This window comes from Callithrix jacchus, chromosome 2 (assembly GCF_049354715.1).
Source record: "Callithrix jacchus isolate 240 chromosome 2, calJac240_pri, whole genome shotgun sequence".
Taxonomy (NCBI): Eukaryota; Metazoa; Chordata; class Mammalia; order Primates; family Cebidae; genus Callithrix; species Callithrix jacchus.
The window spans coordinates 178,173,291-178,461,648 of record NC_133503.1 but is presented as its reverse complement, the minus strand read 5'-3'; the positions used below and the strand labels follow the sequence as shown (position 1 = coordinate 178,461,648).

The following is a 288,358-nucleotide window of genomic DNA, read 5'->3' as shown; positions in this document are numbered from 1 at the left end:
AATGATATCCTGGTTACAACAACGTAAGAGGTCAAGGGAGAAAAGAAACAAGTTTTATATATGAAAGGAGAGAAGTAATAAAAGTTCAATAATATCTTACTTCCTTCTAAATAAAACTGAGCCCAATAACTAAATGGTACTTGGTTTAAAGTGAAAATAAAGTATTAATCTTTAGCACAAGGAGTTTGACATACTTGATGATATTAGTAAAGGAGTGTTAAGACCTTGAAGCTTGAAGCCAGAAGCTAGAGAATTTCTAAATCTCTTTGTCTAAAGAAGAAAGATGATCATCATTACGTGACATCTGGAAGATTTCAAGTTACGTGGGATAAAGCAAAGTAAAAGATTTCCCTAGGTTTGGTGAGGTTTTATTTTCTGCTACTTTTTATATGCTGCTCTTTGAATAAGTATCTTGTACAAGACTGTGTCTGAGAAAAGAACTCTGCCATACTCATCCCCAAATTAATCACTTCAGTGTGAATGACACATCCAGTGAGTGAATCAGTGAGGGTTGCATGCAAATCACAAAGAATATTTAGAGCTTTCCCCATTTTTTCATGTATCTTTGAATTCTGTTATTTCTGTTTGTACTAATAACAGTTCCTTACACACTGCTTTCCTCAAGCAAAAAGACAGAGGGAATGATTTGTCACTAAATTTGAGTTGGAGAGAGGAGCTTGATGCAAAGTCACAATTCTTTCCAAATTGTGAAATGACCCTCATGAATTCTTTCTGCTGCTGAAATATTCTCAAGGGACCTTTATTTTAATGTCATAAAAGAAAAGGAGGAAAAGATTATTTGTGTATGTAAGTCACGAGGGTCAGGTGCCTTATATAAACTGTATGTATCTTCCTTTAACTCATTTCTCTCAAGGTGGAAAAAAAGTAGACCACCATATTTCTTGGAGAGAAAGTTCTCTTGAAGAATTCTTCTCTTGAAGGATGTGACAGGGAAAGAGACCTATCATGGCCACTGCTTTCTAATGAGAATAGGTAGTATGGAATCCGCTACATGGAAGGCAACAGCTGCAATGAACCTCTCTGCTTGGGATAACAGATTCCACTGGGTACAAAAAAGGAAACATTCTATGGGGGGATTTATGAAAAGGAACAGCCCTCTGGAGGTCCAGCTAGGTAGAGAAGATTGTGAAGGTATTTAGTAAAATATTACCTGTGGAATATTTTATGTTCCTCTAAGTAATCTCTCTTAGAACTCAAAATTTTTATGAGGTAAATTTTCCTAGGGTAGTGATTGCATAAGCATCAATTAATGGTATGTGTAATCTTTACCCTACCCAAGGGGTCCCCAACCCTAGGGTCACAGACGGGTACTGGTTCATGGCCTGTTAGGAACCAGGCTGCACAGCAGATGGTGAGAGGTAGGAGAGTGAGCATTCTGCCTACTCTTAAATCAGCTGCAGCATTAGATTCTTATAAAAGCATGAACCGTATTGTGAACTGTACGTGTGAGGGATCTAGGTTGTCTGCTCCTTATGAGAATAGTGCCTGATGATCACAGGTGGAACAGTTTCACCCTGAAACCATCATCCATCATCCCTCACCCTCCATCCCTAGAAAAATTGTTTTCCACAAAACCAGTCCTTGGTGCCAAAAGGTTGAGATCTGCTTCCCTACCTCATGCCCTAAACACACCAGGGATTCACCTGTCTCCTTTATTGTTTTCCTACCAAGAGTGTTATGTCAGCTGCTTCCTGTGTAAAACTTTTTGGACTTCCTCTGTAATGGATGACGAATAACTGAATGTGGTAACTTGCTCCTCCAAAGTGAACCCAGAGTTTGCTTTTCCAACCAGAAGCAAGTTTATATTTTCTGGATCACGCAGGTTCTGAATGTAATGGAATCTTTAAAAATTGAATAAGAAATTTGTCATGCATGGTTAAAAAAAAAAAGCTTACTCATTCAGACCTTATAGGATAAAATATCATTCCAAATGTAATATTTTATTAAGTTCTAAAAAATGATACTGTGACCCTCAAGGTTTTTCAGAAAACTTCAGTTTAGTAAAACTTCCCTATTAGTAAAGTCAAAAGAAGAATTTGAGGACTCCTACATGTAACAGTGAACTAGAACAAGGCCCCTAGTACACACTTATTTTGAGTGAGTTAGAACATGGGACTTATTCATTGGCTCAATATGGTGGAGGATCCCTTTAATTATTCAAACTAAAATCTGTTAGAATATTGACACAAACACTAAATTTTAGAGAAAATATATGATTAATTTTCAATATATTTCTTTTCTTTCCTGGGATTCTTAGTCCACAAAGATATATTCAATGAACTGCATCTCCTGGTATTCATATTTTTATGTAGTCCTCTCTGACCATAAACATGACTGATTTGTAGAATTGATAGCATATTGTAGCTTCCAAGGCAAGGTTATAAAATAAATTGTGACTTCATTTTGTTTTATTTAATATTTTTTTGCTCTGAGGGAAGCCTACTGCCATGTTATAAGGACACTCAAACAGCCCTACGGAGAGGTCCACATGGTCTGAAGCTGTGACCTCTTGTTGATCACTAAGACCAACTTGCCATCCATGTTAGCCAGCCATCTTGGAAATAAATCTTCCAGCCATAGTGGAGGCTTCCTATGACTGTAGTCCTAGCTAAAACATTAACTGCAACTTCCCAGGAGCCTCCAAACCAGGACAATTAAATTCTATGTGCCTGATTTTCTGACCCAGAGATGATGTAAAAAAAAAAATAACATTTATTATTTTAAACCACTGGATTGTGAGGAAATGTATTATACAACAATAGACCATTAATAGCCCCTTTTCCTTGTATTTCTTCTTTTATTTACTCTTTCCTTCTATCTTTTTTTTTCTTGTTGTGGAACCTTCTATCTTTTAATCCTAATCATCCAGAATAATATATTTTCTCACCATCAGTAATCTGGAGTGTAAAGAAGCATATTAATTATTGCCATTAAAAATGATGAGTTTACTAGCACAATCATATTTCAAAGTTTCCATAAAAAACTCTTTTCTTGCAGATTATATGTATAAACTTTATATGTATAATATATGTATTATATGTGTTTTATATATATATATTGTATATGTATAATAGTAAAGTATTTTATATGTATTATACATATATATATATATATATTTATAAAGTAGAAACCTGGGATAAACAGACTTTAACTAAAGAAGCTATTTTTTTGGCATTGTTAGTTACTGTCATCTTAGTTCTTCCCATCTGTCTTAAGGCATGATTTGATTTGTTGCCGTATTTTAAGGCTCAAAAATGTTTCTTTCAATAGCAGCATTAATGGCATCCAACATGTATTTCTGGAAATAGCTACTGACTTTTTTCTCTGACTTTTACATTAAGCACTGACAGTTCAGCTTTGACTGTCAATTTATTTACAATGTAATTAGGGCGGGTAAATTTTCTATTAAGATAGAATAAACAGAAAAATATTACAAAAAATAAATGAAAAATGAAATGTAATGCAATATAAAATTGTATGTACCAGAAAATGTAGTATATTAATATTGGCAAGTTATGTGAAACGTGGAGATCAATTTACAAAACAAAATCATACAGATTTTATTCAGACTTTAAAGCTAAAATAACCAAACACTGTAGAATGCTTCTTACTTACCTCTTAACTCCTGGGCTGATTTCCAGATTAACGTCATAATATTAATTTGCTTAATAAATGTTTTGTAAGTTTAGTTTCATTTCAATGATATTTTCTTCAAAATTTAGGGTTTTTACTGTTTTATTAACGATAGTGACATTTTTATTGTTAATTATGATACATGCTCTTTCTTGTTTGGGTGCTTGGCTTCTCACACTTTGTAAGTAAAAAATTATCCCTACAACTGCTTACATTTTCACTTGCCTTCTTATAGTGAAGAACAAAATAAATAAATTGCCATATAATAAAAAAATTTTAGTATGTTATAAAATTATAATAATATACAATAAAATTTTCCCAATGATTCATGACTTTTAATTACTTATTTATACGTGTTTTTCCTTGTCCAAAAATCTTTCTTGGACTTCTTTTTATTAGACTATGTAGAAACAAGGATTGTTTTTAAAGGAATAATTATGACATCTGACAAATGTAGCTTATTTTTTTAATTCCAGTGTATTCTACCCTTTTATATGGCTCTTTCTGTATTTTTTCCAAAACTTTTCCGGTAGTAGATAATAGATTTTGCTTTCCTGAAATTGTGCCTGTTTTTCAGTATCTTATTTGACATTATTATTTTGTTATTTCATGTGTGTATATGTGTGTGGGTTTAATGTTTTGATGTTTATTATATTTGCACTGTGGTCATATTTGGCTGAGAACTTTGTGAATAATATAGCTTAAGAATTCATAGATTTTTATGGATTTTTTATTTTACAAAAATATCCATTTCTTCTCAGATGTAGAGAAAGGAGACTGGGAAAAGAGAGTGACCAAATCTTTAATCACCAAGATAATTAAAATGGGAATAGTCCTGGAAGGCATCTGTTGTGTCCTTTCCTGAAAGTATCTTTGTTCAGAAATGTTCAATGCCTATATCCTAAAGGAGATTAGCTTAATTATCTCTAGGACATATTTTAAGTATTAGACATTTTGCTTGAAATAAAGACATTTTGAATTTAACTAAATATGATAATATTTACGGTCAATTCGTATGAATCTTAGAATTGTCATCTAGAGTTAAAAGCATTCTGATATTTATGAGTAAACTTATGATTATTACAAAAAGTCACTCAGGAGAATTTAGTTAAAATAATTTTTCTTAGCAACAAATATAAAATATTTCTAGCTACTATTAAGCAAAATACAGAAATAGAAATAAGCTTTCATTTAAATTATTTATATATATAGGCAGACTTTTGAATTGAAATTTTGTCTATCAGTTTCCTGAATAATAGCTTCGGCATAATTTTATAGTAATCAATCTAAAATTATAAAATTTCCAGCATATGTAAGAAAAAAATGAAGATTCCAAAATTTAAGACAATAGCAACACATTCCCTGAGATCTTGAATCTCTGATTTCATCTGAGTGACATAGAGGTTGACACATTTTTAACAATGAAATAGGTTAGCTTTAGTTATTCATTTGATAATACAAGCAACAGGATTATTCCAGAGACAGCAGGAAGAATGATCATATATACATTACTGTCCCTGCTGGATTTCACATTCCTCGTATTTTTAAACTTTTTTTTTTTCCAAACCCAGTCCTTTAACCATGGCTAAGCCATATCCAGCCAAATATCCTGTAGTTAAAAGCAAGCATTGCCCAAGACACAGATATGATAATATTTTCATTTGAAGAATAAATAAAGACTAGAGCTGCCTACAGACCCAGGTAAGATGACTGGCCATTTCAATTTGACTAGAACTGGAGATAGAGCAGCACACTGGACTTTTGGTGACAAAATTAGTATAGTCTTGAGTAAAAAGGGAGGGCTGGTCTTCCTAGGAGTCTTGCTGTATGGATTAAGACCCCTGCCATAACTTAAGCACAGATGTGATTAGTTAGTTTGGTAGACAAAATAATAACTCCATAAAGATATCTACCTCCTAATTTCCAGAGTATGTGAATATGTAACTGTAAATGACAAAACGACTGCAGATAAGATAAAGGATCTTGAGAGAGGAAAATATTTTGAATTTTTGAGGTGGTGCAATATGATCACATGGGCTTTTATAAAAGAGAAATAGAACTGTCAGAAGTAGAAAGCTATTGTGATTACAAAAGCTGGGAGAGAGGTGAAGACGCAAAGCCTCTGGCTTTGAAGATAAAAATCAGATGACCTAAGAAAGCAAGGTGGCCTTTAGAATCTAGAAAAGAAAGGATATGGATTGTCCCCTGGAGACTCCATAAGAGACTAGCCCTGAAATCACAATGACTTTAGCCTACAGAGGTGAAATTTGGACTCCTCATCTTCAGCATTGTATACTAGTAAAATTTTGCTGCTTTAAGCCAATCAGTTTGTGGTAATTTGTTAGAGCAGCAATAAGAAACTAAATAAAGTTCAATTCATTGAGGTTTGTGGTTATTTCTTGGACAGTTTAAATACTTTTAAAAATCACTGTTTTTCCTTTTATCCATATGATTAAAAACATCTATTAGTTAATTATTAGCTATTAACTACTAATATCTCACTTTTACAAAGTATTATATGCATGATAATTTCTGCTTGGTTGAAATGTAATTCGTAATATCCTTTTTCTTTTTCCCACAATTTTCTTTCTGACTAACCTATGAGAGACACAGGAAATATATTGTTGAATCATCAAGAGGATGTGGCCCATGGGAATGTGATATTTGTATTTAAATTTATTTTAACATTAATAACTTAGGCAATTTACACACTGCCTTTAATCAACCAGAATCAGGCCTTTTGTGCAAAGCCAGTTATAAGAGAGGTGAAGAATTTTGTAACTGTCTTTTTTAACCTGCAGAGGATGGACAGAGCACTGTTGCAAGAAAGATTCAGCTGGGAACTATTGGTGTTTAGGTAACCAAAGCAGGCTGCCAAAGGGTTGGTCCTGAAGCCCCAAGAGAAATACAAGGCTATTATTTGTCCCACTAACAAAGGCTGCTTGGTGGGTTTGGCTGGTACTAGGAATCAAGACTTGATTTTATAGACAGAATATACAGCTGGAAATTAATTGTAAGAATTTTAAAGGGTGGAAAAGATAAATAATTCTGCAAAAATAATGAGACTGTAAAAATGAAATGGTCAATACCATAATATAATTTTTTAATTGTTTTTAAAAGAGAAAATTATTAATGTTAGAAAATAATAATAAATGTGAAAGCATGCATGAATCTGCTCAGTTTTGATTATTTCACTTATTAGCTTTTTAATATTGAATATGTTGTATCACCTTTTTGAATTTAATTTCATCACATATGTTGAAATTGATCAAATTAATATTTGATTATTAAAATGAAAATAAGTAGGCATATATAATGTAGCTACTGATCCCTGGAAAGTCATCTGAATATTTTTTTCCATTCCTCATCATATATAACCAGTTTATTTTTCTCCTTAAAAATTATTCATTAACAAGGACTCAATAATTTTCTTTTTTTTAATTGCATTTTAGGTTTTGGGGTACATGTGAAGAACATGCAAGATAGTTGCATAGGTACACACATGGCAGTGTGATTTGCTGCCTTCCTCCCCTTCACTTATATCTGGCATTTCTCCCCATGCTATCTCTCCCCAGCTCCCCACCCACCGCTGTCCCACCCTATTCCCCTAAAAGACCCCAGTGTGTAGTGCTCCCCTCCCTGTGTCCATGTGTTCTCACTATTCAACACCTGCCTATGAGTGAGAACATGTGGTATTTCATTTTCTGTTCTTTTGTCAGTTTGCTGAGAATGATGCTCTCCAGGTTCATCCATGTCCCTACAAAGGACATGAACTTATCATTTTTGATTGCTGCATAATATTCCATGGTGTATATGTGCCACATTTTCCCTGTCCAGTCCATCATTGATGGGCATTTGGGTTGATTCCAGGTCTTTGCTATTGTAAACAGTGCTGCAATGAACATTCGTGTGCATGTGTCCTTATAGTAGAACAATTTATAATCCTCTGGATATATACCCAGTAATGGGATTGCTGGGTCAAATGGAATTTCTATTTCTAGGTCCTTGAGGAATCGCCACACTGTCTTCCACAATGGTTGAACTAATTTACACTCCCAACAGTGTAAAAGTGTTCATTTTTCACCACATCCTCTCCAGCATCTGTTGCCTCCAGATTTTTTAATGATCGCCATTCTAATTGGCGTGAGATGGTATCTCAATGTAGTTTTGATTTGCATTTCTCTAATGACCAGTGATGATGAGCATTTTTTCATATGTTTGTTGGCCTCATGTATGTCTTCTTTTATAAAGTGTCTGTTCATATCCTTTGCTCACTTTTGAAGGGGCTTGTGTGATTTTTTCTTGTAAATCTGTTTTAGTTCTTTGTAAATTCTGGGTATCAGCCCATTGTCAGATGGGCAAACTGCAAAAATTATTGCCCATTCTGTTGGTTGCTGATTCACTCTAATGGCTGTTTCTTTTGCCGTGCAGAAGCTGTGGAGTTTGATTAGGTCCTATTTGTCTATTTTGGCTTTTGTTGCCAATGCTTTTGGTATTTGGGTCATGAAGTCCTTGCCTACTCCTATGGCCTGAATGGTTTTGCCTAGATTTTCTGCTAGGGTCTTATGTTTAAGTCTTTAATCCATCTGGAGTTAATTTTAGTGTAAGGTGTCAGGAAGAAGTCCAGTTTCTGCTTTCTGCAGATACCTAGACAGTTTTCTGAACACCGTTAATTAAACAGGGAATCCTTTCTCCATTGCTTGTCTTTGTCAGGTTTATTAAAGATTGTATGGTTGTAGATATGTTGTGCTGACTCTGATGCCTGTGTTCTGTTCCATTGGTCTATATCTCTGTTTTGGTACCAGTACCATGCTGTTTTGATTACTGTAAATTTGTAGTATAGTTTGAAGTCTGGTAGTGTGATGCCTCCTGCTGTGTTCTTTTTACTTAGAATTGACTTGGCTATGTGGGCTCTCTTTTGGTTCCATATGAAGTTTAGTGTGTTTTTTTCCAGTTCTGTGAAGACGGACATTCGTAGCTTGATGGGGATAGCATTGAATCTGTAAATTACTTTGGGCAGTATGACCATTTTTACAATATTGATTCTTCCTAACCATGAACATGGAATGTTTCTACATCTGTTTGTGTCCTCTCTTATTTTGTTGAGCAGTGGTGTGTAGTTTTCCTTGAAGAAGTCCTTTACATTCCTTGTTAGTTGTATTTCTAGGTAATTTATTCTCTTTGTAGCAATTGTGAATGGCAGTTCATTCTTTATTTGGCTCTCTTTAAGTCTGTTACTGGTGTATAGGAATGCTTGTGATTTTTGCACATTGATTTTGTATTCTGAGACTTTGCTGAAGTTGCTGTTCAGTTTCTGGAGATTTTGGGCTGTGGCGATGGGGTCTTCTAGGTATACTATCATGTCGTCTGCAAATAGAGACAGTTTGGCTTCCTCCTTTCCTATTTGAATACCCTTTATTTCTTTTTCTTGCCTGATTGCTCTGGCTAGAACTTCCAGTACTATCTTGAATAGGAGTGGTGAGAGAGGGCATCCTTGTCTAGTGCCATATTTCAAAGGGAATGCTTCCAGTTTTTTCTCATTCAGTTTGATATTGGCTGTTGGTTGATCATAAATAGCTTTTATTATTTTGAGATGTATTCCATCAATAACGAGTTTATTGAGGGTTTTTAGCATAAAGAGCTGTTGAATTTTGTCAAAGGTATTTTCTGCATCAATTGAGATAATCATGTGGTTTTTGTTTTTGGTTCTGTTTATGTGGTGAATTATGTTTATAGACTTGCATATGTTGAACCAGCCTTGCATCCTTGGGATGAATCCTACTTGGTCAAGGTGAATAAGCTTTTTGATGCGCTGTTGCAATCGGCTTGCCAGTATTTTATTGAAGATTTTTGCATCTACGCTCATTATGGACATTGACCTGAAGTTTTCTTTTCTTGTTGAGTCTCTGCTGGGTTTTGGTATCAGGATTATGTTGGTTTCATAAAATGATTTGGGAAGGATTCCCTCTTTTTGGATTATTTGGAATAGTTTCAGGAGGTATGATAACAGTTCCTCTTTGTGTGTCTGGTAGAATTTGGCTGTGACTCCATCTGGACCTGGGCTTTTTTTGTGTGGTAGGCTAGTAATTGCTGCCTCAACTTCAGGTCTTGTTATTGGTCTATTCATAATTTCAACTTCTTCCCGGTTTAGGCTTGGGAGGATGCAAGTGTCCAGGAATTTATCCATTTTATCCAGGTTTACTAGTTTATGTGCATAGAGTTGTTTGTAATATTCTCTAATGTTGATTTGAATTTCTGATGGATCTGTGGTGATTTCCCCTTTATAGTTTATTTATTGCATCTACTTGTTTATTCTCTCTCTCTCTCTCTCTTTTTAATTAATCTGGCTAGTGGTCTGTCTATTCTTTTGATCTTTTCAAAAAATCAGCTCCTGGATTTATTGATTTTTTGAAGGGTTTTTTATGTTTCTATCTCCTTCAGTTCTGCTCTTAGTTATTTCTTGTCTTCTGCTAGGTTTTACGTTTTTTTTTATCTTGCTCTTCTAGCTCTTTCAATTTTGATGATAGGGTGTCAATTTTGGATCTCTTCACTCTTCTCATGTGGGCACTTATTGCTATATATTTTCCTCTAGAGACTGCTTTAACTGTGTCCCAGAGATTCTGGTATGTTGTGTCTTCATTTTTGTTGGTTTCGAAGAACTTCTTTATTTCTGCCTTCATTTCACTGTTTATCCAGTCAACATTCAAGAGCCAGTTGTTCAGTTTCCATTAAGCTGTGTGGTTCTGAGTTAGTTTCTGAATTCTGAGTTCTAACTTTATGGCACTGTGGTCTGCGAGACTGTTTGTTATAATGTCCGTTCTTCTGCATTTGCTGAGGAGTGATTTACTTCCAATTATGTGGTCAATTTTAGAGTAGGTGTGATGTGGTGCCGAGAAGAATGTATATTGTGTGGATTTGGGGTGGAGAATTTTGTAAATGTCTATCAAGTTTGCTTGTTCCAGGTCTAAGTTCAAGTCCTGGATACCCTTGTTAATTTTCTGTCTGGTTGATCTGTCTAATACTGACAGTGGAGTGTTAAAGTCTCCCACTATTATTGTGTGGGAGTGTAGGTCTCTTTGTAAGTCATTAAGAACTTGCCTTATGTATCTGGGTGCTCCTGTATTGGGTCCATATATATTTAGGATCGTTAGCTCTTCTTGTTGTATCAGTCTTTTTACCATTATGTAATGTCCTTCTTTGTCTCTTTTGATCTTTGTTGCTTTAAAGTGTATTTTATCAGAGATGAGAATTGCAACTCCTGTTTTTTTTTTTTTCTCTCTCCATTTGCTTGGTAAATCTTCCTCCATCCCTTTATTTTGAGCCTTTGTGTATCCTTGCATGTGAGATGGGTTTCCTTGATACAGCACACTGATGGATTTTGGCTTTTTATCCAATTTTCCAGTCTGTGTCTTTTGATTGGTGCATTTAGTCCATTTACATTTAGGGTTAATATTGTTATGTGTGAATTTGATACTGCCATTTTGATGCTAGCTGGCTGTTATGCCCATTAGTTGATGCAGATTCTTCATTTTGTTGATGCTCTTTAGCATTTGGTATGTTTTTGGAGTGGCTGGTACTGGTTGTTCCTTTCGATGTGTAGTGCCTCTTTCAGGAGCTCTTGTAAAGCAGGCCTGGTGGTGACATAATCTCTGAGTGCTTGCTTGTTTGCAAAGGATTTTATTTTTCCTTCACTTATGAAGCACAGTTTGGCTGGATAAGAAATTCCAGGTTGAAAGTTCTTTTCTTTAAGGATGTTGAATATTGGCCCCCACTCTCTTCTGGCTTGTAGGGTTTCCGCCGAGAGATTTGCCGTGAGTCTGATGGACTTCCCTTTGTGGGTGACCCAACCTTTCTCTCTGGCTGCCCATAGCATTTTCTCCTTCATTTCAACCCTGGTGAATCTGACAATTATGTGCCTTGGGGTTGCTCTTCTTGCAGAATATCTTTGTGGTGTTCTCTGTATTTCCTGGACTTGAATATTGGCCTGCCTTTCTAGGTTGGGGAAGTTTTCCTGGATAATATCCTGAAGAGTATTTTCCAGCTTAGATTCTTTCTCTTCGTCACATTCAGGTACACCTATCAAACGTAGATTAGGTCTCTTCACATAGTCCCACATTTCTTGGAGACTGATCATTCCTTTTTGCTCTTTTTTCTCTAATCTTGCCTTCTCATTTTATTTCATTGAGTCGATCTTCGATCTCTGATATACTTTTTACTTCTTGGTCAATTTGGCTGTTGAAACTTGTGCATGCTTCGTGAAGTTCTTGTGTTGTGTTTTTCAGCTCTATAGATTTACTCATATTCCTCTCTAAGTTGTCCATTCTTGTTATCATTTCCTCAAATCTTTTTTCAAGGTTCTTAGTTTCTTTGCATTGAGTTGGAGCATGTTCTTTTAGCTCACAGAAGTTTCTCATTACCCACCTTCTGAATTCTGATTCTGTCATTTCATCACACTCATTCTCCATCCAGCTTTGTTCTTTTGCTGGAGAGGAGTTGTGATCTCTTGTAGGAGGAGAGGTGTTCTGGTTTCAGGTGTTTTCCTCCTTTTTGTGCTGGTTTCTTCCCATCTTTGTGTATTTATCCACTTGTCATCTGTGTAGTTGCTGATTTTCAGATTGGGTCTCTGAGTGGATGTCCAGGTTGTTGATGATGAAGTTATTTCTGAGTTTTCCTTCTAACAGTCTGGCCCCTCTGCTGTAGGACTGCTAAGGTCTGCTCCAGGCCCTGCTTGCCTGGGGAATCACTTGCAGCAGCTGCAGAACAGTAAGGGTTGCTACCAGTTTCTTCTTCTGCTATCTTTTTTCCCAGAATGATGCCTGCCAAATGTCAGTCTGATCAGTTTTTTGTGAGGTGACTCTTTGGATATATGGGGGTCAGGGAGCTGCTTGAGGAGATAGTCTGTTTTTTATAGGAGCTCAAGTGTTGAGCTGTGAGCTTCATTGTTCATTCAGAGCTGCTAGGCAGGTACTTTTAACTCTGCTGCAGCAGAACTCATAAACTGCCTTTTTTCCCCAGGTGCTCTGTCCTGGGGAGTTAGGGCTTTATTTATGAGTGTCCCTTGTGCTGCTGCCTTTTTTTTTTTTTATTTTCAGTGCTGCCCTGCCAGCAAGGAGGCAGCCTAGTCACTGTCTGCCTGCAAAGGCTTTGCTGGACTGCTGTGGGCTCCACCCTTGCTGTCCTGTAAACTTCCCTGTAGTCCTGTTTATATGGGTGTGGTTAGAACTGCCTCGGCAATGGTGGCCCACCTCTGTAATGGCGGACTCTCTCTGTTTTGGTGGATTGCCTTGCAATAGCAGACTGCCTCAGCCATGGCGGACTACCTCCATAGGCTTGGAGTGCCTTGGTAATGGCGGACGCCTCTCCCCCACTGAGCTGCACTGTTCTGGGTTCAGCTGTGCTTGCTGTGGAACTCTCAAACCCAAGCATATCCAATTGCTGTTTTTTGTTTGTTTGTTTTTGTGGGGGTTGGAGCCTCTGAGTCTGATCACCCGGCTCCCTGCCTCAGAGCCTTTTTTTTTAAGTTGAATGGTTGACTCTCTCCTAAGTGTTCTAGTCGCCTGCTGAAAGGGCACTGGATTCTGTGTGATTTCCTGTGTGGCGACCCACTGTGCTGGCTGAAACAATGGTGTTGCCCAGGAATCTCCTGACCTGGCTCCATGTTTTGGACCAGTTTAATCAGGTGAATGGGTGAGTCTGCCTTCTCAGAGCACCATTTGCCAGCCTAAAAGGGCAACCAGACCAGTGCATTTTGTACGGAAAGCTGATGTGCCACAGCACTGGCTGAAACAGCTGTGCCGGCCGAAACAATTGCATTGGTGACCCGTAGGGCTCCTCTGTCTGGGAATCTTCTGGTCTGTGGGCAAAAAGATCTGTCTGGAAATGCAGCGTCCACTCACCCTCTGCGTTTTCACTGAGAGCTGCAATCCTGAGCTGCTCCTAAAGGGCCATCTTGGATCTTCCTCTCCAATAATTTTGAATTTGTAAGAAACTAGTCAATGAATTATATTTTTTGTTATGAAAAAAAATCTTTGCTTAACAAAACAGAATTTTAAAATCTCTCTTATTAAACCATTGAATTAGTGACATGTTGAAAATCATAGCTCAACGATGCACATTGTCAGTGGTAGTAAGCAATATGTAGATAATCTCATATTTTTCATTTAAAGAATCAAAAAGTGGGTGGGGGTTAAACAGTCATATATTTTCCTCACTGATGGCAAGGTTCCTGGCTGTGGCACCTATAATAAAAGAGGTTAACAAGAGAAAAGCATATAGATTTGTTTAATATAAATTTTACATGACGTGTGAGTCTCCAGAAATGTTTCCAGAGAAATAGGGGCTTCTCTGTACTTTTGTGCTCAGATTTGATGAAGAGTGGACATTGCATGGAAGTATGATAGGACAAAAGGTGTTTGCTCTGATGATAATGAACTGGCGGTACTTAGCAGGCCTGTTTGTTCAGATTTTTGTTGACATCTGTCTGTCTTTGAGGATGACAATGTTTTCCCTGGATATAGGAAGGTTACTTGTGGAAAGAGATCTTTTGACCTGCTTTGGTAAAAAGGGTGAGAGAAAGGGGAGAGTGGACTCCCTGCTTCTTCTATTTTCTTGAATGCCAGTGTGCCATATTAGGATAGTTTGTCTTGAACCCCATCGAGTGAAAGTCATACTTGAAATTCATCTTCTTAGAAGTAGATCCATTGGAAATTTTGTTTATTTTAAATAATTAATTAATTCATTTTGTAAAGACGGGGTTTTGCCATGTTGCCCAAATTGGTCTTGAACTCCTGGGCTCAAGTGATCCATCCTCTTTGGCCTCCCAAAGTGCTGGGATTATAGGGGTAGGTCACCCTGCCAGGCTGGAAATTTTATAAGAATGTAAACATAATGCTATTGGTATACTATTTTTAACTCAATTTTGTTAAATTGTTAAATACACAGCCTTTGGTGTGTATACTCATAATTGAAAGTTTTATTGAGTTAAATATTGAAAACCAGTTAAAAGTCTCAAGTGATTAATAAGCATGAGATTATTAATCAGTAAAATGACATTTGTGGTCAACAAAACAATGCAAGCAAAAAATAAGGCACAGAAAACAAACAAATACAATGGAAGTATAGCAAAGGGATGTTAATTATTCTGATATAGAACCATTTAAGAATTGGCAATACTACACATTTCCAGCTGTATACTTTACAAATGTCAGTGTTATTACCTTTTATTCACATTGAATAATGATGGATCCTTGCAGTCAATTTTCTATAACCCTCAGGATGTGATGTATGTGATATATAAGCTAGGGTCAAATTTTATTTCATAAATCAAAAAAATGTGTCTTTCAATGACACAAGATTTAAAGGTTAAGTAAGTGCTTCATCTTCTAGATTATCAGGCCAGAACTGTGTATTTATGAACAAATCTTTTAATATTTTTCAATTTCCATAATTTGTTAAAGTCAAGTATTAATTTGTTTCTTTTTAAAATATCTTATTGTAGTTTATAGTTGTGTATTTACCTGTGGATAGAAAGACAGAAACATATTCCTACAATAATAAGGATCTTGGTTTTATTCCATAACATTTAATCACCAAAATATAATTTTTAAAAAGAGTAAAACAGTCACTTCCATAAAACACCCAGAGTCCTTGTATTTAGGTTTCTAAATCATTATACATGATTCATTATGTATCAATGAAAATGTCAAACATTTAAAATAATCTCATTTCAGTTAGTGAGTCATTTAGTATGCTATTTTATTTTTTGCTTTCTGTAGAAATCATTGAAAGTTATTTCAAATAAGTATATCACACATTGTCATATTTTCATAGTATTGCATGTGTAATGACTGTACTTCTAAATCAAGTCTAAATAGTCATAGTATAGTTTAACCAGAAATCAACAACCAACATCACTGCCACTCAGGGAAACAAAACAAAACAAAATGCTTCCAGGGCACCTCTGTTTCTTTGTCATTTTTGTTCTTCTGTTTATAACAACCTCCTCTTCCTTTAAAGACTTTGTTTATGTCCCACTCCCATTTACTGTATCACACATCTTACTTCTGTTTCTGGATTTTCCTACTCTTCCTTTCTCTTTCAAACCACAGTTTTCAGCCTTGGAACTATCTGTATATTTATTGAGTAGTTCACACTGACTTGTGTATTTCTTGGTACTCCTTTCTGTCCATACACAGATTTTGACCTTTTACATTGACCACCGAGACATTGTTTCGCAAACTGGTTGATCATGATAATAACTTAATGATACGTAGCAAACAAGAATCCCTATAAATTCAAAACCTTTCACCCAAAACAGAATTATCTGAAAATCACTGGGTTTATTTTCAAATTTATGGTAAAGATTCCGTTTCACTCTGTGATATGTCAACTACATGAAACAAAATTCTAACTTATTTAGCTGATATTTTGAAATACAAATTTTCCGAAAACCCGGATAGGCATAGTGGCTCACTCTTACAGTCCCAGCACTGGGAGACCAAGGCAGGCAGATGGCTTAAGCTCGGAAATTCGAGAGTAGCTTGGGCAACATGATGAAACCCCATCTCTACAAGGCTGTAGTCCTAGCACTCAAGAGGTTGAGGAGGGAGGATCACCTAAACCCAGGGAGGCAGAGGCTTCAGTGAGCTGTGGTCACACCTCTGCACTCCAGCCTGGGTGACAGAGCAGAGACCCTGTCTCAAAAAAATATATGTATAAAATTCAGATTATTATTTTGATCTCAAAACACAAAAACAGAGGAATTGGTATGAAGTGTTTGTAGTGTTCATTTACTCTGTTTAGATGAATATCGGTGTGCTATCGCATATATATGATGTGTTTGTTTAGGTATACAATAAACACTATATAGTGTATGCATCAAATTAGATTAAAGAAATGCAAACATTTAATTTGAAATTCATTTTCTGCATGGATTTCTATGTCATGTGGACCAGAACCAGCTAAATTGCATAATAATCCTTTCCTTTTATTTGCAAGTATAATTATGGCTTTCAGGTTTCTTCTGGTTAATTAGCTCATATGTGGAGGTCAGAGTGAAGGCTAGGTTCTATTTGGAGAAAAAATGATGTACATCTTACAAATGTATTATGAGTGCAGGTGTTAACTCTTCTTTGCAAACGTGGAGACTGAGAAAAGGAAAGATGAAATAGCTTGCCTAAGACGATATTACCAGGTCGCCACTGAATCACAGAGAGGCACTTTCCTCAGTGATTATATTACTACTTTTATCTCTCTCATCTATAATTCCTGTATATTCTTTTCTGAGACAGGATTCTCAGTCTCAGAAATGAATGTAAGCTGAAATATTACCAGGTGACAATCGTTAGAAAACATCAATATTTTATCAGCAGTTTTTCATTGTCTATAGTATGGCAATATGGCAAGGCCCAAGGAAGAGATATCTATATTTTAAAATGCAGTTCTATTGTTAGTCCTTATGGAAGATCAGCATGAGCATAAAATCTGGTTCTTGTGTTTAGTGAAAATCAAGGTTAAGTGAATTTAGGGTGCTAAAATATCTGGGAAAAAAATAGTTGTGTGATTAATTGGTTCATTATTGTTAAGTAGTCTTGTCTTTTTATACCCATGCTAGTTTACAATGTAAGATTTCTATAAAGAAGTGTTTTTTCAAGAAATTGAAGCACTATTGAGTTAAAGGCTAAAAAAAATAATTCACAATAGTTCAAATCAGTGGTAAATACAAGTCATGGAGAAGCTTTATATTACGTTATTTATCCTAACTTAAGAAAAAAAATATATTGGCTTGCTTACAGTGGCATCTGTGCTTTTTCAAGTGTATTTTCTTTAAATCAAAGAATGAAGTATAAAATATCACTGTAAGCAACTTGCCAAGAAATCATGCATCATGAGTACAGAGGTCCATAAGAAATGGAAATTTTTAAATCAGGAAATAGCTCACATAGATACTGCTATCTACATAGTTTATTGAGTGTGCTGCATCCGTAAATTTTTAAATTACACTTTATTGTCCTATAATACAACTATGACTAAATGACAGGTTGTCTTTTATGTTTCAAATATAACTGAATATAATCATATCAAATAATTTAACATGGGCCTTTAAAACCACATACAAATATGTTTTATATTTTTATCTTAGTCCATTTAGGCTAATATAAAAAAGTACCCTAAACTGGGTAGGTAATAAACAACAGAAATTATTTCTTAAAGTTTCTATTACAATTACAATTTCTTACAATTACAATTCTGTAGGCTGGGAAATCCAAGATTAGGAAGCCAGCAGATTTGCTGGTGAGAACCTACTTCCTGGCTCATAGAATTTGATCTTTTCTTTGTGTTTTCACTTTGTGGACAAGGCAGAAAGCTCCCTTGGGCCTTTCTTATAAAGGCACTCATTCCACTCCTGAGGGCAAAGCCCTCATGACCTAATCATCAACAAAAAGGTCTCAACTCTTAATGCCATCACTCTGAGCATTAGGATTTCGACATACAAATTTTGGGAGGACACAAACATTCAGACCATAGGTATCCTCTTACACAAAAGTAATGTACATTTAAAATTTCATGTTTATAAACTGACATTTATTCTTAAGGGAAAAATATTTGTTTACAAAGAGTTTTATAATTACTTATATTGCTTTATTTATTAAATGAACTCAGTTTTTAAATAACCTTAGGATACATGAAAAATGAAGCATTATCAGAAGATAATATACAGTCATGAATTGCTTAACAACAGAGATACAATTATGCATTTTGGTAAATTCATAATTGGGCAATTTTGTCATTGTGCAAACATTATAGAGTGTTCTTTCACATTTCCAACACAAACCTGTGTTGTATAGCATACAACACACCTAGGCTGGGTGGTATAGCTTATGACTCCAGGCTATAAACCTGTACAGCAGGTTACTAAATACATGGGTGATACTTATAGAATAGTAAGTATTTGGGGGATCTAAGCATAGACAATGTATAGTCAAATATGGTCTAAAAGACAAAAAATGGTACACCTGTATAGGACAGCTCCACTATAATCTTATGGAACCACCATCATATATATGGCTCATTGTTGATTGAAACATTCTTATGTGGCATGTGAATAAGTACTTTTCTGAAAATTACACATTCTGGTTTAGGCTTCATTCATTAATAAAGCTGTTTTCTTTCTTTACTACCTTTGCATAAGAGTTTTCTCGATTCTTCTACCCTTTATTGAATATGAATACAACCTACCAATGTATTTGATGAGAAATTTTATTGAAATTTTCTAAAGGATCACAGGCTCTGCTGGTTGAAAATGTACCATGTTGCAGTGGAAGTGCAGTTCTGTCAACTGAATTTTGAGCCAAGTCACCATTAGTAAGAGCATTTGAATCTGGGTTTGGGTACTAGGTGCAGGGAGTGAGAATGGACAGTGGCAAAGTCTCCATTTACTGTAATCTATTGAGTAATTGCATTAGCAAGAATCATTTATTTGAGGCCAAATATCACATTAATTACCTTCTTGTGAAATCTGGGGCTTTGGCTAGCCAGTGCCTTATGTTTTGCCAGAATTTTAAGGAGGGAAATTCCCACCCAAGAGGCTATGAAAATGTCAAAATCAAAGATCAGGTAAAATTGTGAGTACAGTGGGAAAGCAAAGTAAACATAAACCAGTACAAGGACCAGAGAGTTGGTAAATTAGAGGAAATGGGATGTACAGTAACAAAATGCAAGTATCAAGATATAAAAGCCAAGGGAATTAAAGCAGAAGCTACCAGATCAAGAGCAAAACAAAAAATTAAAAATAATACCTAAAATAGTTTTTTTTGTCAAATTTCAAATGAAAAAAAAAAAGTGTATATGCCCAAGGGGTGTATTTATTTATTTATAGAAAGAATTAAGTTGACATTTTCCAGCTGCTATGTTGTATTCTACGGGGTTACTAAATTTTTAAGAATCTGGATTGAACATTAAAATATCTCTTATTCTGAATTAAATGCATTAAAATTACAGACTAATTGTGTCATTTGAAAATACTTTGGAATCCAAATTAACTACGGGGTCTTAGCTCACATAAAGAATAGAATTAACAATGTTAACATAGTGTTATGTACAGTTTGAATGTAATTGTATAAAAGGTGAATATTATCTTAAGTCAAACTATTGATTCATTTCAGATTCTGTATTCTGTTATATATTAGAGATACAAAATAAAACTCTCTATATTAAAACTCTCTATATTAAATTCAGGAAAAAAAAGGTAATAAGTGATGAAGAGATAACAAGTTTCTTAAAATGGTTAATTACATCCGATTGGTAGATCTGAGGAATGCCACACTGCAAACAAACACAAAACCTCTAAAACTTTTCTGTAAAGAGCGATTAGCTAGTTGAAAGAGAAATTAAGTCTTGATTGACTTTTCTGAATGAGCTGTGATTCTTATTAGCAGGAAAAAATTATGTCAGAGGATAATTTTATTCCATGACGTGTGCTCTGACTTTGTGGCACATATGTGTCTGATTATATCTTCCTGCTTTTAAATGTGTGTGTATACATATATACACATGTGACACACACACACACGTATATATATGAATATAAATGTGATTTTATCTTACTTGAGGATGTAGAAGTTAATTTCTAAATTGATCAAATGCATAGAAAGATGAAACATGTTCTAGTTTTAAATAGATATGATTTTGATTTTTGTTGGTTTCACTTCCCTACAGAGAATTGTTTTTAATAGTTTCTAAGGAAGATAATGATGCAGTCTCCCTGAGTGACTGTCTCATCTTGAGAGAGCACAAATTATAGTTTCTATATGATAATGAATTTGTATTAAAGTCTGGCACAGTCATGAGCTTACACCATTCCTTGCTTTGTCCTTGCTTCAATCTTTGTTTTGAAAGGGAAGTGGAAGACTGTTAACAGCTGATACTATCAAAGCAGATAACGGTAATGCAGACATCTTTTCTGAGAGATTTTGACTGAATGTATACCATGGAAACAATCTCTCAGCAACAAAATTGCCCAAATTGGGAAATAATACCCAGGTCTACTTATCCTTTTTACACACACTTTTGTGATTTTCTTTAAGCTATTCTAATTTCTCTATTAAGAAAACTCCAAGGATAAAATATAGACTGCATTACGACTGTGTTCTATTTGAATTAGAAAATCAAAGCAGAGAATCATGGCTTGAATGTTCCCTTAGATATAATCAATGGTAGCACATTCATTTAAGATAGGAGAAAACTAAGATTCACGATGGCAATGTGCCTTGCCCAGGGCCATAGAGCTACTGACTGGCAGAGCCTCCAAGGAAATAGACTTATCCCTATTCTTTGTCAGGGTGTATCTTACTTAACTGGGAACAAATATAGAATATAATTGAAAAACTCATTGACATTATTAGAAATAAAATATACTTTAACACAATTTTTATTTATTTATTTGTTAATAATTTATTTATTTTTGAGACAGAGCCTCACTCTGATGCCCAGGCTGGAGTGCAGTGGTGCAGTCTTGGTTCACTGAAAACTCTGCCTGCAGGTTCAAGTGATTTTCCTCCCAAGTAGTTAGGATACAGGCGCCCACCACCAGCCCCGACTAATTTTCCTATCTCTAGTCAAGACGGGGTTTCGCCTGGTTGGCCAAGCTGGTCTCGAACTCCTAAACTCAGGTGATTCACTCACCTCAGCCTTCTAAAGTGCTGGGATTGCAGGTGTGAGCCACCGTGCACCTGCTTAGTTTTAAGAAAGATTTGATTCTAGAAAATATTTCCTTTATAAATCCCTTTTACTAATATTATATGTAAAAATAATATAGATTAGAAGTATATATGAGTTTAAAATTATAACAAATGTTTCATTAAATAAGTCCTCAATGAAAAGCCTTCATTAAATAGCACATTGTACATTTTTTATTTTAAGACAAACCAGAAAATGATTACATATTTGAGATTGCTTACAATTGCAAAAGAGTCTTATTTCAAAGTATACTAATAAAAGAAAATACTTCGAATAATGATTTTTTTATTTGTATAAATTTAAAGGGTAGAAGTGTAATTTTTTTTTGTAGTTTTATTGTATAGTGATGAAGACTGGGCTTTTAGTGTATCCGTTGCTCAAATAACATACAATGTATCCACTAAGTGATTTCTTATTCTCTGCTGCCTTCTCAAATTCCTGTCCTTCCAAATATTCACTATCTTTTTCATTCTCTATGTCCATGGGGACACACAAATAATGATTTATGAATAATTATTAAAAGTATAAATTCTTTATTTAATAAGTAGATAAATCAACCACATAAATTTATTTGATTTTAATTTATTGTATTTTGGTTATATAGCATGTATTTTCTTATATGAGAAGCTGCAGTCTGTTCAAAGATAAAAGAAAGTTTCAGAATGCTCCTTTAGCTGTGCAGTTCTGAACAATTAGTTCCAGTGTTGCCTCTGGCACTTTGCATCTAAAAGTATAAAGAAAGAAAGCAAAAGAAAACATGCTTCAGTTAATTTAAAACCAGAATACTTTCATACATTTTTGTAGCTTTGTCTTTGGAAACCGTAATATAGACTGCGGAGTCAACACACTGATACTGCAGCCAATACATTCGTATTTCTATGTATATTTGCTTAGTCATTCTTTCAACAAGTATTTAATGAAGATACTTTATGTGCTAAGTTCTATGTACATTGGTGGAATGATGGTAAACAAAAACCACGCAAGATTCTTAACAACCCAAAGTTTCATTCTAATGAAACAGACATTAACCAATCAAATAATCACAAAAATATTCACATACCTATAAAAAAATACCATAATATTTTTTTATAGGTACATGATATCACCTTGAAAGGGTGCAAGAGGAGGGCTTTATCCTTTCAAACAGATCAAAGAAACCTTTCTGGGAAATATGACATTTAACTTAATATCAGAAAGAAGATTACAATTTAACAAAGTAGTAGGATGTGTGAGGAGGCAGAGTGAGTAATGTCCCAGGCAATGGCATAATGAAAGTGATTTTGGACAGAAGAATGTCCCATTTACAGTAAAAGGACAGAATAACTGACATCTGGAGAGAGTGGGAAGGGCATTGTGAGGCAAAGTTGGAGAGGCCTTTGGGGCAGAACTTCTATGTTCTGTTGATGAGCTTAAGAGAAATGGGAATACATCAACTTGTGCTTTTAATTTTATTTTTAAGCATATAGAGTAACATAAATAACAGTTAAACTTTGTAAAAATATTGTTTAATGCAGAATAAATAAAATGGTTTGAAGGGGGCCAAAGTATTTGAAGGCAATTTAAAAGGGTATTGCAGAACTCCAGAAATTATATGTCTAGATCTTAGAGTGAAAGTGTAGTTTTGCTTGTGAAAATAGACAACTTTAAACAAAATTTAAGAGAAAAGTAATTGGCAGCCTATGATGATGGATGGTATTATGAAGATTGCAGGAATGTGATAGCAAGGCTTTCTGCTTGTATCATTGGATGGAATCAGTTGTCATTTACTGGGACAGGAAATGCCTGAAGATATCTTTTGAAAGTGGAAATATCATAAGTTGAGTCCGGTTTTGGTGGGTCTAATCTACCCTTGAGCCAGCCAGGAGTAATTCAGGTAAGTATGTTTGTTATAAGGCTGGAGTTAAGAGTGTTTTAAATGAAAGAGTTATGTATGGAAGCTGTTCTGGCTAGAGGTAACTATTTTGTAAGAGGTAACTTTGGCTGACAATGTAGAACTGTTATTAAAATTGTGTTCATCTCAAGCTAATTTAATGCAATCACATCCTAAAATCCACTGACAAATATGACTTTTATGCAAATGAGTAAAACCTCCTTTATTCTGAAATTAGTGCTGATCTTGAATTTACTATTTATGGACATACTGAAATTTGAGCTATAGTCTAATTGAAAGAAATAGTATCTGAATAGAAATTTTTATTTACCTTTGGATTCATATATATGCCACAATAAAGTTCATCACCCAAGACAAGCACATTTGACTGATTTGCCTGAGTAGTGAAGGCTCTGATATCAAAAGCACAAAAATGTATTTTAATTACACTTGAAGGATTGTTGGAGACATTTTTGCTTATACTTTAGATTTCTGAAACTGTCAATAGTGTAACTTGGGATGTTTTTTAGTTATTATTCTGTGGGAATCACCTTACAGGTGAACCTTACGAAAAATACTTCAAAGGCTATCTCTTAACTAAGTCTCCATCATTACATATAATATCATTTGTTCTTTCAATAAAACATATAGGAAGATAATGTATGATAAGCACCAGGCATACCAGGGATAACAAGACAAGAGTTCTTACCTTGAGTCACTTACAGTCTATCAGAGTGAGACCACTATACATTTAAAGTGCTAGAAGTTGTTACAGGAGAGCACAGGAATCAGGGTCAAGTAATAACCCACAGGAAAGGGGGGTCAATTCTACTTGGAGGTGAAGCTTAAAGTCTTAAAAGGGTAAAAGGAAAGTGTTCTTTCTTCACATAGAATTAAGATTAAGTACAGTTGATGGCAGAGAGGCATTTTCTTAGAGACCTATGTCACATCTTCTCTCTTCTAAATCACCTACAACTTTCTTTTACTGCCTTGTTCCAATGTAGATTTTTTCACTAAGGAAATGGAAGCAATGAAAGGAAATTTTCTATGTTCAAATATCCACTGATATGTTTTATCCCTTCCCTTCTTGACCAACGCTTTATGAACTGTCTCCTTCCTTCTTTCCTCCCTCCCTCCTTGCCTCTCTCCCTCCCTTTCTCCTTCCCTCCAATTTTTCCTTCTTTCCTGGATTCTCACATTGTCACCCAGGCTGGAGTGCAATAGTGTGATCTCAACTCACTGCAACCTCCCCCTCCTGGGTTCAAGTAATTCTCCTGCCTCAGACTCCCAAGTAGCTGGGATTACAGGCATGAGCCACCATGCCCAACTTATTTTTGTATTTTTAGTAGAGACAGGTTTTCACCATGTTGGACAGGCTGGTCTCGAACTCCTGACCTTGTGATCCAACCACCTTGGCCTCCCAAATTGCTGGAATTACAGACGTGAGCTACTGCACCCAGCTGACTGTCCAGTCTATTGGCCTTAGCAGTCTGTTTTCTCTTGAATCATTTTCATCAACATATACGCTGAATCATTTTCATCAACATATCTTTCACCTTCAAGAACTCTTTTTAGATTCCAAACTCCTCCTAATTAGTATAAACTTCATGATCTCCTCACATAAAAGAAACTACTTGAATTTTAATAATTGTTGGTTTCTTTCTTTGTCATTTGTGTATACTTCAGTAGTGATTAAATTCCCACTACTCCATTGACACAGCTCTTGTTGGAATTACTAATAGATTCCAGATGACAAATCCAATGAAAAGCTTAATACTTCCTCATCTTCTCAAGTATCAGTAGCATTTGACAAAAATAATTATTATCTGGTAAAATCTACTGAATTTCTAAATAATCCATATATTGATAAAATTCTAATATATGTTTCAAGCATAGACCTTGCTCCTTAACCCCAGAAAAGTACTTTCTCAATTACTTGTGCTTGTATGTCTATGATACACTTCAAACTTAATGTGAACGAAAAGAAGCTGTTTGTAACCCCCTATCAAAACTAACCTTTCTGAAGTACACCAATCTCGATGAAAAGGTGTGTCTATTATTTCACTTGCTCAGAACAAATCTATGGAATCATCCTTGAACTTTCATCATATCTCATATCCAATACATCAAAAATACTATTGTCTGTTCCACTAAAATTTATCCCTCTGTTTTTTTTTACTACTAATCACCATTTCCACCACAATTATTTATGTCTGTGACACCATATTTGGTACTTTATAAACATTCAGATTATATTACCCAAGTGTGTTTAGAAAAATGCAAACATTAAACTGACTCCGGAATATCGTTAGAATGTGTTTGTGCTTTAGTCATTTTAGAAGGCAATAACAGAATGCCATAAACCAGACAGTATAAACAATAAATTATTTTCTCGCAAGTTCTGGTTGCTGGAAAGTCCAAGATAAAAGTGCTGGTAGATCTGGTATCTGGTGGAGGCAATCTTCCTGATTTGCAGATAACCAACGGCCATTATCTTGCATTGTCCTCACATCATGGCTCTGTGTGTGTGTGTGTGTGAATCCACTTTGCATTGCTATAAAATTACCTGAGGCTGGGCAACTTATAAAAAAAATAGGTTTATTTTGCTTATGGTTCTGACAACTGTACAAGAAATATGGTGCCACCACCTCTTCTGGTGAGGCCTCAGGAAGTATATAATTATGGCAGAAAGCAAAAGGGGAGCAGGCATGTTTATTACATCCAAGATTCAATGGTGGTAAAAGCATTGTGTAGAAATTCCCATTCCATACTACTCAGTTATAAAAAATAATGAAACATGTCTTTTGCAGCAAGGTATAGAGTTGGAGGCCATAATTCTAAGTAAAATAACTCAGGAATAAAACCAAATACTGTATGTTTTCACCTGCAAGCTATGGATAGGCAACAGCATACATCCAGAGTGGTATAATGTACATTGAGAACTCAGAAGTGGGGAGAATTGGAGGGATCAGGGGGAAAAAAGCCTACAAATTGGGTACCATGTATGCTAACTGGGTGACAGGTACACTAAAATCACAGACTTTACCACTATACAATTCATCCACATATCCAAAGTCTACTTGACTCTCAAAACTATTGAAATGAAAAATACACATTAAGAAAGTAAAATAAAAATGAAGATGATGATGAAAACAAAAGAAATAACCATTTAAAAAGGGTGAAATTGACCTAAAGAAGGGGGAAGACAGACCCCATGCAAGTCTAAGACTCAGCAGGGCAGACATTTCATATTAAAGCTCCAAAATAATCTCCCTTGACTCCATGCCCCACATACTGGTGCAAAGTGTGTGTTTCCAAAGAATCAGGCGGCCCCATTGTTATGGTTTTGCTGAGTACAGCCCACGTGGCTGCTCTCAGGGTTTAGAATTGAATGCCTGTGGCTTTTTCTGGCTGAAGGAGCACACTGATGCTGTTCTGATGGTTTCTACTATTCTGAGGTCTGGAGGTTCATGGGCCCCTTCCCATAGGTCCACTATGCAAGGCCCTGGTGAGGATTCTGTATGAGGGGTTCAACTCAACATCGCCCCTTGGCATTTACATAGTAGAATATCTCTGTAGAGACTACCCTGCCTGAGCACTCAGGCTTTCCCAGACATCCTCTGAAATCTGGCTGAGAGCTGCCAAGCCTCCTTTATTCTTTGTGCCTGCAGGATCTACACTTAATAGAAACTGCCAAGGCTTATGCTCTCTAAAAGAGTGGCCTGACCCAAGGTCCATTGAGCTAAGGATGGAGTCAGAGTGGTAGGTGGGATATGGGGAGCAGTGTCCTGAGGCAGCACAGGGCAGTGGCACCCCAGGCCTGGCACCTGAAGCCAGTGTGTTCTTTTAGGTTTCTGGGCCTCTAATAAGAAAGATGGCTTCAAAGATTTCTAAAATACCTTTGAGTCCTTTTCCTCATTGTCTTGAATATAGTACTTGCCTCCCTTTTAGTTAAGCTAATCTCATAGGAAAGTAGTGGCTCCCTAGGCTCTTTGGATTTCTCTCCTGAAAATGGTCCTTCCTTCTCAACCACATAGCCAGCCTGCAAATTTCCCAAATTTTTATGCTTTGCTTGTTTTCAATTATAAGTTTCGATTTTAAGTCATTTTTCCTCCCATATCTGTTTATAGGCTGTTAGAAGCAGCCAGACCCTTTTTTATCACTTTCTGCTTAGAATTTTCTTCTACTAGATGCTCTATGTCATCACTGTTAAATTCAGCCTTCCAAGAAGTCACTATATATATATTACAGCCAAGTTATGTGCTAAGGTATAACAGGGTGACATTTACTATTTTTCCAAATAACTTCCTCATTTCTATCTGAGACTTCATCATCCTGGACTTCATTATCAATATTTCTATCAGCATTTTAGTCACAATTGTTTGACTAGTCTCTCAGAAGTTACAATTTTCTTTATCTTTCTGCTTTTTTCTGAGGCCTCCAAACTTCTCCAACCTCTGTCCATTACCTAGGTCCAAAGCTGCTTCCACAATTTTAGGCACCCCACTTCTGATACCAACTGCTTATATTTATATTAGTCTGTTTTGCATTGCTATAAAGCAATACCTGAGGCTGGGTAATTTATTAAGAAAACAAGTTTGTTTTGCTCATGATTCTGACAACTATACAAGAAGCATGGTGCCCACATCTGTTTCTGATGAGGCCTCAGGGAGCTCATAATCATGGAAGAAGGCAAAGAGGAGCAGACATGTCACATGGCAAGAGATGGAATATTATGCAGCAATCATAAATGATGAGTTCGTGTCGTTTGTAGGGACATGGATGAATCTGGAGAACATCATCCTCAGCAAACTGACACAAGAACAGAAAATGAAACACCGCATATTCTCACTCATAGGTGGGTGATGAAAAATGAGAACACATGGACACAGAAAGGGGAGTACTAAACACTGGGGTCTATTGGGGGGAAAAGGGGAAGGCCAGTGGGAGGGGGAGGTGGGGAGGGATAGCCTGGGGAGAAATGCCAAATGTGGGTGAAGGGGAGAAGAAAAGAAAGCACACTGCCATGTGTGTACCTACGCAACTGTCTTGCATGCTCTGCTCATGTACCCCAAAACCTATAATCCAATAAAAAATTAAAAAAAAAAAAAGAAAACCAGAAAGGTAAATGGCCATATAAAATCTTACTTTTTAAAAAAAAAAAAAAAAAAAAAGAGAGGGGGAGAAAGTGCCAAGCTCTTTTTAACTTTCAGAGCTTATGTTAACAAATAGAGGGAGAACTTACTCATTACCAAAGGGAGAGCAGCAAGCCAGTCATAAAAAATCTGTTTCTGTAATCCAAATACTTCCCACTATGCCCTTTCTCTCAAATTCCAACATGAGACTAAGAAGGGCAAATACCTAAACTAGATCGGGGTGTGTGTGTGTGTGAGTGTGTGTGTGTGTGTGTGTGTGTGACAGAGAGAGAGAGAGATAGAGAGAGAGACCATAGTGCATGCAAGTTCTTTTCTTTCTTTTTTAATCCATGATGGGCGCTTATTCCATTATGAGGGATCAACTTAAATGACATAATTATTTACCTCTCAAAGATCCCACTTCCACCTTCAAGTTCCATCACATTGGAAATTAGGCTTCAATGTATGATTTGTGAGTGTATATAAGCATTCCATCAATAGCAGTTTATATAGAAAAAAAAGCTAATTATTGGTTTCTCCCAGTGAACTATTGCAATTTCTTTATATTCTTCTGGAAAACCTCAAGGTTCTATTTTATTCAGTATTTTCTGATATAAATGAATAATTATATGAGCCTATCATGTGTTTGGCATCACATCAAGTAATAGGTATACATAATGAATGAAAAAGACAAGGTATCACTGACTACAGAGAGCAACCATTATGTAATTTCTTTTCTTTTTTTTTTTTTTGTTTTGGTTTGTTTGTTTATTTATTTGAGATGGAGTTTCACTCTTGTTACCCAGGCTGGAGTGCATAGCACAGTCTCAGCTCACCACAACCTCTGCCTCCTGGGTTCAAGCAATTCTTCTGCCTCAGCCTCCTGAGTAGCTGGGACTACAGGCACGCACTACCATGCCCAGCTAATTTTTGTATTTTTAGTAGAGATGGGGTTTCACCTTGTTGACCAGGATGGTCTCGATCTCTTGTCCTCGTGATCCACCTGCCTTGGCCTCCCAAAGTGCTGGGATTATAGGCATGAGCCACCACGCCCGGACTATGTAATTTCTACATAGAAAAACAAGTGCTATGATTGGAGGACAAAGTTTTAAACTACATTTAACAGAAGAATTCCACATGCTCTTTATTCTAGACTCTGCAAATTTAATCATTAGGCAAACTAAATACCGTAAAGCACCAACAAGGCAAGGATATCAGCTAAACAAATAAATCTATTAAATTCTTAGATTCCTAAAAAGGCCTCCGGGAAGTTTTAAAACTGCCTTGTTTTCTTGCTTCTTCAAGTGGTACAAAGCAGGAAAGTCTTTAACCACATTTTCCTGAAAATAATTCTACAGCCTTAATTGTATTAGCATATATGCAGTACTAGAGCCTTTGGTTTAAATCTTATGACTACACTTACCTAAAAGCAGAAAAGAGCATTATCGAATGCTGATGGGTAGAGCCATATGCCATTGCAAACCTAAAATTCTGCTGTACCAATCAATTAAATTTATATGTGGTAGACCATAAAAAGTTAGAGGCAAATGTGTTCTTATTTCAGTTTCTACTTACCCCTACTCTAATGGCTTATGTGACCCTGCCAAGGGCCATAATTGGGACTTTAGAGTGAGATAACTAGGAGCTTCATAGGCAGAGGGGTAACTTTTTTCCTGGGGTTATGATTATCCTTTTTGTATTCTATCAAAGAGCATTTTTCAAATTCAAATATAGAATCCTGGAAAAAATATATGATGTTTCTACTGTGCAAAAAGAGGTAAAATAATGATGACCCAAAAGCAAAGTTATGAAGAGATCACACTGCACAATGGAGTGTGTATTTTGCATTGATGTTAGTAACACAAGAAGTGAGGTGGAAGTAGAAGGAAAGAGAGACATAAATGACAGAAATAGAATCTTCAAAGAGGAAAATAAAAAAGTGGGGGAAAAGAGAGCAAAGGATATAGAGAACTTATATAAATTTTCTCAGTGAGTACAACAAAGTTTTAATAGAATTAATCATTTTTACACATTGTATCGTTTCAGAGGGAGGTATTACAGAGGGAGCCCTTTCAAAGCACACAGAAAGTGTCTGAAGTCAATAAAGAAACAGAAGAACAATCTGAATGAAGATGGATCAGAAAGAAGACAGACATTTCTAAAAAGCCGTCTTTAAATATACCATTTTACAAGCTCCCTAGTAAATATCTTGAGACAAAATGGAATGACTACATGTTTAGCATGTTATCATAATGCTTGAAAATATGTATGTGTGCATTTATGTGTAATATATATATATATACACAAATGTATAACATAATATTTAATATGACTATAAATATAAATGTAAATATAAATTTGACTTAAGATGGGGATATATGTTGATAGAATTGAAGTAAGCTTAGGTTTTCACCTTAAATGCTGTTACTGTCTTTGTTGCCATAAACACTTTAGTATAAATAACAATTTAGTTTTGAGTTTGGAGCATTTGTTTTGGCCCTGAAATTATTGATTAGAGAGATTAGTATGTTTTTACCTTATTTCTTCTATAAAAGTTCAGTCATATTTAAACACTTAATTTATTTTCACATACTGTCAGGCTGGCACCTGGGACAGTAAATGTGGAGTTTTACAGTGTTAATTGATATATTATGTAGTTATAAGAGTTTAAAAGAAGAAAACAAAAATTCAAGCAGATATAGAAATAAATATTACAAATTCCCACTATTCCCTTTTTCGGGTAATTTTTTATACAAAAGGTGAAATTAGATTAGATTGGCAATGATGCTATTTGGTAACCTTATGTAGAAATGATACTTTGAGGGAAAAATTTTTTCAGCTGGACTTGAAAAAATTATTTATCTTCTTAAATGATACATTTGGAACATTTACTTAAATAGTCATAAAATTCTGTGAACCTTAAAGGCTCCTACCTTTGGTCGGCATTATTTTCCACTCTGAAATGTAACCTGTAATCATTTCACCATGAGCCTCTGATAAACTCACCACGTGGGAAAAGAGCAAATGTTTTCCAATCATATCTACAATAAATATGAGTATGGCTTTTGGTAATCAGAAGTAAGAATATATCTCTTAGGGGTTGGGAAATAAGCTTGTCCTTGCCATAACCCCTATATATTTGTTTTTTCCATCTAACATTGTTTCACAGCAGAACTGAAAGTGAGTCAGTTCACAATCATACACATACCATTCAGCTTGATAGTTTTAAGACTTGAGATAATTGTGTTTGATGGTTTTATGTCTAGAAAGAGAATAAACTGAATGGGCATAATGAATCTTTCTATTTTGAGAATGTCATAACAATCACTAACACTTGAGAAATATATAATAAAGCCTACTCTCTCTTATGTGGGTTATATGAAATGCTAAATTCAATGGCATTAAATATGGCCAAACAAAGTTATAGTTTTAAATGTTTTAGATGAATCACTGGGTTAAACAATTGGTTATGTGTCAGCTCACAGCATCAAAATCAGACACTATAAGATGCTAGTCTGAGGATCTTTATAGAATATGCAGGTACTGCTTTCTAAATTTAACCACAGAATCTTTTATTCATCTATCTTGCAAGATGGATATTGCTTGAAATATAATTTGAGAAATTCTAATCAGCTGTTTCAAATTTAACCATTTTTTCAAATTTTCTATTTCTATCACTCCTAACAGTATGCAACACAAATCGTTAAATAGAAACTCAATAAAAATTTTATCAGAATTTCAGGAAATTACTTCTACTTGCATCAATTTGTTTCATTCATCTCCTACTTGAAAAAATACTTCCAACTATGCAGTGAGCCCTGTTGACTTGTCTTCTGAGAATTCTCTTCTAATCTCAGTTCTTTCCTATGCCTTCAGTTTCTCCAATCTTACTCATTGTCCCCATTATCACTTCAACATAATCTTGTCCTTTGAAGTTCTACAGAAGGGCACTATGATATGACTCATGCTGCATCTCAAACTGCAGGGTCATCCCCAAAGACAAACTGTCAGAATTGTTGCCCTAGAAACTCTAATGTGACTCTAGAATGTCTCAGTCAGAGATCTCTGACTAAAACTAAAATATTGACATTTAAAAAGTGACAATAGCATGCGTTTTCTTTGCAGAAATACTTGGAGTTCTTTATTTTGAAATCATCAGACATTTTTCTTACAAAAAGAAAGAAATGGAAAATGCTATCTAGAGAGAGAGAGAGACTGAAGTCACTGAAGTTTGGGAGACACAGTTGTCTGGGTTTGTCAGAGAATAGTTATTATTCTGGCTACTAATTCACAAAAATCATTTATTTTTCTTCCTTGAACTATATCTAGATTATAGTTTCCAACTTCCCTACACGGGTTATGTGTTTACATTTTGGCCACCTTAATGTGGAAGGGAATTGGGTATAAAACTTTCAACCTATCCAAAAAAGCCCCATACTAAACTCTCTATTTAGCTCTCTCTCCCTCTCACTCTTTAATTATTGCTCTATCTTGCTCTCTCCTTATCTCTATTTCAGTCTCCATCTCTATCTGTCTCTCTTTTGCCTACAAGCCAAATGCAAAGGATGCTGTAATTACAAGTTTGAAAGGATCAGCTGAGTACTTGAGCTGCTGTGTGGAAAATCATTTTCAGTAAAAATACACAGAATTGTTAAATGAGCACAAAATAATATTCACTTATCTTGAATTACATCACTGAGATTTTGCAGGTTGTCCCTTATGTATTAATAAAGAATGACTTTTGATTATGACATCTGGATGGCATATGAGTTATAGTGATAAGATTCTTTGAAACCACTGTGATGCAAGAAGAATCTGCTACATTGGGGAAGTAAATTCTTCGCCAAAAGTTTCAAGATAATGTATGTGTTTGTTTACATGTACAAGGTTCAGAGGACACAGAGGAAAGAGCTGAGTTATTTTACAGCACTACATTTCAGGTGCCAACTTTCTTATCTCCTCTTTCTTTCTTAATTTTTTGTGATCCAAACCTGGGAAGGTCGAAAATATTAGCAACCAGGTGATAAAAATAATGATCAAAAGATTTGATGGACTAAACCCCATAGCAAATTATTATTATTATTATTATTATTATTTATTTATTTATTTTTGAGACGGAGTTTCGCTCTTGTTATCCAGGCTGGAGTGCAATGGCATGATCTTGGCTCACCGCAACCTCCACCTCCTGGGTTCAGGCAATTCTCCTGCCTCAGCCTCCCGAGTAGCTGGGACTACAGGTGCGCACCACCATGCCCAGCTAATTTTTTGTATTTTTAGTAGAGACGGGGTTTCACCATGTTGACCAGGATGGTCTCGATCTCTTGACCTCGTGATCCACCCACCTCAGCCTCTCAAAGTGCTGGGATTTCAGGCGTGAGCCACCGCGCCCGGCCGCCAATTATTAATCCACAGGAGACTCTGGCTGCAGTAGCTGGGAGTATTAGACCATAAAACAAGTTCTGAGTTTTGATGTGGGTACCCTCTATTGTTTCTGCTCTTACTATGTCCTTGGCCTCAAAGTTTAACAGCAAAGTCAAGTCAACACCAACAGTGCCTACTCTTCTGATCCTTGAGTCTCTTTTTATGTAATGCTGAAAATTTACATAAATAGTACACATAATACTTATGATTAAAAATACCCCCTTTTTTTAATGCGTGGGAAGCAACAAACTCTGCCCCTTTTCTACTTTGTCCCATTTGCTCAATGATCTGAATCTGCATCAAAATCAGAATTGAAGAAATATCATATTATTTTCACAGATGCAGCACATATTATAAGAGAAAAACATGTTCTATGAAGAATTCAATAGAGAAATGGTCCATATTCTGATATTTGAATAAATAAATAGGTTGGGAGAGAGCAGATTGAGTAGGAGAGCAGATGTCCTGGCTAGATTTCCATATAGAATTTGCTAAGTATAAGGCATTTCACTTAATGGCATGAGGATCCTAAGAACTAAATTTGGTAGCTGTGCCCAAATCTAAAAACTACTTCTATTCTATGTTTGGAGGATGACTAATGAATAAGCTAGATTCAATATTTTTCTTCCAACACAGTATTTTGAGTATTTGGAGGATTGCTAATGGATAAGCTAGATTCCATTTTTTTTTCTTCCAAAACAGTATCTTTCATACTGTTAGCTGTATATGTTTCTAATTGGAAGGCTTGATATGAATTATTTAATAATAGGTTGGGGAAGGTTTATGATAAAGCTAGTCTATAACAGAAAGATCCAACAATAACTAAGTTACTTAAAAATGATATAAATTTTTATAATTCTAGAACTTTGGGAGGCTGAGGAGGATGGATCACGAGGTCTGGAGTTCCAGACCAGCCTGGCCCACAAGGTAAAACCCATCTCTACTAAAAATGCAAAAATCAGCCAGTCATGGTGGTGTGCACCTGTAACCACAGCTATTTGGGAGGCTGATGCAGGAGAATCACTTGAATCTGGGAGGCGAAGGTTGCAATGAGCTGAGATTACACCACTGAACTCCCGCCTGGGCAATAGAGTGAGACTGCAAATGAGTAAAAATAAAAATAAATAAATAAACAAAAACTATATAGATTTCTTTTTCCTTTATTTATTAACTCAATATCCATCTCAGTTTTTTCCAGTGTCTGACAGTTGAAAGCTCCATTCTGTATGGTTTTCAGTTTAATGATTCTCACTGATATTTGAAGCCTATTTATTTTCCCATTATAAACTAATATATTTAACTTCCTCAGGCACTATTTTCATCTTTAGACTCCATCATTTATTCAGTCCTTAAGCAAGCACATTTTGGGATTGAATAAAATCTGCAGGAAGCTAGACTAATCTTCCGATAAAATATTCCTGAATTATAATATAGTGATTATGTCAGCAGAACTCATAGGCAGATTGTCTAGGAAAAATAATCAGCTTTGTTATTTATTAACTGTGAGAACTTAAGCAAGTTATTTAATCTCCCTGTGACTGTTTTCTCATCTCAAAAAAATCTCTCTAATAATAACACCAACCTCATTAGTAGATTAAATTAATTAATAGATTTAAGAAACATAGAATAGTGGCAAAGGCATAGCAAATGCTCAGTAAGTAGTATTGAACACTATCCACTATAATAATAAGTAACTTTAGGGAAGTAAAGAATGAGATAGACAGTTACTCTCTTTCTACTTATTTTTTATTGCTTTATTTGCAATGCCAAAGTGCTTGGCATATACTAGACACTGAAATAGTTGTTGAGTTAATCAATTTCAAGTATTCCAAAATATTCTTTTATTATATAACTATAATTTAATACAAAGAATCCAGCACTCAAAGCCCATTTAATGTAACTGATATAGCTTAACATTTGTGAACTAAAATATACGTATTGTGATGAAATTTTCTGAATTTCAATCTTTGTCCTGCCATTCCCTAAGTTTTATTTAACCTCTCTGAGCCTCATTTATCTGATCAATGATGTTGGATTAATAGAAGTACATCCTTCAAATATACGATCAAGTAAGATTATATACCTAAAGTGCTTAGCATTATGCTTGGGAAAATAATAAATGCATTATAGGTGCTTCTATCAGTATATTATTGTTATTTACTACTTAAATACTCATTAAAAGTGTATGGGTACTCTATGCTGTAATTACATTAACATTCACCAGGCCTACTTTATTCCCTTGTTGTTTTGTCTTTCATTAACTTTTAAAGTGCTTGCTTCCTCAGTGGATGTTTCATACCATTTTATATTCCATCTGCTCTCACTGGTATATGACTGCAATGAATGCCAACTGGTGATTCATTCTAGTGATTTAGAGAAACAGTGGTCTTTAGATATAAAATCAAGTAAACCACTTTCTCCATGATCAATTACTCATGTCTTTTTTCATAAAAAGAGATATTATTTAACAGGGCTGTCATTCAGGAACCTCTCAGAGACATGATATTCTCCAAATATCGTCATTATTTAAATGAATCATTTTTGCCATTGTGTCCCAGAATAGCAATCCTTCTCTCAGGCATTGGTTCACTGATGCTGTAACCACAACTGCTAAGAGAGGACTTCACAGATTTTTTTTTTCCATTTATTGCCCTTTTGTTAATTCTCTCACTGATTAAGGACAAGCAGGTGAGCTTTAACTTTATCAATATTATTATTATTCATGATTCTTTGTAGTGAAGACAATTTCTTTGGAAAGATTGATATCTCTCATTTAATTTTCTCTCTTCAGCATCACCTGGAACACCCTCTAACTTTCATGAGGTAAGTTATTTCTAATATCCTCCACTCTTTTAAAGCAAGGGTTATTCACCCAAAATCTTCAGATAACATATATATAATATATATATACCAATAAACAGATATATATGTAAAACATATACATATATATCATACTGATATATATATACTTTACACATATATCTCAGTTTATATATGTGCATATATATGTACACAAATATATATATATAAGATATTTATATCACATATGTGGTATGAGTATATGATTCTGGATCATAGGCAAGTGCTATGATCTAAAGATGTATGAACAAGTAGGATTTAATTTCTATTCTCCTGGACCTAACACACTAGTGAGAGAGATGAAGTTATGCAGCTGGTGCTTTAAAGCAAATGTTAGAGAGATCTAATGTATTAAATTCTGAAAAATGAAGGGCAATTTATACATCTTAGGATGTTAATTGAGCTGACTTTTGAAATTCTGAAATTTTCTTATGTTATTGTCAGTCACTATATTTTAAAAGACAACCTATTACCAAAAAGTAAGAATTATTTATTGTTGCCATACAGGCTTTTTCTTTCTTATGTTTTCTACAGAAAGAATGCCAAGAGGAGTAAAGTACAAAAGTCAACTAAATCATTTAAAAAATCGCATTTCATGAGACTTTTTTAACTCTTAAATTTTAGGAGACCAATAATCTTTACATTTTTGTACGTTTATTTATACTAAAAAGTTATTACCATCTGTACTAAGATGTAATACTTCCAAAATGCCCCTTTTCATCTTACGTAGAGTACTTTTTGAACTATTTGATAATTGCATAATTATACAAGTTTGACCTACAAAATGTTTAATAACAATAGATGTCTGTACACATAGACAAATTGTTTTTCTACATAAGTTTAATTAATCAGAATGGTGTTACTAGAGACATTTCTGATTCTACATACATTTGTGATTCTACCTATGTTTTATCAATCATATGTTTGTGATTCCACATGTTTGATTAATTAGAATGGTGTTAATAGAGAAGTTTGTGATTCTGTCCCAGACATTGAGAAACGAGAATGAATTAAATTTCCAAATTTCTTATGATAATTGAAATCATATGGATTTATACAAATTGAGTATTTTGGTACTTTTGGTCTGCAAAAATAATTTGAAGTAATTTTCACTTTAGATTATCCTTTGATTTATAACTTAGATGACAACTTTATTTAAAATCTTTAGATCAAATCACAAACCATTAATATCATATCAAGGTTATTTTATTGTCTACCTTGCATTAGAATAATGTTTTCTATAATTGGGTACTTTGGCAAAAGTTGACACAAAAATTTTCAGCTTCTTCAGAAGCCACTTAGGAGACAGAACTCACATATTTAGGTCAATTGAATGATAAGCTGGCTGAACAGCTATTAGGCATGCATCAAACAAATTTTAGTACAAAGCGCTATGTTAGAGTTTGCTTCTGGGTGTTAGGGAAGAACTGTTACAGAATATGCAGGGCACAAAGAGCATGGGGGTTTCTTCCTCTCTGAATAAGCATGTGCCCATGGGGTGCTGCTGCCTGACTTTGCTCAGTGATTGTGGAGAATAATAGGGATGTAGTGCACATATCTCTCTTGGGTTCTTTTTGGCTATTGAATATAAGCCTAGAACTTCTTAGTGCTGTATGTTTTATGTCAGTTGGGCTTATTTCAACAGCAATGATTCTACACAATCCTTTGAACAGAATGCAAAGAATCAATCAAATCATACATTCTGGAGCCACAGTCTTTTTTGTTTAAATCATAGGGTTTCTTAGTTTTAGCTTTGGGGGCAAATAAGTCTCTGTGTTTCTGTTTCCTCAAATGTGGAAGAGAGATAAAAATGACAACAACCTCAAAGTATTTTCAAACAAATAAATGTATATATAAACAAAAATGTCCAACACAATGTCCAGTACCTAAGATCACACAGTAAATATTGTTATTATATGTATAGTGTATGATGAAGTTGGATAGGACTTTCACCACGGCCTCCTAAGAGACAGCCCTATTAACTCTTTTATTTTGTCCTTTCTAGAACAGTTTTCCATGTTTCTATGATCTATTCTGTGTTGATCGGCTCTATGCTGCAGGCTCCTAAAATCTATAGACTGTATCACTGGACTTCCTTGTCTTTAAGTTTCCCCATAGGGTTTCACCAATGGAAAACACTAGCAGATAATAGAGAAAATGGAGAGAACGGGAAATATATTATTGTCTCTCTTTCCAGGATTACAGTATTAGGCTGATTCCTCTGCCACAGATTCTGACTAAGGATCATATCCAGTGGTATGGTTCTTGAAACACTGCTTCTCTCCCTATATTTTGGGACTCTGAGGAAAGTCTTCTGTCACTGGTCCCTGGGTGCTTCAGCGTTCTTTGTTGGTTCTCTTAACTCTGTATATGCTTTTATATAGAATCTCTTTCTTCAGTTAAACACATTAAACATGTTGAATATGACATCTTTCTGTTTCGATAAATTAAATGTAAGATGAGGCCAAGAATGTATCATTAAAAACTTTTTTTTCAGACTCTCTAAAAGATCCCCAAGAAGTTTCTGCTTTCCAGTTCTGAAGCACCTTCCTTCATCTATTTGTACATGCTTAATATGATAAAGAAGCAGGGGGTTAACCATGAAATTTCAGAGGTTAAAAAAGTATCTTGTTTATGGAAAATTAATATTTTGATCCTCTTCCTCAATGTGCAGGAGAGGAAATTATTATTCTGCTACCTGTTGCTATATAACAATTCCCTCCAAAACGTAGTGGCACAAAACCAACCATTTCATTTGGATCACCATCCATGGATTGGCAATTTGTCCTGCCTTTCATAGGTGCCCTTCTCATGTTAACCTAGATATTATTCTCTGAGCTTAATCATAGTTCTAGAGCATTAACTGGAATAGCTTAGAGTCGCTCTTCATTTAAGTGTGAACTCTTATCCTCCAGGAGGCTAGTCAGACTTGTTCCTATGGTGGAGGAATGTTTCTTGTGGCAAAAGCAGAATCTATAGGTACTCCTGAGGTTCAGAACTTGCACAGATTACTTCTTTCATAGTCTATAGTATTAATGCAAATTAGCTCAGATTCACTCAAGGTACGAGAGAACAGAATTTTTGGTGGGAGAGGTTATAGAGAATGTGTGTCCATTTTTCAATCTACCCCAGTCCAAACTCCCAAAGTCAGGTGAAGGATTGCCAAAAGAAAGCAAACATTATTCACAAAACAGATGGGGGATATATTTTAGAAAACACAATTCTGCTTCTTTTCTCCCCTTAACTAGACGATTGCCAAGGTCTGGAATAAGTGATTGGTACTATTGTTATGATCGGAGTAGAACAGAGAGTAGTGAGAATATTTTTAGGGGGAAATCTGACATTTCCTATGGACATGATTCTGGAGGCAGCTTTGACTAATGCTTAGGTATTGAAAGCTTTTATACTTATTAAAACAGCCGATGATGGTGAGTAAGAACAATGTGCAATAACACCGTGCTTCTAAAGAGGGAGGCTCTCTGGCAACTCCTCAGTTCTACCCCTCCCTACATTCCCCAAAACTCTTAGAGGCCGAAGAAGAGAATCTTAGAACTTCTGTAGTTTCAGTAGTACCTTCAGAAGGAGCTCAGAGCATAGAGAATTTTCCTGGAGTAAAAGGACAAATGATCTCAAGAAAATGGGAGAACACCGATTTGAGAATAAAAAGCAATTGGTTGAGTCAGTAAATGGTACTGCACAAAACAGATTCACTGCTTACTGAAGGAAATGATGTTTTCATAGACACTATTAGAATTTGGTAGTATATTTTTTAAATGTTATCTTTGTAAATGTCTTCAGTTTTTACTTTCTACATGAGACTTATCAAAAATTTAACGTTTAAAATAATGCTATTAACCCAAACATTTGACCATCCTAGGGTAATGGGTATATACATTTTGTCAAACATTGAACTTTAAAGGAGACTGATTGTCGTTTTTGTTTACCTAAACTCCAACATACTGCCTGGCCTACACTAAAAGACAAAGCCACTGAAACATCATGTCTACATGAAAGACCACAGTTTACTCTATAACAGATTTTAGCACAAAGGTTTTCACAATAATTTTCGTAAAGCTTACAATGGTAAATAAGTGTTTATTTTCCCCCAAACTACCTGTTAGAAGCTAATCAGAATATGATTAAGTTATATGATCTTGACATATTAACATTAACTTAAAAACATAGTTATATGAGGACACTCCTTGACTTATGAAGAGGTTAACCTATTGTGAGTTGACGATATTGCAAGGCAAAAATCTATCTAAGAAACTTAACACATTGAACATCATAGCCTACTTTACATGTGCTCTGACCACTTGTATTAGTCTGCAGTTGGGCAAAGTTACCTGGAAACAGCAGTATACTGGAGAGTATCACTTGTTTACCCTCATGATCATGTGGCTGACTCACAGCTCCGGCTCACTGCTGCTGCCCATAAGAGTGAGAGCGAGGATCCTACTGCTCTCTACTAAATGTGTATGGCTTCTGCAACCATGGGAAAGTAGAAAAATTATAAGTTGTACCACTGTAAGTAGAGGACTCTGTATATGTATGTGGAAATACTTGTTCCAGAGAAGTAAGTGTAGATGAAACTTCACCAGGATTTTAACTACAGAATACTTTTGGCCCCAGCAATTGACAGTCACATTATGCATATTTATATATGCCTATTCATTTTATTATAAAAACTTTTTCAGAATAAAGATTTCTCTGTTGGATAAGTATAGTACTTATACTTATAATCATTTAGGAAATAATCATTTAGAAGATTAGCAGTTCGACAGCTCCAAAAGTGGAAATGGTAAAAATAACAGTTTAAATCAGATAAGCAAGACAAACAAGGGAAGGCCAAGCACTTTTTCTTATTGTTTAGTGTCCTTCAGTAACCTATTTTTTCCACCTGTCAATATGCATTGTTAGCCTTTATATTCGTAAAGTACCTTTGGCTAGAAAGATGATAAATGCTCTAAGAGCACATGAGAACTTTCATATGAGCGTATTATATTTTAAACCGCTGTCATCTTGGTTCTCAGTGGGTTAGAATTTAACTCATTTCTATGGTTGGCTTGTCTCTATCTGGGATTTAATTTTAAATTAAATTTTAATGAAGTAGTTTCCTTCTCCTCATAAATTGAAGAAGAATGAGAATGAACTTTCTCTTTCTTTACTCAGAGCAGACTTCTACAGTACTTGAAAATGCAACTACCCTAGAGATTTGTCGCATATTTTTTAGCTTAGAGCTTTTCTTTCTGAACACTTACATTTACTACTTTTCCTCTTGGACTCCTAAGAGAAATCTGTAAAATGAACTTTTCTATCAAAGAGGAGCAGAATTCCGCTTAATCTTAAATTAACATTTTAATCCCAATTCTCAAATGTTGTTTTTGCTGCATATGCAAAAAATTATCAAAAATAGATGCCTAAAATTGTTAAGTACACATTTGTTTTTCTTCTGATGTATTATTTTACTTGTAGGCTCCTGTTGCCTGGTAGCATGCACATTTATTCTTAAATGGAAGAAGAATATAGTACTTAGAAGATAAATAGAATTGTTTTGAAGCTACTGAAAATAAAAGCAAATCATGCTAATTAATTAATTTGTCATACATAAGCCAATAGCAAGCAGTTTAGTTCTATTAGTTTCAATTGCATTAGAGCAGATTTTTAACAAAAAAATGTTTAGAAATTCCAATCCCTCTTACAATTACCATATATTTATATTTAAATATCTTTTAGCATTTGTCCTAAATTATTTGTTATTCAGTGAGCAAAGCTAATAGTTATTGCATTGGAAATTTAATAAATAAGAGTTGAGAAAATTTAATAAATTTTCCTGATAATAAGTATGAGAGTAGATTAATAATGAAAAATGCAGAATGAGATTTTTCATCATAGCTGGAAGGTTAAGGAATTAATTTTACAGACCATGAAATGGAAATAACTTCCCCACCATATTATTAACAAATGCTTAGATCAGTATAATCAACAATTTTATTCTGAGCATGTCTATTCTCTTGTTTAGTGACACTAAATAGGCTTTTCCATCAGTTCATTAGGTTAATATAATTCAATAAATAATATCCACGTAAGAAGTAGATGACATCATGTGATGATTCCTTGATAAGATGCCTTATTTTATTAAGCAAATACATCAACAAATCTGAAGCTAATATAAGTATAATTTTATTAGCTAAATTTTTTACAAGTTACACAGTATATTAGCATGCTGCCATCAATACAGAATATGACCATTGTAATGAATGGAAAATAAGTGGGATATTTAGAACAAGATGTTTCCCAGATAGCTCTTTCTCAATGAATGCTGAATTGTGATTCAAAGTATGTATTATGTTACCATAAAAATTAAGATCTCTGTTTTTAAACATAGTTAGATGACATATAAAAACCATCCGCCACACTGTCAAAATGTGTTGTTATATAGATGTCAGCATATGATGGGGAACCAATACATTAGCTTCTGTTTAAGACAATGTTATACCAGTTTTGCCCTTGGCAATGTATGGAGCTTTCTGTCATTGAAAACTTGTCTTCAGCACTGTAGAAAATATTTGCACTTTGACACATTTAAAGTCATGCTGGAAAAATGGATGAATAAAATATGTGTGCAGCAGAGCAAAGGACTGCTAAAATACTTCCTTGGCTCACCTCTGACGTTTTATTTAATTGAATACCATTGACAAAAAGAACCAGAACAAATAAACAAAACAAAACAAAACACAGCATTTATTCAGAGGCCAGAGAAAAATAAATATTGGGATTAGTGTCATCATTGTTCATTTATCTAGTTTCTCATTTCCCCGGAAAGTGGTTCTCAAATTCCAGGCTGTTCTTTTTATGATGGATGTAGCTAATAACAGCTGTGATGTTCAATATTTTTTCTTAGAATTAGACTTAACTGCTGCTAGTCCCCATCTTCATTTGATTGCTCCACAGATTAATTCAAAAATGATCTTTCACAGTTTTAAAGCATCATAAGGAAATGTCAGACATATGATCTCACTCCTGATCTCAAATTTCTGTTTGTCCCAGTACTCCCTATCTGCCTTCAAGGTGTGAATACAAATTTATCCATCATTGTTTTTGCAGAAGTCTTAAACACTTCAGCTTTCAACGAAAAATAGACTTACATCTAACCCTACAGACATACCACATGATTTGCCAGAGTAAAATATTATACAAAATTCTGTGAGAATTTCTCCAATCAGAGCTTAATCCTTCCATTTGAGAGAGATAATCAGCAGAAATCTTTTAACAGTCTGCATTTTAGCTTTACTGTGTGATTTTTTTGAATATTTATTATATAATTACTAAAAATTATTTGTTAACAAATTAGATGTTTTCTACAAGGCAGATATTATTATGTTGTTCTTTAATACTGTGCGTTTCAATGACATTTCTCATTTTTCCACCTAGTCTATCTTTGACTTTCATCCATTCAAGAGTGGTAGTGAAGTAGGAACTGTTCTAGCCTTCTATAAATACACAGTAAATCTTGATTGTATGTACTGTACTAAACCACTTGCTTTACACTACAGCAGGGGACATTGCTTTAATATGCTGTAGTTTTGAGTTAGCTTTGGCTATGTATTATTAGATTTTTCATGGTATCAGATTCAGGTATTATCCTTATCAAGAACTTGTTTGTATAATTTCAGATCCTTTCTTTACAAGAAAAATGTTATATATTTTGATTTTTTAAAACTCCAAACTCTTATTAGACCATTCATTATTCTTTCTTCTCTCTTAGCAAATTGAATGTAATATTATATTATCTGAGAAAAATATCTGATTAAACAGTTCCCAGCTCAATGCCACCATCCTTAATTTCATAAAATGATGATGATCCGGTAGAGTATATTGATCAAAAAGAAAGTCTACTGAGTCAGATTGTCTGAAATTAAACCTTTTCTTCATGTTTTACCAATATGTGATATTAGATAGGTTTCAGTTTGCTATTATATAGGATAGATATACGAATTGTAACTAAATAAAAGACTTTTAAGAAGTCAATGCCCTGTAAAATGATTAGTACAATGCCTGGCACTTCTTAAGTACACTGATTGGGCTTCACATATGTTAATGTATGTTGTTATTTTATGCCTCTATTTAGGAAACTCTCTAGTCTTTCAATAACCAAATGTAAATCACCCTGGAGTTAAAATCACAAATGCATTTTGTAATAATATATTGTATTTAACAAATAAATATAATAAAATTTTGAGACATTTCTTTTATAAGAAAATTATTAAGAGATGTTATTTTTGAAGTATTTTGAAGACGGAGATAAAAAGACAATACAAAATATTGATCTTTTAAATGATTATTAGAGTTCCATTAACTGTGTATTAAGTTGCAGTTAGCCTAATAAAATGACCGTTTTAGACATCAGTAACTTGGTAGAGGCTGACAAACATTCATTTACAGTTGGGTATGGACACTGACACTGACGATGCCCCCCACAAAAAAAAAGAGGTTATGGAAAGGTTAATCGTTTATGTAATTGAGGTCTCCGCGAGGAGCAGGAAGGTGTCTCAGGAAGATCCTAAATGGCAAGAGAGAGACAGGAAAGAGACTTGCTTAGGTTTTTATTGTACAAGTTGGTGAGTTTGCTCATGTAGGGAGGATTTATGAGATTTGAATTTCTTGCCTCCAGCAAAGGAGAAGAAAACACCAGAGTTTTCTTGCCAGTGTGTCCAGAAGGGCGGGACAAAGGGAAAAATAAAGGATGAGACTTAAAAGCTATCAACAGTCAAACATCAAAAAATGGAGTCAGACTCCTTGTTACAAACTGTGACATTAAATTTTAGTAGAAAAATTGGCTGAGTTTAATGAACCAGAAATGGTTTCTTACATAATGTTATTCAAAAATGCCTTTGACTGATTTTTACTGGATAATCTTCAGTCAACAATTTTTAAACAATGTAATGTAATTTTAAAACCTCTAAAAATGTGAAGCCAAAAACATCTTTTGTTAATTTTTATGTTATTTCTAAGCTCTTATCACATACCACTGTATATTTTGGTTACTTGTGTTTATTGAATTGAATTAAAAAATCTCAAGAAAGTAAGAGGTTGTGTATTGTATTTGTTTAAATTTCTTACATGACTTTGCATACTGCTAGTATTTAAAAAGAATTTATGAAATTAATAAATCAATTATTTACTTACATAAGACCCTATCCATAGAGTTTTTCTTTGACATAGCATCCTGAAGAAAATAAATCAAAATGTGAAGCATTAAGATTACTTTTGATTAAAATCATTACTTTTATCAGTATAATAGTCCTATATTTAGTAGAAAAAGACACTAATTTTTTTTTTATAAAAAAAAGTTTGAAACTACCATGTCATACAACTGAAACATTCTTAAAAAGTTAAATTATAAAGTGACTATAAATGTGACATGCTCTGATAATTAGAATTCTTAATACAAGTAAATATATAAGAAGTGGATATTTGACTGGGTTCCATTTGCTGCCATAAAAATGCTATTATAGATTATGTCATAATTGACTATTAAATGAATGTGTGCATAACAAATTTCTAATATATGAAAGGCATTAAATAAATCTAGAATATGATTTACTGAAAAATATTGAATGAATGTGAAGAAAAAAAATTCTGAACACTTATATTCAGCTCAAGAACATAATCACCTGAAAAGATTTTTTTTAATCATGTGAATTTCTTTCTTTCTTTCTTTCTTTCTTTCTTTCTTTCTTTCTTTCTTTCTTTCTTTCTTTCCTCCTTTTTTCTTTCTTTCTTTTTTTTTGGCTACAAGGAGACAGACTTTTACTCTTATTGACCAGGCTGGAGTGCAGTGGTGCCATCTTGGCTCACTGCAACCTCTGCCTCCTGGCTTCAAGTGATTCTCCTGCCTCTCGGCCTCCCATGTAGCTGGGATTACAGGCATGTGCCACCATACCTGGCTAATTTTGTATTTTGAGTAGAGATGGAGTTTCTCCATGTTGGTCAGGCTTATCTCAAACTCCTGACCTCAGTTGATCCACCCGCCTCAGCCTTCCAAAGTGTTGGGATAACAGGCGGGAGCCACCCTGCCTGGCCCTACATATGAATTTCTTATTTGCTAATATGAATAAGGACTACCTACTAAGCTTAAAATAATTACAAATCAATAATAAGGTATTTAATAACAGCATTTTTAACATTTAAGAAATTGTAGCTAATGTTACATAATAGGAGTTACCAGCTTAAATGCCAGTATCTGCCAGGAGCAGGCAGATAATATAATTTAATGAAACCTTGTGTACGTACCTATAAGAGAGATTTCTGATGACTGAGGAACTCAAATACATCCTTCCTATTAGCAAAACTCCAGAGTGCCCAGTACGGCCAGAACAAAAAGAACAATTAATTACCAAGGAATATTTTTAGTTTAAAGTATAATAAAGCTATAATGTTAGACAAAAGTAAACAATAACATCATTTGGGAGATGTGTAATTCAAATTATCTTATATTTAGAAGAAGGTGGAGCAAGGAAAGCAAAGAGAATGGGCTTGATATGGGATATGGGGCTCAGGACTCTAGCTCTTCAGGGGACATGACGGGCATCCCCAGTTGATAGTAGAAGGAAACACCACAATGAGGGCTCAGCACAGGCAGAGTAAGCAACTGGTCTGTCCAGACTGGAGCAGTTCAGCAAACTGCAGGAGACATTTCCTCAAGAATGTAAAATCAATTCCCTACTTGTTTTTGTCTGAAGCTGAAATTTAGACAATTGCCATAGAGTTTGGGGCAAAATCAGTTATAAGAAAACAAAAAACCAAGCCCAAAGTAACATGAAATAGAATTAATCATAGCATATATATTTTTGGTTACATTAAAATTAAATATGAAAATGTATATATTGTTGAAAACTTATTACACTCAAGAGTTTTATACTCATCTGTTCAGAAATAATAAGAATTTTAAAACATCTAAAAGAAAATGACATAGACATGAAGTGACAAGTTAAAAAATTATCTGAGTAAAACATAAATATAAGGAATAAATGCTTAAATTAACTGATCTATTATTTAAGAAAATCTAGAGAGAATGATTTACAGGTAAAATATCATGATTTTTAAATGTAGTCAATAGTATGGTAACTTGTTACAGTTTTCAACACAATATTCTAACAATATTCTACCAATCTTCTTTCCAAAACAAAACCAAACAAAACCAATAACTGACTACAGGTCAGATGAGGTTTAATGTCTCCGAGTTGCTATTTTCATCATATAGATTTAAGTAGCCGGTATTTCTACTGCATTATGAACAATCATTAAAGTATATTTATTCTAAAGATGTTCCAATAGAAATTTGGGAAGCAATTAAGCATATTTAAGTAAGACAATGTTTTCTTAGAGTTTAACTTGCCAGAACCCATAATCCATCACCCAACTGCAAGACAGCAGTGAGCGGACAGCAGCCCAATGACTAGGCCATTGGAAAGTTAATTACAACTGCAGAAGAGAAGGGTTTTACATTTTTATTCCTTTTCTGTGTGGGCTTGACTTTTGATTCTGACATTTAGAGTTGATGGTCTGAAATCTAGTAAAATTCCATTACCATTATCTTTTAGAAACTAACATTATTCAATACAATTTTAGTTGTGTAAGGCTTTTATTTTTCAACTTGAAAATTTTTTTTCAAGATTTTTGAAAAGATCTTTTCAAATAGTGACTTAATCGTGATCAACCAGACTTCAGCAAACCATCTTTCAATATAACAGTCTAGAGTGTAATTAATATTGTGTTTAAAACAAGTACATTGTTGCAAATTTGAGTATAATTTTCTCTTTTTTGTTCACATTGTTTGTTTGTTTGTTTGTTTTGTTTTTGTTTGAGACAGAGTCTTGCTCAGTGGTGTTATTATAGCTCCCTGCAGCTTTGAACTCCTGGCTTAAGCCATCCTCCTAACTCAGCCTTCCAAATAACTAGGACTACAGGCATTCACAACTCCACCTGGCTAATTTTTAAAAAAACCAGTGGAACAGAACAGAGGCCTCAGAGGCAATGCCACACATCTACAACCATCTGATCTTTGACAAACTTGACAAAAACAAGCAATGGGGAAAGGATTCCCTGTTTAATAAATGCTGTTGGGATAACTGAATAATTATGTGCAGAAAACAGAAACTGAGCCCCTTCCTGACACCTTACACTAAAATTAACTCCAGATGGATAAATGACTTAAACATAAGACCTAGCATCATAAAAACCCTAAAAGAAAACCTAGGCAAAACCATTCAGGACATAGTCATAGGCAAGGATTTCATGATTAAAACACCAAAAGCATTGGCTACAAAAGCCGAAATAGAGAAATGGGATCTAATTAAACTCCAGAGCTTCTGTACAGCAAAAGAAACAATCATTAGACTGAATTGGCAACCTATGGAATGGGAAAAAAATTTTGCAATCTACCCATCTGATGAAGGGCTAATATACAGAATCTACAGAGAACTAAAACAGATTTACAAGAAAAAAAAACAAACCCATTCAAAAGTGGGTGAAGGCCATGAAAAGACACTTTTCAAAAGAAGACATATGTGAGACCAACAAACATGAAAAAATGCTCATCATCACTGGTCATTAGAGAAATGCAAATCAAAATCACATTGAGATACCACCTCATGCCAGTAAGAATGGTGATCATTAAAAAAATCTGGACACAACAGATGCTGGAGAAGATGTGGAGAAATAGGAACACTTTTACACTGTTGGTGGGGTGCAAATTAGTTCAACCATTGTGGAAGACAGTGTGGCAATTCCTCAGTGACCTAGAAATAGAAATTCCATTTGACTCAGCAATCCCATTACTGGGTACATATACAAAGGATTATAAATTGTTCTATTATAAAGACACATGCACACATATGTTCATTGTGGCACTGTTTACAACAGTAAAAACCTGGAACCAACCCAAATGCCCATCAATGATAGACTGGACAAGGAAAATGTGGCACATACACCATGGAATACTATGCAACCATAAAAAACGATGAGTACGTGTCCTTTGTAGCGACAAGGATGAATCTGGAAACCATCATTCTCAGCAAACTGACACAAGAACAGAAAATCAAACACCACACTCGCTCATAGGTGGGTGATGAACAATGAGAACACATGGACACAGGGCGGGGAGCATCACACACTGGGGTCTGTTGGGGGGGTCTAGTGAGGGGACAGACAGTGGGGGTTAAGAAGGTTGGGGAGGTATAACATGGGGATAAATGCAAGATATAGGTGACAGGGAGATAGAGGCAGCAAACCACATTGTGTGTATCTATGCAACAGTCCTGCATGATCTGTACATGTACCCCAGAACCTAAAGTACAATAAAATATATATATATATGTATATATATATATATTTATATATAAACATATATTTATATACATAAATATATATATGTGTGTGTGTATATATATATATATATATATAAATTCTTTAGAAACAGATTTTCCTCTGTGTTGCCCTGACTGATCTCGAACTCCTGACCTCAGCAATCCTACCACCTCTGTCTCCCATAGTGCTGGTATTACAGGCATGAACCACCATGCCCAGCCACATTTTTTTTTAAACTCCCATGTATTTATAATATTCTACAAAATTTTTAAAATGCTCATATATAAATATTAAGCATTTTATTCAGTATTCGTCAAGTATTTGCTGCATGCAGACAAGGTATGAGACAACAATCTGGGCACCTGAGATACTTTAATGAATAAGATAGGTAAAATTTATTGTCCAAAGAAATCAAGCATTCTAGTAGAAGTAGAGAGACAAAAAGTAAAAGAATAAACAAATTATATATCAGGTTGATTGGTAAAATGTGCTGTGGCAAATGTGTATTTTTAAAAATAGAGAAAGGAGAAATGGGTGTGGAGGACTGTGATTTTAAGTAGATCAGCCAATATGTTTCTCACTAAGAAGGTCACATTTAAAAATGGACTTGAAGGTAGTTACTAAGTTAACTTTGTGGCTATCTGGGGAAAGACTACTCCAAAGAAAATGATTAGTCAGTCAAATGGAAAGAAACGCTTGCCAGTTTTGAGGAGAAACAAGGATTCCAGAATAGTTGAATTGAAATGAATGAAAGAAATAAGAATAATTTATTAGATAAATAATAGGAGTCTTATCTGACGAGTCTTTAGAGGCCACTATGAGAACTGCCTCTCACTGTAAATGAACAACTGGTAAGTTCTAAAAAGAGAAGTGACACATCTAAATTTAACTAGTTAAATAAAGAAGCATACCTGCTCTGTATCGGGTTGGAAATAGATGGCAGGAAGAGAAGCTAGTGAGAAGAAACACTTAGAAGCATGTTGCAGTAATCCAAGTATGAGTATTAGACCAGCAGGAGATGTGATGAAAAGTCTTTGTATACCAGTTACATTTTAAAGGCATCATTAGTAGGATCTTTTAAAGTATTAGGTAACGGAGGATAACAGAATGAGATGAATGAAGATTCATTGCTTGGTTTACGGCCTGGACAAGTAGAAGGACAGAGTTTTCATTAACTGAGATCGGACAAGCTGAGGAAAGATTGGAGTGGAAATTAGTAGTTAAAATTTGGACACGTTACTTTTGGCATATCTATTCAAGCAGAAATTTAGAATAGTTAGGTATATGTTTGGATTATTAGAAAGAAGTGAAGGTGGGAGGTATAAAATCATGTATTTTCAATCTATATCTTATGTAGATATAGATACGGACATGTATAATAACTGGAAAATTGATAAGAATACTGAGGACCTTCATTTAACTAGAAAGGAAGAAACTGGGTAACTCTAAAATAAAGAGCTAGAAAAGAAGAGAAAGAACCAGTAACAAAGACAGAGTAAGGTTAAAGAACAACCAACAGAATAAAGAATCCTGGAGGCCAATTATGATACTTGTGCCAAAGTGAAAGGAATGATCAATATCCACCGATGATTAAGGTGAGATATTGTTTTTTGTTTTTGTTTGCTTGCTTTTATTGTTAATACTATTTTATTTTCTTTACTGAGTTTAGTATTTAAGTTATTGGAATTGATTCAATGTGCCTGAAAGCAAAATTGAATGGAACAATATCCAGGCTGTGTATTAAAATTCAAATAGTGTAGATAGGTTATTCATACTGACAGAAATTCAGATATATATATAGACATATTCTGAAAATTATTGAACTTTCTAAATAAAACAATGAAATTAAGTTTAATTATATTTGGGATAATGGTTACTCAATTGATTTTAATTTAATTCTATTTTAGTTTGAAATAATCAGAGCTAATTAATTTAGTTTGGTAAGTACACATTAAGAATAAATTATCTTCAAATTTTACCAACTCCATAGTTCATGAGAATAAAGTAATAGAAACTAATCTTACTGAGGATATTGTGTGCATCTAGTAAAATAAATTCCCAATCCAATAGGGTGAATATTATGATGTCTGTTTTTCTGAAGAATTTCAGTGATTCATTTAGTTAGCTAGTAAGAAAATAACAAAATCTTGTCCATCTGGCTTCTAAATACATTTCCCCTACTATGGATATTTCATAGACTATTATAAAAGTATAGAAAGTATTAATATTATACAGATCTGTTAATTTCCTTCATTCGATCAGATCTTCTGATTCATGGTGTTTAAGTCAGGTTTAGAAAAACACACATATACCAGTTAATATTAATTCTGCTAGCTCTGTCCTTCTTACAAAAACTAACATAGGTCAGCCATTTCACAAATCAAAGAAAGGGAGAACTTTGAAACTAACTTCATTATTTGTCAAAAAAAAAAAAAAACATCCAAACAATATTTCACAAGCTAAAAAATTTAATGCCTTATTCTATCTAATGACGATATGACTCTTTCGTATCAATTGTAGATCTATAGCTTGTAGGTAGCTTGGTTCATTGCAGTGCTCTTAGTATTTCTAGCATGGTAAGCCCAGGCAAGCTACATAATTACCAATTTCTTCATCTCTCCTGCCACATAATGTCATCTTTTTTTAAACAGCCACTACATGTACAGTCAGTATAGGTCTTCTTAGAATTTGATTTACTTATTGTTACTTAACCTTCTAGTGATTATAGAATAAAGTGATTATAAGGGGCTTGCTAGATGCCTAACTTGTTTTTTAATTACCTCAAGCCCCTCTATATATCCTATTCAGATATTTGTCTGATCTATGATGGATGAGCTTTGGCAATGGGGAAACTAATTATTTTCTAAGGAAAAACTAAAATTATCTAAATTAAAACTAAAACTAAAATCTTTCTGTTTTCTTTGTGATTGTGATCAGCAGAAACATTTCAAATAATTCTTAATTCTTAATTTTTTTTCTTAGCATTAAGTTAAATCCTTAATATGTGTTAGCTATTGAAGGTAAAGTTCTAGAGTTAGTCTTGGTCTGCAAAAGCTTAGTGATATACAACAAATAAGTACGTGTTTATAATTTGGTATTTGCTCCTTAAAAATCTCTTGGTAACAAACTAGACAAAGTTAAATTTCTCCTCTCTGAATTCCACCTAGGATTCACAGTGAGCATGGCATTAGCTGCTTAAAGGATGAATAATTAAAGAAGAATAAAGGTTAATTCTCGGCACAGAAAATAGATAACGTGCAATCTCTCTGTGAAGTTCCCATTTCTGGGTTTAAATTTAGGCCAAATCAGGGCCGGTTTATACATGGCAATCTTTCAAACATTTGCAGATGATGGTTAAGATTCCCATCTCTTCTTCTCCCCCATGCTTTGAGGTGCCTATATTCTGTTTTCTGGACAATCACAATCATTAGTAAGCCATCACATTCTTTTAGGTTTCTTTTCTCTACTTTTCCATAGCACTTTCAAAATTTTCTCAAATATAATGACTTGGAATTTCCTCAACAATATAATAAATTTAAAAACAAACTCTCTAGTCTTCAATACACGTTTTAAACATGTTACCCACAGCTGAGCACATATCCCATGAATTGTCTCATCATGAAGAAAAAAAAACTCAGAACTATGATTTCTCATTTTGAAAAGTATACTATTAATGAAATAAGATCGATTTAGATTTTTTCCATATTTACATAACATTACTGGCACACACTTCATTTACTCTCAAATATAGTTCACTGGTTGATCCCATAGTAAAGACTTGAATAAAAACAAAATTTATTATCCACAACTATATATATATATATATACACATATAATATTTTATATTCCAAATGTTTCTCATACTCTATTGATAATTAGACATCAGTGGTCCTATAAACATTAGTCCATATTTAAGTGACTGAAATGGAAAAATTTGTACCAAGTTATTTTATACCTTCACTACATTGTAGGTCCAAATTCATGCAGTAGTTGCTGAACTGCTTATTCCCTGAGTGAATCATGTTTTACATTTGAAAGTGTAAAACATTTTGTTATAAATGAGATCAAAGCTGTCTCTAGGAATTAAATAAAATGAAATGTATTTTATAAATACTAGTTTATTTCATAAAAATACAAAAATATAAATATACATTTATAAAAATATGAATGAATTAACACAGACATTCTTCAACTAAATAAATATGGCAGTAATAGTCATTCCTATTTCATTAGGGTTATATCTTTTTCATATTAATTTACAAAGCATTTGCACAATCTTTAGTTTAATAGTAAAGGTGACTGAAAGTCAGTTAAGAAAACATTTATAAATTATTATACCTAAGAAAAGGCACAAAAAGCCTTTTAAATATTTTTATTGATTATTGATGTGATATACTTTCCTTCCGAGATTGTTAGGAAAAGAGGGTGAACTGGTTATTACTTTTTAAAAAATCTATGTCATTCATATTCATTCACGAATACTTACTGATTAAGCAAGTCCCTACTAAGACAACACCTATGTATTGTTTGTAATTTCAATTTTTTGACAAATTTCCTTCCAGAGTGATAATTCAGGCCACTCAAGCTAATAACATAGTACTTCCACTAATATTGATCAAGTCAAACAATCCTCTTAGTCTCGGTCACTATCATCACCCCCGTACATATCAGCAAGTTTTTTAAAACGAGGCCCCCAGTCACTGAGGTAATCATAATCTTGGTTACAATCAACTGTGAGAGATTCTAAAGAACTGAGTGAATCTGCTATGGAATCATTCCCTTCATAGGCATACGTTGCCAGTGAATCGTACGGAGGTGCACTTGGATCTGCGTCATTTTCTTTTAATCTTCGATGGATAAAATCTTGTACATCAATATTTTCCCACAGAGGCACAGTTCTCCTGATCTGAAAAATCGTTTCGGGCATTACATCCCGTCTAAGTTTACTGTCTTCTCTCGCCTCTGGATTCCTTAACGTGCCAATGTCAAAAGCTTGGGTATCTTCTTCCCCGCCGCCTTCATCATTGTAGGTCACAACGTTGTCCCGGACGTCGTCTTTTGAAATTATCAGGGGTTCCTTTTTTCTTTGCCTCTTCAATGCAGCAAACAGCACGACTAAAACTATTAATAAGAAATGAGAAAACAGTGAGATTTCATGAGTCAGGATAAAATAGAGTACACTTCTGTGTGTGAAATTGTTTGGTGCAGGAGATACTAAGATTGATTGAATAAAAAGAATTAACTACCCTGTACAAATACAGAGTTCCTCAAGGCAATAACTGGATGTACTGTATTGATAAAGGAGCAGATATTACCACGCCATTAATTTATGGTCAAGACACACTCTCCTATGAACTTCTGGCATTGAAAAAGCTTTACTCAAGTACAATTATGATATGTGTCCAACTGTAATTGCCTGACACCTCAGCGGTCTTTACAAATGGGTACTTGTTTCAAATACAAAAATGCTAAATTTCTAATCATAATGATATTAATCATTCCTTTCAGTTTGGCACAAATATAATTTCTTAAGGGAATTTATGCAAAACGTTACACATATACAGATACATATACTCTTGTATATGCATTATATTCATATGTTATGTGTTTACATACAGACACACATGAATATGTACAAATCACTGATTTTATCACTACCTATATCGCCTATGTTTAACTAAATTCCTTTAGTGGTCTAATTTTGCAGGTGGCTTGAAAAGATGAAATATAATTCTAAAAGTTACAACATAAAATTCAAACTCAAACTCATCTTTAACTTATCTTTAAAAACATCTCAGATTGTATCTTATTAATGAGGACTTCCTTTGACACACACAGTCTGATTTCAGTTTTGGAATGAAATGTTAATCGTATTGCCTCTACTTGCTTTATTATTTTTATTGTTTACATGTCTGTTACAAAGTTAACTGTGAACTTCACCTCATATAATATATTTTCTTATTTCTTATTATAATACTGGAATTCAAATAATTATGTATATTGGAAGATGAACCTTTTCCTAATAAGTGCGTGTTGCAATTAATAAGATTCATTTAAAAAGAAACCGACATAATTTTCAAAATATAAAATTTCCATTGGAAGTTTAACAAGCCCATACATTTACATATAGGAAATGTGAGAATAAACTCAAGAAAATATCTCCAAAACACACTTCAACATTACCAGGAAAAAATACAAACTAGGTTTCCTTTATTTTAGGGCATTTAACTATTTGTCAGTGTTATGTATGCTTCATAAAAAATAAGAAAAGGTTGGCTGAAGGAGCTATTTTTCTTTTCCTCAATTTTTACATTCAGATTAAATAAAGCGTATCATTGTCGTTGAGACTACACTTCAACATGGCCCCTGAGGCCCCTTTAACTACACTAACGCCCTGTTCAGTGGTATTTTCATATTGGCCAGTACACTTTTCTCAGCTCTCCTAACTTATAGAAAGATTTTACAAAAGATAAATAAAAGTTTCTGTAGTTAACCTCCACAGAATGGGCTTTGGGAGCTGAACTATATTCAGGATCATCTTAGAGACATTTACAACAAACAAACAAAAAAACCTCTGCAGTAAGAATGAGACCTCTGTACTCTCCGTTTAAAAAATGGACATAAGATTAATTAAGTCCAACGTGGATCTGACATCCACCAAATTTGAGTCATGCACTAGAAAAAGAGATTTCTTTCTTAATTTAATATTAAATAAATTTATAAGTTCTCTACCTTTTATTAATAAAATAACAGTTTTGTAGTCAAATTATATTAAGGGTTTTTTAGCTAATAAACACTAATTCCCACAAATGGTCCTTAGAATCTGTTCTGAGCTTTTTCTTTTCTACCAGATTAAAATTATCGGATCATCTCTTAGATTGTGTTTATTAATCTGGGGCATGCGAACTGAATTCAGAAAGAATAGGATAGGAAATGAAAAAAGTTCATCATTAGTTTCATCCATCTGCAACTGAAACTGAGCACTTCTTTCCAGTAGGAATGTTGGCATATATTGTGATGACACTGGCAGTGTGTGTGACGGATACTTTATATTGCATTACAGTTTGACAGATAAATCAAACCATAGATTTGCTCCAGAACATGGCACGCATGATTTGATAAACAAGCACGTTTTTCTTTGGGTTTTTTGTTTCATTTATTTAAGCGTATTCCCTTTTTGTCTTACATTTTTTACTCTTATAAATTTAAATCATTTTTCTGGCTAGGTCCTTCATTGGAGTGCCAAAAGTGTCCCTAGAACCAAAAAGTTTTAAAAAGCCCTGCCCTAGGTTTTAATCTTCCACCTTGCCTTGTGAAATAGATATAAATTAAGAGTTGCATTTCTTCAAAATGCATGAAAGTACATCTAAAATAGTAACGTCAATGTTATGTCACCATCTTATAATATGCAAACTCTCTTAACTATAGAAATACAATAACTATGTCCAGCCATTACCATAAAGACTCAAAAGAACAATAACATGCTTTTGTAACTTTGAAAATATAAATTTCTGAATTAGAAGTAATTTTAACTACAATAATAGAAAAATCACTTCACATTTAGGCAATGACCTGGGAGAGTGAAAAATAAGAAATTAGTGCTTTCTATATTGTTCAAGGAACAAAGGTGGCTGAATTTACAGAATATAGGAAGAGACCTTCTAGGATTTCTGCATAGAGAAAAATAGTATCAAATTTAGTTCGACAATGTTAAAATACCTAAACTTGTTTGGAGGAATGCTTTTGATTCCCTATGTATGCATGACTGTCTTTGTGTGTGTGTGTGCATTACATCAATATGAAAATTTTTTAAATGATCTAACAATAAACATATTTTCATGTTGTTCTAAATTAGGAAGGTGGAACTGCCTTAGCAAATAAAACAACGGGAAATCAGTAGCACTTAGCAAAAAGGCTAAGCCAAATTTTTATCTCCACAGGGATACAAAAATATTTTACCCAGGATTTGAACTCTCTAGCAGTAGGTGGGGACTGAAACTGCTGATGGTGATGGTAGCAGTGTGTTTGTTCTAAACCACACTGAGAAAATGTTTTTGGTAATAGTTGGATCATCTTAACTGAGACAAATGTTTTTCCCTCACTTTCATCCATCCGCTACTGAAGTCCTGCAAGGATATCTGGCCAAAGGGATTTCATCCAGATAGTTTGAAAGGATTTTCAGAAAAAAGGAGCCAGCACATATGAGCATTAGAACATAAATTTGGCTAGCTCTCCTGCCCTAAGCATAAGCATTTTGGCTGAATATTTGACGGAAACAATTTTTGGGGGAATATTTTCCAGTGGAGCAACTGTCTAATTGAATTAAATCGTTGTCCTGTTAGTGCATGCTCAAATAAAACATTCGCTGTTGGAACATGACTTTATTTAGAAAGTATTGCAGGGCTAGATGTGACCACAGTGATGCAGTGATATTTTAAAAACAAATTTTAACTTTTTTATTTAGTATGTGACACCAATATATAACAAGTTATATAGAGGAAATGTCTTACTGTGACAATTTTAATGCATTTGCATGTTAGATATCTGATATAGATAACTCAGAATTCGTTAGTAACTTATTTGTAAGGGTAAAGTAGTCTTTGGTTTGAGAATAATAGAAAGGAAAACTCTATAGTAGAGTAATATGTGTGAATGCTAGCTAAAATCTTTTCTAAATTAGTGACTTGGAGAAAATTATGTAACCTTTCTCTAGAAAAAAAAAAGTATTTACGACCTAGCACAATGACTCACACCTGTAATCCAAGCACTTTGGGAGGCAGAGGTGGGCAAATCATGAGGGCAAGACTTTGAGACCAGCCTGGCTAACATGGTGAAAACTCATCTCTATTAAAAAATGCAAAAAACTAGCTGGGCATAGTGGCGGGCACCTATAATCCCAGCTACTTGGGAGACTGAGGCAGGAGAATCACTTGAACCCAGCAGGTGGAGGTTACCATGAGCTGAGATTGTGCTACTGCACTCCAGCCTGGGTGACAGAGCAAGACTGTCTCAAAAAAAGAAAAAAAGTATTTATACGCTTGACACAAAGATGAAATCAACGAAATCAAATCTGCTTAAAACAGTGACCATAGTTAGTCAAAGATATAATAGCTAATGGTATAAATTATATTTTAAAAATATTCTTGTGTGTAGCATTTGTTAGATCTTTGTTTTTGGTCTCTGGAAAGCTGGGCCTATCCCCACACACAAAAACGCTTATTTTTTCCTAAAGAACAATTTTAATGAAAAGTGAAAATGTTCTATCTTTATCTATAGAGAAAAGTGTTACTCAGTGCACCATCCTTGGACAGTGAGGGAGAGATTTTTGTGATTTAAAGGAGCATTCAGAGGGGCAGAGCTTACTAAGCAGTATGAGGACACAGAGCAGAATCGCGACGAGAGCTCCGGTGCTCAGGCCGGCTGAGAGAATCAGGGCTTCTGCAGTGCAGGATTGCATGTTTCCTTGACTATCGCAGGCACACACACGAATTGTGAGTGTGCCAGTGCTGCTTTGAATCGGATAATCGTTGTCAAATATTAAAATGGGCAGTAGGTAGGTGCTCATTTTGTTGCGACTGTAGCCATCTTTTCGAGTCATGATCCCTGCCGTATTATCTGGGGGAGAAAAAAAATGTAAAGACCCAAAAACTTTCATAACTGTTTTTAACTCTGTATCTTAAAGTCTCATAAATTTTAGTTTTAGAATTTTCTTAATACCTTTATTATCTACAATGGTGAAATTCGGATTGAGAGTAAATTCTGGCACTGGTTCAAAGAAGAATTTGTGACCTCGGGGTGGGTCATCTTTATCCATGACACTGACAGTCTGAATCAACTGAAACCAAAATAAATAAATTAATTAATTAAGCCTAAGGCAATTTTCTTGTTATTCCAAGATATCTTAAATCCATGTATTTGTGCTTTGAATACATCACAAAAATAAAGCAGCAAAACAAAATAAATGCCATTTTCAGAAAATTATGCCAATGTTTTATTTTTTTGTTTTGTTTTGTCTTCAGTAACTTAGTTAAGAGTGAAAGACATCTATTAAGCAATGGTTTGCAAGGTGTCTGAATGCATTATTGTCTTATTCCTGGCCACCTTAAACCAAAATTCAGTTTCTCCAATACCTATCCTCTTTTGATATTGTTGAAAGGAACAGTCCACTTTAGTACTAACTACTGAGAAATATGCTATTCACTAGAAAATAATTCTGCAAAGGATGAGCACATAGAAGATACGTTTGTAAAAACACCAAATGCTTAGCACAATCACCCCTATATATTAACAATATTATTAATATATTTTTAAATAATACATGAATTTGTCAGGTACTATCAGAAATAAAATGATTTTGAAGCTATGGGCACCGTTACTATAATTACACTATTTTATTCAAATTGCTTGCTTTTCTTTTAATGATATTTGCAAAGACAGATGTACAAAGAAATGCTTTTAGGGTTTTGTAAAATCAATGTTGAAGTTTCAAAATGAGAGCACCGCTTGGCTGAGCTAGTGTAAGTAAATAGAAAGTGTGTCCTAATGGAATAAGGAACAGCTAACTATGGGTTGGGCAGAAAAATCTCACTGAGCATTTTATAGTAGAAAAAGCACTGAGCTACACAGTATGTGCGATCTGTGTGATTTGAAATCACGGTCATTTAATTACCTTGACTTTTAGCTTTCTCTTCTACAAAAACAAGCGGGTATCATAGTCTAACATTATATGGTGAACAGTTATCGAAATTCACAATAGTTGAAGCTTTCCATTGTTTCATTGTATATTTTTTTATCACAGTACTAACCTACATACTCACTAGTCAGTGCTTCTTTTCACTTTAATTTTATATTAACTATAATTTCATCATTTTTGACAGTGTTATGTAACTATTTTTAATAAAGTGCTTTTGAAAGTGCACAATTATTAATAAAAATTTAATAAACTTTTCTCCTTAGAAAATTGGAACATAAAAAAATCTTATAATATCTAACATTTTTGCTCAACCTCCTGTTCCTATGTAGCTATAACAAATCTAGCTTTTAGTAATAATTTAAATAGTAAAAAGACTGATCTTTTAATTATATGACATTTGAGTTCTTGAAATTATTAGATGGACCTTGTGTAAGTATATTTTATGAAGATATACATATACTCAAAATCTTTTCTACATTTAACTTTGTGGGTAATAATATATATTAAATAATTACATTAGTTAATATCAGTTATACTTAATTTTTATAAAATACTATCATATAATATATCAAAAGCTCACCTGAATTATTAAATCAATAAAAAACAAGCATACTAATAGATGAGTGAGGAAAGAACATTTATAGGTGACTGTAGGTTGACTTGTGTTCCCCAGAAAGATCTGTTCAAGTCCTAAATTCCAGTACTTATGAATGTGGCTTTAAGAAATTGGCTCTTTGCAAATAAAATCCAGTTAAAATAAGATCATTCTAAATTAGGGAGAACTCTAATTTAATGACTGAAGTCCTCATAAGAAGAAGCAAATTTGGACACAGAAACAGATACAGGAAGAATGCCATGAAATGATGGAGACAGAGATTGGAGCAGTTGGAGTCCACAAGCCAAGGGTTGTCAAGGATGCCGGCAAGCACATGAAGCTAGAGCGTGCCAAGGAAAGGTAGTCTCCTAGAGCCTCTAGAGAGAACATAGCCCTGTTGCATGTTGATTTTATACTTCCAGCCTCCAAAACTATGAGAAATGAAATTCTGTGTTTTAAGTGATTCTGTTTGTGGTAATTTGTCATGGCAGCCCTTGGAAACTAATGCAGCTATAAATTATTTTTTAAGGCCACATTTTTTATGGAAAAAAAAGTTTAGTCTTCATGAATTTGAAAGAATTCACACTAAAAGTGTTATGAGAAATTTACATATTGGCAGACATTTAAAAACTAGAATTGCTAAGTATATAGGCAATATACATATTTGGTGAGAATATCACCTAGTTTATGACAGATTTGGAAAAGTATTTGGGGACATTTATTAATATTTATAGATACAATTTAATTACTCCTACTTTGATAATTATATCGTCAAAGGAAAGTAATACCAGGTGGTAAACAAGCATAATGTACTACAATGCTCATTATGGTACTACCTGCTAGGGTAACAGTTTGTTGATAAACCAAATTTTCATTAAGAAGGATGTAACTGAATAAGTAATACATAACTATGCTATGAAAATTAAACATCAAACTAAAAATAATTATTTACCAAACTGAAATGCTCATTATCAATTGGAAACTGAAAAAGAAAAGCAGCTTTTAATCCAAATAGCTATGTAATAATTCCATGTTATTACAAATAAAAATCTCATTTGTATTTTTGTATATGTAGGTGGAATGTGCTATGTATCTCTGTCTTAGTCAGCTGGGCTGCCATAACAATCCCACACACTCAATGGCTTAAACAACCGAAATGCATTTTCACCTACTTCTGGAGGATGTAAGGGTTGAGCTCAAGATGCTAGCATTGTTGGCTTTTGATGAGGGTTTGCAAATATTAATAGCTGGCTTCTCCCTGAATGCTATCAGATAGTTTTTCATTGGTCCATGAACTCAGGGACAGGAATAAAGAGAGAGCATGAGCTCTCTTTTATCTCTTCTTTGTATCCTTAATCCCATCAGATCAGCCTCAATCCCTTTAATGACTTCACTTCATATTAATTACTTCTTGGAAACACATCTCCAAATACAAGACACTAGGGTTACATTTTCAAAATATGAATTTGGAGGAGGACCACAACTAGTTCATAATATTCTCTATTGGAATAGAAGAAAGACTGTATTTCAGTTTATTTTCTAGTTTAAAAATACATGATAGAATTATAGATGGTTCTGAACATCTGTCTATTTTATTCTTTAGTTAATTATCTGATTAAATTACCTTTGGTAAAAGTTATGCAGTTATTGTTATTGAAAAATACTATATGTTTTGTCAAAAATCAGCATATTCTGCATTTAGAACTATTTTATATACATTTGAAAGAATTATTTTCTAAGAAGACTACCTAATTTTTTTTATAAACAAGTCTACTTCATTTCAGTGATATGAAACTTCAAAACTTACAAAATATCACTCAAATCAATCTCTCCTAAAACTATTAAAAGTGGAAAAATCTAATCAAGACAATTATGATTACCTTTATAGTAACATAAAACAATTTCACTTTCATACTTCATGTTTTATTTAATAATGTATTTCATTCTGTTAGTGAATATAATTCAGCATTAGCATAATTATGAATGCAGGTAACAGCTTCTACATATGTGATATTCATGATAAACCTAGTATATAAATTAAAACCTGTTACAATATTCCCTACTATATTATTTATTCCATCATAAAAGCATTTTTAAAATCACCTTTTTAAAATCCCTGTGAGTTCTTTGGTAAGGATAAATAAATGGTGGACAAGAAGTATGGACAATAGTTTGCACAAAAGAAATCCTGAAAATAAAGTGATGAATTGTCATTTGCCCTTGTAAAAAGAAAATATATTCTTTTAACTGTTTGAATGATTTTATTTACCTGCCCAGGTTTTGCATTTTCACAAACAAATGTTTCATAATACATGGCAAATTCCGGAGCATGGTCATTTATATCTAGAATTCTGATGAAGACCGGAATGTGGCTACTTTGTTTTGGGTTATCTGCAACGAGAACATGTGTAAGATTTCAGTCTCATTTACAGAGAAGCAGTGAAACCACTCACCCATTTGTAGCTTAGCAACAGATCCTTTTTGTGGTGTGCACTTTCTCAATTGGGCTGCTGATGAATATCTCAGCTCTCTTACATGGTCCAAATGAAAAGCACAATAAAATTGAGGAAAATATAATTGAGAATGAAGTATTACTTGTAATAATTTTCTTAGACTATTTTTATGAGGTTAAATTATATTTCTCTCCCATATAAGGTATAAAGGAATATCAAATTTGAAAGGAATGAATTATTTGATAACCCTTAAAAATAATTTAGAAATGTGTTGATATTCTAAACCATTTCTCTAAGATCTTGCTAAAGATACAATCATACCACTCAAGAAAATGAGTCCAGCTGGTGCTATTATTTTACCACTTTGATGAAAGACATTGTGTTCAGGTGGAGATAGCTCCCACTTACTTATTTCTGTGGCTGTAACAGTGATGTTATGCCAAGGAGATGATTCCCGGTCAAGGGCTTTCAAAGTGAAAATAGAGCCATTTTCTGAGTGGATGCCGAAAATACGGTCCATATCAGTATGCCGATCAACAGAGTATCTGACAGAAGAGAGACTCATAAATCCAGGCATTCTTCTAAGGTTATTAGTTCTACTGTTTCTTGAAATTATAGGTAATTTCCACAATGATCTGACAAAGACGTGAAAAGTAAAACGCTAACAACTTTCTTGAATTTTTATTTTATAGAATTGTTATTCGAACAATTTCATGTATTTGACTCTTTCCACTTACAATTCCATGATTATGTGTACTTTAGAGCCATTATTTATACACATAAATCTGGGTGGCAGCTGATTCTTAAGTATCACTTGGTTCACTTATCATAGACCGACTGCAGTGCTTGAGACACATGAAACAGTAATGTTAAACTTGATTGAGTCAATCGTAATGAATAATCAAAAGTATGTTTAAAAAATGCATAACTGTGTCTAGAGTCCTCTATAAGTAAATATAGAGAAGGCTATTATAAAATACATAGCTCATGAATGGCTTTTTATTCAAGAAACATCCAGCTGAATACAGTTCTTCCTTCCATCTATCCCTCCAACTTATTTCAAATCAAAATGAAATATCATATCACCAGAGAGTTCTGTAACTTTCTCATTAGGGCTGTATATGAAAGACGTCATTGTAAGCTTTGTATCACTCTGTAGTTGGCAATATAATATCTCCTCTCCCTAAGATGTCTATACCCTAATCCCCAGAACCTGTGAAGATTTTGTCTTATACCGCAAAAGTAACTTTGCCGATGTGATTAAGGTTAAAACACTGATACAGGGGATTATCCCTGATTATCAAGATGTGCCTGGTTTAATCCTATGAGCCCTTAAAAGTGGAAGGGGAAGGCCAGGCATGATGGCTCAAGCCTGTAATCTCAGCACTTTGGGATGCCAATGAGGGAGGATCACTTGAGGTCAGGAGTTCCAGATCAGCCTGGCCAACAGGGAGAAACCCCATGTCTATTACAAAATTAGCGGGCTGTGGTGGTGGGACCCTATAGTTTCAGCTACTCCAGAGGATGCGGCAGGAGAATCGCTTGAACCTGGGAGGCAGAGGTTGCAATGAGTTGAGACAGCACCACTGCACTCTAGCCTGGGTGACAGAACAAGACTCCATCTCAAAAACAAACAAACAAAAAATGGCATGGGAAGGCAGAAAATTGGTTTAGAGAGATGAAACAGAAGAGAAAAAGAGAAGAGATTTGGAGAATAAGAAGTACTTGTCCCATGGCTGCTGGCTTTAAAACTGAAGGAAAGGAGTCACAAACCAATAAACAATGAATGTAGGCAGCTTCTGAAACTGAGGATGGTCCTTAATCTGACAACCAGTAAGAAAACAGGGGCCTTGCACACACAACTGCAAGGAAGCTGACTGATCACAGCCTGAATGATCAAGGAAACAATTCCCTGGCTGGAATCTGCAGAAAGAAAATGGCCTGTTCACACCAGCACCTTGACTTTAGCCCAGTGAGACTCATACTGAACTTCTGACATACAGAAGTTCACACCTATCTGTAACATAACACATGTATAGTATTTTTTGTGTGTGGCAGCAATTGAAATCTAATATATTCTTAAAAGATACATTTTAGAAAAGATTAATATACAAGACAGTTCTTCAGTTACATCAGACCATGTTATGCCATACTAGCTAATTTTTTATATTTTTTTGAGATTTCTGTTGCAGAGCCTTTAATTGAGCCATATCAAAAAGCAAGTGCTTCCCAAACGTTAACATTTAGGTGAATCACGTATGAATAAGTTTGATTCAATAGCTCAGGGGTGGGAGCTGGGATTGTGCACTTCTAACAAACTCTTAAATGAATCCTATGCTGTAGCTCCACAGACTAGGTTTTAATACAGCAGTTTTAGACTATGAGATAAAGTGATTAGAATAAGAACAGAAACAGGAAAAGCAATGAAGGACAATTAACAGCTTAATCAGCCCCTGGTGTAATCTTCATTTTCTTGGTATCTTATTAAAGGCATCTTATCTTATTATGAACTTCTTTTTGATCAAGTGAATTGGAAAGTCACAGTTCCCATTATAAATCTTTAATATATTCATGTTTTGGCACTGACTTTGGCAAACATAATTGATATTTTGGTTTTGAAACATTATGAAGTATTGGCAATTTTTAAATTATTGGGTGACCATACATTAACCTCAACTATATTTTGTTATTGTTGTTGTTGTTTAAATTGTTTATTGAAGGACATCCTTCTTCTTCTTTTTTTTTTTTTTTTTTGACGGAGTTTTGCTCTTCTTGCCCAGGCTGGAGTACAATGCCGCCATCTTGGCTCACCACAACACCAGCCCTCCAGGTTCAAGTGATTCTCCTGCCTCAGCCTCCCGAGCAGCTTGGATTACAGACATGCACCACCTTGCTCAGCTAATTTTGCATTTTTAGTAGAGACGGGGTTTCTCCATGTTGGTCAGACCAGTCTCGAACTCCTGACCTCCAGTGATCCGCCTGCCTTGGCCTCCCAAAGTGCTGGGATTACAGGCCTGAGACACCATGCCCAGCCAGGACATAACCATTTAATCTATTGTTGTTTGAGAACTATGCTGAACCTAAGGGATCTATTAAGTAAACTTGTGTCTGATCACAATTTTAACAATTTAATACAGTACATGAAGATATTTGCTTAATTTACTTTCTGCTATATTTTACAAAATAATATTGCAGAGTCACAGATACTGCTTCAAAGAGAGTATTTGGGACATGGAAAAAAAGTTATTGTGTGTCATATCTCAATGGTGGAATTGCTAAAAAACTTCATATAGCTGGTCTCGGGTTCTGCCTCACTCCCAGTACATGGCAATAGTTCCATCATCTCCCTTTTGTCATTCAGTAGGATTCTGCGATCCACAACAGAACTACATGGAAATGATAGTATTCCCTCAAGATGTTCAGTAATCGTTATTGTAATCTTTCCACAAGGTGATATAAAAAGAATTTAGGCACTTAAAATACAATCATTTATGCCAGGTGCAGTGGCTCACACCTGTAATCCCAGCACTTTGGAAGGCCGAGGTGGTCAAATCACAAGGTAAAGAGATCAAAACCAACCTGGTCAACATGTGAAACCCCATCTCTACAAAAAATACAAAAATTAACTGAGTGTGGTGGCAGGTGCCTGTAGTCTCAGCTACTCAGGAGGCTGAGGCAGGGAATCGCTTGAATCCAGGAGGTAGAGGTTGCAATGAGCTGAGATCAAACCACTTCACTTCAGCCTGGCAACAGAGGCTTCTGCCTCCAGAAACGTTTTATTTTATTTTATTATTTTCTGGAAGCAGAAGTCACGTTGGCTTTTAGCTAGCAATTCTTTGTAAGACTATTATCAGAGATAGATCTGATTTGTAAAATAACGTAAAACTGAGCATGCAAGTTATATTGAAATTTTTCTTTTTAATCTCATTTCCAGTTGTGCTAACATGAAACAAAATATTATGTTTCCTATATTATGTTTCCTATCTATAGATTTCAACTCTCTTACAATTCCTGATGTGGGCTTTATTGATGTTGGAACCAAATCACTATTAAAAGGTTTTTGAGGTAAAAGCAAAGAAAGTCATTGGAACAATAAAAATGTATTTTTTCCTTAGCTAGACAAATTCTGCTTATGAATAAAAATAAACCTGAAATGTACAAAAAGAAAGTGAAAGTAAAAGAACAGAACTACATCTGTGCATTGAATGGAGCTCAATTCATAACATTCACCTGTAAATATTTCTCTCTATTGTTGGAAAGGTCAACAGTTAACCATTACCTGCTTATGTCTGAATAGTTCTTGGATTTTTTCCTACTGTTTCCATTGAAGATCAGAGAGGAAATTAAATTTTCCTCTGTGCTCATTGCTAGTTGCCCTCGAGTTTGGCCTAAAGATTTCTATGATATTTCTATGATCGAGGAACAGCTAACAATTGCAACATGATGAAAGTCAAACTTTGACATATTTGTATCTTTTTTCAGGGTTTCTGGCCACCCTACTCTTAGGTACAACCTTGAAAGGCACTGTTTTTCACCTTAAGAATCCATGAAGGAAATTCTCTAACGATACAGAAATAGCTCACTTTTAACATTGCCAACCTCCAGGTCTATATTCAGATGTTTGTTTCCAGTGCAAATAATGTCTCACAATCTGTCAAAGCTCAGAGATAATTTTCTTTTATTTAGCAGCCAAATTTCTATTTTCAACACAGAATAGGACATTCTGATTTACTTATTAATAATAAATACATTGGATTACCACAGATGACCAGAAAGAGCCTGATAAACCCTCCACACAGAACAAAGCTATCTCTATGTTCCAGCAGATGGCCTATTATGACAACAATATTTTATTGATCTCCTCACATTGAATTTTGGACAATAAGTTTAAAAAAGGCCATTGTCATAAATTTTTTGTATGAATACTTTCTGCAGAGACAGGATGCAATCATATAGGCATCAAATAACATGTGCAAGAGAGCACAAGAGCTCTCTTCCCGCAGAAGCTGAACGCTGCTGTTCATTTTTATTGTTTGTTCTTTGTATTTTTATGTTCTACCATTAAAAGTCAAGCATGTGTCAAATATATATATATATATATATATATTTTACCTAGCACAAATAATTTAAAGTAAATTACAGACACCAGAACAAATGATTAATATGCAAGATACGTCAAGAATACATTCCTTTGTCTCTACGAGATTCCATATATTTCTTCCACTGACTAGGTCAATTTTGCTAGGATGTCATTTTACTTTCCAGCTACTGTGCTCCAGAATCATGTTTCTTACAGCTGCGACCTATCCAACCTTAATTACCTCTCAAAAATGAATAGAGTATCAGCTATACAATGACATTATTTTTAATTTCATTTGAGAAAACATCAAATCTTTTTTATAGAAATTAGTGATATTATTGTTAGATTATTATGATTTTACCTCTTGCAATAAAAGCAAGCAAATATGAGAGAAGCAGCTCTATATAGGAATGCACTTACACATTTATTCCAGTTTATTCTGAAGTCATGGACATTTTATTGAGACATGATTAAAACTCTCACCAAAAAGTTTGTTTTGTCACTTTTCAATAGTAGAAAGGATTTCTTTTAAAAATCATTGAACTTTAAATACGTTAAGCATAAAATAGGTGTGAAATAAGGCAACATGTTCTTTCAGTTTTTGTAAAGCTATAATCAACCCTATAACTTTGGAGATCCATGATTACTAATGAGGTGAAGCAGAGCTGCCAACAGCTGCTAATTGTAACCATAATCTCATGTTGCAAGTGGCAGATGTATTTCGGAAAATATATTTGATGAACAGATTTAATCATGGATGAGAATTAGTTCCCAATCTTTCCCTGGAAAAATGTTTCTCCGTGATGCTTATCATCGCCTATTTCAACACTGAGATCAGTCATCCTTCTAAATTTGATCACAGCAAATAAAACGGTCCCGTGCTACAATGTCGCATTCTTGGTGAATTATTGTTCATTTTTCTTCACACTATAATTGGATATCTAAAGCTTTTTTTGCATGCATTTTATATGCTAACAGGAACCATCCTCTATGCTATGTTTTCAGGTATGACCTCATAAATTGGCAGAATTGGTAGTACCAACTGAAGAATATAATTTGAGATTAATTTGGTCTCTCAACATGTTTCTTCTGCTTATAATAATTCTTGAGATGTTACAGGTGAAATTATAATGGATTATTTCCAGGACTTGAGTACCATACAAAACAAAGATTTCTGGAAGACTTTTAAACTGAACTTTTTTTTTTTTTTTTTGAGAAAAAGTTTTACTCTTTCACTCAGGCTGGAGTGCAGTGGCATGATCGTGGCTCACTGCAACCTCTGCCTTCCAGTTTCAAGCGATTCTCCTGTCATAGCCTCCTGAGAAGCTGGGATTACAGGTGCCCGCCACCAAGCCCGCTAGTTTTTGGCATTTTCGGTAGAGATGGAGTTTCACCATGTTGGCCAGGCTGGTCTCGAACTCCGACTTCATGATCTGCCTGCCTTGGCCTCCCAAAGTGCTGGGATTACAGGCGTGAGCCACCACGCCGTCCCTAAATTAAACTTTTATTCAGCTGTTTTTAAATACTGTGAAGCAAGGTTGTACATTTTACTATCAGTCTTTGAATGAGAAATGATAGCCCCAGGAAATTATCACATATAGGGGAGGTTATATATACACACAATATATACACACAAGTATATGTGTGAGGATGTATAGATTGTATATACATTTATTGATGATGTATAATATACATGATATATTTATACAATAGAAGAATAAGAATTTAATGACACTACCAAATAAAATTTTAAAAATCTTTAGACATATATAATAATGAATTAAATCATATAAAAGTGAGATAGCAGACTGACAAAATGGATGAAAGATGGAATATTCAGTGGAATGCAGTAAAATAATACTAGAGTAGCTACTGAGCAGAGAATCGTATTGGTCTTATGAGCTACAAAATTTCCTGCATCATCCATGTTTTCTAAAATGAATTACTACAATGATGTAAGCATGGACATATTAAAAAATAATTTTCTCTAACTTTCTCTTTTGGCAAAGATGTATACAGGTGCTGGATTTACCATAATACTAAAGTAAAAAAAAAAAAATCAGACAAAATACGTTAAGTAATTCTTCAAGTACTGGACATAAGAAAACAAGACAAACATCTCTGAGAGAAAGGAAAGAAATGAGGTAATCCCTAACACTTTCCCATCGGGCTTTCTGAATAGGGTTTTCATAATGCAGAATGTGGGACACAGGTGGAGTTTGCCAATCTCGCTGAGTAGAGGAGATGTTGCTGAGTCCACAGAGACTAAAGTAGCTAAAGTTTGCAGGAAGAAGTAACAGAGAGCACCATTATAAGCTAAAAAGAATCACACTCAACTTTTCAGTGGTGTACATATGAGAAAATGGATGGAACAGGAAACGAGAAACGACAGAGATAATGAATCGCAAGGATTAGAGGGAGAAAAGGTATGAACTGTGAACGGCACTAGTCATTACCAGTCAAAGTAGAAAACCTCATAATTTGCAAGACTTTTGGTAGACTATTCAGAAAGGGACTGCTTGATTAATGGTGCAAAATTAGTCCAAGATTAAGGTTTGCTACAAAACCAAGACTCAAAAGAATTAAGTTGTTTTAAGAAAGCAAAACTTGAAATATTTATTAGAATGTGAAGCTATTTAGCACTGAATCTAATAAAACTCACAATATCTGTAATCTAATCAGAAATTACAGAATGGGAAAGAAGCAGAAAAATGAGAATTCAAAGAAAAATCTATTAGTTAAAAAATCCCCCAAATAACACCATTGACAGAATTAAATATGATATTTTAAAAGTTAAAAGGTATGCTAATGAGATGCATGTTTAAAAGCATATATATATATATATGCCTTACAATATATATAGTATATTAAAGAACCTTTATAGAAAATACTACAAATCAAAGATTCAAAAATACTCTGCATGAAATTAAAGCAGATAAGATGTTGCAGAAAAATAGTGAACTTGTAGATGAAGATGAATCTTCATTTTCATATTTATGATGGAGATGAATTAATTATTTTATTCTTTTCCTTTTTGTCATTTTGAATAGATTCAAAATGTCATTGAATAGATTTAAAATGAGAAAAAGAAAAATAATTTTAAAAATGAGAACCAATGAACAGTGTTATACCTTTAAGAAAACTGATATAATCATACTTAAATTCTTTTAAGGAGAAGAGGGTAGGGCAAAACGTATTGAAGAAACAACTACCAAAAATGTTCTAAGTTTAAGAAAAAGTATGCACTCAGAATTGATGAGGCTAAGTTAACTCTAAGTGAAAAAGAAATAAAGCATACTAGAGTAAGGCACATAATAATTAACTTCTCAAAACTAGTGACAAAATTAAATGCATTCTGAGAAACAAGTAAACTAACAAAGATAGAAACAAATTTAAGAGCACAGCAAAATCTTTACTGTACTGATAAGATACACTCAATCAAAAAGTCTACATTCAGCAAAATTTTTAAAAAGAGTGATAAACCAAAAAAGAAATAAAATAGAGTGAAACATATTGTATTAACCCAAAGAAGGCAAACAATAAGAAAGAGGAAACCAATAAGAGATGGAAAAATCAGAAAACAAATAGCAAAATGATAATTAAATGTAACAGTATCAATAATCACATTAAATATAAGTGGTTTAAACATTTCAATGTAAAGTCACAGAATGTTAAACGAGGTTATAAAGCAAGACCCACCTATGTGCCTATTATACAAGTAATGTTTAAACAAAAAAAAAGTAATTTAAAAATGGAGTACATTTATTATATCAGAATGTCATGAAAAATGGCTAAAGCTATATTTAGAAGGAAATTTACATTACTATGATGTACAAATTAGAAAAATACTATGTCTTGAATAAATGGCCCCAACTTGCAAATCAAAAAACAGAAAAGAACAAATAAAACCCCTAAATAATAAAGAACAAAAAATAATACAATAGAAAAATATTTTAGTACTCCCCTCTCTGTGTCCATGTGTTCTCATTTTTCATCACCCGCCTATGAGTGGGGAGGGGGAGGTGGGGAGGGATAGCCTGGGGAGAAACGCCAAATGTGGGTGAAGGCGTGAAAGCAAACAGAACACACTACCATGTGTGTACCTATGCAACTGTATTGCATGCTCTGCACATGTACCCCAAAACTAAAATGCAATAAAAAAATAAGAAAAAAAAAAAAAAAAAAGAATTTGGTTACCCCCCCAAAAAAAAAAAAGAAAGAAAAATATTTTAAAAACATTTGTAAACCCCTCTCTAGTTACCTCCCCTACAGGCAGGGCATCTCTGAAAGAAAGGCAGCAGCCTCAGCCAGGGGCTTACAGATAAAACTCCTGTCTACCTGGGACCAAGCACCTGGGGTAAGGAGCAGTTGTGGGTGCAGCTTCAGCAGACTTAAGTGTTCCTGCCTGAGGGCTCTGAAGAGAGCAGTGGATCTCCCAGCACAGCACTGGAGCTCTGCTAAGGGACAGACTGCCTCCTCAAGTGAGTCCCTGACCCCTGTGCCTCCTGACATGGAGACATCTCCCAGCAGGGGTTGACAGACACCTGATATAGAAGAGCTCTGGCTGGTATCTGGCAGGTGCCCCTCTGGGACAAAGCTTCCAGAGGAAGAAACAGGCAGTAATCTTTGTTGGTAATACTCAGGCAAACAGGGTCTGGAGCAAACTCCAGCAGACCTGCAGAAGAGGGGCCTTACTGTTAGAATGAAAACTAACAAGCAGAAAGGAATAGCATTGACATCATCAAAAACGACATCCACAAAACAACACCATCCAAATACTACCAACATCAAAGACAGAAGGTAGATAAATCCACAAAGATGAGGGAAAACCAGCACACCTCTTCTCCTCCAAAGGATCACAACTCCTCATAAGCAAAGAGACAAAACTGTGGGGAGAATGAGTTTGACAAATTGACAGAAGTAGATTTCAGAAGGTGGGTACTCTGAACTCCTCTGAGCTAAAGGAACATGTTCTAACCGAATGCAAAGAAGCTAAGAACATACTATAAGGACACATGTACACGAATGTTCATTGCAGCACTGTTTACAATAGCAAAGACCTGGAATCAACCCAAATGCCCATTGATAATAGACTGGATTGGAAAAATGTGGCACATATACACCATGGAATATTATGCAGCAATCAGAAATGATGAGTTCGTGTCGTTTGTAGGGACATGGATGAATCTGGAGAACATCATCCTCAGCAAACTGACACAAGAACAGAAAATGAAACACCGCATATTCTCACTCATAGGTGGGTGATGAAAAATGAGAACACATGGACACAGAAAGGGGAGTACTAAACACTGGGGTCTATTGGGGGGAAAAGGGGAGGGCCAGTGGGAGGGGGAGGTGGGGAGGGATAGCCTGGGGAGAAATGCCAAATGTGGGTGAAGGGGAGAAGAAAAGCAAAGCACACTGCCATGTGTGTACCTACGCAACTGTCTTGCATGCTCTGCTCATGTACCCCAAAACCTATAATCCAATAAAAAATTAAAAAAAAAAAAAACAAAAAAACATAATTTTTGAAAATAAAAAAAAAAAGAAGCTAAGAACATTGAACAACAGGTTAGAGGAATTGCTAACGAGGATAACCAGTTTAGAGAAGAACATAAATGACCTGATGGAGCTGAAAAACATAGCATGAAAACTTCATGAAGCATACACAAGTTTCAATAGCCAAATCAATCATGCCGAAGAAAGAATATCACAGATTGAAGCTCAACGTAATAAAATAAAGCATGAAGACAAGATTACAGAAAAAAGAATGAAAAGGAATGAACAAAACTTCCAAGAAAATGGGACTATGTGTAAAGACGCAACCTACATTTGATTGGTGTACCTGAAATGATGGGGATAACGGAACCGATTTGGAAAATACTCTTCAGGATATCATCCAGGAGAACTTCCCCAACCTAGCAAGATAGGCCAACATTTAAATTCAGGAAATGCAGAGAACACCACAAAGATACTTCTTGAGAAGAGCAACCCCAAGACACATAATCATCAAATTCACCAAGGTTGAAATGAAGAAAAAAATGTTAAGAGAAGCAAGCGAGAAAGGTCGAGGTTACCTGCAAAGGAGAGCCCATTAGACTAACAGTGGATCTCTGGCAGAAACCCTACAAGCCAGAAAAGAGTGGGGGCAATATTCAATATTCTTACAGAAAATAATTTTCAACCCAGAATTTTATATCCAGAGAAAGTAGGGTTCATAAGCAAAGGAGAAATAAAATCCTTTACAGACAAGCAAATGCTAAGAGAGTTGGTCACCACCAGGCCTGCCTTGCAAAAGCTGCTGAAGGAAGCACTAGACATGGAAAGGAAAAACTGCTACTAGCCACTGCAAAAACATAGCAAATTATAAAGACCATCAATACTCTGAAGAAGCTGCATCAACTAAGGTGCAAAATAACGGGCTAACATCATAATTACAGGATCAAATTCAAACATAACAATATTAACCTTAAATGTAAAGGGGCTAAATTACCCAATTAAGAGATACAATCTGGCAAATTAGAGTCAACACCCATCAGTGTACTGTATTTAGAAGACCCATCTCAGTGCAAAGACATACTTAGACTCAAAATAAAGGGATAGAGGAATATTTACCAAACAAATGGAAAGAAAAAAAAAAGCAGAGGTTGCAATACTAGACTCTGATAAAACAGACTTTAAACCAACAATGATCAAGAATCAAAAAAAGACAAAGAAAGACATTGCATAATGATAAGGGATCAATGCATGGAGAATAGCTAGTTATCATAAATATACATGCACCGAATAGAGGAGCACCCAGATTCATAAAGCAAGTTCTTACAGACCTACAAAGAGACTTAGAATCCTACACAAAAATAGTGGGAGATTTCAACATCCCACTATTTGTTTGATCTGTCAATATTAGACAGATCACCAAGAGAGAAAATTAACAAGGCTATTCAGGACTTAGCTCAGCTCCAGACCAAGCAAACCTAATAGACATCTACAGAACTTTCCACCCCAAATTAACAGAATATACATTCTCCTTAGCATCACATCACACTTATTCTAAAATTGACCATATAATTAGAAGTAAAACACTCCTCAGGAAATGCAAAATAATGAACATCATAACAAACTGTCTCTCAGAACACAGTGCAATCAAATTAGAGCTCAGGATTAAGAAATTTATGCAGAACCACACAAGGACATGGAAACTGAACAAGCTGCTATGGAATAACTTATTTACTTACTTGGTAAATAATAAAATTAAAGCAGAAATAAATAAGTGTTTTAAAGCCAATGAGAACAAAGATACAACATACCGGAATCTCTGGGTCACAGCTAAAGCACTGTTTAGAGGGAAATTTATAGCACCAAATGCCCACAGGAGAAAGTGGGAAAGATCTAAAATCAACACCCTAACATTGCAATTAAAAGAACTAGAGAAACTGTGAATGGCAGTTGGTCCTTGATTTGGCTCTCTTTAAGTCTGTTATTGGTGTATAGGAATGCTTGTGATTTTTGCACATTGATTTTGTATCCTGAGACTTCACTGAAGTTGTTTATCTGTTTCAGGAGATTTTGGGCTGAGACAATGGGGTCTTTTAGATATACAATCATGTCGTCTGCAAATAGAGACAATTTGACTTGTTCCTTTCCTATTTGAATACCCTTTATTTCTTTTTATTGCCTGATTGCTCTGGCTAGAACTTCCAGTACTATATTGAATAGGAGTGGTGAGAGAGGGCATCCTTGTCTAGTGCCAGATTTCAAAGAGAATGCTTCCATTTTATGCCCATTCAGTATGATATTGGCTGTTGGTTCGTCATAAATACCTTTTATTATTTTGAGATACATTACACCAATACCTAATTTATTGAGGGTTTTTAGCATAAAGGGCTGTTGAATTTTGTCAAAGGCCTTCTCTGCATCAATCGAGATAATCATGTGGTTTTTGTCTTTGGTTCTGTTTATGTGGTGAATTATGTTTATAGACTTGCGTATGTTGAACCAGGCTTGCATCCCCGGGATGAGTCTTACTTGATCATGGTGGATAAGCTTTTTGATGTGCCTTTGCAATCGGTTTGCCAGTATTTTATTGAAGATTTTTGCATCTATGTTCATCATGGATATTGGCCTGAAATTTTCTTTTCTTGTTGAGTCTCTGCTGGGTTTTGGTATCAGCATGATGTTGGTCTCAAAATGATTTGGGAAGGATTCCCTCTTTTTGGATTGTTTGGAATAGTTTCAGCAGGAATGCTACCAGCTCCTCTTCCTATGTCTGATAGAATTCGGCTGTGAACCCATCTGGACCCGGGCTGTTTTTGTGTGGTAGGCTCTTAATTGCTGCCTCAACATCATACCTTGTTATTGGTCTATTCAGAGTTTCAACTTCTTCCTGGTTTAGGATTGGGAGTATGCAAGTGTCCAGGAATTTATCAATTTCTTCCAGGTTTACTGGTTTATGTGCATAGAGTTGTTTGTAATAATCTCTGATGATGGTTTGTGTTTCTGTGGAATCTGTGGTGATCTCTCCTTTACTGTTTTTTATTGCATATATTTGATTATTCTCTCTTTTCTTTTTTATTAATCTGGCTAGTGGTCTGTCTATTTTGTTGATCTTTTCAAAAAACCAGCTCCTGGATTTATTGATTTTTTTGAAGGGCTTTTTGTGTCTCTATCTTTTTCAGTTCTGCTCTGATCTTAGTTATTTCTTGTCTTCTGCTAGGTTTTGAGTTTTTTTTTTTTTTTTGAATCAATGTGCAAAAATCACAAGCATTTCTATACACCAATAACAGACTTAAAGAGAGCCAAATCAAGAATGAACTGCCATTCACAATTGCTACAAAGAGAAAAAGTACCTAGGAATACAACTAGCAAAGAAATTAAAGTACCTCTTCAAGGAGAACTACAAACCACTGCTCAACAAGGTAAGAGAAGACACAAACAGATGGAGAAACATTCCATGTTCATGGTTAGAAGAATCGATATCCTGAAAATGGCCACTTGCTCAAAGTAATTTACAGATTTAATGCTATCACCATCAAGCTACCCATGACCTTCTTCACAGAATTGGAAAAAAAAAAAAAAACATCTAAAAATTCATATAGAACCAAAAGAGAGCTCACATAGCCAAGTCAATTCTAAGCAAAAAGAACACAGTGGGAGGCATCACCCTACCGGACTTCAAACTATACTACAAGGCTACAGTAATCAAAACAGCTTGGTACTGGTACCAAAACAGAGATATAGACCAATGGAACAGAACAGAGGCCTCCGAGGCAACACAACACATCTACAACCTTCCGATCTTTGACAAACCTGACAAAAACAAGCAATGGGGAAAGGATTCCCTGTTTAATAAACGGTGTTGGGAAAACTGGCTAGCCATATGCAGAAAGCAGAAACTGGACCCCTTCCTGCCACCTTACAACAAAATTAACTCCAAATGGATTAAAGACTTAAACACAAGACCTAGCACTATAAAATCCCTAGAAGAAAATCTAGGCAAAACCATTCAGACCATAGGCGTAAGCAAGGACTTCATGACCAAAACACCAAAAGCATTGGCAACAAAAGCATAAATAGACAAATGGAACCTAATCAAGCTCCACAGCTTCTGCACAGCAAAAGAAACAGTCATTAGAGTGAATCAGCAACCAAGAGAATGGGGAAAAACATTTGCAGTCTACCCATCTGACAAAGGGCTGATATCCAGAATCTACAAAGAACTAAAACAGATTTACAAGAAAAAAACAAGCCCATTCAAAAGTGGACAAAGGATATGAACAGACACTTTATAAAAGAAGACATACATGAGGCCAACAAACATATGAAAAAATGCTCATCATCACTGGTCATTAGAGAAATGCAAATCAAAACTACACTGAGATACCATCTCATGCAAGTTAGAATGGTGATCATTAAAAAATCTGGAAACAGATGCTGGAGAGGATGTGGAGAAATGGAAACACTTTTACACTGTTGGTGGGAGTGTAAATTAGTTCAACCATTGTGGAAGACAGTGTGGCGATTCCTCAAGGACCTAGAAATAGAAATTCCATTTGACCCAGAAATCCCATTACTAGCTATATATCCAAAGGATTATCAATCGTTCTACTATAAGGTCACATGCACACAAATGTTCATTGCAGCACTGTTTACAATAGCAAAGACCTGGAATCAACCCAAATGCCCATCAATGACAGACTGGACAGGGAAAATGTGGCACATATACACCATGGAATATTATGCAGCCATCAAAAACGATGGTTCATGTCCTTTGTAGGGACATGGATGAAGCTGGAAACCATCATTCTCAGCAAACTGACACAAGAACAGAAAATCGAACACCACATGTTCTCACTCTTAGGTGTGTGTTGAACGAGAACACATGGACACAGGGAGGGGAGCATCACACACCAGGGCCTTTCACTGAGTGTGGGGCAGGAGAGTGATTGCATTAGGAGAAATACCTAATATAGGTGACGGGTTAATGGATGCAGCAAACCACCATGGCATGTGTATACCTATATAACAAACCTGCACGTTCTGCTCATTTATCCCAGAACTTGAAGTACAACTTAAAAAAAGAAAAAAATGTAAAAGAAAAAATTATAAAACCAAAAGTTTAGTCCAGTTGCACCTGGAACACCAGTGAGACAGAACTGTTCATTCCCCCCAAAAAAGGGAGCTAAAGCCAGGGAGCCAAGCAAGCTGGCTTGGTGGGTCCCACCCCCAGGAAAACCAGCAAGCTAATCTCCACTGGCTTGAAATTCTTGCAGCCAGCACAGCAGTCTGAGCTGGACCAAGGACATTAGAGCTTGGTGGGGGGAGGAACACCTGTCATTGCTGAGGCTCCAGTAGATGGTTTCAACATTGCCTGTGTAAAAAAAGCCCCTGGAAAATTTACACAGAAGCTGGGCAGAGCCCAGTGTGGCAGCTCAGCAAGATCTCTGCAGACAGACTGTAGCAGATTCCCTTCTTTCTGGGCAAGATGTCTCAGAAAAAAAAAAAAAAAAAAAAGACAGCAGCCATCAGGATTTACAATTGCCCATCAGTGACAGACTGTAATAAGAAACTGTGACAAATATACACCACGGAATACTATGCAGCCATAAAAAAAAAGATTTCATGTTCTGTGCAGGGACCTGGATAAAACTGAAAATCATCATTCTCAGCAAACTGACACAGGAACAGAAAACCAGGCACCATGTGTTCTCATTCATAATTGAATGTTTAACAATGAGAACACATGGACACAGGGAGGGGAACATCACACACTGGAGTCTTGTGGGGTGAGGGGCTAAGGGAGGAATAGCAGGGGGTAGGAGAGTTGGGAGAATAGCATTAGGAAAAATACTTAATGTAGATGATGGGCCAATGAATGCAGCAAAGCACCACCATGGCACTTGTATACCTATGTAATAAACCTGCACCATCTGCATATGTACCCCAGAACTTAAAGTATAATAAATAATTTTTTTAAAAAACAATCCAGTAAAATATAAATAAAGATGAGTATGTGAATGGACAATTCCTCAAAGAATGTATGTGGGTGACATATAAACATGTGACAAATATTTGAAGTCATTAGCTATGGGGGAATATAAAAACCAAAATGAGATACTACTGCTCACTTGAATAGCTAAAATTAAAGGGCCCAACTGCACTAAGTATTGATGAGAAAGTGGAGCAATTGGAACCTTCATACATACTGGTGGAAATGTTAAAATTGTACAACTACTTTGAACAATCTGTCAGTTTCTTAAACATTTATCTTCTGTATGGTCAATGATTACTCTTCTAGGTATTTACCAAAAAGAAATGAAAGCCTGTAGTTATCCAATGATGCAAAAGTGTGTACGTGTGTACTCGCATACATATTTGTATAAATACAATATTCCAGGGTTGGAAACAATCCAAAAGGGCAAATAACAAGTGAGTGAATAAGAAAATTGTTATATTTTTATATATTGAAGTGCCATTTAGCTATTAAAGGAAGAAAACTATTCATGCACTCAACAAGAATGAACACACAGGATTCATTTACATAGGATTCTAGAAAATCCAATCTATTGGCTGGGCTCAGTAGCTCACTCCTGTAATCCCAGAACTTTGGGAGGCCTAGGTGGGTTGATCACCTGAGGTTGGGTGTTCAAGATCACCCTGACCAATGTGGAGAAACCCCGTCTGTATTAAAAATATAAATATTAGGGCAGGGCGCGGTGGTTCACGCCTGTAATCCCAGCACTTTGGGAGGCCGAGGTGGGTGATGACGGGGTCAACAGAGCAAGACAATCCTGGTCAACATGGTGAAACCCCGTCTCTACTAAAAATACAAAAAATTAGCTGGGCATGGTGGCGCGTGCCTGTAATCCCAGCTACTCAGGAGGCTGAGGCAGGAGAATTGCTTGAACCCAGGAGGCGGAGGTTGTGGTGAGCCGAGATCGCGCCATTGCACTCCAGCCTGGGTAACGAGAGAAACTCCGTCTCAAAAAAAAAAAAAAAAGAAAAGAAAAAGAAAAGCAAATATTAGCTGGGCATGGTGGTGCATGCCTGTAATCCCAGCTACTGGGAAGGCTGAAGCAGGAGAATCGCTTGAACTTGGAAGGCAAAGGTGGCGGTGAGCCCCGATCGCACCATTGCACTCCAGCCTGGGTAACAAGAGCAAAACTCCATCTCAAGAAAAAAAAAAAAAGAAAGAAGAAAGAAAGAAAGAAAGAGAGAGAGAGAGAGAGAGAAAGAAAGAAAGAAAGAAAGAAAGAAAGAAAGAAAGAAAGAAAGAAAGAAAGAAAGAAAGAAAGAAAGAAGAGAGAGAGGAAGGAAGGAAGGAAGGGAGGGAGGGAGGGAGGGAAGGAAGGAAAGAAGGAAGGAAGGAGAGAAAGAAAAGAAAAGAGAATTGAATCTATCGAAAGAAAGCAGATCAGTGTTATACTCCTATACTTTACATTTGGTAGGTTTACTGCAGGTCAATTACACCTCAATGACGCGATTAAAAGAATGGAAACAAAACCATAGTTTCCTAAGATAATATATTTAGCGTTTATGAAATTCCATTTTGTAGTCCTGGAAAATAATTGGACCAAAGTCTTAGGGACAAAAGCCATGTTTTGCTTCCTACATAATTTTGCCCTTGAGAGCTTTGCTTGGTACCTCTGAGATCAGCTGAATTTGTCTACAAATGGAGAGCATCATATTAATTACTTCTACCTCATAATCAAGTCACAGAGAAACCACATACTGTATATTTGATAACAAATTGGATTTCTACTCAGATATCTGCAAATTATTTGCACTGTTTCCTTGGAAAAATTACTTGAATTTTTTTCATATAAGTTTATTCTTCTGTAAAATTGGAGTGATAATAATTGTGCCTGCCTCATACATTGTGATGAAGCCTAAATGAGCCAATAAATATAAACTTCTAAACAGTTTCCACTTCAGAGCAAGAGCTAAATACATGATGGACAGTATTTTATGGAAGAAAGAGTAGACAAAAGGTTTAAGACAGTCTAGATGTCATTAATTTGATGCTACAGTTTTACTAAAGAACATATATGTTGCTGCTTATGTAGGACTTACTGAGAAGATGAAAACATTTGTTCAGAAAGGAATGCTGAAGAACTGACAAAGCTTCATGGGACCCCTGATCTGAATAAACGAACATATACCCTTGGTGACATAGAAGGGGAATCATTTCTCTTGTGAGGTACCCAACATTTATTGAATTCCTAATACACACATATGCTAGATGGATGAAGAAAAGACACACGTATTATTATAAATATTTGGTCTCATTCAGACTCAAAAATATTCAATTGTCCAGCAATAACATAGTTCATTATCTAAGTTGATATAATGTTATTGTTTACAATTTTCTGATAATGTGTGTTTGCATTGAAAAAAGTTACAATCTATTACTTTTAAAATGAATGTAGGATTTCAAGCATAAACATTTGGTGCAACAAATGCTAAGGAGAAATAAAGGAACAACCAACATTGATGACTTTTTTTAAACATGACAAAGACTGTCAGTAACAGACACTTATTGAGCATTTGTAGCTAGTGGTATGAACAACCCCTTATCCTTTAAAGAAAAATAGATGAATGCTTATTTCCATCTCAGTACTGCAGAAAACTTAAAAATAATTTATACTTTTATCTAATAGGCCTGCATACAAGAGACACCAACACCAAGCAGTCAGATACCATTTCAATGAAACACAAATCTACATTGCTTTGGATATGAACATGTTAGTACATATACATTGATCATTGGAAAACTAGATCACTTCATCATTTTGTTTCAAGAGTTTTACTTTAAGCAATATGAAGATTTTAAATTAAACATTTTATATATACTGATAAAAATTCTGCCAGAGTAAAATAATCTCCAATATTAACAAGAAGTCATGTTTCAAAAATGATGTTAAACAATATATAAAATGCATAATTTAGCACTAACAATTTATTTTTTAAAAACAGATGAACAGGGAATCAATGTAATAAACCTAAAGTTAACTCAAATTTTCAAGCTAATATCAGCTTTGGATATTAACTACAGATTGGATTTTATGGACTGTTTCTTAATTACAAAGGTTAACATGTTTAATAATATATTAATCTGACCAACAAATTAAATCATCATTAAAATATATTTAGTGCAACAAATTGCTTTGTGAATTAACATATTTGGATAGTCCTAAAATGAAAATTAATTATATATTTAGTATTGTGATTATTAATTTGCTATGTGTAAAGGACATGAAATTAATTTAACCACTTATTTTCCCTAACATTAAATTTTAAGCAAAGTAGAATTTTAGGTAATTTATTAGCCATATGTTTAATAGGTTAATGTATTGTCCATCTCTTCAGCTGTCAATATTTTCCTCCACACATCCACCTATAATTATCCACCCAATGCATAAATGTCTATACGTGCCAACTACATTTAAATTCCCCTTTGAACAATATGTGAATTTTTTTATGTTTCTAGCAAATTTAAAGCCTATAAAATGGTAAAAAGTTATTCGAAATTTTGAAAGATATTATACTATACAAATTAATACTTTTATCTTTCTTATTGACTTAAATGTCATCCATTTAGCAATACTCTGTGTTTTGGGAATATAACCGACATAATATTATTCAAAATGTTAATATGTATTAGGCCTTAGTGGATACAGAGAGGGGGCTATCACACACTGGGACCTGTTGAGGGGTGGGAAACTGGGTCAGGGATAGCACTGTGAGAAATACCTAATGTAGATGACAAGTTAATGGGTGCAGGAAACCACAATGGCACATGTATACCTAAGCAACGAACCTGCACCTTCTGCACATGTATCCCAGAACTTAAAGTATATACATATATATGTACATACATACACACACACATATATATGTGAACAATATTCAAAAGAAAATATTTCATTATTTCTAGGATAACATACTTTTTTCTAATTTATTAATTTCATTATTTTTTTTGAACTTTTATTTAACCAAGAGGGACAATGAGACAAGAACTACACCGACGATAAAGGAATTAAAATCATCAACTCTGCAGTTAAACTTCCTGGTTCTAAACCCAGCTTTGCTAATAAACATTGGGCAAATAATTTAAGTACTCGGTGCCTCAGTTTTATTATCTCCAGAAAAATATTATAATACTCTCTACCTTGTACCCAGCGCATATCAAAGACAGCCAAGCTAAGAATTTGTGGTCTGGAAGAGTTCAATAGTATTACTATGCTTGATTATACATTGTGCAACCTTTTCTCCCACACGGTTTGTAAAGAGTGAGATTATTATATTTCTTTCTTTTTCTTTATGATAGGTTATTATATTTCTAAAAACATAAATATTTTCAAAGCACTTACTTTATTAAATTGTTCCTGACATCTGGGTCATACGCTGTAACCTGTCCAATGATGCTGCCCTCCTTTACATCTTCATCTACTTCTATCAAATAAGAGACTTTACTGAACACAGGAGGCTCATCTATATCTTCCACAGATATTTTGACCACAGCCGTGTCTTTGAAAGGTCCCAGGTATAAGAATCGTGGATCAGGGTGAGTGTTGCTGGCGTCCACTCTTAAAGTGTAGAGCATTTTATTTTCAAAATCTAAATTCTGAAGTTAAACGAAAGAAATTAGCATAATTCAGAAGATATGACAATGGAAGAGGATTTCAAATTTTAATAGCCAGAAATCCTGATTATATCAACAATTTTGTTTAAATAACTTTCTCAATTATTGCTTCATAGGTACATAAAATAAATTTGTAAGTATTTGTTTCACCATGTACTTATTTATAGAGGGTTAATTTACTATAATTACTCAACACGTTGAGATTGAGTCTCACTTAGTAGTATACTTCAAGTTTTTGGTGACAGGTAAAGAAAGTACTATCTAATGCATTTATACATTGTGTATTGTCATTACTAAAGTTATACTGTTATAGCCAGAGGAAAAATATAATAAAATAGAAATATAGAATAAAAGTTATTTCTATTTTATTAACAAATTTAAGCACTTGTGGAAAGTAAGATATAAATAAAAAGTGAAATAAGAACAATATAAAATGATCAATATTGAGCTATATTATTACATGTAAAGATTCAGAATGTTCTCCCACACTGCATTGAAAATTGAGGCAACCAACAGAAAACACAAGGTATCTTCAGGTTTCATTTATTTAAATAAATCATCACAGGTACAATGGAAGTATTTTGAAAAGCGCGTGAAATAATGATAGCTGCATGTCTATTTTTTCCTCTATGGAGAAATATAAAACAAGTACCTTTAAGTTTATCTAATTTTAATTTGACTGTTGTCTAGTGTAAGCATGAGCCGCTGAGGTTTATAAGTGCCAATGATGAAGACATTTAACTTGTTTGAAGTGAGATCACCACTATTCCCACTTATCTTTAGGATAGACAGCATGTAAAAGATGGGAGAAAATAAACCCCAGGCTTTTCTTCCCTTTACTGAAAAGCAAAAATAAATCATAAAGCACTCAATGAAAAAATAAAGACAGCGAAAAGAAACCTGTTTGACAGTTATAATCCCTTCCTGTGTGTCCTTGTCAGTGATGACATCGAACATGTCTGCACCATCTCCTTCAGCAATGCTATATTCCATCTCTGCATTTTGCCCCACATCAGGGTCATTGGCTTTTATCCTTCCAAGATGAGTTCCAAGAGGTACAGACTCAGGAGAATTAAATTGATACGTACCTATAAGTTAAGTAAGAGCTGTTTTGACATTTCATCTTTAGATAACATTATTTCATTACCTCTGCATTTTTCACTTAAACACATTAATTTTAAATAGGGAGAGTTTTTATACTATTGAATGGCAAGCTGTCAAAAATTGTATATTTATCAAGTTGGAAAAATAATTTATAACAGCAGAATACTCTCATTTTGTAAAGGAGAAGTGTAAGTCCCCAAAACGGAGAAGATTATTTAGACTATTGATGGTAGGCATCGTATATGAATCTAGAACTTTTGACTTAAAAGAACATGAAAAACAATTATTTACTGTTCATCTGGGGCTTTCAAAATGGTCATCACACATTTTTTACATGTACTCAATTATTTTTTAAAAATGCATTTATGATTTTATTCTGAATCAGGAATGAAAAATAATGCCATACAGACCAATGCATCTTTTCTTTGCCTGTTTGTTTTTAATTTTAATATCTTTTAGTGGGACATGGATTTTTCTATTTTTTTGTCTGTTCAGCCAAGCATTATATTGTATTCTGCTGTCCCTGAAAGCATTTTAGTTTGTGGCTACCTATTTAGGAGACAACAGGAAAAAGAAAATTTTAATGTCAATGAAGGTCAGAAATATTTTTGAACATTTACACTGTGCTGCAGTCTATACAAGGTCAAAGGGCTCATATGCTAATTTACTTAATCCTCACACTAGTCCGAAAAGGATCAATTTACCTACATCATCTTCAGGGGCAGGCCTTAAGGAACTTACCCTGAAGATTTGGGAAAGGAAAAATGCAAAACTAATTCTTTCTGACTTCAAAGTCTATATTATTTTCAGTTTATTTGGTGGTTGAGAATATGAGTATATAAAACCAGCTGCCTTGGTTTGAATTCTTACCACCTTGCCAGTTAGTTAAATTCTCCAAACTTTGATGTCCACATCTAAGAAATAAGAATGATAATGATAATAATTCATCATAGGTCTATTTTTTGGAATGCATAAATTTAGCTCTGGGTCTAGTCCTTAGTATTTTACTATTACTGTAACTGTTCCAAAACTTTTGTTGACATTATTATAGTTAACATAATTATAGAATGTCAAGACATTAAGAATTCATCAAGCAATACGCTTTATAAAGAATGATGAATGCGGAATTTAGGTTTATGTTATTTAGGCTTATTATTTGTGTTCTTGGCAAACTTTAACTGTATCATATGACTATGTCCATCAATCAAATTTCGATAAAACATTTTAAATCGAATTGACCTGAAAAAAAATGTTTTACTGTATTGAGATTAGTGATAAGAATTTAAATTTAACCTTTTACTGAATATTTTGAGATAGGGCTCTTCATATATTTATTCACTGCAACATAACAAATTTCAACAGAGAATGGAAATCTTCCTCTGCAAGACATCAGTGAATGCAAAGCATCCATGGTTTAACGTCCACCCTAAGATGATGACAACTCAAAGGGTGTTAACTGATGTAATTTTCGTAACTTGGTAACAGAGATACTACCAAACTTGAATATGTCTAAAATACCCTCACACCGTAATTCTATGGGACACTAAGAAAATATAAACATGATGCTAAATAAGCTGATCTGCACTGATGTTTTTAAAATATCAAGAAGTCATTGTGTCTTATGATAATGCCCACCAGAAGCATTCAGAATCCAGGTGAACAGGTTAACTTCTCCTATGGATGTCAGCCAGACTCTCCACTTGGCCATCTCAGTGCTTAAACAATGGTCTCAGCCAGATGAGGTTGCTCACACCTGTAATCCCAGCACTTTTGGAGGCTGAGGCCGGTGGATCACGAGGTCAAGAGAGTGAAACCAACCTGGCCAACATGGTGAAACCTGACTCTACTAAAAATACAAAAATTAGCCGGGCGTGGTAGTGCCTACCTATAGTCCCAGCTACTCAGGAGGCTGGGGTAAGAGAATCGCTTGAAACCCAGAATCCATTAGAATTGATTTCAGAATCAATTAGAGAAGACATTGTAAGTTTTACATGCAAACAAAATAGCTGAAGTAGGACAAGTGAAAGGAAAGACACAGTATTTGAATCTAGATAGCCAAAAAAGAGAGCCCATAATCCTAACCAAGAAGCAGATCCAGAGGAACATTTTAAGATGGTCATAGTGAATGTTGAGAAAGGATGTCTGGAAAACTCTGTAACACTTCAAAAGTAGAAAAGTTAATTAAAAAGTTGCCATATAAGAGTAATACTTTGTTTTCTCCCTTTGCATACTCCAAAAAATGATGAAAATAATCACCATCGCTATTTGCGGGAAATTGTGAGTTTTTTTTTTTTTTTTTAAGAGGAATGGATTGTAGTTTTGCCATTACGCATAAACTAATAGCAAAACTACAGGTATGAAGTGTGAATGTTAAACTTTATTAGTAGTGTGTTCGAGAAGTTTTTGGTCATGAGATCACTGAAACATTCCTTACTCTGTGGAAATCGAGGAGGATTGTTGTTGACATCTGTCAGTGTGATGTTGACAGTGGTGGTTCCAGAAAGGCCTCCCATCTGGCCGCCCATGTCTTTGGCCTGTATAACAACCTGGTACTGCTCTCTATTTTCTCTGCTCATGTCTGGTAATGCAGTTTTTATTATACCTTTTGAAAAAAGTAGACACAAGTTTTGCAATTAAATCACTGAATTTTAAAATTAAGGTAGACAAAACTCATTTTACAGAAGTTGATTATAACAAACATAAATGTCAGTTTATTTAAATATGCCTTTCAATCCATAACCACCTTAACATAATTCACAGAACAAGAAGAGTTTTGCCATAGGCTATTGTTCATGAAATGGGTTTTGCTAAATCAATGTATTTTATTCTGTTGAATACAAAAATTAACTTCAGTCAAAAATCTTTAAACAAATTAAACAAATAGTTGCTTAATTTTGATAACTGTCACATTCAAGTTTTGAGTATTCTCTATGCCATATAATGTGCTGAATCTCTGTGAAATTTTGTATTTAAGTGTTTCAAATTTAAACCCAATGAATAAAAGTTTAAAGAGCTAAGAGTTCTAATAAGTTATTGAAATAATAGAATGTTTACATTTGTTTACATTTAATAACAACGGGAAACAAAAAGAAACATGAAACTGAATGAATAATGGTTTAAAAATATTTTTTAAATCTCTAAATTAATATGCATCTTAATGTATTATACAATAAGAGATAGGCCAAGATTAAATGTTGTACCTGATTCTGGGTCCACTGAAAAATATGGCTGTCCTTGCAATATGCTATAGACCACTTTGGCACTATTTCCATAGTTGGCATCATCTGCATCAGTTGCTGTCACTTGTATAACAGATGTACCTACATGAAACCCCCATGCCCAAACAGAGATATTTACATACTTCCAAATTTGAAACAATCTTTCTTAAAAATATGTTGCTGTAAGTGTTTTGTATTAGGCAATGTTTTATGTTTGAAGAAATTTAAATACTTCCTCAAAAAAGTTACTTTTTTTTCTCATTTTCTATAAACTTAAGTGTTTCTTTTATCTAAGAAAAAGTATCAAAATATATTTTATCAGTAAGATGAATATAATGAGTCTAATTAATGTATTGTATTGTATTTTTAATTGATTGGAAATGTTTTAGGGGCAAACATTCTTAAAATGAATATAAAGCACATGAAATTTATAAGTAGTGCATTTACTGGTAACTGAAAACATGTATTTAAAAAACAAATCTAACATGTTTTTATCCTGCTTGTGTTTTCACTCTGGTATATTTGACTGTGAATAGTTAATAAAATAAAGAGACAGTTTCTATGAAGAAACAAACCAAAATGCTTTAAAATTTACCTGCAAGATATTTTTTGTTCCCAAAATACGTCTAATTATTAATGGCCTATGCCTTTCTTTTAAATATGGATAATATGGTTAGTTATAATTACCCCTATTGATATGCTGCATAATATGGGTTATTTCCTGCACATGTGTAAATCAGTATTATCCAAAAGAAGATGTAAACTGTATAATTCTGGTGCCACATGCAATATTATAATTTAACCTTGCTATCTAATTTTATATCATAAAACTTAAATTACTTTAAACTTTGTTTCAAATATTTCAAAATATAAAAGTGTTTTAACAGTGGAAATAAACATAATAAAATATATTGATGATGTTTTAAATTATTTTTTTCTGTATTTCTATAAAGATTCAAAGCATGGTTCTAACATCACCCTTAACTGAAGCCTAGGAGCATGCCCTTGGACAAACCTAGATTGTAGAACATTTTCAGTATAGTTTACATAATTTCTAAAAGTTTGGGTCTGGTTCTTACATATATTTGGAAGTTTTTGAAAACAAGGAGAATTCCATGTTGACCCCACTACCCATTTTAATAACCCCACATACATTAGACACTCAATAACTTGTCTAACTGAATTATGGTGGAGGTTTCTCCAATGTTGTGTGTATATGTGTATGGCAATTCCAAAAACTGACATATAATAATTAAGATAAATACTAACAGCTTATTTCCTGTCGATATATTTGAATGTTAACACATGAATTGAGCAAAGCTTTTTAATGTTTTCTCAAAATTAATTAGCATAACGATGAGAACTTTAGTTCATTCTCTTGAGTCCCTTGTTTTCTCAACTGTAATGGAATTGATGTGTCCTGTGAGTGGATGTAAGCCCTACATATTTACTTAATTCATCCCAGCTGTAAGCTTTTATCATTAAAAAATTATCCACTCATGTGTTCACTAGATGAAAGAAAAATGATAAAGTGATTTTCATCCCCCCCACACAAATCACTTTATGATGTGCAGAAGTTCAAAGAAGTGTTTTTTTTAATTTACATGTAATGTCTTTTACATAACTCTATGTGATATATGTTAGAATAAGTGTGTTTTTCACAATTGGGGGTTATTGAAATATGAATTATTAAGCATTTTCAACATGCTAAAAACACAAATAGTTCATAATTTTAGAACTTTCTTGAGTTACCCATTTTATTTTTCTTTTAACATCAGCATATTGTAAACTTTCATCATGGATACAGGTAAAAACAGTCTTATATAGCTATTTGACTCTTTCGAATATTTTTGTTGTGAAATTTTAGTTTCAGTGATCAGCTCTATCATTGGGTAGATGTTCTTTGAAGTTAAGCAAAGATACTTCACGAAGAGGTGAATATAAACACTAGGAATAAACTCTATGATGTGACTAAAAAGCTAAAAGCGCACATATAAAATGCTTGTTCCACCTCTCAGAACTCTGGAAATACTAAGGATTGCTTTTAAACACTGGCAATCACTGATAAAATATCATTGATATGTTATTTTTTAGCAAGCTGAGAGACAGTATGGTGGATTATAGGGAATAAATACTTGAAGTTTTATTAAGAAATATAATGATTTATTATACAGTTAAAAGTAGTAATAAAATTAGATAGAATATGGTTTATATGTCTTATACTAATTTTATAAACGTTTGTTTATAAAGACAAAATAAAAGAGTATACACTTGGATATTTACATCCCTCTAAATTTTCCAAAATACATATACTTTTTATCTGTCCATTAGTTATTTAAAGTAAAATTTTATTTTCATATTAAACAAATATAAAAATATACTAAGTAAAACACAGTGAAACTTGAATGACAAATTCATGTATTTCATCTCATATCAAAGAGATGAACTTGATTTTGAGATTATTATTTTTGCAATTCATGTTTATAAGAGTTTTGCATATAGTATGTTTTAATTTAAATAGAAAATATGTTAAAGAATCAAATAAGTTCACTGTAATTCTTAAGTCATTATTTACTTAAATATATAACTAATAATATTTAGGAAAAATTTCAAAGACACAAAGCATAATTCTATATTAGTAAAACATGAAGAAATGTTAAAAGCTGATAAATAAATAACTTGATGGCTACAGATTTTGGGGAACCTAAAGCACTCCTCTGGATATGGAAGAAATATTCATCAATATAATTATTATTATAATTTAAAGATAAGAAAAGGATAGATTACACAATGTAATCAAGCTATGCCAGTTTGTCTTACATATATATATTTACACATCATATTAGAGGAAGTTATATCAATTCAGGTTATTACACTATACAAAATAAACTTTATATACAAAAGATATGCCTCTATATATTTGTGCCTTAAATGTAAATATCAAAATGTTTTGAATCTGCTGTTCAAAATATTTAAAATATCAAATGTAAATGACCCCAAAACATAGGCCTTCTATCATTGATTAATTATATTTATATAGAAAGTTACAATGAAATATTTGTATACAAAGATTACTTAGGCAGTATAAATGTTACTAATTTAAAGCTGTTTTACTAAACACAGATAATATTGAGAAGGGGAAATACAGTCTTTACTCTTCTTTAATAAACAGCAACCCTGTGGCATGTTAATGTCAGAAAATATACTTCACAGCCTATTATGTTTTAAAACATTTAAAAGCTTTCTCTCTCATACATACTTTCTCTTTATCTATATCTATGTATATCTATCTATCATCTATCTTTATGTCTGGAGTTGTTGATATAACGATAAAACCAATTAAAGTGTAAAGAAACAGAATCACTGTATGAACTAGGGGAAACAAAGAAAAACGGTGAATAGTATGCTCTTTACTCTACCCTATAGCCTAAGGCCTGACTTTTGAGCACTGTAGAAAAGAAATTGGAATATTTTCAATGTGAGAATAAGGTAATGAAAGTTAGAGAAAATATGAAAATGAAAAAGGAGGTTATTCTTTTTCATTCACACCTCTATTCACACCTCTCTGTGAATCGGGTTGACAGTCAGCTACTTGCTTCTGCCATAGTGTAATGACAGCCATTAATTTGAGGAGCAGGGGAAAACAGTACCCTCAACATAAATGTTTGTGCTATGGGAGGCACTAATAAGAGAAGTAGGGGTGATGTTTTCAGATATTGCAGTGGAATTCTAAGGGGCTATTAATTAGATGTCCAGAAATTGAAATCATGCTTTGTTAAATAAAAGTTCATTTTTCTGTTAAATGAAAACTCTGTAAGGGCAAATTCATATCTGGTTTATTCAACATTTTATACTTAAAACCAAGTAGAACATCTAGTGCAAAATCACAAGAACTAACATTCACAGAATGCTTAATATGTTCTAGACGTAGTTCAAGTACCTGATTGGTTTTTATTACTTTATCTTCAGGGCATATGTGGGATGTGGGCCTTGGGGCACATAAAAATTGCTAATGATCACAAACCCAGTGGGTGATAGACCTGGACTAGATCTAATTCCATTCTAAATACATTTGGTAAAAAAAAAAATGTTTCTTACAGATATTTTACCAAATGGCCTAACTCTCTGGTGTTACAGATACAATTGGATACAATATTGAATTCACACATAGTAAACCTCTGGGACATGAGGAATTCACTGACTGAGTTATTTTTATGTTCTGTAAAAAACTACAAAGGGATTCCTGGTTGAGGATCAAAGTGCTAGGAGGAGGACTGGATATGTTTTTGAGAGTGAAGGTAGGGGAAATTTCCAGTCATTGAGAAAGGATGCATCCCAAATCGCCAAATTTACACAACAGGAATTTGCCTAGGAGAAGAAGAAAGCATGCACATGAGGAAAGTTTGTAGAAAATCTTTAATCAATAGTATAATGATCACAAGAAATTAAAAATATAAAAAGTAGAAATGGAAATGGAAAATACAAAACGTTATAAACAAAGTATATTCCATTATATTTAATTATGTATCTTTATATAGCTTCCAGGTTATACATTCTGATTAGAATGTGCTAATGTATTTCAGATTTCATGAGTTTACTGGAGGCAATTTAATTTAACTGAAAATGGGGTAGGGCATTTGGCACTAAAACATTAATGTGAAATATGGCATATGATTGTGACAGACAGCAACTGAGGCAGAGGGAAACAACAAGGAAAAAAATTGGTAAGAGAGAAAAGGAAGAAACAAATACTTTAGGAAATAAAAGTGAATGGAAATAAGGGGCAGATAAATGGAGATTATCAGAAGATAACATTGTAAAGAAGCGTAGGACAATAATAAAGGAATCTTGTCTTATTCCATAAGACTCTATTTCTTCACAAAGCTAATATTTGTTGCTTTCAATTCTGATTTAAACGAAATCCCTTGTATTATCTAAAAAGAATTATAAAATTAAATTATTGTGAATTATTTTATTTATAGATGTATTCTCTTTGATTATGTATCAGATTTAACTGTTAATATATGGATTACACAAGGCATGACAGAGTTCCTAAATATTACTTGTTAGTTTTCCTAAGTAAATTGGTTTATTTGCATACATAGGTATAAAGAAAATCACACCTGCAATGATTATAAGTTAGTTTTTTATTTTCCTTAAATAAAATAGGAGAGTTACAATAAAAGATCAACACAAGTTTATGAAGTAAAATACATCTACTTTTTATTTAGATATTATTTACATGGCTTTATATATATATATATAATATATATGGTTATATATAGTGATATATATGGTTTTATATAGATATATATGTATTAAAATTCAGGGGCTTTATCCCCTATATTCTTATTTAGATTTAATTTGAACGATAAGGGCATTTGATATAAAGTAATAAATGAGAAAGTTACTACTTTAGAGGAGTTACTCTCAATTTAATAAATTAAAAGTTTCCAGATTACATTTTGAATAATAAGCATAACTATTTAACAGAGAAAAACAGGCATTAAAACTGTCCAGCTATCTCTTCGATATGGTTTGGCTGTGTTCCCATCCAAACCTCATCTTGAATTATAACTCCCACAATTATTATGTCAATTATGGGGACGGGTTTTTCCTGCATAGTTCTCCTGATAGTGACTGAGTCTCATGAGATCTGATGGTTTAAAAGACAGGAGTTTCCCTGCACAAGTTCTCTTTCTTTGCCTTCTACCATCCATGTAAGACAAGACTTGCCCCACCTTGCCTTCTGTCATGATGTGAGGCCTCTCTACCCATGTAGAACTATAAGTCCATTAATCTCTTTTTCTTCCCAATCTCAGATATGACTTTATCAGCAATGTGAAAATGGACTGATACACTCTGCATCTACTAACTTTCCTTTTTCTTTTTAAAAATAGGCTTCTAGTAAGCTGATTCTGTGTGGTTTTGGTCAAGTCAGTTTAATTCTTTTGGGCTCATTTTTATTGATTTATTAAAATAGGCAACTACATCAAGTATAGTATCTTCTGCATATACATATTGTACATACTAAAATCTATTTTACATTTATATTTGAGTAATGGAAGCACATACAAAATTACAGGTGAACCAAGGTGGAAGCAAGTAATGTAATGTTAATATTAGTAATGAAGAAAAACAAATGTTCTTTACAAACAGGATTAAAATTTATCTGTATTCTTAAATACTTAGTTTTTAATGCCAAAATCTGCAGCCAGAGCCATACAGCTGCCTGCTGCTATATACTTGTCTCATTTTGTGGTAATTCTAGCCATGTAGTGAATGCAGCTGACAATGGCTCAAATCCTTGTTTTTGCAACCTACACGAATCTGAAATTGTACTGCTTACACTTTAAAGCGTATGCAAATAAAATATAGATTGCCTAACAGAAAGAGATTTTGTACAGAAGGAGATTTTGTACAATATAAACTACAAACCATCTTTCATGCATTAACTTATGTATTGTATATTTTATTATGAATGATGAAACCAGGATTTTAAAATGTGTGCATGTGTTTATTTCAGTCCTGATATTGTTACATACTCAACCAATATTAATAGAACCTATTTATATTAATATTTAATATGAGAAAAAACATATTTGAATTCTGTATACAGCTGATAAATGGTAATACACAAAGTGAAATATAATAGTCCACTGAAAATAATGTAGGAGAACATACAGGTTATGTGTGATTAGATATCAATAGTTTCTGATAGGGAATTTTTTTTCCACAAAAGTGGGGTACTTCTTTGAAACACTTTTGTGCATTCACATCTAAAGCAATTATTATTAAAGTTTCTCATATTTAGATATTTTCATTATCTTAATTACACTTTTCACTTTTCTAGATATGTCAAATCTTTCTGAGGAAGGACAAGTGAAGGTTTTTGTACTGTAAGTTTTCAAAATATCTCAGCAAACAATATGTACACAAGAGGAATAATATCTTATAAAGGGTACTAACTTAAAAACAGAATTACTTTAATCATCAATAGGAAGTTGATAAATATAATTTTATATGTACCTTTTTCTCACATATAAACCCATTAAAAAACCATGACGGGTGTCTAAAGTAGCCCACTGGTAAACCTATACAAAGCCATCCAATACTTTCCATGCAACTGAGGTACTAAAAAATATAACAGGAAACACCCACTCATGTTTTATTTTAGGGTATTGTGATTTCACAGGAGTCCTGTCTAATTTGATAAATCCCTTTGGTATTATTAGAGTAAATATCTGAAAGGGCTATTGAAGTTCTGTTTAACTGCATTTTCCTCAGATGGACGAGATTTCATTTGAGGTGAGAATAAATACGTTTTTAAAAACCTCTTGCTTCTTTCTACTAAAAAGCCCACATAGTTAACATTCTACATTAAACATTCAGCAAACGTGGATAAGTTTGTTTCTCCTCATATAGAAATTATTTTAGACTGAAGCACATATTAGTTACAAAAATGTCAAAATCATACACTTAAAACTGGTTTTGAAATAGTGTTCAACTAAATTGTATCAAATTTGGGAAATTGGTTGCAGATTTTATAAATTCAATTATATCACTTATTTTAGAAATATTTTATGATTTGAATCAGTTCTCATCCTTCATTAACCAATCTAGACCTTTCATATTAATAGAGTTAAATGTAGTCATACACAGATAAAACTTTTTACAAGTGGTATCTAAAATGGTGGGCAGCAAGAAGTGAAACCAATTTTTTCAATTTGCATAAGCCAATGGTCAGTAGTGAAATGTGCACAAAAATAACATAAAAAGACTTGCAATCTTGTCATGATACTACCAGTTTATTTGATCTTAATTCACTTGCTTAGCCTTTCTGAATCTTCAGTTCCTAATTAACAGAACAGGGATTTAAAATTCTATTTCTCATGCCTACCACATAAGTTGGCTTTAATGATCAAATGAGAAAACACTTCAATAGAAATTTGCCAAATGCAAGCATTAATTGTTACTCAAAATAATGCAAGCAAAATTGTCCAAAACTGCTGATACTATCTATTATTTTTTTTTATTTCTGGCAAAAAATACATTCCACTTGACTTCTGTTTGAATGCCAGTTAAGTAGAGTTGAGGGTATTGATTGAAATAAAATGAATTGACTGCTATTAGTAATCATATTTTATATAAATCACAGCAAAACAGGAGAACCAAAATACATAGAATTTAAAATAGAATAGTTTGTTTAAAGTAAATAGTAGTTTCCAGTTACAATTATTATCTTGAAAGAGGTAACCACAGGTAAATAAAAGTTACTTGAGCAAACAAACAAATAAAAAGTTTACATGGATTAGAAATATACCTACCAACTCCAGACATTTCAGGAACACTGGCAGTGTATAAGTCTTTTGTAAATTTTGGCTCATTGTCATTGATATCATGAATTTTAATGATAAATTCCGATTCCGGTTCCACCTGCCGTCCAGTTTTTCTGTCTATTGCCTTGGCACGAAGAATGTACAGAGATTTTTCTTCTCTGTCTAGTTTCTTTGCAGCATGAATGTCTCCTGTATTTTCATCTATAACAAATAGACTGCCAGCCCCATCTCCTGTTAGTATGTATTTTAAATTTCCATCTCCTTTATCTTGGTCAGTGTGAAGCTTTAGAGAGGTAGAAAAAAAGAGTTCTGTAAATATATACATTATTATTACATGAAACATAATTTTGGCACCATAAATATGTGTCCATATAACAGCTATTCAATGATTATCTTAATGATTATCTTGACTTTCAATGTGAGAGGGAGTTAAATATTTCTGTTCTTACTATACTCAAAATTTTTAACAGTCATATTTAGACATCATAAGAGACTAGATTTAAAATGTGAAAATTTATATGTATCTGTCAAAACAAAGATATTTATCAGTAAAATGTTACCAAGATTTTGACCCCAGTGCATTAAAAAAAACATTAACCTACATTTTGAGTGTAAAATATTAATTAATGTTGATAACGTTTAAAATGACTAAGCTCTAAGATATGAGGGATTTCTGAATTTATTATAATGACAAGTTTAGAGTAGATGCCTTAATTTTTAACTGATTTTATTCCCCTTCAGGATAGATTATCCCCTTCTCTGTGGGGGATACATTTCCTAAGTGGATCCCTGAAACTGTGGATAGTACTGAACCCTGTATATTGTATGTTTTTTCCTATATATACCTTCCTATGATAAAGTTTAATTTCTAAGTTAGGCACAATAAGAGATGTGCAACTGTAACTAATGATAAAATGGAACAATTATAACCATATACTCTAATGAAAGTTATGTGAATGGTCTCTCTTTCTCCCTCTCTCAAAAGATCTTATTGTTATTTACCATGGGTAATTGAAACCTCAAAAAGTAAAACCATGATTAAGGGTGAATTATGGAATTAGGATAATATTATTTGTAGAAACACAATCTCTGTTTAAAAGAGACTAATCAGAGAGAGAAAGAGATTTTTAATTGCTTATTTTCTATATGACTCTAGGAGAACACTTTTTCAACCACAATGTTTTTATTTTTATATTATGTTGTATTTTTTAGATCTTTTAGGATTCAAGTAATATAAAACTCATGGCTTGTCCTCTGGCCATATGAACTATGTCTAAGAAAAAAATAGGATTTTTTCATAAATTATTTTATTTCTATTAATATATGCCCATCTATAAAAATAACTTTTTAATGTAGAAGGCTGATCATGGGATATTTAAAACAAACAGACCATGTAATCCTAGAAATTATGAATTGAAAAAAAACCTTAAAGTTTTAGCAATCCTAACATGATTCTAAAATTATAATTTTTAAAAATTAACTGAAAACAATAATTATTTATATCATAAATTATGGGTATAGTATGATAATTTGATATATGCTTACATTATAAAATTATTAAATAAAACTAACAAATCCATCACCTCACAGACTTGTAATTTTGTTTCTGTGGTGAGAACATTTACAAAGAGGTGGATGGAGATGAGAGATATTGATCAAGAAATGCAAAATTTTCTTATTCAGGAGTAATAAGCTTCAGTGGTCTTTTGCTCTGCTAAGTGAGTATAATAAATAATAATAATTATATATTCAAAATTACCAGAAGAGTACATTTTAAATAAAACTGGAGTTTTGACTAGCTTATCCCTCCTACCTTGACTTACATCATATGCTTAACAAATCCTATTACATCCTACCCTCACCTATTTCTTCAGGATTCCATTTTCTTTGAATTATTTGACTATTAAAATTCTGTTTTTTAATCATAGCCCAAATATAAATGTTTCATATTTTACATCTTCTTTGCAAGTTGAGCATGAAAATAATTATCATAAGTAGGTAGACTTTCCACCTGTGAAGTATCTTCTCAAGACATTTTTCTTCATTTCTGTGGCTACTTCATATATTCTCCATCATCTTATCTTCTCTGGACCACCAGAGCAATCTTCTAGTCATGCTGCCTCCACTCTTGCTCTACTTCAAGCAATTTTTTCATACCAAACAGGGTGATTTTTCCACATCAAAAATCTAGTCATTTACTATCTAGGTTAAAAATCTTCAAGTCACAGCATTTAAGAACTAAACACCTGAAGTCATAAAAAACATGGTTAGTGTCATGCATATTTCTGTGTTATATTGGGCATGTTGTTTGTTTGATTTTTGCTTTTGGAGTTTTTATTTTTTTTATTTGTTTGTTTTTAAATCTGTTTATTTTATTAAAACAGTATATTTTTTAATCTTTAATTTTATTGTTTTCGTAACAGCTTGAATTCCATAACTTTATTTATACATCCTGGATAATCTGGCCCTGAATTTCAGAGGTAGATCTGCCTCTTTTCCCCCTTGCTACATAGACATTCTATACATAACAATTATTTTGTGTTGTCTTTACGTCTCAGAAAGCCTGTTCTAGCTGTCAATCCCGATATTTGCATCTCACCTTTTTACATCTTTCCCTTTTGTTAGTATTTTCCTTTAACTAAATTTGTCATATGTTATTTTAAAATTTCCTCCTTAGGGATGCCTTTGCTGACTCACTAGATTAGGATGGATGGGCCTGTTCTGGACTTACATAGCACACTTCATTCCCTAAAATGATGCTCATCACATTTGATGTAATTGTTTACCATGCCCACTCAGCTGTAAAATACATCAGAGAAAGACTGATAGCTTTCTATTCAATCACTCGACATATATTTCTTGAAGTTCACTAATGCTTCCTTTTTTAACACTAACTAATCACATAAATACAATTAGAAAAATCAGATACATAAAATAAAACTTGCCTTTTTAATTTAGGTTACATCTTATCATTCTATGTGTTAGTGATGTTTTTAAGGACTATCTTTTTGAAATGCCCTTTTCAAACCTTTTATAGTTAATACTTTTGTACTTTTATCTTTGCATTACTAGCCATTGTATTCTAAGAGGATAGAAAGAAAAATATATATTTTCGATGAAAGGAAACAAATAGCAAAAGATGAAAAAGGTGGATAAGTAGGGAATGTTATGCATTAGATGCCCAATAACAGTACCTTTTAAGCTGCTATTATTTTTCAACAGTATCTTTTGTTTTGCCTTGATGCAGTTTTCTTTTTGCTTTGAGAAATTTGAAAAATTAAGGCATGTACATACAAAGCAAACTCACAACTTAAAATACATCTGTGAGGGTTAATTTTATGTGTCAGCTTGACTGGGCCGTGAGATGCAGACATATTCAGTTAAACAATATCTTGGGTGTGTTTGTGATGATGTTTTTGGATGAAATTAATATTTGAATCAGTAGTCTAACAAAAACAGATTGACTTTCTCAATATATGTGTGCCTCATCTAATGGTTTAAAGATAGCACACTCTCACAGAATTTTGGAATAAAGCTTTGATATTCTCTGCTGGTAACTACTCTCTCTTTGAGAGGCAGTTACTGGTCTTCTACTGAAGACCAATTGTCTACCAATTTACTATGTAATCTGAGTGAGTTTACTGTTACCTGACTCACCAAGTCATAAAGTTGGACATACACAACAGAGTTGCATCATCAAATGGAAATTTTATATAGGTGATATGGCCTCAGTAGGCCTTGAGGCACAAGTAAGTTGAAGAAGTAGCACAAATGTCCATAATCCCCACTCCTTCTACACTGTCTTCTGTCTCAGACTACCTCTGTGGCCTCAAAGAGAATCCCCTATGATTGGTTTTACTAAAGAAAAGAAGGTTTAGGTTTGTTTTACAGAGGATTCTGCACAATATGCAGGCACCAACTGAAAGTGGACAGCTATAGCATATAGTCCCTTCCCATACTTTTGTGAATAGAAGTGATGAAGGGAAATCTTGCTAGTGGCAGAATTTGAGCTATGCTCCTGGTTGTTCACTTTGCTTGGAAGGCGTAATGGCCACATGTTCAATTGTGTATCAATTCACAGGCTGTGACTCTCAGTACAGTTCCATGACTAAGACTTCATTGGTGACAAAGAAATTTGTGGAAAAGGTATACGAATCATGTTTTTGCCTATCAGTCTGAATAGGCTCCAAATGATAACCCCAACATACTGTCAGTTTAATAATCAAGTGGACAAGATAGTCTGTTTTACGAATCCCAGTCAGCCTCTTTCCCCAGCCAATGAGCTTATGAACAAACTGGCTATGATGGCTTGGATGGAGTTATGCTTGGACTCAGCAACATGGACTTCCATTCACCAAGGCCAACCTCACTCCAGCCACGGCTGACAATGCTGAAACTCTCAACCACAGAAACCAACACTGAGCCTTGGATATGACACCATTCCCCAAATGAACAGTCAGCTACATAATGACAGGATAATTACATTGGATAGCTCCCATTTTGGAAGAGACAATATTTTGTCCTTAGTTAATACCAAATAGGCACTTATACTGGATATAGATTTGCCTTCCCTGCAGGCAATGCTTCTGCCAAAACTACCATATTTGTGCTTGCAGAATTTGCAGAATGCTTCATAATATTCGAAATGGCATTGCTTTGACAAAGGAGCTCATTTCACAGCCAAAAAAAAAAAAAAATGCATAAATGGGCCCATACTCTTGGCGTTTACTGACCCTACCATGTTCCTTATCACCCTGTGACAGCTGGTTTAATAGAATGATGGAATGCCCTAATAAAAATTTAGTTCCTTTGCCAACTAGTTGACAACACCTTGCAGGGTTGAGGAAATTTTCCCTAGAAGGTTGTATATGCTTTGAATTAATGCCTAATATACGTGCTGCTTTTCCTGTAGCTGGGATTCACAGGTTTAAAAATCAAGATCTAGAAATAAGAGTGGCATCACTGTTATTATCTGTAGTGACCCACTAGAAATTTTTTGCTTGCTGTTTGCATATTCTTGTGCTTTGCTGACCTCAAGGTCTTACCTCCAAAGGGAAGAAAACTTCCACTGAGAGATACATCAATAAGTTTATTTAACTGGAAGTAAATAATGCTGCCCAGTCACTTTAGGCTCCTCATGCATCAAAATCAACAGGCAAAGAAGAGAGTTACTCTGCTGGCTGCAGATATTAGACTTGATTACTGAGGGAAAATGTGGCTGTTAATCCACAGTGGAGGTAAGGAAGAGTACATCTGTCATACAGGAGTTTCCTCAGATTATATCTTAGTGTTCCCATGCTCTTTATTTAAGGTCAATGAAAATTACAACCACCCAATCCCTGCAGGACTACTAACGATACAAATCCTTCAGGAATGAAGGTTTCAGTAACTCCACCCGATGAAAAAAACCATGTCCTGCTGAGGTGTTTCCTGAATGCAAACAAAATGTAAAGTGGATCATGAAAAAAAGTAGTTATAAGTTGTTGGGGGAAGCAGCAAAGGAGAAAGGACTTACACAGTGCCTACAGAAATTGACTGTGAATAACATATAAACAAGGAAGAACAAACTGCGGAAGGCCACAGGAGGGCTCTGAGAAGGAAGGCTTCTCCATGCCTCATGTTCCTGTGCAGATTGACCTGGGCTCTGTTACCATAAACACTGTGCTCAAGGACATAAAATCCCTTTGTAGCGCTATTACGTAGCCAGACTTGTAGGCTCCTTGTAAAGCCCACATTCCACCAGCTGCACATAGATAATAGGCTAAAGATAACCACATGTTCTTGTTTCGTGCAACTCCCAAACCACCACTGTTAACATTCGTTAGAAAGCCCAGGCGGGTGAATCACGAGGTCAAGAGATCGAGACCATCCTGGTCAACATGGTGAAACCCCGCCTCTACTAAAAATACAAAAAATTAGCTGTGCATGGTGGCACGTGCCTGTAATCCCAGCTACTCAGGAAGCTGAAGCAGGAGAATTGCCTGAACCCAGGAGGTGGAGGTTGCAGTGAGCCGAGATCACGCCATTGCACTCTAGCCTGGGTAACAAGAGTGAAACTCCATCTCAAAAAAAAAAAAAGAATGACACAACGGTTCCAGCTCACTGATTCACTCCACCATCATGTCAGCCTCTCCCCACCATCACTCCACCCCTACCCTATAGATCAAAGTGACTGTAACCAATAAACAGTGTGAGAGACCAGAGCTCAGGTCCTTCACTGCCTCCAGAGTAATAACTGATGGTCTCCTGGTCCCATTCTTTGCACTCTTAGTCTTTTTCTCAATGTTTGGTTGCCACTGAACTAGGGGTACCCATGGGTGATGTGGGCACTGGTTTGCTACAATAAATACCAGCTACAATAATATGGTCAGTTAGAGAAACAAAGATGTAATTGTGATGAGTATATACTCTTTATTTTGTCATGAAAGTGTGTATATATTTCAAACATCCATCTTCTCTTCATTCTCTTATCCCTTTATCATGTAACATAAGCTATATTTACTTTACCTTAAAGTATTTCATTATTATTAATTTTATCATTATAGTATGTGAGTTATGAGATACCAAGGAGGAAGGTAGGCATTACTCAAGGTCTTTACCTTCTCTTCTGGGAAGGGGTCAGTGTGTTTTGCTTGTATACAAAATAGTTGTATCATATTAGATGGATTTATGACTTTCTTACTGTTCTTCCTTCTTTTCTTCCTTCCTTCTTTCATTTTCCTTGGAGAAGGGGACTATGTATGGTTGAAGAAGATGCACATGGGCACCAAGTTGACAAGGGGTAGATTTGTGACAGTTAACTTTGTGTGTCCAGATATGGCCAAAGAGGGTCCAGATATTTTGTTAAACATTATTCTGGATGTGTCTGTGAGGGTGTTTCCAGAAAAGAGGAAGGTAGAATTTGAAAGGATAAACTTAGTGAAGTGGATTGTCCACCTCAGTGTGGGTGAATAGTCTTCACACAATCCCTTAAAGTCCTGAGTACAAAATAAAAAGGTAAGTAAGAGATAATTTTCTCCCTTTGCCTATGTGCAAGCCAATGTATCAATCCTCTCCTGCCTTTGGACTCATACTCAATCTGGAACGTATACGATATATGATCTAGCTTCTCAGAATTTTGGACTCAGGCTGAAACCATATGATAGTTTTCTGATTCTTCAGCTTGCCAACTGCAGCTCTTGGAACATCTTTGCCACCATAATCTTGAGAATCAATTCCTTATAATAAAATTATATATGTTTTCTGTTTTTCTGGAGAATTCAGGCTAATAAAAAATCTGAATTTAAAAGTTTTTAAAACTGATTTGTGGAAGCGGAGGAGGAATAAGGTGGCCAAGTACAAGTCTGCACTGATGATTCCTCCCACAGGAACATCAAATTGAACAACTAACCCCCAAAACTCGCCTTCATAAGAATAAAAATCAGGCGCGTGATCACGGTACCTGATTTTAACATCATATTTAGAAAAGAGGCACTGAAAAGGCAGAAAAGACCGTCTTTACTTGGCTACACCACTCTTCTCTCATCCTCTTGCAGCAGCCACATCATGAGGAAAGAGAATCTATGTGCTTGGGAGAATGAGAATGTAGTGATTGTGAAACTTTAAATTGGAATGAACTCAATGCTGCACTGTTACAATGGAAAGCAACATGGGGTAGAACTCAGCCAGCACCCATGGAGAAAGCATTTAGACTAACCCTCTACCAGAGGGGAATTGCTCATTCCAGTGGTCAGAAGTCAAGTGCCAACAAGCCACCATGGGCTAAAGTGTTCTGGGGTCTAAAGTAAACTTGAAAGCCAGTCTAAGCCACAAGAACTGTAATTATTGGATAAGTCCTGGTGCCTTGCTGGGCTCAGAGTCAGTGGACTTAGCGGGGATGTGACCTAGTGAGACACCAACTGGGGCAGCCAAAGTCATACCTGTGCCTCCCCTCTCCCAACCACCAACAGCACAACCAGCAGTTCAGGGGGAGAGCCCGTCCTCTGCTTGTAAAGAGGAGATGGGAGGGTAAAGAGGATTTTGTCTTGCAACTGGGATACTAACTGAGCCACAGTAGGATAGGGCAGAGTCCTGAGGCCCCCATTTTGGGCCTTAGCTACTGGGTGACATTTCCAGACACACCCTGGGTCAGAAGGAAACCCACTATCCTGAAGAGAAGAATCTAATTCTGGTAGGACTCACCATCTGCTGACTAAAGAGCCTCTGGGCCCTGAATAATCAGCAGTGGTAGGCAAGCAGTACTCTCTGTGGACCTTGAGTAAGACTCAGAGCTGCACTGGCTTCAGGTTTGACCAAGCACATTCTCAGCTGTGGTGGTCATGGGTCCTCAAGGTCATCCTGCTTGAGGAAAGGAGAGGGACTTTGTCGTGCAGCTGGTGGACCAGCTTGGCCACAGTGGGATAGAGCACCCAAAGTAATCCTGGGGGTGCCAATTGTGGGCCTTTGCTCGTGAACAGCATTTCTGAGCCTGCCTGTGGCCAGAGGAAAGCGCACTTCCCTGAAGGGAGACACCCAGGCCTGGCAGCTAATGAAAGAGCCTTTGGTTCTTGAGTGAACATTGATGGTAACCAGGCAGTACGTGGCATGGGTTGGAGGGGATATGACTACAGGGAAAGACCCTCTGCTTAAGGAAAGGGGAGGGAAGACTGAGAAGGACTTTTTCTTGTGGTTTTGTTGTCAGCTTAGTGTCGATAAAATAGAAAGCCCACATGGATTCCTAAGGTTCCTGACTTCAGGCCCTGGATCCTCGATGGCATCTCTGGACCAACCTAGGACCAGGAGATTCACTATGTTGATTTTAAAGCCCTCAAAACTTTACTGAACACAGATAGTAGCCAAGCAGGGTATACTGTGGGCCTTGGGAGATACCTAGTGCAGTCTCAGTGGTGGGGGCCACAAGGGTGCTTGTGTCACCCCTATCCCAACTTCATGCACTCAGCACAGAGACAGACTCCATTTGCTTGAAGAAAAGTGGAAAAAGAAAAAAAGGAAGAGTCTTTGCCTGGTAATGCAGGTAATTTTCCCACATCTCACCCAAGACCACCAAAGCAGTACCTCTACGAGTCTGCAAGAGCCACAGCGTTATTTACTAAGCCTGGGATTCTTGCAGTGACCAGACACAGATTACATCACCCATGTTCCTTTAAGTGCTTGGAAAGCCTTCCCAAGAAGGACGTGTACAAACAAGCACAGACTGAAATGACTACAGTAAATGCCAAACTCTTTAATGCCCAGACACTGATGAACATCTTCAAGTATTAAAACTAGTCAGGAAAACATGACCTCATCAAATGAACTAAATAATGCACCACATACATTCTGTAAAGATATAGCTATGTGACCTTTGAAACAGAAGATTCACAATAAGCTATTTTTGTTAGAGTAGACAGATAGCTAGACATGAGCAGGAGGGAGAGCATTTGAGAAAAGGGAGGTCTGGAAAATCTTACATCCCAGAAACCACCTATGCATGCCAGATATGAGCAGAAAAAAGGAGAAATACCTGTGCCGAAAGAAACACCCTTTAAGATGCCCAGTACTCCGTAGTTAGCTTGTCAGAATATAGCTAGTTACATGCTGATAAGGAAGGGAAGCGGGCAAAAAAGAAATTTCGAAGAGATACACAGGCACAATAAGTATAGATCTGACTGGTATTCAACCTTCTTGGGGTGGCAGGAAAGAGCAATGTAGCCATTATGTAGAATTGGTATCCAGCACTGGGCCCACACATGCACACTAATCGTCAGTGAGAATTCCACCACACTGGGGTGGGAACCAGAAAGGGACTAAAGCAGAAGGGAGAAACTAGACAAATAAAAAGTGGAAACAAGACAGAAACTTCAAGAAAATATCTGGCATCAACATAACCCAGTGCAGAACTCTCCGGCTGCTGCTGGCTCATTCACTTTCAACAGCCTGTGCTGCCTCATCTCCCTGTGTTCTGTCTCTCTAAATAAACTCTTTTCTCTCTACTTTTCTTCACTAAACTCTCTATTGTTGGGTAATGGTCTCTGTCGAATTTTTCCCTAAAGTAAGTCTAGGAACTGAGGACTCTGCACTTCCAGTAACATATTAAGGAAACTCAAGAAAATTCCAGAAAACACAGAGAAAAAATTCGGAATTCTGTCAGATAAATTTAACAAAAAAATTTAAAATAACAAAAAAGAATCAAACAGAAATTCTGGAGTTGGAAAAACGCACACTGAAGAACGCATCAGAGTATATTAGAAGCAAGATTGATCAAAAAGAAGAAACAGTTCCCTTGAAGACAGGCTATGTGAAAATACACAATCAGAATAGACACCCCCAAAAAAGACAGAATAAAAATGAATAAAGTATGCCTATAAAATCTATAAAACTGTCTCAAAAGAGAAAATCTAAGGGTTATTGATCTTAGAAGAGAAAATCTAAGAGGAGAGAGAAAGAGATGAGAGTAGAAAGTTTATTCAAAAGATACTAACAGAGAACTTCCAAAACTTAGAGAAAAATATTAATATTCAAGGACAAGAAGTTTATAGAACAGTAGTAAGCACATTGAACCCAAATAACACTAACAAGACATTTACTAATCAAACTTCCAAAAGTCAAGGACACATAAAGAAAGCATCCTAAAAACAGTAAGAGAAAATAAACAAACAACATGCAAAGGAGCTTAAATACATCTGGCAACAGATTTTTCAGTGGAAAACTTACAAGAGGAGAAAGTGGCAAGACATATTTCAAGTGCTAAAAGAAAAAAAATCACTTATATCCAGTAGACATATCCTTCAGATTGAAGGTGAAATAAAGACTTAAGTAGACAAACAAAGCCAAGAGTCTTCAACACCAGACTTGTCCTACAAGAAATGTTAAAGGGAGTTCTTTAATGTGAAGGAAAAATATGTTATTGAGCAATAAGAAATCATCTGAATGTACAAAACTCACTAGTAAGAGTAAGTACCCAGAAAGACACAGAATATTAAAACGTATTATGACACTGTAATTGTTGTGTATAAACTACTCATATCTGGAGTAGAAAGATGAAAAGAACCAATTAAAATAACCATAGCAACTTTTTAAGACATAGAAAGTAAAATAAGACATAAACAGAAAAATAAAAAGTTAAAAAGCAAGTAAAGTTCAATGTAAATTAAAGTTAAAATCTAGAGTTAAAATGTAGTTTTTATTAATTTTACCTTTGCATGCTGGTTTATTCAGTTAGTATCAAGTGGATAATAGGGTTAAAAAAATTTAAAAAGGAAGAGGACAAAGCAACTAGAAAAAAAAATTGCAGAAATAAATCCCTACTTCTCAGTAATAACAATAGATGTAAATGGTCTAAATGCTCCTGTCTAAAGACATAGAGTAGTTACATGAATTAAAATAAGTAAAACCCAATAATCTTGCTTAATGGATAAACAAAAAGGAAAGACAAAGCAATCTATTGTGTACAAGAAACACTACATCTATAAACACACACATTAACTGAAAATAAAGGGATGAAAAAGCATATTCTATGCCAGTCTAAATAGCAACAACAAAAAGCAGGAGTAGCTATACTTAGACAAAATAGGTATCAAGACAGAAATATAAGAAGGGACAAAGAAAGTCATTACTTTATTATGATAAACGGTTCAATTTAGCAAGAAGATATAACAATTGTAAATATATATATATTTACAATTTATATATATTTATTACAATAAAATATATTTATTGTGGAGTGTATATATATATATATATACACTCCACAATAGAGCACCCATGTATACAAAACAAACATTATTAGAGTTAAGAGAAAAACAGATCTTAATATAATAATAGCTAGAGACTTTAACACACCACTTGCAGCACTGGAAAGATCATCTAGACAAAACATCAACAAAGAAACATTGGAAGTTAATCTGTACTATAAACCAAATGGACATAATATTTACAGAAGATTTTATCTAATGACTACAGAACAGACATTCTTATCAATCATTTTAAAGGATAGATTATATGTTAGGCCACAAAACATGTTTTAAACATCTATATAGTTGCAATAATATCAAGTATCTTCTCTGATCACAATGGAATAAAACTAGAAATCAAACACATGAGGAATTTTAGAAACTAAACACCACATAGAAATTAATTAATATGCTCCTGAATGATGTCAGCAAATGAATAAATTAACAGTAAAATTAGAAAACTTCTTGAAACTTACTAAAACCTACAGAATACAGTAAAAGCAATAGTAAGAGAAACGTTTGTAGCAATAGCACTTACATGAAAAAAGTAGAAACACTTCAAATAAACAACCTAATAATAATCTTAAGACACTTAAAAAGCAAGAGAAAATTAACCCCAGTTAGTAAAATAAATAATAAAAATCAGAACAGAAATAAATGAAATTGAAACAAGAAAAACAATATAGAAGATCAATGAAACAGAAACATGGTTTATTAGAAAGTTTAACAAAATCAACTATAATTTATCCAGCTTAAATAATAAAGAACAGAAGTAAATAAATAAAATAAGTAAAATCAAGATAAAAAATGAGATATTACAACTGAGACCAGAGAAATTCAAAGAATCATTACAGGCTTCCATGAACAATTATATGCCAATACATTTGAAAACTTAGAAGAAATGAATACATTCCCAGACACATTCTACCTACCATGATTGAACCTTGAAGAAATCCAAAACCTGAACAGATGAATAACAATGAATGAGACTTAGGTTGTAATTAAAGAAAGTGTTCCAACAAAGAAAAGCCCAAGACCAATGACTTCGCTGCTGAATTTCACCAATTTAAAAATAATTAAAAATTCCAGCCAAACTATTTCAAAAAATAACAAAGGAGGAAATACTTCTAAACTCGTTCTGTGAGGTCAGTATTACCTTGATACCATAGTCAGGCAAAAATATGGCAAAGAAAAAATAAAAGTGCAGGCCAACATCAATGATAAAACTGATGCAAATTCCTCAACAAATTCTAGCAAACTGAATTAAACAACACATTTAAAAGATTATTCATGATGATTGTTTATAATATGTTCTATTAATTTCTCTGATTCCTTGTCTTTTTCAGTCTTTATTTTGGTTTCCAATTTTCCCTGCCTTGTCTAGGTATGATTGAGCTTTATGATTTCATTCTCTCTCCACTCTAAGAAAATTAATTATAATAATTTTAAATATTTGACAGTTGCTTTAGAGTATTATATATGTCATATATAAGTATATAGATTAAAAAATTACATATTATTTATAAATATATAACATACATATATTATTTTTATTTCTATTTAAGCCTACAGTCCCAGATACTAGGGAGGATGAGGTGGGAGGATTGCTTGAGCATGGGAAACTGAGGCTATAGAGAACTGTGACTGAGCCACCGCACTCTAGCCTGAGCTACAGAACGAGACCCATCTCAAAAAAAAGGTAATTAATTAAAGTTTTTAAATTGTATACTTATATTTACATTTAAGTTAAATATAAATATACAATTAATAAGTAAATATGATTTCATACAATTGCATAAACATATTATAAACACTATATAAAATGCATAGTGGAAAATTTCATTTTGGGAAACTACAAAAGATGAGCAAATTAAACCTGAGGTATATTCAACATTGCTGACACTTTGATCTTGAACTTCCACCCTCTACAACCATGAAAATATTTTTGTTGTTAAGTCCAAAATAATAAATAGGAAAAAGAGAAAGAAGTCAATGAAATAGACAATAGGATATTATAAAAAGGAATCAATAAAGCTAAACGCTGGAAATACAAATAAAATGTATAAAACTCTAACCAGGCTAACTAAAGAAAAAAAAAGAGAGAAAGATACATGTTACTACTATTAGATATCACGGCTAACCCCATAAACAGTCAAAGGATAGTAAATAAATATTATAAACAATTCTGCCTTAGTCTATTTGTGTTGCCATAAAGGAATTCCTGATGCCCAGTAATTTATAAAGAAAAGTGGTTTCTCTGGCTCACAGTTCTTAGTTGTATAAGAAGCATGATGTCAGCATCTGCATCTGATGAGGGCCTCATCAGAAGCCACTAATGGCAGAATGCAAAGGACAGCAGACATTGTATGGCAAAAAAGAAAAAGAGAGGGGAGAAAGGTGCCAGGTTCCTTTCAACAACCAGTTCCTGATGGAACTAAGAGTAAGAACTCAAAGCCTGGTGTGGTGACTCATACCAGTAATGCAATCCCTTTGGGAGGCTGAGTCCAGGAAGATGTCTTGAGCCCATGAGTTTGTGACCAGCCTGGATAACATCATGCGACTCCATCTCTACAATAATTACAAAAATTAACTGGGCATTGTGGTGTGTGCCTGTAGTCCCAGATACTAGGGAGAATGAGGTGGGAGGATTACTTGAGCCTGGGAGTTGAAGCTATATTGAACTGTGATTGAGCAGCTGCACTCTAGCCTGGCTTACAGAACAAGACCAGTCGAGAGAGAGAGAGAGAGAGAGAGAGAGAGAGAGAGAGAGAGAGAGAGAGAACGGAGGGAAGGAAGGAAGGAGAGAAAGAAATAGAGAGAGGGAGGGGGTGGAGAGAGAGAATGAAAAGAAAGAGAGAAAGAAAGAGAAAAAAGAAAGAAGGAAGGAAGGAGAGAAAGAGAAAGAAAGAGAAAGAGAGAGAGAAAGAAAGAAAGAAAGAAAGAAAGAAAGAAAGAAAGAAAGAAAGAAGAGAAAGAGAGAAAGAAAAGAAACAAAGAGAACTTATTCACTCCTGAAAGAATAGCACCAAGCCATTAGTGGGGGGCCTGCCCCCTTGATCCAAACACCTCTGACCCAGGCCCCACCTCCAACCATGGGGATCACATTTCAACATGAGACTTGATATAGCCAAACGAACTATATACAAGCCATCCTAGACCCACAAATTTGATTTCTTTGATGAAATGAACCAATTCATCAAATGCCATCATCTACCACCCTGACACTGAGAGCATTAGTCTAAATAGGCTGATAGAGAAAAATGAATTAACAATTAATGTCCTTAAGAAAGAGAAAACATCCAGCCCAGATACCTGTACTTGTGAATTCTATCCAACATTTAAGAAAGAATTTCTACCAATTCTCTAAAATCCGTTTCAGAAAGTAGAAGCAGAGGAACACATTTTAACTCTAGACCAGAATTATCCTAATACAAAAATAAAACAAAGATACTGGAAACACACACACGCACACACACGCACACACACACACACAAACACACACACCAGTGTTTCTCATGAACATGGATGTAAAAATTCTCAAAAAATAATTCAAATATAATCCAACAGTGTAAAGAAATAATTATAACATGACCAAGTGGGGATTATTCCAGGTATACGAGACTAATTTAACACTCAAAAGTAAATTAGGTAATTTGTCTTATCAAGAGGCAAAAAAAGTCATATGATCATACAAATAAAAGGAGAAAAAGTACTTAACAGTTTGCAAAACATTTTCATGATAAAAAGCTAGTAACAGCAAGCTAAGAATAAAGGAGGATGTTTTCTAAATGATGACAAAGGACATCTACAAAAAAAATGTACAGCCAATATACCTAATGGTGAAAATCTAGATGCTTTCCCCTATCATTAGGAACAAGGTAGGAATGTACCCTCTTAATCACTCCCATTGAACATATTGCTACACATCCTACCTAATGCAGTAACATAATAAGGGAAAATAATAGGTGCACAGGTTGTGAAGGAAGAAATAAAACTGCCTTTGTGCACATATAATGTGATTGTTTCTGTATAAAATCTCATAGAATCCAAAACAACAAACTTCTGGATTGAATCAGGAAAATGCAAATTAAAAGCACAATGAGATACCACCTTATTTATGCAAGAATGGCCACTGCTAAAAAGTAAAAAAATAATAGATGTTCATGGACACGTGGTGAGAAGAGAATACTTTTACACTGCTGGAGGCAATGTAAACCAGTACAACCACTATGAAAAACAGTATGAAGATTCCACAAAGAACTAAAAGTAGAACTACCACTGGATCCAGCAATCCCACTACTGGGCATCTAACCAATGAAAAACAAGTCATTATATGAAAAGACACATGCACCTGCATGTTTATAGCAGCATCATTTGCAATTGCAAAACTATAGAACCCACCTAAGTTCCATCAACAAACAGGTAGATAAAGAAAATGTGGCATATATATATACCATGGAATACTACTCAGCCATAAAAAGGAACAAAATAATGTCTTTCACAGCAACTTGGATACAGCTGGAGGCCATTATGGAAAGGCCAAATAATGGGATGGAAAATCAAATATTGTATATTCCCATTCATAAGAGGGGACTAAGCTATAAGGATGAAAAGGTGTAAGAATGATATAATGGACTTTGGGGATTTTATGGGGAAGAGTAGAGGGTGGTGAGAGAAAAAAACCTCTACATATTGGGTACAGTGTACACTGTTGGGTGATGGGTACACCAAAATCTCAGAAATCACCACTAAAGAACTAATGCATGTAGCCAAGACCACCTTTACCCCCATGCTACTAAAATAAAAAATTTTTAAATATACAAAATTCAGTCACTTTCTATAGCAATAACCACTTGGGATTGTAATTAAAAAGACAAGATTATCTACCTCAATGCCAAAATAAGTGAAATATTTAGGTATAAATTTGACAATATATGTACAAGTATAAAATTCCTCATGAAAGAAATCAAGAAACTAAATAAATGGAAACTGAACAAATATTCCATGTTGCTGAATAGGACCACTCAATATTTTAAAGAGTCATTTCTTTCCAACTTGGTCTGTGGATTCAATGCAATTCCAGTCAAAGTTGAAACAAAGGTAACTACATCAAATGTTTACATAAAAAGTAAAAAAAAAAAAAAATTCAGAATACCCAACATAATATGGAGAAAATGAAAGTTGTATAACTGACATTACTCAAAGACTTACTATAAAAATACAGTTATCAAGGCAGGGTAGTATTGATGAATAAACAACTAGATCAATGAAACAGAATAGAGATCCCAGAAATACACTCAAACAAATATAGTCAATTGATCTCTCACAAACAAGAAAAGATGGTCTTTTTAACAAAATACTCTGGGCAACTGGGCATCTGCATTGAACAAATAAATACAGATATAGACCTTATAGCCTTCACACACACACAACACTCAAAATGTGTTTTTAAATCATAGACCTAAATTTAAATGCAAAGGTACAAACTTTTAGGCAATAACATAGAAGAAAGTATATCACTTTGGTGTGAAATGTCTTTTTTAGATACAGCACCGAAAGAACATTCCATGAATGAAAAATCGATAAATTGAACTTCATTAAAGTTAAAAACCATCTACTTAGTGAAAGATAGTGGTAGGGTAATGTAAAGAAAAGCCACATACTGAAAAACAAAATGTTAGCCAAACAGGTATCTGGCAAAGGACTTCTATCCAAAATATACAAGAAACTCTTAAGAAAATAAATATCCCAATTAGAAAATGGCTAAAGATCTGAACAGACACCTCACAAGAGAAGACACACACATGGCAAATAAGCATATGAAAATGTGCAACATCATATTTCATTTGTGAATGGCAAACTAAAACAATGAGACAGCACTACACTCCTATCAGAATGCCTAAAATCCAAAGCACTGACAACACTAAATGCTGGTGAGAATTTGGAGCAATGGGAACTCAGTCATTACTGGTAAAATGCTTTAAGAAAATACTAAAGTCACTTTGGTGGAGAGTTTGTGCATTTCCTACAATGTTAAACAGTCACAGCATATGATTTAACAATTATATTACCTGACTGAAAAACCTGTTGCATGAATGTGGACAGCAATATTATTAATGATTTGAATTAAGCAAGCGGTCCCTCGATAGTTGAAGTAATAAACAAATCATGGTACATCCCTATAATGGAACATTATTCAGCAACAAAAAATGATCTATCAATGTACAAAAGGACATAGAATGACATTAAATTCATGTTGCTAAGAGAAGGAAACGGGTTTGAAAAAGATATATACCCTAGGATTCCAATTATGTGGCATCTGGGAAAGGCAAAACTATAGAGCAAGTACACTGTTCAGTGATCGCCAGGGCCTCAGGAGGAGTTAGGGAGAGATGAATAGATGGGACACAGGGGATGTTTTTTAAGGCTGTGAAACTAGTGTGTATAATACCAAAATGGTGAATGCAAGACACTTTCCATTTATGAAGACCCACTGGACTGCACAACACCCACAAAATTGAACCTTTGTGTAAACTATGCACTTTAGTTAATAATAACATGATAATATTGGTATATCATTGCAAGAAATGTACCATGATAATGCAAGATATTTATAATATAAAATTTCTACTGGGGGCAAGGTGTAGAGAAACAAAAGTGAAAAAGCCATAGTCTGGAATAAAATATTTAGAAAGTATATATTTTAGAAGAATTCATATCTATTATATATATTTACATATATATTATAAATCAGTGAGCAGAAGACAAATGATTGAACCAATGCAAATAGGTAAAAGAAAAACAGGCATTTCACAAAATTAGATGCTTTTACAGTCAAAAAACATATAAAATCTTCCACAACAGCATTATAGTTTAGTAAAATGTAGCTGATATAGGTGAAAATCTCAGGGTAGGCTACTGTATATATTATAGAAAGGCTGAAGTTAACTAAATTTTTCAAAATTGGATGTGCCAGAGATGGTAATTTGAAGTATTTATTTTGCTTTTCTGACAAACTCTTTGACAATTTTAAATAAAATTAATTATACACCTAACCTAAGACAGAGAAGTGCATTCTTTGACATTTGCTCATATATGTCAATGCTCTCTTCAAATAAATGTATAAAATTGTTCATTTAAGTTTTATTTATAATAGCTTGATAAATAACAGGAGAACCGATCAACAAATTGGGGTATATTCATGCAACAGCATACTGCTCAGCAATTAAAAAATAAAACATTGATGACTTCAGCAACTTAAATGTTCTGAAATACGTTACATTGACTATAAAAGTCAAATGTATAAGTGTGCATTCTGTATGATTCCAATTATATAAAGTCAGGAGCGGAAAAACATTTATGATGATGTAAGAGTAACAGTATATTCATTGAATGTCTATGTATGTATACTAAAACTAAAACAAATTGAATTTTAATTAAGAAGAGATTAATGGAGTTTATTAAATATAAAAATCTAGATAATACTAGTTTTCCTTGACTACAGCAGTGACTACAGCAAATAAAATGAAGATAAATAGTAACAACAACAATTTAAAACATGGTGTGAAATTTCAATACATTCACAGGACTGATATCAAGAAAATGTTATTATATCTTCAGGATGTGACATAAATAATTTAAACAGAGGAAGCATTTCACCAAGTTAATGGAATGAAATTCTTAATATTATAAGTATATTGATTCTCCCGAAATCAATTTCTTAAATAAAGTGTAATGATTATTTTCAAACTTAATCTATTCTTAATTCCAGTTGGAATATGAAGGCACTATCTGGAATCCAAAAAATGTCAAAAATTAAAGCAAAAAAATTGAACTGGTGAAATATTTGTAATATACATATATCAGATAGAATTGTTAATATAAAATGAGCTCTTTTACTTAAATACAAAAATGAACACTAATTGAGAACTGGATTCAGAAGGTAATCACATTTCACAATAGAAATTATAAGTAACAAATAAGAAAAAATATTTATTTTAACTTGTTACCAAAAGTTTAGAGAAATATATACATATATAATATTATATATATATATAATCTCGAATTTACCATGAAAAAAGAATGATTATAGATGATATTAGAGAGTAAAAACAGAAATATTAACTCCTAATTAATGTGTGTATTTGTTCAAAAAATGCAGCAAGCAAATGATGATTTCCTATAAATTTTAAGTGCATACTTTTTGGCACAATTTTTCCAAGGCAGTTTTTTTTCTACTTAGAAAATATAAAAAACACGTACCTCTAAGTATATCTATGAAGATGTTTCTTTGTCATAATTCATGTTTTATTAAAATAAGAACAATATTTCATAGAGAATTGTTTAGGCATGCATGCCTGACTTTTTTCTCTATCATTCAGTAGAAAAAATAAAAGTAAAACTAATTTATAAAAAGCATACACGGCCAGGCATGGTGGCTTACCCTGTAATCCTAGTACTTTAGGAGGCTGAAGTGACCAGATCACTTGAGGCCAGAAGTTCAAGACCAGCCTAGCCAAATGGCAAAACCCTGACTCTACTGTTAATAAAAATGTTAAAAATTATCCAGGTATGGTGGCATGTGCCTTTAATTCCAGCTACTCAGGAGACTGAGGCAGGAGAATAGTTTGAATCCAGGAGGCAGAGGTTGCAGAGAGCCAAGATCGCACCACTGCACTCTAGCCTGTGCAACAGAGCAAGACTCAATCTCAAAAAAAAGATGATTTTCTTTTGTTATTGTTGTTGACAAATTACCTAGTAAAAAATGATAGTATATATAGGATGAATGGCATAATTCCTAGAACATGATATAATGTATTTTTTTCTAAAAGGTGAAGAAATATACTGGTAAAAGACTTGGAACATTTTCAGAGCCTTTTAACTTGCTTCACTTTCCCTGAAAATATTCCCAGGATCCTGTAGTAATAGTTAAAAAGGAGTTATCTATTTAAAATAATGAAAAATTGATTAAAAGTTCACATTATAGAAACAAAACTAGGTATATGAAGAAAATGCCGGGCCAGAAGATTCACAATTGTTAAGCTGTCATTAGACTATCCTACCAAAAGGTTATAAAAGTGAGGACATTTGATATGTGGTTTTTGGGAACTGGTTCCAGCAGAACTGCCTTTTATTAAGGAAACATCTAATAACACCCTAGTAGATATGCAGGAATAACTGATATTTCAGTAACAAAAACAAATCTTCTGTTCAGACACTAACAGGGAGCAGAGCAACTGTCTACATATATGTTAAATCTTGAGAGATCTGAAATAAGACACACAACATAGTACAGTGGAATTGACTTTGAAAAATGAGGTACAAATACATTGGTAAGAAAAATTACCCTGAAACTATTACTGTAGGAAGTTAATTTGTATTAAAAAACCAAGGGCACCTTGCTTGCTTAGTAAAACTAATTCAGAAACATTGGAAAGAGGCGATTATCTCTACCTTCCTGAAAATAAACTTATCCAGGCTGAAGCCGATGTAATAGATATGGTTTTCACAGAACTCAAGTTGTGCTTAGCACAGGGTATGGGTTTAATAAATAATCGTTGAATGAGAAAATGAATAAATGTCTTCCACCAACTCACATAAACATACCTTTTTATACTAGTCACTTTCAGATGGCTTCAAACAACTCAGGATTGCTCAGTTTTAAATCAGAATGAATGCCACATCATTGGATTGTTAGAGAGCCACTCTTGCTAGATATAAACAATGATGAATAATCAGCCCACCTGATTCTGGGAACACATTTCTGTTCCATGAGATGAATGCAAATTGGTTTTGGTGCTTTCTATATAGGTGTACATTTCTTATGTCATCAAGGGTCATTTACTTAGCTGGAGGTAATTTTTCCATAGGAGAGAACTTCCAGACTCTTTGAAACCATGAGGAAACATCTGGCTGTTTTCTATGCCCCTTTGGGATGACAGCACTGTGGTGGTCACACCTCAGGAAGTCTGTGTCCCTGTCATCCCAAACAGATTTTTCCACTCAACTGCTCCCTGTCATTGTGACACAGAAAACATGAGCCAGACTATTTCCTATCACAGTTAGGGGTGGAAAGCAGGATATGCTGTTCCTGTGCTTTCTAAACCTAAAGTTTTCTAGGAGTTCAGTATTTTGAGGGCAAGTCCCAAAACCAAAGTTAATGGAAAAGTCCCTGCAACAGAAACTGTTACCTTATCTCCAACTCGTCACAGAGCACATTATGTTGTATGTTTTGGTTGTGATCAGTAGACACAGGGAAAAGAAAAATAGCTCTAAATGACTAGATATTCCATGGATAATTGTACTGTCCTACACTTGCTGTATTCTCTTGCTTGTAACAGTACAGAAAGCTGGGAAATTTATAAATAATAGGAATTTATTTCTTATAGTTAAGGAGGCTGGGAAGTCCAAGGTGCAGGGGACACGTCTGATGAGTGCCTTCTTGCCAGTGGGAACTCTCTGCAGAGTACCTAGTAGCATGGGGAATCATGTGGCAAGGGGCTATGCATGAAGTGCTAATTAGCTCAGGTCTCTTTTCTTTTTATAATTGAACTTTATGTTCTAGGGTACATCTGCAGATCTTGCAGGATTGTTGCATAGATACACAAATGCCATGGTGGTTTGCTACCTCCATCCCCCCATCACCTACATCAGGCATGTCTCCCAATGTCATCCCTCTCCAACCTTCCCACCCCCCTCTTTCCCTCCCCATCCCCCTCCCCCCAACAGACCCCAGTGTGTGACATTCCCCTCCCTGTGCCCATGTGTTCTCATTGTTGAACACCTACCTATGAGTGAGCACATGCAGTGTTTGGTTTTCTGTTCTTGTGTCAGTTTGCTGAGAATGATGGTTCCCATATTCATCTATGTCCCTATAAAGAACATGAACTCATCCTTTTTATGGCTCCATAGTATTCCATGGTATATATGGGCCACATTTTCTTTGTCCAGTCTAACATCGATGGGCATTTGGGTTGGTTCCAGGTCTTTGCTACTGTAAACAGTGCTGCAATGAACATGATTCAATTACCTCCCACTGGGTCCCTCCGACAACAAGTGGAGATTATGGAAACTACAATTCAAGATAAGATTTGGGTGGGGACACAGCTAAACCATATCAACCTCTTAATCCACAAATGCCTTAATCCATTTATGAGGGCACAGCCCTCATGATTTAATCCTTTCTAAATGTCCCACATCTCAATAATGCCACAGTGAGGTTAAGTTTCGACATCAGTTCTGAAGAGGGCATTTAAACCACAGTACTTGTGTACAGCAGTTACCTTAAACTGGATTCTGATAATTCTATGCTTACTCCCAGGAGGTACAAAAGTTTGGTACTGACTTTTGGCCAAGACAGGATGAGACAAGCAAGCAACTGATTCATAATATGCTGTTTAAAGTTCTAAACTCCAAGGGTGACATGCTGAGTAATTTTGTTTATTCTATTCAGGATCCTGTAGATAGATGCCTTATGTCTGGTTTAACCAGTTACATAGACTAACTTGGTTATATAAGCTCAGAAACATAAATGATCTCTTTGGGAACTTTTGCTAAAGCTACTCTAAAACCAAATACTTTGCACATATCTTGATGTTTCAAAATCTGACCTAGATTTTGACTTTTTGTTTCTGTTTTGTTTTCAGTCATTGCAATGCTGAAATAAAGGATGTGTCCCTTATATCTAGAGGTCCATGCTGACATTGAATATTATGGATAGTAATAAAGAAATACAATTTTAAAGGTCACGTTAATTACTTATTCTGTTATACGGGACAAGACCAATAGTCAGAGTTCTATGGGATGGAATGACGTTACCTTCCTGCCAATACTAGCATCAGATTTTACCCCGATATTTTAAGAAAGCAAGCAAAACAAACAAAAACCAAAAATGCAAACACAAAAACCTTGATCTTTAAACTGTCCTTAGAGATACCTCATATCCCAACCACACATCACTGGGGAAAATAGCTAACTCTGGTGTTTCATGAGGCTTCATAGGACAAGGTGGCCTGGTGAAAAGACAATATGTCAAGATTATACTACACAAATATTTCAAAGGGCTAAGACTGTTTTAAGGCAGATACTGGAGGCTGTAACCTGAATAAATGGATGCAAAATCTATAGCACATGTTGTTGGAAATTAACTAAGATATGGAAGTGGGAAGGTGATGGCAGGAAGATAACAGATTGCTGCATGATATACAAGTATACTTTCTAAAGCATTTGCCTCCGAGAGACAAGTAAATCCCATTCAAGTGACAATTAAGTAATGTTAATTACATCAATGTTATTTAAAGTTTACATGAGATAAAATTTGCAGTCTTAGCTCAGTTTCTATTACATAACATACATTCAATAAACTAGTGTGTGATTAAAACGGTTCTTTGGTTATGTTTAAAGTCTGCCTATGAAATTTGATTATTACATTTCTAATTATTCTAATTCACAATTGCATTCCCTCATTCTTATTGCATCATATCTAAAGATTTTCCTGTTATTTTTGCTTTGCTCATGATTATTTTTAGTCCATATTATGGTACATTTTTTTTCCTTATTCACTAATTCATGTTTTGGATTTGATTTTTCCTCTGTGAATGCTTCTTTTTACTTCCTCCAATGTAATCACATTTTAAATTTCCTTGGATTCCTGCTATATCTCACTGATTTTCAATTTCCTATCTTTATTGTTTTTAATTTATATCTCTCTTTTGTTTTATTTTTAATCTTGACTCTTTCCTATAGAGACAGTTCTATTTTGAGGAAAATCAAATGGCTTTCCAAAATGTCTTGTCTCTAAAAGGGATAACTTGGCTAGGCACAATCTCATGCCTCTAATCCCAGCACTTTGGGAAGCTGGGACAAAAGGATCGCTTGAGCCCAGGAGTTTGAGACCAGCCTGGAAAATATAGAAGACCCCATCTCCCCCAAATTTTTAAAACAGTAGCTGGGCATAATGGAACACACCTGTAGTTCCAGCTTCTCAGGAGGCTGAGGCAGGAGGATTGTTGGAGCCCAGGAAGTCAAGACTGCAGTCAGCCATGATCCTGGGACTGCACCCCAGCCTGACAGAGTGAGACACTGTCTCACAAAATAAATACATGAACAAAACAAAATAAAAAGATAATTTATTTTTTCTGTTTCTTCGAAATTACTGCATACTTACACATTCAAGTATATCAGTATTTTTAAATCCTGATTTCTCTGTTTTTTCCTTTATTTATATATTTCCAAAAATATAAATTTCAGCTTCATTTTCAACACTGACAGGAAGCAAGTCTCATGTAATTTTACTTTCCCTTCTTTTTTTTTTTTTTTTTTTTTTGAGATAGAATTTTGCTCTGTTGCCAGGCTGGAGTACAGTGGCACGATCTAGGCTCACTGCAGCCTCCCCCTTTCAGGTTCAAGCCATTCTCCTGCCTCAGTCTCCCAAGTAGCTGGGACGACAGGCATGTGCCACCAAGCTCAGATGATTTGGGTATTTTTAGAAGAGATGGGTTTCACCATGTTGGCCAGGATGGTCTCAATCTCTTGACCTCATGATCCACCAGTCTCAGCCATAGCTCCCAGCCTCTCTCTTTAACTTATACTGTTTAATATTAAAACAAAGTTATACTATAATAAAATTAAAATTATAATAAAACTTTAAATTTTGATATACCCTATTAGTAGAACTCTGAGTAAAACCCTATCTTCCAAGAGGTTTTGATGTCCCCTTAAAACACTTCTATTTGTACTCTAGTGTGTTTTAGAGTTACCATCTAATGTTTCATGCAAAGAATTTGAGAAATAAAAGTCTGCTGTTTTTACTTTTTACTTTTTTCCGCTAACATGGTAAGAAATTGTATAACTCTACTCCAATTTCCCTCTAAAACCAGAATTACCATCCTGTTATTTATGTTTCCTTGCTTTTTTATCTCACCTGAACCAATCACATGGCTAAGATCCAATGGCTACTGAGGACTTAACAGTCAAATGAACTTTTCAATATGTTCTTATGAACTTTAACTCAAGAATCATTTTACATTTTTATTAAAATAATGCATATCAATTATTGCATGCATCTCAATAAGAAAACTTTTTTTAAAGGCTAATATTTAAATAAATAATTTATTAGAAAGTTTAAAACTTTATTGATATATATCCAACTATTTCTTTTTACTTAATTGCTTTATGTTTATGAATATGTTGTAATGTTGCTGATAAATTGGAATAATTACTGAATTTAGTTCCAATTTTTTACGTCACTATTTTAAAATTAGCATTGGCCAGGCACGGTGGCTCACACCTGTAATCCCAGAACTTTGGGAGGCCAAGGCGGGTGGATCACGAGGTCAAGAGATCGAGACCATACTGGTCAATATGGTGAAACCCGTCTCTACTAAAAATACAAAAAATTAGCTAGACATAGTGGTGCGTGCCTGTAATCCCAGCTACTCAGGAGGCTGAGGCAGGAGAATTGCCTGAACCCAGGAGGCAGAGGTTGCGGTGAGCCGAGATCATGCCATTGCACTCCAGCCTGGGTAACAAGAGCAAAACTCCATCTCAAAAAAATATAAATAAAAATAAAAAATAAAATAAAATAAAATTAGCATTTAGACTTGCCCCTCAAATAGCTTAAGAATCAATTACCTAATCAAATAAATTTTCAAGTTCACAATAAAAGAAATGCATGTGGTCATGTAGCCTTTTCTTATATTATTGATTATTTTAATTTTATAAAGGTAATACTATGCTGGGGAATAGGTTAGATCAAAAACTCTCAATTAAAAAGTGCCAATGATAGTAGTGGAAACTTGGCAAATGAAAGAACTAAGTCAAATGTAGAATATGAAATATGCATGGCTTATGGTAATGAGAAAGCAGATAATCAGCAGACTTGCTATCCGTTCTTTTCCATCACTGAGGAACACGCTTCAGAAAGCAAGAATGTAGGTGACTTTGGTATAATCTCCTTGCAAGTGTATTATTTAAGAAACTGAGAGCAAACTATGATGAGAATCTTGAGCCATGTAATTCTTTAACAGGAACTCCGTGGTTTAGAATTGCTATTTTAAATTTCCTAGACACTATGAGTAATGGGATATGGCTTTCTGTATGTTACATAAGCCACATAATTATCTGAGTAAAAAATTGAGATGTCTGATAACTTGAAAGTTTCTAGCTGTGTGAAAGAGATAATCACACCTCTCTCTTAGAAGCTTTATATTTTGAGCTGGGCTAGAGCGAATTCTCAATGCAGGAAGGAAGATCTGGTAACTAACATTGAACATCCCAGACTCCTTCCTGATTCTTCTGTATTTCTTGATTGTTCGTATTCTTGAGTTTAACAGCAAAGTTTGATTTGTAAACACGTTTTAGCTCAGATTGATGCTATTGGGCAAGAATGTATTGAAACACACTAATTTTCATATCTAATGTACTCTTTTAGAAGAAAAAAAAGGAGAGGATATGTATGATGATGATTTAATGCAAAGAAGTGAGGCTACCTATATTTACCATTAAGTGGCAAAAGCTTTGAAGCAGATGATGAAATGTCTCACCAACTGAATTTAAAGGTAATAGTTTTAAAGCTATATAAACAGGTTAAGGGAATTGAACACTGAAGAAAGTAATGAAAAAAAAAAAAGGCAGCAAAAGTCTTATTCTCTGGCAGTTATTACTGTCGCTGGTACAAGCCTGACTTTTCAAAGGGCAGCAGGTCTTATGATTCTGTGGCTACTTGGAAAGATATCCTATTTATCCACAAAGCAACAGAAGAACAGAAACTGCCTGAAAAATCTGAATAGGTAGCTGTAGGTCAAAACCAAATGACTTCTGAATCCTGGGCTTATTCTATTAAGCAGTGAGAAAACCATAGATAAATACCATCAGGAGTCAGGCAAACCCTCACTGGGATACATTCTTAAAATTAACAGTGGTGAGAAGGTATCAGGGATGAACTCTTGAATGCAAAGTGTGCTAAAGATATTTTTCAGTGGCTGTATAACTTTTACCTGATACGTAACTCTGATGGATATTATTATGTATGAAGACGACCTGCTGACTTTACCTTTTTCACAGGGGTATTTGACTATATCTGCCATTCAATAAGATTTAATGCCAATCTTTGAATTGTCCTAGTTCCCTTTGGTGGAAAGCATTAAGCAATATAGAATTCAGGGAATTGAGCAATATTTCACTCTTAAGCTTAAGGAAATGATCACGTGGAGAGATCTGTTTTCACTAATTCCCTTTTAGACAATCTTTCATGGCTAGTAAGCACAATTTCTATTCATAGAAAGAAATATAAATGTGAATGAGGCCCTGAAAGAAGTAACCACTAAAACTGTTACAGAGGGTGGTGGCTCAAGCCATCTCACCAGGCTCTACGGTCCAACTATTCACTGACATTAGATACACACTGCAGTTTTGACAGAACTCAATCACGGCTCCTTAGCAGAGACCTCTTGAGTTTTTGATCCCAAAAGTTACCTAAGGAAGCTCTATGTGCAATTTATTTGAACGTAAATTGATAATACTAATCAAAAACACTTTCATCATGAAAGCACATGAACCAGAAAATGGTCCCTGCTATGGCTAATGACAGAGAAGCATTGAAATAAGAAAAGAGCAGCACCGTGAAGCTCTATTATGAAGAAATGCTGTTTTAGAGAGCATGGCATGAGGGAGAAGTTCAGATGCACACAGCACTTATGCACATCTATGAGGAAGGCATTTTATTAGCCAAAAGCTGAAGGTAGAATCTTCCAAGAATCTCTAGTCTCCATCACTGTGTGGTACAAACCTTTTAATTTCCTTCTGGCCAAGACAAAGCAGGCTGCCTTATTCACTCATGGGATCTCCAAGATATAGGGTTGCCTTGCTCTTTGGCAATTAGGATAAATACTATTTACAGATGCTAAAACTGTAATTGAAAAAAAGTAAAGGATGTTTTGAATACTGATAGTTGAAAGCTGTCCATAGTGGAAGAAAACTTGGTCCCCGCTATGAGGAAAGTGCTTGTATATTCATAGACTTTTGGGCTATAGCCTTGCTCTGTAGCCTGGAAAATCAAAGGGAGACTTAATTTATCTTTAAAGTCCAAACAGTCCACATGTGTCCTTAATGTGGATTGTTTATAAATGCCAAACAAACAGCAAGAATGGCAACACACGGATGGCAGCTCATAAAGGAAATGAGGTGCTAAAGGCAGTCCTGAGTCAGACTAGAGCTGTTTGTATTCCTAAAAGAAAACAATATTTGGGTCTCAGCCAATTACTGATGAGCTGAGATGAAATATTTCCTAAGATTTCAACAAAATATTCAATGTGCCCAGAAACTCACCCAATATCAACAGAAGAAAAATGTCTTGAAAATGCCTGTGGTTACAAGTCCCCCAAGACTGAGACAGCACATAGCACATACCACACAGCCTCTATTGCTAACTCTATGGGTTACAAATATGCATCATGTGGCACTGCCACTAGTTATTACATCACCTTTCCTGAGCATGTAACAGATGTAACATTAGAGAATACATTTAAAAGTTTAGAACAGCAAATTCCCTGTCAGTGTGGCCTACCTGTATATTTTCTCTACTCAAGATACACCATCCTGTTATCAATATATAGAAATAATCAAGGAAACATATATTTGATGAACATACCACAGTACTTATTATACTCAGAGAAGTGCTCTATTCAATAGGCAGTTGAAACATTTGTTATTGATAATCGATGATGGAAAGGCTCTATCTATGGATTGGCTTAATTGTTTAAGTGAACATGTCCTAAGTTTGAAAATGAGAGGACATGAGGAATGATTTCTTAGAATCTAGAGGCAGGAATGAAGGGTTGGGAAGATGTTATTAACCAATGCTCCATTTTTCCATCTAACAATATTTTTTCATTATGTCTTATCCACCGGTGCCAGACAAGCCTTAAAGACATTCTTTTAAAATTGTGTATACTTAAGGAATGTCTTATATCTAATAATGATGTCATTGGATTTACCAGTTCGTATTTCTAGACTTAGGGTTAGGAGTAGCAATTTAGCAATGCATATTTATGACTCAAATTTGAAATGAGGCATACATTTGACCTTGTTGGCTTAACAAGGGCTACCAGTAAATGCAACTCCGTTACCACGCAGCAAGGTTTGTCGTTTATTCACTAGATGTCAAATTTCTAATCAGCGTGGAGTGAAGGTGAGAAGGTGTGCTGATAGATGTTGGTAAGGTGGCCCTCATTACCACATCTGTGGGCAAATGATACAGCTGCTGAGTTTAAAAGTCAACTTTAGGTGGAAGAAAATGTAATGAGTTGAAATAGGAGATATGACAAATGGAAGAAATACACATAAAAGGATTAATATTCCAAGGAAGGCTGCATATACAAATTAAACAATGAACATGTCAGCACAAGACAACAAAACTCTTCGTTATTCCTCTCAGACCTGACCATTACCAATGGCAAGCTGCGGGAGAAACTTCAGTACTTGTTATCCTCACAGAAGAAACACTGAACTCATGTTCATCGTGACACAGCAACAACATACATGATGACTTGACCACCACTGGCCCCATTTTTCTAAATATTCTTTGGGTATGTTGAGACCTCATCTTGGATTGTGAGTAGGATTGAAGTAACATTCCTAGAAGGTTGTCAGGATGATGAAAAAAATCTTGCTTGTTAACACAAATAAAGACATAGGAAGTATCTCTTTTGTAGGACACTTTCCATGGCTGAAAATCTGTCAGGAGAGAAAACAAAACTCTAATTATATATATTAATTGATGAAACCTTTAGTAGAGCTCTCAAAAATGGTGGAAAGCAGCTTATTCACTACAAAGCAAGGTTATAAGATATCGTAATCACTGTTGTCATCATGGTTGGTGACTGCATGGCTTAGAGAACCAAAGGAATTTCAATCCTCTGAATAACTATGTTAAACTTAAGTGTACTTGGACATCACAGTGAGTCGTGGCTTTTATCATTGCTTTCTAATGGTTTGGATATCCTACAAAAAAGGAGTTTTCTTTCCCACAGTGCAACTGGATTTGAATGATACAGAGGCAAAACTGTTATCCCTACTCGATATAGACAGATCAGGTAAGACACTCACACTGGAAGCTAGTGTTTTACAATGTTTCCTGTGATGAGTGGAATATCATTATGCTCACAAACAAAATAAATCCAGATTAATTCCAGAATTCACAGACTAGTGTCCTTTGGTCACTATATTAGTACACGGAAATGTATGAGACATGGGAAAATACATTTATCCCTCTGACAAAGTTATATGATGACCACAGCATTTGAAAATTCATTTATAGAATGAAACTAAAACCAGATTATGTAATGATAATTCCTCAAGATGAAAAAACATTTTATGTTCTGAATAGAAATCACCACTTGATTAAATGCCTTTAGAAACTGTCCAGAGAAGGAAGTAAAGTTGGTCTTATAAAAATGAATGCTAACATTCTTCTGACTTTTTAATACTTTTAAAATGACATCAGTTCCTGCTGCATTAGTGGTGATTATTTATAAAAATAAAAAAACAAAATATTTTGTATAAAAATTACACATTCAGTAAACACTGTCTTCAACGTACATAGGAAAAAAGAGTAAATGACTATGGTCAATAGGGGAATAAGGATCATTACACTGATAAAATAATATTAAAACAAATCTGGAGTATCATTGTGTTTAACAAGTTTGTAAAGAAAACTCTTGTTAAAATTACATGAGTAAATTCCCATTTATTGTTAGGATGTCAGGTTACTCTTTATAGAATATATAGCATAGAGCATACGGCAGAATATAGAAATGTAATTTCAAAATACATAATAGAGATAGAGATACTAGACTGAGAAGTTAAACAGTTGTTATGTTGCATTTTTTTTTTGCACTGCTGGGGACACTTGGAATAAATAAAAAGGCATGTGCATACAATCTAATCTCCTTATTACCCTGCTCAGAACACACACCCTAAAACAAACTGATGGTATTTGGTCAGAGGAGAGTACTTATTTTTAGATGCTTTAGTGGCATGTCCCCACTTTAGGGTTGCCTTTGGTAATTAAATAAAGAATCTATGATTAATTTGGCATACTCCCTAGAAAATGTCTATATGAGTATAAAACGAAGAGTTATATGAGTACATGAGTATAAGCTATATGGGTATAAAATGGACATGTTTCATAACCTAAATTTATTTTCTAAGGCAATTGACTTCCCATCCTACTTGGGGACCTACTCTTTATATGTGGGCTGGAGAGTACCTTCTACAGATATCTGGGGAGCTGCATAGAATATTCTGAATTTTTCCTATATATTTTTCTCTGGATTGTATATTCTTGACATTATTAAATAAATTTTATATTGGGTAGTATCTCTGATCCATGTGTCTCTGTTTTAACAACTCTTACTCACTTGTCTTAGCTTAGAAGGAAAGGAGAGTTATTTATAATTCTTAATCAGAGGTAACCTCAAGCTGTTTTCACAAATTTCTCTTTTCTTGGGGCAAATGTGCCATAAAACTTTCATTTCAACATGTATGCTATGGCTCATAGGTTTGTCCCCTTTTAATACTCACATTGAAATTTCTTTTCTTTTCTTTTCTTTTCTTTTCTTTTCTTTTGAGACAGAGTATTGCTCTGTTGCCCATTCTGGAGTGCAGTGGCACAATCTCAGCTCACTGAACCTCTAGGTTCAACCCATTCTCATTCCTCACTCTCCCGAGTAGCTGGGATTACAGGTGCCTGCCACTATGCCTAGCTAATTTTTGTATTTTTAGTAGAGACAGAGTTTCACCATGTTAGCCTGGCTGATCTCAAACTTCTGATCTCAAGTGATCTGCCCATCTTGGCTTTCCAAAATGCTGGGATTATAGGCATTAGCCACCGCACCTGGCCTCATGTTGAAATTTAATACTCAATGTGGCAGTAGTGAGAGTGAGGGCTTCTAAGAGGTGATTGGGTCATGAGAGCTTTGTCCTCACAAATAGTGGTCCTTGTGTATAGATGAATCCACTGATGGATTAATGGATTAATGGGTTAATGGGTTAATGGACAAATGGTATACCATGGGAGTGATACTGTAGGCTTTATAAGAAAAGGAAGAGAGTCTAAGCTAGCACACTCAGCCCCCATAAGATACCCTGCTCTGCCTCAGGACTCTGCATAGAGTTCCCACCAGCAAGAAGGCCCTGGATGTGGCTCTTGACCTAGGACTTCTCAGCCTCCATGATTGTAAGAAATTAATGTGTTTTCTTTATAAATTACCCAGTTTCAGGTATTCTGCAGTAAGCAACAGAAATTGGACTAAGAAAATATAGGTCCAGTGACCAAAAGAAAAACAATTCTCCCAAGGAATCTTGATAGTTATAAGAATAATTTTCACTGAGTTAAACCAAAATGTTTCTATATCTTAAAACACAAACACACACTATTTAAGGGGAATACAGTCAAAGTTGAATAGTGAGGCAATTTTAAACAGTAAAGAAAATTAAATACATACATAATTAGGAAATATATGATATAATTGATATTCTATTCAGTGTCAACATAAGACACACTGCCTGCTATAGACTCTTAACATTAACTACAGTGTATCCTAGTGAAGGTTTTATTATTCTGAAACATTTTTTCTCTATCATTTATTGTAAAACATTAAAATTCATGCTTAGCAATATATCAAACACTCTTCTTTAGAAAATTTAATGAGCCAATTATTTGACATATAGAGATGCACTCTAATTTTGATTTAATTATTACTTAGTGGTTTTGAAAATGTAATTATTATTATATTAAATATTTCTCTCTTGTGCTTCAAAAATATTTTCTAAAAACAAACTAAAACTTAGGCACTTGTACACTACAGTTGTAATTACAATGCATTTTCTCCTAGACATTACCATGGATATTGCTTTAATGAATTTGTAATTATACCAAAATAAGGATTCTTATTTTCATTTTCTGTTTATACTTTCTCCCTAAGTTTAACCAGTCGAATGACAGGAAAACCATGTGTAATGGCTCTTACAATCACATCTTTATCCTGAATATACAATTGATTTTTTTGAATCTGATATTTAAATGCCTGCTTTGCATTCTCACCATTGTCAAATGAGCCATTTAAACTTCATAGGGCTGGAACAAAAGTCTCTGTTTCTCTCCAAGCCATCTACTATGCATGCCTATAACTTTTGTTTTCTCTGTTTATCTCATCCCTTCATTCTTTCCATCAGAAAACTGTATATTTTAATCTCTTCTGCTAACATTTAAGTGCAAGCCACCACTGTTGACCACCTGAATTCAACGGCTTCCTGAAAACTAGACTCTGAGTATCTTTCTCCTCTAGAATCCATGTTCCACGCAACAACCAGACTGATCCTTTTCAAAATATGAATCCATTTTTAGAATTACTTGCTTAAAGTACATCCATGGCTTTTCTGTGCACTAAATGAAACACACACACACACACACACACACAACATTGCCCAGGATGATCTGGAAGTCCTGGGCTCAGGGAACCCTTTTGCCTGAAAGGGTTCTTCTGTGCACTAAATGAACACACACACACACACACACACACACACACACACACACCAACAAAAATCAATCAAACAAGAAGATTACCATGGATTCCAAAGCCTTACGTGAGCTTTACCTTTCCAAATTTATCGGGTCATTATTTCTCTCCTCAGTCATTAAACTATACCCATAATGACTTTTATTTTTTATCGTGTATCTCAATGTAATTTGGTCCAAACTCTGTAACTCAGAGTGACAGCTGGATTACCACGTCTCTGTTAGAATTTTATCATGAAAGGCATTTAAATGAAGATTTTTCTGACTATTCATTGTTCATTTCTTTCTGTAATTATATAAATTTCAAAGAGCAAGATTTCCCATACTTCTTCTACTTGTGACTGTCAGTTTTAACATTAATAACTGCAGTTTTGAACATTTTTAAAGCTTTTTATTATTGGAACAGACTTTATTTTCATTCTAAAAAAAAAACATCACCACTCTATGGTTTTAAGTACTCCCATATTGTGATGAAGATAATGGTTAAAATTAAAGTGTAAAAATATAAACCAAAGTAAATCTAACACAATTGCAAAATATTAAATGCAGACTGTGTCATATATGTCATCATAAGATTCAACATAAATAATTTTATAATGGGCCAGCTTTGGTGGCTTATGCCCGTAATTCTGACACTTTAGAAGGCAGAAGGGTTCCCTGAGCCCAGGACTTTTAGATCATCCTGGGCAACATTGTGAGACTTCATCTCCACAAATAAACTTCAAAATTAGCCAAGCATAATGGTACATGCCTGTATAGCCCCAGCTACTTTAGAGTCTGAGGCGGGAGGACTGCTTCAGGCCAGGATGTTCAAGCTGTATTGGCCTGTGGTTGCACCACTACACACCAGCCTGACAACAGAGTGAGAACATTTCTCAAAAAAAAATAAAATAAATAAAATTTTAATAAATTATTTGGATATCATCTTAATAAGTTGTTACGCACTGTAACTTAAATCCAAAAATCTCTATATGCCATTCCTCAACTCTGCTTTTCCAGTTTCTTTTTCAAATACCAGACCCCACTATTTGCAATGTTTTATCTCCTCTTCTTTTATCAATTTCTGGTATTTCTTCAATGAGAGGTTAAATGTTACAATCATGACAAGCCCTTATTTATGTCCTGGAGAAGTGTCCTATTGCCACTGTAACAGGTAACCACAAACTTAGTGTCCTAAAGCGGCATAGGTGTGTTATCTTGCATTTCTCCAGGTCTGAAAAGTGTAACTAAGCTCAAATCAAGTTATCAGCAGGGCCACATTCCTTTCCTCCAGGCTCAAGGAGAGAATTCGTTTCCTTGCCTTTTTAATTTTTTGTGGGCTGCCTGAATTCCCTGGCTCACAGCCCCATTCTAAAACCAGCAAGAGCAGGTCCAGTAATTTTCACGTGATACCTCTCAGATGTTTCTTTTGTGGCAGTGTCTCTCTCTGTCTCTGTGTGTTTCTTATCATTTCAATTTCAGCTGACTACCTGTATCAATTCTCTTTTGTTATAAATGGTACTGGAGTCACAGATTCTGCAATTTTGGACGTGGGATATTTAGGAGCTGTCATTTATCTTATCGCATATCTTCACACTCTCTCACTCTAGTCTTTCTATACTTAGCAGATGTACTACTCATATACTGTGCATTAGGCTAAACTGAACGTCAATATAGAATAGTGGCTAAATACGTGTTTATCAGAGGCAGACAGAGTGGAATCAAATCCTAGGTCTGCAAATTCACACCTATATGATTTGGGAGAATAACTTATCCTTTTTGTATCTCCATGCTGGTGTTTGAATGTGTGTTTCTTCCAAAACTATGCTGAAACTTAATTGCCATTTTAACAGGGTTAAGACATGAGACCTGTAAGTGATACTTAGACCACGTAGGCTCTACCCTTGTTGATGGGATTGGTACTTGATATAGGTTGGCTGTGTCGCCACCCAAATCTCATTTTGAATTGTAGCTCCCATAATTCCCATGTGTTGTGGGAAGAACCTGGTAGAAGGTAATTAAATCATGGGGATGTGTCTTTCCTGTGCTATTCTTTGGATGGTGACTAGATCTCATGAAATCTGATGGTTTTATAAAAGGGGGTTTTCCTACACAAGTTCTCATCTCTTGTCTGCACCATGTGAGTGTACCTTTTACCTTCTGCCATGATTGTGAGGCCTCCTAAACTACGTGGAATTGTGAGTCTATTAACCTCTTTTTTTTTTTTTGTAAATTGTCCAGTCTCGGGTATGTCCTTATCAGTTATGTCCTTTATGTCCTTATCAGCAGCGTGAAAATGAACTAATACAGTACTGTTATAAAAAAGCAAGTTTGTCTTAGCCTAGAAGGAAAAGAAATTACTTATCATTCTTTAATCAGAAACATCCTAAGGCTGTTTTCACAGATAACACTTTTCTTGGGTCAAATACTCACACAACTTTCATCTTCAACACTTAGGCTGTGGTTTGAATATTTGTTTCTCAAAATTCATGCTGAAATTTAGTCTCCAATGTGTCCGTATTAGCCCCCTGCCACCCTTCACAGATCCCACAGTCTTTCTGCTTTCCACCATGGCATGACACAGCAAGAAGACCCTTACAAGATGGTAGCACCTTGATACTGGATTTCCTAGCCTTCAATATCCAATCTATTATGCTAATAAATTTCTGTTGATTTAGCCAGCTTCCGGCGTTCTGTTATCGGACCACAAATCAGACTGACACTCCATTTTTTCCGTAAAATCATCATCATAATAGCAATCACTGTTAGTACTGGGGATTATGTTTGTTAAAATGTATAAACATTTAGGGCAGTGTCTAGGCCATGGTCATATTCAATAGTATTAGTGATACTAATAGTCATTAGCATATTGCAGTGCAATTGTCTTTCCATGTGCTTTTTTTTTTTTTTCATTTCACTTTGGCCATTTAATTACTTTGATATCCTTAGTACTTAGTTTTTAACTTTTTTCTTACAATGTTATAGTAGAATTAATAGAATATTATGATAGAATATACCCCTGATTTTTATGTATTTTCATTTTCATCAATAATTTCCACCATCAATAATTTCTTTTGTGGATTAAATTTTAATATCCCATTTTTTATTTTTGTTTAAAATACTAAAGGAAATAAATGACTCTATGAAATATGTAATCATATTTGTTGTAAGAATGCTGTGAAGGCATTTTATGTTATTATCGAGAAGCATTTATATGTAATCCAGATGAGAAGTGGTTTTTAAAAATCAGAGGCTGTAAAGAATAAAATATAGTCATTGAACATTATCTTTGGCCAGGTGTGGTGGCCCACACCTATAATGCCAGCACTTTGGGAGGGAAGATTGTATTTTAACAAATATAATCCCCAGTACTAACAGTGGTTGCTATTATGATGATGATTTTATGGAAAAATGGAGTGTCAATCTGATTTGTGATCACAGACAGGCAGATCACATCAGGTGATCTCAGGAGTTTGAGACTAGATTGATCAGCATGATGAAACCCTGCCTCTATTAAAAATACAAAAATTAGTCAGGCATGGTGGTGCATGCCTGTAATCCCAGCCATTCTGTAGGATGAGGCAGGAGAATTGCTTGAACCTGGAAGGCAGAGGTTGGAGTGAGCAGAGATCGTGCCACTGCACTCCAGCTGTCTGACAGAGCAAGACTCTGTCTTCAAAAAAAAAAAGAAAGAATAAAAAGAAAATGATCTTTATTTGAATTAATATTTCTGTGAATATTTTGAATTATATGTTTTTTTTTTTCCTTTCATGGCAAATTTGAGGCACAATACTAGGCATGGTGCAAATTCCATGATATAAAAATGTACGCTTTCTTTTTGACAAATTAGTTAATATGTTCTGGCACTGCTAATATTTTAAACAAATTACCACTATTTCACATTATTTTATGTATTGATTCTATTTAAATATTATCTCAAAGTTATTGTGAGACTTCTGATTTAAAATGACAGATGAAGCAAATGAAATTAGTCTCCCATCCTATTTCACATTTATTGGAATATAAAAAAATACAGTACATTCATTCATAATAGTTGTGAGAATAAATTTCAGCAAATTCCTGGGGAGGAGCAAATGGATGAGACTTAGTAACACATGATTAAGAGAAAAAAGACAAAAGGCTCAGAAAACAACAAGGGCAACCGAGAATCCTTGAATGGGGAATGTTCGAGTCTTGATTTTGCTGTTAAGTATGTGTGAATCTCTGAGGTTAGCAGCAGAGGAGAGTGAAAGAGAGAAGAAAATGAACATTAGTGGAGTTAATGAAAGAACAAACAGTCTGTACACTGCACCTTTGGTCGATTGGTTTCTACTATCCCTCTTCCCTAAACCAACATTGTGAAAGACATGGTTTGTATCCAAATGGAAATAAAGCATATGCTTTCTGAAAAAAAATCAGAAATATTTCTTAAACAGGTCTTTCTTGTTTATTTAACTAAACAATGACCTCCCTGTTTGCCTGCCTAATCTCCCTGCATGCCTCCTAAGATAAAGTCTGTCATTCCTCAGGCATCTCTAAGACACACAAAGCTGAAGTTCAGCTGTAAGTCAGAAAAAGTGGCAGTAATATTAACTGCAGATATAAACAGACAAAAATTATCATGATTTATTTGAGGAAAACTGGTGACCTGAAAGTAAATAATTTAATATTAAAAAGTAAAGCAAGAAGACACTGCCTCAGTACAATAAAATGTTGTTTTAAATGTTGTTTAAATTCTCTACTGTGTGTTTAGTATAGGTAGAAATAGCTTACATTTATTTACGTAAAGTAGTTCACTGTAAAAAAAGAATAAATAAATGGAGATCTAGAAATAATTTATCTAATAAAAAGCATGCAGAAATATTAAGAAGTATGACTGCACAAAAATAAGGATATAAATAAGATGATGCCAAAAACTAACTCAAAGTGGTCAATATCCTATGTTCAAGGACTGTAAATAGAAAACTATTAGGAGAAAACATAAAGGTAAATTTTCATGACCTGGATTTGGCAATATATTCTTGATATGATGTCAAAAAAAAAAAAAAAAAAGACAATAGAGATAAAATGGACCTCATAAAAATGAACTATTGTATATCAGAAGACATTACCATAAAGATAAATAGATAACCTTCATAATGAGAATTATTTCCAAAACATTTATTTTATAAGTTTATTTAATTATGTCTAGGATTCATAATATATAAAAAGAACCCAACAATAAAAAAACAACACCACTTTTAACCAAATGGATAAATGGCGTGAAAAAGAATTTATTCAAAGAGAATACACAAATGGTCAACAAACATATAAAAATATGCTCAGTGAGATTATTCATTAGGTAAATGCTCAACAAAACCAAATTGAGATACTGTCTCACACTGAATAGAGTAGGCATCAAGGTTATAGAGAAACTGGAATACTCATATTGGTAGTGGGCATATAAGAGGGTGCAATCACTGGTGAAAAACATGTTGACAGTACCTCAAAAAGTTAAATAGAAATATTATATGACCCAGCAACTCTTTCTTCTTATTTACCCCAAATAATTGAAAACATGTTTTCAAACAAATATTTGTATGTAAATGTTCAAAGTTGCCTTCTTCATAAACGCCAAAAGAAAAGGCCAAAGATCTAGCAACGGATTAATGGCTGAACAAAATGCGACAAATCAATTTATAAAATGGATTATTACTCAACCGTAAAAATAAAGTAATGATACATGACACAGTGTTGAACATTTTGCTAACTGAAAGAGGTCAGTAGCAAAAGGTCACCTAATGTATAATTTTTTTATATAACATATAAAATAGATACAAAATATCCAGAATAGGTAAATACATTCCTGCAGAAAACAATTAGTGAATGTCAGTGTTCGGGATCTAAGGGTACCAGGGAATCATTATTTAATAGATATGGAGTTTCTTTTCGGGGCAATGAAAATATTTTGGAACTAAATAGTGGTGTAAGTTGATCACCATTGAAAATGTACTAAATTCCACTGAGTAGTGCACTTCAAAATGGTTACTTTTATGTTAATAACACCTCAAACAATAAATTCATGAAACATAGGAATTCGGATTCTTTTTAATTATTTTTCTCTTCTACTATGTAATTACAAAATACTATATAAACAGAAGACATCCTAAATATTTTCAGAGAAAAAAAAAAAAACAAGAAAATCACCTGTCCAGGAATGTGCATTATCTGAACAGTAGACTTTCTAGCAATCACCCCTGATGGTGAAATATAAAGAAATGATTAATGCTGGTCATGTTCTAAGGATACAGAATTTTAAAACTTTAATTTCATAATTAAAAAAATTATGAATTAAATGTAAAGATAAAATCAAGAGTTTACCTTTCATATGCTGCTTTTAAAATAGCTGAAAGGTTTAGACAACATATTAAACTTTCCAATCACTAGTATACTTATTACACTAAAGGCTTTCTGTTGAGGATAGCATTTTTACATTTCTACATATAAAGGTGGTTAGTTACTTTAAAAATAAAAATCTCTGGAAAGTAGTCACAGTTCAGTTAGAAAACAAATGAAAAAGTAACATGATTTTAACAGCTGATAGGTATTAGAGAAGAAAATTCATATCATCTTGAAGCTTTGACTGCTTTCATTTAAGGCATCTAAGCAACACCGTTTTATTGAAAATATATGATAAATGAAATAACACTTCCTACATATACACTACTATTTACTAAATAAATGTTAAATAACCATAATTGTAGATCTTATTTAATGTTTTTTCTTTTTCAGAATCTTTCAAAAGTTCATGAAATAATTATAAAGATAAATTACATAAAAGTTTTTATTGTAAAGGTAATTTCATCACAGTTTGAAAATCTGGGCATCTTTGGGATTTTATTTCCATATGCATGTCCATTTCAGTACTAACAATAATAATTTAAATCACATAAATTACTTTGTAAAACTACTAAATTTTTTATAAAGCAAAAAGTAAAGACCCAATCAAAAGTGCATGCACATTTGACTCCCAATTTATGCTTTGTAAGATAACTTGATTTCAATCATTGGAAAGTAGAGTCCTTCCTCTATTCCTGCTCCTTGTCTTCCTTTTTTTTTAAAAAAAGCTGATTCCCTATTTCTCAGGCTACTGTGGATTAACATGGATTGTTAATAATTTTCTTTTCTTTTCTTTTTTTTTTTTTTTTTTTTCAGATGGAGTCTTGCTGTGTCACTCAGGCTACAGTGCAGTGGTGCGATTTCAGCTTCAAGCGATTCCCCTGACTCAGCCTCCTGAGAAGCTGGGATTACAGGGGCCCACCACTGCACCTGGCTAACTTTTGTATTTTTAGTAAAGACAGAGTTTCACCATGTTGGCAAGGCAAGTCTTGAACTCCTGGCCTCGTGATCTACCCACCTCAGCCTCCCAAAGTGCTGATATTACAGATATAAGCCACCTTGCCCGGTCTCCTTATGTATTTTAAATTGACAAATAAAATTTATATATATTTATGTAAACAACAAGGTGTTTTGACAGATGCATACACTGTTGAATGACTAAATCAAACAAATAAATATATGCACATACATAGCATTTTTTTGTGGAGAAAACACTCAAAATCTACTCTCTTAGCAATTTTTAAATATCCAAGACATTTTTATCATCTATCATTACCACATTGTGCACTAGATCTTTTGAACTTAGTCTTCCTAAATAAAATGCTGTATTCTTGGGCCAACACCTCCCCAATCACCTCTCAATGGCTATACTTTTTTAAATATGTACTATAGCTTCAATTGTAAACTGAGTATGAGTTGGTATATTCTGACCTCTTAAAATTCTAGATAGAACTGCATAAACTCTTTCTATGTCTTTTTGAATTACAAAGCCGTGTCCATTAGCTAAACAAGTATCTAGGATACTTTCATTATATCACTTTTCCTCTTCTTTGTTGTTTTCTATGTCATTCCAAATACGTTAATTTAGAAATAAAGGTAAAAAAATAATTCATTTAATTTCCACTCAAATCAACCAATGAACCAACCAAGCTGTATGCAATTTGTATTGTGTTTAAGGAGATCATATTTACTATATGAAAGACTTAGCATGGAGTCAGCTTCATCACACTCATAAACCTAGCACCATGAGTTCATTTTCTTGAAGCCCTTTTTACTCACAACCTGCAGTTTTCTTACTGACTGTTACTGTCAGGCCTCTCCACAGAAAGGTAACAGTCTTCTGTCACCATAGTCCTTTTTTTTTTTTTTTTTTTTTATTGCGTTTTAGGTTTGAGGGTACCTGTGAAGAACATGCAGGATTGTTACATAGGTATATACATGGCAATGTGGTTTACTGCCTTCCTGCCCATCACTTATATTTGGCATTTCTCTCCATGTTATCCCTTCCCAACTCCCCACCTCCCGCTGTCCCTACCCTAGTTCTCCTCCACAGACCCCAGTGTGTGATGCTCCCCTCCCTGTGTCCATGTGTTCTCATTGTTCAACACCCGCCTATGAGTGAGAACAGGTGGTGACGGCTGTCCTCCTATGTTTGCTGCCTTTCCATAGGATAAAAATAACCTTTTTCATTTTGACTGCTTTTTGTTGGTTTAGGTCCTTCCCATCTCCTGAAGATGTCACTCTAATTAGTTTATCAATTTTTTTAAACAAAAATTTTCTTAATAATAAGAACCCACCTGAGAACCAACTCAATATATTTTCTTACAGATAAATTTATTCTCTTGGATATGTTTACCTACACAGTGATTTTATAAAACTATAAAAGAAGGTTTAAAAAATTATCTATGTTAGTGTTAAATAATTGCAAAAACAGTTATGATGCAGATAAATACTGAGCTATTATTAATCAGAATTTATTAAATCCCATTAGAATTAGTCATGCAGAACTACTGGCAATAATATCTGCATTTAGACCCTTGCCTTTTTAGAGAAACATTGATAGTTTCGCCTGGAGGAAAATGTAAAAGATGTGCAATAAAAACAATAAAACAATATACATTCTAGGAGAGCAGTGGATTTAGCTTCTGGCTCTAGTCTCCTTTGGGTGCTAAACTGGACTCCTTTTTAATTGATTTTCTGTAAGGCAACTACAGAATTACTTAGACTCTCAAAATATATAGAGAAAATAAGGTTCAGTATAAAGGCACTGAATGCCAATTCTACCTATTTTGGTTTATGATGATAGCAACCTTTCATGGTGGACATTTGAGACCAACCAGAACATTTTTTTATAACTTACTAAAATGTTGTAGAATTAGCACCAAATAAATATGTAAATGAGTAAATAAAATAATAGCCACCACTGATCTTCTTTCAAAAGGTTCTGAAATAGAGGAAATTTGAAGGTTTTACTTCATTATTTTGTATATTTTTCCTAGAATAATGAGCACAAATTCCAACTGACCTTTACCATCTGAACATTAGTGCACTTTGATAATTATGCCTTTGACCTTCTTCTTTTTTAAAAAAATATACAGTAAGTTCTGGAGTACATGTGCAGAATACGCAGGTTTGTTACATGCCTTTGCCCTTCTTTAAAAGAAAGATACATAATTTCAATGGATATTGTGATGTCATTCCCAGAGATTAAGAAACTGGACAAATGTTAACCGAATCACAAAATAAGGTGGAAAATGTATCTTTAATTGAAACTTAAAGGTTAATAGAAAGAAATAATAATACGGAATTTGAAAAGCTCTCATAAGACTGGTATGATCTTAGAAAAAACAACCAATCTATCTTACTAACTCGAAGAGCTTTTACCAAATTAAATGCACTGTCAAAGCAGGTTTAACATTAAAACTTTCCCTAAAATAAAAAAGAAAATATGAGTGCTTATGCTAAATATAATCAATAAATTGTGAAGAGTATTTTCACAAGCTCTGTAATAAAGCTCTCATACTGTTTTATACTTTATTGTTTTATTTAAGAAAATACTCCCTTATCTGCACAAAACTTACATTCAGTGAAAAGCAAGACTCTATGATGATTAATACACATACACATACACACACACACTCATTCATGGTAGAACATGGGGAAGAAGAAAATTTTTCAATTCTATATTTCACTAAAGTCAGACTTGTAAGAGCACCAAAAAGAAAGAGTTGTTTCTACTCTCTAAGGATTTGGTCCACTGAGTTACGGCATGTCCTTTTTCAATTAATGCATAGAATGTAAAATAAAAAATATATATATACAACTACAAATTATGTGTTATTATATCTACTTTCCCAGAAAAATTAAGTGTGCCTATTGAATGGAAGAATTTTGCTTTCAGGAATCTAACATGTTTTCTAAACACCTTGTTTATATATTATTATATTTAAGAATCTGGAATTATTTTTTCCCTTAACAATAATTAAAATAGCTCTTAACTGAGCAAAATTCCAAATGCTTTGACTGTGGTAAAAACTTCTAGCTAACTTTTATTCTTATTGATCTCTTAGTGATTTTACAAGGAACGGACACTGAGTAGATTCATTAATTACTACAAGACTTTCAGAATATCCTTTTCCTGTAATATCCTCTCTTAATAGAACTGTTAAATTCTTCTATCAAAAACTGAAATCGTTTAAAATTAAAACATTCCCGTACCATTAATAGTGATGTATAAAGCCCAAATCTATTAAATAGCTTCTTCTATTTCATCCTTAAAATAAAATATTTCTGGCTGGGCACCGTGGCTCACTTCTGTAAGTCCAGCACTTTGGGAGGCCAAGGCAGGTGGATCACCTGAGACCAGCCTAGACAACATAGTGAAAGCCTATCTCTAGTAAAAATACAAAAATTAGCCACACATGGTGGCACATGCCTGTAATCCTAGCTGCTCGGGAAGCTGAGGCAGGGGAATCGCTTGATCCTGGGAGGCGGAGGTTACAGTGAGCCAAGATTGTACATTGTACCCCAGCCTGGGCTACAGAGTGAGGCTTTGTCTCAAAAAAGTGATAATAAAAATAAAATATTTATCTTTAACAGTTGGTGATAGATTTATGAGTTTTATGAACAGGAAACAAAAATTGGACAACTAGAAACTGCATTAATTATTTTAGCCTAATTCTTGGGTCATTTCTGGGCTTTACCCAAGAAATGAAGAGCAGAAACTGACAGTAAGAGCCAGAGTACTAAATTAATATGGTTCATTTTTGCCCAAGATGTATATAGAACAGATTCACAGGCATTGCAAAAGTGATAGCAAAATCATCAAAATCATAGCTATTAAATTAGTCTATGACAATACAGAATAGAAAAGAAAACACTATTTTCATAAGCATTTAAAATGTTGAATAATCACATACATCTTTTTGATAAGCTTATGTTTTATTATATCACATAGTATCTTTCACAATGGAAATCTGAGGCTATAAACCTGTGTGTCCTAATCCACCTGAGTGCCCCTTCTGAACTAGGCACTTATTTCCCCAGCTCCACAGATCCAGCTCCACAGATGAGGTTCCATTCAGTCATTGCTGCTTAGGGAAAGGAAACCATTTCACCCAAGGTTCCAGCTCTCCCCTGGGGTTCTTCACATCCAGTGGCTGATTGATTCAGGATACAAACGTCCAGTGTCCATGTCACAATTTGGGGCATCTCTGTAGAGCAATTCCAGCCCTGACGTCTCTCATCAGATTGACTCTGGCAACTGTATTACATTTCGCCTTCTCCTTCTGTCCGGTCCTCATCCCTGCAGTGCCTCACAGGTCTTTCTCCAAGAAGGCTCTAGAAAACCTTCCCTATGCAAATCTCTGCCTCAACATCTGCCTCTCAGGGAACAATCTAACTTGCAACCATTATTTAAACTATTCTTCTGAACACAGTTCATCCAATTTCTTGTAATTATATTTGCAAATAATAAAAATATTTTATTTGCATGGTTGTAACCTAAAGCATCTTTTTCTTTCCTTTTTACTTTTCCTACAATAAATGAGGGGTACCTATTAGCTTTATTCAAGTTTTCTTCTGACACTCCGTAGAGATTTCTTCAGTTTGCCTTCTACTCCCAATAGTAAAATGTTCTTTCAGAGGTAACAAACTAAATATTTCTCTTCATCTGTTTAAATGAATAACACACATTCATAGCAAATTATCTTTGCTTAAGCTTTGTGATATTACAGTCTTCTGATTCCCCTGTAGCCTCTTCTCATCGTCACTTCCCATACGTTTTAATGAATTGCTAGATCTTTTTCTGCTCCCCAAACATAAATCCTCAGTGGTTAGTCCCTTTTCTTGTTGTTTTTTCCCTTGTCTACGTTCGTCTTATCTTCTCTCTTATTTTTAAATTTTTTAAGCTCTATTTATTTATTTATTAAGTAAGTTAGTTAGTGACAGGGTCTCTCTCTGTTGCCCTGGCTGGAGTGCAATGGCAAGATCATGGATCATGGAAGCCTGGACCTTCCAGACTTAAGCTTTCCTCCAACTTTGGACTGCATACATGCACCGCCACGGCTGGCTATTTTTTTTATTTTTATTTTATTTTTTATATTTTTTTGGAGATACAAGTTCTTACTACCTTTCCCAGGCTGACCTTCAACTACTAGGCTCAAGTGATCCTCTTGCCTATACCTCCCAAAATGCTGGGATTGTAGCATGAACCACTGCATCTGATTTGTTTTTTCTTCTATTCTCTCTTTTTCTCCAAAACTTTTTGCTCTGATAATTTTATTCCCATTAGTGTCATCAAGCACTATGTTTATTTAAGTTTTTCTAAATGGTAGCCTTGTTCATGAGTTTCGGAACCAGGTGTCTGTTGGACTTCTGCCTGGATTACTCCTCTGGAAATTGAAATTATATCAATTCAAATATAAAGTAACTTTAAGTTAATATTGTTAGGAAATTTATTTAATTGCTCTAATTACCAATCTCCTCAGGAAGACTATCTATGAATGTATTATTTATTAACTATCAAAATATATTCTAGGTACTTTTCCAGGCACCAGAAATATAGCAATAAGTCACACAAATAAAAATGCTCGATGAATGGAGCTTATATTCTAGATGTACTCACGATGTCCTATTTTAAGTTACAAGCATTCTTTTAAACATCATTTTTTTATACTTTTTTTTCTTCCAGGCAGGTCTTCCTCTGTCACCCAGGCTGTGGTGTAGTGGCACAGTCATAGTTCAATGTAACTGCAAATTCTTTGTCTCAAACAAGCCTCTTGCCTCAGCCTCCCAACTAGCTGGGACTACAGATGCCAGGTGCCACTATGTCTGGTTAACGTTTAATTTTTTTTCAAATTTTTTGCAGAGGTGGAGTCTTTCTATGTTTCCCACACTGGTCTTGAACTCTTGGCCTCAAGTGATTCTCTCACCTCCACCTCCCAAAGTGCTGTGATTACAGACACGAACCACTGAATCTACCTGTTTTTCACATATCATAATCTTTTTTTGCATCATCATTTATCAAAAGTTTTAGAACCTATCATATTTTAATAACTATACATTACATTTGCAGAGATAACACAAAAATAATGTAATGGAATTCACATTATAGTTGGATGTCAAACATCCAAACAAAGAACTACAGATTGCTATTACTAAAGTATAAACAGAAATGGATTCAGAAAAGAGAAGAAATTCAGAGATGATTACAGGGAAACATTTCTGGAATTGATGATGTATGAGGTAAATTTTCTAAAATATAGTTATTATCTCAAGTAGCTGGCAAGCCAAATGGGGAGAGACGGTCCACAGCATTTAAAAATCAACAAATTATCAAATCCCTGGGAGGATGAAAAGTATAGTATGATATAAAGATAATAAGCATTTCAGTACGATTGGGGGAAAATCTGTCAGGGGAAGTTTCTGGAATTCAAAGAGGGAGGTGGGGCCACATTTAGACCAGTTTTTGTGCCATCAAAATGGAAAGAAGTATTAGTACTGTTCCTTAATATAAAAGCAACATGTGAAGATGGTAAATAATTAAGATACTAAACACGTATATAAAGCAAAGCTAATGCAGTTGATCCCATCTGTCCTCACCTCACTGAACTGAAACACGCAGTCTGATATATCATAGGTTAAAAACATATAGCTATTAACTGACCTTTGCCCTCCTAAAACCTAAAATCTCTTGCACTTTACTTTTTACTAAACAATTTATCTCAGAAGGATCCTCATATTATTTATTAGTTCTACATATTCATTTTTCACAGTGAAGAAATTGTTCATCCTTTTTAAACAATCTTCAATGAATTGATAGGTGTTTTTTTTTGTTATTATCATTAGGTATTTTATTGAATACTACAGTGGGTATTCTTATAAATATATTTTCACATATTTCTAAGAATTTATCCACTGAATAAATTCGTAGTTGGAGAATTGTCCCAAGTATAAACTATTATTTTATGTTTTGTTATTTTTGAATACTCTAGCAAAAATGTACTTAATAATCCCCCGCCAATAATTAATTGTCTTTATTTTACAAAACTGGAGAACTACATTTCACTATTTTAATATTATTATTGTCATTGTGAGGGAAGCCAAAATTCTGTTCATATGTTAATTGATTAGAAGAGGATGGTGATCATTTCAAATGTTTGAAAAATCAGTGTGATAAATTGAAACATGGAAATAAAGCAAAAAGAAGGAGTCCATTTTAGTAGGTTTTGAAACAAAATTATGTTTTCCTTTGTTACTATATTCCTGCTCCCAATGCCACCAGACTCTATGATTCCTGTAAACATTCATTGTAAAACTAAATGTCACAGAGAAGTACATAAAACTAACATATTTAATCTATAGCTGTATAGATTTATTGCACTGGTATTGATACTTCAATAACTCACAAGCTTTTTTGCTAGATATCTATGAGCATTAATTCTTTTGATCTTCCCTTCTTTGTTTTATTGATAATTGTCATTGGAGATCTTAGATTTTCATTTCCCTTGTCCTTTGCTGATTTTACTGGCTGATAAAAAAAAAATATGTGTAATCTGTGAGTGTGTCTGTTAGTGTGTTTGTACATATATATACATATATACACCCATACAACTGACAACGAGTCATCTTATTTTTGGTACGTCTTTATAACAAAACAGATTTTAAGTCTAGAAGTTTATTTTTATGTTTTTAAGTTATAGAAAAGTTAATAACATGGTTATGAGACTAATGAATCTAATTAAGTCATATATAGTGGTATTAAATATAATTAAGTTAAATACACAGTTATTAAATTAATAAAGTTAATGATATAATTAAGTTAAAATACTTTAAAAATACTGAATTATAATACTTGACATAAATCCATTTTTTGTTGATTTTATGAAAATGTCACCAAACTAAATATGTATTTATTTTTTCCCTTTATATATACAGTTTACATTATAGTTATTGATCGTATAGTTTTTTCTGATCAATTTTTTTTCAAGTAGCTATGTACAGAAATAACCGTGAATCACATTATTTCACGGTAAAGAATAATCCTATTAGATTCATATACAGTTTTCTAACAACTTATCTAACCTGAAAAATGTGAAGAAAAATAACCTCACTTCATCTGAATATACAATACACATGATGGACATAATTTCATGTATTATATAAATGTTTCTCCCAATATACTGTTGCTTCATGATCAAGCTACATTGTTCAAATTACATCCTATATACCTGACTTGTTAGCCTAAAATAAGCATAGAAAATAACTAAATGATTGCAACAACTCCAAAGAAATAAGATAGAATAATTGACTAACCCTTGAAATTTATGCAGTTGTAATCAGAACCTTCATTGCTCTGCCTTCACTGAATGTTTTTCCATATATTTACATAGGCTAGACCTCATTTATTTTCTTTAAAAAAAATCTCATTTTGTAAAATTGACCTTGGCCTGTATACCTGTATAAATATAAATAAGATGATTTTTCTCATAAAACTTGCAAGTCTTTACAGTGATTCAAATGTCTAGTATAAATATAGTAAGAATGGTCCTGGGATATTCACATGTAATTCAGCTTGGATACTAACATAATGTTTAATTTCCTCTAAATTTTCTGATCCATGGAGGGGAAAATAATGTTAGCAGTAAAAACATTAGAAATGCTTCCGACATAGAAGGGGCCATTCTTATCACAATTCACACATTTCAGCTATCTTTTGTCCTATGAAGTTCCTTTTGACATAAATGCAAACTCTGCTTCTTTTCAGCTTTATGCAAAGCTAAAATGGGAGCCTCTATTTCTAGTCTTGACCAGAAAGTCAGAAAAGAGAATGTGTACTTTATGATTCCAGCATTATTCACCATGAAAATGGTCAAGATGAAGCATGCATTACCTGGAGTGAAATGGCATGAGAGAAAATTAGAATTCACTCATCGGTCATATTATATCTCATAGGATACAAACGAAGGTTATAGCCTTGAACACATCATTTTTAAGAGGCAATTTTTACAGTCTGGGGAGTGCTAACTACATAAATGTATTTCACTCTCACTGTTTCATTCCAACTTTAGAGAAATACCTACTTAGTAGTATCAGTGTTAAGTAATGCTGATCCATTGTGCTCTCAATGTATAAAATTCATTAAATGTAAGAACTTCAGCAGAAAAAAAAAATTTTAGAGTGAATCATTATCTTGCAACATATTATTTGTATATGTTGCTAAAATCAACTACATGGCTGAAATGTAGGATTTGCTTTAGTATACTCGCTTCTGAAGTTTAATCTCTTCACAATGAAATCTGTTTGAACTGATTTGACAAATGTGTTTCCGTGCATGTGCGTACATATGCCTGCACTGTGCTAAGGGGATAGGAAATGTAAGAGTGTTAGGTAATTTTTCTTTTCACAGCCTGTACACAAGTGGATGAGTGGATTTAAATATACACACACACATATACACGCACAGACATACACTCACACACACACAGAACTGTGTGATAAGAAAATATAAAAACACTATAAAATATATAGTAACAGAGCACAGAGACAGCAACCACTGACTAGCAGGTGAGAAAATTGCTCATAAAAAGTGACATCAGATGAACACCTTTTAAATCTCAACAGGATTTACTATTCATAGAATAAAATGGAAGGTATGAATAACCTGGGAAGCTGAAGTGATTAAATGGTCAATTAAATATTGGTGTGATTAAGGGTTAATAATAGTAAATGCCAATTTTAGGTGTTAAAAGAATGGCAATCTAGATATATTTGTGCATTTTTCCTATACAAGAGCCATTAAAATCTTTGAGGAGGCTAACACTGTGATATGTAATTTAGGAAAAACATACTGTATGCTTTTCCTAAACAGTATAAAAAGCTTTTTAAAGGGAAAAAGAAAACAAGATGTAATAAGACCAGTTAGGAGTCTAGTACAACAAAGTCAACTGGAAACATTGAAAGACTGACCACTGTCAGTAGCAACTGATATGCAACCACATTTAGGAGTTTGGAAGATAATCAATAGAACCAGATTAATCACAGGAGTAATAAAAAGGCAGAAACATCAATAATAAACTGAATGCATTTGTTTTTGTAGAATCTGTTTTTCTTATATAGTTGTCCCTCAGTATATGTGGGGGATGGGTTCCAGGAAACCCACATATATCAAAATCTGAGAATATTCAAGTTCTGCCATTGACCCTGTGGAACCCCCTAAAAGAAAACTCAGCCAAAAAAGTCAGCCCTCCCGATATGAGGATTTTTTGTCCCACTTTTCAATCTGAGTTTGGGTGAAAGAAGTCCGCCTACAAGAGGACATGCACAGTTAAATCAGTGTCATTAAAGGATCGACTGCCCTTTCTCTACTGGTTGCTTTTCAGCGGTCCTGTTACAAAAATATTAAAATAATTTCTACCAGGCTGTAACAACATATGGCCAAACATTGAAAAAAGTCCTGCGCAACAAAAGTTGCAGGTTGTGGGAAGGAGGAAGAAACTAACATGTGAGAATGACTGTTAATCTCAATGCTAACTGTAGCAAAGTAATAGTAAACACAGATTTTTATCCCACTTAAAAGCAATACCTGATCACTGGATATCAGCGGGGCTTTAAAATTGATTATGGGAACTCTAAAATTTACTACTGAATATGCTCTCTATACCAGATCTATATTATGCCTTCAGTTAAAAACCTAAGAAATTGGAAAACCTGAGCCACAAAGGTCTGCTTAGCCTCTGGAAAGTCCACTGGGTATCTGATTGCATCAATGTATCATTTTTTTATGTACATTAGTTTGAAGTCCCCTTTTTAGTATCTATTTTATTCATATATATTTTTTTTTTTACAAAAGGTGTTCCTTGAAGATTAGGAGTGCAAGGCATATTAACAATTGATTAACAACAAATTCAGTCAAGACTGAATTTAAATTTGTTACAAACATGTAGTTACAGAATACTATTCATCAATTTCAACCCCTTCCATGAACAAAGCTTTTCAAGTAATTCCAACTAGAAGAAATTTCACTGATTTGAGTGTCTGTCTCTCTGCCCTAATACATCTCAGGGAGCACGTGTTAATAAATATTTCTTTGAAAGGATTTTCTTTCTTTTTGTGTTACTATCTCATTTTCTGTTTTAATGTTATTAACAAATTTAAGGTTCAAAACAGTGTCTGCAATGCATTTTTACATTTTAAAATGCAGTGAAACACCAACAAACAACATGCAATGTCAAGGTTATTTAATATACCTCTGTTTTAATTATCTTGCATAGTATATTTTAAAACTTAATTTTTTGCTCCTCTGCTCCATTTTTTAAGATTGCATATTCATGTTAAGAAAAGGCTGGGCACGGTGGCTCACACCTATTATCCCAGCACTTTGGGAGGTTGAGGCGGGCAGGTCACCTGAGGTCAGGAGTGCAAGACCAGCCTGGCCAACATGATGAAACCCCATCTTTACTAAAATACAAAAATTAGCAAGGCATGATGGCAGGTGCCTGTAATCCCAGTTACTCAGGAGGCTGAGGCAGGAAAATCCCTTGAACCCAGGAGACGGTGATTGCAGTGAGCCGAGATGGCACCACTGCTCTCCAGCCTGGATATCTGAGTGAGACTCTGGCTCAAAAAAAGAAAAGAAAAGAAAAGAAGAAAAGGCCATCTATAGTAAGCAAAATAATGAGTTTGTACTTATGAAGACAAATAAGTAAAGTAACATGGTATGTGCTTTCCAAATTCTATTTGTAAAATTCCAAAAATCAGTTCTATGTGTTTGGAAGGTATTTGCCTATTCATTTTAGATATTTTATTGTATGTTTAATCAGTCCAATGATTACAATAGTGATAAAAATATTACAGTTCTGTGTTCAAAAATCCTAGATTAAAATCAACAATGAATTGAGTGTTAATATGTGCCAAGCACTGAACTGTCTGGTGGGGGTGTCTATACTTTCAGGAATAAACTTGTCTGAATGGATATCTATGGGAGTATTTTTATAAAATGCAAAAGACAAAATGGTGATGTGAGTGTTAATTTATTATGATTTTTCCGAGGTTTATTGAGGTATACAAATGATAAATACAAAATAGATCTACTTAAGGTGTACAATGTGATGTTTTGATATACATATAAATTATGAAGTGAGCATAATTAAGCTAATTAACGTTTCCATCACCTCATATAGTTAGCTTGTGTGTGTGTGTGTGTGTGTGTGTGGTGAGAACATAAGATCTACATAAGATCTACTCTGTTAGTAAACTTCAAGTATATAACTGCAGTCACCATGCTGTACATTTGATCTCTAGACTGTATTCATTCTATAACTAACAGTTTAGACCCTTTGACCAACAGCTGTCCATTTTCCCCTCTCTCAGCCCCATATCCGTTATATACATGTAATAGAGTGAAATAATAGAAACTTTACAACATAAGGCCTGAGTATGACCATTGACATCTGCCCTCACATGTCTGATTGACATGTGAGTGGAGGTGCTCACAAAATTGTCCTCGAAAGAAGGGAAGCTACTTCCTGATCTCACAGCCACTTGAGATATTTTTATCAGAAGTGCAAGGAAATGACTCTAAAATAGACTTGCCAGATCGAGACAAGAAGCGACTAGAAAGTATTTACATATGGCCAAAGCAGATTCCCATTTGAAGGTCTGAGTTATTTCCCGATAAGGAATCAATGAGCTACCATGCTTCTTAACATGCTAAAGCACCTCAAACTAACCAAAGTTTTATTCTTAAGAGTGTCATTTTAAAATAGGAGAGAATAATCCATCCCATCACCTATGATATAAAACTCTGTACCTAATATATTGAAACATGAACCAGAAATAATTAGTACAGCTTTGGGACAAAAAACAAGAGGGTTTATTTTGACTTAGCATGTTAGAAAATTGTTTAAAGATTACATTATTATAACCCTTAGTGTGACACCTGCATGATCATGTTGTGCTGTGTTCTTCAAAAGCAATCCTGGTGTTCATGCTTTTGTCTTCACAAAGTCTTTGTGTTATACCAGATATACAGATATACAGATATACCCATTGAGAATAACTAAGAAAGTCTGACCCAAACAAACAAATGTACAGATAAACAAAATTTTGTTGACACTGGACACCAACCACAAGAAGAACTGCATAATTGAGGGCCTTAATTTAAGCTTCTTATGGCTTGTATCATAACCAGGCTTTCCTCCTAAAGGTAATTCCCAGTTATGGGTAGTAGAGACTGTATAGATAGTTTGAGCCGGTGACACTGGTAAGAAATTGGAAGGCACAATCTTAAATAGGAGTCACAGAGAGTGGAACCTCCAGGTCTCTTTTAACATGCCCAACTATTTTGTTGTTGTCTAAACTTCATATGCACAAGACAGAAATCCAAGTAACTTCGCAGAAAACGTTAGCAACAAGGCTAAGGAAACGAACACAAATTTATTGAAGAGGAAACCAAAATTAGAGTTAAATACTCCACCAAGTTAGTGTGAATTTGAGTGTTTTAAATGTTCTGTAAATCTCAAGCAGGGACAAGTTTTAGACGTAATGACACACCTGAACTTTTTCTACCTTAGCATAAACACTACATGAAGAGAAAGAGTGACAAAATCAATTTGATGAAATGTTGATAATTAGTAGATCTGATGAAAGAGTGTACAAAAGTTGACACAGTTTGAGTGACCTTCCTATAAGACTGAAAAAGTTAAGTTACCAAAAATAAACAGGTATATTAATTGTGATGACATTTCATCTTTAGGTTACTTTATGGTCCTCTAATTTTTTGTTTTGTTTTGTTATTTGAGACAGGGTCTCACCCAGGTTGGAGTGCAGTGGCATAATCTTGGCTCATGGCAACTTCCACCTCCAAGACTCAAGCAATCTCCCACCTCAGACTCCTGAATAGCTGAGACCACAGGCGCTTGATCAAGCTAATTTTGTGTATTTTTGTAAAGAAGGGGTTTTGTCATGTTGTCCAGGCTGGTCTTAAACTCCTGAACTCAAATAGTCTTCTCATTTCTATGCATATTTTATTTTTCCATTTATTGTCTCCTTTTATGTTTCTAGCACTTTTAATTCAGTCTGAATTTGTGAAATTTCCAACTTGTTCATAACATTACCGACCCTTGGAATTTTCTGTCCTTTTAGTTAGTTATTCTAGTGTTTGCATGGTTTAAATGTTGCTAACAAGTTAAACATCTTAAAACATTTTATTATGCATACTGGCCAGTTGGCTATCCTATTGTGTGAAATATCTATTCAGCCTTTTTGCTCTAATTTATATCTTCTCATCTTTTTCTTATTGACTTTTAAATATATGCATTAATAAAATGTTTTGTCATGTCTATTATTGTTTGTATTACATTTATTAAAATTACTTTCTCTTATTTGCAGATATATTAATTGCTTACACCACTAAATGAGGATTTCAAAATCTGTAATCTAAGAACAAGAAAATGGCTAATATAATCATAGTATTATCACAAATTTAAATTAAAGAATTTTAACAATATAAGTATATTCCACATTGGAATAAACAGTCCATCTTCAACTATGCCAATTGTTCCAGTAATATCATCATGGCAATTCCTTACTTAAATTCAGGATTCAATGCAAAATTATGCATTTTCTTAAATAGGCATGTCATGTTATTTTCTTTAATCTCAAACAATTTCTCAGACTAATTGAAACTGAGAAGATAATTTTATAAAAATCTAAAGGACTTTGAAAGTCACAGTGATCTTCTAAAGGAGGACTACGATTGGGGAGCTTACATGATCACACTGACAAAACCATAATGCTTCAATAATTAAGGCAATTTGGTATTGAAATCAAAGAGAATTGACCCCTTTGTTTTTAATAACAATAAGTAACATTCTAAAAATTGTATTTAAATTAACTATATAGATATATATGTATGCGTATCTGTGTGCACGTGTGTGTGTATGTATATATGGCACTATGTAATGACCAGGAGCAAACAAAGACTGGGAAGAGTATAAGCACATAGTGGATAAAGTGAATTCTACATTAATCTCTTTGAGGGCATACTTCATTTCCTGTGTCATATAAAATACAGATTTTAAGAATTCAGGATCTGCATTCAAGGCTGCCATACTGGTTAACAATTGAGAGAATAAAAAGATCCAGGAATGGAGGAAACCACAGAGGAGGTGGCCCCAAAACTGGCATACACATCTAACGTGTGGCTGACTGTTAAAATGAGCATGTATATAGTAAGCCATGAGTAAGAACTGAGCAGAGACTTTAAGCACTTCAGATATTGAGAAGAGTTTAAAATTCAAGCTTCTCTTAGGTATACATGCTTGGTAAACACTTAGGGATTTCCAGTGAAACTTCAATAGAATAATAACTAAGATGTACTAAGAATAAGGGTTACACTACAAGATTCAGGGAATAAACAAAATAATAGTCTGCCTAAAAATGTCTAAAACCAAACCTACACAGAATCAAAGTAACGTCCTGTGTAATTTTACTGCCTGCTGGGATGAAACTCAACACTCTTTAAAGCAAGATAATAGAATTTCTGCAATGTGTTATTCACAATGTCTAGTATATAATATAAGTATTTTAGAGATTAAAAAAAGAAGAAACATTCTAACACATAATGAAAGCTAGGTAGTGAATAAAAATAGACTTAAAGAAGACTCCAATATTGAAATTAATGGGACAAAGACTTAAAAGTAATTAACATCAATATACTGAAGAATTTATAGAGCATATTAAAATAATGGTAAGTACATGAAAAATGTCATAAAATATGTCAAAAATCTAACAGATAATTAAGGAAACCCAGAACTGAAAATATAATACCTGAATTAAAAAAATATAATGGTGGATTGAACACAAAAAAATTAAAAAAAGTAAATCTGAAAATAAATTTCCCAAATTTAAGCACAGAGACAATATTATAGCAACCAAAAATAGTTTCCAATTATGGGACAAGATGAAGTGCCCTTAAATGCTTGCATTTGAAGTTTCCAAAAGGAAGAGAAAATGGCGACAAAATGAACTATTTTTTAAATGCCCATTTAATTTTAAAATTGGATGAAATACAACTCACTGAGCTAAGGAATCCAGTGAATTCCAAACAGGGTTAAAAAAAAACACACACACAGCTAGGTATCAAATTAAGATTAAAGAGAGCAAAAATATAAATACAACCTTAAAAACAGCCAGGAAAACACGTATTAAATATAGGGCAGCAACTATAAGAATAATGGCTTTTTATTAAAAGTAATATAATTCACAATACAATGTAACAACAATTTTAAGTGCTAAAATGAAAATAAATCTGTCAGATTAACCCACAGTTTTATATCCAGTTAAAACATTTTTCAAAATAAAAATAAAATAAAGGGTATTGAACAATGAAAACACATGGACACAGGGAAGTTAGCATCACACACTGGGGTCTGTTGGGGGGAAATAGGGGAGGGACAGGCGGGTGGGGAGTCTGGGAGAGAGAGCATGGGGAGAAATACCAGATATAGGTGATTGGGAGGAAGGCAGAAAATCACACTGCCATGTGTGTACTTTTGCAACAATCTTGCATGTTCTTCACATGTACCCCAAAACCTAAAATGCAATTAAAAAAAAAAAGAAAATATTTCAAATAACAAAAAACTAAGAAAGTTTATTTCCAGCAGACACACACTACAAGTAATGCTAAAAGAATTCTTCAAGTTGAAGGGCATTGATGTCACACAGAAATTCTGAACTACAGATAAGAATAGAAGGCACTGGCTAGACATAATTATATGAATTAATATAAATGATTATTTTTTACCTCTAAACGTTTTCAAATAAATAATGATGTTTAAATAAGCATTAACAATGTGTGGTGCAGTTTACAATATGTACAAGAAAAATATATGACAAAAATAGAACGAAGTATTGCAAGAGAAATTAAATTATGCTATTGTAAAATGAGTAAATAATATGCTAAAATATAGAAAATTAATTCATTTTATACTGTAACAAATTAAGAATGAAAACTGTGATGCCTTGAACACACACTAAAAACATAAAAATACAGTGTGGCGATTCCTCAAGGATCTAGAAATAGAAATACCATTTGACCCAGCAATCTCATTACTGGTGATATACCCAAAGGATTATAAATCATTCTATTATAAAGACACATGTACATGTATGTTCACTTTGGCACTGTTTACAATAGCAAAGACCTGGCACCAACCCAAATGCTCATCAATGATAGACTGGACAAAGAAAATGTGGCTCATATACACCATGGAATACTATGCAGCCATAAAAAGATGAGTTCATGTCCTTTGTAGGGACATAGATGAATCTGGAAACCATCATTCTCAGCAAACTGAGACAAGAGCAGTAAACCAAACACTGCATGTTCTCATTCATAAGTGGGTGTTGAACAAAGGGAACACATGGCACGGGGGGGAACATCACACACTCTGATCTGTTGGGGGTGGTGGGCTAGGGGAGGGATAGTGGATGGTGGGGAGGTTGGGTGGGGGACAACACTGGGAGAAATGTCTTATGTAGGTGATGGGGAGGATGGAGAAAGCAAACCACTATGGCATGTGTGGACCTATGCAACAATCCTGCAAGATCTGCACATGTACTACAGAACTTAAAGTTTAATTTAAAAAAAAAAAACACCATAAAAATACAAAGAAGTATAGATAAGACTAGCCAATAAAGGGTATAAACATAGGTGTTTAAACAAATAATTGCTCCAAAAGATTATAGACACACACACACACACACACACACACACACACACACACACAGAAACAAAGCTAGAAAGAATGACTGAAAGGAATAGAAAACAAGAAAATGGCAGACTTAAATCCAAATATATCAATAATGGCATTACATATGAATAAGTCTACATCAATTAAATGTCAAATATTGTCAGATTGCATAAAAAAAATAAGCCAATTCTGAGCTCTTTATATGACAATAAATCCTTACAGCTGGATTTTTAATAGGATTACACAGAAAGGCTGAGAGCAAAAGAATGACAAAAAATAAATGACACGAGCAGGTTCATGAGAAACGTTTTGTGGATAAATTCTTAGCAGGCAAAGTTAACCTCAAGTAAATAGTATTATCACAGATAAAGGGCTGTATTTCATGATGATAAAACACTTAATCAAATATAAAAAAAGATAACTGGATATGTACCTAATAATTTCATTTAAATAAATAAGAAAAAAATAACAGAGTTAAAAAGAAAAAAATTTTAAAATGGAGCATTTAAAAATCTTACTCCCAGGAAGAATTTGAACATGGAGACACAAAATATGGAATGCTGGAGAACTGAACAACACTGTCATTAATTTTTTTAAAATTATTTTCCTAAGAATACTATACCCAGCAAGTATGTAATAAACCTTCAAGTATATAAGAAATATTTACCAAAGTAGTTTTAAAATGTAGTTTTTTCTAAAAAATTCTGTGGGAAAATATTATTATAACTTTTCAAGAGAAACATTTGTTGTTGCAAGATAAAACAGGTATAAAAACAACAGAAAACTGACTGTTAAAAATAAAAACAGTAAATAGGTTAAACAAAAAATTAGATATCTTAGCTTTGTCTTAGTGATATCACAGATTTTTTAAAATTATGTTTAAGTTTTAGGTACCTGGTTTTTCAAAGGGAGCACACACTGCTTATATAATGATATCATTGTCATCGTAATTTATGACCATGTACATAAGTAGCTTTCCCCATCGGTCTCTCCATACCCTGCTAAAGATCATGCCACTTCCGCCACTTGTTTTCCCTCTCCCTCCCTCCCTTCCTTCCTGATATGAGGGTATAAAAGAGGGTTTGATCATCTGCAAGTTTTTCCCTTCTTCGCACTCTTCCTGCCTCCCTTCCTTCACTGTTGAGTACATAAAGGTGGATTCGATCATCTGCAAGTTTAGAAGTCAAGGAAGAATATGTTGTAATATTAGAATTAGTTCAATAACATTAAAATCAGTGTTTGAAGTGTGAAAAAAGTTACACATGCAATTTGGTAGCCATATGAAAAACCATTTTCTACAGTACTTAACATCTTTTAAATGGCTTCAGAGTTATTAGAACCCTCAAATATAATGGAAATACAGGAAAAGAATTGTAAGAACAGCAAAGAAAAATCACATCTATTTAGAAAGTTTGACTTTGGTGTACCATTTGTCAGAAAAAGGGAATATATTTTTATAAAATATATGTTTATTTATGTATATATTCTGCTTTTTCTATTTTTCAAAATGTAAATTTCTCAGGATTCAGATTAACAAAGAATAAAGATTTTTTAAAATAGTGGCTGAATATTAATTTTGAGTAAACCTATTATGCCAAAAATTTGGGGTAAGAAAATAAATCCAATACAGACTCAAAACCCAAAGGTCATAGATTCTAGGAGACAAAATAGAGAATATATCTAAATAACTGAAATTGCGCTATGAATAGGATTTTAAAAGATGATCTCATAGTTTCTAAAGGTAATTCCAGCCAGGGAAAATGAAATGGGTTTTATGTAAGATTGGGCACAGAGCTTTGATAGGATATAGAATGAAAAGAAAAATCAGATATGAAATTATGGAAAACTGAGTAAGATACTCCATGGGAAGGGGGCTGTAGACATGATGAAAAAAAAATGCTGAGCTATATGGAAGAAGAAATATCCTGTTGACGAGAACTCAAGTACAAATTTATAGGGATGTAGAACATAGGTGGGAATATGCAAGAATACTAACGAACACTTTGAATTCTACTTAAGTAAATTTCGGTTAGTTTTCTACAGGTATTTTTGTGCTAGAGAATGTTATTAGTGAAGAGATATTGGTAAACTGCTTCTGATCATTAAAAAAAAACAAGTATAAATAAAGTTAGAAAAAGATAAGTTTAGTGTGCTAAAGGAGTTGTCAAGCACAATGATTATACAGTACTGGCAGTAAAAATAAAAGATAGAGCTATATCTTAAAAGTGAGTTTTTATAGAAATCAGTGCTAAACACACCTCAGTATTCTGTCCTTAAAGTCTTGTCAGAACGTTTAATGTTTTTCTTGTGTTGTGATTTACAAACAACCAATGCATAGAGAGAATTTTGGAATACAATGTATTTATAAATCAAAAGCAGCCGCTCCATGTACTGCACCATAAGTAATCACACTTAAAAACCATCATACACTTATTTAATTTAGATTCTGAAAAACACTGATATACTATAACAACTCATCAACACTCTTTAAATAAATTTACGATTTCTGTTTCTACTTTATCCTCCATCAGTTACTAGTACATATCAAACTGTCATATCTGAAAAGTTTAAGAAAAAATTACCTATTCAAGTCCATTATTTTATATATCCTTCAAATAAGCAAATGTAAGTGTTAAAGAGTGTCACTCCACCTTTCGATACACAATCAAATATAAAACAGATTCCTACCAAACTTTCTTTTGTTACCTGTGTTTCCCATTGTTTTAGGTAACATAAAAACCAATTGTGATCAAGAAAGCAGAACTCAATAAATGTTAAAATCCTCTTCCACTCTAGATTCTCTGATTACACTCATGATTTCAGAATGGAATATCAAAAGTTTGTAAATTAAAATTATAAAACGTAAGAGATAACTCTGCAACAAAGATACCTTATTGTATTCTAATGGTGGCTACCTTCAGGCAGCTCATTAGCTCCATGTTCCTTGCTCTGCACAAAGCAAGTGCTAAATACATATTTTTAAAATAAAATGTAATGTTTAGTTAAGTTGATATTCCAAATTATTAAATGAATCTTCACAATTTCCTTGTGAAGAATAAACACTATGTCTGCTGTGTCTGGATATTGAGTTTCTCTTCATAAAATAAATGTGCTTTAACAGCCAGATATTAATATCAAATAGGTAAATTCTATTCCATTCTGAATGGTAATGGATTATCGATCCATGATAAGCAGAGATTATTCTAGACTTTTGTCCTTATGTACAAAAAAAAAAGTGATATAAAGACTAACAGAATAGTAGGGGCATTTGCATGTTTCTTGTTAAAATTACTTTAATTTCTCTCTTGAGCATTATTACTATTCTGCCTAAATAATTTAGTCACATGTGTCTATTCAAATTATAGAGAAGCTAGATGGAAATTATTACGACTTTGTTTTTCTCTTGAGTAACAATACATTTCCCTTATGACATAAAACAATATTAATAAATCTCTGATGGTTTTAGTCAAGAATGACCAACCAAATTTGAAATTGCATTATTGTGAAAAACAGAAACTTGCTATTAATTCCAACATTTCTGACTTGTCTATATTGCACATGTCTGAAATGCCATAAAAAATTATGCAGTATTGCCTTGTTAAAATTATCTTAATTTATTTCCTTATACTTCTAATCCATCCTGACAATAAAAGAAAACGGATTGCTTAAGATCTTCCATTCTGACACTGAAAGAAAACCGATTATTTTAGTTCTGTGCTCCACCCATAACTGATTTGTATCAAGTAACAGATTTATTCACATTTCATGCTGTATGTAAAAACAACTAAGCCTAGAATTCCAGACCTTTCATAGTGAAGGCCTAGCTTTATCCTTTTAGACTCGCCTCTTTTATTGCTATATGCATGCAATTTCACCTTCTGAGATTTGTGCACATGCACATATTTACAAAAATGTTTCTGGATGTTTTTGTACTTAATATCAGACCTTTCCAAAATCTTAGAAAAGACCAGAAGTTTAGAATGGAAGAAATTTTAATGTCATGTAAATTCACCCAACAAGAATCTGAGGTTTGTAAAGTTTAAACAACTTCTGAATTCTAATAATAAATGTCACAATCAAGACAAAATCTTGTAGGTTGCATGTTGGGGTATGTGTGTGTGTGTGTGTGTGTGTGTGTGTGTATGATTTATTACATTTTGATGCACTATTTTATTTTTCTAAAACTGCTTCCTCAAATTCAGGATGAAACCCTAGTTTTTAACTTTTAAATATATGTCTTTCCAATTTTATACAATTTTATAGCACCTGTAAATTAATATGGTGCCTAACCTTTTCTGTGATACCTAGCATCCATAAAACTATAAAGAAACCATGGAAATTTCTTCCCGTTAGAAGCTACTTAGCCTTTCCAATCATGGTGCATAGTGAATATGATAGGTCTTTTCTTTACAGGAGATATCACCAATACAGTGGATCTGGAAGACTAGATACAGGTTTACCCAGGGAAACCAGAAACACTGTAGTCAAAAAGATAATCTATGTGGTGCTCAAGAAGTTAAATCCTTATTAGAACTCATATGTCTGACTAAGTTTAGAGTTAAGGGTCTGGTCAGCCATTGTAAATGCAAATAAATAGCAACGTCGAAAGCCAGAAAAGGAGGATAAAAAGAGTGTAAATGTTCTTAATAACTTACTAAAAGCTAAGATGTGGTTGAAAGCCAGCCCACTTTTATAATGAACTAGATATATGGTAATGGCATTTCTTAGATAAGTCCCTATTTAAAAAATGGAAAGGTTTTTATTTTTTCTTCAAAAAGTAGTATAAGTGTTTTATTTTGTTAAGGAGTCTCTTTCATACACATATTATTTTCCATTGGAAACATAAAATAGTTGATAGGTAGTTTTTGTTTCATTGTATTTATTTCCCCCCAACATCGGATATAATGAGTGCTCTATATGAGGTTCTTAACCCTGTTGTCAAGAATAAATAGGGGCAAACATCACACACTTTAACTTGTTCATGCATAAATCCAAAATGCCATTTTTCCAACACAAATAAAAAAAATTTATGAAAAATAATTAAACAAAACCATGTATATATATTTAGTAGTTGTTTATGCCAGATTATGGAATTAATTAAAAAGTAAGCATGGTTACATAGAAAATTTTAAACTATAATGTATATTTAAAAATGTGAGAGCAGGAATGGTGGTCAATTTAGAAATTAATCAGTGTACACTCAGTGTTTAGAAGGAAGCATTTTTGTTTTTGACTAAAGATAAGTGCTTGCTCTAGACCTTTTACTGCCTTAAGATTATGAGCATCTCTTTTTATCTGTGGCTATTCTTCTGTGTCTGTGAATCTCCAAGGATAAAACCATTTCTGTAAGGCCCTGTGACCTCAATGTGTCCTTTATACACTTCCTTGGAGAATCATAAGGCAATTTCACATCCTTAGACAAAAAAAATGTTTGCTAGCTGAACTTGAATTTCCCGATGTTAGTTATTAAGTGTAGTGTGAAAAGTGATGTTAAATGAGAGATGGCTGAGGATGCCATATGACTAACCTTAGAAGAAATAACAGGCACAAAAGAACCAGCAAGGGAACTGAATGGGGCAGAATAAGCATGACCTATGGAACCAGAAAAGAGAAATTTCAAAAGAAGATAAAATAATAGGTTTCTGATAAAGGAGGCCACATTTGATTGGCCCACACACAGAAGGAAGAATTAGATCAAAATTTTGGCAATTTCATGATCAAATGTATTTCTGGTTTGAAAGCTACAAGCATGACGTTTGTGATATTAGGTACTTGTATTTTTTTTTTTTCATTTTTGGCCTGTTCTAATTTATTTGCCTGGTGCTGTCAGTGAGTCAAACAATACTCAGAACATTACAGTCCCTTCAAGTACATATATGCCATTACTCAATATATATATATATATGGTCTGTAGACTGGTAGTACTTAAAATGTTTGTTTTGTTGTAAAAATTTTAACATATCTCAGCATTGGGTATATATTAAGAATAATCACAGTTAACAAATAAATTGTTCTGAGTTTAGAATAGTGTGAAAGTGATTGGTAAGGAAACGGATGATAGATAAAAAGAAAATTATGGATGTCAGAAAGGTTATGCCGCTAAAGAAAGAAAAAGAAAGTGATAATAAGTTAAGAAAAAAGAAGTCTCTAAACAGAGATGAAGGAGAGGCAATGAACATGCTTCTTCAAAATTGAACACAAGAATGGAGTTATGTATTCTCTATTATTGTCTGCTGCTGATTGCTCATGAGTGACTTTGCTCCTACTAACACAGAAGTATATCTACTTAAAGATAGTGCCTTCTTTCTCCTATTTTTTTAATCTTGTCTTTATCCAACTGCCTTGAACACTTTTGTATGGATTACAAGCAGGAAACTCAACCTGGCTGATATTAAGAAATAGAAACATCTAGAAGTACTTTATTTCTCACACAGAGTATACTATTCTTAATTATGATAAGCGATCGATAGATTTCAAGGAGAGTTTTATTCCAGTAACACATATGATTAAATAATAACTAGTTGTTTAATAATGAATCACATCCATCTATATGACTTATTAGTTTATGCTCATTATTGATACTGATTTACATTTACAGCCCAAATACGTTTTCTTGCCCTTCCTCACTAAAATAATTTGCAATACCACACCTTCTGAACATAGTAATTAGTTACTCATTTTCTCATTTTTGAATGATCACTAGTGATGTGGAAATTTGCTATAAAAAATAAATCACTGTCACTTTCAGCTTTTAGATTTCTCATTCAAAAATTCTTACCTTGCCTACATATTGTGTGTCAGTACCTGTGTACTCTTCCAATAAGAAGAACTGATTCCACATCCAGCCACGCTTGGTGCGACGTAGCATTTTACCATCATCTTTTGTCAGACCCACTATCTTTTTGCTTGATAAATAACCATTAGCTTTTTCTTGTAATAGGATGGTGTCAACTGTATGGTATATATAGGTCCAGATGAATAATGGTATACAATGGTAAGTCCTCATTATCTTCGACTTCGGTGGGTTGTCAAGTTCAATGTATTGTTTGTTTTTCCTAAAAGTAAGGAGAAAAAATGGCTGTATCAGCTTGCGTTTCCCTTTCCCATAACATGTAAACTGAAAAACTTATTCCAAACGTTATTTAAATTTTATTATGTGCTGTATATACATTACATTTCTATATTACATCAGTGAACAATCATGAAAAACTCATTTATCACATAGATAAGTAGAAAGGCATATATAGCTCAAATAAACTAAACAAATTTAGCAGCGAATTGAAGATAACTATAAAATAATCAGATGCATATTAATATATTTGTAATTTAAAACACTAAATATTTTGAAAAGTTCTACAGTATACAAATTATCACAGTGAATATTCCATAGTCCTTAGGACTAACAAAAGTAGAATATTTATTGACATATACATATGCATATGAAATTATATATTTTAAAGAGCACTTCTCATATTCCATCATTTTTAATAAACCGTTTCTCTCCTTTGCCTCCTATCTTCCTCTTTGTCCTTACTCTTCCTTCTTCTATCACGTTGAAATGTTCCCTCAAGGCAAATTAAATGGTACCAAATATACTCAGGATCGTGTCTTGCAATACTCATTACCATGTCGATCTTTTCCAATCAATAACTATGTTTTTCAGCAATTTATTGAGTAGGACAGTCAAGTTTATTTGAGACTGAAGAGTACATGCTCTAAATGAAAATTTTACATGGTAACTAAGAATAAATTTATTTCTAAAATAATAAGAAAAAAGAGCATACAAAGTTGATATTGCAAAATTAGATAAGGCATGTTACCTATAGGATATTCTGATCCAGAAATTGGAAACAATGTCTCCCTGTTAATATAATAAGTTGATTATTCTTGTAGTTCATTTGGTATTTTATAATTAGTTTTATTTGTTATCAAATTAGGTTTGATTTATATGACATTTAATGTAGAAGATGTGAGATGATCATGGCTATGATCTGTTAAGCAATGGAAACCAATCTCAAACTAGTAGGCAAAAAGTCATTGAGTTATAAAATCAAATTAAGTGTGGAAAGGAAAACAACAAAAGGAGCAAAGAAGCAGCTGGGCATTTCCTCATCATGAAAACTAGAATTAGGGGCTTGAGTATTCTATTCTATTCTCTCTCTCTCTCTCTCTCTCTCTCTCTCTCTCTCTCTCTCTCTCTCTCTCTCTCTTTCTCTCTCTCTCATTTTGTCTCAACCTAAGCCTCCTCAATTTGAAGAAATTATGTGGGTGATAATATCTCCTGAATTCATATTTAAAATATTCAATTTTAGAAAGCAATTTCCTAATTGGAATTTTAAGAATCCTGAAAATGGACTCTGATTTACCTGGTTTAAGCCAGAAACCCAATGTTCAATGAAGCATCTATGAATTCAGTAATGGGAATTACAAAATATAAAGGTCAAATATAAGGCTTGGCTTTCTGCCTTACTATCTGTGATATTTTTGAACACCAACCTATATCACTTGGTCTTAATTAGTACCTGACCCAAAACACATTGTTTTAAACTTTTATCAATACAAAGTAATAGTCATGTGTATTCCAATGATTTATTTTATTTTGAAGATAGAAAATCTGAGGTTTGATGAATTTAAGTTACATGACAAAAGTCATACAGGTAATAAGTGCTAGAATCAGGTTTCAGACCCACAACCTTAAACACAGTTTTTAATATAAGACAATACATCTGGAAGAGTTAGCATAGTGCTAGCACACAACTCAATATATTAGTATTATCATCATGATCATCACAAGCATCATCATTGTCATTGTCATCATCAAGCATGGTTGCTCCTACTATAGGCATAGAGATATGGGTCCAACTCAGCAGAAAGAACAATGGTCATTGGAAGGTAGTATTACAGATTCTTGCTATGGCCCAGAGCTACAGGTTGTGTCCAACAAATCAATGTATCTTAATTTCCATACCTATTATTTAAGAAACTGGTCACTGTTAGTTCTTAATACAATCACATGGTTACAAATGTATGCTGGTCTTAATACATACATATGGTTAAACTTCAGAATTACAGGAATCCAAAATTGCATCATTTTTCAGTGTCAAAATCTCAGGTTATGGTTATTATCATCAGGACTTTATGTGGCTATTTGTAATAATATAAACTGAAATAAGCGGCAAACTTAATTACAGCCAATATAAAACCCTGAATTAGAAATAGGAAATTTACAATGTCCAATAATGCTTAGAAAAATGTGTAATGGAAAAGTAACACCTAGTAGCCACTAGCCCACAACATGCCCCACGTTTTGTAGCTCAGTGACGCTGTAGCAGAAAATGAACAGCCAGAGAATCTCAAGGGTAGCTGTTATCTTAACTTTGATAAAATACAACAAATTCCTTAGTTGACCACATGGGTTACCCTGGTTTCTTTCCTCTGGTAGAATTTATTTTGATCATTGACCTTGCTTATAACCCTTGCCAGAGCAATCAAAGGATACTCTGTATTTCCTGGGGTCAGTTCTAACAGTGATGCCCACTTTGTGTGGAACGTAGGCCTTTGAGCAGAACAATCTAGTTTTATTAGATGGGGAAACAGACTTAGGCTGGGGCTAGAATCCCATAGGCTTTTATAAACTACAATAAGAAATTCTGATTCATTTTCAGTGCCATTGAAAGCAGTTGGAAGATTTTAACGTGATATGTTCAGAAAAGATCAATCTGGTGCAGACTAGAAAATAGGTTAGAGGGCAGGAAATGGATTTGGTTAAGAGAGAGATCAGTTAGGCTCTATGACTCTTGTCCAGTAAGAGGTAACGAAGGCATATAGAAAAGAGGTTTGAAGTAGACAGTGACACGCTACTCAGATTCCCTTTGATCCTTTAATACGGCCACACACTCACACTACATACATGACAATTTTTGTATGCTTTTGCTTCCAATGATCTGCACCTGCAACTATCTTTGAACAACTTCCCTTGGCTACTGGAACCCCTTCGCCCACATGCACAGGACACCTAATGTGCCTGAAAGTTTACAAACATCTATAACATCCCATTGCCAGTATATAACAGGTGCAGAAATAGGAAAACCACCATATTATTTGCATTCCAGAGTTTTTCTACAGCATCATGCTGAAGTAGGGCTTTGATACCTGCGTTTGGCTTCTTTTCCATTCCTGTCCTATGACTCCACTTTATCCTGCATTTCCTTACCTGGAACAAAATTTTTAACCAATCCATTGCACACAAATCCTTGTCTCAGGGTTTGTTTCTGGGAAATCAGATCTAAGATGTGGATCTAATTCACATATGTAGATATTCACAATAATAGATAATATCATTTGATATATTGGTTATGGAGGGTGAAGAAAAAATAAAAAGATATAACTTATAGGTTATTTGTGAACTAGGTGGATAACTGAGGCATTTCTTAAGTGTCATTTATATCAGGAGAAAAGCAGATCTATTGGAAAAATAAAGAATCTATTCTTTTATTATTCTTAATTAAAATAAAAAGGTAATTCTTATACTGCTGACACCATTTGAGCATAATTAAAAATAGGGAGCAAAGTGGTTCTAATGGTTTTATACTATAACACATATATATATGATATATACATATGGATACGTGTATAAAGATGAATATATGAACCCATACATACAAATGTATATATATATCATCTTCTTATAAGACATGCACAACCTAGATCCCTCTCATGGACAGCTTACAATGGGGTTTGCATTCCTATGAGAATCTGATACTGCTCCTGATCTCACAAGGGGCAGAGCTCAGGTGGTCATGCTCTCTTGCCTGCTGCTCACCTCCTGCTGTGCAGCCTGGTCCCTCACAGGCCATGGACCAGTACTGGTGTTCAGACAGGGGTTGGAGGGGGGCCCTACTCAAGGTAATATTATTAGGAACAGGGCTGTGGGGATGTGATTATGTCATGGACGTAGAGCTCTTATGAATGAGATAGTACCCTTATAAGAAAGGCAAGAGAGGATTCTCTTCCCTTCTGACCATGTGATGACACCGCAAAACAATGGCCATCAATAAGCCAGGAAACTGGCCCTTGGCAGACACCAAAATTGCCATGCCTTGCTGCCTGATGTTAGACTTTTCAGGCTTCAGCACTTTGAGAAATCTATTTCTGCTGTTCATAAGCCACCTAGTAAACCATAACTGGTTATAGCAGCACAAACTAAGATTAGTGCCAGAAGTGGGTTGCTACTATAACAAACATGTAGAAATGTGGAGGTGGCTTTGGAACTGGGTAATAAAGGCTGAGGGAGTTTTAGGTGCATGCTAGAAAAAGTCTGCATTGCTGTGAAAAGATCATTGAGGATAATTCTGGTGAAGTCTCAGAAAGAAAAGAGAATAATAGAGAAATGCTTAATCTTCTTGAAGAATATCTAAATAACATGGAACAGAATGTTGATAGAAATATGGACAGTAAATGCCATTCTAGTGAACTTTCAGATGGAAATGAGGAACACGTTATTAGAAACTTGAAAAAACGGTATCCTTGTTATAAAGTAGAAAATAATTTTGCTAAATTGTATTTGTGTTCTAGTGTTTTACAGGATGTAAAATTTGGGAGCAATGAAATAGAGTCACAGCTAGAGAGATTTTTCAGAAAATTTTCACAGGTGTATCTTGGCTTCTCTTGAATACTTGTAGTAAAATGCGAGACACAAAAATTATTTAAAATGAAATTGCTTAGCAAGAATGAAGCAAAATTTAAAGATTTGAAACATTTTCAGGCTATTCATATTCAAAAATAAGAAAGCATTTGGGAGCGAATACTAAAGGTATGGCTAAGTGTCTTTTGATAAAGGGGTTAGTATGGGTATGAACCATAGACTTAATATGACACCCCAGGAAGAAGGCTTCCAGTTTGAAGTGAAGAAGGATATGGGAAGGAATGACAGAAGGCTGACAGATTTCTTAGATTTCATAGGCCAGCTTCATACGGCTATTCAGCTGCAAAGAAATGAACTATTATTCAAGACAAGAGAGGAATGACTCCAAAGATAATTCAGGTATGTGTTGTTGGTTTCAAAGGAGGGGACCACTGCCTCCCTTTCAACATGCCAGATGGTTTTTTCTTAGGGCATCAGGGTGGGGGTGGTCACCCAGGACTGCCACCTCGGTAGATTCAGAAAATGAGACCACTGCCCCAGTGCACTTGGACTGCAGAGCACTAAGCTAAAGAGAATTATTCTCAAGGCTTAGGATCTCACTGAGTTTGCTTTGTTGGGTTTTAAACTTGCTTGGGTCCTGTCATTCTTTCCTCCTTTCCCATTTCTCCCTTTTAGAATAAGAATGTTTATCTTATCATTGCTTATCCTATTATTGTATTTTGAGAGTACATTACTGGCTTGATTTCACTGGTTCAAATGTCGAGAAAAATTTTGCTTAGGATTAATAATACTTTGTGTCTCCATATCTTATTTACATAATAGTAGGAGAGATTTTGGACTTTTAGAGTATAGAGCTGATGCTGGAATAAATAAAGGTTTTTGGGCTATTGGGATGAAGTGATGTGTTTTATATGTGAAAAGGACATGAATTTGAAGAAACTAGGTTGGAATATTTTAGCCTAAATATTTATGTTCCACGAAAACTCATATGCTGAAATTTAACACCCAAACTGATGGTTATTAGGATGTAGGCCTTTAGAAAATACTAGGGTTAGATTAGGTCATGAGAGTGGAGCCTATAATGATGAGATTAGTGCCCTTAGAAAAGCATGAAGGTATCTGAGCTTTTATTTCTGTTTTTCTAGCCCTTGACTATGTGAAGATACAATGAGAAAATGGTTGTCTGTAAACCAGAAAGAGTGCTCTCATCAGACAGTACACCTGCTGGTGTCTTGATCTTGGATTTTCCAGTTTCCAGAACTGTCAGAAATAAAAATTTGTTGTTTAAGCCACATAATCTATGGTATCTTGAGAGAGCAGCACAAACTGACTGAAACAAAGGGATACTGGTCCACATGCACCCACCTGAAGACCTCCTATGTGCTTTAAGCACTTGCCCAATTCAGGGACTTCCTGCCTTTGCTCATGCTCTGACCTGGATCTATCTTATCTCACTCATTCGTTGTCATCTCCTCATTTCTTTCAGTTTCTATATTGTATTATGTTTGGGGGGAAGTCTCTGAACAACCTTTTTAAAAATAGCTTACCCCATTTTAGCCTCTATTGCTTTCTGTTATACCATTCATTCATTTCCTTCACATGATTTACCACAACTTTTATTATCTCTTTCATTTAATGGATTATATGCTTATTGACGTTTTCTACTAGTTTACATGTAACTCATATAGTGGTTAAATATTTTGCAAATTACTGTGTTCTGCATAAAAGTTACCGACATGCAGTCAACACTGTATTTGTAAAATTAATTGGTTAATTCATTAATGCCTAATATAAATAATTACTAATTTGAGCCTGGGATCAGGTATGACATTGATCAGCATTCCCATGCATAAAGTAACTGATAGAGAAATAGAAAGAGTTGAACTGGGAAAAAAATATACCTTTTGGAAACATTCAGGGTATTTTTTTCCCCTAACAAATGGGATAAAAACTGCAGTGATATAGAGTAATTCTCATAAAATTTGCATAACAGGAGATTCTGTATAAACTTCACAACATGATTGGTATAAATTACAGAATGTTTCAACTTTATGGTCCTTTGATGGTATATCTTCTTTATTTTTCTCATGATTCTTTATAAATTTATTTCTCATTTAGGGAACATCACTATAACCCTCTTGGGGCCAATTTAACACCTGTACATTCCTCTGCTTTTGGACAAAAGTGCACATCCAAAAGGATTTTCTGTTGCATTTTTATTTTAAAGACAGTAAGCTTTTATCCATGGGATTTATTAAAAATTCTTCATATTATTTATTCAATAGCAACAAGCTGATTATTACATTTTTCTATGCCTAATTATATCATCCTTAAGTGCATTGCATTTTAATCACATTTTTGTTAATAAATAAATACTATCAATATATTATAATATACAATGTTTTAAATTTGATTCAACTTTGATTTTGTAATCAGGGAATTCACCTGAATCTTGTTAACTTTAAAACCTGAAAATTGTTTTCTTATTATTCTTTTGCTCTCTTAATTATATTTCAATTAATGTCTGCTATTAAATATTTGTATGTCAAGAAAAAGGTGCATTACTGTAATTAAATGGAATTTTCAGCATATGAAATATGCATCTAAAATTAAATTATGTGATTTCTCCTCCCTGTGCCTATACATATACACTTGCAGAAGTTTTAACTCAGATAAGGTATTTTAATTATTCTAATCTTGTAAATGTACAAATAACATGTGTCTGTAATTAATTTTAATATTATTAGACTATTTTGATCAATAATGAACTTCAACATAAATTAACCTATTGATCTTCAAAATGCAAAACAAAACTGTGTGAATTAATCACATAATTTAAATATTTTTTTCAAATGATATTTCTGATGTTTGGAGAGATGAAACAAATTTTTTCTCATCACCCAATAATTTTGTAGTTTTGGAAAATGTCATACATATGTTGGTTGATTCTTAGATTCCTGTAATTTTTGCAATATTCTGTTTTGTCTCTTATATCAGTTGGGGAGACAAGCCTGACAGCTTAGGTAAGCAAATAGCACATATATAAAGAACACATTCTATAAATATTAGTGACATTAAAATGATGTATTTTCTAAAACCAAATAACTTTTGAGGATATATGCTTAAATTTATTTTTTCTTATTAATGGTGGTTACATTTATTATATAACCATATATGTGTACATGTATAAAAACATATATATTTAATCATTAGTTTGTTATGATATATATCATATATGCTTTTTGAAACCATGCACTTATTTTTTAAATTGATTTTTAAATACTGTTGTTTAAAACAATTTACTGATATAGATCACATTTATATATATGCTTTTAAAAACCACTTACTAATTTTTTAAGAACTCTATGCCCAAGCACTGGCATGTAATTAAATTAATGGTGTAAAATTAGTTTGAGAAAAACAGAATTAGAGAGCAGCAATATGAGCTGCCATCTTCATATAGTAATCCCTAATGGCTATCACCATCAAATGTCCAGCTTTAAAAATTCGGCTTCATGCCTTTCCTAAGGCAAAAATTCTAGTATCAGAAGAGAAGCTTTTGAATCAGCTTTTGCTAATAGTCTATCAAAATAACAACAATATTATATATTATAAAACATGATATGTATAGAATATACGAAATGATAGAATATAAAGATGTAAAAACAACTCATTGCCAGAATATGAGAATATTAATTATTGTTTATAATGATAGTGGAGCTCGTTTAATAAATAAAGACCTGTTGCTTTCAAGGATACTTATATGTGTGTGTATAAACATGTATATGTGCCTGTGTGTATACATATATATATATATATAGAGAGAGAGAGAGAGATATAATCATGTCCATTTTCAATTTAAAGGACAGAGGTAAGCAATTTTTCTGACAATACTGGATTGTCAGAATGGGAATTCTGGGAATTCCCCTTGAATGGGAATCAAAAAATGGTATAAGGTCTTTCATTGCAAAGACGTCTGCCTTGGAGATGGTCAAGATACTACTGCATCAACTGAATTAATGCAGCCTTAGACTATAACAACACAAAGGAAAAACAGAATATGGAGAATGATATAATATTGGGTATATTTTAACTTGGAGATATACCTTCGAGCAAATCTTTTTAATCACTGTCAGAGATGGGAAAGCAACAGTTAGGAGAAAGTTGTCTATGGTCCTGACATATTTAAGAATATCAGCTAACAAGGTATTAGTTGGGGAACAAGTAGTATTTTTATTATCACAAACAAATTGTTAATGTAATGTTTTTAAACAGGAGAAACTGAAGAAAAGGTTTTAAAGTTGATATGCCAAAAGATATAATATGGAGCATGAAATTCGACTATAATAAAGCCAAAGGCATTCCACACCCAGCATAGAAGCATTAAGTACATGTGTTAACACTTGCATTAGAGAAATAAAAAACAACCACATTTCAACAGGGCTTCCACCCACAGCATATTGGGGCCTGTGAACTTATAGAATAACAGATTTTTACAAAGGAAGGAGAAATTAAGCTGATGCAAAAGAAGTATCTAATTTCACCAGATCCTACCATCTGAGTGGCCTTCCCTTAAGATTACACAAGATTTTATGGTGAATGAGTGAATATCATTAATATATTAAACAGTTATTAAAAGCTGGAACAAAATAAGATATGTATCTATGTCATTTAAAAATATACACAAGGCAGCGTACTGTGGCTCAGAACTGTTATCCCAGCACTTTGGGAGACCGAGGCAGGCTGATCACAAGGTCAAGAGATCGAGACCAGCCCGGCAAAATGGTGAAACTCTATCCTTACTAAAAATACAAAAATTAGCCTGGTGTGGTGGCATGCACCTGTAGTCACAGCTACTCGGGAGACTGAGGAAGGAGAATTGCTTGAACCCGGGAGCCAGAGATTGCAGTGAGCCAAGATCACACCACTGCACTCCAGCCTGGCAACAAAGTGAGCCTAGAGCTCCAAAAAAAGAAAAAAACAGACCAAACAAACAAACAAACAAACGAAAAACATACACATGAGCTATAAGTATATATGCACACATTCTCCAAAATTGATACAAGTCACATCATATGCAATGACTTTTTTTCACATGAGAATAGCAACGAGTTAAACAGAGACTGTCATTCAATGGAGAAGGTGTCAGAAGAAAAACAAACAGTAAATTTAATGGCAAATGGTACCAAGTGTTATGAATAAAAACAAAGCAAAATAATTTCCAAAGTTACTATATAGTTACAGTAATCACTATAGCATGGTATTGCTGAAAGAACAGATGATAGGGTCATTGGACAGAATAGAGTGCAGAATTAGATCCACACAAATATTCTCAACTCTCATTTCACAAAGGGACAAAGGCAATTTGATGCAGAAAGAATAATCTTCTCAACAAATGGTGCTGGGAAAACTGGGGCATCCACATGCAAAATAAAAAATAAATAAATCGAGAGAGACTTTTCACTTGAATTAACACAAAATGTATCCTAGATGTAAATGTAAAATGCAAAATTACAATTCTTTTTCAACTACGTAGGAGGCTTTTTCAGAAGACAAAAGGACATTGTCTTCCCAGAAAACAAATCCTACACTTTTCTTTATGATGCATATAAAAATATTATAAAATATATTGAAGAAAAGGCAGAGGTGTATCTTGGTGACCTTGGGTTTGGAGATGAATTTTAGAAGAATCCCCAATGCCAAAAGTATCTTGGGTCTGGCGATGAGTTTTAGATACAACACGAAAGATGAGTGGTTTCCAGCAGTTTGAAAAGACAAGAAGGATGAACAGGTGAAGCAAAGGAGACGTTTTGGGCAGTGAAACTGTATAATACTGCACTGGTAGATACATGACATTAAGCATTTACCAACACCCGCAGAACTTTACATTAAGGTTTATTATGAGTGAACTTTAATGTACATAAATTAAAAGAAATCATTCAGTAGGAGGGAGCTGGAAAGATGGCTTCAGAAAAAAACCCAGACTGTAACAAGATAATCCCACTGTATTATAAATGTATGAAACAACCTCAGTGGAGAGAGTGGGAGGAAAATATGCTGGCTTAAGTAACTTTGGAAATGAGTGGAGTTTCTAAGACTAAATGGAAAAGAAGTTATACAGAGGCACTGGACTCTAGTTACTAAAATTGTTTTCCTCAAGGTTATGCATTAACAATTCTCATGCTGCTATATTTGTATACTGGAATCGAACAATTAAGCAAATAGTTGGCAGAGGTTGGGATTCAGATTTCTTATTTTTGTTGTGAAAATTTACAGATAACCAAGAGGAGGTTAGCATGATCATTTGGTAGTAAATAAGGGTTGAAAACATCAATGTAAAATCATTTATTTTAATATAGGTATAGATGGCTACATTTTGAAATATTTATAGATATGTATATTTACACAAGTTAGTATATATATATATGTGTGTGTGTGTGTGTATATATATATATATATATATATATATATATATATTATTTACTCTGTCAGCTGAGATGGCCTATAAGCAATGTCATCCAGTACTAATGAACTCATCTATAACCTAGCTCTTAGTGTCTAATACCATTTTATCTTAGTGTCAAAAGGAATCAGGCCCTTCAAAACATGGCTAAGATTACAGAGGGAAATACATGATGAACTTGGAGGATCTCATAGTGTCAGAAATTAAAGCAGTGCTTAAAACAAACACACACACACACAGACACACACACACATACACTCAACAAAACAAAGCCACTATATTTACAGAGGTTTTTTTTAAAGGGAAACAGCATGGAACAATTCACAGTGACCAAAGTTGGAACAACTTGAACAACAGAATAAATAAAGAGGTATTGTGTTATAACCTAATGTGTGAAATAAATAAAGGTGAGGTATTCTTTAAATAAAATACATAAGACCAGAAGTGTTTTGGTTTAGGATCTTTTCAGATTTTGAAGTATTTGTATTATATTTACTGGTTGAGCATTTCAAATCCGAAAACCCCAAATTGAAAATGTGCCAGTGAGCATTTCCTTTGAGCATCATGTTGGCAATCAATAAGTTTCAAATATTGGAGCGTTTCCTATTTCAGAGTTTTGCATTTTGGATGCCCAGCCTTTATCTGTAAGTTTATACTGATAGACATAAACAATTGAATCAATAGATAATTGGGCAAGGAGATAATTTCTCTAAAAAATAAATTCTTAATAATGTATGTAAATGCTTTCCCCTCAAGGAGCAAAACCATCGCACTTCCTAAGTGTAAGATGCACAGAGTAATTTCTTCCCAAAACGGACAGTATAGAAATTGTAAGACATAAATAACTTTCCAGTGGAGAAATCTGATAAGCTACCTCAACCAGGCAGTCAAGGCCAATATCACAATATTATAACAAGGACAGCAGTACCCTCATTACGATATGTTGAAAATGACATGTTATCTCTATAATCTTCCACCTCAGACCCATTAGCTCAGTGAAAAGAAAAAAAGAAAAAGAAAAGAAAAAAACCAACACCCCAACACAAACAAAGAAAAAAATGAGGAAATTTCAACAAAGTGTCATCCTGCAAAATGCCTGACAGGTAGGTACTCCTTAACAATGCCAACGTCATCAAAAATAAGTAATTTTCTCAAAAGTATGAGAAAACGTCTTTGCCAAGAGAAGCCTAAAAAGACATGACTGCTGAATGAAATGTGGCATCTTGGATGGAATCTTAAAAGAGAAAAACATATGAGACTTAAACTAACAAAATCTGAATTAACTATAAGGTTTAAATATAAAATAATCTATATTTATTCTTTAATTATAAATCATGTACTATACTAATGTACAAGGTTAAATAGGCAAAACTGGTTGAAAAGTATACTGGAATATTGTGTACTAGCCTTTCAGGCTTTATGTAAATCTAAAACTCTTCTAAAAATTAAGTATAAGAAGAATTAAGCAAGTGGAGAGGAGGGAGGATAAACGGGAGGGGTAGTTACTTCGGATATTGTGCTCACAGAGGGACTTTCTGGAAAAAAAAAAAAGAGGTCTCTCTATTATGGTGACATTTGAGCAGAAAGCTGAAGGGAGATAGGGTAGGAGACAATGATAACATTAATGAGAACAGAATTCCAGAGAAAAGGCCGAGCAAAATGTGTATGAGCCAGAAGGTGGGGCAGAGAATGGACCTTTCGGGCAGAAAAATACAAGTCACAGAAGGGACAAAAGTGTACCTACAGCTGAGTGAATGAGGAAAGTTTACAGACAAATCAAAGCAACAGCAGGATTTCAGAGTTTGCAACCCATAAATTGTTTTAATATTGTGATATTTAAATCACATGAGGATTTGTGGCAGAAGAGGATTATGACATAACTTAAATATTAAATGGTAGGCTCTGGCTGCTGCATAAAACATAGACATTACGATATTTGAAAGGAGGAAGAGAAAATAATGAGGCTGTTGAAATATCCTGGTCAAAAAAAGGCCGGGAGAGACAATTGGGATTAAATTAATAGAAATGAAGGAGTGAGAGATGAATTTAAGGCTTTATCTTGAACAACAGATCAGTTGGGTAATGAGAAACACCTGAGATGTTCAGGTCACGTGTGGGAGTAGAAAGTCAAGGTTTTGATTTTGAATGTTAAGATTGATCAATGTGCCCTATTTAACAGCCAAGTGGAAATAATTACTCAAATATTCATTTAACATCCAAGTGGAAAGAATCAATCAAACATGCATTTGGATAATGAAGTCTGGAATTTAGAGCAGATTTATAATCCTGAGATTCATCAGTATATTCCATAGCTATCAAAAATATGGACTTGGCTAAAATTTTACATTAAATTAAAAAACAATAATGCAATTTTAGTAGCAATGGAAGGGAACAAAATGCAAATTTTAAAATTGAAGTTTGAGCTTATAAGATTTGCTATTTGGCAGAATATTTCAGCTAATATGCTGGAAAAAAAGGCACAAATATGGACAGCATTCAGTGCTATTAAGCGGGTAATAGGATGGACAATTCTTTGTATAAAAAGAGAAGCCAAATTAATTATTTATATATTAATAATGGTGAGAGTAAAGTACAAGCAATTCTTTTTCAAATTAATTTAGAAAATATAGTAACATTTTTTCAATTATGTGCAGTTTGGATTAACTCCAATTCTAGAAAGCTTCTTAAGAAATTAGTCATATGCAACCTAGGCAATACTGTCCTAGACATAGGAAGGCCAAATATTTCATGACAAAGGTACCAAAAGCAACTGCAACAAAAGCAAAGGACATGAACTGACACTTCTCAGAAGAAGCCATACATCTGACCAACAAGCACGTGAAAAGAAAAAAAAAGCTCAGTATCACTGATAATTAGAAAAATACATACTAACATCACAATAAGATCCCACCTCACACCAATCAAAATGGCCCTTACTAAAAAGTCAAAAGATAATACATGCTGATGAGGTTGCAGAGAAAAGCAAACACGTGCACTGATGGAGGAGGTGTAAACTAGTTCAACTACCGTGGAGAGCAGTATGGCAATGCCTCAAAGAGCTGAAAGCAGAATTCCCATAAGGCCCAGCAATACAATTACTGAATATATACACAAAGGAATATAAATCATTCTACCTTAAGACACATGCATGTGTATGTTCATTGCAGCACTATTCAGAAAAGCAAAGGCACAGAATCAACCTAAATGCCCATCAATGACAGACTGGATTTTAAAAATGTGATACATATGCACCATGGAATAATATATAGCCATAAAAAAGAATGCAGTCATGCCTTTTGCTTGAATATGGATGGAGCTGGGGTCGATTATCCTAAGCAAACTGATGCAGGAATAGAAAACCAAATACCACATGTCACTTATAAATGGGAGCTAAATAATGTGAACTCATGAAGACAAAGGAAAAAACAACAGACAGTAGCATCTACTTGGGGGTGGAGGCTGGGAGGAGGGAGTGTCGTAGAAAAGCAACTATTTGATACTGGGCTTAATACCTGGGTGATTAAATAATCTGTACAGCAGACCTCTGTGATACAAGGTCACCTTCACAAGTACCCTTGAACCTATAATAAAAATTTTTAAAAATAAAAAATATAATAAAACTAGTCACATGAAAGAGCGGTTTAGATAAACATGTTTATCCAACCATCATTTTTATTATTAGATTTACCAGAAATTATGTTTGCTTTTTTTGATTCATTCTCAGGTCTTCTTCATTTTGCTCAGTGCTGCAAAAGGTAAACTCTGAGAACTGTATACCTGGACTCACTAGTTTATCAGTCCTGGGTTGAGTTTAGCCAGTGTGAAACACAGTCAGGAGACCAACAGTGGTGGGAGGGAAGGTCTATTCTCCTCTATGCAGCACAGCTAAGAGTTGGCTGCTTTTCTCTACAGTGAGCCACAGCTTCCTTCAGAGGGTGCTCATATAACAGGATGCTCTCTCTGGAGTGATGTCTGCTTCCAAACTATGTTTCTTCAGGACCAGGATAGGTAAGAGGCTCATTCTTTTGAGAATTCTGCTATGGTACCATTCCTAGTCAGATCCCTTAACCATACCCACATCCTCTGTTAAGCCCTTCCCAGTGATTTCCTTTGAATATGTCATCAGTTTCCTGGAAGTTCCTTGACAGATGCATTAGGAAGGAGTAAATTGATCATGCTGCTCTTATGGAATACAGTGTTATATCATGAAGTCATCAAAACATCTATGTATTATTGTTACCCTTTCATCAAATATATATGAAGTATCTACTGATTTTTTTTTTAATTTTTTGTGCTCTACTTTTTTATTATTATTATACTTTAAGTTCTGGGATACATGTGTAGAACATGCAGGTTTGTTACATAGCGTGCCATGGTGGTTTGCTGCATCCATCACCCCATTATTTACATTAGGTAGGCATTTTTCTTGGTAGACAGAATAGCAGACTCCTTGAGGAATTTTTACTCTAGAAACATAGTTTATATACATAACAAGATAGTTTATGACACATGCCTGAAAAGAATACTGCCCCTAAAAGTCATTTATTGAATAATATTTAATCTACTGAGAAAAGGAAAGAAAAACTTTGATTTATATAGCAAGTTTTTAACGAGCAGAGAAAGCTATAAATAAATTTTCAGCCTATGGTTTCATGTCAGCTTCCAGCTTCAAAAATGAACATCAGAGTTTGTCAGATGCAAGCTAATGAGTGTCTTACATGAGCCAGCCTACACAAAGTACTTTTCATTTAAGAAAAAGCACAGTGTTAAAAATTGTCTATATTTAAAACTGTATTTGATTTGACAGAGCTCCTGTCTTAAGTTAGCTGGAGAAAGCAATAGTTCAGCCCAAACTGTTAGCCTGCTTCTGTCTGTGGGGAGGGAGGGGAGATGGGAATGGATGGGTGGACGGGGAGTGTGTGCATGGCAATATTGAGAAGAGAAAGGGAAACTAAACAGCTATATAAGTGCAAATTGTGAAACGTATGCAAATTTGTAATAATTTCCACATTAGAGACACACATGATACACAATGTAGTAATCAAATATTCAAGAGTTTATTATAAATTTTTAAGATAAATCTCAACTTTTCTTCTTTAATAAAACTTTTTGTCAGTCTGGTGACAGAATTATACTTTTAAAGCACAAATAAATATAAAAAATGTACCATAACATAGGAAACCAATTTCATTAAAATATAGCTGTGAAATATTTTTAAAACAGTTATTATAAAATAATATCTTAATTCAATAAATAACAAAATCAAGCATCAGGTCTAATCATTACCAGAATTCCAAAGAAGTAATAAACATACAAGGTATTTAGTATAATATTTGTTTTTTACTGATAAAGTATTGTATATTTCTCATTCTGTTTTTTACTGATAAAGTCTTGGATTTTTCTCATACTGCTGTGAATTGATACCCATTATCATAATTGAGGAGTACACTAAATTTCAGTTAGATATTAGGACAAATATTGGTATTTTTCAGCTTAAATTTAGGGACTACATGTTAACTGGACTTAGAATAACTTTAAAAAAAAGACACATTTGGAAAACTATGTAATTTGACATAAATGTTATAGATGTGGAACAGACAAACTTAATGAACAGTAGGCCTGCAATGAGGAGATATGGATTAATATTCTGAGTTTGTTACAATTTTAATGTGTTTACTTGAATTTATAATTACATTTTAGTTTCATTATATCTAGCATGGGAATCATCAGCTGATCTTACAAGGAGTTAAGTTGACTAAATAAAACTATGTGTATAAGCTGGGTGCAGTGGTGCATGTCTTTAATCCCAGCACTTTGGGAGGCTGCGGTGGATTGACCACTTGAGGCCAGGAGTTCAAGACCATACTGGCCAACATAGTGAAACACCGTCATCACTAAAAATACAAATATTATCTGGCCATGGTGGTCCATGCCTGTAATCCCAGCTACTCGAGAGGCTAAGGCATGATAATCACTTGAACTGGGGAGGCAGAGATTACAGTGAGCCGAGATTGCACCACTGGACTCCAGTCTGTGCAACACAGTCAGATCCTCTCTCCAAAAACAAAACAAAACAAAAACACAACAACAAAATATATATAGAAAGAACCTAAGAAATAAGTAGATCCATAATATACAATTTTAGTCTTTAGTAGAGAGAAATAAGTAGATCTATAATATACAATTATAGTCTTTCTTCTTTCAAAAAGAAACTTTTTATTAGGTCACAGTGTAATTATATTCTATTAAAGGGCAATAAAACAATGTGCATTTAGCCAGAAAACTATAAATGAGATTTGAGAGGGTCACTATAAACGATTACATTTGCCATTTTAAAGGCATAAGCACATTCCCAGTTTATAGCAAGTGTTAATGTGATTACATGGTAGATGAGGCAGTGCTCCCTGCAGATCTCATTACCAATCCAGTCCACAAACATCATGAACTGGACTATGAGCTCATTCTTTCTACCTTTGCCAAGGCACGGAAATTGCAATTGAAGTTCAATCTTCTAACACCTCCACCCAGAACTGACACCCGTGCATTCCAGTAAATTTTCATGGACCAAATAAGGTTACTTTATCTAACTTCAACAGCATTAGTGAAGAACCATCTTACCATGCACTCAAAAGTTAGAAATATTTGGTAAATAGCATGATGATCATGGTGGCTCACCACCAGGTTACCAAATATGAGAATGATTCTTTCTCCTAAAGAAAAATATTCAAGAAAGGCAGCTCAATTTCAAATGGAAGGGTTTGATAGTTTATACATTGATCCAGTTTGTGTCTGGGGTGGAGGGTTGGGGATAGTGAGAGGGTGAGTAGGAAAAATAACAAGCTGTTTCCACATCAGGTTTAGAGGAAGCAGCACAAGACAAAGAACCTATAAATTAAAAGATACTGTATCTGCTCTCCCACATGCAATAAACAGTGGTGACACAGAGGTAGTGTAAACACAATCAATGCTTTACTTCTAGAAGGAGAAGAAAGAGAAACACATGGTAGCCAATGAAATTTTGTCCTATTGCAAGCCCTCCTAACCTGGGAGTTGAGAATTAGGCAGAAAAATTCTTCAATTCTGCTTTCTAAGAGGGGCTCCCCTATTTACTATTCTGTGGGTCCATTCACCTTCTGGAGTACTTCATTTTCATTAACCTCATTGGCCACCACTGAAGGAGTAGACACATATATAAGCTCCTTGAGAGTAATACAGATTTCTCAGCTAGCTTACTGGCTATGGAAATCGATGACCCTGGGATGTTTCAGTCCCAATGAGACTCAGACTTCCTTTGCCTGGCCTGGTGGTTTCTTTGGCAGGGTAACTCTCGTAAAATGAAACTGCCTTATCTGTTTGACTCAGTTTCATTTGTCAAGAGACATGCCACAGAAATAGTATATTTTTAAATATACTTATTAGATTTTTTATATTTATTTTCTTACTCTGGCTCTATAGACTTTGCTGTGGCTACTAAAATTATGGGTCCCTTGGCCTCATTGAGCTTTATTAGGTGAGGCACAGCTTTAACGTAAGGCATTTTGTCCAATTAAAAGGATTTACTGGGAACTGAACCCTTCGCAGAGTCCTTAATCTTCCTTATATAATCATTCAGAAGTTTAAAAATAGATGTAACAGCCATTCACTTGATTTGCTCCTGGCTACAAGGCTTTCAATCATCTATTTTCACATAAAGGTATCCTTTAAAAATTCATAGTAAACACATACACATGGACACATAACATGAGAACTATCCTGTTAACAAACTGTTACATGTACACTATATTACTGTTAACTATAAGTACAATATTATACCTCAGATCTCTAGATTTTTTTTTCATTTGACATAACTGAAACATTATACTTTTTGAACAGCACTTATACCAATTTTTCCCTCCCCCAGCCATTGATAACCGCCATTCTACTTTCTGCTGTTATTAACTTAACTACTTTAGATCCTCACATAAGCAGAATTATGCTGTATTTGTCTTTATAACAAATGATATTTGCCAGTTACACACAAAGGTGTATCCTTATTTCTATCTCCCATCAAGGAGCGTCAGAGAAAGTTGCATCTTCCTGCACCCCAGGAGTCCCTCATGCATGCATCACCTCCATTACCTTCTATTCTTGACAGTAATTTGTCAAAAGACTCTCTGTATTTATCCCTTTCTTAAAATACCTTGAAAATATAGCCATACTGACAAGCCCACCCTAGGAATATTCAGTTTTCCTACATTTTGCCCTCAGATCCTACACTGTGTTCAGGATCTGCCTTCCAAGTTATCACAAGTGACAGTTTTACCAAATGTTACAGCTCCAAGTAAAATTGATCTTCATCTTTTTAGACTCTAATGAGGCTTTCTTCACTGCTGGATGGTCAATCCTTAAGCCAATAGTGCAAATATATATATATTTAAGATAGCATAAAATTTCTGGTAGATATACGTGTACCAGTTGCGGTGGGATGAGTTATTTTGTGGAAACAGACAAATATCAAAATCACAATGTCTTTAAAAGCAAATGTTTATTCTTGTTTATGCCATATGACCTCTATGGTTTTCCAGGAAGGCTGATACACTTTATCAACAGGAATCTAAGGAAAGGAAAGTTCCATCACCATGCTCCCATAATTGCGAAGAAAAGAGAGGGAACCTGGAAAATCCCATTGTCCTTAAGCCTTCCACAGGGGAGACACATTCACTTGCACTCACATTTCAATGGGCACAAAGAATTCCATGATTACTTCTAAATTTAGAGGTGGGGAAGAAGTGCAATCAAGTGCAATCTATGACCCTCTAAGTGATAGAAAGCCAGAAATACTTGGTCAACAGTTCTAATGATTATTTTGCTGGCATATGCAAATGTCTTTTAGAAGTTGAACTGTCTCACCAAAAGATATATCTAAGTCTCAACCCCTGGCACCTAGGAATCTGACCTTATGTAAAAACAGAATTATTGACAATGTAATCAGGTTCAGATGAAGTCTTCCTGAATGGGAATGAACCATAACTCAATATTATTGGGATTATTAAAAGAAGAGCAGAAGAGACACAGACAGCAGGCACAGAGGGAAGAGGATCATGTGAAGAAGGAGGCAGAGATTGCATAAGAAACCAAAATACCAGAAGCTGGAAAAGAGAAAGAAAGCTGCTTCTCTACAATCTTTGGAGGGACTATGGCCCTACCAACACCTTAGTTGCAGATTTATGTCTTCAGAACTGGAAGAGAACACATTTCTGCTGTTTTAAGTCACCTAGTTTGTCATACCTTGTTATGGCAGCCTTAGGAAACACACAGTTCTAAAGTTCATCACAAGTAAAGGTAAGAGATTTTTCATCTATGCTTTAGCAGCATTGAGTCCATATTACAAAGAACAGAGAGTTAATGTGAATAGTTTTTAAGTTCTACTTGTAAATACTTGCAAATGTTCCAGGAAGCGGTGCTACTTACTAGTTGTATAACTTTTGACAAGTCACCAATCTCTCTTTCTGCCTGCTTCTTAATTTTCTTCTCTAATTTGTAAAATGGGATGTTATCATAATAATAAAACTCATAACATTGCTGCAAATTCTCTTAAAAGGTTTAGAAAAATGCTAAATTAAATGACTTACCACTCTCTCTTTTCCACACTATGATTCAAAAACAGAATAGGGACTTTGCAAATCTGTATACAATCCTGCCTCAATATCCACAGGGACAAGACTCCAGTGTACCCTTGGATAACCAAACTTGCAGATACTCAGTTCCCTTATGTAAAATGGTATATTGCCAGCCTACAACCTGTGCACTCCTTCTGTATACTTAAAATCATCTCTAGATTACTTATAATATGTAATTCTATTTAAATGCTGTATTAAAAGCTGTTATATTCTGTTGTTTTTATTTGTGATATTTTTGTCATTGTAGTGTTAATTTGAGTTGTTTTTTAAAATCTTTTCAATCCATCCTTGGTTGAATCTCTAGATGCTGATCATGAATATTTCATTAGGATTTTATCTAAATAATCTATTATCATGCTTGAAACAAATTTTAAGAATCCCTTTTATTTATTCTACCTGTGTGAAAATATCAGCAGAATTCCTTTTATATTCTGGAGCTGTACTGTAAAATAAACGTTATCAGCTCAATAATAAAAATTTCTTGGCACCCATGCCAATTTAAATGTTACTATAGCAATCACCATGGTAATGCTTTCAATTAGTCTCCAGCCTAACATGAGTCTAATGTACCATTTGGCAGCATCATAATGGATCTACAGATTATTTGTACCAGCCAAATAAAATCTACAAGTCCAAAAAAATCAAACAAGAAACAACTAAGAAATTATTTCTTGGTTTCAAAGTGTAAAAAAATACTCTAACTTAACTTCAGAAATATTTTAGTGTAAAAACACATTAGCATGTTTTCCTTTGCCAATCACCTATTAGAACTCAGTAAAATTACAAGGAATATGTCCTTAATATCTTGATGCCAAACGCTGCTATTAAAATTCTAGTGTTTATTTAAGCTGGAAAGCCCATCTGAAAATGAGCAAATTTACATGTTGTTTGAACCATTATTATTAAAATCTGTGGGAGAGTGAGTGAAAAAAAGAGATGATAATAATAAAGGATAATTTATTAGTGTTATAACTAGCGTTTATTAACCATGGGCCAGACATTGTCCTAAGTGCCTCACAGTTGGTGGTGGCCATTTTTTCATTAAGATAATCAATCTGGAGGTGATTAGATTAGAGCAGCTCCAGCACCTTGGGCTTCTATACGAGCAAACCTAAACCCAAGGCAGTGTAAATGATCATATCGGAAGAATACGAAACTTGAGCATACCCAGTCAAAAACTGCTACCTAGAGTTTGTCTAGGAACTTTAATCAATCAATTATTTTCCAGTTGAATCAATCAAATATTTTCTTTTTCTGACTTCTGCCAACATGTGTAAAAGTTTTCTCCTTGCACCACGTCAATAAAACCCAATTGCTTGAGGCCTGGTGCTCCCTGAGCCATGCATTGCTGTCTGCTAAAATAACCTCTCTAGTATTTTAACATGCCTACATTTATCTATTAACACACTCTATTCAACAACAACCCTATGTCTTCCTCTTTCCAGAACATAGGATGAGGCTTCACCAGCATCTTGCTACTGTATGTGGCTGTTTGGCGATTGAAGTTTGAGTGAATGTGATAAATTATTTCTGGAAAGAAGGTTTATGAAGGTCTCCATGATGGTGCCATGGGCTTTTTCCTTTGCCATGCCAGGTAGCAACACTTTCCAGCCTAGATTCCAAGATGAAGACAAGGATACTCCTCTACAGCCCTACCAACAGACCTGTGATGAATATATATAGCATGAAAAAAATACTATTTTCATTTGTTTTAAGCTCACTGAGATTTCAAGGCTCTTTCTTACCATTTTAACTACCATTTTATGTATTGCTGACACATATTTTAAATTATATGACTGTCTCTAAATTCTCTTGAGGGAGGTCCTGTGATTCCCATTCTATATCACATACAAAATGAAAATTCAGAGCAATTAAATGTATTTCCTGAGATAACACCTCTATTAGGTGGTAAAGAAGAAAGCAAAAATAAGCTTGAGAACTGATATCTGGTACATGACTTGGAAACTAACAACCAGGCTCTGGTTTTCTCTGCTGAACACTAACAATTTAACAGAATATCATCATCAGCTGAGCTCATTCAACATCTGTGACTGAATAGACAAAAGCAAGGCCACTGTACAGTAGCTCAAATATGACCAATATCTCCCTCTCCTGGTTATTTCTTTCTTATCAATCACATTAAACTTCCTTGTCTAGCCAGTTCATGGATGATAATTATCATTGGTTCATACAAGACTCTTCTCTTGTTTCACTGTTTTATTTTTATCCCAATCTGCCCACTCTGAACCCCTCAATTCATCTAAGAGTTTTTCGATAAATAAGAATTTGTGAATCCAAAATTTTTTAAATAGAAATTAATTATGCCTATCATATCCCCAAAGTTTAATGTAGAAATATGCTCTGGTTTTGTAGGAGAAATAATGAACCAAAAGTTAAAGTGACTCAGTGTGCTAAGTCTGTGCTTTAGAAGACTGGGATGCAATGGATCACATAACTATAAAAAACTTCCAACAATTTGAATGTTATCTTTCACTTTATGCATATCACACATAATTGGATTCCATTTCTAAAACACTGTAGAGTTAAAAATGAATAAATTTTAATTTAGAATTACTGTACAATGAAGTTAATAGAGAACTGACTGCAATATTTCTGTTACAAACTCACGGAATTCTAAAGAAGGGTATTATTTAATCTTTAAATAATCATGTTCTCACCATTGATGTTTATTAGGACTTTTTTTTGCTACAAGAGGAAATCTAAAATGTAAAAAATGCATCAATGCTAATTTCTTAAAATCAGGCCTGATTGAAATTACTTATATCTCCTGTTGTGCATACTTCTCCGCAGAAACCTCATTTAATTCTGCCACAAAATAAGAGCAATTTACTTTTTAAATTTTTTTCCCTATGAATTTAGCAAAGAAACATTTGTTTGCTGTTTAAACAGCATCATTAACGTTACGTATATAAAATACCAAAATAAAATATATTTATCAAAGCCAATAAAAAGTATCATCAAATGTTTTTCTCTTCGGAAGCTGCCTGTTACTACATATAAATTATAAAGTATATGATATGGTTTCTTAAATGTTAATAGTGATTCCCAGAATTATTTGAAGCATGTTTCTACTGCATAATATTATAACTGTGTACTCTGCCAAACACTTGACACAAAAGCTTTTGCAAATGAGTCACTACTTTTCACAGCTGTCTTTTATAATAGAATTCTGCTTATTAAGTATATGAGGGTCACCTGTGTCAACAGCTCTACTCAGAATATTTACTATGGCATTATCTCCTGATAATGACAGTGCAAAATTATTTTTAGTTGATGATTTTGTCATCCTAATCTAATGAGACATCATCAGTCATCATCAGAACTGACTTAGGTAAATAAAAAGAAGGGTACAGATCAAGACAAATTCAAACATGTACTGACATCTTACCTAATTCTTACTAGTGAGATAATCTAATATTTAACATTCCTGCATAATGTATAAATAATCACTACTTTTGAAGAGCTGTTTTCTCTTTAATTGTAACCATCCTCAGAGACAAGTACTGTAATATCTCAATAAATCTCCAACTAACAATACCAGTATTTGAGTATCTACTATTAATTAACTCTATCTTAGGTTTTCCAGAACACTGATAGAATGTCAAGTATACGTTTTAGCCATACATTTACAAGTCATTTTTATCATTCAGTGACAGAATCAATAGACTGTACTGGGTTGAGGAGAGATCATTGTTTGATGAAAAAGCACTTTAATCATCACAAAATACCATCATGGGAGCACAATTACAGGAAGTTTAATTATGGTACATATAAGAGTACGCCATAAATTCAGAAAGAAAACATTTTTTATTAATCTGCTTAAAAATGCATTTGCTATACATTTCATAAAAATGGATTTTTAAGGTTTAGGTATTTTTAAACTTAGAGTTTTCCAAATATAGCATTTCAGAATCTGAGAATTTTGTTCAGTCCATTTTGAAAGAAATTTAACATAATTAGTAGCATAATTTTCTCAAAAAGTAGTAGCTTTAAATCTAAAAATAATTTAAAACCAATGTGTAAATTATCCATAAAATAAATTTATGTTATCTTTAGACATCAAAAATGCATTTAAGAGTCAAAACATGGATTATAGACTTTTTATTTGTGAGATTTTGGTGAGATTGAGAGAAAAATTAAAGAAGCATATACAAAATTTCAAAGAGCACCTTGTTTCTTGATCCACAGAAATAAAGGGGACACTTTCATTCAGTCAATATTAAATCTTTATAGTTTTCTAAAGGTTTGTATTCATATCACTTAGAACATTGGGATCAGGAATGCTAACACATTTTGTCATTTTAACATTATTTATTCGTTCCCTTTTCTCCACTATCACAAGCTTCAAGTGTAATAATTGGAGAAACTCCTCAGCTCGAGACTGTTTATGTGTAATTTCTATTTTTCCTGTTTGTTTTGTTGTTGTTGCTGCTGCTGCTGTTTGTCATGTGTATGTCAAAGCACTTTACAAAAAATACTATTTCGTTCTTGCATTACCTTAGTCATAAAAAACACACAAACTCTTCAGGCACATTGAGAATGAGGAAAAACAATAGTAGTGAGAGAGAGTTGAGGTGATGGAGAGACTCATTTTTATTTTTGGTACTGTCCTTTATTTTCCTAACATCAAAAATATTATCGTTTTCTCTTAATTATTTCAGTCAGTGATCCTGAACTGAAGAAATGGTTTCCAAGTGAGGCAATAAAAAAAAAAAAATTGTTCAGAGGGATTGCTTTTCTGTTTTACAATGCTTGGGTCCTCTGAAAATGTTTTTTGGGGTAAGCTAACTGCTCTGCAAAAGTTAAAGAAGTCCCAAATGTCAAAGAATTGCTTCTGCCCCACACTCTAGTAGGTGAGAAGCCTGCTCACAACATATCTGTACCTAAGACCTAACTTAGTTCTTTGGTGCCTTTTATTTGTTTGTTTTCGTTGTTTTTATTTATTCATTGTTTTAACACTCAGTTATATCTATTTTGTCAAGTTTAGCATAAGGTATGCTAAATTTTCCAATTAACTCATAAATCAAGGGAAGAAGAAAGTATATTTTGTTTAGAAACTTGTCATTAAAAAGCGTTCAGAAAGCCACGTTGCTGAAGGCAAAGGCACTGAGGAGGTAGAAGTTGGCAAAAATCCAGCATTCCTTGATCTGTCTGAATTTCTATCTGCCTAATTCACATATAGGTTCTTGTATATTGTATTGTAGTAGTGATGTAGTAAATATTTTAGTATAATTTTTTTATTTATTTTGTAATTTATATTATGCTTTGAAAATCACATTGACAATTTTTGTGAAATGCTTTATATGTGTGATAGTAAAGTTAACTAATTTTTTTTTCAATTTAGTAAGAACAAGAGTTAGTTCTAATAAGGCTGAGTGACACAAATCATAATTTTTATTTACTTTTACAAAAAAAATTGTTAAGATCTATTATCTTTCTCGAAAGATTATTTGGATTGACTTCTATATTACAAATGAGCTATTTCATAAACTTTGGTAACCACAAAATTGAAAAGCCATTTAAACTGATTGAAGCTTGTATTTATTTATGGGAAGATAATTTTAAACACTTCTTTTTACATATTGTACATGGAATTTTTCTCAGGTATATATCATCTTGATTTAAATGCATACACACTTACATGTAAAATTAAATATATATGTGTATATAATTCAGAGAGGAACAAAAACGACGGATTTCTGAATCATACATATGTAGTTGTAATTAGAGACAAAATATTATTAACAAAATAAATAGCATTTATTTCTAAGATTCTACTATTACTAGGTTTGACTTGTCTTTATGGAAAGTTCTTTCTTTTCCCAGGGAGCCCGTTAAATTGTGTAATCATGTGGATATATTTTAAGTGATGGTCCTATGCTTTTTAATGAAGACATCCTAATGCTTATATGCCATTCTGAGATATCAAGCACTCTCTTTAATAATGTATTTTTTAATGTTGATATCTCTGGAATAATATTATCAGATTAAATTATATTATTTTCGAAAATATTGTCTTACAAGTGTAGCATAAGGTATGCTAAATTTTCCAACTAACTCATAAATCAAAGATTGAAGGTTTTGGAGCCCCAAATTAAAATCTGTGTTGAGGTAGTACCTGCTGGTTAGGGAGATGTAAACCAGCTACATAGCAGCAAGCAGAGAGCAAAGGACTCCTAGATGTCCAGGAGTCCAGTGTGAACTGGGGTATTACCAGGACAATGGAATTTTGGGTTAGCAGTGATGTATTGGATTTTAGTTTTTCTTTCCTCAGGCTTTGTGTTCCCTATATCATCTTTATTCCTTTGTCCCATTATAAAATATGTTATTATTACTATTACTAAATTATTATCATTCAATCCTATTATTAGTAGTGCTGGGAAAAACTAGAGAAACCTAATTTAAACTAAGCACTGAAATCAGCACAGAAATTTTAGGAAGAATCCCTAAATGGTAGCAGGTGAAATTCAAAATTGAAATAATTGGTGGAGTAGACTGAATTTCATGGAAGGCTGAACCAGAATGCAGTATGTAGGTAAGAAGAGAAAGGACAACTATGGAAGACTGGAAAAGCTACATCTCCTAATACAAATTAGACTATGGAAATGGAGAGGCAGATATTAATGAAGTTAAAGTTATAGCTTATCCTATCTTCAAATAATGACGTTTTTGGATGTTTTTTAAAATTTGATTTTTTGTTTTTTTCTAAAATGTGAGCTTCATAGTAGTTTCTATGTAATATTAGAAAAATAACATTTAACACATTTTATAATCTAGAATTAATCCTAGCCTATTTTTTAAATATTTCACTCCATTCTGTTATTATTGCTAAAAAATATTACTAAATATTCTAGAGTTTTTTTATTATCTTCTTGTCACTTTGTGAATATGTTGAGGTGATGTAATTGCTATATGTAGCATTTACCTATGCTGAAATCAAGTTCATGGTAAAGCTTTTACATATTTCTCAACACAGAGAGCAGAAAAATTAGTACAAACTGATCAACTCCAATTTAGCTGGGAAAATGTTGGCCATTCAATTAGGAAATATGTAAATAATAAATACAAATAAAGTAGATTTTTAAATTCACTCATTGGAAACAATAATTTCATATATCCTTGGAAATAAAGTAAGTTTTAGATACAATAGAAAATTTAAGACAGTCATTTATCTACATGCAAAATTCCAGATATTCATCTACCACATATGGGCTTTGAAGTATTTTCATATTATTGAATTCTCCAGACAATGATTGGAACTTAAAGTATCTGTGAAATGAAATACATTAAAAGAAGTGTCCCTACTGGAATTTTGGGTTTAGAGAGTAGACACCACTGGAATAGATGATATTAACTTACATTCCTTTTTCTGAATGTTCTGTGATAATATATTCATTATCATTTATATTCCATAATTTAAAATGGCATTAATATTTCATAATATGGGTTTATAATATTTAAATATGAAAACTTCATTATCCACATTGCCTACTATATTATTTTGAGAACAAATAATGCCATGCCAATTAATATCTCATTTTAAAAAAAGTAATTATTTAAAACAGTTGTTTGTTTCTAAAGTAAGGGTTAATAAAATACATTTCAATAGCTTAAAAACAAAAATGAAAATATACCTCTGATTTATTAAAATAATAGCTTAACTTTTTTTTTGGACAGCAACAATTCCATGAATTTTATATTAACATAGTTGGCACTTACTGTTATTAAAGAGTAAACACTTTAATACTATAGATACTTACTGCATGACAATAGACAAAAACAAATTAACCAAATGTGATGGCAATTAGCTTTTTAGTAGCTTGAATCATTTTAGTATTAGTATTGAATTATTTTAACTGATGTTATCCTTAAGTGTTTATCACATACATATTTTTGTTAATTTTTTAAAAAGTTGCAGACTTTTGTTTTATACATTTTGATCTTGATGTATTATTTTCTACGCCATTATGAAAATAACTGAGAAAAACTTTTAAATTATTTAAGATAATTTAAATATATATATATATATATGTATATATATGGCCTAGTGTTCAATACATTTAAAAGTTCTTATTAAATGCTTTAAGGATAGCTAGTATATAGTTCATGGGATAATTGAGCTCAAATATTTTATTTGAGTAAATAATATTTTAAAACCCTCATAAAATTGACTATTAATTCATTTAGAATAATGTGTATTAAAAATTTTTTATCAGAATATATCCTTAACTTAGTGTTCAGTGACTGAGAAATCAATTAGTAAAACTATTTCTAAGGGTAGATTTAGCTTATTTTCTTTTGAAAACTGATTAAAGTGCTTATTTTATGAGTTTAATCGTGGAACAAATATTGACTCAAATATTATAAAATGCCAGTAGAAATGAGGGCATGTTAGGGCAGCTTCTCCTATTTTCATATTATAATCTGGGCTATCCAAAAGAGGGAGCTAAAGCATTGCGTTAAGCATTTTGGTTTTATGAATGTGAGGTTTGGAGCAGTTTTACACATGAATTGCACACTATGTCTATATGTACACTTAACTGAGTTTGATGTTGACTTATTAATGTTGACATATAAGAGTCAATACTTAACTTATGATCTAAAATTGTGTATTCCCCCAGAAGAAAATCATTTTCAACAATCAGAAAATTATAAAAGTAAATTACAAAAGTTGGAAGAAGTATTAACTAAAATTCCTCTTAAATGTTGAGTCTTATAAAGGAAGGAGATAAATCATATAAGCCTCTTATAACTTCCACCACATGATTTATTTCTCTACACTTATACAAGTAAGACTAGTAACACTGAAGTTATTTTTATACACCTGAATATCTTTGTAAAGTAGTATAAAATACGATGTAGTTAGAAAGTACAGAACAAGAATATATAAGTTTTTATATAACATCCAGAATATCATTGGCAAAGAGACCCTGTATGCTAATTATGTGTGGTTTATCCAGCACAGCTGCTCTCCATGTTCCCCATAGACTCCAACAAGACACCATGGTAAATAAAGGTTCATTGCCAGAGTAAAAGAGAATCTGAAGAACTTTATTCTAAAATGGTATTTTACAACAGGATTAATTTAATTAGTGAATAGATTAATTTCCTTCTTCACAACATCAGAAAGAAATCTTTTAACTCCAGAAGGAAATCACAAGGAGAGGAGATAATTTACCTATAAATAATTAATTTTCATGTAAATAGACTGTGAAAACAAAATGCTTAATTCACTATCGGATATTCTGGCATTGTTACGGTTCCTCAAGACATTACATTGAAACAGAGAGTGTTGCTCTTTTGTGAATTAAGAGTGCTTATCTTACACATTTATGCTTTTCTTATTACTCCCATAAGACTATAGATAAAACATGGTTAAGAATAGTAATTTCTGATGCATCTTAGTATCTGAAGTGCCCTTCAGAGAATTTTTTTAAGATATAAGCCAATGAAATAACAAACAAGCGCAGTATTTTGGAAACATGCCAATACATAATCTCTCAAAGAAATAACTGATTGTACTTTTTTTAATCTAGTTTTTCATAAATTGAGTTTTTTAATGGATTCATTGGACATTAGAATAATTTGTTCTTTGATTTGAACATTTATCTTTAAGTTGTCAGATTGACATATATACCTTGTCTTCTTCAAAGGACTGAACAGTTGTATTGACAAATTTCTCCATACCATGCAATTCATTGATATAAAAATAATTTGTATGTGAAAATAGTATCAAAGAGCACAATTTCATAGTTGCAGAAACATATATAATGGGTTCAATCAAATGAGTTGATGACTAATTGAATTAGCTGTACCACGCAAATAATTTAAAATAGATAACTGATGACTGAAATACGTGTTTCTTTTAGGTGGTTGATAACTGAATTTGTTGCCAGGTAATGATGAATGTGACTGTCTTGATTGCTCAGTTGAAGCAAACTGTTTTTAAGACAGGGTAAGTGAATACATTTCTGAATTTGTGGGACAATAATGAATTCTAAACCACAGTCTTTTTATACACAGAAATACTGATATCAATGTGGAGAAATTTAGGCAATACGCAAGTCAACAACACAGACTCAGTAGTTCTGGTGCCAAAAGTGACCAACACAGAGGACTCCAGATCTCAGAAAAGGCCTTCAAGGAGGCCAGGTGTGAGGCCATGATATTCAGGCTTTTGATACTTCCAAGTAGTTTGGTTATTTCCGTTGTTCTGTTTTATTTCCTTGTAAGACAGAAACTTATTACCAAAATGGTTGAAATTTTAATAATACTGTTTTCAAGCATAGTTTTAAATGACTTTGAAACTGAAAGAGCCCTTAGATATCTTCTAGCCTCCTTCCATCCTTTTAAAATGGAGACGTTAAGCCCCGGTGTGGTAAATGAATACAAGATCCCTCTCTCTTATCTTTTTACTCCCATCTATTGCTCTCTTTACTATACTAATGGTGTAATATACATGGTAGATTATAATTCCACCATGTACAATTTGGGAAATGATTAGTTAATTCTACTTTAATACTTGAAGACCGAATAGACACTTTGCATAAATCAATTCTTTCTCTTCTACTTGGGAGACTTAGTTGATTCATCATATTTTTCTTTAAGAAAGATTTTCATAGAAAGCCAGGCCCAGACACAGTAGTGAATTCAATGGCAGTGATTTTTCTCTGTTTGTTACTCATGCTTAATACAATACCATATTTTACATGTAAAGGATTATAAATTAAAAATACTTTTGTAAAAGTACATGGAGTCTCATTGATAATGCATTCTTATTTACGTAATTACTCCATTAAGCCTGGATTCTAGTCTTTATGTTTGTTTGTTTGTTTGTTTCTTTCTTTCTTTCTTCAGGGTCATTTTTTAAGCAATTTCTCAGGGTCTTGGTATTCTTACCTGTAAAATCAGTCAATTAATTAAAATGTAAATTTGCTTTTTTCTTGCTGTAATAATCCCTGACCATATTGAATTACTCTTTTCTTAATTTAACGATCTTTTATACAACAGAGGTAACATCTTGTAGGATTCACATTTTTATTTAAAAATAGCTTATAAGGGCCAGGCATGGTGGCTTCGAGCTGTAATCCCAGCACTCTGGGAGGCCGAAGCCAGGGGATCACCTGAGGCCAGGAGTTCGAGATCCTCCTGGCCAACATGGTGAAACTCCATCGCTACTAAAAATAAAAAACTTAGTTGGGCGTGGTGGTGGGCACCTGCAATCCCATCTACTCAGGAGACTGAGGGAGGAGAATTACTTGAACTGGGAGGCAGAGGTTGCAGTAAGCCGAGATCATGCCATTACACTCCAGCCTGAGTGACAAACTGAGACTCTCTCAAAAAGGAAGGCAGGAAGGAAAGAAGGAAGGAAGGAAGGAAGGAAGGAAGGAAGGAAGGAAGGAAGGAAGGAAGAAAGGAAGGAGGGAGGGAAGGAAGGAAGGAGGGAAGGAGGAAGGAAGGAAGGAAGGAAGGAAGGAAGGAAGGAAGGAAGGAAGGAAGGAAGGGAGGGAGGGAGGGAGGGAGGGAGGGAGGGAGGGAGGGAGGGAGGGAGGGAAGAAGGAAGGAAGGAGGGAGGGAGGAAAGAAGGAAGGAAGGAGGGAGGGAGGAAAGAAGGGGAAGGAAGGAAGGAAGGAAGGAAGGAGGGAAGGAGGGAAGGAGGGAGGGAGGGAAGGAAGGAAGGAAGGAAGGAAGGAAGGAAGGAAGGAAGGAAGGAAGGAAGGAAGGAAGGAAGGAAGGAAGCACAGCATTTAATATCATTAGAAATCATTTTAATGTGACCCTATTTTTATTAATGATGAAAACTGGACAAATATTTTCTAAAAACCATATTTTTCATATATTTTCAAATACATTTTTCATACTCTCATAAATGGGAGTATGTTTTATTCTCATGCCCTTGGAAAGTATGAGTGCTTACATAATTTCTAACAATTTTCCAAGTTTTTCAATATGTCCATATTGTTACTCCCACTCTGCATTCACGATTAATCATATGGCATTTTTTAAAGCCAGTGTAAATTTCTTTTGAAAAAATATTGTATCCCATCAAGTAAGACCCTAGTCAGGACAAAACTTCTTTTCAATCATTTATTTGAAGGTATAATTATATTTTGTTTTCCACCTTCTTAAGAATTTAGGCAAGAAAAACTAAAACACGTAAGGAAAAGAGTTTCTACTTTTCTCAAATACAGTAGAAAAGTTATCTCAAGACAGCAATTGTCAGTTCGAGTATATAAATAAGTGAACAGAATAACAATAAGCACAAATAACAATAAGCTCTTTGATGCTTGCATTACCACAATCATTAACCACAATTGCAAGAATTCTAATTATCTACATTTTTGCATGAGGAAACTGATATTTGGAGAAACAAAATAAATTAATTGATACCACATTAGAAGCAAGAGATGGAACTGATGTTTCTAAGAGCCTTAATTCTTATCCATTACATTTAATATTTAGGAATTTTTAAGTTGATTTCTACTCTGTAGCTGAGAACATAGGGCCAGTATTTTGAGCTGGGAAGATGCAGGAATGTAGGGGGCATAGAGTTAGCATCGGATCAAAAGTCATAAATATCATACCATTTACAATGGAGCATATGAGTTAGTGTGATAATTAAGCAATGCAGAGAAAATAATAGTTTAGCAAAACATGATTCACCTAAAATACATTTCTTTGTAGAAAAAAATCTATTAAATTGCTTTGTGACATTATCTTAAAAATCCAAATTGGGCCTTATTTATACCTTATAACATTTTAGCCAAAATGTGCAATCAATTGTATAGAATGACAGAAGCATATTGTGTGTTATTTTAGGGAAGAATATTCTCATTACAAATGTTTAATTTGCACAAATGGTATAGACCTATCAAATATTTTGAGTAACACACCAACAGGTATTTTTAAGGAAAGGTATCCAAACATTCTCTGTTAAGAGCTTAAAGTTCAAGGTTTAGTAAATACATGGCATATCAGCGGATTTAAGAGAGGATGACTGGGATCATCACTTAATACAGATAAGGTAGGGAAAATAACTGGAGACAAATCAGAGGCCTGACCAGAGTCTTTATACAAAGAAATACAGGTTACATTAGTACAATCAACTCAGAAAGTTTAACTGGAGATCATCAAGAGAATAAGTCAGTAATGAGGAAAGAGAAGCCATAAAAATGAAGTAAATAAAGAAATAAAGGTAGGCATGACCAATAAACAAAGTGCTAACATTGGAACCTACAAGACAACAGTTTCTGGGAAGTGGAGAAGAGCTGCCATCATGTAATTGGGTTCCTTCTTTTGGAAACTGTACTAGAAGGATGAAAAACTTTCAAGATAAAAATCACACAGACAGGGAAAGACTTAACGTTTGGTGACATTTGAGAGAATTCTAGAACAACAGATCTTTATTCCCTAGTGCCTCCATGAAGAATAGAATCTCCCTCAACATTCAGACCAAAGAAGCATCAATTATGTTACAGAATTGTATTTTTTGGAGAGTTGTAAGATTGTTTCCAGTATTATTGTAAATAAAGACACAGAAATTGACAGAGACATATACTGAGATATATGTCCTTACACTAAGATAGACTCAACTCCCTTAAGCCCAGACATCTGATGGGACCTGACCCCTGGTCATTGGTTACCAGAGTGTCTGCAAACCTGGACTTTCCAGTGATGTCACTGAGATGGCACCTGTCAAAAGAGCAATGGTTCCATTTCTAAATTGTGGATCTTCAGATAAGTTCTGCCATTTTCATTTCACTTCCTGAAAGTCAGGTATGGCTTGTGAAAAGTTGTTTAACAACATGCTAAATGTGAACCGTCAACCCTGACTCTAAACTTTCCCTGTACAGAGCATCAGATGAAGACTTCATTGGGTTTTATAATGGCTTTCTGATTTTTGGTAGTCCATTGAAGAAGGGAGTTTGAAAGTTGTATACTATTAATGATTGTCTGCCTATGTCCTGCCTGAAATACCATGATTGTTTATGGAAAGTATCTTTAATAAAGCTGGATAAAGTTTGGCTTGGAAAAATAAAAAGATCCCACTTCCTGCCTTAGCTTCAGTGAGTCTTTAACTTATAATCAGGAGGCACTGGAGAACAAAGTTTTGGACACTCAAAGTTAAAAATTTAATGTTTTATGGTAGCTACTTGAATTTTCTGTTTAAAATTTATTAATTAGCAATATTTAATGAAATTCTAACTTTGTATACATAAAAGATGAACATTATATCATACTGGAATATCTTAAACATAATATAACAATGGGAGGTTTATGAATTGAATTAACTAGAGTTAGAATACTATGCTAACATAAATAAAGTCTGTTAACATATCAGGGCTGTTGCACCTCTCATTTTTACTACCTCAAATGGTGTATGTGATAATATTTCTTCTCTTCATTTGGATTCAATTCAAATGTCACCTTCTCCAAGAAAACTCCCTCACCACCTTCATGAAGCTCTGCTTACCTCTCCAGTCACTCCTCATCACACCACCTGTTTCCACAGCATTTAAAAATATCTTTAATTATCCTTTTTATTATATGTACCTAGAAAATACCTTTTTGTGATTAAAAACGGTGTATCATACTCACTGCTATAATATTGGTACCCAGAAAAATGTTTCATGCATAGTAAAGTTTGAATGAACTCAGTAAATAATATAAATTTAAATATTTTGTATATTTTATAAACATTAACTACAGTTGACAACGCACTGGGAAAACTAGCAAATCATTTACATTCAACAAAAATATACTGTTCAAGTTAATTTTAGTGAATGTTACTTGCAAGTATGCAATCATTATTACCATTTTTGTTAGAATCACGTTTTTCAAACCACAGTCAAATCCTTATATAAATGAAGCATCTTTTATCAGTTGTATTCATTTTAAGGTCAACAGTGGCATTAACTTTCCAGTTGTTAATGCAATTCAAAAACTAAAAGGAGGCTGTCATAAAAATGATTTAAAAAAGCAAAGTTAAATACTTGGCATTAAGTTATATTGTGATATGAGAGCCTATGAAATGTTATTATTATTATTTAAAAGACTTTCATCATTCACTCACATCTTCAAGATTCATGTGTAATATGCTCATTTTAACTTCAAGAGATAAATGTGGAGTTTTCTATCTATGATATTAAGAAGTCTGTATTAACTTCAAGATAATACAAACTTGCAACACAAAATTGTTCAAAATATAAAGTATTTCCACTGTGTGCTATGTCAACTTAAGGAACAATATGATATGAATATTTATACTCAGACTTAGCTTATATAATTTCAAGAACAATAAAATTAATGATTAATCTAGGCCTCTCTCCTGCTTCTATACATTAAATTAATCTAGACTTTTCTCCTACCTTTACCCAGATATAAAGAACCTGACCCATAACATTCTTAAGAATAATGGTAGTCATTTAAAAAGCCATCACTGGTGTCTCCTCTTAATACCCTATAATGAAGTTACTGTTATTATCCTTCTTCTACACAGGAAGTTCCTGGAGCCCCAAGGCTTTAAAAGACTTTCTCAAACTCAAACATGAGGTATAGAGTAAAACTAGGTTTACAGGTAGGATGTCCGGCTTCAGGACTCCACCTGCCCTTACCCTGACTATCATAAAATACTGCCTGCTAAACTTGTTTACTACATTTTCTACATGAGACGATTTGCACCCAGAAATAAAGATAACCTACTAGCAAAACAGAATAAGTAAATGTGGGAGTTAGAGGAGATCATGGGTCTCCATGTGCATGGGGCTGACATTATCAGCCTAGTGCAGATTTGATTTCATTCTGATAAAATTGTGTTTTAGATAACAAATGCTTTAATGTATGAACTGTTTATTAGCTAGGCATGGTGGCATGTACCACGTAGTCCCAGCCACGTGGAAGGCTGAGGCACAATAATTGCTTGAACCTGGGAGACAGAGGTTGCGGTGAGCCAAGATCCTGCCACTGTACTCCAACCTGGGCGATAAGGTGAGACCTTGTCTCAAAGGAAAAAAAGAAAAAAGAAAATCATTGGTAAAACGAAAAAAAAAAAAATCACTACATAGGGCCTGATACAGTCTTTTTTTTTTTTTTTTTTTTTTGAGACTGAGTCTGGCTCTGTTGTCCAGGCTGGAGTGCAGTGGCATAATCTCGTTTCACTGCAATCTCTGCCTCCTGACTCCTGAGTAGCTGGGATTACAGTCATACACCACCACGCTCAGCTAGTTTTTGTATTTTTAATGAAGATGAGTTTCACCATGTTGGTCAGGCTGGTCTTGAACTCCTGACCTCCTGATCCGCCAGCCTTGGCCTCCCAAAGTGGTGGGATTACAGACGTGAACCCCACACCCAGCCCAATGTAGTCTTTAATAATTGATAGGTACTGTTGTAATTGAATAACAGGAAATCACATGAAAAAGAGCACAGAGTCAGTCAAGGACAAGTCTTTTCCATAAAGTGTAGTGTCTGTTTTGACGAGAGAGATTTTGACTAGAGTGATTTTGAAAGTGCACTTGGAGATAATTCAATTCCTCAAGTATTTCCTGACAAAATTCTGCTTCAAGTACATTTTTAGGTACTGGTTTATAGATATAAATGAAAAACCATATTTTTAAGACTCAGAATATAGCAGAAAAAAATAAAATAAAATACAGGAACAGAATCAATTGCCAAAAACTTAGATTCAAGTCTGAAGAGTACTGACTTACATTTCTCGATGTGATGGCACGTTGGTAGGGATAAGGAGAGAGAGGATCACTTGAACAGATCCTTACTTTACAAAATTGCACTTTGTAGAATGTATCAGTAGTTGAACGAATTGTTGGCCAGGTGAACAACTAAAAGGTTATTAAAATAATATGGCCAAAGAGGTATTAATTTTCTCAAGAAGAATGGTCCAAAGACTAAATAGCAAAGACTAATGTAAGATACAGTAAAAAAAGGTTATTAAAATAATATGGCCAAAGAGGTATTAATTTTCTCAAGAAGAATGGTCCAAAGACTAAATAGCAAAGACTAATGTAAGATACAGTAAAGGTTATAGCTCTCTCAATTTGACAACTTCTTATTTTAAAAGAGTTAATTACAAATTATGGAAACTTTTTTTTCCTATATGAAGGTTTTAGAAGCATTGAGGAGTGATGGAAACATGACCTTGAAGTAATTTGAAACATTACAGTGTAATTATTGGGTTTCCACTTTCGAGGCAATATCAAAGAGAATTCACTTCACATAGGGTTAGTTAGTTATAGGGTGTGATCTATAAAATATTTCTCATAGAATTGGAGCAATATGGGATGTTTATACTGAAGATAAAATATAGTAGGCTAAACAGAATTTTCTTTGAATGAATTTAATGCTATTAAATAGAGGTGGAATAAAGATCAGTTCCAAGCTATCTAGGCAAAACAAAGACAGAGAGAGAGGGGAAGAGAGAGAGAAAGTTACAAGCAGATATTTTGTCACAATGAAAAGAAAGGGTCTGGGCATAGTGGCTCACATCTGCCATCCCAGTGCTTTGGAAGGCCGAGGCAGGCAGATCATGAGGTCAGGAGTTCAAGACCAGCCTGGCTAAAATGGTGATACCCTGTCTCTACTAAATATACAAAAATTAGCCAGGCGTGGTGGTGTGCACCTGCAGTCCCAGCTACTCAAGAGTCTGAGGCAAAAACCTCTCTTGAATGAGGGAGGCAGAGGTTGCAGTGAGCTGAGATCGAGACATTGCACTCCAGCCTGGCAACAGCCCACCTCAAAAAAAAAAAAAAAAAAAAAAAGGAAGGAAAGAAGGAAGGAAGGAAGAAATCTTTATCTGAAATCTGTATCTGAAGTTGCTTGAAACAGTGGTCTCCAAGTGAAGGTGGTCTTCCCAGCGCAGCAGGTGCAGCCTCACCGCAGCAAAGTGCCTAAGATGTAGTAATTGTTCAATAATGAGAAAGTTCAAATATATGAAGATGAAATAATCAGCTAATGGATGGATGAATATATTATTCCAAAAAATATCTAAATATCTTTTCCTAATTGCGAGTCTGAAAGATAGGAAAATGAAGGGCTCATACAGGATTCCAAATAGACTTCTCGACAAACCTACACACATTTGGGATATCACACTTCAGTGGTGGTGTTATGAGAAGCATTGCTTCCTACACCTGCAAATTCAAAGATGGGCTGACATTTCTATGACATGGAAATGAGACACAAGATCAGATTCTTGATGTTAAAAGTTAGATACATCAATTTTGGGCTCCCGAGGCCAAGTAGGCAGTATAAAAACATTTTGCCAATTTGTTTCTTCACCCCCTCCACCTCCTTTAAAGGTAGTAATAAATATACAAGGATATCCGTTGCTTTTGAAGGCTCAGTTTTTCTTAACAATTCTCCAAAATCCTCATGCAGCTGTATACATGCAGGGCTATATTGCTGGACTTGTAGGCAGCCCCTCTTGTTAGTAAAAGTACTTCACCTTGTTCTACTTATCCCTTCTTTGTGAATTGTGACCTTGGCAATACTCAATTCCCTGTAACCCTCATTTCCCATAGTAGGGAGTAGTAGAGGAGAGGAGAGGAGCTTCTAAAGCTGATCATAAAATACATTGACCCATTTTTTGCTAGTTTTCGCATCTAAGGAGTTTCTCAAGTTGGAAGAGCCACTTTTTGTAGCAATTAACTGAGTAATCTCCCAAAATGAATGCTAAGTTAAAAGGAGAAACACTTTTAGTTAAATATATTCTGTCTTTGAAGTAAAGGAGTAGTGGGGATAGGGAATAATAAACCAGGGAAAGTAGAAAAGCAGCAGGGATGGAAACAGAAGTAGCAGAGAAGCAGGGAATAAAAAAAAAAAAAAAGCTATACTGAAGTCAAGAAGCACAGGTGGTCAAAAGCAAATAAGTCATCACAGTTCATTGCAAGATCTGTCTGCTTTCTAGGTATTGCCACAGATTTATGCTCAATTTGCTAGAAAGTAGTAGATAACATACAACCTAAGTTAACTTTATTTTAGCCACCAAATGATTTAGAATTACAGCATAACAAATAGATAGAAGGATTCAAGTTTGAATATCTTTCCTCATATATTATAATTATAATTAAAGGAACAAATTATAAAACAGGTAACACTCAGCACATAAATCTAGCATAGTAACTATAGTAAATTCGTAATTCTTCACATCTATATATAATTGTACACTTAGTATATTATTTGATTTTTTAGATACATATATGGAGAACATCTTAAATCACATGCTAACTACTAAAAATACCTTCTGTAAACTTAATTTATATGCTTTATTTTCTGTATGCTAAAATTAGTTACAAATCTACTTTTTTCAAGTGGACTGTTTAATACTTTTAAATTTTTCTCACAATGAAGGTAATTAAAGACCACTTTCATACGAGGCTGATTAACAGAAGCCAAAAACTGGGAAAGAAATATAAATAAAACATTATAAAATTACATTTGGATAAATGATATACAACTGTAATTTTAATGAAACATTTATATTTCTGAAGGTTTATAAAACATCTCTTAATCAGAGAAAACCACTATACTGTGTAAATATATACAAACAGAATTCTAAAATGATAAAACAGTTACTTATTTTTTAAGATATTCTTTCCAATTCATATTTTATAGAGCAAAATACACAGCCATAAAAAGCGATGAGTTTGTGTCCTTTGTAGGCACTTGGATGAATCTAGAAACCGTGATTCTAGGCAAACCGACACAAGAACAGAAAACCAAAAACCGCCTGTTCTCACTCACAGGCGGGTGTTGAACAATGAGAACACGTGGACTCAGGGAGAGGAGCATCACACACTGGGGACAGTCGGGGTGGGGGCTAGCAGAGGAACAGTGGGGGTTGGGGAGGGTGGAGAGGGATGAAATGGAGAGAAATGCTGAATATAGTCAAAGGGGGAATAGAAGCAGCAAACCACCTAGTTATGTATGCACCTATGCAACAATTCTGCATGACCTGAACATGTATCCCAGAACCTAAAGTAAAATGCAAAATATATATATACTCAACTCAATGTATATTTTTAAGTGATTAGGATACATGTCTTCAAATCCATAATCTAAATAGAATTTTCAATCTGGGTTAGAATGTCCTCACACTCTTTCTATACAGGCCTTTTACTCATGTTTTCTTGTAATTTTGAAAGAGTACAATTTATGATCATTGAAATATAAATGTAAGACATATGTAAGTGGCATTTTTACTCTGAAATGACATTTTGTTATTTCCTGAATGTGTTTTAAAAATTTATTCAATGTTAAGACTTCAACAGACATAGTTTAGTATTAGGTGTATAGAATAATTTTTGTGCCCATGTTTAATAAAGGGTTTCAGTGATTCCAAAGCTAATGCTTTATCTGTCAAATAGCAAACTTGCATGCCTAATGGGTCTGGGAAGAGCAAATGGTCTAGCGTTGCAACATTTTTCAGAGTAAACTGTTATGTGACTGTGCTACTGAATCTGCTGTGGAATCCCACCCCTCTCTTGTCTTCATTCTGTCATTTGGTCTCTGTAGGTTTCAACATTAATCTTAGGGTATAAATGCTTATGAGTTCCCCGTAGCTTGCTGACACATACTTATTTCAAGATATTCTATTGGAACAGCTCTCTTCTTAATTTTCTAAAATAACAAATGATTTCCAAAGTTGAAACTTACTTTCCTATTTAAATAAAATAATCTGACATAGTTAGCTATTGAGAAACCAAGTTTAACATAGGTCGTAGGTTCAAAGTTGTGAAGGGAAGATATATCACACATATTTATCTAATCTAGCTATCTATTTATAAATATAAACAGACTATTAATAGAAGCTCTCCATTTTAATGTGCTGAAATAATCTTATAATATTTTTAAAGAGTATTTTATTACTGATATTCATAGAACATTCTATTTTAAACTAAAATTAATTATAATTACAAAAATAGTTACTTTTCTTCAAGATGGCCTTTCAAATTCATATTTTATAGAGCAAAATATTATTTTTAAGTGGTTAGGATACATTTCTTCAAATCCATAATCTAAGTAGAATTTTCAATCTGGGTCAGAATGTCCTCACACTCTTTCTATATAGGACTTTTACACACAATTTCTTGTAATTTAGGAAGAGTACAATTTATGATCATTAAAATATAAATATAAGACTATGTAAGTGACATTTTTTACTCTGAGATAACATTTTGTTATTTCCTGAATGTGTGTTTAAAAATATATTCAAGGTAAGACTTCAACAGACAGACTTTAGTTTATTTGTTTAGTCTAAGTTAAATAATATTCTTCATTCTTAGTGATTGTATCAGGAATCTGATTCTAAACTAAAAAAAGAGATAAATATTATTTGTATAAATAAGCATACATATCATTATTATAGTAAGTTAATTATTTAATTTTTGGAAAATTATGTATTGACCGAAATATAAATCTGAAACTAATTTAATGCTATTGTATGAAAAAAAGCTGAATTCAAACCATATCTAATATGTTACGTCATCTAGATAAACTGGCAAAACTTAGGGAAGACAGAAAACTATTTTCTCTCTTTCAACAGTTGAACCTATTCCAATCCCTGCTTAATACACGTGTAAATGCTTTGTTAAGTTGTAACATAAATAAGTTGTGACATTAAGCTAGAAGGAGTGGTAATAATAAAATACCTCTCTTCACTGTTTTATGAATTACTGTATATTGCATATCAGAAAAAAGCAATACTATTTAATCTTTGTATCATATTTTTAACATAAATATACAATCAAGCAAATTGTTAATTTATCTAGAAATATAACAAATATTTAAGAGCCTATTGACTCTTAGGGGAAAATTGCTAAATTTATAATTTAAAAATGTTATATTATAATGTGTTTGCTTTGTATTTTACTTGACAAAGGTAAAACTAGAAGAATTTTATTTCCTGATAATAATTATCTACTCTTTATATAAGCATAGTTTGAAATAGCATTGACTTCTATTTTATATAACAATTTTCTTATCTACTGTAAAAGTGGGTAAAAAGATTCTATTTTTTGTGAGGTGTTCAAGAATTGTGAACATTCAATAAAGAATAATTATTTCTAGATACAGTTGAAAAAATAAAATTTCAGTTTTTCCTATTAAAAAATTATCCAAGTCAACCACAGTAGATGGAGTATAATTGAGTTTAAAATTTTCCCAAAATAAAAAATGTTCAAATGGTATTTTATCATTTATTCATAATATAATTAAAATTGCCTAATAAGTTATTTTCATTCCTTATGTTACACCCCTGTAATAATTAAATATTATAATTAATTTATGTAAATATTAAATATTCACAATTTTTTAATTAATTGGTTGCGCTTTCTTTCTGTTTTCCATATGTATTCTGGATGCACACACACACAAACACTCAGACACAGCTACAGATACAGATATACAGAAATATGAATGAAGACACAGATATATGTAGATGTACAGATAACAATATAAAGTTATAGATAAATAGACAGATAGATAGATAGTTGTTACTCTGGAATTTGAACTAAGTTTTCTCTTAATTTCTGTTAAGTTTTCTTAAGCTGTTAAGTTTTCCGTAACAGGAAATCGTTACATTTCCTCTATGACTTAATTATCTTTAAAATTTAAAAAAATAAATTTCTTATGTGTTCCTTACTCTATGGAGTATTTATAACATGCACATGAACATTTTAAAACATTTCTAGAAATTATGTACTATTACTACAGTAAACTGCTTTGGTAGAAAAAAACAAATACATTTTAGAGTTAGTTGACTAGTGAAAACTCCCTTAGAAAACTTTTAAGACTGATTGCCCAATTTTATAAAAGCAGTGTATTTTATATCATGTCTTTTGACCCTGAAAGTGAATTACTGTTGCTCATTTGCCTGGATTACACTTTATTATATGCATTATTTGTTGTCTCCCCTATTATACAGCTTCCTGTGTATATCATTTTTTTGTATGACTTTCCAAAGAGCCTATTTTACAAAATATGAGGAAAGAGTCTATTATGCTTTGGAAACCGTATTAATAATGTATAAAGTAAGTCAAGTGCAGCATATTCTAATACAAATTCTATTAGATATATGTTTTTCCAATATCCAACACATTAATGAACACGTTCAATCTTTTATATTGAAATTTAAATGATAACTATTAGTTACTACTATTTTCCTTGCAAACTGAATTAATATTTGGAGTAGAAATTAAAAAGAAGTCATCCATGCTCTTCAGAATTGTAAAGCCAAATTCAAAATCTGATATGAGAGGCTGGGTTTTTAATCCATATTTAAAAAACAATCAGATGCTCTGGTGTTTCATCCATCAATTAGATACTAAAGATTATCTTTCTCATCAAGAGAAATAGAAGCTATAGAAGAATACTTATTTCTCCTGCAATTGGTTTATAATTTGCTTAATTAATAGGATGGGGAAAAAGAGTTTGAATGTAAATTTAAGAAAATATTCAGCTCTATTCTTTCTTTTTTTTTAACTTCTCTTCCTAAAATATAAATAAATAAATAATACATCTCTCTTTCTGTCTCTCTCTCTCTCTCTCTCACACACACACACACATACACACACACACACTCTCACACAGAGCCACATCACCCCATGATGGCCACATAATCTCACATCTGGCCACAACACCCCATGATGTTTCCACTTTCCCTTCGTAGCCAATGGGATCCATTATAATGACTTTTATGTTGTGTTTCTTGGAAGTGTTAATATGAAATCTCTTGGTCAGGCTCCAGAGATCCTGCTTTTTTTCAGGCACTTTGCATTTATACTGCAGCTAGAAGACCATACCTTACTAGTGCTAAATTTAGGAATAAGTGCATTAACATGTTAAGGCTATTATGGAAATGTATAAGAGTGCTATAAAGACATTTTCCTCACTGTATATTCCTTACCATATTTTAATAATGAAGATAATGGTACTTCCAGGCAGAAAAATTGAAATGACTCATAAGAGAAATAAAAGAAACTTTTTAAATTATTTATAACAATACAGAATTGTTTTCAATAAGCTATATCTATCATCTATCTATCTATCATCTATCTATCTATCTATCTATCTATCTTTCTATCTATGTATTTCTCTGTCAATCCATCATCTGTCTATGTATCTATCTATCTATCTATCTATCTGTCTGTCTATCATCTATCTTTATGTATTTTTCTATATTTCTAATTTGAGGTTCACGACTTACAAAGACCTAAAGAAGATAATGTCACGGGTCTTGACAGCTATTTGAAATATCTTTAAAAAGACAACTGTTTCTGAAAACAAATATACAAGATACAGAGAAAGAAATTGCTTTATCTTAGGAAACATGTTTTATGTTCTACAATAAAAATGATCATCTTTATAAATTTAGCATTAGGTAGAAACAAACAAGGCTCATTTTAAATCAATGTCCTTTTGAATCAATGTCCTTTTGATCCTGTTTAGCATGCTTTCTTCTTCCTTAAGAAAATTCAAGCAGATCATTTTCAAGGTAAAATACCCAAGAAACTAACTAGAGTTTTTGTTACCAAAAATCTCCCTATGAACCAAAATTACTGTGTTAATATTGCTATTGACTTGTGTGTGTACATGTGTATGTGTCCTTGAAGTCAAAAGTGTTATACTGAGCACTTTTTAGGATATCATTTTTTTTCTAATCCAAGATTATTTGCACATCATATTTAAATGTGCCTTGGAGTGAACAAATTAGTCTTAAAGAATGTGGCAAAGTAATGATAAGTTATAGTGAAGCATCTGCATTAATGTTGAATAATTATCTATCTAGGCTGTTTACTTTTCATAGAGAACAAGTTACAGCCAATGTTTATTCATGACACATTCACACATATTTTTTAAATTAACTTTCATCTTAATTTATACTTTCTTGCATACTATATGTTGCCACATGAATTGCATATCCTATATTACATAATTGGTAGCCACTCTTTAAAGCATTCTTATTAACTACACCCATACACTGTAGAAATATTGTGAGAAAGGAGTGTCTGCTTGATATCACTATTGATACCTAAATAGACCTACTCCAGTAAAATTTTAAAAAAATCTAATTAACTTTACTTAAAAAATCTTACTTGGTGAATGTACCCTGAAAGGGACACTGCATTGGCTAAGCTTGGCATGTATAGGAGTTACAGGAAAACACCAGAAGAAATCCCTCCCTGCCAGGTGACGTTCAGATGAGCTTCTGATTCAACACATGATTTATCAAGTTGAGCAACACAACCTTTAAAAGAGCAATTTCAAGATCCGTTTTGATATTGTGATCTTTTTAAAGACAGGCAGTGGTATAAGACATTTTTATTTCCATTATGCAATGAATGCAAGATGAGTAGCATAATTATATAAACCATGTCAAATGTTTTTAAAACTATCAAATACTGTAATAAAAAAATATTTTTTATTCCAGAAAAAATTACCTCACAAGACTATTGTTTTTATTAGTACTATCAAATCTATCTGACTTAAATTTAGTGAATTACTCTTAAATTCATCCTATTCTAGGCTTTCTCTAAAGTATTTTTTTATTTCCAGAATTAAATTTTCTCATAATTTATTTTATATCAAACCTATTTTACATTTTTTTCATTTTTCAAAACACATGTAGGAATGATGGTATTTCAACATTTCAGCATATATCTATTAAATGCATATAATTATTTACATACTCTTCATTTGAAAAAACTTTAGTTGAACCCATAATATGTTTGGTGACAAGACTACAAACACATGCTATTTATGTTACGTTCAAGTTCTTTGGTGCTATGTGCTGTAATAGCATGTTATTTCATCTTCCTTATCTTTCAAAAGATCTGTTTCAAACCTGGATTAGCCAGTTTTATAGTTGCAAAAATGTATCTCATAATTGACATAGCATTGCCTAGGCAATGATGTAGTGTCTGAATCTGAAATATAGGATACATCTTCTATAGAATGTAGGAGGAGGTTTTTTACAAAACTGAGAACCTTGAATAATCAAATTCATCTTAAACAACTGTGACTAAAGATGGGTAACTCTTCTAAATTCATAGATAAAGCAAAGGGAGCCAAAGGAAGATTCCCTACTGTTTGCAAAAGTTACCACTTTTTCTGATTTACAAAATCATTCATTCTCCATGCTACAAAAATTTTAGAAAGCTTGTGAAAAGATTATTAGAAATTTCATATATCTATAACATAAAATATAAAATGACAACACATCTCCCCGATAAACCACCAATTTCTCCTCAAATCTGAAGTTCATTGCATTCTCATCAAAAGTTGATGACACAAATAAATGTAAACTTATTTACTACAGTTAATAACTTTCCTTTTATTACACTGTTATTATTTAAACCAGATTATGAGAATTTCACCCTGGTAACAGTTTCTAACTGTCAATACTAAAAAATTTTGATGACCTTATAGCTAAAATCAAGGCTTTTTTGAGATGAGAATGCTTGCAAAAATTTATTTGATGTGAATGGTGATCTTGAGCATGCGATGGAAAACACAATAAAACAATGTTCCACCAAATCAATGCATTTCCCATATCACTTAAAATTTTGTAAATGCCAATTTTGGCTTAGAAACACTGTCCCTCTCCTGTGGCTTTCATCTAGTCTTCATTATATTAAGACACATTTGCCTACAGTAATGGAAAGCAATCATAGCTAACAGACGTATACATTCAGAGTGCTGACCTGAGTGAGAGCCACAAATCTGTGAAGAAAGCTCTCTTCCCAGGTAAAGTGATCACCTTAACCCTGACATCCAATATGCAACTGTGGCATTTTTCTATTCATATTTTATTTCATTTAGAATATTGAAAATAAAGAAAGCATTTCTTATTTAATTATGAATAAAAATGCCCTTATTTTTGACAGTTTTGACTCAAATAATTTAAACAAAAGTTATGAGACCAGCGTTCATTTCAAATTAATATAATATTCATATACATGAACACACAAATATGTAATTGAAAGCCACCACAATTAACTGATACAATTTTAAGTTTAGTTTTATTTTTACAACAATATTCCAAATGCAAATTTGAGCACTATATAAAGAGCTTGAGTAGGTATCAGCTTTGTAAAAGTAAAATAAGAAGCAAATGTTGCAAGTTTTCTCACTGAGCATATAAACATTTTATTCAAATACTATAAAATGTATTCTTACGTGCTTCCAAATGTTGAGAGGGAGAGAGAGAGAGAGAGAGCAAAATATAGCAACTAGAAGAAAAGCAATATTTGTACTACTTCATTATAAGAAAGCAAAAACCGAAGAGCATACATTGTCAAGCAAAGTAAATAACACTTACCTTGCTTAACAATGGAACGGAGTTTAGCACTACTCAGCACTGACAATTCCGTTGTTGCTTCTGTCTCGGTCCTTCTCTTCTCTTTTTATAGTATCTTCACAGCTGAATCTTCATGCATCTCAGTGTGGCTTTCTCTTCGAGCATCACTTTTAACTCAGACAGGCAGGAAGCTGAAGCCAAAGGAACTCTCTATCTGATTGGTTTCCATTCAGCGTTTCTGATTAATAAGAGACGTCCCTCAAATAGGAAGATACTGCCGCTGATGGCGCTGCAGGGCTCCAGGTTTGGGCTTGGGGGAGTGAAGACCTCTTTGGGCACAGTGATTTGAAAGCGAATGAAGTGGGAGGACTCAGACAGGAGGGCTTTGTCAAAGACCCCACATAAGAGAAAACAACTCCGTGTTTTTAGTCCCGGTTAATCAGATCTCCTTAATCTGTTTGCAATTGGGAGAGAGGTCACAGCATGTCTGCAACCTGTAAATTATCTGTAGAAAACATATATCACAGGGAGAGTGCTGTTGCTCAAAAGGAATTTTGTGTATGGTTTCTGCAGAATGTACTACTACCTATTTCAATTCAGTGTCAAAGTGTCAAGTTTAAGAATAAGAAAAGAAAAAATTCAGATAATATTTATCATTGATAACGATGACTTTTTTCTCTGTTCCTTTATGAGTTTATAATCTTAAATTATCCTTTAGAAACATTGTTAAACATCTAAACATTAATGATTGACATATTTGTTTTCAGTAAAGATAATGATCTTATCAAGTATAATTTTATATTTCTAGAATGACTCTGCTTTTTACTTGACAATGCAATTGAATGAGTTTCATCTTCCCTGGAAATAACCAGAAATAATGGTGACCACAGCCACATCACAAAAACTACATGATCCACCTGTTAGAATCCCTGTTGTACACTGCACAACTCTTAGAGAGGGTAAACCAAAGCAAGAGTCAAACGCTGCTTCAGAGAGAAGTCTCTTTAGTACTTCTGGAAATGGCACAATAAGAAAGCTATTGATTAGTAGATAAATCCTTCTGAAAAGAAGTTCTAGTAATAGTTGTATGAAATGCACGGTGGGAATATGGCTGACTTTATAACGGCTCGTTAAGTCACAGAAAGTAAATAGCTTAAGTGCGAAAAAATATCAATACCCTATTTAATGCTTCAAAGGAAAAATGACAATGGAAAAAACAATTCCACTTCTTTTTTCCCCCAGTGTTAAAGCTTACCTATGAAGTATAGATAATAGAGGTACCTATCTGAGACTTGTGCTTTATGAAAATTCATTTCTTGAAAAGGAAAACAAATGTTTAAAAAAATACAATTTTACATATCCCCAAATAAAATGTGACACTACTACAGTGTGGTGATTGAACATGGAGTGAATGGCTTTTAAATACTTCTGTGTTTGAAGTGTAGGAGGTGGGCAAAAAAGAGAACTTTGTTTTGTTCATCCATAAATAAAGAAAAAGAAGGAAGAATTTAAGCCTGATGCATATTCCCAGGGCTAGATAGATTTCAAGTGGTTAAGACAGCTTGGTGAATTCTTCATGGAGGCTAAGACTGTTTTCTTGAGGCAAAGAAACTTAATTTAAAATTCACAGGCTCCCTTAGACTTATGTCTTCTAGGTCTACTTTCTCCTTTAAATAAAACTACATATTATAGAAGCCTCTTTCTTAATACTGAGATAAAGTAATGTATGTAAAGTGGGAAAAAGGAACCAAACAAAATATTTTATCATAGTTTAAGGTAAACATTCACAAATAAAAGCTTTAAATCACTAATGTTGCATACATTTTATTTCCCACTGAAATCCATCTGTGGGAAAAGACTGTTTTGTGTGAAATCCACAATTCAACAAAGCAGTCTAAATCCTGATTTGAAGTTATTTTTACTACTCTGAAAAAAGGAGGAAAAAAAAGAGGTTGCCAAGTGAAAGGTCTTCTACCTTTTTCATTTGGTATGGAAATAGCATTTGAAAACAAAGGACTTAAACCTTGGAATACTCAAAATTCTTTTATATCATGTGTATAGCTACTTGTAAATTTTCAAATGTGAGTAGCATTCTCTATCTCATGAAAGCAACTTTTCATCATTGCAGTAATATATATGAATATTTAGCAAACATGTTTGTACAAAACTATTAGTCATTATAGTAGCAGACTCTATGCCCTCCTTTTGTGTATTTAAACATAAAAAATTATTAACAGTAAATGTAAAATATTATGTGAAATATCCAAGATTAGCCTGAATTCACTTTTTCTTAATTATTTGGTATACTGAATGTACTACCTTGTAGTGAAAAAAAATTATATGGATATTTTTCTTTTCCTCTTCTTTGAACATAATGCATTCTCATACTTAAGGACTCCATCTATTTAATGTTTTTCAGAAAGATGGATAGATCTCTCCCAAATATAAAACTTCATTTTTTTGCATTTTATGATTATAAATATATTCTATAGTATAATGATAATTTTGCAAATTGTTGAGAAAGAAAAACTAAACAAATAGACACAATACCAGTTTATCTTGTACTGAAATAGAAAATGAACTTTATAGTCAAGTGAGTTTTTAAGCTTACAATTAGTTCTTCAGTCTTCAGACAGTCCCATAAAGACATATTTATGGTATTACACTAGGAATATCTTGAGACAGAAGCTCCCCGTGCTATGATACCACTCATAGGAACGCCCTGGAATTTAAGACCACCCTCTGCTCTTGGTAACACACATTCATACCTTTCTAACTAAAACTGAAATACTTTGCTCAATAGCTATTGCATGTCACTACTATAAATATCCCTTTCCAGTCGTCAGCACCAAGGACTTGCTCCTACGACATGAAGATTACACTATACTTAAGAACCAAACAAAAATGATAAATTCCCTTCTTTTCTCTAGCAAGCCAATGATGATGGTATCATCATTGTTTACATTTTATCTTTTATCAGGTTTTCTCAGAAGTGTAAGCTTCTCCAATCATCTACCATGACCATAATTCTAATTACTCTGTGGCCTGAAATATCCTAGGATCTTACTGAAATACATTCAGTCCAATTATCCCCATTGGTGGCTCTCAGTGTGACACTACAAAACCCTTTGACGCCTTAAACTTTTCTTTGAAGATTCTCTTCAGCTCTCTGCTCTAACTCAAAGCTGGCTCTTGTCTAAAGATTCTTTTTTATTTTTGATTTCTCAAAAGAAAAATGATACTACTCTCAGAGCCACGTACAACAGGGCCCAGAGTTGGAATAGATGATCTTCCGTCTCGCCGTTGCTGAGGCACTTTTCTTCCCTCTTTTCTCCATGCTTTCCATCAGCTTATTTCTTGTTTAACCCTACTTGGCAAAATCATTTAAAGACCAAACTGTTACTCCTTTTCATTCATTGAAACTGAATACCTGTGTTAGCCTCTTATTATTTTTATTACGTTTTATTATTTTGTTTTAAAATTCTGACTGTCCTCATTCTTTAGAAGCTTAGCAGCCACTTACATGATCTTCAATGACACACCCAACCGCTTCCTTGCCTTCACTTTCGCATTCCCAATAATCATTTCTTCTTCTCCATTCCAGTTTGCAACCTTATGGCCACACCCTATTAAGTAGAGAAAAAAAAATTGTTTTTCTTCTGAGCAACCATATGGGTTTTCTCCATTCCATGCCTCAAGATGGATTAACAACGAATTGACTCAGTAGAACTAGATGGGATTAGTGTGAAAGGCTATTCAGATTCTACTTGTCTTTTATGACTGGCAAATGGATTCCTTCAGAGGACAAAATCAGAGGGAAGAATGTTCATTTTGTCCTGATGCCCTTATCTCAATCAGACAGATCAAAGAATTTGGTACCTTCTGCTCTCTCCTGGAGTAGAGATTCTCTTCAAGAGCATTTTCTGTGTACTTAGCCCAAGCACTCCTTTCTGTGAGATGGAGAAAGTAACTAAGGAACTAAAAGCATTATATTGATTTTCTCTGTTACTTTTTTTTCCAGATAAACTTTGCTTTAAACTTATGCTGTGTGTCATAGTTATGCTTGTTCCTGACCTTAATACCCAGACTTTTAATTAGCAAAACCAGTATGACTACTAAAATATGTTTTTTCCAATATCCTAGTTTTGCTCTGATCTCTACAATTAAGTCTTTCTCTCTGTGATCCCATGCCAGCTATTCTTCTTTTCTTTAGGCCCTGCCATTGAATCCATAGTTCTTCTTCATTTTTTTTTTTAAGTATGTGTCATCTCTCTGAGATCTCCTTTCTTTCTCTGCTTACTTAGGTTTTTCCCGAAACCCATTATCAAAATCACACTCTTACATAGTGCCTGATTTTGCTATCACTTCGTGATTGCATAAGTATGTAATTTTTTTTTTTAGTAAAAAGATAAAGGAAAGGGATCTACCTATGGTATTTGTAGCAATAAAATATGGAGCAGGGATGGAATCTAGGATGCTTGAAATCTTGTTTTATGGTGTGATCTGTATACCAATAATGCAGCAACAGCAGAACTTTGGTATTGAAGTTTCTTTTCTCAGCTGCTCTTTTTTCTTCATTGTTCAGGAAGCTTCAACGTATTCCAGGCCTTATCTTGAAGATGAATGTTCAGAAAGTTCAAAACATCCTTGAAGTCCACACTTGGATGTGCATGGTTTTTAAAATTCTTCTTACAGTTAGGCTCATCTCCTGTATACACCTCTCACCATTACTATTATTACCCTGCCATGACTGCAACTAATGCCACCACCACTAATAGTCATAATAGCACTAATCATAATAATAGTAAATACTTTACTTTATTGTATACTTATGAGGGACTGTGTTAAGGAAAGTTGACTGTGTTTCAAAAGCCGGAATTTCCCAGCGCCACACTTCCATCCATGCCCACATCCAGGGACCAGAGGGGTTTCAAAGGTAATGTTCTTTACCTTTCCCATGCACAGGCTTGATAGAAATTCGAGGTGAACTTCTTTTGTTCAGAAAGCCCCTCAAAAGCCCTGGGAGGAGGGGCTCTGTTGTGGGCCCAAGTAACCAATCCAGGATCAGAGTCCAAGATCAATACTCCACAGGAAGTTTGAAAGTCCTCCTCTCATTGGACAAGAACAGGAATGAGGAGGGAATAACAACATTGTTAAAATCCCCCAGCTCCCTTACCTATAGGATTTCCCTCTCTGGGATCCCCTACCATGGCAAGGTAAGAACTGTCTCTCCCTCTCTTCCTATATGGATATCCCATTTGGATTCCCCTTCCAGAGCTATGTGGGAGCTCTGTCTCTTTCTTTCTCTCGCTCTTTCTGCTAAACACTTTGAGTCTGATATTTACTTGGACGGTAAGCTCACCACGCTGCCAGGCCCTTCCCCCATTCGTCGGGTAAGTGAGCCCAAGAACCTGGACATACCCGGTGAGCACAGCGAGTGAGCTGAGCCCCTGCAATGAGATAGGTTCCATCTTTGAGAAGCACGGGGAGGGAGCTGAGCCCCCGTCGTCCCGCTACCCGGTTACACTTACATTATAACTGTTAGCGTTCTATAAATGTCATTTCTTAAAATAGCTCTGCAAGGCATTTTTTTTTTTTTTGATGGGGTATAAGGAAACTGATGCTCAGTAAGGTTATTTGTCCACTTAGGCAGTTGATACAATCAGGAGTAGAAACCACTGCTATTTAAGTTCAGTGCCAATCATGTTAACCACTACACTATAAAGCCACCTTCAGTTGTCCCATAGGCAACAAAGTGTATCACAACTAAGTCACTGACGGCCAAAGGTAAATGGAATATTGTGTATACCTTAGAAAAAATGTCTCATCCTCAAACTTTCTATATGGTATAAATATATATCTAAATGTTTTTTCCTTGCTAAAAAGAATTTGAAGTATAAGAACACTAGAAATTTTAGTAATTAAATTAGAAAAACAAGCAAATTTATAAATAATTAGCCAAAAATTGCTTATAAAGCTATGCCAAATTATGAATGATCTTTATGTATAAAGCACATTCTAAAAAATATTTAGGTTCATGGGTAAGTTTTTTGCAAATAATTTTAAATGCTTTTCCAGAATATGTTTGGTAAGTATTCTGAAAAAAAAAAAAAAAGGTAATAACAAACATTTCTACATTAGGGAAAAATAAATTTTTTAATTATTAGAGTTTTATTCAACTTCATATCTTCTAAGCACATGGAAAAGCACAAAGCGGTCAATCATTAAATGGTATATTATGTGATTAATTGGTTTCAGGCAAGATGAAAATGTAAAAACACAGTCACCTGTTTTCTTTTAAAATTAAAATATTTTCATTATAACATGCATAAATGCTGGGTGTTTATCTGAAAAGTCAAATAACATGGAATACAATCAGGAAAACAAAGTGAAATCATTTGAAAACACAATTTCTATTACCATAATTTTAGCATGCAACTAAAGTCATTCACATAATTCATTTTCAATAAATGAGATCGTACTGCTAATTGCTTTTATCATGAATGCTTCATTTTTTAACACTACTTTTTTTTTTACTTTCCCCATTTTTTCTTTTATTTGCCACTCCATTCTTCCAATTCAAGAACAGAAATTGGCAGCCTCTCTGATAATTGTCTGTACCCTACATTGTCATATTAAAAATTTACCTACTGATCTATCTGCTGTTTGTATTTATCTATAGTGTTTTAATTAAAAATAAACAGCATATTTCTTTATTTTCTGTGCATCTTGCTTTCTACGTAACAATGTAGAAATCTCCACAAATTAACTGATATATTGTTTTAAGGGCTGCTAAATATATGATTCTGTTTAGTATTCAGTTTCATTTTTTCAAGTTTTATATGTATCCATTATGAACATATATAAAGTACACAATTATTATTCTCTAACATATTTAATGTTTCTGTTTTTAATTTTTTGAAGCATATATTCAGAATATTATTTCTGTATTGCATTGAGAATATTTTTAATAGACATTTAATATTATATTACCTATAGGCTATAATTCATATTTCCCTGAGGATTTTACTCTTTAATTTTTTTTCTTTTTTGGTTGTTACTTTCACTAAATTTCACTCTAATAACTTACTATTAACCTTTTCAGTTATCTTTTCAAGGAAGTGTCTACTCTTAATCTTTAATTAAAATATCACCTTTTTATATGTTAAATTCTTATACTTGCTGGATTATATTTTATTCTCCTTGAGATAAATCAAAAAGTGAATTTCAAAATTAGACTGACACTAATCAGTGATCTTACCTACTCTCAAGCATTACAGATTATTTCATTAAGACAGGTAGCCACAGGCACAGTTGAATCTAGGAGAAGTCTAGGGCCAGGTCCCTTGTTACCACATCAGACTTGCCCGGACCAGCTTTAAACATATGAAGCTTCCACCTAATATGCTGTAGTATATTACTTACATGAATAGATCATTTAGTTGACAAAACATTTCTGTTTTACTTTGTTAGATGACACAGTTTTCAATTATATTTACCACAGACAGTCTTTAACAACAAGGTACATCTTGATAAATGTGTTCTTTGAATATGCAAATTATAGTGATATGTTAAACACAATATATATTTTCAGCATATTTATAAGGAATTAGACTGGATTGAATCACCTTCACTTTTTCTTGAGACATATGCTTCAATAGTGAGAAATAAAATGTTCCACCAATCTTTTTTTGTAACAATATCTTGCTGCTTTAATAGTAGTGGCTTTGTACTACATTTACTAGTTGGTATGTCTAATCCATCTCCTGATACTTTGCTTAATTTTTTTTACAGCTTTACCTTCATTCCATAAGACATTCTCAAAGCCAGAAGTATGCAAACAACTATGAGTTCTACTCTTTCTATTATATAGGGAGTAGATTTATCTCACTTCATATTAGAGTAGTCTGGGTCATAATGTCTCAGCAGCTACCACTGTGTTACATAAAGTCTAGGGTCATCTTGGCTCTTCACACAGATACAGGTGTTCTTACCCATATCACAGTCTAACATTCAAGAATGCGCATTGTTATCAAAATACATAATTTTTTATCACAGTGTCTTATTTTCTTTAATCTAGTTAATAGAAACTGGCTTCAGTTTGAGCTTTTGTGATGAAACTCAGTAGAGCCCTCTTGCTCACCTGCTCAGGGCTTCCAAGTCAACTGCCTCATTCTTGTGCATTCTCATCCCAATGGATTACCTCACCATTTGTAAACACTCTGCTCTGATAAAATTTTCCAAAGGTTTACTAACTCCCTCCTTGAATTCACCTGTGTTCATCACTTACAGTCTTTACATCATCTTTTAGGAAAAATAACTGAAATACTAATGATTGAATAATAGATAATTGAAAAAATTAACAGTTCTTTTAAAATGGAGGAAACATGTAGAAAGAAAAGCACAAAGTATACTTCATACGTCATGTTGATTTCTATTTATTGTTTGTCTTAAAATGTTTCAGACATAGGGTATAAAATACATACTGTTTAAAGAATAATAATGAACATAATGAACATGTGTGTATTCAAATTAAGATTAAAACTCTACTATTATCTTATGAACCTATATCATAATCTATTTCTATCACAAACCTCCTTCTGGTTAGTGATCAGGTTATCTAGCCTCTTTAAAATTTTAAGATCAGATTTTCTTGGCAAAACACATTTTTATTTTTGAGATGGAGTCTCGCTCTGTCACTCAGGCTGGAGTGCAATGGCACAATCTTGTCTCACTGTAACCTCTGCCTCCTGGGTTCAAGCGATTCTCATGCCTCAGCCTCCCAAATAGCTGGAATTACAGGCATGCACCACCTCACCTAGCTAATTTTTGTATTTTTAGTAGAGATGGTGTTTCACCATGTTCGTCAGGATGGTCTCAATCTCCTGGCCTCGTGATTTGCTCACCTTGTGATTTGGCCTCCCAAAGTGATGAAATTACAAGTTTGAGCCACTGTGCCCAACAAACACGTTTTTTTTTTAATCTGCTTTCAGCTTCCAAAATTTAACTATCTTTTTCTTTATTGGTAATTTCTTCTTTTTTGAATTGTTTTTATTTGTTTATCAGAAAGGAATGAAATTAAGTGTCTGTGTTCAATTTTCAGATTGATCCAGGTATTATGTTTAGATTAATATTAGTTCATTAATAAACTGGAAGAACAAGAACAGCAACACTAATTTTAAAAATTACATTATCGGGGAGGACTCAAGATGGCGCTGTGAGAACAACCCAGGATTGGAGCTCTCGTTGAATCCGCAAACGGTGAGTCGGAGCTGCATTTCCACACTGATCTTTGTTGCCCACAGAACGGGGAAACTCCCAAGTATAAAAAAGACACGGGACGACAGGCAGTAGGTCTGCCTGGCGAAGCCGGCAGCCGGGGCGGCTGCTGCCGGCCCTACCCAGCAATCCCCACAGGGCGCGCTTGTCCGGGTGCCCTGTTGAACTGGCAACCTGAGACTTGAGAGGGCTGGACTTGAGACTGAAAGAGACTTGGACAGTAGGCCAGCCCAGGGGATTGCAGGGACAGATCGTTTGTGACACCCAGTGGGACGAACAAAACCGCGATTTCAAACTATCCCGAGCAGACGGTCCGAGACGCTCTGTGGGGGAGGGGCGTCCACCACTACCGAGGCAACTCGCCCCAACTGAGATACACGCCCACTGCTGACGCAGCCAGCTGTTGCCAAGGCAACCCGTCCCTACGGAGATACACGCCCACTGCTGACGCAGCCAGCTGTTGCCGAGGCAACCCATCCCTACTGAGATACACGCCCACTGCTGACGCAGCCTGCCGTTGCCAAGGCAACACGCTACAATGAAGAGACTCCACCACAGGGCATGGCGGAGACCACAGCAGAGCCGGCAGGAACAGGGCAAATCACACAACAGCAGGGCGGAGCCTCGGCAGCCAAACAGTGGCTAGTCTGCATTCTAGCTGGGCAGGACACCTCATCGGACATTGAAAAATAAAGCCCGAACCCCCCAACACAGAGCATTTGAGAAAAAAAGGGTTTTCTTTAATGAGCTCTGTTGCAGCAGAATCAAACATAGCAGCCTAACAGCCCTGAATGAACAACAGAGCTCAGAGCTCAGCAATTGAGCTCCAAAAAAGTACAGACTGTCTCCTCAAGCAGCTCCCTGACCCCTCGATATCCAAAAGACTGACATTTGGCAGGCATCATCCTGGGACAAAGATAGCAGAAAAAGAAATGGGTAGCATCCCTCACTGTGCCACAGCTGCTAGAGGTGCACCCCAGAAAAGCAGGGCCTGGAGTGGACCTCAGCAGTTGTACAGTGAAGGGGCTAGGCTGGTAGAAGGAAAACCAAGTAACAGAAATACTTCATCATCAACAATCTGGGTGTCCACTCAGAGACCCAATCGAAAAGTCAGCAAGTACGCAGACGACAAGCAGATAAACCCACAAAGATGGGAAGAAACCAGCGAAAAAAGGAGGAAAACACCCGAAACCAGAACACCTCGCCTCCTAGAAAGGACCAAAACTCCTCACCAGCAAGGGAGCAAAGCTGGACGGAGAATGACTGTGACGAAATGACGGAATTAGACTTCAGACGGTGGATAATGAGAAACTTTTGTGAGCTAAAAGAACATGTATTAAATCAATGCAAAGAAACTAAGGAACTTAAAAAAAGATATGAGGAAATGATAACAAGAATGTATAACTTAGAGAGGAATATAAATGAATTAAAGGAGCTAAGAAACACAATACGACAACTTCGTGAAGCATGCACAAGTTTCAATAGCCGAATTGACCAAGCAGAAGAAAGAATATCTGAAGTCGAAGACCAACTCAATGAAATAAAACGAGAAACCAAGATTAGAGAAAAAAGCGCAAAAAGGAATGAACAAAGTCTCCAAGAAATGTGGGACTATGTGAAAAGACCTAATCTACGTTTGATAGGTGTACCAGAAGGGGACGAAGAGAATGAATCCAAGCTGGAAAATACTCTTCAGGACATCATCCAGGAAAACTTCCCCCACCTAGCAAGACAGGCCAACACTCAAATGCAGGAAATACAGAGAACACCACAAAGATATTCTGATAGAAGAGCAACCCCAAGGCACATAATTGTCAGATTCAACAAGGTTGAAAAAAAGGAGAAAATACTAAGGGCAGCCAGAGAGAAAGGTCGAGTTACCCACAAAGGGAAGCCCATCAGACTCACAGCAGATCTCTCGGCAGAAACACTACAAGCCAGAAGAGAGTGGGGGCAAATATTCAACATTCTTAAAGAAAAGAACTTTCAACCCAGAATTTCATATCCAGCCAAACTGAGCTTCAGAAGTGAAGGAAAAATAAAATCCTTTGCGAACAAGCAAGTACTCAGAGATTTTGTCACCACCAGGCCAGCTTTACAAGAGCTCCTAAAAGAGGCACTACACATAGAAAGGAACAACCAGTACCAGCCATTCCAAAATCACACTAAAAGTTAAAGAGCATCAACATAATGAAGATTCTACAACAACTAACAGGCAAAACAGCCACTTAGTATTAAAATGGCGGTATCAAATTCACACATAACAATATTAACCCTAAATGTAAATGGACTAAAGGCAACAATCAAAAGACACAGACTGGCAAATTGGATAAAAATCCAAAACCCATCAGTGTGCTATATCCAGGAAACCCATCTCACATGCAAGGATACACAAAGGCTCAAAATAAAGGAATGGAGGAAGATTTACCAAGCAAATGGAGAGAGAAAAAAAGCAGGAGTTGCAATTCTCATCTCTGATAAAATAGACTTTAAAGCAACAAAGATCAAAAGAGACAAAGAAGGCCATTACATACTGGTAAAAGGATCAATAAAACAAGAAGAGCTAACGATCCTAAACATATATGGACCCAATGCAGGAGCACCCACATACATAAGGCAAGTTCTTAATGACTTACAAAGAGACTTAGACTCCCACACAATAATAGTGGGAGACTTTAACACTCCACTGTCAATATTAGACAGATCAACCAGACAGAAAATCAAAAAGGATATCCAGGGCTTGAACTCAGACCTGGAGCAAGCAAACCTGATAGACATTTACAGAACTCTCCACCCCAAATCCACAGAATATACATTCTTCTCAGCACCACATCACACCTACTCTAAAATTGACCACATAATTGGAAGTAAAGCACTGCTCAACAAATGCAAAACAACTGAAATCATAACAAATAGCCTCTCAGACCATAGTGCAATCAAGTGAGAACTCAGAATACAGACACCAACCCAGAACCGCACAGCTTCATGGAAACTGAACAACTGGCTCTTGAATGTTGACTGGGTAAACAATGAAATGAAGTCAGAAATAAAGAAGTTCTTCAAAACCAATGAGAACGAAGACACAACATGCCAGAACCTCTGGGACACATTTAAAGCAGTCTCTAGAGGAAAGTATATAGAAATAAGTGCCCATATGAGGAGAATGGAGAGATCCAAAATTGACACCCTATCGTCAAAATTGAAAGAGCTAGAGGAGCAAGATCAAAAAAACTCAAAACCCAGCAGAAGACAAGAAATAACTAAGATTAGAGCTGAACTGAAGGAGATTGAGACACAAAAAACCCTTCAAAAAATCAATAAATCCAAGAGCTGGTTTTTCGAAAAGATCAACAAAATAGACAAACCACTAGCCAGATTGATTAAAAATAAAAGAGAGAACAACCAAACAGATGCAATAAAAAATGATAAAGGGGAAATCACCACAGATTCCACAGGAATTCAAACCATCATCAGAGAATATTACAAACAACTCTATGCACATAAACTAGTAAACCTGGAAGAAATGGATAAATTCCTGGACTCCTGCATCCTCCCAAGACTAAACCAGGAGGAAGCTGAAACTATGAATAGACCAATAACAAGGGCAGAAGTCGAGGCAGCAATTAACAGCCTACCACACAAAAAAAGCCCAGGTCCAGACGGGTTCACAGCCGAATTCTACCAGACACACAAAGAGGAGCTGATACCATTCCTTCTAAAACTATTTCAAACAATCCAAAAAGAGGGAATACTTCCCAAATCATTTTACGAGACCAACATCATCCAGATACCAAAACCCGGCAGAGACCCAACAAGAAAAGAAAACTTCAGGCCAATATCCATGATGAACATAGATGCAAAAATCTTCAATAAAATATTGGCAAGCTGAATGCAACAGGAAATCAAAAAACTTATTCACCATGATCAAGTAGGATTCATCCCGGGGATGCAAGCCTGGTTCAACATACACAAGTCTATAAATGTAATTCACCACATAAACAGAACCAAAAACAAAAACCACATGATTATCTCAATTGACGCAGAGAAGGCATTTGACAAAATTCAACAGCCCTTTATGCTAAAAACCCTCAATAAACTCGGTATCGATGGAACGTATCTCAAAGTAATAAAAGCTATTTATGACAAACCAACAGCCAATATCATACTGAATGGGCAAAAACTGGAAGCATTCCCTTTGAAATCTGGCACTAGACAAAGATGCCCTCTTTCACCACTCCTATTCAATATAGTTCTGGAAGTTCTAGCCAGAGCAATCAGGCAAGAAAAAGAAATAAAGGGTATTCAAATAGGAAAGGTGGAAGCCAAATTGTCTCTATTTGCAGACGACATGATAGTATACCTAGAAGACCCCATTGCCTCAACCCAAAAACTCCTGAAACTGATAAGCAACTTCAGCAAAGTCTCAGGATATAAAATCAATGTGCAAAAATCACAAGCATTCGTCTACACCAATAACAGACTTAAAGAAAGCCAAATCAAGAACGAACTGCCATTCACAATTGCTACAAAAAGAATTAAATACCTTGGAATACAACTCACAAGGAATGTAAGGGACCTCTTCAAGGAGAACTACAAACCACTGCTCAACGAAATCAGAGAGGACACAAACAGATGGAGAAACATTCCATGTTCATGGTTAGGAAGAATTAATATCATGAAAATGGCTATACTGCCCAAAGTAATTTACAGAATCAACGCTATCCCCATCAAGCTACCATTGACTTTCTTCACAGAACTGGAAAAAACCACCTTGAACTTCATATGGAACCAAAAGAGAGCCCGCATAGCCAAGTCAATTCTAAGCAAAAAGAACACAGCAGGGGGCATCACCCTACCGGATTTCAAACTATACTACAAGGCTACAGTAAGCAAAACAGCATGGTACTGGTACCAAAACAGAGATATAGACCAATGGAACAAAACAGAGGCACTGGAGGCAACACAACATATCTACAACTATACAATCTTTGATAAACCTGACAAAAACAAGCAATGGGGAAAGGATTCCCTGTTTAACAAATGGTGTTGGGAAAACTGGCTAGCCATGTGCAGAAAGCAGAAACTGGACCCCTTCCTGACACCTTACACTAAAATTAACTCCAGATGGATTAAAGACTTAAACATAAGACCTGGCACCATAAAAACTCTAGAAGGAAATCTAGGCAAAACTATCCAGGACATAGGAGTAGGCAAGGACTTCATGAACAAAACACCAAAAGCATTGGCAACAAAAGCCAAAATAGACAAATGGAACCTAATGAAACTCCACAGCTTCTGCACGGCAAAAGAAACTGTCACTGGAGTGGATCGGCAACCAACAGAATGGGAAAAAATTGTTGCAGTTTACCCATCTGACAAAGGGCTGATATCCAGAATTTACAAAGAACTCAAACAGATTTACAGGAAAAAAAAAAACAAGCCCATTCAAAAATGAGCAAAGGATATGAACAGACACTTTACGAAAGAAGACATATATGAGGCCAACAATCATATGAAAAAAATGCTCATCATCCCTGGTCATTAGAGAAATGCAAATCAAAACCACATTGAGATACCATCTCACCAGTTAGAATGGCGATCATTAAAAAATCAGGAGACAACAGATGCTGGAGAGGATGTGGAGAAAAAGGAACACTTTTACACTGTTGGTGGGAGTGTAAATTAGTTCAACCATTGTGGAAGACAGTGTGGCGTTTCCTCAAGGCCTTAGAAATAGAAATTCCATTTGACCCAGCAATCCCATTACTGGGTATATATCCAAAAGACTATAAATCGTTCTACTATAAGGACACATGTACATGAATGTTCATTGCAGCACTGTTTACAATAGCAAAGACCTGGAATCAACCAAAATGCCCATTGATAATAGACTGGATTGGAAAAATGTGGCACATATACACCATGGAATATTATGCAGCAATCAGAAATGATGAGTTTGTGTCGTTTGTAGGGACATGGATGAATCTGGAGAACGTCATCCTCAGCAAACTGACACAAGAACAGAAAATGAAACACCGCATATTCTCACTCATAGGTGGGTGAAGAAAAATGAGAACACATGGACACAGAAAGGGGAGTACTAAACACTGGGGTCTATTGGGGGGAAAAGGGGAGGGCCAGTGGGAGGGGGAGGTGGGGAGGGATAGCCTGGGGAGAAATGCCAAATGTGGGTGAAGGGGAGAAGGAAAGAAAAGCACACTGCCATGTGTGTTCCTATGCAACTGTCTTACATGCTCTGCTCATGTACCCCAAAACCTAAAATCTAATAAAAAATTAAAAAAAATGAGATACCACAAAAAAATAAATAAAAATAAAAAATAAAAATTACATTATCTCCACTAAATTTAGAAAGAAAAATATAAATTGAGAGACTTCAATATTAAAGTTTGTTACTAACAATTTAAATTCTAAAGCATTGTTTCTTAAGGTTATTTATGAGTTACCAGTATCTCAAGCTTCAAAAGAATAGCCTGCCCATGCAAATAGGAGAAATTATAAAAAAGTAAGAGCAGAAAATGAACTTTGCAATAAATAAGTTTCTATTTATCTTTCTATATATGATGTTTTGATTTAGTTCATAGCAATTGCTAGTAAGTTCTTCATAAGGAGCTATCTATACCTTTCAGATAAATACCTTACAAAACTTTCTGCTAATAATGCTCCTTTTGTTCTTTTTAATAATAAAATCCAATTTATATTTTCAGTCCTTCATTTTTTCTTTTTAAATTCAAAAACAAATCATAATATCATTGAATTTGTATTTAACCATTGCCAGCTTTTCATTCTGATTTTACAATATTGCGCTATATCAAGACATTACATCATTGTAGTAAATATTTTGTAAATTGTCCACGTTGTAAAAAACATCTAAATGTATTTAACTGTTTATACATATATAAACTTCAAATATATTTATATATAAATATAATTATATAAGATATGTTGTTTATCATATATATATTTTTTCTTAGGTATACAACCAGAAAACGATGGAAAAATTGAAAGCTCTGAGTTAAACACTGACTGTAACATCATCTCCATAAATAAGTCAAGCTATAAAGAATAACTCCATGAACACAGTACTTTGCTGGAAGCCCTGAAACACCAGACAAGAAAGGCTGAGTTTCTTCTCTAAAGACACCAAAGGGCTATTTTATATCCTGCAGAGTGAAAGTGACCTTGAGAAGTTTTCCTTTTAAACCAACTAAAAGGACAGACTTTTGACTCTTACCTATTGTCTGTCTACTTAGCATATTAGCATACATCCCAGTCTGGAGAAAGGAGGTCAGAGGTTACCAGCTCTGGTTACACAGTAGAATCACCTGAGCCTTGGCTGCTATCTAGAAATTTATACTGAATTGTTCTGGGGTAAAGCCCCAACTTTGCAATTTCAATAGCTCCCCTAATGATTTCAACATGCATATAGGTCAGAAAAGAACCACAGGATAGTAAGTTAACCAAATAGATTTACAGTTCCAGCCCCTGGTTATGCTCAGAGATAGTTGGTGATATCTGGAGGTCCCAGAAAGTTTCAGGTTCCAGCGATTTCAATCTCAATATGCAGTGCTCATGGGAAATGGAATTGCTCACACTTTCCTAAATGTCCTGTTTTTTTTTTATTAACCCCCAGATCTTCATGGACTCACATAAAATTTCTACCAGAAGAGTCCTGTTATCTGTATTTTTTGTTAACCCGTGCAGGCAACGTAAATGCCACCTTCTCTCTGGAGGTATGGAAGCATCTCTTATTTTTCTATTAGTCTTTATATATGTCTCCTGGGTTTATATTTTATTCTGCCTCTCTTGTGTTTCTTGTTGATGACAAGTCCATCTTCCTCCATCGGACAATAAGTTCCTTGGAGACTGTAATATTTTCTCATTTACACATTGTGACATTACTAGCACTTATATTACTTGCTTGGCATATAGTGGGACTCATAAAAAGGGCATTCTAATTTGTAAATTAGTCAATTGGTTAATATATGTGTCTCATTTTTTTTTTCTAAAAGATGAGCTGTCTGCAATTACCTCATTATTTGTAAAATATAGCTTAACTTATCTATACAGCCGAATAAATTAATAGGGAAAGCTAAAGTAACAACTATTACAAACACATCTTAAAAAGAAATATAATATTAGTCAACACTTGGTTTTATAGTTTTAGCTATTTTGTATGAAGACTAACACCTTAGTACCTGCATATTAATTTCAGGTCTTAAAATGTCAAAACACAAAGAGAAAAATCAGTCTATACTAGTGTTTTTGTTTGTTTTGTTTAAAGTATAAGTGGTGTTATTTTTTAACAATAAAATCTACCATTTTATGAAACCTAACTACAGTGGTTACTACAGTAGGTACCCTCTAAGTTTAACTAATTTAGTAATTACATACAAAGGATGGGTAAGTTTTCTTACCCTACAGATAAGAAAACTTAGTCTCAGAAATGGTCAAATGTAACACCCAGATTTCACAGCTGTCAGGACACAGGTGCGATTGAACACTGGTCTGCTTTACTCCTCGTTTACACCTTTGCTAATTCTAGCATGCTATGTGTAAGAACATCAGATTGCACTTCTGTGCACTAATGTCTGATTTTCCTTTTGTAATTTAACCTTTAGGTCAATGATAACACACGCTGTCTACATGAATCTAGCCAAATTACTCCATTATCTCACAGATCTCAGTTTTCACTCAAAAAAGGAAGAAATCATGTTCTTATCATAGAGTTTCTGTGAAGACAAAATGAGGCAATGACATGGTTACTTAGAAGTAGATTTCAGATGAAGGACATCAAATCTGGAATTTTTGCTTTTAAAACAGACGGAAGTGTCTTACACAGACGAGGCTCTAGCCTACCTCAACAGTTCTTGCAGTCTTATTGGCCTAATTGCATTATTCTATATTTTATATCGCCCTATATTTTCCTGACTATACCTCCAGTTTGGCTACTGAACCAGACTAGTGTTTGATTTTGCCTCATTCACTCATAGTTGAAGTCTTCTGCTGGATGTTTACATTTTGGGATTCCAGACTAACCCTGATAGGTAATACTGACTTAAAGGCAATGTAAATGCCACCTTCTCTGGGTGGCATTATAGACTGCTTATGGAATATTAACTCCATTATTATGCAAAATAATGTAAAAGCATGATTAGAAAATCACTATTTTGCCTGTAGAGAACAGAATCTGCCAAAGAAGGAAATTTAAATTGTATTTACTAAATTTCTGCAATGTGCACCATTAAAGCACATCCTCTGTCTTATAGGGGAGAAAAGCACTGTAATAAAAAATTACAGTGGTAATGTCATCAATTTTACATTTGAGCTTTATATAGTACCTATTCCTACACTGTGGTCCCGAGTCTGTCCATATTTTAGACAGGGCATTACTCTGGGTGTTTTAGGCTTTGTATGTGGTTTATTATATTTAATGTGTGTGTTTTCAAAAGGTACCTTTTGAATCCTGTAAAGCTTTGTGTTTTAATTGGAATACTTAGATCATTTATATTTAATGTAATTGCTGATTATACTTAGTTTCAAATCTGCCATATTGTTCCTTGTGTTCTGTGTCTTATGTGCTCCTTTATTCTCCCTTCCTTCCTTCCTTCCTTCTTTCCTTCCTTCCTTCCTTCCTTCCTTCCTTCCTTCCTTCCTTCCTTCCTGGCATCTTGTACATTATATATTTTTATTATTTTTATTTTCCCTTTTCGATTACATTTTTTGTTTTAACTTTTGTTACTATACATCTACTGGTTATCTTAGAAATTTAAAATGTAGCCTTCACATGCTGGAAACAACAATGCATATTTTTATTATTAGAGACAATTTAGTATTTTTACAGCATCAAAGACAATGTTTCATCGTTGTAATTAATTTACTGTTTTTTCTACCAGCTTTTTGTGATTACAGTTATGTATTTTATTTACATATGTCCAAAAACACAAGACATTATATTTAATATTGCTTTAAATTATGGAGATCATTTTGTATTATTTAATAGTATTAAAAATATATTGTAAAATATACTCTCCCAATAATGTTTATTTCTTCTTAGCTTTTTTTTTTTGCTTTAATTTGAAATTAAATTAAATAATCTCCTGAAACAAACTTTCTGTAGAAAAGTCAGGTTTTTTTCTTACTGATCAAAAATATGCTTTTTAAATTTTTCATTGGCTGATTTTAAGATTTACAATTTATATTTTATTCTTTCTTGGCAGTTGGTAATGATTTTCCTAGGTAGAATTTCTTCTGCACTTCTTGTTGTAGTTTATTCTTGTTCTTTCTTTCTTTCTTTTTGTTTTTTATGAGATGAAGTCTTGCTCTGTCACTCAGGTTGGAGTGCAGTGTTGTGATCTTGGCTCCCTGCAACCTCTGCCTTCCGTGTTCAAGTGATTCTCCTGCCTCAACCTCTTAAGTAGCTGGGATTATAGGTGCGCGCCACCACATCTGGCTAATTTTTGTATTTTTAGTAAAGATGGGGTTTTACCATGCTGATCAGACTGGTCTCAAACTCCTGACCTTGTGATCCACCTGCCTCGGCCTCCCAAAGTGCTGGGAATACAGGCATGAGCCACTGTGCCCGGCTCACTCATGTTCTTGAATAGGTAGTTTGGTGGCTCTTTTAGATTTTGAAAAATATTTTTTATTATTTATTTTATAAAATTGCTTCGGTTTGTTTTTTCTCTCTCCTCTTTTACTGTATGTTAGTTTTTCATATACTACATCTCTATTATAATCTTTCTTTCTTTTAATTTTTTCTCTCCCTCTGTTCCATGTTGGGTGTCTTCTCTTGGACTCTTCTTAAGTTTTCAAATCCCATTTTCTGTTCGCTAATACTATAGTAGCCTGCTGCTAACTTATACTTTTTGATACCTTTTGTCAGTTAGTTTCTCTGTTTAACCAGTCAATCCTCAGTGTTGATTCTTGTGCTTACCCCAATATCTGGATTATTTTCAGGATCTGCTTCCACTGACAACTTTACCTCCTGAATGAGTATCTCTTAACAGCTGTCATGATTTTTCCATCTACTGAACGTTGTGGATTTTGGTTAGTTGTCTTCTTTGATATTGGTTCTGGTATGAGAACTGATTCTCATGAATCCTCTTAACCCTGTTGAAACTTAGTTTTTACCCTGTTTAGGCTTGGTTTGGGATCGATTAGGGCAGATTTCTTTCTGTTAGTTCTTTTTCTTACTGCTCTTCAGTGACTCAGTTAAATTCAGAATCTTCTCATGGGCTCATACACCAAAGAACTTTCACCATTATGTAACCTTTGACATTTTATTTGGTTCCCAGCCTTCCAGTATCTGATCTCTCCTAAGCATGTAAACTTTTGCTTTGAATAAGTACAGCCGAGAACAACTAAGGGGTTTTGTATAGATATTGGGAACCTCATATGTAGTTTCTACTTTTCCTGTATCTTGTCTCCAAACTTAGCTGCTATAGCTGCCTTGGTTTCCAATCTTTCTTTCATCCAATGGCAACATTATAGCCATTTTTTTTTACTTATGTTCTATTTTCCTGTGCTCCTTTGAAAAACATACTCAAGGAAAAAGCTGAAATAAATGTTAAAACTCACCTTTTATTCGTCTCATCCTATCTGTCATCTATCTATATTGTCTAGATTTAATGGATTTTTTTTTTTTTTTTTTTGAGACGGAGTTTCGCTCTTGTTACCCAGGCTGGAGTGCAAGCGGGATCTCGGCTCACCGCAACCTCCGCCTCCTGGGTTCAGGCAATTATTCTCCTGCCTCAGCCTCCTGAGTAGCTGGGATTACAGGCACGCGCCACCATGCCCAGCTAATTTTTTGGATTTTTAATAGAGATGGGGTTTCACCATGCCGACCAGGATGGTCTCGATCTGTTGACCTCATGATCCACCCGCCTCGGCCTCCCAAAGTGCTGGGATTACAGGCTTGAGCCACCGCGCCCGGCGATTTAATGGCTTTTTAAGACAGAAGGCAAATTCACTAATGGCTACTCTATCATAAGTAGAATTATTAGGCCTTTAAAAAGAAAAAATAAAGTTTTACTGACTAGATGGTTTAATCGTTATTTATATTTTTGTGTCTATTCAGGCAAAAAGTTTTGACACAATTAACATCATTTAGTGTGAAAAAAGTAAACTATTTCTACTCCATATAACCATTAGAGGGGGAAACAATAAATATTTTCATAATAATAATAGGTACATGAAAATCCATTTAAATGAGACTTTTTTTGAAGAGCTCAATAAATGACCTATGTAAATTTGTGGTTTTCAAGTCTTGCTTCATATTAGAACACCCTGGAGGGAAGTTTTTAAAAATGCCAGTGCACAGCATATTTAATCAAGATTATATGGAATCCAGGAGTATTACATACCAATAACCAATAAAACTTTTTGGGTGGGTCTTGCATGTAAACAGATGTGAATATTTATTTTATCTTGTCACTTTCTTACATACAATTTTCAGGTGGTTTATAGGTAAAAATTAAGTCCACATTGTGAGATAATATATAACCACAGCAAATTGAATTATCAAAGCATACTCACACAACTCATCAACCTTACCTAAAACTTCAATAATCATTCAAGGAACACATCAATTCTGCACTTCTTTGTTTTTGAGAAGGAGTCAAGCTCTGTCGCCCAGATTGGAGTGCAATGGTGCAGTCTGAACTCACTGCAACCTCCACCTCCTGTGTTCAAATGATTGTCCTGCCTCAACCTCCCGAGTAGCTGGTCTTACAGGTGTGCCTAGCTAATTTTTTGTAATTTTTGGTAGAGACAGGTGTTTCACCATGTTGGCCAGGCTGGTCTCTAACTCCTGACCTCAAGTGATCCACCTGCCTCAGCTTCCCAAAGTGTTGGGATTACATGCCTGAGCAACCATGCCCTGTGAACTCTGCATTTCTTTATAGAGTGCCCTGAATCAGTCAGACATGGCTTCTTCTTTTTTTTTTTCTTTCAAACTAAGAATGTAGTTGTGTGTTTTTGTAGTAGCATAAGAAATTTTATACTATGTGTGGAGCATTGTTCTCACAAGTCCTTTTGGTTTGGACTTTTTTAGAGAAAATACTTCACCAGACACACAAATAAGAAAAGTCTATATGAGTATTTTGCATATTTCAGTCTGCTAAAATTCATATTGCTATAAATTACATATTTATTTATAGCAAGTGAATTAAGTATTTGGGTCTCCACAGCTAAAAAGCATTTTAGTACAACTTATCAGGAATCTTAATATATACTACGTCTATGAGGTGCTGTGGTAGAGAAATTTTGATGCCGCGATTACATTAACCCCAGGTAGGGAGAGGGTAACCCATGGGTCTGCTACTGTTTTCTCTTTTCTTTCCGAAGTCCCTTCCAAATCTCATGTTGAAATTTGATCCCAGTGTTGGAAGTAGGGCCTAATGATAGCCTGGTTATGTCAAGGTGGCAAGTCCCCTCATGAACAGATTAATGCCCTCCTTCAGGGGTTAATGAGTTATTGCTTCACTAGCTCCAGCAAGAGCTTGTTGCTAAATAGAGCCTGGCACCCCCTCCTCTCTTGCTTCCTCTCTTGTCAGGGATTTCTGCACACACCAGCTCCCCTACACCTTCCTTCATGAGTGGAAGCAAGCTAAGGCCCTCACCAGATGCAGACACTGGTGCCATCCATGCCTCTTGTACAGCTTGCAGAACAGTGAGCCAAATAAACTTCTTTTCTCTATAAATTACCAGCCTCAGGTATTCCTTTATGGCAACACAAAACAGACTTAAGACAGCTTATGGGACTCCTTATGGTATAAAATCTTTTTGTTGCACACATTCCGGAATCAGGTAGCTAAATATGTCAGTCTTATTTTTGCTCCATATGCTGTTTCCTCTGCTAGAAAATTTTCTACTCATTTTAATCTTCTCCTCCCTACCTGTTCTACCTTCTAAGGCAATGTACTTGAAGAATACAAATTCCACCCTTCAGACTTTGCTCAAATATCTACTTATCTTTAACTCTTTCTCCTACCAGCTCAAGCAGAACTAAGAGCTTCCTCCTTTATGTTTCCATAAACCACTGGGCGTAATTCTATATTGGCATTTTTATGTTTCATATATTGTGTACTGAACACTGTACACTTCAAGCAAAACATCATTTTTCTCCTAATTTGTGTTCCTATTACTCACTAGTACATGGGTGAGGGCAATAAATAATAGTTATTAGGTAGAAAAAAATACTATGTGAATAAAATTCAGTAATATATTTGATATATTGAGTAACATTGATAAGATATATTCAGTGGTTAAATTAAACATCCATGATTATCCTAACCATTCTTCTAGTTAATATTAAGCCAAAAAATTGGGGCTGAGAAAATTTTCATAATAGCTAACCTGGTTTTCTACTCTTCTACTTGGGAAACCATACTACAAGGCTCCAGAATCCACTGTAAACCTGGTTTTCTATGACTCTAGACCACAAATTCTTTCGATTAATCCAGACTGACAATGTGATTACCCATTTGATTAGAAATTTTACAAACGTATTATTGTATTTTAATTTATGGAGATGACACTTTAAGGCAATAAGAAATAAAATATAATATTTTAATTAAAATGAATGGAATAGAATGATCAAATGAGTTAACTTGAGTGTAATCTCTATAAACATACATACACATTTAATATTTTAGAAAATATACACTTCTGCAGTCATTGAATAGATCTCATGATATCAAGGAACAGCATGACACTCTTAAAAGTAAATAAAGTATTCAGAATATCTTAAATTTCGTATGTGCATATGTAAAATATGTTTGTATAACTCTTTATAGTAAGCCAGTGACTAATTTAAATGTTGCCACTGAAAACCTATAAACTTATAAACTTCATAATAAAACAAATATCTTATAAATCTTAATGCACGTGTATACATTATATATTTCAAGTTGTTGTGAAAAGTCAAGTGTGGATTATTTTTATATACAAATAGAAAGGAATTATTCAGTTTGAATAGCAACTTATGCCATCTACTTGAAATCACTGTTTTGCTATTTACTAATTTAAAAGCAGGAAAGAACTTGTGACAGTATATTACATTATAAACTGTAGAGTGAGACAAATTTAAGCAGAACTGCACACCTTCCATTGTTCTGCCATAAAAGTGCAATAAAGCTTCTCACTGATATAGCCTTTAATCATAGAATTCAGTTTTCTGTCTCAAACAGGTTTTATCAATCATATAATTATTAAGTTAAAACTCTTTCTGATTTCAGCACCCTTTATCCAGCCATTACATAATACTACTGATTAAATGAAAGAAATATAACAGCATAGTAAAAATGGTTATTTAAACTTAAATTACCAAACACAGCAAGACTATTAAGTTGATTTTTCAAGTAATTGACATAATTTCAAATTTTTTGTGCAGATGTGTCATTCTTTCTCTCTCTCCTTCATTTTCTTTCTTTTCCTCTTCTCCACTTGAAATGATTTCCACTTTGGACACATTGGCAAGTAGTAACTAATCATTAAACCACTACACCAATATTGGTAACTTAATTTCAGTGTGCGAATAAAAGAGTCTTTTACAGTTCTTTAGATATGCCAGTGTTCATACTAAGTTACAATATATTACAAGATTAGATTATACAATTAAATACTGGTATAACTAGGAAAATAAATTTTAATTTCTTAAATTTTCTATACCTTACTGAAAGGCCTGGACCTAAATAAAATTTTGCAGAATCAGCTAATAGAATGATACAGAGAAAGAAATAATAAAAATACAAGGAAAATTAATAGAAATAAAAGTAATAGACATAAAAATAGACATGAGTTTCTGTTAACTCTGCTTAGTCTCTGAAATATCAAAAGTGCCAAAGGGACATATCTGTATATCTACCCATTTATGGACTATCCAGCCCACAAGGAAACTGGCAAGACTATTCTAACTGTATTGCATCAAATTAATTGTCACAAACATTCTGTATGACCATGAAGCCAGATCAATTTATATGTGAGATTAATTGTTGTTGACATTGATTAATTTATTAAGGCATTCCTGGGAAAACACAGTGTCTTGGTTTGCCTTTCTCAGAACTAGATCTTGAGACCACATATTGATTCTATATAAGTTCATTTTGAAGGTCAGCTCAGGTAGAAAAATCAAGTCATGGTACAAAAGAAGGAAGGTCGACTATAAAGAGTTGTTGTCAGTCAAGTTATCACTGAGTCTTTGGAAATTAATCCCACCAAGAACGTCCAGAAGCCAGAATAAAACATGTATCTACTAATTATCCTGTTCAAAGGGCAGGTGAGCTGAAGTATGTGTATTCTGTTTTTCTTTAGGCTTTGGCTGAGGTCTGCTCTTGAGGGGAGAATGTCAGTTCCACAATGTTTTCTGTGTGCAGAATGTGTAGCAAAGTGTGTTCAGAGAAAGCACAGAGTCTATCAGTAGAAAGTTAGATAGGTGTGCAATAAAAATGTGACAACATTGATTATAACTGGTCCCCAAGTAATAGTGAGTACCTTACATGCCTGGTTTAGAAGCAAGTATGAAAGAGAGTGTGAACTGTGATGCCCAGGAGATCAGCAGCCTGTTAGCTCAGTAATGTTTCTAGAATTCCAATGGATTGAAGTATGTTGATATGTCCCCTACAGTGTTAAGGCCTTGCTATAAATGGCATTTCCCACCACCAAGAAAGGTTTATCATGCTCAGCAGAATCTGTGGATGTTAAAGGTTGCATATACATCATTCAGCATGCTATTGTCCCCATTAACCAAAGAATCCACAAAGCTGCAGATTTACTGGAGAAAAAGAAGTCTCTGTAAGATTCTAAGCTTCACCAAGACAGATCCTGCTGTGGCCAATGCTTAGTTCTAACCTACTAACAACAGGAAAAAAAAAATGAGCTATGACATTCTAATATTATTCAGTGGACTATCAAGCCGTATGCTGGCATGCTGAGTACAGCAAACACCCCCATCAAATAGAGGGTACTCATGTGACCTCACTAGAAGAGGTAATTTCTCTGGAAATTATATACAGATTTGACTTTCAGTATATAAATTTGACTTTCTAGCTCAAAATATGTCTCTCAAAAGCACTACCATATGGATTTATGTAATATTTTGTTCATCTCCATTTATTCCTCAAAGTATCAATTTTGTCCAAGGAACTCACGTTAGAGAAAATAAAGTTAGGTAGTAAGACTAAGATCAGATAATTTTAAAGTCTTCTACACAACAGTTTTCCCAAAGCAGCTTGCCTGATAGACTGGTCTACTGTAAACTCAGTTATGGCATTGGCTGAGTGAGGCCACCATTAGTGTTGAAGGGCTGTCCTATGATCCAGTTCCTGATTTTTATCAGTGACAAATGCAATTAGACATTTTCACCTTAGCCAGGATATGAAAATATATAAGAACAGAGATGTGGAAATGGGGGTGACTTCTTTCTCTACTACTTGTGATTATAGGCATACACTAACAGAAAAAAAAAAAGAAAAAGATGTCTTTTTATCTTCAATTGGTAAGATCTACTGGATTAGAGGACTCTATAAGGTTTCCATTAAACTGGAAGCTGAGATCATTACCTGACCATTTTGAACAACTCTTATCACTGAAACTACAGACAAATAAGAGAGTTACTGTATGTACTAACTAGGTTGATTATTATCATCGGGAAGAAACAGAATAGTTACTATACAGTAAAAGCTAGAAGAGATATACATGCAACCCAGAAGATTATCTGGGCCTTCTGTTTTTAATCCCATGCCAACAGATAAAAATTAATAAAAATTAAGTTGTCAAAAACAGGCAAGATTGTTAATAGTCAAATCCCTTCAGGGAGAAAGTTTTGGATTACCTCTCCAAGTAAGAACCAATGGAGGTTTCCACCAAGGCGAAAAGAAACAAGTAGTGCACAATGAAGAAAGGAATTATAAATACAAATTATGACTGTATGGCCAGTTGCATAATTAAAGATGGTGGTAGCTAAGCATGTTTTCTTTTTCATTATATTGTTCATAGATCTTATACAAACAATAATCCTTTATCTTTAATTAACAAGGCGATTGTTTATTCTGAAACATACAACTCAATATTTAAGTTACGGCATTTCTAAGAATGATTGTGACTGAGCTGTGAAGATATCATTATCACTTATAGATTGATAAAATTAAACAATGTGCTTTGTGTCTCCATTTTTAGGGAAAGTTTGAGAACCCCTTCAGTTGTACGAGAAATAATTGCATTCAGTTTGGAAGAATAATAACATGTTTGTATGTTTTACTTTATTCTGAAATTATGTGTGGTTAAAAGGGCTGGATATAAATGCTGAGTTGGCAAAGGGTTGGTTTGTGCCATGTCTAATTTTGATATAGAACCTCTCACCCTCTTCTTTGATCTATAATCTCTGCACCTCATAAGAGATGCCAGGAACAAAATTTTCCCAAATCCCCTTCCGTATGTGATTCCAGTTCAGAGTTTTCAATGTGAGGTACTCTAATGAGATTCAGAGGGCAAAAGGGAAGGAAAAGATTATGCTCTAAAAAATATTTACAGCCAAAGCAAGGGTAAATACAATTCACAGGGACTTCTTAGTGAGCTCCTGAGAAGCATCCGTTTTAGAACTTCAGGTTAAGATATTTTGTGGTGACTTCTTTGCTCTATAAAAACAGCTTTAATAACAGCTTTTCTGAACTTTATGATAGTGTCTCTGACCTCTTGGTTTCCCCAGCGTTTTCAACAGTGGTATAAGCCCTAGTCCTTATATTACATCCTTCAAACCTGCGAAGCATTTACTGGCCTGTTTTCTTGGTCACATGTTGACTATTACACTTGGACTTCAAAAATATCTATCATTTTCCTCTGCCCAATTTCTGAGACATTTTTTTAAGTGACCTTGAAGTGCCATTTCCTGGTCACTTCCTGGTATCAATGGACAACAGCTTTGTTAACTTTTCCATGCCCCTCCCTCTCAGCTGTATCAATAACTACATCCTCACCTGATTTAGTTATTTTCTCACAATCTATGAAGAATCGGTGAGCAAACAAGTGACAGAGTTCCATATCACATCTCACCATGCATGTATGAATCTAATTTTCAAATACAGAGTGATATCTAATTGCTATTTAAATAACCTACATCACTAGCCAAACAAATATGCACAGTATGTGTTACCAGATTGTTTTCAAACCTATTAAATCAGTATTTCATTTTTTAATTAAAAAACATTTAATGAAGATATATTTCATGTTGGGAAATGAGCTAAAATATAAAGATGTAAATAAGACCTCCTTTTTCTTCAAGAGGATCCCATTCTACTGGTAGAGAAATACAAAGGAAATCAGTGGGAAAAGGTAACACTGTGAGTTTTAGACACCAGTGATAAGCACAGAGATAATTATGATTTGATGCAAAGGAGTTAGACCTATAACTTTAGCATTTATGCATGATAGACATGTAGGCACATGCCACTTTAATAGGCTAAGCCATTATTTTCCTAATACCATTTCAATTAACATGAAGAGTAAACGTTGCCAATGATCTTTTCTTTAGGCTACTTTAGATGCCCTCATGATTTTTTGTATATATATGAACTGGAAATTAGAAAACAATGATTCAGTGCATATTCAGATGAGAAACTCAACTAGTTTTGCATACATTAGCTGAATACCTACATCTGTTGAAGCAGGATTGGCCACAGACCTCTCGGACACCGGACTAGGAAGGAAGAGGTATTTTATTACGGCCCAGGAGCAAGGGGACGTTTGTCTAACAACCAAGCTCCCCTAACAAAGAGAAGCTCTGCCTTTGTATAGGCTTACACGCTAGGTATTATTACACGTGAAAAAATCTTAGGTTCACAGCCTTAGAAATTCCAAGTGGAAGGGTCTTGGGTTTACAGCTTTAGAAATCACATATGAAAGGGTCTTGGTGGATGGAGGAGTGGGTGGGGTTTTGATCTTGTTTAAGTAAAAACAATGTCTTCCCGAGAGATTCCCCCTCACCTTGCCTGCTATTTACAGGAAGGTGATTTAGGAGGTGCCAGTCAGCCAGTCTTTTCTTCTATTGAAATGCAGTGTGGAAGTCAAGAGGGAGGTGATCCTAGATGCCTGGGTCTCCTTCCTCACCATGAATAATTTTATTAATCTCTTTTCAGAAATACTATAGTATCTTCAGGATTGATATTTGTATTTTAGCTTCCATTGTCGCTTCTGAATTTATCAACCAAACAACAAATGATTTAATAAGGAGAGTCAATCAGATCATTTATGAGGCCAAAATAATTTGTAGATCGCTTATGGCATATAAAGTAAAGTTAATTTTCTACCTCAGTTTATAGAGACTGCATAGTTGAATGCTTCCTCTGTTCCCATTCTTATGTAGTATTTTTATTCATACTAGTTTTTCTTCAGTTACTAGAGCAAACTGTTCTGTTTTTCTATTTCATACCTTGCATTTATTTTATTTTTTTCATTTCAATAAAATGACTTTTCTCTTGATCTAGCAATGGGCAGTTTATACACATTCTTTGGTTTTCAAATTAAATGCCACCATAGAAATGATTTTCTAACAACCCAGCCAAACAGCCTCTCTTCTTTCCTTGGTACCTTCAATCTTTACACAATATTCATGTATGTTCTTTCTAGTCCTTCTCATAATCTATAATTACTTTATCATAGAAGGAAAGTTTTTACCACTCAACCCCTGTTGTCTGGCACAAAGTAAGTACTCAAACACATGTTGGATGAATGAATAAATAAATGAATACTTATAAGGTAAAGATGTGTGACGATATAAACAAAACATACCTTTCTACATATACACAACATGTGACAGACATGGAGGTACCCACACAGGATACTTTCAAAAAGGAACTTTATATGAGGAATGCAGTTAAATGACAATCTCTGGTTACACTTCTCCCAGCATCAGCTCTAGCTTTGAACCAAGGCTATGCTGTCTCCAAGCAGCTACAAAAATTAACTGAAATGGTGGGCTATTAGCAACACACAACTTCTGCCCAACGTTATTCTTCTCCAAAGGCAACATTTGCATTCAAACTCCACATTAGAATGACTGGGACTTTCTCAGAGCTGTTCTAGATGCTGAGCTTCTCTTAAATAAACGTGCTTCTTTTCTTCTTTCCTTTTATAGGGAGCAGACCTGTGCCACAGCCTGAAGCTTTTCCTGTCTATCCATTCTCTTTCAACTTTATCTGGCACAGGCTTAACTCACAATAGATCACTTGCAATTCTAACTTTATCCTGAACGGTGGTTTTTAGAGAACACAGACTGACACAGTAGTCATGTCAGAAGTGGTCTAAGAAATCGACAAAATGATGAAGCTTAGAGATTGGATCACTTGCCAACTGGCTGATGAAGTATGTGGGATCTGAATAGTTCCGAGCACAAAGTAGTCCAAAGATTCAAAATTCTTTAGGCTGTGATTTGGGGGAAAAAAATATCCCAATGAGGTAAACTGCCTTTGCCATTAAATCCAGATTCAGGCATTTTTTGAGCTAGAGAGGGAAATAACTGTAAATATATTAAAGATGTCTCACTTTAACGTGTGTTAATTCTTTTCAGAGGGACGGTACGAAATTGAGGGTGATTATCAAAAGTAAAAGTGATTTTTGAGTGACAAAGAAACACTTTCTAGCACATAAAGAGGGCTTTATCTTTTCTAGGAGGAGCATGGACACCAATGATGGGTATACTAAGAATTTGATAGTTATGACTGAGACCATCAGAGACCATTGGATTATCAGCCAAGGCAAGTCTGTTATGCCAAGGTCAGGGCTCTGGTAGAAAAAATCTGGGATTCTTACACATGAGATATATATCTTTGGATAGATTCCAATAGGAGTATGGCTTTGCTGATTTCTTGAATTCTCAGAGCCCAAAGAGCAAGTACACCCCTTGCTAATAAGAATTAACATCTCCCCGATGTGAAAATACACTTCAGAGGGGATGTCCCTTGTTCAAGGCATGGCTTCTGTCACCTCTACTTCTAGATTTCAGGCTTCTGGTTTCCAGGTCAGCTAATATTAAATCAAAGCAAATGCAAGCTTGAAATGTGCTGGACATAATGAGAAATATAAGAGGATAGATCCCAATGTTGCTAGCAAGTACAAGCAGAAACCTGCATAGTACAAATGGGATTCGATTTTGGGATACCAGTCAGCTTGATCAATGGAGTAAGAACATGAAACCAAATGCACAAAATTTCATCAGTCTGAGAACACTAATTTGGCCACATGGTTGCAAGTTAAGGACATTAGGTTCTTTCCTTCTATTCTGGATAGGCTAAAGGTCCATCCTGAGAAGAATAGATGTGTATTCCAGATGCAGATTTGCCTTTCCTGCTTATCAGATCCTCAGCCAGAAACACTATCTAGTTTCTTATGGAATGTCTTATCTATGGACACAGAATACAACACCATAATATAGCATTTAAACAGCAGATATGCTTCATAGCAAAAAAGTTATCAGACCATCCAGAAGTAGTTGACCAGATATGGGATAGGAGGAATCTACTGAAGGAGCTGATGAAGTACCAGCCTTCTGTGCTCTGTTAAGTGTGGGATGTCATGATCTAAGATGCAGTCTACGCACAACATTGCCAATTGTAAGACTACATGGGACTGAGAACAAAGGGATGTAAACACACACACACACACACACACACACACACACACACACACACAGAGAGAGCAGAGTCCCAATAGAATAAAGTAATGTTTAAATTGTTAAGGTAGCACACACCGAGTGAGAATCTATTGGTGTCATTTATCATAATATAATTCAGAGAGTTTATACTTAAATTGACTAACAATTAAGTTCCTCAGTCTAGCCAGATTTTAACTGTTCAATAATGACAGGTGGGTACTGACTTCTATGTTAGACAGGGAAGAAAATGCTACTGGATAGTGCTGATATAGAAGGGTAGAAATGAACAAGAATGACAAACCAACATAGAGAAAACAGTTTTGCAAACATTCTCAAAATCCAAAATATTATAAACATTATTACATAGTGGACAAAAATTATATTAGCTAAATTAAAGAAAATCACAGTGATTTCAAAGTGAAATTTTTTTTTAATTTAAAAATGAAAATCAAATGCTCCATGTTCTATAGTGTTTAATATTTATATTTTACAGCACCAATATTTGGTAGTATTACTCAGTTGGCATATGCAATACCTCAGTCCTTCCATCAATAAAATGGAGTTGACAGTATCCTGTGTGATATTTTGAGGATTACAATTAAAGTATTAGTATTTTTTGCTGGGTGTCTTATTAGTAGAGAGGATCTCAACCTGTACAAAATATGTCAATGAAGATCAAAGAGAAATTCACATTTTGAGGCATTAATAATTGTTGGTGGGACTTTTTCTAAAAGAAAATTTAACTTTTCTGAGCTTATCTATTCAGAGATAAAAATACTCAGAGAGAAAAATATGATATCAATTTTTAAATCATACACTTTCAGACAAGTACAGCACATCCAAGTGAAAATGCCTGATACATTTCTCAGCTGTAAAGCTAGGATGCATATGTAAGATCTGGGCCAGAGTATTAGATTGTACGACCACAATAGAAAATGCAGTGGCAGTCACAACTTGTGGTTTTGCATTGTGGGGAATGTTTTGTTAAAACATAAGGAGATTGTGGTTCAATAGACTATACTAAATCTTTATGTTTTTCCTCTTTAACATCTTTATGTCTTTTTTGTTACTAATCCATAGTTGCAAACGGAGCTTTTATTTTGTCGTCTAAATTGCTAGCATAAAGGAATTTAGAAAATAAAACAGATGATGTGAGATATGACAATTATTTCACTGTTCTTGAGGAATGTACTTAAAATAATCTCAGTTGACATTCATGGAAACCACTAAGATATTTGCTTGGGTATTGAATGACTGTTGAAGTGAACTTGGTCTGGGAATTTTGATCATCAGTCATTTGTATGGCTTTCTCATGGGCAAAAATGGCACCAATAAATATGGTAATTTTTACAATCTACCAAGAAGTTATTAGATTAATATTCAGATAACACTTGAGGTTCATTCAAGCTCCATGATTATACAATAACATAAACATTACAGATTTTATGGTATACATTTCAATCATAAAGTGAAACTTGGAGGGCTAGGAAAAATTTCTTGTTTCTAAATGAGATAATTCATGAAAACTAAATTTTATTAAAAGGTAAGCTGTTACACAGTTTTCTTACAGACTCATATTTCTCAGCTATATCTATGTAAATAATAATATTATATTACATAAATATAAATTTTCCTGAGGGAAAAATGCTATACAGATAATTTTCTCTTTATGATTATTACACCAGTATGCTTATTGGATCTCACAAAAACAACATCTTATTTCAGATTGCACTTTCAATGTGCTAAAGAATGTTTTATTCCCATGTGACTTGTTAAAAGAATGTTAACAGTGAATCAAAACAAATAAATACATATTCTGATAACAATAAGGAATATCAGTAATATCAATCAAATATTAATATTAATACTACAATTAACTACTAAAATAGGTTGTAACTTGCTAAAACGAATTTGCTCCTGAATAAGTTTAATGTAAAAATTTTGAAATGTTGAATTAAAACATAAAATAAACTGAGTTTTCAGAAGAAATCTCTCACTTATAGAACTAAATTTAGTACAAAATATCATTGTATTTTGTTGTATTTAAGTGAGAATATTTGCTTCAAAATCCTGAGCAACTTGAATATACAATATGTATACTAGCTAATGATATATTCCCACGACAAATATTTACATAGAACCATCAACATTAAATATAGAAATTAAGGGTACCTAAGAGCAGTATTTTTGTTTTTTCTTATTTTATAGACTTCTTATTAAATTTTACAAGCTATTAGTAGTGTATGTGAATGACTGAGTACATTATTCATAGAGGGATATGCATTCATACTTTTCTCACTGAGGAAATGTATTATCCTCTTATAAACAGAATCCCTTTAATAGAGTTTAAGCTTCGCTGAAAGTAGGATATATACTACTGAATTACAGTTTAAATACAATTTCTGTAAACTAAAAGGTTTAATAATGCCTCCACTGAGAAGATACTATTTTATTTATTCCCTCACGATAAAATTATTAAATTCATGCTGTGTTCCAGGAACTTTGTTGTTTATCAGTTATAATGTGGTAAACAAAACAGATACAATGATTCATTTTATGTGCCAACATGACTGTGATGTCCAGTAATGGTTAATTTTAGATGTCAACTTAACTGGGTTAGGAGTGGCCCAGATAGCATCTTTTAAATCATTATTTCTGGGTGTGTCCGCAAGGGTGTTTCCAGAGGAAATTAGCATTCGAATAAGTAGAATAAATAAAGATCTCTCCACACCAACACAGGCAGACCTTATCCAATTGACTAAAGTCCTGGACAGGACAAATAGACAGAAGAAGGGTACATATTCTATTTCTTTTGGAGCTGGATATCCTTCTCCTTCTCCTGGGAGAAGTTCTCACACATGGGAACTTCAGGTGCTTAAGTATTTGAATTCTGAGACTTCTACCATATTTCTTCTGGTTCTCAGGCCTTCAGATTTGGACTGAATTACAGCACTGATTTTCTTGGTTCTCCAGCTTCCAGATGGCAGACTGTGGGACTTCTTGACCTCTGTAATTACATGAGCCAATTCCCATAATACATCTATATCTATCTATCTATCTATCTATCTATCTATCTATCTATCCATCCATCCATCCATCCATCCACACACACACACACATACATACATACATACATACATACATACATACATACCTTATTGGTTTTGTTTCTCTGGAGAATAGACCAGTACAGATTACTTTTCCATAGCCATCCTTGTGGGTGGGGAAAGAATGCTCCCAGGACAGGGATTCAGCAGCCAAGGCCCATGAACCAAATCTAGCCCAGCAGCTTGTTTTTATACATTTAGTTTTATTTTAGCTCAGTTGCTCAAATTCATTCACATTTTATCTAAGGCTGTTTAACCTTCAGCAACAAAGTTAAATCTTTGAGACAGAGCCACATGTTTCCCAAACCTATACTGTATAGTGTCTAGCTTTTTAATGAAAAAGTCTGCCAATCTTTATTCCAGAATATAAAGTACAATTTCAAAATAATTATCAGTCAATATTTTACTAAACTTCACAAAAATTCTAAAATGTAGAAAAGATAGTAAAATGTGTAAGAAACCCCATCTAACAATTATTGTAATACAGAGAAAAAAATGTAATTTAGTCAAATTATTAATAATACACAACCAGTATATTTCTAAATGATAAAAATAAAGGATTTTTAATTGATGCATTCAGTTAACAAATGGCAGCTATAATCTTTTTTTTAAATTTTTTATTGCATTTTAGGTTTTGGGGTACATGTGCAGAACATGCAAGACATTGCATAGGTACACACATGGCAGTGTGTTTTGCTTCCTTTCTCCCCTTCACCCACATTTGGTATTTCTCCCCAGGCTATCCATCCCCAGCTCCCCCACCCCCCACTGGCCCTCCCATTTTCCCCCCAATAGACCCCAGTGTTTAGTACTCCTCTCCCTGTGTCCATGTGTTCTCATTTTTCATCACCCGCCTATGAGTGAGAATATGCGCTATTTCATTTTCTGTTCTTGTGTCAGTTTGCTGAGAATGTTGTTCTCCAGATTCATCCATGTCCCTACAAACGACAAGAACTCATCATTTCTGATTGCTGCATAATATTCCAAGGTATATGTGTGACACATTTTAACAATCCAGTCTATCATCAATGGGCATTTGGGTTGGTTCCAGGTCTTTGCTATTGTAAACAGTGCTGCAGTGAACATTTGTGTGCATGTGTCCTTATAGCAGAATGATTTATAGTCCTTTGGATATATACCCAGTAATGGGATTGCTGGGTCAAATGGAATTTCTATTTCCAAGGCCTTGAGGAATTGCCACACTGTCTTCCACAATGGTTGAACTAATTTACACTCCCACCAACAGTGTAAAAGTGTTCCTATTTCTCCACATCCTCTCCAGCATCTGTTGTCTCCAGATTTTTTAATGATCGCCATTCTAACTGGTGAGATGGTATCTCAATGTGGTTTTGATTTGCATTTCTCTAATGACCAGGGATGATGAGCATTTTTTTCATATGATTGTTGGCCTCATATATGTCTTCTTTTGTAAAGTGTCTGTTCATATCCTTTGCCCATTTTTGAATGGGCTTGTTTTTTTCCTGTAAATCTGTTTGAGTTCTTTGTAAATTCTGGATATCAGCCCTTTGTCCAATGGGTAAACTGCAAAAATTTTTTCCCATTCTGTTGGTTGCTGATTCACTCTACTGACTGTTTCTTTTGCCGTGCAGAAGCTATGGAGTTTGATTAGGTCCCATTTGTCTATTTTGGCTTTTGTTGCCAATGCTTTTGGCGTTTTGGTCATGAAGTCCTTGCCTACTCCTATGACCTGGATAGTTTTGCCTAGATTTTCTTCTAGGGTTTTTATGGTACCAGGTTTTATGTTTAAGTTTTTAATCCATCTGGAGTTAATTTTACTGTAAGATGTCAGGAAGGGGTCCAGTTTCTGCTTTCTGCACATGGCTAGCTAGTTTTCCCAACACCATTTATTAAACAGGGAATCCTTTCCCCATTGCTTGTTTTTGTCAGGTTTGTCAAAGATTGTATGGTTGTAGATATGTTGTGCTGCCTCCAATGCCTCTGTTTTGTTCCATCGGTCTATATCTCTGTTTTGGTACCAGTACCGTGCTGTTTTGATTACTGTAGCCTTGTAGTATAGTTTGAAATCCGGTAGTGTGATGCCCCCCGCTGTGTTCTTTTTACTTAGAATTGACTTGGCTATGTGGGCTCTCTTTTGGTTCCATATGAAGTTCATGGTGGTTTTTTTCAGTTCTGTGAGGAAAGTCAATGGTAGCTTGATGGGGATAGTGTTGAGTCTGTAAATTACTTTGGGCAGTATAGCCATTTTCATGGTATTGATTCTTTCTAACCATGAACATGGAATGTTTCTCCATCTGTTTGTGTCCTCTCTTATTTCACTGAGCAGTGGTTTGTAGTTTATCTTGAAGAGGTCCCTTACATTCCTTGTGAGTTGTATTCCTAGGTATTTTATTCTTTTTGTAGCAATTGTGAATGGCAGTTTGTTCTTGATTTGGCTCTCTTTAAGTCTGTTATTGGTGTAGACGAATGCTTGTGATTTTTGCACATTGATTTTATATCCTGAGACTTTGCTGAAGTTGCTTATCAGTTTCAGGAGTTTTTGGGCTGAGACGATGGGGTCTTCTAGGTATACTATCATGTCATCTGCATATAGAGACAATTTCGTTCCACCTTTCCTATTTGAATACCCTTTATTTCTTTTTCTTGCCTGATTGCTCTGGCTAGAACTTCCAGAACTATATTGAATAGGAGTGATGAAAGAGGGCATACTTGTCTAGTGCCAGATTTCAAAGGGAATTCTTCCAGTTTTTGCCCATTCAGTATGATATTGGCTGTTGGTTTGTCGTAAATAGCTTTTATTACTTTGAGATACGTTGCATCGATACCAACTTTATTGAGGGTTTTTAGCATAAAGGTCTGTTGAATTCTGTTGAATGCCTTCTCTGTGTCAATTGAGATAATCATGTGGTTTTTGTTTTTGGTTCTGTTTTTGTGGTGAATTATGTTTATAGACTTGTGTATGTTGAACCAACCTTGCATCCCCGGGATGAATCCTACTTGATCATGATGGATAAGTTTTTTGATTTTCTGTTGCAATCGGCTTGCCAAAATTTTATTGAAGATTTTTGCATCTATGTTCATCATGGATATTGGCCTGAAGTTTTCTTTTCTTGTTGGGTCTCTGCCAGGTTTTGGTATCAGGATGATGTTGGTCTCAGAAAATGATGTGGGAAGGATTCCCTCTTTTTGGATTATTTGGAATAGTTTCAGAAGGAATGGTACCAGCTCCTCTTTGTGTGTCTGGTAGCAATCGGCTGTGAACCCATCTGGACCTGGGCTTTTTTTGTGTGGTAGGCTCTTAATTGCTGCCTCGACTTCTGACCTTGTTATTGGTCTGTTCATAGTTTCAGCTTCCTCCTGGTTTAGGCTTTGGAGGACACAGGAGTCCAGGAATTTATTCATTTCTTCCAGGTTTACTAGTTTATGTGCATAGAGTTGTTTGTAATATTCTCTGATGATGGTTTGAATTTCTGTGGAATCTGTGGTGATTTCCCCTTTATAGTTTTTTATTGCATATATTTGGTTGTTCTCTCTTTTCTTTTTTATCAATCTGGCTAGTGGTGTTTCTATTTTGTTGATCTTTTCAAAAAACCAGATCTTGGATTTATTGATTTTTTGAAGGGTTTTTGGTGTCTCTATCTCCTTCAGTTCTGCTCTGATCTTAGTTATTTCTTGTCTTCTGCTAGGTTTTGAGTTTTTTTGATCTTGCTCCTCTAGCTCTTTCAATTTTGACAATAGGGTGTCATTTTTGGATCTCTCCATTCTCCTCATATGGGCACTTATTGCTATATATTTTCCTCTGGAGACTGCTTCAAATGTGTCCCAGAGATTCTGGCATGTTGTGTCTTCGTTCTCATTGGTTTCAAAGAACTTTTTTTATTTCTGCATTCATTGTTTATCCAATCAACATTCAAGAGCCAGTTGTTCAGTTTCCATGAAGCTGTGCGGTTCTGAGTTAGTTTCTGAATTCTGAGTTCTAACTTGATTGCACTATGGTCTGAGAGACTGTTTGTTATGATTTCAGTTGTTTTGCATTTGCTGAGGAGCGCTTTACTTCCAATTATGTGTTCAATGTTAGAGTAGGTGTGATGTGGTGCTGAGAAGAATGTATATTCTGTGGATTTGGGGTGGAGAGTTCCGTAGATGTCTATCAGGTTTGCTTGTTCCAGGTCTGAGTTCAAGCCCTGGATATCCTTGTTAATTTTTTGTCTGGTTGATCTGTCTAATATTGATAGTGGAGTGTTAAAGTCTCCCACTATTATTGTGTGGGAGTCTAAGTCTCTTTGTAAGTCATTAAGAACTTGCCTTATGTATCTGGGTGCTCCTGTATTGGGTCTGTATATGTTTAGGATCATTAGCTCTTCTTGTTGTATCAATCCTTTTACCATTATGTAATGGCCTTCTTTGTCTCTTTTGATCTTTGTTGCTTTAAAGTCTATTTTATCAGAGATGAGAATTGCAACTCCTGCTTTTTTTTTTTTTTTTTGCTCTCCATTTGCTTGGTAAATCTTCTCCATCCCTTTATTTTGAGCCTTTGTGTATCCTTGCATGTGAGATGGGTTTCCTGGATACAGCACACCGATGGGTTTTGGATTTTTATCCAATTTGCCAGTCTGTCTTTTGATTGGTGCATTTAGTCCATTTACATTTAGGGTTAATATTGTTATGTGTGAATTTGATACTGCCATTTTGATGCTAGCTGGCTGTTTTGCTTGTTAGTTGATGTAGATTCTTCATTATGTTGATGCTCTTTAGCCTTTAGTGTGATTTTGGAATGGCTGGTACTGGTTGTTCCTTTCTGTGTGTAGTGCCTCTTTCAGGAGCTCTTGTAAAGCAGGCCTGGTGGTGACAAAAATCTCTGAGTACTTGCTTGTTCGCAAAGGATTTTACTTTTTCTTCACTTCTGAAGCTCAGTTTGGCTGGATATGAAATTCTGGGTTGAAAGTTCTTTTCTTTAAGGATGTTGAATATTGGCCCCCACTCTCTTCTGGCTTGTAGTGTTTCTGCTGAGAGATCTGCTGTGAGTCTGATGGGCTTTCCTTTGTGCGTGACCTGACCTTTCTCTCTGGCTGCCTTTAGTATTTTCTCCTTTATTTCAACCCTGGTGAGTCTGATGATTATGTGCCTTGGGGTTGCTCTTTTTGCGGAATATCTTTGTGGTGTTCTCTGTATTTCCTGTATTTGAGTGTTGGCCTGTCTTGCTAGGTGGGGGAAATTTTCCTGGATAATATCCTGAAGAGTATTTTCGAGCTTGGATTCATTCTCTTCATCACATTCTGGTACACCTGTCAAACATAGGTTAGGTCTCTTCACATAGTCCCACATTTCTTGGAGACTTTGTTCATTCCTTTTTGCGATTTTTCCTCTAATTTTGGTTTCTCGTTTTATTTCATTGAGTTGGTCTTCGACTTCTGATATTCTTTTTTCTGCTTGGTCAATTCGGCTCTTGAAACTTGTGCATGCTTCGCGAAGTTTTCATATTGTGTTTTTCAGCTCCTTCAATTCATTCATATTCCTCTCTAAGTTATCCATTCTTGTTATCATTTCCTCGAATCTTTTTTCAAATTTTTTTTCAAGGTTCTTAGTTTCTTTGCATTGATTTAAAACGTGTTCTTTTAGCTCACAAAAGTTTCTCATTATCCACTTTCTGAAGTCTAATTCCATCATTTCGTCACTGTCATTCTCTATCCAGCTTTGTTCCCTTGCTGGTGAGGAGTTTTGGACCTTTGTAGGAGGCGAGGTGTTCTGGTCGTGGGTGTTTTCCTCCTTTTTGCACTGGTTTCTTCCGATCTTTGTGGATTTATCCACCTGTCATCTGTGTAGTTGCTGATTTTTGGATTGGGTCTCTGAGTGGACGCCCAGATTGTTGATGATGAAGTATTTCTGTTACTTAGTTTTCCTTCTAACAGTCTAGCCCCTCTGCTGTACGACAGCTGAGGTCCACTCCAGGCCCTGCTAGTCTGGGGTGCACCTATAGCAGCTGCGGAACAGTGAGGGATGCTACCAGTTTCTTTTCCTGCTATCTGTGTCCCAGAATGATGCCTGCCAAAAGTCAGTCTTCTGGATATAGAGGGGTTAGGGAGCTGCTTGAGGAGATAATCTGTACTTTATAGGAGCTCAAGTGCTGAGCTGTGAGCTCTTTTGTTCATTCAGGGCTGTTAGGCTGCTATGTTTAATTCTGCTGCAGCAGAACTCATTTAAAAAAACCCTTTTTTTCTCAGATGCTCTGTCTCAGGGTGGTTGGGGCTTTTTTTTATGAGTGTCCATTGTGCTCTCCTGCCCAGCTAGGAGGCAGTCTAGTCACTATTTGCCTGCTGAGGCTCCACCCTGCTGGTGTGAGGTCCGCCCTGTTGCTGCAGGCTCTGCCCTGCTGCTGCGGTCTTCACCCTGCTGCCATGGGCTACGCTCTGCTGCAGAGTCTCTCTGTTGTGGTGGGTTGCCTCGGCAATGGCAGGCTGCATCAGCAATGGGAGTTTACCTCAGTAGGGGCAGATTGCCTCAGTAATGGTGGACGCCCCTCCCCCACTGAGCTGCACCATCCTCGGTTCAGCTGTGCCCGCAGTGAAACTCTCCACCTGGAGCATTTGGAATCGCCATTTTGTTTGTCCCACTGCGCTGGCCCAAACGCCGTTTCCCTGGAATCTCCTGGCCTGGCTCACTGTCCAAGTCCCGTTCAATCAGATGGATATTCTGCCCTCTCAAGTCTCAGATTGCCGGTTCAACAGGGCACCCGGACCCATGCGCTTTGTGGGTGCGCCACTGCACTTCAGCGCTGACCGCTGGCTGCACCGGTGCCCCGCATCTCTTTTATACCTGGGAATTTCTCCGTTCTGTGGGCAACAAAGATCCATCTGGAAATGTGGCCCTGACTCACCCTCTGCGCATTCACCGAGAGTTTCAATCCTGGGCTGTGCTCACCGCGCCATCTTGAGAAAATCCCCCGATCGGCAGCTATAATCTTAAGACACACCTATCACAATGCATCTTAGACTAGTTTAAAAACCCAAATATATTCCTACATTAGAACAAAACAAACTAATAAACAAAAGCAAACATAAACAAATTATTGCGTTAAAATACGTTACAGAAAATTCAATGGAAATCATTAAGATGTTCATAATCTATGTAAATTTGTTATAAATGACATATTTATTTTTGGTATATATTTATCTTTTCATTGGGTTGATAATCAGCTGTTTTGTAATAGTTCTTACTTACTGGCAGCTCATACTTGGCATCTGTTTTAGTTTGACCTTGTCTATATCTTACCAACCATAAAATTTCTAGTCCCACCCTTGGCCTTATGGTGATTCAGCACTTATTACATAATGATTATTTTTACAACTCAATATTGGAAGAAATGTCGGCCCTATTTCAGGAAATAAATATTTGAGGGTAAAAAGTAAATACCTCTATTATAAATCTTTGTGATTTCAAATTAAAAAGTGATGTATCTAAACTCATCCATTATAATTTCATAAAATACAGATAATTGCCTTATGTAATTTTCATAACAATCTCATATCATTATAATGTCATTATTCTAATTTTAATGATTAAAAAACACAATAGAGTACTTAAATTACTTGGAAAACCCTGTTGCAAGATACAATGAACACAGTTGTCTGCATCTACTTAGCTCATAAATCTATGGTTGTACCACAATATTAATCATATTACACCATTTTGAAAGTTACTCTGAGTCTTTAATCATTTCTTTTTTTCTGTTTTAAGTATATATTTTGTAATTTATATTATAAATTTCCAAGAATATATTATCTTGTCCTTATTTGGTTATTATCTGAGAATGATAATATCCATTCGAGAGCTCAAGTAATTACAGTTTCCAATAGAGACAATAGTGCACTGTGATGTGAATATTCCAAAAGGACTAAGATTAATTGCACATTGCCTCAAACTTGTTTGAATTTTTATATTCTATCTTGGGATAAGAGAAATAAGAGGTAATGTTATAAGACTATATCTAAAAGATTAAGAATTTCACAAAGTACATACTCATATAAAATGTATTAATTTAAAAAGTCTTATTAGTTTAAATATTACTGGGTTTTTTCTTGGAGGTTTTTGAAGAGTCATGTAAAATTCCTGAATCTTTACTGACTTTTGCCTAAGAGCAACAGAATTAGAATGATATAATGGAAACTCAGGAAGGCTGTTTTCACCATATTCTACTCTTTGCACTCCTCATTGAACTATAGAATAAATTCAATCTCTCATTACTCAGAATGACCAACCAGCTATATTTTCTTTGATAAAAGATGACCAGCTTATTCAATGGAAAGCCATTTTACTATTTTTGTAAAGAAACTCTTTGGAGACCCTTGAATCATATTTCTATATGGAAAGTGACTAATGGCACTGTTTGTACAGCACCAATTTCAGCTTCACATTCACAGGCCAATGACATTAACAGTTACCTTTCCACTTTGGAGACTTGGGGATTGGGTTTACTATGTTCATTCAACTGAGAAAATCTGGAAACCAATGTGTAATTTTTCACTAAAAAGGTGAATCAAAACAATTAAAATGAATAAAAGTGACTAGCAGCAAGATTCCCACCTTGGAAAATTACTTTGACACTAGCCCAAATCTATTCTATATTCATAATTTCTAAAGAAAGTAGAGTTTGAAGGTACACTACTTTATTGAAAGTTATCTCTTTATAGTCCATATTTCTATTGTACAGCATCCTGGTGTCCATCTTTGGGCAACTTAATATTACTATTTTCTGAAACATTAAAATTATGTTTATATATTTATCTGTCTATCAATCAATCAACCTGCCTATTTACATTTTATTTCTATGACTTACTCTAAGTCTACTTAGCTCATAAATCTATGGTTATACCCACAATATTAATCATATTACACCATTTTGTAATTATGTAATTTTCATAACATAAGAATATAAGAAGTATTCTCATCTGACTGAAACAGGAAAACTGTATAGGAGACTACTTCTAATAAAAGAAAAGCACAAAGAATAAGTGAGTAGATTTAAAATGTTCTAGAAACATAAACCTTAAGCCATTTACTTTCTTAAATGTTTTTTGAGAGATAAACTACTGATTAATTTATTAATCACTAACAACCTTTGTGCCATATACATTTGGAGTTACTTGTCAGGTGTTAATAATATTAGACTGTTTATTAAGTGGGCATGTGACTTAACTATACATTTCATTAAACTGAGCTAAACACTGTCCATTCGGCTCTTATATTGCCTCAGGCACTAATAGAAACACATTAGATTATCACATCACCCTTACTAAATATGCACTATTAAAATCACTTATTTTTTAGTTGATAAATTATTACACAGAGGTTCACATTTTGCCCAACACCACAAAACTTGTAAGTAGCAGAGCAGGTATTGGAACCAAGGCAGTCTAATTCCAAAATAAGCTTATTTTGCCAGTGTAGAACAACTGCCTCTTTCTATACATAGCAATGACATAAGATGAGCTGTGCCATTTATTTCTCAACCAAAAGCTTAGAATACATACATCTCAAAGCTCTCAGGATAAATCATATTATTATTTAACTCATCAAAAATCATTATTGAATATCTACTGTGCAATAGGAACTATAAGTGTCAAGGACATAGCCATGAATAAGACAATGCTTTGCTCCTCATAGGTTCTAAGTTTGTGACTCATGTTCTCTAACTTTATGCTTAGCCAAACCACCATCCCAACTGCACTATACCAGTTCCAATTTTATCTGCTGCCATGAGGGCACTATTGAAAATTCTAACACAATGGTCTTTTAAATAATCTCCATCTACAAAGATTACAGACACAGAGTCATAGACATGAGAAAATTTACAACATCATCAATTGGCATGCTTTGAATATAAAAGAGAAAAAAACAATTTAAGGTTTTATACAAATTCAAATATAGTTTGGCAACTTTTGCATAGAAGGACATAATTTTTTATTTTGTTCAATTACATCTGACTTATCAGAAGTCTTTGCTGCAGGAAAAAGAATATCAAAGAGAAACAATATTGGGGATAAAATAAATCTGCTTAAACTTGAGAGTTCCCTGCCACTTCTGGGATTTTGGGCAGTTACAACTAAAGTCTTCTATTTATAATTTTTTGGTTTAATCTTTCAGTTCTTTTTCAAGACTTGCTTCTTCCTTTAGAAACTTAAGCAATATAGTAGGTATGAAAATACTCTGCATACAGTAAATATGAATAAACTAAATCTAAGTAATTGGTTAAATTATACTTTATTGGCTGGTCATGGTGGCTCACTCCTGTAATCCCAGCACTTTGGGAGGCCGAGGCTGGTGGATCACCTGAGGTCAGGAGTTCAAGATCAGCCTGACTAACATGGAGAAACCCTGTTTTAGTCACTACTAAAAACGCAAAATTAGCCGGGAATGGTGGTGCATGCCTGTAATCCCAGCTACTTGGAAAGCTAAAGCAGAAGAATCACTTGACCTCAGGAGGCCGAGGTTGCAGTGAACTGAGATCGTGCCACTGCACTCAAGCCTGGGCAACTAGAGCAAAACTCCATCTCAAAAAAATATATATACTTTATCAAAATAGGTCAGTTATAAGTATGATTGATGCAAAGTAATTATTCTCACTTATTTTATTTTTTAATACGTTCATTGGAGAAATTTTCACCACCATGTGATTTAAACAAGATTATTTATTTTTCAGTTAGCTTATTTTTCAAATGTTTGTTTTAGTCAATTATTTCAGTTTTGTTCTTTCTACTCTCATTTGGAAAACCACAGAAACGCAACTCTGGTGCAGATAGACCAGGTTTCTTGCCTCCCTTTCTCCTAGACACAGTCACGTGATTAAAATCTGGTCACTGGAATATGGCAGGTTAGAGCATACCACTCCCAGTCCTAGTCATCAAATCACCTCACAGTAGCTGCAAACAAAATTGTTAAAGCTTATTTGAATCTTCAAATAAGCGGACCTCTTAAATAGATCATGGTAAATTCAACGGCAGCATGTACAATGTGATTCTATTTAATAATAATAATATGATCACAGTATGCAAATATCTTTATGTAATCCAGCATAGGATGATTGAGGTAATGATTATATATTGTTGCGGTGAATATATATTTTCTGATTCTTTTGTAATAAGTTTACCTTATTTTCACAATGAAAGGAAATTATAAAGTTAGGAAATAAAAGGAAGTTATAAAGCTAGGAAATAAAAGAAAGTGTAAAATAAAATGATATCTTTTTTTCATTTGTGGTTTGTTTGGGCTTTTAATTTCAGTGTTTTGGTAATAATTTCATGCTTAATATTTCAATACATTGAAACATACCTTTCTGAGTTATACATTTTTAAAATTATTGTTTTCACTATACATACTGGTTTTCTAAACCAACTGTATTTCATCAAAAATTTTGCTATTGTAAGAGAAGTAATTGTTTTTAATTAACCATTTTAAGTAGATTTTTGAACAGAAGTTTATTTTCCTTAAAATACATTAGGCACAATTTTTAAAATTTGGAAGAAGGCACAACCAAGAATGAAAGGCACAATTCTAATGAAGAGATAATTGCCTGATAATGCCTAAAAATCTAAGGCCATATTGTAACCCCCAATCACCAACATATGGCTGATAAAAATGAAACTGAGACATTTGAAGATAAACTTTGCATAGGAACAGATCCAAAATAAACAAAAATCTGACTTTTGTAAAAATTGAAAATTCATGTAGCAAAATTTGCTTTTTCATGATTTCTGAAAAAGCAAAATCAATTAATAAATGAGGAAAATGATAACAGAAAACATAGAGTAAAATCTCTTTAAATCCTTCTCCTATATAACATTTTACAGCAGGGTTGTACTTCCATTTTTTCTTACTCTTAACAAATTTTCAAATCCTATCTCCCAGCCACTTATTTGGTAGTTTATGTCTCTTTACTTTATTTCCTGATTTTTCTCTCTTCTTTTTCTGCACCTTTTCTCTCTTTCAAGCACTATCCATGTAAAGCTTGTTTGTTGTATTTGTGTTTTTTTTTTTTTTTTCTTATTTTCTTCAAAACTGTAACTTCCTTTCCATTACTAAAGTGGGCTGAAATCTTAAGCAGTTCCCCAAAAACAAGGAGAGGAACCAGGGCAAGCATTAGATTCTGTCTATATGTATATACTTTTAATATTTTGAGTGTCATCCCAGGTGAAATTTCCTACTGTGGTTATTTACTAGAGACCGAAATGAAAGCACAACCAATTTTTAAATCACTCTCTATGTTCTAGATTTTTTAGCCAAATACATATTATCAGAAGTAGCATCTACCACAAAATATGAATTTTTAGACTCCAGTGGTTTAAAAAGTAACACAAGAAACATAATTTAACCACAGGTCAAATAATTCTGTCTTAGATTTTCTTTTTTAGGAACAGTGTTTCCAAAAGAAAAGATTCATTAACAGAGGAAAATCAAACAGAGACACTTACCAACATGAACATTATTTGTTTCTGCATATAAAAATTGATATATTTTTTTCTTGTTCCAGAAAAATAGAAGAAACAGAGAATGTTTCCTTTCTTTGTGTTTGGCTTCTTTAACTCAGCATACTCTTCTGTGTGAATGAGAAATTCGTTCCTTTTTATTGCTTAAATGTATCCCCTTGTATAAATATGCCTATTTTTGTTTGTGTATTCACCATTGAATGTTGCTTTCAGTTTTTGACTATTATGAATAAAGCTACTATGAACATTTGTTTATACATATTTAGCAGAATTAGGTTACATAACTTAAGTAAATACCTAGGAGAGGAACTGCTGGAGCATATGATAAGTTGTATCTTTATCTTTATAGATGGCCTATAAACTATTTTCCAAAGTAGTTATACCAGTTTATATTCCTACCAACAATGTATGCTCTACAAGCCTATGATCAATTTTTCATGTCAGTCTGTATAATTTTAGCCTTTCTAGTATGTGTAAAGTGGAAATTAATTGTGGTTTTAATCTGCATTTTCTCAAGGCTAATACAGCATTTTAATGTATTTGTTAGTTGTGTGTTGACCTTATGAAGTATTCACTCAAAAATTTTATCAAATTTGCATTATTATTATTAAGTTGTAAGAGACCCTTCCATATTCTGGACAGATATCTTTCCAAAGGCAGATTTAAAAAATAATAAATCTAATATATTATTATTATTATTTCAGATGGGGTCTTGCTCTTTAGCCAGGCTGGAGTGCAGTGGCAGGATCTTTTCTCACTGCAACCTCCGTCTTTTAGCTTCAAGTGATTTTCCTGCCTCAGCCTCCTGAGTAGCTGGGACTACAGGCCTGTGCCACCACTCCCAGCTATTTTTTTTTTTTTTTTTTTTTTTTTTTTGTATTTTAGTAGAGATGGGGTTTCACCATGGCCAGGATGGTCTTGATCTCCTGACCTCATGATCCGCCCACCTCAGCCTCCCAAAGTGTTGGGATTACAGGATTTAACCACCGAGCCCGGCCCTAATACATTATTCTTTATTAGTGCTTTTGGTATCCTGTTTAAGAATCCTTTGCATACCCCAGAATATGAAACTTTCTGCAGGCCCAGGTTACGGAAGTATTTTAGCTTCCATGTTTATGTTTTGGAATACAGTATTTTTATACTGATGTCACACTCCCTTGATTACTGTGGGTTTAATGAGCCACCTATTTTGCTGAAATGCCCTTCTTTAAACATAATAGTATTCTTTCTCTTGAAGTCCACTTCTTTCTTATATTGTTATATTTCATGTTTACATGGTATATCTTTATTTTCCTATTGTTTTATGTTCAACCTATTTTATATACAAACAACAAATAGTGTGTTGTTCTCTTTTTTCTCCGTGATAATCGGCTCCACCTTTTAAGTGTAGCATAATGTATCAGACATAGATGGCTTATGCGTAGAAAGTTGGACTGAAGGAAAGGCGGTATTGTTAAATATACAAAATTCTCTGTCCTTTACAACATTGAATACTCAAGATGAATTATATGGCCTCTTGTTCACAACCAGGTGGAAAATATAGTATTTAAAGTAAAAATATCTGTGAAATATGCACATTTTATAATGCATAAAATAATTTAGATACAGTATCAGTTTAAGAATTTTTCTGTTCCAGAATTCTATTTTTCATTTTAGTACAAGGATATATTTGTAAAATAATTTGGGGATATTAAAAACTTCAACTTTGAATTATTTAGCTGTATAAACTCAACATTTATTACTTCCCTTAAGTAAATATTCTCACTATTTACTAAAACTGCTAAGAATAATGACTTAGAATTCCTAAATCAATAAGCGTAGTTTTGGCTATATAGTAACATTTTGTAATTTAAAACCGACTTTAGTAAATATTTTTTCTATTGCTCTAAACTGAATATTTGTGCTTTGTAAGTAGAAACATTAATGAAAATATAAGCCGCGTTTATGTTTTAATTACTGAAAAAATATAAAAAGTTAAAGTGTAGTAGATTCTGAGTACAATGCACCTTTAAGTGAGCTTAGTAATATTAAATTTGAATAATTTCTATAAACTAATATAATTATTGAACAACATTAATTTTCACTGTCACTATTCTTTTCTACATAAAATCTGTTGAGCAATGATTCACAAAAAACTGAAGTATATGAGGGTTTTCTTTTTAATATTTTATAGACAAGGTCTTTTACAAACATCGCCAGTGCAGTGGCATAATCATAGCTCACTGTAGCCTCAAACTCCCGAGCTCAAGGGATCCTCTTTCTTCAGCCTCCCAAGTTGCTTGGACAGTAAGCACGTGCCATTATTCCTGGAAAATTGTATATCTCTATTTTTTACTCCTTGTAGAGATGAAATCTTGCTATTGTGCCCAGGGTGATCCTGAACTCCAGCCCTCAAACAATTCTCCTGCCTCAGCCTCCCAAAGTACTGGGATTATAAGAGTGAGTTACCATGCCCAGCCCATCTGAAGTATCTTAAAATGTGGCTGATAATGTGTTTATTCATGCTTGATATGGTGTGGATTTGTGCACCTGTCCAAATCTCATATCTAATCATAAGCCCCAGTGTTGGAAGAGTAACCCTGTAGGAGAAGATTGAATCATGGGAGTGGGTTTTCCCCTTACTGTTCTGTTGATAGGACGTTCTCGTGAGACTTCCTCCCACTTCACTTCTTCTTCCTGCTCCAGCCAAGCAGGATATGTTTACTTCCCCTTTGCCATCCACCATAGATGAAAGTTTTCTGAGGCCTCCCTCGCTGTGGTACCTGTATTTCCTGTTGAAATATGAGCCAATTACACCTCTCTTCTTTATCTATTCTAAAGTATTTCTTTATAGCAGTAGAGAAGGAGCTAATACAGTGCTAAGGGAAATCCTATAGTTTTCTTTTTTTTTAATTTTTATTTTTTATGAGGTTACATATCCACCACGACAGTGTCACGCAGAGTAGGGAAATCCTCTATTTTTCTCAAGAGCTGAGAACTTGGTAAAATAAATTCATTTATGCAAAAATGTCTTTATTTGGAAACTTACAATTTAAGTACCTGGAGATAGCACTTCCTAAATACTATATGTCTTCCTTTTTCCCAATGTATACCCATTTCTTAAAACTTGCTTTGTTTTGCTTTTTTGTTTTGTTTTGTTTTTGTAACTTTGTGGTCAAGTTTTTATTTTGTCTTGTTTTTAAGATGTATCATAAACTGTTTTCTTTCAGGGAGTGAAAGAGGTTTACAGAGAAACACCTTTATAAGCAAACATTGAGAATGTTATTAGAACATGTTTTCTTCTCTGCTGGTTTGTATTTGAATGGCATTATTATATCCCTTCCTTCCTATAAACAAACATCCTATTTTCACCTGGAAAATTCTTCGTGTATATGTTTTATTAATTTAAATTAACCTAGAAATTAATTTAACAAGCTAATTTAATTAAATAGATGAATGTCTTTTTGGTGTTTTACCCAGAATATCATTTAATTTGAAGTTTTATTTGTAATGATTAATTTTGTTAAAAAGTAGTTAGCAAACACTTAGATGAGAAATCTAGATTTATTTTTCAAAATATAGAAATAATAGTATAAATTGATGAGTCAGAACTATCTAGAGGGAAGTGACCAAGAAAGAAACAGCCAGTGTGGATGGCTCCTGCACAGAGAAACAGAGGGTTGAGCAAATACAACATCTTCAAATGAAACATCCAGATACTCACACTGGGACTAATCAAGAAAACAAGCCGAATCACAGACAATGAAGAAAAGCAAGATAGGACAACCAGCCACTTGGGAGTGACTCCCCTGCCCAGGGAAGTGGTGAGTGAATGCATGACCCTGGGAAACCATCCTTCTCCCAAAGATCTTTGTAACCCTCAAGTCAGGAGAGCTCCTATTGAACCCATTCCACCAGGGCTTTGAGTCTTCAGTCTGACAGACAGAGCTACATGAAGTCTCAGCAAAGCAGCTGCTCAGGCATGTGTGGAGACCATGGAGCCTTAGATGCTCCAGCTTTCTGAGAGAAGTATCTGTAGCTCCATCAAAGTGGAAGGTTAGACTCCTGTACCTACCCCATAGGAAGGAGGATGAATCCATGGGGATGAGTAGCAATGGCCTGCAGGCCCCACTTCCAGAGCACCTCTCAAGGTAAGACCCACTGGCTTGGAATTCCAGCTAGCTACCAGTAGCGGCATTGCACTGCTCTAATAAGGAGCTCCTTGGGAGAGAGCTGCCATCTTTGCTGTTTGGATGTCTTAGCTGTCCCAGACTCAGGCTTTGGAGAGTCTAAGCCAACCCAGAGCAGAAGTTATCCCCTAGCATAGCATAGCTGCTCTACCAAAATATAGGCAGACTCTCCTGCTTTAAATGAATGTTGGACCTCATTCCTCCTCATTGGACAAGAACTCCCAACTGGGGCCTCCACTCACCCCCACCCAAGGTCTCCAGCTAACAGAGATCTGATTCCCCACAGAGTGGCACTTCCAGAGGAAGAAGCAGGCTGCCATCTTTTGCTGTTAGGGTGACATAGTATTTCTAGCCTCTGGCCTTCAGAATGTCTGAAGCAATGTGGGTGCTGAAGTGGACCCCTAGCACAGCACAGCTGCTCTACCAAAATGTCACTAGACTGCTTTTTTAAAGTGAGTCTCAATTTCATTCTTCCTCCCTGGGCAGAACCTCCCAAATGGGGTCTCTAGCTACTTCCTATAGGTGTCTTTGCACTGGCAACAGGTTTGTGCCTCTTTGAGATAAAGCTCCAGAGGGAGGGACAGACTGCCATTTTGTTGTTTTCTTTCATCATTGACACCTCCAGGTTCTGGAAAATCTGAGGTGACTAGGGACTGGAGCAGACACCAAGCATACTGCAGCAGCTATATGGAAAAGTGGCCAGACTGTTACATGATTGCCTATTCCCATGTCTTCACACTGGACTGGTCCTGCAGACCTGAGCCTCTAGCCAACCCCTGCATGAGCTATCAAACCTGGACAGAGCCTCCAGGGGCATCTGAAAACCTCTCTGCAACAGTCTCTGCAAGGGAATTGGCCATGCCACCTTGGACTAACAAAGGACCAAAGACCCAAGTGCCTTATTCATACATCCAACAAACTGCAGTCAACCCAAGGAGGTGAGGTCAATCCATCTCCCATGGGTGCTACACATTTCCAACTGCTTGTCAAGAGACAAGGAACCCATGGCTTGTGCACACAGCACAACCCCATCATCTTGGGCTGAATGCACGGAGCAGGTGCTGACCTTCATCTCTCTGGGATGTAGCCCCCAAAGTCATGCAAATAACCCTTGGTCACAACCACTGCTAAGATCTCTTCCTCTGCTGCCTCTTAGTTAAAGAAGAAACATAAACACTGAGATTGCTGCAGAGGGGCAAGGAGCTGCCTAAGAATGCCAAGTCATAAACTACAGCCAACATTTAAGGGGTAGAGATACCCAAACTTTCAGAACACTGAGAAGGAACACAGCTGAAAATGTGAGGAAACATAGGAGAGCCATACAACCGAGCAATGGTCTACCTAAATGTCACCTGCTAAATCAAACTCCAAAGCTTCAACACCAAAAATACCTCACCAATATACCAACATCTGAAACCAAGTACAAAAAGTCAGCTTCAAATAAAGACCCTACACAATGCCTTGGCTGATGAAAATATCCAGAAAATAAGTTTATTGACTGTACTCAATCTACACTGCACTTAAAGGAACACTCACATGCAGCAATGAGCAAGAACCAATGCAAGAAGTCTAGTAACTCAAATGGCTGGAGTGTCTTAGGCCTGCCAAATAACTGTACCTTAACCAAACCAAACTAGCTGAAATGAAAGAAATAGAATTCCAAATATAGCTAGGACCAAAGATGGTTGAGATTCAGGAGGATGGCAAAACCCAATCCAAGGAAAATAAGAATCACGATATAGTGATACAGGAGCTGAAGGACAAATAGCCAGTAAGGGAACCTAATGGGTCTGAAGGAGCTGAATAACATAATACAATAATTTCACAATGTAATCACAAGTATTAACAGCAGGATGAAACAAACTGAAGAAAGAGTCTCAGAACTTGAAGACTGATTCTCTGAAGTAAGACATCAAACAAAAATAAAGAAATAAGAATAAAAATGAATGAATAAAACCTCTGAGAAGTATGGGATTATGCAAAGAGGCCAAATCTATAAATCACTGGCATCCCTGAAAAGCAGGGGTAGAAAGCAAACAACTTGAAAAATATGTTTCAAGATATCATCCATAAAAACTTCCCCAACTTGATAGAGAGGCCTACAGTAAAATTCAGGAAATAGAGAATTCCCAAAAATTCTACACAAAAATATCATGCCCTAGGCAGATAATCATCAGATTTTCCAAGGCTGAAATGAAAGAAAAAATGTTAAAGGCAGCAAGCTAAAAAGAGCAAGTTACTACAAGGGGAACCCCATCAAATTAACAGCAGTCCTCTTAACCAGAACCCTACAAGCCAGTAGAGATTGGGGGCCTCTATTCAACATTCTTTAAGAAAAAAATCTTCAACCTAGAATTTTATATCCAGCTAAACTAAGCTTCCCAAGTGAAGGAGAAATAAAATCCTTTTCAGATAAGCAAATGTTGATAGACTTAATTCCCATGAACCAGCCTTACAGGAGACCTTGAATAAAGCACTAAATATAGAAAGGAAATACCACTACCAACTAATAAAAAAACACACTTAAACACACAGACAAATGTCACTGTAAAGCAATCACACAAACAAGCCCACATAATAACCAGCTAACAGCACAATGACAGGATCAAATCCACACATATCAGTACTAACCTAGAGGGTATACTGACTAAATGCCCCACTAAAAATGCAGAGACTGGTAAGCTGGATTAAAAAAGCAAGGCTCACAGCAAGCTATCTTTAAGAGATCCATCTCACCCATAATGACACAGAGGGTTAAAATAAGCTAGTGAACAAAAAAACCTAGTATCCAAATGAAAAACAGAAAAAAGCAGGGATTGCAATCCTAATTTCAGACAAAACACATTTAAAAGCAACAAAGGTATAAAAAAAACAAGGAAGGGCAGTACATAATGGTAAAGGATTCAGTTAGACAAGAAGATCATATCTATTCTAAATATATATGTCCCCAACACAGGAGCACCTAGATTTATAAAGCAAGTTCTTGGAGACCTACAAAGAGACATAAACTCCCACATAATAATAGTGGGAGATTTCAATACTCTGCTGACAATATTAGAAAGATTATTGAGGCAGAAAATAAACAAAAATATTCAACACCTAATCACAGCATTACACCAAATAGAGCTGATAGATATTCACCCAAAACCAACAGAATACATGTTTTTTTTAATGTCTACATCACATCTACTCCAAAAACAACCATGTAATTGGAAATAAAGCAATCCTTGACAATAGTAAAAGTACCAACGTTATAACACATTCTTGGACCACACAATAAAAATACAAGTCAACACAAATAAAATCACTCAAAACCATACAATTATTTGGAAATTAAACAACATGGTCTTGTATAACTTTTAGGTAAAAAATAAAATTAAGGCAAAAATTAAGAAGCTCTTTGAAAATAATGAGAAGAAAAATACAACATATCAGCACCTCTGGTACACTAAATGCCCATATCAAAAAGTAAAAAAGATGTCATATTAACAACTTAACTCCACAACTGAAAGAATTAGAGAAGCCAGAAAAAAATTAACCCCCAAACTAGCAAAAGATGAGAAATAACAAAAATTGGAGCTGAACTGAACCAAAGCTGAACTGAGACATGAAAAACCGTTAACAAAACTAAATGAATCCAGAAGCTGGTTTTCTGAATAAAGTACTAAATTAGGTAGGTCACTCGGTAGACTAGTGAGAATAAAGAGAAGACCCAAATAAACACAATTATAAATGACAGAGGGAAAGTTACTACTGACCCCACAGAAATTAAAATTAAAAGCAAAAAAAAATAACCAGCAGAAATTATTATGAACACCTCTATGCATACAAATTAGAAAACCTAGAAGAGGTAGATAAATTCCTGGACAAATACACCCTCCAAAAACTGAGCCAGGAATAAATTGGTTCCCTGGACAGACAAATAATGAGCTCCAAAATTGAATCAGTAATATAGAGCCTACCAATCAGAAAAAGCCCAGGACTTGATGGATTCACAGCTGAATTTTACTAGATGTACAAAGAAAAGCTCGCACAATTCCTACAGAAACTTTTCAAAAAATTGAGGAGCTGGGACTTCTTCCCAATTCACGTCTATAAGGCCAGCATCATCTTAATACCAAAACCTGGCAGAGATGCAACAAAAAAAGAACATTCAAGCCAATACTCTTTTTTTGTTTGTTTGTTTTCAAGACAGAGTCTCGCTTTGTCACCAGGTGCTAGGCTGGAGTGCAGTGGCGTGATCTCAGCTCACTGCAACTTCCACCTCCCAGGTTCAAGCAATTCTCTTGCCTCAGCCTCCCGAGTAGCTGGGACTATAGGAGCATACCACCACACCCAGCTAATTTTTGTATTTTTAGTAAAGACTGGGTTTCACCATGTTGGCCAGGATGGTCTCGATCTCTTGACCTCATGATCCACCTGCCTCAGCCTCCCAAAGTTCTAGGAATACAGGCATGATTACACCACACTGGGCCCAGGCCAATATTCTTTATGAACATTGATACAAAAATCCTAGATAAAATACTTGCAAACTGAATGCAGCAACACATCGAAAAGCTAATCCACCATAGGCAAGTCAGCTTCATCCCTAGGAGGCAAGTTTGGTTCAACATATGAAAATCAATAAACGTGATTCATCAAATAAACAGAACTAAAAAAATAATCACTTAATTACCTCAATAGATGCAGAACAATCTTTTGAAAATTCAACATCCCTTTATATTGTTAACTCTCAATAAACTAGGTATTGAAGGAATATACCTAAAAATGAGAAGAGCCATCTATGACAAAACCACAACCCACATTATACTGAATGGGCAAAAGCTGGAAGCATCCCCCTTGAAAACCGGCAGAAGACAAGAATGCCCTCTCTCATAATTTCTATTCAGTATATTATTGGAAATCCTAACTAGAGCAATCAGGCAAGAGAAAAAAAATAAAGGGCATCCAACTGGAGAGAGAAAGTCAAACTATCTTTTCTTTGCACATGACATATTATATATCCAGAAAACTCCATATTTTGGCCCAAAATTTCCTTCAGCAAAGGTCATAAATGACCTCAGCAAATTTTCAGGATTTAAAATCAATGTACAAAAATCAGTAGCATTCCTATACACCACCAACAACCAAACTGAGAGGCAAATTAGAACAGTAATCCAACTCACAGTTGCCACACATGCAAAATAAAATACAGCTAACTAGGGAAGTGAAAGACTTCTACAATGAGAATTATAAAACAATATTCAAAGAAATCAGAGAACACAAAAACAAATTTAAAAATATCCCATGCTCATGCATAGGAAGAATTAGCATCATTAAAGGCTATACTGCCAAAAACAATTTACAGATTCAGTAATATTGCTACTACCAATAACATTCTTTACAGAACTAGAAAAAAAATTAAATATATATATGGAACCAAAAAAGAGCCCAAACAGCCAAGTCAATCCTAAACAAAAAAACAAAGCTGGAGAAATAATGTTACATGACTTTGAACTATACTATAAGGAAACTGTGACCAAAACAGCATGGTAACTCATACAAAAACAGACACATAGACCAATGAAACAGAATAGAGAGCCTAGAAATAAGCACGTCTATGACTATCTGATCTTTGACAAAGCTGACAAAACCCAGCAATGGGGAAATGACACCCTATTCAATAAATGGTGCTGTAATAACTGGATAGTCATATGCAGAAGATTTAAGCTGGACCCTTTCTTTACACCATATACAAATTTCAACTAAAGATGGATTAGACTTAAATATAAAAAACAAATTATAAAAACCCTGGAAGACAACCTATGCAATGCCATCCTGAACATAGGAACAGGAAAAGATTTCATGGCAAGACACCAAAAACAATCAGAACAAAAGCAAAAGTTGACAAATGGGAGCTAAATAACTTCAGAGCTTTGGCACAGTAGAAGAAACTATTAACAAAGTAAATACATAACCTACAGAATGGGAGAAAATATTTGCAAGCTACACATCTGACAAAGGTCTAATATCAGCATCTATAAGGAACTTAAACAGATTTATAACAGAAAAACAACCCATTCAAAAGTGGGAAAAGTATATTAACTGACATTTCTCAAAAGAAGACATAACATTTGGCCAAAAAACATGTGAAAAAAAGTTCAGTATTATTGATTAATAGAGAAATGCAAATAACAACCACAGTGAAATACTATGTTAGTTTGTATTCACGCTGCTGATAAAGACACACCAGAGACTAAGAAAAACAAGAGTTTTAATCGAATTTACAGTTCCACATGGTAAGGGAGGTCTCAGAATCATGGTGGGAGGTGAATGGCACTTCTTACGTGGTGGCAGCAAGAGAAAATGAGAGAAGCAAAAGCGGAAACCTCTTATAAACCCACAAATCTCATGATACTTATTCTCTATCACATGAATAGCACAAGAAAGACTATCCCCCTGATTCAATTACCTCCCCCCAGGTCCCTCCCACAACAATTGAATTCGCATTTCAAAACCAATCATGCCTTCCCAAGAGTCCCCCAAAGTCTTAACTCATTTCACCATTAACCCAAAAGACCACAGTCTAAAGTCTCATCTGAGACAAGGCAAGTCCCTTCCACCTATGAGCCTTTAAAATCAAAAGCAATCTAGTTACTTCCTAGATAAAATGGGGATATAGGTATTGGGCAAATATAGCTGTTCCAAATATAAGAAGTTAGCCAAAACAAAGGGCTACAGGGCCCATGCAAGGCTAAAATTCAAAGCAGCAGTCAAATTTTAAAGCTCCAAAATGATCTCCTTTGACTCTGGGTCTCACATCCAGGTTACACCAATGCAGGAGATGGGTACTGATGGTCTTGGGCAGCTCCACCCCTCTGGCTTTGCAAGATACAACCTCTCTCCTGTCTGCTTTCATGGACTGGCATTGAGTGTCTGAAGCTCTTCCAGACACATAGCAGAAGCTGTCAGTGGATCTACCATTCTAGGGTCTGGAGGATTTTGGCCCTCTTCTCACAGCTCCACTAGGTAGTGTCCCAGTAGGGACTCTGTATAGGGGCTCCGATCCCACATTTTCCTTCTGCACTTCCCTAGCAGAGGTTCTTCATGATGGCCTTGCCCCTGCAGCAAACTTTTGCCTGAGCATTCAGGTGTTTCCATACATCTGAAATCTAGGTGGAGTTTCCCAAACCTCAGTCCTTGGCTTCTGTGCATCTGCAGGCCCAACACCACGTGGAGGCTGTCAAGGCTTGGGATTTCTACCCTCCAACGCTCTATGTTGTCCCTTCTCAGCCATGGCTGGAGCAACTGAGACAAGGGGCATCAAGTTTCTAAGCTGCACACAGCATGGGGGACCCTGGACCCTGCCCACAAAACCACTTTTTCCTCAAGGGTCTGGGGCCCTGTGATGGGAGGGGCTGCTGTGAAGACCTCTGACATGCCCTGGAGACATTTTTCCCATGGTCTTGGGGATTAACATTAGGCTCCTTGCTCCTTATGCAAATTTCTGCAGCTGACTTGAATTCTCCTCAGAAAATGGGTGTTTCTTTTCTATTGCATAGTCAAGCTGCAAATTTTCTAAACTTTTATGCTCTGTTTCCCTTTTAAAACTGAATGCCTTTAAGAGTACCTAAGTTATTTCTCGACTATTTTGCTACTTAGAAAGTTTTTTTTTTTTTTTGGCCAGATACCCTAAATCATCTGTCTCAAGTTTAAAGTATCACAAATCTCTAGGGCAGGGGCAAAATGCCACCCATGTCTTTCCTAAAATATAGCAAGAGTCACCTTTGTTCCAGTTCCCAATAAGTTCCTCATCTCCACCTGAGACCACCTCATCCTGGATCTTACTGTTCATATCACTATCATCATTTTGAACAAAGCCATTCAACAAGTCTAGGAAGTTCTAAACTTTCCCACATATTACTGTCTTCTGAGCCCTCCAAACTACTCCAACCTCTACCTGTTATTTAGTTCCAAAGTTGTGTCCACATTTTTGGATATTTTTTCAACTATGCCTCACACTACTAGTACCAATTTACTGTATTAGCCTGTATTCACCCAGCTGATAATAACATACCTGAGACTGAGAAGAAAAAGAAGTTTAGTTGGACTTACAGTTTCACATAGCTAGGAAAGTCTCAGAATCACAACGGGAGCTGAAAGGCACTTTTTACATTGCAGCAGCAAGAGAAAATGAGAAAGAAGCAAAAGCAGAATCCCCTGCTTAACTCATCAGATCTCCTGAAATTTATTCACTATCATGAGAATAGCATGGGAAAGACTGGCTCCCATGATGCAGTTACCTCCCCCTGGGTCCCATCCCCTTGTGGGAATTCTGGGAGCTACAATTCAAGTTAAGATTTTGGTGGGGAAAAAACACAAACCATATATCACATACCATTTCACACCAATCATAATGAGTATTATCAAAGGATCAAAAAATTACAGATGCTGGTGAGGTTGTAAAGAAAAGACAACTCTTATATACTGTTGGTGGGAGTGCAAATTAATGTAACCATTGTGGAAAGCAGCATGACGATTCCCCAAAGAACTAAAAGCAATACTACCATTTTAGCCAGCAATGCCATTACTAGGTATATACCCAGAGAAATAGAAAGCATTATACCATAAAAATGCATGCACGTGAATGCTCATTGCAGCACGGTTCACAATAGCAAAGACATGGAATCAATCTAAATGCCCATCAATGACAGACTGGATAAAGAAAATATGGCACACATACACCATGGAATACTATGTAGCCATAAAAAAGAATGAGATTATGTCTTTTGCTAGAACATGAATGGAGTTGAAGGCTATCATCCTTAGCAAACTAATGCAGAAGCAGAAGACCAAATACCACATGTTCTCACTTACAAGTAGAAGCTAAATTATAAGAACTTAGGAACACAAAGAAGTAAACAACAGACACTGGGGTCTACTTGAGGAGGGAATGTGAGAGGAGGGAGAGGAGCAGAAAAGACGATTACTGAGTACTGGGCTTAACACCTGAGTGATGAAATAATATGTATAACAAACCCCTGTGACATATGTTTATTTATGTAACAAACCTTCACAAGTGCCCTCAAATCTAAAATTATTTTTAATTAAACAAATAAATAACTTATGATAGAAAAAAAGCTATCTAGAGTATTATCCTGTACTGAAGAATATCTTTCTCTTTTAGACTTATCATGGCATCTAAGTAACTATACCTAAAAATCTATTGTATTAGTTTTGCTCCCAATCTTCTTAAATAACTCATTAATGTAATCATAACACGAAAAAGTTAGTGATGATTAAATTCAGGCTGAGTTGGGGTGCAAGCTTTGATAAGTTCTACCACTTGGGTATACTGAGGAAACAAAGCTATAATTTACCAAGAACATGACAGAATTAATGTGGGTTATTTCTAAAACCACCTCTGATTATAAGTCAAGGAACAATATGCAATTTAATGATGACACTCTCCCTGTGTGCAAGAACTGCTGGCCTCGTGGCAGGTCACAGTTTGGACTATGGTCTCTGGGCTATAGTGCTCTCACAGGATATTTTTGAATTGGCAGGAGGTTAATTCCCATGAATAATATAAGCCAACTTTAGGATGAGGACTATTTTTTAAATTGCATTACCATTTTTTAAAAAATGTTATTTCCTGTACATTTCTGTGACAAGTGCAATAACACGATTCCCAATCATGCATTGCTTAATTAATAGTAAATTATCATGAAATTTGAAACCAACTACCAAGTTTCTTCTTTGTTGAAACTGTGTTAGCAATTACTGGCCTAAGTTTCTCATCATATTCCTTGTATTTATAGCCAAAGTCAAGTATAAATTATAATATAAAACAAAAAAGGAAAAGTTAAAATGCCATCTTTCCCTCAATATGCAGTATTTTATAGACAGACAGAAATATCATCATTGTCTGTTTTCAATGGCAAGCCTATTCACAAATACCTAGAAGTCCTATGAAAGGTTTACAGAGGATTGAAGAAAAAAATGTCAGCACTTGTTACCTAAAGTTAGAATATTTTATATCCTAAGAAGTATTTTACTAAGAATCCAGGAACCTAATCCTAGTTTTATGACTATGAGAATACATGCATTTTCATCTAACCTAAAAATGTTTCTTTGTTGTATAGAAAGTTTCAATAATAAAACCTTATTTTGCTTTAAAATATGTAAATTAATGCAAACTTGGAGATCCAGAGCCTGAAAAATATTTCTGAATCTGACTCCAAAAATATTAGATAGTCAGCAAGTAATTATTTAAATTAAAAATGGAAACGCCAACTCATCTTCCTTGAATTGCATTCTTCTAAATAGTGCTTTGTGAGTGCACAAAAAGCTTCTATTAATATATCCTCGATTTCAACTTTAGCTGGGTACGTAAAACTTAATCATAAGGATGATATGTACTAGGAGATATTAGTGAGAATAATTAAAGGTTTTAAACTTCATCTTTTAATAAAAAATTACTCAGTTTTCTACATAAAGGGTTGCAGCAAGTTATCTACAAAGCGATCAAATAGAGGTAGGATTCATTGTGAGGAGCACAAATTTTCAAGGCTCAACATTGATGGACAGACACACCTAGCTTGTATCCTGGCTTTCCTTAATACTCATGGGTCTTCATCAAATTGCATAATGCTTCTAAATTTCAGTTTGCTTTCTTCCTAAAATGGTTATTAGAATTTTTATCAGATGAGTCAATGTGATTATTTTCATATATTGCTTAGCACAATGTCTTGCACATAATAGCTATGTAACAATTGTAATTCATTTTCATATTATTTTTTATTTTGCGTATAATCATTTCAGCGAAGAATGCTTTTACTTTAAGAGCCATTATGTGAATGCATACTTCTTTTATCAAATTTTGGGGAAATGTATTTAAAGAATACTACCAGGTTTGTGTGGTAGAGCCACAGCAACTCTGCACAATTAATTAACTCGAAAGTTCAGTCTTCAGATCCTGGCCTGATCCTAGGTCATCCTTGTTTTTATCTTTCTGAACTGCTTTAGTTCCTTAATAGCTTGTTCCCTTTCTATGAATGAGTCTAAAACATTCTGCTAAACAAAAAAAAAGAAAAAGAAGAAGAAACAAAAAAATCATGTTCTGCAGCTAATATCCACTACATTTCATTTTAAGGAATCACTCCAGGTTCAGCTTTCTACTTTCTAAACTATCTTACTCTGATTTAGCAACAATAATGCCTAGATCGTTCCTCTCTGACAGGCCTCTTCAAATGCCTATTACTGCCTCTTGTATCAATTTCCCTTCCAAGATTTTCAGTTAAAGAGCCAGTTCTCTCCTCTGCCTTTTAGGCCACCTGCATCTAGATGAAAAAATATACATCTGATTTCCAGAGAAGGTTGTTAAAAAAATCCTTCATAATGTCCCAAAATGTAGTCTTTTCTCTTTTCTTTCAGCCTTATTGGCTATTCATTCTATTCTAGCTCTCCCGCCTTCATATTCACAATGACAGCTAAGGCAAAGGAATAATCACTTTAATTCCTCATGTTAAGCATAATTCTCAGTGGAGATATCACAAGATTAGATTTTTTAAAAACGCAAGAAATGATAGCCAGTTGACAAAAACACTAGGGAATTCTAATCAAAGACCATCAATTAAAAAAAAAAAAAAAAAACATGGACACATGAAACAAAAGCATATTTGGGAAATTCCTGGTAAGTATAGCTAAGTTTGCTTACCACAGGGCTAAGGAAATAAATGATAATAAAGTAAAGGATGGGAAATATAGGTAGGGCCTAGATCCTAAAGGATGTTTCATGCTGTGAATAATGATTAGAAATCTATCTTATTGACAAGAATATTGAGCAACAAAACAATATTTTCAAATTTGTGTTTTAGGAAAGAAATTCTGATTGGAATATATTTTTGTCTTCTTAAGGTCTGACGAAAGGAAAGATGAATAGACCTAGAGTCAGGCTAGTCAGGTTATTGACCTCATCGGGCTGCTCCTTCACAAGCAGAGGAGGCAGCCCCGAGCTTCCAGGATAGGGGGTTTTTATGGGGGTTGATCGTGGGAGCAGGCAAACTATACATTCTCTGGAAAATGACATCTCTTAGTTGTTTTTGCCAAATTTTAACACCCTTGCATTATTCCAGTTAGGGTTACATAACAGAAGGAAATGGGGGGGAGAATGGGTCTATTGGTGGCAACAGCAATAAGTGGAGGAATAGAGAGAAGAACTGGATTCCTAACAATCTTAGAAAAAGCATTTAACCTTGAACCTGAGAGGCAGAGGTTGCAATGAGCAGAGATCCTGAGATTGTGCCATTGCACAATCTTGCCTGAGAGACAAGAGTGGGACTCTGTCTCAGGAAAAAAAACGAAAAACAAACATATTTTTTCACACCTGACAGTAAAGTCACATTGCTTTCCTTTTCCATCACTTCCACCATCATACTTTTAAATCTCACAAGTTTCATTTAGTTGCGATGATATAGAAATAAAATGGCTTGGCCTGAATTAAAGTTGTAAAAGCAATGCTTTATTTTCCAAAACAGGCTATGAATTCATAATGATCGCTGAAACTCAAAAAATCCTTATGGAGTTGGCAAGCTAAGTGATATTATCTACAGTTGCAGATGAAAATGAGAAGCCTAGAAAGGTCAATTTATTATGGAAAGTTATACTATAAAAGGTAGAGCCTGGGCAGTCTCTTACATGTAACTAAAAATGGCAGAGCAAGAATTTCTGTCTCTGCAAACCATGAGCCTTCTCTTTAAACATGATGAAAATGCTAGAGAAGATAAAATGATAAAAACTACAGCATAACAAATATAAATGTTTATGAGCAGGGACATGGGTGGTATAGGGTTGATTGATATATGAAGGTATTTTTAAGGGCTGATCTTCATAGAAGTTTAATTATTGCAAGTACTTTTTTAAAAAAGCATCCTGACAGGAATAATAAACCTGATACTCAACAATAATTGCAACCTAGAAAAATGTGCTTACTTGAAGTATTATCTTTTTACCAAAAGTTGATCAAATACAAAATAAGCTCCTAATGTAGATATGATCACTAAAATGTCAAAAGAGTGAAGTTAAGACCTTCTTTATGATGATAAATACAAGGGAAGAAAAACAAAAGCAAAACATAGTTAGCTCAAGGACTGTGATAGTTGGACTATTTACATTTTTTTCTTCTGAAAATTTCTTAAAAAAAAAAACTTGGTTTAGTTATAATTTCCCTTATTTAAGAACTTTTTCTAGAATCCAGCAATTGTCATAAACACAAAGAATCACAAGTAGCCATTCCATTTTCCACGACAGCCATCTGGTACAGGAGTTTGCTGCCTGTAATCAAGAATAGCAGTTTAACCCAGGCAACTGGTTGATTCTGTTCCCACTTGCTTTACAGAAACCCTAGCAAATTGTACTCTGTCTAATTACCTGTCTACTGATAACATTATCAGTTCCATGATATCCTGTTTCTGAACTGAGGTTAGAATCAACCTTAACAGGTGACACAGGGACAAGGTATCCCAAAACTTCAAGAAAGCCTGTGTCCTGAGTGGTGCAAGCTCACTGGTCTGTAAGAGATAGGAAGTTAATACAAAGTAGAAAACAAGGACAAGATGAAAGTCAAATGGAATTATGACAAGCTAGAAAACACACTCCAAAAGTTTATTTCTGCAAAATAAATTTTTTGATGATAAAGCAGAAGATAAAACAGAAATTCTGATTGCTATACAAATTCTTCCAAATTTACATTTTAATGCCTTTTCAATACCGGCCTAACGAAACATTTCTTAAAACTGTAGAATTTCTCTTCTTCCTTTTGAACCTCAGTTATTTTTTAGGTACTCTGAGCTTGAAACTAGCTAGCTAAACCATCTAGAACAATGTGTCAAGTTGACTCAATTAGGGACAAAATAAAAATAAATTTCCATGGAAATAGAAAGTTGTATTCACATGAATGCCAAAATAATGCCTGATGAATAACATTATTACAGTGAATACAAATGAAATCATAATTTGCCATTTACTTAATTTGTGCTATTAAATGCTTGATAAGAATGTCAGAAGTGTTTTTAAAAATGCTCATTAAAATGGTTTATTATAATGATGAGGTAGAATTACTATTAAAAGATTAATATGAATCACACATGTTTTAGGAAAGGATTGAAAGGGAAAATGTAGAGAAAAAAGAAAATATAACATCATATAAGGATTGTGAATTTATATTTTCTGAGAATGTCATAGGAGAATTATGCAGCTTTTAAAAGCACAAGGTTTATGGAAAAATAAAATGTATGCCTTAAGCACTCTTTAATATAAATGCATACCTAAATGTAAGAATAAATGCTAATAAATACTTTTATATTTTCCAGATTTCATGGTTAAGTTATATAAAATGCATATTTTATTTCAATGTCATATGAGTTGATATAATTATAATTTATAATTGCCTATTAAATATACTTTACCATATAAGAAATTGATATGCATTTCTAAATTATTGTTTTTTGGCTTTTATGGACTTTTATGCTTAACAATATGAAGACATTTATTCTTGCAATATTTTTAAAACATTTTATATTATAGTAAGCATCCTTTATTTGTATAAATACAGTTTATTTGTAATATTCAATTTCCACTGCTTTTGAATGTTATCAGGAAAGTCTTTAGTGTAAACTAATATAGTCTCTAGAACTGATCAGTTTTAGTTTCAGGAGGAATATTCACAAGCAACGTCAAAAGGAGAAATGAAAAGTTATCTGCTGAATTTGGCTCCTGCATTTTGAAAAGCAGCTTATATAAGCAAACTCAAAATTCTATCATCTGATAGAATAACAAGCATGTTTTCACACATTGAATATTTTAATCCTATTTGTCAGTTTGTTAGCCTGCTTTTCCAAATCTCTCATATAAACTGGCCCACAGAATCTCTGGTTAACTTAAGTCTAGCAAAAAGAAATGGGTCTCTGACACTAGGCTGTTAAAAGGTCAACAAGAGTGACAGCTTTAGCATCTCAATTGCAGATTTTCAGCTAAAAGCCAACTGATGTCAAGATTAAGTCAAAGCTGAGACCTCATCATAATAAACAGATTGTCAAAACAGAAAGCAGTGCACGGTTTAGAAGAGGAAGCATAAGAAGCTGGCTTTATGTAAATCTGAGGGCACGACAGAGATCTGAGGGGCCCTCAAAAACCAAGCCTACCACTTTGCCGTTGATACATCTTGGAGGTGTGTTGATCTTCCACATATAATGAGAGGGAGAGAGATGCTTTTGTGTCTGTGGTGATGGTTTGGGACGGGGGGGAATGTTTAACATACATCAGCTTTCAGATAATTTATTCATTCTAACATCTGTAATAAACATAGAAGTAGTAAAATTAGAAGAAGGAATGGAAACAAATGGTAGTAATTTAGTGATATATTGGTGCTGTATCAACAAAATGTATCATCAGGAAATGACGCTGATGGTGGAAATGCAAACCAAAGATGAAATTGGCATATTTAGAATTTTTCTTATTTAAAACTATATCTTGAGAGTTATTCAGGACCAAGATAACTTTAAAAAGAAACTGAAATAAACATTGTAAAATTAATAGCAGGTATTATTGGAAAGGGGCTTTGGATCAATTTACAGAGCTATAGGGGTATCTTGAAATGATATGCTTGCATATGGAAATTGAGGATATATCTAAAAACTTGCCATAATTTACAATGGAATATCATTTGCCATCACATATGCACACAGTAAAATATGACTAATATATATTGACCGTATATTGTGCACCAGACTCTCTTCTAGGTTTTTGAAATCAATTAGACAATAAAAAACAAATTCTGTCTTTAAGGCGTGTACATTTTCATAAGCTGGAAGGTGGTAAGGGTTATGTAAAAATACACATGTTGCAATGAGAATTTGGATGCTGTGTGTGTGGGAGCACGTGAGCACATGCATGGGTGCATAGGCATGTATGTGTGTGTGTTTGTGTGTGTTGAGACAGTTGCAATTTTATTTCATTTTTATTATTTATTTATTTGTATTTTTATGTTTTGAGATGGAGTCTTGCTCTGTCACCCAGGCTGGAGTGCAGAGGCCTGATTTCAGTTCACTGCCACCTTCACCTCTTAGGTTCAAGCAATTCTTCTATTCAGTCTCCTTGGTAGCTGTGATTCCATGCTCACACCACCATGCCCAGGTAATTTATTTATGTATATATTTTTAGTAGGGATGCGGTCCCACCATGTTGGCTAGGCTGGTCTCAATTTCCTGACCTAAACTGATCTGCCCACCTCGGCCACCCAAAGTGTTGATTATAAGCATGAGCTACTTTGCCCCACCAAGAGTTGCAATTTTAAATATAATACTATGTTCAAGGCAAGATTAATTGATAAAACATTTTGCAAAGATCTGAGGAATACTACCATGAGAATCTTAAATAATAATTTTAAAATTATAACATGATTAAATTTAAAATATATAAATGAGAAACTTATGAAAAAGTGATGGATAAATGGGCAGATATATGTTAAAGTAAATGTAATAAAATATTAAATGGGAGGTAATGGATATTCCCTGTAAATTTCTTTCACCTTTGCAGAATGTTTAAACATTTTAAATAAAATTTTGGAACAAAAAATATAGAAGGATTTTCTCTGTACACACATTTTCTAATTTTTACATATCTTCATTTTTTTCTTTTTTCTTTCCCAGTCCTTATGCCTCTATTTCTAAAAATTACATATGAAAATTTATTTTAAATTATATTCTGTGTTCTACTATCTTGGCAACCATTAATTTCCAGAAATAATGTTTACTTTTCTCACATGACTTTACATTCAGAACTTCACTTTTAAACAGCAAGATATTCTTTAACTTTCCTTGCTAAATTTCAGAGCATGAGGAAACCAGAGGCTAAGCCTCAGATAAAGTCATCCAATGAAGTTTAAATATCAAAAAGAAAAAAGAAAAAACACTCCAGACAGGCACTGTTTTTTTTTTTTTTCATAAGATGGACAGTAATACTTGCCTAATCACTCACAAAGTTTTACCTGATTCCAAGAAATAGAATGACTTGAATATGACAAAGACTAATTGTCAACTATGTATTTAATTTACAGGCAGATTTTAAAATTGTAAACTCATAACTGCATTTTATAGTGTATTGAATAATGTCCCTAAAACTAGAGTGCATATAGCTCATGCTATCGATTATGTGAGTTAAAACCAAAAAACCCAGCTTCCTTTTTAAAAAACCTTATTCCTATATGAATACACTTCTTAAAGATAAAGAAATCATAATTAAAGAAAAGAGAGGAATCTTTCATCTCTAAATACTAGCTCCTGTGAGGGCAAAATATTTTATATCCTGTCCCAAGAACATAATAGATACTTTTGTTGAAATACTTAACTAAAGAGATTATAGCTCAAAATACAGATAATAGAGCTGCATCAAGTCAACGCATATTCATGTGTTTATCTTTTGCTACCATATACGTTACGCTATTCTAGTGTGAGGAGGCAGTGTCTCCTTCCCATTTTTCTTATTCTTGTGATTTATTTTTTTTCACTACTCTCTCTTCCTTTATGTTACCACAATGAATTTCAGTGATTTTAAGTGGTAATTTTTTAAAGAGAATATGGGTACATGACCACATCTTTCATGTTTTAGCTAACTAACCTATTCCTTCATTCCCATTGAACTTCCATCTTCTTATCTTTAAAAGTAGATAATAATAGTGACCTTTATGAAATGTTGGCAAGAAGGATACGATAATAGATTCCAGGGATATGAAGGGTGCCTGGTTTTACTGAATTTTATTTATTATCACCTTACTAGGCACCAATGTGGTAGTTAGACAGTTTATTGGGAGATTTACATTTTTAGCTTTTTTCTTTTTAAAGTTTATCTAGCATAATTTTTATAATATAATACATTCAGCTATTTCAAGTGCTATATATATTCTCAAAGACATTTGTTTTTCCTTTATAAGTTTTATGTTGCTGTTTACCTCTGGCTATGTGTTCCAACTTTAACAAAACATTTTATATACCTTATAACAAAAAATTGATTTTTTAATGTTTTATAAAAATTAGTACCCCACATTTAACAACACATGAATCTATAACCTATCAGTATCATTAGCAGCATGAAAAATAAATAAAGGGCATTAATAATGTTATTCTTATTAAAATGGTTGAACTTTTTTTATCACTCCCAATATTTAAGGTAATATTATCGACTGACATTTGGAACATGTTCAAATTTATTTAAAATTGTAAAACAGTGCAATAGATATAAATTTATAGGATAACCAAACCCTTCGTTGAAATTACTCTTAGATGAAAAAGCAACTTGGGCAAGGCTTTGTCTCCTCCCCAGAAGGCCCATATTTAGTTACTAATCTTGATGGAGGTTAAGTGCTTGGCCATTGTGCTTCAAAATCTGTTCATCCTATCTCAAAACTGAACTTTGGACAAGGTAAGTCCTTTATTCCAAGGACATCCATGTCTTACTCCCCACTCTGTCTCATCTTGCTTCCTTCCCTGAAACAGGCATTCTTTTTGAGAATAAAACTGTCTTGGCAAAAATCAGAACAGTGAGAAAATTCTAACAGTGTAAAGGATCTCATCTAACCAACTCCATTTTGCCTTCATCTTGCAAACCACCCTTGGTTATTTCTGGGTTTGGCTCACACTATCTTTGGGAAAAATTTAGTTTATAGTTTAAATGATGATAGCCCTTCTCTTCCATTAAACCACCTTTATAAAACTAATGAAAGACCACCACTTTAGAAGGATGAGAGAAGCCAGAATTATGCTAAGATATAGGCATTACACAATTACCAGGCATGATTCTGCAAGTCACACGATTTGCAACTTTCCCAATAACTTCTGCAGATAAAATCACTGTTGTAGAAACTAAGACTGGCCTTTTGGGATCTCTTTTCAGGCTTTTGCATCTCTGATGACTAGATGGCCCCACCCAGTCCATGAGACTTGACTGAACTAGTGCTGTGGCCCCCACTCAGAAGGGGGCTAAATGCATAGGGAGTATTTTCCACATCCATATGATTGCATCTCCAGTTAATCAATAGCAGCCATTTCCTAGCCAGCCCTCTCCCTAAGGAACCATCTCTGCATATCACTAACCTCCAAATTCTGGGGAAAGCTGATTTGAGTAATAAGAAGATTCTAGTCACCCTTTTAGCCAGCTCTGTGTATTAAAATTTTTTTCTATTGCAATTCCTCTGTCTTGTCATCAGCTCTATGTGGGAAGTGGACAAAAGAACCCATTAAGCAGTTACGCGATCACACCTCAAACAGCTGCTTTTCCATTTATCTCAGATAATCAAATCCTATTTTCTGGGGGAAACAAAGATGAATGATTCTTAGAAAAAACAAAAATACGGTATTTCTAGGTACTTGAAAAATTGCCATTATGCTTTATATGAAAATAGGTAACTACAGTGAATTTTCATTTTATCTACACTATCCAGGCAAGTGCTTTGGCTGTAATTCTAACTCAGCTAGTGCCAGCAATGTGGTCTTCTATGATACTATAATTTCTTTAATTTTATTATATGCATAATGTATTATTCATAGTACAAACTCATGATATAATGAACTAAATAATGTAAGAAAGAACACTTAATGACTGTACTAACTTAGGTTAAACATTCTGAGTTAGGGCATGTTTTACTAGACAAATATAGGATACATACTCATCTTTTAATAACAACAGTATTCATGGATGAAATTCTATAAATTATTTGCATTTGAAATGCAAGCTCAACTTCAGTTCCAAGATAAGAACAGAGACATAAATGAGCTTCATAGTTATACTTGAATCAACTGAACAACCTCAGCAACCAGTAGATGGCTTAAGAAAAAACAATGCTGTTCATTTCTGACATGCAAGAATTCAAAGTACACTTATGAAATTTATTTTTAATGCTTGTAAGAGTAATGTAGTAAGAAAATCTCATTGCTATCCTGTCAACACTCAATTGTAAGCTGTAATGTCAAAGACCCCATAGTTTCTTATAGTTCTATGAAATACAGCACAAACCTAATAAGTGATAGGAACATCAAAAATGGGTAACAAACACTACATTCTGGTGGTTTCAGAAACTCAATTTTTCTGAGAAGAAGAAACAAAATTACAGGTGAATTCTTACAGTATTAACTCCTTAACAAAAGCCCTACTAAATAATAGCTTTCTGGAAAACTTTTGATTTTACATTTTTTCTTTCACACTGTGTGATTCTGTACTCTATTTCACAGAACAATGTTCCACTGAACGCTGTCACTCCCACAAATGGTATGGTAGCTGTCAGTGATTTTCAAAGGAAGCTGAATAATATGTACATATCATATTTTAATGTGTTCAAAACACGTGGACCTTTTTGGTGTTAATAGAGAATACAAAATGTGACCATAAGGTGACACAGGGCTCATGCTGTGGGGCCAAGCAGCATGAAACCACAAGCTTCATTAGTGATTCTTCTCATAGCAGCTGGCCAATGGATCATGAAAATGAATCAGAGATATTAGGATTTTTTTTTTCTTTTTTCACTTTCTGCATTCACAAGCAATTATGAACAGTTGGATTCCACATGTTGATGGGTTTATTTCAACTCTCTGCTGTTTACTTTATAGGTTTCCATTCTAAAATCATACACCCTAACTCATGCATTTGTTACAGATAACAAACCAATTTGAAGCTCTTGTTGACTATCTTCCAGTAAAAATGCATGTTGGGAAATATGCCTTTCCTTTAAGTTGAAAAAGTCCCTCAGTTGTTTTGAAGTAAGCCAAACTTTTCTTATTAAATATAAAATGAGTGCATGCATTATATTCTCAAAATAATAAAGAGTACAAATCTGAATTTATACCTAACCTCATTTATTACAGCTGTACTGCAATTCTCTTTCCAGACTCCACAAGAGCAAAGAAGGCAGAAATTCAAAGTAATTAATTTGCTATCCATAAGAAACTTTTTGTATCACACTATTCAATACTGGGGATACTGAGGTTTGGATGTATGGTGTTTCTGAATGAGCATCCCTTCAATGTAATATTCTCCAGATGTGAAAAGAAGAGTACCTACTACAGAAAGGAAAAAAAAAAAAAACTTTTTCATGAGGAATATTAATTACTCTCAAAGTATCAGCTAAAATTAGTTGGAGATCCATTTTCTAAGTAAGTTTAGTCATCAGTTGTATCCACTTTCCTTTTGTATGGAGTTGTCCAATATTACCTGACCAAGCCAACACTGTTAACTAAATAAATTATTGCAAAATAAAGTCCTATTTATTCTTTGAAGGTACTTTTAGCTACCTGAATTTAACCAATTTGCATTGTCAAATCAGCATGATGATTTAACAAATGATACTCAACTACCTTCAAAAAATAACTACCCAATCAATTATTTAATTGACTAGTTTTGCTTCCACTGTAAGCCAGGGAAAGTAACTTAATTTAAGAGTATTTCAAATTGTTAAAAATTAATAATTCCTGCAGTCTATTTTATGTACAGCATGACTCGAGCTTTGGAAATGCCTGTCTAAACATTAGCAATATATTTCAGAAATAAAAATAAATTGAAAGGCAGTATATTTGAAAGTATTTTTCAAAAGATAAAAAAAAAGATGCAAGATTGTTACCTATTATTCTAAAGTACTGTGTAATTATATTCATCATGTAAACTACCATATTATGTTCTATGTCTATCTCAGGAAATAATGTAAGACTCACATCATATGTTATTTCCTGAGATAATGAAGTTTGGTTATTTATTTTGCTTGAATAGTCATGACTTAACTTCATTTCTGTCAGTTAACCTTTTTGCCTAGAGGGATTTCTCAGGCTAATTATTTAGGGCCAGATTTTTCTCATTAAATATGCCATTGAATACCCTAGTTCTTTCTCTTGCCTGATTGCCCTGGCCAGAACTTCCGATACTACGTTGAATAGGAGTGGTGAGAGAGGGCATACTTGTCTTTTGCTGGTTTTCAAAGGGAATGCTTCCAGCTTGTGCCCATTCAGTATGATATTGGCTGTGGGTTTCTCATAAATAGCTCTTATTATTTTGAGATATGGTTCATCAATACCCAGCTTATTGAGAGTGTTTAGCATGAGGGGCTATTGAAATTTGTCGAAGGCCTTTTCTGCAGCTGTTGAGATAATCACGTGGTTTTTGTCATTGGTTCTGTTTATGTGATGGATTATGTTTATTGATTTGTGTTGAACCAGCCTCGCATCTCCGGGATGAAGTCAACTTGATCATGGAGGATAAGCTTTTTGATGTGCTGCTGGATTCAGTTTGCCAGTATTTTACTGAGGATTTTCACAGTGATGTTCATCAGGGATATTGCCCTGAAATTTTCTTTTTTATTTTTTGCTGTGTCTCTGCCAGACACAGATTTGGTATTGGGATGATGCTGGCTTCATAAAATGAGTTAGGGAGAAGTACCTCTTTTTCTATTGTTTAGAAAGATTTCAGAAGGAATGGTGAGAGCTCCTGTTTGTACCTCTGGTTGATTCAGCTGTGAATCCGTCTGGCAGATGACATGATTGTCTATTTCAAAAACTCCATTGTCTCGGCCCAATATCTCCTTACACTTATAAGCAACTTCCAGAGTCTCTAGATACAAAATTAATGTGCAAAAATCACAAGCACTCTTATTCATCAGTAATAGACAAACAGAAGGCCAAATCATGAGTGAACGCTCATTCACAATTGTTACCAAGAGAATAAAATACCTAGAAATATAACCTACAAGGGATGTGAGGGACCTCTTCAAGGAAAACTACACACCACTGCTCAAGGAAATAAGAGAGGACACAAACAAATGGAAAAACACTCTATGCTCATGAATAGGAAGAATCAATATCATGAAAATGGCTACACTGCCCAAAGTAATTTATAGATTGAATGCTACCCCCATCAAGATACCATTGACTTTCTTTACAGAATTAGAAAAAACTAATTTAAAATTTATATGGAACCAAAAAAGATCCCATATGGCAAAGAAAATCCTAACCAAAAAGAACAAAGCTGGAGATATCATGCTACCTGACTTCAAACTATACTATAAGGCTACAGTATCCAAAGCAGTATGGTACTGATGAGAAAGCAGATATATAGACCAGTGGGAAAGAACAGAGGCCTCAGAAATAACACCACACATCTACAACCATCTTATCTTTAACAAACCTGACCAAAACAAGCAATAGGAAAAGGATTTCTTATTTAATAAATGGTGTTGGGAAGACTGGCTAGCCATATGCAGAAACTGAAATTGGACCTCTTCCTTACATCTTATACAGAAATTAACTCAAGATAGATTAAAGACTTAAATTTAAGGCCTAAAGCCATAAAACCCTAGAAGAAAACCTAGGCAATATCATTCAGGACGTAGGATAGGCAGACTTCATGACTAAAACACCAAAAACAATGACAACAAAAGCCAATATTGACAAATAGAATTTAATTAAACTAAAGAGCTTCTATACAGCAAAAGAAACTAACATTAGTGTGAACAGGCAACCTACAGAATGGGAGAAAATTTTTGTAATCTATCCATCTGAGAAAGGGCTAATATCCAGAATCTACAACAAACTTAAACAAATTTACAAGAAAAAAACAACCCCATCAAAAAGTGGGCAAAGGATATGAACAGACACTTCTCAAAAGAAGACATTTATGTGGCCAGCAAACATATGAAAAAAAGCTTATCATCATTGGTCATTAGAGAAATGCAAATCTCTAATGACCACAATGAAATACCATCTCATGACACTTAGAATGGTGATCATTAAAAAGTTGGGAAATAATATATGTCAGAGAGGATGTGGAGAAATAGGAATGCTTTTAAAGTGTTGGTGGGAGTGCAAATTAGTTCAACCATTGTGGAAGACACTGTGGCAATTCCTCAAGGATCTAGAACTAGAAATACCATTTGATCCAGCAATCCCATTACTGGGTATATACCCAAAGAATTATAAGTTATTCTACTATAAATACACATGCACAAGTATGTTTATTGTAGCACCATTCACAATAGCAAAGACTTGGAACCAACCCAAATATCATCAATGATAGATTGTATAAAGAATGTATGGCACATACACACCAAGGAATACAATGCAGCCATAAAAAAGGATGAGTTCATGTCCTTTGCAGGGACATGGATGAAGCTGGAAACCATCATTCTCAGCAAACCGACACACAAACAGAAAACCAAACATCGCATGTTCCCACTTATAAGTGGGAGTTGAACAATGAGAACACATGGACACAGAGAGGAGAACATCACACATAGGGTCTGTCTGCGGGGGCAACACAGAGGTGGAATAGCATTAGGAGAAATACCTAATGTAAATAATGGGTTGATGGTGAGCAAACCACCATGGCACGTGTAAACCTATGTAACAATCCTGCATGTTCTGTATATGTATCCCAGAACTCAAATTATAATAAAAAATGCCATTAAAATTTCTCAAATTATGAAAGTACAGGCCAGATTAAATCTATT

At 34.4% G+C, this 288,358-nt stretch overlaps 1 protein-coding gene across 1 annotated transcript; it reads right to left on the bottom strand.

Moving 5' to 3' along the window:
* Positions 1-54,148: 54,148 nt before the first annotated feature.
* On the bottom strand, positions 54,149-212,310 carry CDH9 (cadherin 9). The gene is made up of 12 exons (XM_002745093.6): positions 212,187-212,310; positions 163,847-164,123; positions 97,658-97,952; positions 89,313-89,432; positions 88,547-88,714; positions 85,909-86,096; positions 84,737-84,990; positions 64,196-64,332; positions 63,604-63,725; positions 59,764-59,881; positions 59,410-59,661; positions 54,149-55,167 (listed from the first exon to the last, which is right to left on the bottom strand). Exons 2-12 carry the CDS (start codon positions 164,072-164,074, stop codon positions 54,680-54,682), a joined length of 2,370 nt encoding a protein of 789 aa, XP_002745139.3. The 5' UTR covers positions 164,075-164,123; positions 212,187-212,310; the 3' UTR covers positions 54,149-54,679.
* Between the last annotated feature and the right edge of the window lie 76,048 nt (positions 212,311-288,358).

Coding starts and splice junctions, on each gene's coding strand:
- CDH9 (XM_002745093.6), bottom strand. CDS start 164,074: ATGAGGACTTACCATTGTATACCATTATTCATCTGGACCTATATATAC. Junction 63,726..64,195: donor TGTTACAGCCACAGAAATAA/GTAAGTGGGAGC, acceptor TTCTCGTTGCAG/ATAACCCAAAACAAAGTAGC. Junction 59,882..63,603: donor AAAATGCAAAACCTGGGCAG/GTAAATAAAATC, acceptor TTTTGGTTTCAG/TTGATTCAGACTGTCAGTGT.